Source organism: Hemiscyllium ocellatum, chromosome 28 (genome assembly GCF_020745735.1).
Source record: "Hemiscyllium ocellatum isolate sHemOce1 chromosome 28, sHemOce1.pat.X.cur, whole genome shotgun sequence".
NCBI lineage: Eukaryota > Metazoa > Chordata > Chondrichthyes > Orectolobiformes > Hemiscylliidae > Hemiscyllium > Hemiscyllium ocellatum.
The window spans coordinates 32,731,539-33,019,896 of NC_083428.1; the positions used below are offsets into that span (position 1 = coordinate 32,731,539).

Consider the following 288,358-nt stretch of genomic DNA (forward strand, 5'->3'; position numbering starts at 1 on the left):
AAACTATCATTCACGGCAGAGACACTAGTACTATTTAGCACGGTGTTATTCTCCCAGAGCAGGTTTTCATATTGAGCTGATTAAGGGTAGTATGCACTGCTGCCTCACAGTGCCAGAGACTCGGGTTCAATTCCCGCCTCAGGCAACTGTCTGTATGGAGTTTGCACATTCTCCCCGTGTCTGCGTGGGTTTCCTCCGGGCGCTCTGGTTTCCTCCCACAGTCCAAAAATGGTGCAGGTTAAGTGAATTGGCCATGCTAAAATTGCCTGTAGGGTGAAGGGATGAATTTAGTGGAATGGATCTGGGTGGATTGTTCTTCGGTGGGTCGGTGTGAACTTGTTGGGCCGAAAGGCCTGTTTCCGCACTGTAAGTAATCTAAGGCTTAGAAAGGGATTGTAAGGAGGTATCAATATTTCTGTACTTTCTGCAATTTTTAGCTAGCACGTTTCTTTTGCTGCATTCTAAAGTGCTTTTGGATTTTTTTTTCACTTTTATATATCACATTATTTTTGTTTTTTTGTGGTGCTGTCTTTGGAAAGGTAGAGCAAGGGTTCCCCCAGCCAAGTTTGCAATGGGTAACTCGCCAGTAGTTTGTCGAGGTCCCTGGAAGTTTATCAGTGCAATATTTGCAGAGGTGTCAGTATACAAAGAGTCTCCGGAAGTGCAGAGGTTTCCTGCAATGCATCAGTATTTGCAGAAGGTGCCAGTATTTGCAGACAGTTCCTGGGAGTGCTTCAGAATTTGCAGAAGTTGCCAGTATTTGCATACTTTGTCGGAATTTGCATTCGTGGGGATGAATCAGTATTTGCTGGGTTATGGTGTCGCTTTTTGTCAACACCTGCGGTGGATCCCTAGGCAATGTCTTTGCATGCAGGGCTCCCTCCAGTGTGTCGGTGTTTGCAAAACACTACCGTACCTGTATTGACTGGGAAAGTCGTGTTAAAAGCAATGCAGCCTTTGGATGCACTGTGAAGACCATGTGAGTGAAACCACAGAGTTGGTTTGTAAAATTCTTTTGTCAAGATATGCAATTCTTCCAGAATGAAGTTACTAAAATAGAAATTGTTGTGAAGGCAAGAAACTTCATGAAAGACACGCATTTCCCGGAATTTATTGCGAAATAATAATAGAAGTAAGCGCATTCGACAATAAGGTCGTAACTTTGAGTCACTGTTGGAGAAAGCATAAGCTGAAAGTTTAATTGCTGCTTTTGTCACCTGGTCCTGTGAGGGCAGGGATGTCCGAACCGCAAATTACATTTGTTTGGCACTTTAACATGGTTAAACAGAAGATAGGGTTCAAGCATTATTGGTCAGAGTTGAAAAATGTGGTGCTGGAAAAACACAGCAGGTCAGGCAGCATCCGAGGAGCAGGAGAATCGACGTTTCAGGCATAAGCCCTTCTTCAGGAATGAATAAGCCTGAAGAAGGGCTTATGCCCGAAACGTCGATTCTCCTGCTCCTTGGATGCTGTCTCGCCTGCTGTGTTTTTCCAGCACCACATTTTTCAACTCTGGTACTCCAGCATCTGCAGTCCTCACTTTCTCCTTATTGGTCAGAATGTTGAGTACAGGAGTTGGGAGGTCCTGTTGTGGCTGTACGGGGCATTGCTTCAGCCACTCTTCGGCCAATAGCGTGCAGTTCTGCTCTCCTTATCGGAAAGATGTTGTGAAACTTGAAAGGGTTCAGAAAAGATTTACAAGGATGTTGCCAGGGTTGGAAGATTTGAGCTATATATAGGGAGAGGCTGAACAGGCTGGGGCTGTTTTCCCTTGAGCGTTGGAGGTTGAGGGGTGACCTTATAGAGGTTAACAAAATCATGAAGGGCATGGATAGAGTAAATAGGCAAAGTCTTTTCCCTGGGGTCAGGGAGTCCAGAACTAGAAGGCATAGGTTTAGGGTGAGAGGGGAAAGATATAAAAGATCTAAGGGGCAACTTTTTCCACAGAGGGTGGTACATGTATGGAATGAGCTGCCAGAGAAAGTGGTGGAGGCTAGTACAATTGCACCATTTAAGAGGCATTTGGATGGGTATATGAATAGGAAGGGTTTGGAGGGATATGGGCTGGGTTCTGGCAGATGGGACGAGATTGGCTTGGGATATCTAGTCGGCATGGACGGGTCTTTCCGTGCTGTACATCTCTCTGTATGACTGTGAGAAATGGCTCTCACTCTTCAATAATTTCAGTCTGAGGTCAAATTCCGAAGCAGGTATTTATTAAAACATTCTTATAAGAATGGGTGTTCGACAAGTAGGTGCACCGATCAACAGGTTACATCGCAAGTTATAGAGTTCAGCTGAGTCTCTCGGTACTCCTCTTTTAGCTTATTGGCTTAGCATGCAAAGCGTCAAACCTGTCATAAGCTACTCACTTCACTCCTCCTCTGTTTACTTCCCCCACTACTCTAAGCCTGTCACCCCTTACTCTTGTTTGTTTCTTGCCTTATTTGGCCTATCCTATTCCTTGTTTGTGACAAATTCCAGGTATTAGCTCTATTACCTGCCCATGGTACGTGTCCTAACATACCTGACCAAGTTGATTCAAAATATTTAAAGAGCAAGTGTTTTTAATCTAACAGGAAGCTGAAGATCAAGTGTTGTCACTTCCTCAAGATGAACTCAATGCCAGCAGGCCTTGTAGCAGGAGTGGATTTTGCCAGATGTAGAGTCAGCAGATGAATTTGTGAGAGCTATAAAAGTAGCTTCCTTTTTAGAACATGCAACTCTTGCCATAGAAATGACACTCCATCCAAGATTCCATCTGCCCTGAAAGACGGCCAGCACTGGAGTAGTCCCATGCTTTTTCTGGCACAGACTGCACAAATTTTCTTTAATCTGTTCATGGGATGTGGGCATCACTGGCCAAGGCACCGGTTATTGTCCAAAGGACAGGTAAAAGTCAACTACATTGCTGTGGGTCTGGAATCACATATAAGCCAGCCCAATTAAGGATAACAGATGGTCCATAAAGGGTTCAGTAAACCAGATAGATTTTAAGGAATATTGACAACAGTTAATAATGTTTTTAATTCCAGATTTTTATTTGGAATTCAAATTTTGCCATCTGCCTTTGTGGAGATTGGAATCCATATTCCTGAAACATTTAGAGTCATAGAGATGTACAACCTGGAAATAGACCCTTCGGTCCAACTCGTCCATGCCAACCAGATATCCTAAGCTAATCCAGTCCCATTTGCCAGCATTTGGCCCATATCCCTCTATACTCTGCCCATTCATATACCCGAGTTTAGATCAGAGTGGTGCTGAAAAAGCACAGCAGGTCAGGCAGCATCTGAGAAGCATGAAAATCGACGTTTCAGGCAAAAGCCCTTCTGTCAATTTTCCTGCTGTGGTTTTCCAGCACCACTCTGATATAAACTTTGGTTTCCAGCATCTGCAGTCCTCACTTTTGCCCATTCATGAACCCATCCAGATACTATTTAAATATTGTAACTTGTCTCATTACATTACAGGCCCAGCGACATTACAACTACATCACCAGCTCCCCCTAAAGTGCTCTAGTACCTTCAATTTTACTCAATTGTCTCAAAGAATGATTATTTGGGTGAGATGATTAAGAACAACGTGCTCCAGCAGTCATTGGGCTATCAGGAGCAATGGGAAGAGGATTGAGTTAAAAAGATAAATAAGTCAGCTTAACTGACCGTGTTTATGTTCCAGACGACCTTCTCCCATCCTAAATAAATGTGAATGCTGAAGGTCTACAATAAAAACAATGTGCTGGAGAAAGTCAACAGGTTTGTCAGCATCTGTGGAGACAGAAACCAAGTTAACGTTTTGAAGTGCAGTATGACTCTTTATTGGAACTGAAGGGTTTTGAAGAATAGTCATACAGGACTCAAAACACTAACTCTGTTGCCTTGTGAAGATGTTACCAGGCCTTCTGAGTTCCACCAACACCTTTTCTGTATTTATATCCCTCCCAACCTACTTCAGCTAAAGCTTTCAACGTGTTCTTCTGTCCCTTTCCGGCTCATGTATTTAGATTCTTCTTAAATGTACCTAGGGCAGTGATAGCAAGTTGTGCATTCTAACAGGCCAAAGATGTACAAGTTAGATGGATAGACAATGCTAAATTGCCCATAGTGTTTGGGGATGTGCAGGCCAGGTGGGTTAGCCAAGGGAAATGCAACGTTACTGGGAAACATTAGAGGGGTGAATCTGGATGGGATGCTCTGGGTCGGTGTGGACTCGATGTGTTTCCAAGCCGTGGAGATTCTGTGATTCTAATCACTCTCTAGGTAAAGACCTCTTTCCTAAATTCCCTATTAGTTTATGACCACTTATTTTGACTGCCTCCAAAGTGGAAACATCCCTATGTCCATATGAAGCCCCTTCATTATTTTAATGATTGCTCTAGGGTGCCTTGTCTCTTGTGTGTTATACTGCTGCAAATAACACCATTTTATTGAGGCTAGAGTCTATATCCATTAGGTAAAAACAATGACTGCAGATGCTGGAAACCAGATTCTGTATTAGTGGTGCTGGAAGAGCACAGCAGTTCAGGCAGCATCCAAAGTGCAGTGAAATCTTCCAGCACCACTAATCCAGTCTATATCCATTGACTATTGTGGAAAGCTCAGTAATCAGATGAGGATGGGATCAGAACATATTCCCATCAATTGTATTTTAATATATAGTAAAAGGGCATTGTGTGGGGTCAGAGGTGGAGCATCAGACATGCTGGTATTTAATGGCACTCAGCAAGAGCCAGCATCTTCAGGAGAGGTGAGGGAGAAAGTGAGCATATTTTTAATTACCTCAACTCTTTAGCACACAAATAAGCAACCTATCCATCTTCTCACCTCATGACATATGACCCGATAAAGCACATGTTATCCATAATTAGATGCCCTGAAGCTGGTCACCAGTGGCTGTAAATTGAGGAGCATCACTCAACATTTTTCATGGCTGACTGAACCCCTTCAAAATGTATTAATAAAGTAGCCTAGATCCTAACCTTTTCTTGTTTTGAACGTAAATATAAGGTGTTGCATCCTGGATGCAATTTGATTGGTCAAATTGCTTGACATTAAACAAAACACACTTTATTCAAATGCTGTAGGTAAAACACAATAACAGAAAAAAAATTAAACATTTGCTTAGCTGTAACTGTGTCAAAATGCTTACAAAATAGCAAAATAATAGATTAGTTCACTACCAAACAATAACTGTTCCAATATAGTAACATCCCAGAAACAATACCTTTGGCAAAAAGCATAGTGGCTCAGTGGTTAGCACAGCTGCCTCACAGCACTAGGGACCCGAGTTCAATTCCCACCTCGGGCAACTGTCTGTGTGGAGTTTGCACGTTCTCCCTGTGTCTGCGTGGATTTCCTCCGGGTGTTCCGGTTTCCTCCACAGTCCAAAGGTGTGCAGGTCAGGTGATTTGGCCGTGCTAAATTGCGCGTAACGTTAGGTACATTAGTCAGGGGTGAATGTAGGGAATGGGTCTGGGTGGATTGCTCTTCAGAGGGTCGGTGTTGACTTGTTGGGCCAAAGGATTCCCTATTTATTTCAATAAAATAGATTATTTCACATGCAATTCTAGCAGCCCAGGAGGAAAAACATCAAGAGAAAACTCAGATAGAATGTAGCAGGAGAGATGTACTGTAGCAACAGACCCAGCAACAACTGCAATTGAAAACCTAAGAAACTAATCCTGGTTCTGGGGGAAGCTTGACCCCCACCCATTCGGGCTGATTCTATTGTTCCAACTTATTAAAAAAAAAACCAAGACCCCCTAACAAACTGTTGACTCCTGTGGCTTGGGTAGGCTACTTGATACCTCTGCCTTAAAACCTCTCTCATAAAAAAACCCAGGACAAAATAACCTCATAAAACACAGCATTGTCACATTTCTCACTCATAACACAGTCCTACCAGAGTGACTTACAAATTGATAGCAAGCTGTTTGGCCACACTTTCCACAGCTGTCAAGTTCTGGAACTGGACTCAAACCTGGAGCTTCTGCCTGAGAGGCAGGACCACTACCACTGCACAGCAAGATTTTCTTGCCTATGTTCTCTATATTTTTCTGCTGGCCACCTGCCATTGTTATAATGTTCAGACACTTTGCAAATCATTGAGTGAGTTCTGCACACTGGACAATATGTGGAGCAAGTGAAAGCTTCATTGTCTTCAAATCATGACACTGGGCCACAAAGTGCAATATCCATTCAGTTCATTCATAAACAGTAATATCTTTAGAACAAAACATTTGAAGGACCCACACTATTCAGACAACACCTACTGAATGTTCAGGGCAAAGAAAAGACTGATTTTACAAAATCACCTCTTCTGCCACCCAACATTCTTGATTATCACAAACAATAAATGCACCAATATTCAACACCTTTCTTTTATGAAGAAAGGTGTTTTGCTTCATGCCATAGAAATCTTTGATACCGTCCAGCCAAGTAAATGTAGAATAAATCAGACTTTATTACCAATACAAGCCTAACCACTTCATCATGGTATTTACCTTCATCCATCTGTCAATCTAATTTCTAAAATGGAGATTGTTTTTCTCAGTTACTAATCCCAGAAGAGAAATCCATATCGTCATGACTCTCCAAACAAAGGGATTTTTCCTGCTCATTGTTCTAAATGTTACACATTTAAGTGTGTATCAAAGCCCTTCCTTCTAGCAAACAAACTACTCCAAACAATCTGAATGCATCAGCCCTTTCTTGTACTTTTTAATATTTCTATCATATGACCCCAAAATCACATTATCCAAATTAAAACAGCATCAAATTTTCAAGTCTTTGACCAATATTGGATGATTCCTGCAAGATCACAAGCAGGTCAAAATTGACATTTGACTATACAATGACAATTGAATACAGTGCAAAAGCCCACGGTCTGGAATTGCAGGATCAAGTCTTCGCTGGTGCTCAGCTTGGAGGTGGAGTGATGTCATGTCTGAACCCCACTGCCTTCCTGCATTGGCATGGTGGGCTAGCAATCTGGATTCAAAACAAAGGAGTGTGGGTGCTGGAAATCTGAAACACAACCAGAAAGTGCTGAAAACACTCGGCAGGTTTGGCAGCATCTGTAGAGAGAGAAAGAGAAGCAGACTTAACTTTTTGAGTCCAGCAACACTTCATCAGAACCCACCAACAACTATGTACTCCTCAATGTTGCTCCCCAGCACAAGTGCTGAAGCTTCTGAATGGCTGGTAGCTCTTGCTAAGCAGGATTTCGGCTCCATATGTCCATGATTCCAGGGACTTCACCATTACCTATCGCTGTGTAGTTTGACAGACAGCAAGGGTCTGTTGCTGGTCTTCCGTTTGGTTTGTTATACCCTGCAACCACAACAAGCTTCTGCCCTTGGATGACTGAAGATCAACTATTACTCAATAAACTGTACTGTATCAAGAGACAATGGTAATTGTGATTTGATAAATCTGAACATTATTTAAAGGTTTAGATGGAGAGGAATTTCTTAAGTGCATACGAGACAATTTTCTGATTCAGTATGTGGATGTACCTACTAGAGAAGGTGCAAAACTTGACCTACTCATGGGAAATAAGGCATTGAGGTGTCAGTGGGGGAACACTTTGGGGCCAGCGACCATAATTCTATTAGTTTTAAAGTAGTGATGGAAAAGTATAAACCAGATCTAAAAGTTGAAGTTCTAAATTGGAGAAAGGCCAATTTTGACGGTATTAGGCAAGAACTTTCGAAAGCTGATTGGAGGCAAATGTTCGCAGGTAAGGGACGGCTGGAAAATGGGAAGCCTTCAAAAATGCGATAACGAGAATCCAGAGAAAGTATATTCCTGTCAGGGTGAAAGGAAAGGATGGTAGGTATAGGGAATGCTGGATGACTAAAGAAATTCAGGGTTTGATTCAGAAAAAAAAGGAAGCATATGACAGGATAGATCGAGTGAATCCTTGGAAGAGTAGAAAGGAAGTAGGAGTATACTTAGGAAAATCAGGAGGGCAAAACGGGGACATGAGATGGCTTTTACAAATAAATTAAGGACAAAAGGGTAACTAGGGAGAGAATAGGGCCCCTCAAAGATCAGCAAGGTGGCCTTTATGTAGAGCCACAGAAAATGGGAGAGATATTAAATGAATATTTTGCATCAGTATTTACTGTGGAAAAGGATATGGAAGATATAGACTGTAGGGAAATAGATGGTGACATCTTGCAAAATGTCCATATTACAGAGGAGGAAGTACTGGATGTCTTGAAATGCATAAAGGTGAATAAATCCCCAGGACCTGATCAGCTGTACCCGAGAACTCTGTGGGAAGCTAGAGAAGTGATTGCTGGGCCTCTTGCTGAGATATTTGTATCATCGATAGTCACAGGAAAACTGGGGGTTTGCAAACGTGGTGCCATTGTTTAAGAAGGGCGGTAAAGACAAGCCAGGGAACTATAGACCGATGAGCCTGACCTCAGTGGTGGGCAAGTTGTTGGAGGGAATCCTGAGGGACAAGATGTACGTATCTTTGGTAAGGCAAGGACTGATTAGGGATAGTCAACATGGCTTTGTGCATGGAAAATCATGTCTCACAAACATGATTGAGTTTTTTGAAGATGTAACAAAGAAGATTGATGAGCACAGAGCAGTAGATGTGATCTATATGGACTTCAGTAAGGCATTCGACAAGATTCCCCACAGGAGACTGATTAACAAGGTTAGACCTCATGGAATACAGGGAGAACTAGCCATTTGGAAACAGAACTGGCTCAAAGGCAGAAGACAGAGGTGGTGGTGGAGGGTTGTTTTTCAGACTGGAGGCCTGTGACCAGTGGAGTGCCACAAGAATCAGTGCTGGGCCCTCTACTTTTTGTCATTTACATAAATGATTTGAATGTGAGCATAAGAGGTACAGTTACTAAGTTTGCAGATGATACCAAAATTGGAGGTGTAGTGGACAGCGAAGAGGGTTGTCTCAGATTACAACAGGATCTGGACCAGATGGGCCAATGGACTGAGAAGTGGCAGATGGAGTTTAATTCAGATAAATGTGAGGTGCTGCATTTTAGGAAATCAAATCTTAGCAGGACTTATACACTTAATGGTAAGGTCCTAGGGAGTATTGCTGAACAAAGAGATCTTGGAGTGCAGGTTCATAGCTCCTTGAAAATGGAGTCGCAAGTAGATAGGATAGTGAAGAAGGCATTTGGTATGCTTTCCTTTATTGGTCAGAGTATTGAGTACAGGAGTTGGGAGGTCCTCTTGCAGCTGTACAGGATATTGGTTGGGCCACTGTTGGAATATTGCATGCAATCTGGTCTCCTTCCTATCGGAAAAATGTTGTGAAACTTGGAAGGGTTCAGAAAAGATTTACAAGAATGTTGCAAGGGTTGGAGATTTTGAGCTATAGGGAGAGGCTGAACAGGCTGGGGCTGTTTTCTCTGGAGCATCAGAGGCTGAGGGGTGACCTTATAAAGGTTTGCAAAATTATGAGGGGCATGGATAGGATAAATAGACAAAGTATTTTCCCTGGCATCGGGGAGTCCAAAACTAGAGGGCATAGGTTTAGGGTGAGAGGGGAAAGATATAAAAGAGATTTCAGGGGCAACCTTTTCACGCAGAGGGTGGTACATGTATGGAATGAGCTGCCAGAGGATGTGGTGGAGGCTGGTACAATTGCAGCATTTAAAAGGCATTTGGATGGGTATATGAATAGGAAGGGTTATGGGCCGGGTTCTGGCAGGTGGGACTAGATTGGGTTGGGATATCTGGTTGGCATGGGCAGGTTGGACTGAAGGGTCTGTTTCCATGCTGTATATCTTTATGACTCTATTGTTGCAGACATTATAATACATGAATAATATGCCCATTGTTTCCAAAGCACGCAGCATGTAAACGTTTTGCTGCCAGTTTATTTAAATCATTATGTTGTCTCGTCAGTTTTAGTTTGCTGTTGAGAGGTCAATACTGGAGCATGGGTTAAGTGTCTTCATGTTGGCCTGAACCTTCAAGCTCGTCTGCATCTCTTATGGGAAGGTACGTTTTGGTAGAAGCAAATATCAGACATCATTGTAAAAATGAGTTTTACCTGGAAAAAGGCACAGGAACAGTAAATCCATGCAGATTGTAGATATTAAGACTTTCCAGTGCTGCATTGAAGGAGGAGAGGGTGAGGAGAGAGGAGGAGAAATGTCATCCAATAGCAGAAAGCCAGGAATCCTTCAAGATCTGTTCTCAAAGGCAATGAAACCAGAGGGCTATGGCTGTCAATGTCAGGCATTGAGCCTCAATCTGATAGGGGTGTTGCAAAAATTTAAGTGATCTCACGAGTCAGTGAATGCACCTTCAAATGTAATGTTACGTACCACTGGCATCGTCCATTGATCAATGTACCAACTCCATCATTCAGATGATGACAGTCTCAATCAATTACAATTCACATCTCACATTTGTGACTTCACCTCACCAAACATTGCTTAGCTGGAAGCCACATATCCACATCTCACAAAAGTTACACACTGCCAGCTAACCAACAAAGAGCATGATAGCTACGTTGCACCATGCTTATTGGCACAGATTACACTTACTCGCAGGAGAAGACAAAGGGTGGTGGTGGAGGGTTGTTTTTCAGACTGGAGGCCTGTGACCAGTGGAGTGCCACGAGGATTGGTGCGGGCCCTCTACTTTTTGTCATTTACATAAATGATTTGGATTCAAGCATAAGAGGTACAGTTACTAAGTTTGCAGATGACACCAAAATTGGAGGTGTAGTGGAAAGCGAAGAGAGTTATCTCAGATTACAACAGGATCTGGACCAGATGGGCCAATGGACTGAGAAGTGGCAGATGGAGTTTAATTTAGATAAATGTGAGGTGCTGCATTTTGGGAAAGCAAATCTTAGCAGGACTTATACACTTAATGGTAAGGTCCTACAGACTGTTGCTGAACAAAGAGACCTTGGAGTGCAGGTTCGTAGCTCCTTGAAAGTGGAGTCACAGGTAGATAGGATAGTGAAGAAGGCATTTGGTATGCTTTCCTTTATTGGTCAGAATATTGAGTCCAGGAATTGGGAGGTTATATTGCAGCTGAACAGGACATTGGTTAGGCCACTGTTGGAATATTGCATGCAATTTCTGGTCTCCTTCCTATAGGAAAGATGTTGTATAACTTGAAAGGGTTCAGAAAAGATTTACAAGGATGTTGCCAGGGTTGGAGGATTTGAGCGATAGGGAAAGGCTGAACAGGCTGGGGCTGTTTTCCCTGGAGCATTGGAGATAGAGGGGAGACCTTATAGAGGTTTACAAAATTACGAGGTGCATGGATAGGATAAGTAGACAAAGTATTTTCCCTGAGGCTGGGGAATCCAGAACTAGAGAGCATAGGTTTAAGGTGAGAGGGGAAAGATATAAAAGAGACCTAAGGGGCAACTTTTTCACGCAGAGGGTGGTATGTATATGGAATGAGCTGCCAGAGGATGTGTTGGAGGCTGGTATAATTGCAGCATTTAAGAGGCATTTGGATGGCTATATGAATAGGAAGGGTTTGGAGGGTTATGGGCTGGGTTCTGGCAGGTGGGACTAGATTGGGTTGGAATATCTGGTTGGTATGGACAGGTTAGACTGAAGGGTCTGTTTCCATGCTGTACATCTCTATGACTCTGTGACTGTAACTGCGAGGGGCAGGCGACATTATATGCGCCTTCCTTACATGGAAGGGATGGTGCCTGCCATTATTGGCATGGCCCTAATGGAGGCAATGTCCAGCAGTGGGGCTGAAACCATCATGCACTCCTGCCACTTCACTCGGCTTTTGCTGGGTCTATCAAGCAGCCAGCCCAGACTACTAACCCTTGCCAAGATGGGTCAGAGCTGCTCAAGGTTGTCCTGCAAGGTCATTGGTAGTTTTCACCGTTGAAAATCATCAACCTTCCACCAGCCTCATTATACGCATCGTGTAGCATTATGTCAGAGCACTAAGATTAACTCACTGAAGATAGGCAACAGGTAATGCAGAAGGATGATTAGCTGCATCCTGTATGCAATCTGGAATGTTCAAGTTACAAACTTTGTTGGGAATGCTGGCTTTGTGGTGGTTTGCATTTTGATCAGTGACAGGGAGAAGGTAAGCTGTGAGATTTTGATGAATGGGGATTCCCTTGTTGTGCATGTAGATGCGTTGATCAGTTTGAAAGGAATTGTGTGACTTGCCTCTTCTCTTCCTGCTCCTGAGCTGGTTGCTATTTTGCTGATGCCGAATCTGTCTCGTCATGACAAGGAGGATGTGCGACATGTAGCATGCTATGACAAACTTTGACATATTCTGCTGAATACTGTAGAATTCCTCGAGAGTGGCCTAGGCTTGGTAGTGTTGTGTAATTCCCAACGGCGTTCCCAATCACATTTTGTTTATCAACATGGCTTTTATTGTATGGATCTTGCACGTGTGTTTGTGCGCGTGTAACAGAACTCTGATCCATATGGCCGATGACCAGCTGTTGTCTCTTAGTAGTCCCTCTGTAGTTTGCAATGGTGGCAAATGGCACTGCAGACCACTGCAAAATGAAGACACTGCTGTCAGGTTACTGGCCGTGGAATTGCACATTATGCTGTGTGAATATTGTGAATATTGAGAGGTGGAATTCCTTACAGTTGTGATAGACCTCTGTGTTGATACATGGTGCCCACAAACCGTTGTATGAGCAATGAAAAGCACCATGCACCTTGGGGAAACCTGCAGTCTCACAAAGTTGCATGCTCGTTTTTCCTCCTCCTTACTGACAAGAAAGAATTAAATGTATTCAGCTGTATTGGAGCCTCAGTGACTTCCCTATACAACATTGGACTGCAAACTCAAAAATGTTTCAAGTATCATCTGCTCAAACCCAGGAGAAGCCAGAGACGTAGCATGGTGAAGTTCAATGTCAGAGTCTCTGGTAATGCTGGCTCTGATGCAACAGTCATGGCTGCAATAAGTGGTATATTTCACTGAAGCTCTTCTTAGTGAAGCAGGGACATCTAACATACTTTACTCCCACTGTGGTTTTGGGGTGTAAAATTGCAGTCTCCTGTTGAGAGTCCTTCTCCATCTCTTCCTCTTCCGTGTTCAAGTAGCTCCATTTCACCTCTCATTCTCCCTGTCATGCTGTGTGCCAAAGTGGGTGCAAACTGTTGCAAACTTCTAATAAGTAGTCTTTGCGGAATTCTTGAAATCGGGATGTGTCACAGTTTGTCAGCTCTTTACCTTCCTGTGCACTTGTTAATGCCCTCACCAAAATGGCACTGAAATAACTCCTCTAAGGTCCGTACCCTGTCAACAAATCATCCTTTATTCACATCGTACATGACACTAACACAGTAGATCCAAGCTGGCTCCTAAAGTGGACAGAACCTCTAATGCTCCTGTTTATTTCTTTTTCTTTTCTGGTTATATTTTATTAACCAGTACAAATTACAAACAAACATGAACAGCCTTGTAGAAGAAACAGTAACTTGCAGGAGAAAGGGATGGCAAAACCGGACCCCAAACCGCACCGTTCAACCAGTTTTCACAGAAATGAGGACGAACCTCAAATCCCACTCTCAGTCATCACAAAATTAACAGTAACAATACATACAAGACCATCCAACCAAATGAGAAACAGTGCGTAGAATACAGCCCCATCCCAGCAAGCCACCCATCCCTCCCACCTTGCTCCTGATTATATCTGTCAGCCAGGGCTCCCTGATTGGACCGGGTTAACAGCTGCAACCAGGAAACTCATACTGTATGATGGCCACGTGGCTGACCTCATTCCCATCACTGCAGGTACCCATGTGTGGTCAGCATTGGAAATGTGGGAGGGCATCATCAAAGACATTCTAAAAACAAAGCAGCTTCTCAAATGCTGAGAAAGCAGGCTGTGTGCACCCAAAAGCTGAGGCCACCATCTTCAGAGGGAGGAGGGAGAAAGTGAAAATGCAGATTTTAAAAATCCAAACAGTGAGTGCAGCCATCCTTTATTGGTTATGTCAATAAGCATCCTGCCCATCTTTATTTCCTTTTAGATATTCAGTCCTGGTTGTCTGCCATTTTCATCCTACACTCACACTTGGCAAATCATTAAGTAAATTTCTGCACATTAGTAGGATACATGCAACAAGTGGAAGTTCACTTGTCCTGAAGTCATGGAATTTGAACAAGCAGCTCATTGTCTGCACAGTTCATTCAAACAAACATTTGTATCTTTACAATGAAACATCTGGAGGATCCACCATATTCAGAGAATACTAACTGAGTGCACAAGGCAAATAAAAGGTTGCCTGTGTGTGTGTGTGTGTGTGTCAGCCCTTCCCCCTCCCCAGGCTGATGCTTACAACAATATGGATCAAAATTAAACAATTTTCTTGCTTGTCCTTTGCTTCATATCATTGTTCCAAAGGAGGTTTCCTGTCATAACAAAAGACAGAACCAATCAGTGCCTAATGATTTTTGACTTACATATCTGTACGTGATTATAAATGCCTTTAGTTTTTCTGCTCCTTCTCTTCATCCACTTTGTCTTCAACCATCCATTCTAATTTTCAGTGTTGACAGTGTTTTACATCTCAGTTTTACAAGAATTCAAATCCACAGCCTCTCGACTCTGTGTAGAGTTTTGCCTTGTTCTAGACTCTGTTTCACTGTAAAAGGTCTGGTTTTATAAAATAATTCCTCTCCTTTTGTTATTTTGAACAATTTCTGTCATATTACATCATAATCATGTATTTTTTTAAAAATCAGTGACCTGCATGTTTTAAGATTGGCTGATATCCAGTGATTCTTGTGGGAAATATTAACATTGGTAAGGTTAGAATTAGCCTTACTTCCCACATTTGAAACGCCTGTAGAACGTCTCGTTGTCTGAAGTCATAGATAGTGTGTGAGACATTCGGGGACTGATTAGCAGCCAGTACTCCAGCAAGAGGAAGCAACTTCAGGAGTGGTTGAAAGAAAGAGGAAACTTTTTTCAACTACATTTTGAGTATAGCAACTCCTTAGGAGACACATCCTATCTTCACTCCTGTTTCTATATTCCCTGCTAGTCCTCTGCAATTTCTGCACCAAGTTAACGGCTCAGCAACTTTCTGATACATGCTGTGGGCATCGATAGGGTGAATAGCCAATGTCGTTTTCCCAGGTTGGGGAGTTCAAAACTAGAGGGCGTAGGTTTAAGATGAGAAGAGAAAGATTTCAAAGGGGCCTAAGGGGCAACTTATGCAGAGGGTGGTGTGTAAATGGAATGAGCTGCCAAAGGAAGTGGTGGAGGCTGGTTCAATTACAACATTTAAAAGGCATCTGAATGGGTACATGAAAAAGAACAGGTTAGAGGGATATGGGCCAAATGGGATTTGATTAATTTGGGATATTTGGTCAACATAGATGAGTTGGACTGAAGGGTCTGTTTCGATAGTGTAGTGCTAGAAAAGCATAGCAGATCAGGAAGCATCCAAGGAGCAGGAGAATCAACCTGATGAAGGGCTTAAGCCCGAAATGTTGATTCTCCTGCTCCTTGGATGCTGCCTAACCTGCTGTGCCTTTCCAGCACTACACTCCCGACTCTGATCTCCAGCATCTGCAGTGCTCACTTTCTCCTGAAGGGTCTGTTTCCATGCTGTACAACTCGATGATTCTGACCAACACCACACATCCTTTGGAGGTTGTGTCCATTTTGTTATTCCAATGACAGGAATTATTTGTTTGTGGAAGTGAGGTAGGAGCAAGAGAGAGAGGAGTTGGGGTGTGTGTGTGTGTGTGTGTGGGGGGGGGAGTGGGGGAGGGGTGAGGGGAGGTGGAGAGAGAGAGAGAGAGCAGATAAAGCAGAATTGAGCAAAGCCCAGATAGAGAAGATGTGGCACAGTTTGAACAATATGTTCTGATTTCTCCCTTCTGTTGATGATTGGATGGTGCTGGCAGATTTCATCACAGGATGCCACCAATCAAACTGCTGTTTGCTGATGTGCCTGCCAACCTGGTAATTACCTCTGCACACAGCACTGTGCCTACCAGCAGTGTTCTGGCAATGCAAAAATAAGTCAGTGATTGGCATCTGCACCCGTAATGGTGAAGAAAGCACTGATATAGTCAGCATAACAAGGCTTCAAGTGAAGGTGGCAAAAGGTTCAGCTTATTTAAGACACTGCTTTCAGTTCCAACAATTTAAATAATCTGCTTCAGGAGAAGCAGACGGAGGAATACGTTGGAGATGGACAAAAGGACCATTTCTTATTAAAATAATAAGCTGTAAAGGATCAGAGACTGAATGTAAGTGGTCCTTTTCTAACTGTTTCTTTTGTTGTTATTTCAATACCAGATAAATTATATTTCAAAATGATTTTATGTGCTTGTACTAGACAGCTCCTTTTGATGTTTATAATACATATCATTTATTATATATGTTCAGCTGCCGAATTGTTTTAGCCCACCATCTTCGGGATTCTGATGGGGACCAGTGAGGCAGCGCTTCGAATGGAAAATGTTGAACTGAAAGAGGAATGGCAGGATGATGATTTTCCCAGGTTAGCTATCCAGATGCTGTCACATCTCCACATTTACGTTTGTGTTGAAAGCCCATCAATTTTCAAGGGAGCACTCCCGACGAAGCTGAGAGCATCAGGGACACAAAGCCCTGCTGCAAACATTTGTGCTGTTAACTCTTTCACTGCCTGTCTCAGTAGATCGTGGTCCCAGATTCATTGCCTGATATGTTTGCCCATTGGGATTTCACTGATTCTTTAAATCTTAGTTTTGTCCCTCCTTGCCCAGAAAGAACCCTAATTGTGCCTCTGTTTAGGATGTAGAGGGTGTAAATTGGGATGGTACCAGATAGGATCTTGTGATCCCTGTAGGAAAATTCACACTAGTTCGCGCCAATGTTGGACGAGCAGACATGTGATGCTGCCGGTGGTTGAATAGCCGACTGATTTTGTCCCAGTGAATAATCAAAGTGTCGCTGCTTTACATGGAGCTGGTACCCAGAGACTATTAGTGCCTTCAGGAGAGAGGCAACATTTTTAGTTTGTAATTTTAATTACAAATTGCAATTGTAATTGGAACGACAATGTTTGGAGCGCTGGATCTGACAGACAATTGGATGTTTGTCCTTATCATTAAAGTGTAAAAATAGGGAGGTTTGCTAAAATTTTAGTGGGCGGCACGGTGGCACAGTGGTTAGCACTGCTGCCTCACAGCGCCTGAGACCCGCCTGACCCGCCTGAGACCCGGGTTCAATTCCCGCCTCAGGCGACTGACTGTGTGGAGTTTGCACGTTCTCCCCGTGTCTGTGTGGGTTTCCTCCGGTTTCCTCCCACAGTCCAAAGATGTGCGGGTCAGGTGAATTGGCCATGTTAAATTGCCCGTAGTGTTAGGTAAGGGGTAAATGTAAGGGTATGGGTGGGTTGCGCTTTGGCGGGTCGGTGTGGACTTGTTGGGCCGAAGGGCCTGTTTCCACACTGTAAGTAATCTAATCTAATCACAATCCATCCCTTATGTATCATCTAATGCATATCTGTTGTGTCCTTTCATAGTCTCAAAGTGCTTTATATGATCACCAGTGTAGAAGTACAGTGACTGCTTTTGTGTAGGAAATAAACAATAACCAATCAACTCAACTAATATCCAATAATTGTGTGATAAATGATCAGTTATGGGAGGAATGTTAAGCTCCTTGCTCAGCTTCAAATTGTGTTATAGGATCTGGAACCAGGGGACAGTTGGTTGGAGATTTTAATTTAATATCTTTAACATCCAGGTGAGAAGACGGTTTTAAATCACACAGTTTTAAATCACACAGTAGTAGGCAGGTTAAGTGAGTATGCAAAAACTTGGCAGATGGAATACAATATAGAAAAATGTGAGGTTATGCACTTCTCTGGGAAATATAGAGGAACTGATTAACATGTAAATGTAGAAGGACTGTGGACGTCTGCAGTACAGAGAGACTAGTGGGTCCTCGTGCATCAATCACAAGAAGCTGGGTGGCACAGTGGTTAGCACTGCTGCCTCACAGCGCCAGAGACCCAGGTTCAGTTCCCAACTCAGGCAACGGACTGTGTGGAGTTTGCACATTCTTCCCGTGTCTGCGTGGGTTTCCTCCGGGTGCTCTGGTTTCCTCCCACAGTCCAAAGATGTGCAGGCCAGGTGAATTGGCCATGCTAAATTGCCTGTAGTATTAGGTAAAGGGGTAAATGTAGGGGAATGGGTGGGTTGGCGCTTCGGTGGGTTGGTGTGGACTTGTTGGGCCGAAGGGCCTGTTTCCACACTGTAAGTAATCTAATCTAATCTAAAGCTGGCATCCAAATTCAGCAGGTAAAAGGGAAGACAAATTGGATGTTAGTCCTTATCATTAAAGTGTAAAAATAGGGAGGTTTGCTAAAATTTTCCAGGGCATTAGTTAGGCTACGCCTGGAATACTGTGAACAGTTATGGGTTTTTTATCTTAGGGAAGATATACTGGCATGGGGGCCCATCCAGAAAAGTTTCATTACATTGGTCCTGGGTGTGGGAATTGTCTTATGAGGAGAGGTTGAGTAGATTGATCCTGTATTCATTGGAGTTTAGAGGAATGGGAGGTGACCTTATTAAAGCATATAATATTCTCAGGGTGTCTGACATGGTAGATGTTGAGAGGTTGTGGATGAATGCCTTGTGGAAGTGTCTACAACTAGAGGGTGTAATCTCAGAGTAAGGGATCACCCATTCAAGACAGATAAGGAAGAATTTAATCCCTCAGAGGATAGTGAATCTGTGGTATTCTTCACCACAGAGGGCTGTAAATGTTAGGGTATAAAGTATACAGATGTGACACAGTGGCTTCGTGGTTAGCACTGCTGCCTCATAGGACTAGGGACCCAGGTTCAATTCCAGCCTTGAGTGACTGACTGTCGGGAGTTTGCATGTTCTGCCCGTGTCTGCATGGGTTACCTCTAGGTCCTCTGGTTTCCCCCCATAGTCCAAGGTTAGGTTGATTGGCCATGCTAAATTGCCCATAGTACACAGAGATGTGCAGGCTAGATGGGTTAGCCTTGGGAAATGCAGGGCTACAATGATTAGATTAGATTAGATTAGATTACTTACAGTGTGGAAACAGGCCCTTCGGCCCAACAAGTCCACACCGACCCGCCGAAGCGCAACCCACCCATACCCCTACATATACCCCTTACCTAACACTACGGGCAATTTAGCATGGCCAATTCACCTGACCCGCACATCTTTGGACTGTGGGAGGAAACCGGAGCACCCGGAGGAAACCCACGCAGACACGGGGAGAACGTGCAAACTCCACACAGTCAGTCGCCTGAGGCGGGAATTGAACCCAGGTCTCAGGCGCTGTGAGGCAGCAGTGCTAACCACTGTGCCACCGTGCTGCCCAAATGATGGGATGGGTCTGGGTAGGATGCTCTCCAGAGGGACATTGTCAGTTCAGTGGGCCAAATGGCCTGCTTTCCATACTGTAGTAATTCTAAAGCTGATATAGAAAGGTTTTTAATCATTAAAGGAATCAAGAATTATGGGGAAAAGGCTGGAAATTTGATCTCATTGAACGGTGGAGCAGATTTGATGGATCGAAAGACCTGCTTCTTCTACATCTCCTGATGTTATAGAAGGTGAGGAGAAATTTGTTTGTGGAATGAGCTGCAATAATCTGGAATTTTGTGGCTGACAGAATAATGGCAGCAGGTTTGGTAGTACCTTTTATAGGGAAAATTGAGTATTTACTAGGAAAGGAGAAACTTGCCGGTCAAGTGGAATGACTTGGCACAGACATGATGAGCTGAATGGTCTTGTGTCCTGGATTATTTGGTGGATAGAATCTTCAACAACATTTGGTGCCACCTTAGGTTTTGTTTCAGTTCCTGGAATGAGGCTTGAAAGCATAGCTTTCCTAACTCTTGATGAAAGAACCAAGCAGATACATAATGTGTTTTAGAGTGAGTCCCACACCTCAAAGAGAATTTTTTTTTGAGCATTTACCTCTGGATACTCAAAGTAATAAAGACTAATTTCAGCATCTGAAGGGTTCATTATAAGCAATACTAACTAAATGGCTAATAACTAACCCTAATAGACAGTTAATGTCATTATTTTTGTACCCAAGTGAATTGAAAAGAATGTTTCAGAATCCATGTAGAATGCCAGAGCCTGCAAATACCATGAACATTGACAGCAAAACTGACGGGAATATTAACAGAAATGTGTGATTGCAAATGGTAAGAAAGGAAGTGCATACCCAGTATAAATGTTTCAGTATAATATAACCTGTCACTTCGCATTGCATGAAGTGAATGAGATTCTTAAACATATACAGGTGACTCAGCATGGTGATAATAATTAATGCAGAGTCCCAGGTAGAGAACTGCAGCACATCCTGAATGCGGGTCTCTCAGAAGCACACAATACAATTGGGTAACAGTCAGGATTGACACAAGCAGTTCAGATTGAACTTGAACGTTCTGTCAGCATTGGTAGTAAAGGTTGGAAATTGAGATTTGCAGCCCAGCTCCCCTTCCGTCTATTTGCAGATTTGTTCCTCCATGTGACTTTTGGCCTCCATTCATGTGCTTGCCAGTTGTGGGATGGACGAGATACAGATTTCCCTATTTCCTGCTGGGTAGAAGTGGGTAAAGGAAAAGTCCTGCGTTTTTATAGTGCCTTTCAAAACTTCAGGTTATCCCATCAGCCAGTGAAATATTTTTGAATTATGGCCAGTCATTGAAAGGCAAATTCCCATCTTGAGAAATTAAATAAGTTACCAAACAATAAGAATTTTAACAAGGAAAAATATTTTTACTGAGTTGCTATGTGATAGTTATGTTAGCCAGGGTTTTAAAGAGTAAGTGAAAGGGCCACTTTAAAATGTTGAGAGCTTGGCCTCCACTTGATAGTAAGTGAATGAGGAGCTGACTGAGCAAACAGTGTATGGGGAAACTGCACATGAAAGCCTGCTGCTTATCATTCCTTTCAAGAATGAAAATACTGCACATTCTAGAAATCTGAAAAATTCTGGAAATACTCAGCATGTTTCTCGAGGTGTGCAACAAGGGAAAACAGTTATTGTCTGGGATTATGTCAGCACCCAGGGGATGAGCTGGGAGGCAGGGTTGGTGGGACAGTTATGGGCTGGGGAGTAAATTGCTGTGGAGCTCCCTCACCTGCCTGCCAAACCCAATGTTGAGGATGGTAGTCAGCCTGCCAATGGAGTACAAGGTCAATTGGCATCCATTTTCCCAGGCCCTGGACATTTTGCCAGCAGCAGAGGAACACGTCAATGAATGGTGTGGCTGGCAGTGGTATGGGAGTGCCCTCTCAATGGTTCCTAGTGATTGCAATTATGGCTAGAGGTTTTGTGGCCCAAGGAATGGGGCTCTGGCTGCATTGCCCCCTTTCCTCAGAGGAAAAAATAATTTACCTCCTTCCCCCCCGCCTATAGATGGTTTTTTTTCTGCTAATCGACTCTTAATTCCTGATTTTTGTGAATTCAAATTTCATCATCTGCCACAGTATGATCTGGGTCTCTGGATTAATTGTCTAGTGATAATACTGCTAGGCTATTGCCTCCCTTTGGGTCTGACCTGACAAAGTGTCACAGGTCTACAATATTAAATCTTTTTCTCACCACAGATGCTGCCTGATCTAAAGTGACAGAATACCGACAGTGCAGAAAGAAGCCATTTGACTAATTGAGTCTGCACCAACACTCCAAATAGTCATTCCACTCAGACCCCACCCTAACCCTGTAACCACTCATTTTTACCATGGCTAACTCACCCCCAGTCTGCACATTCCCGGTCACCACAGACACTTTAGCACGGCCAGTGCACCTAACCTGCACATTTTTGGACCATAGTAGAAAACTAGCTAGCAGACACAGATAGTAATCCAAGGCTGAGATTGAACCTAGGTCTCTGGCGTTGTGAGGCAGCAGTGCTAACCATTGAGCAACACTGAGTGTTTCTAGCATTTTATGCTTATGATGTACCTTGTTGATCACTGTTGCAGAAGTTCAGAGTGGCACATGACATGAAGTTAGGACTGTTGCCTCTATTCAACCTTATATGTCACTCTTGTGGTTGAATTGGCAATTTAGTGCTAATGTTTCTTTGGAATGTGAAGACTGACCTGCTCCTGCTCTTAATTATTGCTTGAAGCAGCCCAAATGTCTTTTGTAACCAGGAGGCGGGGAGATGGTCATTAGTTTCAGCTGGATTTCAGTGAATTATTTAAAGCCAGTACTCAGTTTCAGTCCTTTGATGTGAAAGGCAGCCCTTCACCAACTAGAGCAAAGGTGGAGAAAACTGAGAAAAAGATAAGGTAATATATGTTGTAAAAACTGACATTTACAAGTGGAACATATCCACAGATTGTCACAACAAATGTTTCCATAGAACGTCACAGCAGACATTCCCTTAAATCTTTGCAGCTAGAATCACCTTTCAGAAATCTTAAGTATATTTTACTATTAGATGAGTGTACTCTGAGAGTCACAAAAGTCAGCAGATGGTATGGCTATTTGTTTGAATGAAGTGAAACAAGGACAGGAGCCTGACTGGTATGGCAATTTTTAAGATCTAATATATGACCAATGTACTGTGTTTGCTGTAAACCAATTTCAGTTCCAAAAGGCCATATATCATCAATTGAATTAGACTCTACCCACATGGCATGGAGCCTTTCACACTGTGTAGCTCAGCATCATATCAGGCAAGTGAATTTACCCATTGAGACACTGGTTGGCATCATTGGTGTATCAGCAGGAGCTTACAGCCGGACTGCATAATGAGTGTAGAAAAGACGGAATCAGTGATACATATACAATTTCTATCCATTCAATTTTATTCCATCTTCTGATTATCCTAATTCACACTCCGATCCACAGTGATGCTCCTGTTGTTGAATAGCTTCTGCACTCACTGTCCAGGCTCAGGCATAAAGAACGGCCACTTAGCTAAGGAACCAGAGGTGATGGAACCTACACTGCAGCAGGGATTCAGCCTCTTCAAGAGAGAAGGATTGATTCTCATCCAGAATTGAAGATGCTTTTATTTTTCTTTCCTATCAGGGCCACAAGCAATTTAGCAGCAGGAGTGAACGTAATCAGTCAATGTAAAGGTGTGCAGTGATAGGTTTGAAAGCTAGTCTGTACAAACAGACATAAAGTAATGCTCTTGTGACCAGGCTTAATCCTTTGTTCCCATCATCCTGAAGCGATGCTGATCCCTATGGAGATGTTGGGCATGCTCAGTTCACATCTCCCTCATTAGAAATGCTTAGCTTATTCCATTTAATCTGTGTGGGGATGTTAGGGGTGACTGTAATATCCTGTACAAGGAATCACATCCCAATCATGTGACAGTAACATCAAAATGGTAGCAGGACTATGAAGCCCCAGCTGTTTCTACCGACACGTTTCTGACAGGAAAGATTATTTTCACATGATATATTTCCTTGCCTACTGATGAAAAGATTCAAAAAGGTGAGATACCATTTCTATTTCTGTGCGATGTTTTGAACAGTCCCGTTAGAATGAAATGAAATGTTAATGTTTGGACAATTAAAAAAATATAATTTAAGAATTTATTTTGCCTTGTTTATTTGATGTATCCAAATTTCAGTCTGTTGATGCTTGAGGTGTTACAAAGACTTGCTTATGTGACAGTGTTTCATTATTGAATGCGGTGCTATGCAGTACTGTTACCAGCTGACTTCCATTTTGAACCTTGCATCCTGTCTTTCCTTGCAGTGTTTAAATCTGGATTTCTCTGGTGTGCTGCTGCTGATCCTGCTGCTGTTGTGGTGTGGGTATATAGTACAAAGCATTCTCCATAGCTCCCAGGTGTGTGGGAGGCCTCCTTGTACAGTGTGCAGCTGAATGTAAAGTTATTGCTTTTGAACACTGATTAATATTTTAGTATAGAATTACAGAGTGATATGGCATGGAATCAGACCCTTTGATCCAACTTGTCCATGCTGACCAGATATTCTAAATTAACCTAGTCATATTTGGCAACTTTTGGCCCATATCCCTATTCATATACCCATCCAGATGCCTTTTTAAATGTTGTAATTGTACAAACCTCCACCCCTTCCTCTGACCACTCATTCCATACATGCACCACCTTCTGCATGAAAAAGTTACCCCTAAGGTCCCTTTTAAATTTTTCCCCTCTCATCTTAAACCTAAGGCCTCTGGTTTTGGACTCTCCTACGCTGGGAGAAAAGATCTTGACTATTCACCCTACCCATGCCCTTCATGATTTTATACAACTCCATAAGGTCACCCTTTAACCTCTGATGCTCCAAAGAAAAAAGCCCAGCCTTTCCCTGTAGTTGAAACACTCCAACCATGGCAATATCTTTGTAAATCTTTGCTGAACCCTTTCAAGTTTAACAGTATCCTTCCTATTGCACGGAGACCAGGGTTGAATACGGTATTCCAAGGTCGCCTAATCATTGTCCTGTGCAGCCGCAACATGACACCCTAACTCCGATACTCGATTCTCTGACCAATAAACATATCTTTGGAATTTTCATCATTTCAGCTTTTGCAGTAGCTCAGTGAGTAAATCCACAACCCTAAATTGTAATAGAACATTATAGATTAGGAAAGCTCTAAATTTGATGAACACTTTCTGCTGGGACAGCTGATCTCAGCTGAACTAACATTTGATGTGCTATACTTGGCCCCTAACAAGAGGAGAAAAATATCAAATTAGCATACCTGTTCTCAGTCACTCCGTATTAACCCCTTCTGTGGAGCATTTGAGTGTTCTCATTGAATACAGATAATATCAGGCTTTGTCATGTTTCCCTCTTTACCATCAAAGAATTACCACTTGGCCAAGGTAACTGAGGTGAGCTGATAGCTTTGGAATCTGTGCTCCATAAGGACAGCATTGTCAGGACAAGAGGGGGAAGAGGACTGGAGGCAGAAGTAGTCAGTGGGGGTTAATGTGGAGCGTGTACATGACAGAAATACATCCCAGAGGAGACTTAACAGAGAGTGAGTTGCTGGACATAATTGTCAAATTCTATTGAAATACATAAGATGCAACTTCTAAGCAGCAGAGAAATAAAATAGTTAGCAGTGGAACATTATTCAATTTTTGAATGAGATAATCATTTAGGACACATTAAGATCAAAAACTACCTTGAGAGAAATAGCCAGTTAATCAAATAATTTGTTGAGGGGTAAATGCTGACATAAAGGAGAAACTCTGCTCTTTGAATCACATGATGGAGGAGAATTAGTTTGTTCAGTCCATTGAGTCTTCTCCACCGCTTGATCATGGCTGATATATTTCTCAACTTCATTCTCCTGCCTTCTCCTCATAACTCTTGATCCCCTTACTAATCAAGAAAAGCACTCAATGACATGGTATTCGTAGCTCTCTGCAGCAATTAGTTCCAGAGATTCACCACCCTCTGGCTGAAGAAATTCTTCCACTTCAGTTCTAAAGGGTCATCCATTAACTCTGAGGCTACACTGTCAGGTCCTAGCCTGTCCTACTAGTGGAAACATCTTCTCCAGGTCCAGTCCATCCAGGCCCCTCAGTATTCTGTAAGTTTTGATGAGGTCTCCCACAACCTTCTAAATTCTATAGAGTCACCGAATCCTGAAGCACTCCTCATATGACAAACCCTTCGTCTGGGATGATTCTTGTAAATCTCCTCTGGTCCCCCTGGAATACCAGCACATCCTTCCTTAGATACGGGGCCCAAACTGCTCACAATATTCAAATGCGGTCTGACCAGAGCCTTATACAGCCTCAGCAGTCTTGTATTCTGGCGCTCTTGAAACCAATGCTAACATTGCATTTGTTTCCCAACTGAACCTGCATCATCTTTTCCACATGAGTCAATAGTAGTTTTAATCTAAGACTGATTTTGTTTTACTAGCTATAGATACTAAAAGATACTCAATTCAGTTCTATGGCGTTAAGGTACAGATCAGCTTGGACATCATTGATGGTGCAACAGGTTGCTGGGCCTGTGTATCCTATTCCTTTTCCTGTATTACTAGAAGGGGATAAAAGGTCTCAATTTGTGGTTAAGATACTCACCTGGAACTGGGTCACTCTCTGTTTTAAGAAGTAAAGTTGATTCCCTGAAACCACAGACAAACCCAAGCAACTGATCCTCCTACAATTGCGCTTCCTATTAAATGTAACACTTTTCCTTTTGCTCTGCAGACCGATTCCAGAGGAACAAGGCATGGATGTTCTTGGACGAGTGCCAGCTCTAGAAAATAGAACTTGTGAGTCGGTCTGTTCTTTTGTCAGTTTGAGCTCTTTAGTTTGAGAGTTGGTGCAGGGGAAGCAACCCCTACCTGCTGTGCCATTTAGCACAGGGTACATATAGGATAAAACACCCTCGACACTGCTCCATTAAACATATCCAAGGCACATTGAGCAGATATTGTATGAAATATCTCTTGATACTGATTCAATAATAAGCCCCCTAGGAAGAGCAACTCAACTGTCCCAAAGTGCTATTTTTGTTTCCTACACCAGTTGTGTTGTGACAAATCTTGAATGAGATTGCCTATAGATGCTGAATAGGGTTTAACTCGTGTTTGAGGAACTTGATTGAGACTCATAAACCCAGTTCATAGTGGAATCTTATATCAAACAGGAGAGCAAGCTTCATTCTTCCTGTCTTGATTGGATTTGAACCGAATTCTGAGGTAATAGGGCCTGACTTGGTGCAGGAGCCAACTCCTGGACAGGAAATCCTCATTTACCTCGCCACAAAAAACTACCTTTTCACTCGGTGGTGAATGAAACTCACGAGGTAATCCCCCCTTTAGGATATTTTCTGACACCTTTGCTCCATTTCTCAACTATGAAGATCAATAATCTCAATACTTCTGTTGTCTCGAATTCATCTGTGTGTACAGTAGTATATTGTTTACAGTACTGCACCGATAACTCAAAGGGAATCAAATCCTATCATAGAAATCAGCTTTCAATTTAATAAGATCTAGAAATAAAAAAATTTGGTATCCATGACAAAGGTGTCATAAAACCTACTCTGTTCCTTTAAAGTAGGAAAGTTTTCAACTGTTATCAAGAATGGTTGATTCTTAACATGTTCTCTGAAGTGGCCTAGCAAGCCACTCAGTTCAAACTACTCCCTGGTAGTCTGAGTAGGAGGCCAACCACTGCACTACTTCTTCTAAAGGTAATAAATACTGGCCCTGAAAGCAACACCTACTCTTTGTGAAAATGAGTTTAAAAAAACCAGCACAATCCAGGTGAGTGCATTGATGGATCCACAGATCATGCTGAGACTGTTCAAATATAGAGTCTTATAACAAATGGAAGAAACTTCGAATCTTTCACAAAATGTTACCGAGCTTTTGAGCCAATGACTGAGCATTCTGTGGATTCTAACAAATCAGTGAAAGTGTGTATACTCAGTATAATACTAGTAACTCTGTCTACCTCTGTTCCTGATCAGTGCCACCTAACACCCTGAATATCATTGGGAATCATCCAACACGTAAGACTCTTGTTGCCCCAGAAATTAACATCTCGCTGGATCAGAGTGAAGGCTCCATTTTGTCAGATGACTACCTGGATACGCCTGATGACCTCGACATTAATGTTGATGACCTGGAGACTCCGGATGAGACGGATTCCCTGGAATATTTAGGAAATGGAAATGAGTTGGAGTGGGAAGGTAATTTTGAAAAATTCCTTTGGTTTTCTATTTTCTCCCTTGCTATTCAGAATGGACCTGACTATTGTTAGACTCAAACTTTCTCAGTTATAGGTTCCTCTGGGACCTCACTATTCTTTAGATATGAGCTAAGTCGGGTTTACAATCGTCAGGAAGATCCAAGCTGATGAACTAAGAACTACATTAGCAGACCTTGAGCCATCAATTGTGAGGTTAGAGTTCACTTTTAATCCCCATCAAGCTCAGTACAAAGAGAGTGAATATTACCATGGAAGGATTCTGACTGTTCTCTTTGATTGTTCCTTCTGGTTGGCTACCATTGATCATATTGTGGAGTTTACTCTGTGGTAGACATCTTTCTCTATTGTATATTTACTTCTGGATGAATAAAATGGGTTCCCCAAATTAAGAACAGTGCTGAGCATAAGGGTTTTTTCTGTGTCTTCATTGCCAGTACAAAGTGTTTGAACAGTTGGTTCAAATAGCAGAGTAAAATATTACAATCTAATTTTTGCTACCAGTGCCTATCAATGTCAGTATTGTAAGCTGTACAACACTAGGCTGGATTACTGATCTGCTTCAAGACTGTTTTTAAGAAAATAAGTTGAGGGACTGCTCCAAGATGATCACATAAGAATTGCAATACACACTATTGCAGTTTGATTTTTCTTACATTTTAAAATTCCAGAATTCAATGCACTTGATACCCATTATTCAGCATTTTGACACCATGATGCTCATATTGAGTCAGCTCTTATATTATTACAATGATGACCATGAATCCATTGCCAATGTCAGACAAACCATCTGGTCACTAATGACCTTTCGGGAAGGAAACTGCCTACATGTGACTCCAGACTCATGGCAATGTGATTGAATCTTAACTACCTTCTGGGCTATTAGGGATGGGGCAATAAATGCTGGCCTAGTCCTGTGAATGATTTTTTAAAAAAATATGCCTTGTCATTACAGTGTGATGGAGAAAGAGTGACAAGAGGTAAGTCTGACCCTTATGGGAATTATGTAGTACATGTATGGCTTAAAAGGTCTGCCAGGATCATAAATCTTCACACCTATTTCACACATTCTCACCTATTTCTTGCCTTCACAGTTTGACTTCTCATAGTCACACTTTTGTCATATTTTTGAACAACTGATACCTGTTATAAGTTTCTACATCCACATTTATAGTAGAGTTTAGAATGTATACATATTGCTTATGAGCATAAATCTGCTGCAAAACTTCAAAAAAGGGAAAAGCAAGATATGTAACAAACACATCTGCATGCAAGCTGACTAACTGGATATTATGTCTATTGGCATTTTTAAAAATAACTTTGAGAATCAAGGAAACAAATTTCAACAACTTAATTAGAAATTTAAAAGATTGAAGTAAGTATGGCTTAGAAAGAAACCAGTCTGGTCTGCACCCACTTTGCAGCTCTTGGTCCATAACTCCTTCAAATACACATCCAAATGTTTTGGTTTTAGTTTTCAGGACTTCTGCCTCAACGTTTAAAAGACATTTGCACAGGTGCATGGATAGGAAAGATTTAGAGGGATATGGGCCAGATGCAGGCAAATGGGACTAGTTAAGTTCAGGAAACCTGGTCAGCATGGACGAGTTGGGCTGAAGGGCCTGTTTCTGTGATGTAGAACTCTATGACCATCCCCCAAGGCAGTGAGTGCTAGACCCCTACCATCGTTTGTTGAAAAGGTTCTCCTCAGCTCTCCCCTAATCTATGTCCCCTCTCCTAATGCCTTCTCTGTAAAAGGAAAATAAGTGCTTTCCATCCACTTTATCTAGGCTCCCCAGGACTTTGTATATCTGAATTAAATCGTTCCCTGGTATCCTGAAGAATTAATCTCACTTTATCTCCTCTTTCCACAAGGTGAAAATTCACCATCCTAGATGACATTATTGTAAATCCCCTGTATACCCCCTCGATATAAAATGTATATTTTGTGCTTTTCAAAAATGTTGTGGCCTAGATTTATCTATGCAAGATAATGAGTAAGAATAATCATGCACTAAGTAAACAACTTGTAGTCTTATGTAAGATTCAGAGAAAGTATTCAAATGAGAGAGTGAAGGGGAGATAGAGAAGGGAAAATATGAGGGAGAGAGCGGCCTAAATATTCTTCCATTATTCCCACTCAAGACTAGGAACTAGAATTCTTCTGTACCACCCTTTCTATATCTATTCCATGTTAATTACAACTGGGAGGGAGTCCATAGTGGCCTCTCCCTCTAACTGAATCCCAGTTACTAATCTTTAGGCCTTGCTAAAGTAATGTGTTAAAGTTCCCTTTGAGCCAGTTCTAACCTTATTTAACCATATGAGGGAGGCAATGACCTATTGGTACTGTTGCTCGACTATTAATCCAGAAAAGCAGGGAATGGTTTGAGGACCTAGGTTCAAATCCTGCCATAACAAATGGTGAAAGTTGAATTCAGTAATAATCTGGAATTAAGAATCTATTGATGATCGTGAAATCACAGTCAATTGTTGGAAAAAGCCATTCTGGTTCACTACTGTCCATCAGCGAAGGAAATCTGCCATCCTAACTTGGTCTGGCTTACATGTGATGCCAGACCCATAGCAATGTGGTTGACTCTCACTTGCCCTCTGAAATTGTCCTAGCAGGCCACTCAGTTCAAAGGCAACTAGGGACGGGCAATAATGAGGATGGCCAACCAGCGATGCTCATGTCCCATGAGTTAATTTTAAAAAAAAGTTCTGCCCTCTACATGCATACACCCTCTTCAGGTGTGGTAGCAACTGTCCCACTGCAGAATTCTGTATGTTGGGTGGGGTGGAGTATATATCAAACGACCTCTTAATCAAGAAAATAAGTTTACAGCGGATCACAAGTTAGTCAATGCTACCTCATTCTGGAAAGGAGAATCCAGTCAAGATGTCTTTGTTTTACTAATGTTCATTTTACCACAAATAAAAATAAATTGAAGCCAGTAAGTTGCCTTGGCCGAGACAGGAAGCAAGAGGAATAAGAGAACAATCTAAAGAGGAAGCAGTGTGTCTATAGAGTGGGCAGTATGTCAAAAGTGAGGCAGTGAAAGGAAAAGGAAGGTTTAGAAACAAGATGGTATTGAAAGGTACATTAAGGAAATAGGGATTGAGAAAGAAAGAGAGGGGCCTGACAGAGAGAGTTTCAGAAAAAAAAGGTAGAGGATGGTTGAGAGAGGAGTTGAGGAAAAGAGACAAAGAAAAAAAAATTGTGAAAGGCGGGCAGTTTTTTTTTGCTCATGTTAAGATAATTTTTTTTAACTGGAATTTGGAAGGTAAGCCAAACTTCTATGATGACCAAACAGGAGAAAAGACAATGGATTGTGGGTAATCCGAGATGCAGGATGTCAAACATTTCTGGCCATAGCAGGCTGCTCATTTTTTGTGGTATTTTAGATGTTGGAGGTGATTTCCTAGAATTCCAGGAGCAGCAATAAGGGTTTTGTATGCTGCTGCACTTTGGAGACCAAAAAAGTGAAAACAACAGCAACAACAACAAAAGGGAGAGAAACAGACAAAGGCAGCACGTGGTTAGAGGTCAGTGAAAAGGAGAGAGAGATATGTCAGTGCAAGGGGGGGGGGGGGGGAATAGACGGAGAGAGGGAGGAAGAGACAGAACGAGAGAGAAGCCTTTTAAAAAGATAAGTCAGTATTTTTAAGTGTGGCCTTACTGTAAGTCTGCAGTAGTGAGTAGAGTCTGTTATTTCTTGGTTATGTGTTTTATTGAGATATATCTCTTCGTTAAACTTATATTTTTAAGCCATAAGTATTAGGTTAGCCTGGAACAGTGTTTTGTACAGGAATAAGACAGTGCTATTTTCTGGGTCTGTAGATTGAAAGAAGCAAAAATGGCCTTTAGTAGAGTGATATGCTCTTCTTGTCGGATTTAGGAGTTTAAAGAGAGTTTACGTGTTACTGAGGATCATATCTGCAATAAATGCTGTTGGTTGAAAATCCTATCAGATCAAATGGATCGGTTGGAGCGACAGTTAGAAACAATGAAGAATTTACAAGAGCAAAGGGGTTTGATGGATGGCAGTTATAGGAAGGGAGAAAAATCGCAGATACAGTCACGTAACTCTAGATGGGTTAACTCTAGGAAAGATAAGAGAGGTAAGCAGGTAGTACAGGCGTCTTCTGTGGCTATCCCCATTTCAAACAAGTGTGCTGTTTTGGAAAATGAAGGGGTGATGGATTCTCAGAGGAATGTAGCACGAACAGCCAAGTTTCTGGTATTGAGACTGGCTCTAATGCAGTGAGGGGTACGTCAGGTTCCAAGAGATCAATTAGGGGACTCTCTAGTCCAAGGTACAGACAGACGTTTCAGTGGCCAACAACAAAAAATCAGAATGGTGTGTTGTCTCCCTGGTACCAGGTTCAAGGATCGTATTGGAAGGATGTTATGAAACTTGAAAGGGTTCAGAAAAGATTTACAAGGATGTTGCCAGGGTTAGAGTATTTGAGTTATAGGGAGAGGCTGAACAGGCTGGGGCTGTTTCCCCGGGAGCGTTGGAGGCTGAGGGGTGACCTTATAGAGGTTTACAAAATTATGAGGGGCACTGATAGGATAAATAGACAAAGTCTTTTCCCTATGGTAGGGGAGTTCAGAACTAGAGGACATAGGTTTAGGGTGAGAGGGGAAAGATATATAAAAGAGACCTAAGGGGCAACTTTTTCACGCAGAGGGTGGCACGTGTATGGAATGAGATGCCAGAGGAAATGGTGGAGGCTAGTATAATTGCGACATTTAAAAGGCATCTGGATGGGTAGATGAATAGGAAGGGTTTGGAGGGATATGGGTCGAGTGCTGGCAGGTGGGACTAGATTGGCTTGGGATAACTGGTTGGCATGTATGAGTTGGACCGAAGGGTCTGTTTCCGTTCTGTACATCTCTATGACTCTATGACCAGAAAGCGGAAGTGAGTGTGATCCTACTTAAAGGAGCAGGAGCATTTGACTGCTCCCATCAGCTCTGAGGAGGAGTGAATAAGAACAGATGGAGGGTTAAGGATGAAGTGAGTGATTGTACAATGTGGATGGGTGCGTGATAGTATAAAGAGGTTGGATAGCCAGTTCAGAGGATGACATGATGATAGGATATGGAAAGAGTAGGAGGAAAAATGAAGAGGGTGGGAATACCTGGGATATGAGAGATCGAGGAGAGAAATGGAAAGAGAGCTGCAAATATATCCAAATTTCCACATCTCAAATGCAAGTGTTGGTGGCTCCTTCAGTTACTGTTGCATGTCACACCACCCAGAACCTCTCACTGAAAAAGGAAAGAACTTAAAAATAAATGCAGAATGAAATAGCAATGGAAGGAAAAAGTGAGTCAGGGAGGACAAGCGAAAGAGAATCTCTGAAAATAATCAGAGGTATATCGATAGGGGAACTACAGATATCAGAGACATGTAGGAGAGTGATCATCTTCCTCAACTGCAGTAAAGATCGAATATCTTAAACTCCTTTCCTGTCTACAAAGCCTTATTTCTTTTTATTACTACTATATTCTCTTTAATATTAATTTTAGATGTTATAAATTTGTGTTTATACGTAAACCTATCAAATGTAATTACCTTCTCCTGTTAATGGTGGAACTGTAGCTCCTCAGTTTTGCTCCTGTCAGGTCCTTAGTCTGTGGCACAGAGAAACTCTTAAATTCCAACCCACATCATAAGTAATAGAAATACAAATTATTATATAAAGAATGAGAAGAAATATACAATGAGAATTTTATTTGCACAATTGTCATCCACTGTCAAACCTTGAACATTACATGGAGTCTTTATAACTCAAGTGCAGTTCTAAAGGAGATGTATTTGGATTTGAAAGAAACTAAATGAAGGTATTGAACAGTCTGATTCTGTGTTGCAAAGGAAGCACATGTTGCTCGGCATTACTGGCAGTTTCGCAGGTCAGGTTAGGATTCAGAGCGATTGCTTTTGTTCACAGAATAAAGGGATTAATGCCTTTGACTATTGACTGGAGACATTGCCTCATCTGTCTACAGATAAACTACTTGCACCAGTTTACTCCCCTGTATGCTTCTGCTTTTTCTACTTGCGGATGTGAGTCTTGACAAGGAGCTAGACTTTCAAATGTCCCCATAGGTGTGTTTCTAGTGGGGAGGCAAGTAAAACAGTCAGTGACCAGCCACACCCACTCACTCCCATTACACAATTAGCATATGGTGGCATCAAAGTGAACAGCCTGCTGGCTTATTTAAATAAATAATAAAGGGTACTTTGAGACTGGTATCTGTGGACAAGCAAATCGCCCAAGATTGCTGTCTTAAAAACTCCTCTTGCAAAGTAAGTATGCAAATTGTCAGCTGAAGGCACAATTGGGTTCCACTACAAAAAAAACATGAAATGATAGTAATACTCAGCAGGTCAGGCAGCCATTGTGGGAAGAAACGAAGTTACCATTTCAAATTGAAATGCTCTTTCAGCAGGAATTATTTCAGATTTCCAACATCTGTGGTATTTTGCTTATGGGTTGAGCTACCAGTGCACGTGGTTTAACAGTCAGGCATTTCCCACTTGTGCAGTTGGTTGAGGTAAAAAATGAGGTCTGCAGATGCTGGAGATCACAGCTGAAAATGTGTTGCTGGTTAAAGCACAGCAGGTTAGGCAGCATCCAAGGAACAGGAAATTCGACGTTTCGGGCATAAGCCCTTCATTATTCCTGATGAAGGGCTTATGCCCGAAACGTCGAATTTCCTGTTCCTTGGATGCTGCCTAACCTGCTGTGCTTTAACCAGCAACATATTTTCAGTTGGTTGAGGTACCAAGCTCGATAATCCAGACAAAGTTGGGTGAAAGGTTCAAGAATGAAACCTTGATCGAATGAATGTGATCCTATCTTACTTAAATGGGACAGCTAAGGACATTCAGGAGAGATCTACCAATATATGTCTTCCAGATGATACTCCAGTTGCAAGCGCAAAAAACTCTCCCAGTGCAAAGGGGGGCTCCTTTGAAGACTGTGCAGAAGATGGAGAATCTACCAATGGGAGACTGTGGAGGACAATCATCATCGGAGAGCAGGAACACAGGATTGATATGAAAATCATCAGGCCATATATGAGAGTGGTGACACATGGAGGTAGGGATAGCTTCCCAGGTTGGTATGGAGTGAGGACAGTTTTAATTTCTTCAATTTTACATTGTGCAAGATGAACGAATGTTAGTTCGCATCATCTGTCCCAGATCACAATTGACAATATTCAAAAAAAATGTCAAACGATTCCAGTTATTTTCCAAAGGCCCTGAGTGAACAGAGTTAGAAATTAGCTGCTTAAGATGCAAATAAGTAGTGGAGGCAGGCCCTTTGGCCCCCTGAGCTTGCCGCACCATTTAATAAGATCATGGCTGATCTAAAATAAACTTGTGGCATGGATAGTCTTTACCACATAATAATGGTTGTCTGATAGGTTTCACTATGGCAGTTTTGAAATGTATGATTGCATGAATGTCAGGGTTTTGATTGAGTGAAATCGCTAAAAGGATAAGGACAAGAAAAGAAAGCAAATGTGATTCTGAGCCGTCCTAAGAGGACATCCTTTTAGAATTGGAAGAAAGTTTTTAGGAAGATAGCAAAGCACAGAATGAGAAAAGACCATCACTTACTTCAATGTATCCATGTACAGGCTAACATGGATTCTACCAATGTCTCGAATCTCTTTTCACACTGTGTAAAGTTTACCTTGTCACTCAACCTGTTCTGCACCTGTACTCTTTCACTCTGGACTGTTACAAACCTTTCCTGTCTCTTTCTATCCCTGCCACACCCATCACCTTTTCAGTGCCCCTGTAATTATGACGCATTGATTATTAAATCAGTTAATCTCCATCCATTCCTTGAAGCTGTAGCACCATTTCCAAGCAAACATTTGCCCGGTTATTTTATAGTTAGCTCAATTGTTTTATGTGAGATTCTCTGCCACACACCCTAATCCATGAGTGGGAAGTTATTCATTTTTTTTCTTATTGAAAATAAGAAACCATGTTTTCTAATTCCCTGCTCACAGCACGAGCCAAATTTCCAACTCTACTTCTCTTCATGATAAAGACCCAGAACAAGGTCCCTCTCAGTATTTTGCCAAGTGAGAATAACTCCTTTTCTAGCCTGTTATACACATTGTAATGACACTAATCACTATCCATTAAATACTACTATTTAAAGCTGTCATGCATTATACAAGGTAAAACTTTTATCTTCCTCACAGGTTATTACGGTGACGGTCTGAATGCAATTATCGTATTTGCTGCGTGTTATTTACCCGATAGTGGTTGTGCAGATTATACCTACATCATGGAAAACCTCTTCCTGTAAGTGCCCTGTCTAGTTTTTATTTGCCATCCTTCTTGGTTAGAGTCACGAGCTTCTGAATTACCCTCAAAGTTGGAAAGCATTAACAGTTTACTCCATTAATTTGGTCGAGTCTCATTTTAATGTTATTAAGCTGAAGTGAAAGCTCAAGGTCTACAGTGCAAGACAACAGCAAGGACAGAAGATGAACTAAATCATTGAGACCCCAAGTTTGAGTTTCAGAAGTGTGTAGAGTGTATAGTTAAAGGATGTGGTAAGAATGTAAGGAATTCCATTGCTTTGCATAGTGGGCGGCACGGTGGCACAGTGGTTAGCACTGCTGTCTCACAGCGCCTGAGACCCGGGTTCAATTCCCGACTCAGGCGACTGACTGTGTGGAGTTTGCACGTTCTCCCCGTGTCTGCGTGGGTTTCCTCCGGGTGCTCCGGTTTCCTCCCACAGTCACAAAGATGTGCGGGTCAGGTGAATTGGCCATGCTAAATTGTCCATAGTGTTAAGTAAGGGGTAAATGTAGGGGTATGGGTGGGTTGCGCTTTGGCGGGTCAGTGTGAACTTGTTGGGCCGAAGGACCTGTTTCCACACTGTAAAGTAATCTAATCTAAAAAAATATAGTCTAGGGTCGTGGACAGCAACAAATCTGGGAGAAGAAAGTTATAGTTTTATCAGCAAAATATCAAAAGACAGTTGAGATTGAGATTAAAAAAAAGAGACAGAAGTTAAGGGAAGGATGCTTTTCCTTCTGTTCCTGTCTCCTTGCATGTCACTTTTACAGATTAGTGCAGAAATATTATTCCTTACATGGATTTCAAATTTAGATTCCCTCTTTCCTGTCCAGTCACTATTGAGTTTTGCACCAACATTGGGTGTCAGCTTTAAGACTCTGCTTCCCCCTCAAATCTATACATGAACTTTGCAACAGGATCACTTGATAGTCATCAGGAGCGGAGACTTTAAAAATATTTTTTCCACAGTCCTTATCATGGAGCTTTGAAGATGTTTGTTTTACTGGGGAGATCTGCTACTTCAGCACAAACCAAGCGATGTTTAATATTGTGAATTTATATTGCTCTGTTACTGTAGACAAATTGATGCAAAGTTCTTCACAAAGCCATAATCAAATGTATGGCGGTTGAGCCAAAGCACTAACTCCTTTGGGTCTCACTGGTTTGCTTGTGGTTTCTCATCTGTTGCACTAAACATTTCCAAAAGTAACTGTACAGTAATGTATGGAGTATGCAATATGCCCCTTCAATATTTAGGGTCTGAGAGGAGGGTGGAACTAGTGGGAGGGCAGGTGAGAGAGTGTCTTTTCTCTGTGACCTGTATTACAATGCAGCCCGGAGACCGGGAGAAGAATCTCATCTAGTTCAGCTGTAATGGTCAATCTTACCCAGAAGTCACTAGATAGCTAATTATTGGGGTCTGTGGTCAGATCAGGAGTTTTATTCTGCTTCTTGATGCTAATAGTCTGTCCTGAAGAGTTCCAATCTCCACCATTAACATCTTTCATTTTATTGAAAACAAACACTAAAGAAGAGGCTGAGTGGGGAGAATGACAGCCCCATTATTGAGTGTGACAGAGAAAATATTAAGGACTGCAGGATATACCTCTCCCAGTCCATATTTGGAAAACCTGCTATTATGCATAGTTTAGACAGACATATGAAGAACTGATGCTTGAGCAAGCTGCCAGAGGACTGATGAGACCTGCAGAACTAGGCACCAACCAGGAAAAGTTGAAAACACAGCTACTCGGATTCTGTCTGTTTCTGTGACCTGGTTGAATGTTGCTGTTTCTTTTTCTGGCCCTTAGGTATGTAATCAGTATCTTGGAGCTGCTGGTTGCTGAAGACTACATGATCATTTACCTGAATGGGGCCACTCCTCGCAGAAGGATGCCAGGCCTAGGCTGGCTGAAGAAATGTTACCAGATGATAGACAGAAGGTATGTGCAGTGTAACAGACCATTGTGGTATGATATCCATCAGGGAAGACAAGATCCTTCTATCTAGAACTGTTCTCTTCTTAACCTGGCTGGTGCTGTTTGCTGCCTCAGATTGTGTCCCGTCTCTTCTCTATTCTACCCCATCTCCAGTTGCTTCTTTCCTCTCGCTTTACTAACTTAAATTCTCCTGTTTCCTTCCTTGTAATTGTCAATCATTATTTGGCAGAGCTAGAGTCCTGCAGTTCTGACTAAGAATCTCACAGGACTCGAAAATTAACTCTGTTTTTCTCTCCACAGATGCTGCCAGACTTGCTGAGTTTCTACAGAACTTTATTTCAAATTTCCAAACATTCACAGTTTTTTGCTCTAATTTGAATGTCCTACAGTGACTGAATATGCCAAATTCACTTTAATTATGTGAAATGTTAGGATTGTTATTGTTTATGTGTATTGAATTGTGCAATTGAGTCATTTTCTGAGAGTCAGAAATCAAAGCCTTGTTTGTTGAGAATTATCTAATTGTGCTTTTCCTCGTGATGTTCTTTAAATTTACTCTTGCATGTTTACATTTAGCTGTGTTTGTTTGAATTTAAATGTGTTATTTAAACTTTGTTGCTGTGTTTAAATTTAGCTCAACAAGCTTAAATTCAGCTGCATGTGTTTTCCACATTCAGTGCATACCAATTTGAACAAGGTGTTGCTGTACATAAACCAGAACAGTGAGATAGTAAGCTATTTTGAATGCATTGTTCAGACCACACATGGGGAGCTGTGTTCAGTTCAAAGATGAATGTACAATCACTGGAGAAATGGGAATCTAGAGTGAAACATTGCAGTTCTAATGCAGGATAAAGCTCCTTTACATCTGGTAATGTGGTATGAAACCGAATTAGAGTTTCTTTCACTCATTTGCGTGATCCATCCCTCACTGGCCTTGAGAAGTTGGTGGTGAGCCTTGATGAAATGCTGCATTTAGGTGATGTAACTTCATCCAGAGTGCTATTAGAGAGGGATCCCCAGTATTCGGCCCAATAGCAGTGCAGGAACGGCGATAAAGTTCTAAGGATACTGTATCATTTGGAAGGAAATTTGCAGTTAATGATGTTCCAATATGTGTCTCCTGTCTATGTCCTACAAGGCAAGACCTGCGAGAAAGGTGCATTAGCTGCTAACCCTAGGATTAGTGTCTTCAAACAGACTGAGCTCAGACAGCACCACCCATCTCTCAAGCTGCAATCTTACACCTCAATGTGTTTGCATTGAACCACCCTGGGACAGTATTCCAGATTCTGATTACCTGGGAGAGTGTCAGTTACTATTTGTTTTGACAGCCAGAATGCATTCTGGGTGTTGTAGTCTATGTCCAGCTGAGGCTGTACTCCTGCCTGCTGCCTGGATGTGGTTTACTGAAGGCTCCACCTACTGTTTCCTCCCCATGGGTGATTAAAATGTCTTCGCCTGAGTTTGGTGAATTGTAGCTAGGGGTAAGTCTTAAGAGTCTTTCAATATCTTATTTACCCAAGCACCATTCTCTGGATTATTACCAATAATTTTAGCATTGTCCTAGTTTTATTTGTACATACAAGTTACACAAAACTAGTGGGACATTATTGTCCTGTAGCACTCTCCTGCACACACTTTTATTATTTCTCTGCTAAAGTTAAATCCCATCATCTCCTCCCGTGTGTGTTTGTGTCATAGAGGTTTTTTTTATTCATTCACTTACATTGATGTTAATGGCCAGGCCCACATTTACTGCCCTTCTCTAATTGCCCTTGAGAAGGTGGTGATGAGCTGGCTTCCTGAACTGCTGCAGCCCCTGTGCTGTGGGTAGACCCACTATGCTGTTAGGGAGGGAATTGCTGATAACGCTGCTGATGACACCTTCTAACACTTCACTGATGATCAAGAGTAGACTGATGGGGCGGTAATCAACCAGGTTGGAGTTGCCCTACTTTTTGTGTACAGGATGTGCCCAGGCAACTTTCCACATCGTTGGGTAGATGCCAGTGTTGTGGATGTACTCGAACAGCTTGACTAAGGGCACGCCCTGTTCTGGAGCACAAATTGTTAGTACTGTTGCCAGAATCTGTGATAATGGGTGACACACAGGAGACTAGAATGGATCATCCACTATACCAAAGATTGTTGAGTGTTTTATCCTTTTTTGCATAGGTTATTGGGATCATTGAGGGTGGGGATATTTGTGGAGCTGCCTCCTCCAGTTTAATTGTCTATCACTATTCATAACTGGATGTGGTAGTACTGCAGAGCTTAGATATGATCCATAGATTATGGAATTGCTAAGCCCTGCCTGTCACTTGCTTCTTATGTTATTTGGCATGTACTTAATCCTTCGATGGGTTGACATCTCATGTTTAGGTATGCCTGGTGCTGCCTGGCAAACTTAGCAGATGAGCCATGATCATCATAAATGGCAGAACTGGTTTTGATGTTTCTTGGCTCTTTTGCTGTCCACATTGAACCAGGATTGATTTGCTGGTTTGATGTTAACGGGAAAGTGATGGGAGATAACAGGCCATGAAGCTGCAAATTGCTGCTGATGATCCACAATATTCATGGATGCCCAGTTCTGAGCTGTTAGATCTGTTGTGAGTCTGGTAATAGCACACATGTTGAAATAAGTCTTTGGTGTGCAGACAGGACTTTGTCTCCACAAGGTCTTTGTGGTGGTCACTTCTACCAAAACTGTCAAAGCATCAGTAATAGACAATAGGTGCAGGAGTAGGCCATTCTGCCCTTCGAGCCTGCACCAACATTCAATATGATCATGGCTGATCATCCTTAATCCGTATCCTGTTCCTGCCTTATCTCCATAAACCTTGATTCCACTATCCTTGAGAGCTCTATCCAACTCTTTCTTAAATGAATCCAGAGACTGGGCCTCCACTGCCCTCTGGGGCAGAGCATTCCACACAGCCACCACTCTCTGGGTGAAGAAGTTTCTCCTCATCACTGTCCTAAATGGTCTACCCCATATTTGTAATGTTGAAAGCAAGTAGGTTTTCATTTCTGTTGGTTCTCTCATCATCAGGGTGCAGGCCGCTCCCAACAGATATCTCCTAAAGGACCTAACCAGCTTGGCCAAGTTATGATGTTACCCAGCCCTTGCTGGTGCTGGACAAGGAAGCTCCACCACCCAGATGACAGTCTCTGCACCCATTACTGTCCATGCTTCTTCCAAGCTGTGGTCACCATGGATACACAGAGGGTGGGTTGTAAGTGGTAATCAGCACGAAGTTGCGTTACCTATTTTTACCTGACTTCATGAGGTCCAGAGTCGATGCTCCGGATTCCCAGGCCATCCCCTGGTGTATAGCATTATGCTACCACCTCTGGTGTCAGTCATGCCAGTGGAACAGGACATATCAAGGACTGGTGATGGAGAAGTCTGTGAAATTGTTTGTAAGATATGATTTGGTGAATTTGACTTAGTCAGGCTGTTGCTTGTCTAGTATATGGGATAGCACTCTTAATGTGGCCACAAGGAATTTTCAGGGCAAACCAGGCAGGGTGTGCCTTTCACATTTACAGTATCTAAGTGGTTGTTGGTTGGTCTGTCTGTTTTTTTTTTGTTATTTTAATATTTTTATAGCGGTTTGGTACAACACAGTGCCTTACCAGGCAAAAGCAAACCAGCACCAATCCTCCATCATTAGATTGCAGTGCTAAAACCAAATGGCACGGACTGGAACGGAACTGCAGTTATCACTGTAACTGAACCACATTGTCCACTGTAAGGCATTTGCATCAATCACTAGAAACTATTTGCACTGATCGTTATTAATGAACTGCATCAATCATTATTAATTAAAATGCACTGATTACTTTAAGCGCTTTGGACCAATCCTTTCTTATGAAGTGCAACAATATCTAGTAATGAATTGTATTAATCAATATTAATGAACTGGACTGATCATTCTAAATGATTACAGGTAAGGCTCACAGTGATCAGTAATACATCAGTGATTCAGTCTATTGAATAAAGACAGTGGAACCAAAAATCAGTGTAAATTTGAAGAATAGTCTTCACTAAAAAAGCAGTAAATGTCAGCAGCAATGTGGCAGGCCAAGGTATAGATTTCAAAACATAGCTCTGGGTTTTCATCTGGAAACCCGGTGCTCCCAGCTTTGTGGACATGATTTTTAAAGCTGGCTGCCAGAGGGTGGAGCTTTGGTCCAGGGAGGCAAGGTACATATGAGGTTGGGGCCAAAAGCTGGATGTGGAGGTGGTTTGAGTGTAAGGCCTGCCTTTGTGCAGTAGCACTATATTGACATTTCAAAGAGAAGAATAAAATACTGCAATTCTCTCGCTCACTCCTCACTTTCTTTACCCTGCCCCCACACTCCTATGCCCCCATCCCTCATTATCCTTCATACACTACTCACCCTATATCACCCACTCGTGTCAATTATTGCCCATTGCCCTTACACCTCATCTTGAACCTAGCACGGGCTGACCTCAGGAACCATGCAATAAGAAAAAATAATGTTCTGTGCACCTGTTGCAGAATTCTCTACTCTGCACACTCCGTTTCTTTTAAAAGAAACTATTTATGACATTCTTTCAACTTAAAAAAAAGCCTTATATCAACAAACATTTATTCAAGTGCACATCTTATTAAAAAAAACAAGCATGACAATTCATTTATAGTCTCACTTAAAAAGAATCTTTAATCACTTGTAGCTGTCAATCAAGCTGTGAAATGGGAGTCTCTCTGCTGTGATTAGCCAGTCATCTAGCAATAATCCAGCAAAGGAAATCTTCGGGTGTATGACAGCAGATAGCATGAGTTAGCTGGAAGTGTTTTTTGCCTTAACAGTCTAGGTACGTGTTTCAAAAAATTTGGAAATCAGCACTGGATAGCAGTTGATAGGTTCTCTTAACTGTCATTTTGGATACTTTTGGTAGTTGATTTTGACAGGTCTGTGGACTGTTTCAATGAATTTGACAGTTGATCAGTTTAGGTACATGCATGCCCAGTTTTGTCAATTCCTGATGACACCCTACATCCTCCAAAGAGCACCTGGCCTCCCTGAAGGTGTCTGGGGAACAGATCCAAAGGGTTACCTTGGATGTTAAAGGACATGCACAAAGTTCAGAACTGCACTTACAAGATCTATGCTGCAGATTTTGGGTTTCACAGTTATACAGTCATAGAGCTGTACAGACGGAAACAAACCCTTCAGTCCAACTCGTCCATGCCGACCAGATATCCTGAATTAATCCAATCCCATTTGCCAGTACTTGTATCATATCTCTCTCAACCCTTGCTATTAATGTACCCATCCAGATGCCTTTTAAATGTTGTAATTGTACCAGCTTCCACCACTTCCTCTGCCTGCTTATTGCATACACATGCTACCCTTTGCATGAGAAAGGTCCCTTTTAAATCTTGCCACACTCGCCCTAAACCTATGCCCTCTAGTTCTGAACTTCCCCAAACCAAGAAAAATGCCTTGTTTATTTTCCCTATTCATGCCCCTCATGATTTTATAAACATCTATAAGGTTACCCCATAGCCTCCAATGCTCCAGAAAAAAGAGCCCCAGCTTATTCAGCCTCCAACTGCTAGACAACCAAAATCACACAGGAATGCCAATGATTTAAATGGCTAGCTGTCTCCATGAACCACACATTGCAAATCCCAGTCCGGTTCCATTTTCATACTTGCAAGAATACAAAGTGCTATGTTCACTGGCAGGGAACTTGTGATTTCTGGGCGCATCCGCCATTTTCAACTTGTGGGAAAAAGCCAGACCATAATTAATTTCAAATATGATTAGAGTTGACATGTTAAAAAGAGATAAACATTGGTTGGCCAAAGTTTCCTATCTTCTTGAATTTCCTTATGTTTTCTGAAATGCATTATAACTTTCAGCTTTGTCTTGATCTTTAGTTTGCACATTTTCCATGCCTGGCATGATACCAGTACATAGGCAGAGGGTATTGTTCTGCTCTATACAGCAGTCCATTCATTAATTTCTGTTTAAAAAGGCTCAAACTTTACTTTTGTTATTGGTCCTGTGTCCTCCACTTATTGCATTTACATAAAACCCAGCGATGTAATCACTTGGTGTACACAGTAGGTATTATTGAGAATGTAAATGACTTTGTCAAAGTGTACAATCAGTACCACAGAGGTTGGAACCCTCACTTCTCAAGGCAATGTCTTGACCAAAGTGTCAACCTGCCTAGTTTAAAATTTAAGCAAAACTAGGCAGTTAACTTTCAATCATCATTAACTATTGCATTCTCTATGGCCAACACTACCATCAGTCAGAGTCCACTTGCCAGCCAATCAGTATTCTCTTCTGATACAGTATAAATCATCCTGAGTACTGCAAGATGGAAAGCTTCAATAAAATCAGTCTTTTTTTCAGCAATATTCCAGTTTTGTGTCTCCTAAGTTATCTATCAGCCAACCGGCCAATTGGCTATCTCATCCTTATTTACTTTTGTGATCTCTTGTAAAATGTAATTGCAGACCATAAATTTGCTGTTTCCTGCTTATAGGCTAAGGAAGAACCTGAAGTCATTAATAATTGTTCACCCGTCCTGGTTTATTAGGACTGTGCTGGCAATCTCCAGGCCATTCATTAGGTAAATACTACCAGACTCTCTCACTTGTGACTATTTTGTTTCAATAGTAAGCTTATTATCAAATTCTCACTCAGTCAGTAACTGGAAAAAGACAGAGTTACTCAACCCAAGAGAACAGATCTGATTGGATGATAGGAAAGGAACTGATGAGTGTCAATAGTTAGAATTCATCCAGCACTATTGGGGGGGAGGGGGGAAATCAGCCAGGATTTCTGTTTATCACGAATACCCAGTATCACCGACTGGAGAGGGTGGTGTTAGCCCAGTCCACAGTTCTGCCAGTGAGCTTATTGAATACCCTCAGTGCGACAGAGAGGAAATGAACACCAAGCTCATCCTATTTCTGCCTAACTAATGAACTTTGTTAAGGTAGGAGCCAGTAGCTTCTGTTGAAGTGGACAAAGAGTGTTGGAGGGTCATCAGGGACAATCCAGTTTCTTGAAAGGAAGCTTCATCAGGGAGGGCTGAGTTGGGGGTAGTAAGAATTAGAATTAGGTTTATTGTCATGTACTCAAATACAGGGATAAGTACAGAGAGAAGTGTACAGAGTTGCCATTTCCAGTGCAGTCTTGGGTACAAAGATACTGAGGTACAAAATCTCAGCTTTAAATTTGAAAAATGAAAAAAGTAAAGTTAAAAGATTAGCGTTACAATCCTTATAAAGCTAAGTACAATGATACCTAGGTACAAAATCTTGGGTATAACTTAGTTATTGGACTTTATGTAGAGAGTCCATCGGAGGAATCAGGCCTGGGTGGTGAAATTAGGGAGCACCAGACATAGGGACTGGGATGATCAGGGGTGTCAGACCTGAGGGTCTGGCTGCATCATTACAAGTACTGACCTGGGGGGTGATTAAGTCTCTTTTGGGTTCCTGGTGTTTTCTGCAATCGTTAAAAAAGTACTTGAGTAGCTTTGGTGTCATTCTGTTAGCTTCCAGGATGTCATGACAGGGAGACCAAGCAAAAGGGGAAAATCAGTAAATATCCCAATGGCAGAAACAAACACCTGTGTGTAGGCTGGCTTAATATCCCAACTACAGTCTACTGTTTTATGAGTATCCTTCTTGGGGAATTTCAGGATAGCATTTGGCAACCAGAGGAACTGAGATATTGTACATTGATAATCTCTGGAGTTACCTGTGATTCTTTAATTGCAATATTTCTGTTTTGTGTTTCTTTTTATTCAGTTTTAAGTTCATGAGTAAGATTCAGTACGCTCACACTCTCTCAGAACTGGAACAGGCTATTCCCATGGAGCAGGTGCAGATCCCAGAGTGTGTTTTACAGTATGTATCAACACGGAGAAGACTATGTCCTCTGGTGCCTGGTAACATTCTCAGCCAGTTAAACTTTGAAGTCTTTTCACACTTCTAAATATCTCCTGAAAGCTCCTTTCAAGGACTCAATTCTCAATACATTGTCCAGCGTTGTAATGGGTTATAAAGACCAGAATGTCGCAGGTTCAACCCCAAAGCCAAGTTCAATTAGAGGTCATCATTTCAGGGACAGTAAAGGTCTCCAATTGGCTTCCAGATCCTGGGCTATACGATGGAATGTTCCAAGCCTTTACAAGATGTTGTCAGAGATGGGGGAATGTCGGCAGAATGGCATGAGAAACTTAAGTAGAGTCCTGTTTCCATTGTGTTTCCCTTACCATGCCATTTTGCCAGCAAGAGAAATGTAATGGGTGACCTAACCTGGAGCCCAACAGAGCCATGTAAATGGCCAACTGTGGGCAGTGGCCAGTTGAATGCAGTGCAGAGCCCTCCAGCACATGGTGGTCTCCAAGCAGACTGTGTGCGGTTTGAGGGTCCTGTTTTGGTCACTCTATGGTCTAGCATCAGTGGCCAACCTCTCAGCATTTGTGCAGTCAGCCCTCAGCAACTACCTTGATTGTACCTTTCTCAGGATCCAGATACCCCCTCCTCCACCTGCCCATCTGATTGGATGGGTTAATCCAGAATAATGAGTAGGGTGCTGCCCACCTCCCCAGCCCACTCCCTGAGAAAGGCACCATAGAACATTACAGCACAGTACAGATCCTTCAGCCCTTCATGTTGCGCCGACCTGTGAAACCAATCTAAAACCCATCTAACCTACACTATTCCATTATCATCCATGTGTTTATTCAATGACTATTTAAATGCCCTTAATGTTGGCAACTCCACTACTTTTGGGCATTCCACGCCCCGACTACTCTCTGAGTAAAGAAACTACCTCTGACATCTGTCCTATATCTATCACCTCTCAATTGCACTGTGCCATGGGGGACCAGGCATAATGAATGCCCCTCAACAGAACACTTACATTGAAAATAGAAGTATTTGACTGTTGATAGCATTCTCAGCTCTGAGTCAGAGGTTGTGCAAAATATCCCACTGCAAGATATGAATGTACTCAAAGGTAAAGGATATGTTAAGGAGGGTCGGGTACGTTTTGCCACTGAATGGCTCTCTGAAAATTTGTAGCAAGCCACCTTCCTCAGTGTAATTGGACAATAGCTGTTTGCCAACATGGAGTCGGCCGTTTGGCCCCTCCTTCTCTGCAATTCAATAAAATCATGGCTAATCTGTTAGCGGCATCATCTCACTTCTCATCCGATTCCCTGCATCGTTTGAGTATTTTATTAGACATGAATTAACTAACTCAGCTTTAAAAATATTCTGTAACCTTGTGTCCACCCATCTCCGAGGAAGATCTCCACAGACTTACAACTGTCTGAGAGAAAAGGTTTCACCTCACTTCAGTCTTAAGTAGCAGAGCCCTTATTTCTATATCATTCTAATTTCTCCAATGAGAGGAAACAGCCTCTCAACATTTACTATCCTGTTACGTTCCCATAGGATCTAATATGTTTCAAAAATATTTCTTCTCAAACACCAGTTGAACAGGCCAACATGTCCAACCATTCCTCCAAAGTTAAATCTTCATCCCAGGAATCAGTTGAGTGATCCTTCTCTGAATTAGTCCTAATGTAATAAAAAGTGTTTCATTGTTATTTTTGGGGCTTTGCTAAATATCAATTGGTCCCTGAATTTACCTGGGCAATAATAGGTGACTGCATTTGAAAATGTGTGGTAACATGAGAAGATTAAGAGATGTGATAATTCTCTTTTTTTTAACCTTGTAGATTCGAGGAAGAAAGAATAAAATCAAGGAGGTCTAGGTAAATTATCTGAATCAATTCTTTCATTACTTCACATTCAATTGAGAAGAATCCATGTTTAACATTTTTAAATTTGGCTGTTAGTACAGTGATACATGCTTCTTGTCAGATATGGGAGTAAAAAGAGAATTTAAGGGTTACTGCGGATTAAATCTTCAATAAATGCTGTTGATTGTGAATCCTATCCGTTCAAATGGATCGCTTGGAGAGACAGTTAGAGGTAATGAGGAATTTGCAACAGCAATCGTACATGATGGATGGCAGTTATAGGAAGGGGGAAAAATCTCCAGATACAGTCACATAGACTGGTTAACTCCAGGAAAGGTAAAAGAGGTAGGCAGCTAGTGCAGGAGTCTTTGGCTATCCCCATTTCAAACGAGTATGCTGTTTTGGAAAATGTAGGGAGTAATCCATTCACAAGGGAATGTAGCACGAACGGCCAAGTTTCTAGTACTGAGACTGGCTCTAATGCAACGAGGGGTACATCGGGTTCCAAGAGATCAATTGTGTTAGGGGACTGTCTAATCCAAGGTACAGACAGATGTTTCTGTGGCCAGCAACAAAAAAATCAGAATGGTGTGTTGCTTCCCTGGTGCCCGGATCAAGGATGTCTCAGAGAGGGTGCAAAATGTTGTCACGGAGAGGGCCCACCAAGAGGTCATTGTCCACATTGGAACCAACAATATAGGAAGGGAAAAGGTTGAGATTCTGAAGGGAGATTACAGGGAGTTAGGCAGGAATTTAAAAAGGAGGTCCTCGAGAGTAGTAATAGCTGGATTTTCCTGGTGCTACAAGCTAGTGAGGACAGGAATAGGAGGATAGAGCAGATGAATGCATGGGCGAGGAACTGATGTATGGGAGAAGGATTCACATTTTTGGATCATTGGAATCTCTTCTGGGGTGAAAGTGACCTGTACAAGAAGGATGGATTGCACCTAAATTGGAAGGAGACTAACGTACTGCCAGGGAAATTTGCTAGAGCTGCTTGGGAGGATTTAAACTAGTCAGGTGGGATGGGGGGCCCAGGGAGATAGTGAGGAAAGAGATCAATCTGAGACTGGTACAGTTGAGAACGGAAGTGAGTCAAACAGTCAGGGCAGGTAGGGACAAGGTAGGACTAATAAATTAAACTGCATTTATTTCAATGCAAGTGGTTTAACGGAAGGCAGATGAACTAAGGGCATGGTTAGGAACATGGGACTGGGATATCATAGCAATTACAGAAACATGGTTCAGGGATGGGCAGGAATGGCAGCTTAATGTTCCAGGATACAAATGCTACAGGAAGGATAGAAATGGAGGCAAGAGAGGAGGGGGAGTGGCGTTTTTGATAAGGGATAGCATTATAGCTGTACTGAGGAAGGATATTCCTGGAAACACATCCAGGGAAGTTATTTGGGTGGAAGTGAGAAATCAGAAAGTGCTGATCCCATTATTGGGATTGTATTTATAGACCCCCGATAGTCATAGGAAAATTGAGAAACAAACTTGTAAGGAGATCTCAGCTATCTGTAAGAATAATAGGATGGTTATGGTAGGGGATTTTAACTTTCCAAACATAGACTGGGACTGCCATAGTGTTTGAGGGTTTAGAGGGAGAGGAATTTCTTAAGAGCGTACAAGACAATTTTCTGATTCAGTATGTGGATGTGCCTACTAGAGAAGGTGCAAAACTTGACCTACTCTTGGGAAATAAGGCAGGGCAGGTGACTGAGGTGTCAGTGGGGGAGCACTTTGGGGCCAGCGACCATAATTCTATTAGTTTTAAAGTAGTGATGGAAAAGTATAAACCAGATCTCAAAGTTGAAGTTCTAAATTGGAGAAAGGCCAATTTTGACGGTATTAGGCAAGAACTTTCAAAAGCTGATTCACAAAATATATTCACAGGTAAAGGGACGGCTGGAAAATGGGAAACCTTCAGAAATGAGAGAACGAGAATCCAGAGAAAGTATATTCCTGTTAGGGTGAAAGGAAAGGCTGGTAGGTATAGGGAATGCTGGATGACTAAAGAAATTGAGGGTTTGGTTAAGAAAAAGAAGGAAGCATATGTCAGGTATAGACAGGATAGATTGAGTGAATCCTTAGAGTATAAAGGCGGTAGGAGTATACTTAAGAGGGATATCAGGAGGGCAAAAAGGAGACATGAGATAGCTTTGGCAAATAGAATTAAGGAGAATCCAAAGGGTGTTTACAAATACATTAAGGACAAAAGGGTAACTAGGGAGAGAATAGAGCCCCTCAGCAAGGAGGTGTTTGTGTGGAGTTGCAGGAGATGGAGGAGATATAAAACGAGTATTTTGCATCAGTATTTACTGTGGAAAAGGATTTGGAAGATATAGATTATGGGGAAATAGATGGTGACACCTTAAAAAATATCCATATTACAGAGGAGGAAGTGCTGGATGTCTTGAAGGTGGATAAATCCCCAGGACCTGATTAGCTGTACCCTAGAATTCTGTGGGAAGCTAGGGAAGTGATTGATGGGCCTCTTGCTGAGATATTTGTATCACCGATAGTCGCAGGTGAGATGCTGGTAGACTGGAGGTTACCTAACGTTGTGCCACTGTTTAAGAAGGGTGGTAAGGGCCAGTCCGGGAACTATAGACCAGTGAGCCTGACGTCGGTGGTGGGCAAGTTGTTGGAGGGAATCCTGAGGGAGAGGATGTACATGTATTTTAAAAGGCAAGGACTGATTTGGGATAGTCAACATGGCTTTGTGTGTGGGAAATCATGTCTTACAAACTTGGTTGAGTTTTTTTGAAGAAGTAACAAAGAGGATTGATGAGGGCAGAGCGGCAGATGTGATCTCTATGGACTTCAGTAAGGCGTTCGACAAGGTTCCCCCTGGGAGACTGGAGAGCAAGGTTAGATCTCTTGGAATACAGGGAGTACTAGCCATTTGGATACAGAACTGGCTCAAAGATAGAAGACAGAGGGTGGTGATTGAGGATACTTTTTCAGACTGGAGGCCTGTGACCAGTGGAGTGCCACAAGGATCGGTGCTGGGTCCTCTACTTTTTGTCATTTACATAAATGATTTGGATGCGGGCATAAGAGGTACAGTTAATAAGTTTGCAGATGACACCAAAATTGGAGGTGTAGTGGACAGCGAAGAAGGTTACCTCAGATTACAACAGGATCTTGATCAGATGGGCCAATGGGCTGAGAAGTGGCAGATGGAATTTAATTCAGATAAATGTGAGGTGCTGCATTTTTGGAAAGCAAATCTTAGCAGGACTTATATACTTTATGGTAAGGTCCTAAGGAGTGTTGCTGAACAAAGAGACCTTGGAGTGCAGGTTCATAGCTCCTTGAAAGTGGAGTCGCAGATAGATAGGATAATGAAGAAGGCGTTTGGTATGCTTTCCTTTATTGGTCAGAGTATTGAGTACAGGAGTTGGGAGGTGACGTTGCTGCTGTACAGGACATTGGTTCAGTCACTGTTGGAATATTGCGTGTCATTCTGGTCTCCTTCCTATTGGAAAGATGTTGTGAAACTTGAAAGAGTTCAGAAAACATTTCCAAGGATGTTGCCAGGGTTGGAGGATTTGAGCTATAGGGAGAGGCTGAACAGGCTGGGGCTGTTTTCCCTGGAGCGTCAGAGGCTGAGGGGTGACCTTATAGAGGTTTACAAAATTATGAGGGGCATGGATAGGATAAACCGACAAAGTCTTTTCCCTGGGGTGGGGGAGTCCAGAACTAGAGGGCATATGTTTCGGGTGAGGGGGAAAGATATAAAAAAGATCTAAGGCGCATCTTTTTCACGCAGAGGGTGGTACGTGTATGGAATGTGCTGCCAGAGGAAGTGGTGGAGGCTGGTACAATTGCAACATTTAAAAAGCATTTGGGTGGGTATATGAATAGGAAGGGTTTGGAGGGATATGCGCCGGTGCTGGCAGGTGGGACTAGATTGGGTTGGGATATCTGGTTGGCATGGATGGGTTGGACCAATGGGTCTGTTTCCAGGCTGTATATCTCTTTGATTCTAAATTAAAAGACTTATGTTTGTTTCACTTTTATTTCATAATGTGGTTTCTATTACTGCAGAAGAAATTTTGGGATCAAGATAATAAGGTTAGGCTAAACTGATCTGAACCAAATCTGAGTATTTCCATCATATTTTTGATAATCTCATCTACAGGGACACAGTTAATTTTCTCCTGAACATTATCCCTCCTTTATATCTGTTTCCATATTGTTCATGTTGTATGGTGTTTTTAGTTACCATATTCCTGGAATATCTGTTGGAATGTTGGGAAAATAAACTGCTTCTATGAAGTGAATTTGTCTGAAATGTCCAGTCCCTCTCCTCCTTTGCTGACTCCAGGTTGGTACCAGTTTCTACAGCCCCTCTCTCTCTTTCAATATATCACAAAATTGGCCACATTGTGAGAAGCTGAGAGGGAGAGTGGCAACTTGCTTTTTTTTAAATGTGGAAGTGCCAGTTCAATCATAACCAAAACTGACCCTGCTCATCACCCAAAGACAAAATTAACAATATGTTAGAGATCGGGTTTTTAAGAAGGTGATTGGCACACTTGCATTCATTGCTCAGACTTTTAAATTTGAGAGTTGAGATTTTAGAAAAGCAAATCAGAGCAGGACTTATACACTTAATGGTAAGGTCCTGGGGAGAGTTGCTGAACAAAGAGACCTTGGAGTGCAGGTTCATAGCTCCTTGAAAGTGGAGTCGCAGATTGATAGGATAGTGAAGAAGGCATTTGGTATGCTTTCCTTTATTGGTAAGAGCATCGAGTTTGAGTTGGGAGGTCATGTTGCGGCTGTACTGAACATTGGTTGGGCCACTATTGGAGTATTGAGTGCAATTCTGGTCTCCTTCCTATGGGAAGGCTGTTATGAAATTTGAAAGGGTTCAGAAAAGGTTTACAAGGACATTGCCAGGTTTGGGGGATTTGGGCGATAGGGAGATGCTGAATAGAACATAGAACATTACAGTGCAGTACAGGCCCTTCAGCCCTCGATGTTTTCACAGGTCGGCACAACAATCTGAAGCCCATCTAATCTACCCTATTCCATTCTCGTTCATATGCCTATCCAATGAACATTTAAATGCCCTTAAAGTTGGAGAATCCACGACTGTTACAGGAATTACGTGCCATGCACCTACTACTCTGAGTAAAGAAACTACCTCTGATATCTCTCCTGTATCTATCATCCCTCTATTTAAAGCTATGTCCCCTTGTGCTAGTCATCACCATCTGAGGATAAAGGTTCTCACTATCCATCCTATCTAACCCTCTGATTATTTTATATATCTCAATTAAGTCACCTCTCAAACTTCTACTCTCCAACGAAAACAGCCTCAAGTCCCTCAGCCTTTCCTTGTAAGACCTTCCCTCCATACCTAGTAAACATCCTAGTAAATCTCCTCTGAACCCTTTAAAAAGCTTCCATATCCTTCCTATAATATGATGACCAGAAATGTATGCAATACTCCCAAGTGTGGCCACACCAGAGTTTTGTACAGCTGCAGCATGAATAGGCTGGGTCTGTTTTCCCTGGAATGTTGGAGACTGAGGGGTGACCTCGTGGAGGTTTACAAAATCTTCAGGGGCATGGATAGGGTAAATAGATAAGGTCTTTTCCCTGGGGTGGGGGAGTCCAGAACAAGAGTGCATAGGTTTATGGTGAGAGCGGAAAGACATAAAACTGAATAAGGGGCAATGTTTTCACACAGAGAGTGGTACGTTTATGGGATGAGCTGCCAGAGGAAGTGGTGGAAGCTGATACAGTTACCACATTTAAAAGGCATCTGGATATATGAATAGGAAGGGTTTAGAGGGATATGGGCCAAATGCTGGCAAATGGAACTAGATTTGGTTAGGATATCTGGACGTCATGGACGAGTTAGGCCAAAGGGACTGTTTCCGTGCTGTACTTCTCTATGACTCCATGACTCTGTTGAGGTTGTACAGGATGGTGTAGAGGCCTCTTCTGGAGTTTTGGTTATCTTGTTATAGGATGGATATTGAGCTGAAAATGTGTTGCTGGTTAAAGCACAGCAGGTTAGGCAGCATCCAAGGAACAGGAAATTCGACATTTCGGGCCAGAGCCCTTCATCAGAATGAAGGGCTCTGGCCCGAAACGTCGAATTTCCTGTTCCTTGGATACTGCCTAACCTGCTGTGCTTTAACCAGCAACACATTTTCAGCTCTGATCTCCAGCATCTGCAGACCTCACTTTTTACTATAGGATGGATATTATTAAGCTCAAGAGCGTTCAGAAGAGATATACCGGGATGTTGTCAGGATGGGAGGATTTGAGCTATAAGGAGAGGCTGGATGGGCTGGGACATCTTTCACTGGCATGTAAGAGGTTGAAAGGTGACTTTCTCGAGGTTTATAAAATCATGAGAGGCATATATAAGCTGAATGGCAGGTGTCTTTTCCCAAGGATAGGGGATTTCAAGACTAGGGGCAATGCTTTTAAGGTGAGAGGAGGAAGAATTTAAGGACACCAGGAGCAATCTTTTTTTTAGTGAGTGTGTGGAATGATCTTCCAGAGGAAGTGGTGTATGTGGGTATAGTTATGTTTAAAAGACATTTGGGGAAGTACATGAAAAGAAATGTTTGGAGGGATATGGGTCAAGCACAGGCAGGTAGAACTAGTTTAGTTTGGGGATTATGGTCAGCATTGGTTGTACCATAGCACTTGTTTCTATTTAAATGCCTTTAACGTTGGCAAATCCACTCCTGTTGCAGGCAGTGTGTTCCACGTGCCTACTACTCTGAGTAAAGGAAATATGTCTGATACCTGTCTGACTGTGACTATATCAGGGATGACTGGGTGGTAAGCAACCTGAGTGAGGGTGGAGAGATTCTAATTGAATTTCACCTCTCTACCTCGAGGTGCAATGGAAGGAATTTCTCCAGTGAGAGAATATGACCTGTAGAATGAGTCAGAGAAGCCGGTGTAACAGATTTAGCAGTGATTACCCTGTGCAACAAGACAGAAATTCTGTTTAATAACAAAATTCACTGTGTGTGTGATTTTTTTTTTAACAGAACAGAAGATGGTCAGTCTGCGATTGAGAAAAACAGGTGATTATACAACTAGTAAAGTAAAAGTTTATAGATCTGTTACATAATCTGTGAGGAAACAGTAAATTTTCGGAAATTTAATTTGAATGAAGTTGGTGTGAAGCAAAGGTAAAACCAGAGAATATTGGAAGTTCCCAGATGACCACGAAAAATAATAATAGATTTTGGATAGCGTTTTTGTAACAACTATATAGGAGCTAATGGGATTTTTCTTCTCTCTAACTCAGATCTGAAGCTGCAGCTGAAGAGCAGGAGTAAAGGTCTGTACCTTGTGGTTCTTACAGTGGGGTAGTCATGATGGGCCAATGGCCTTCTCTATTGAGAGTGAAGATACCAATGCAGCTAGTGTCATTATATCTGGAAATGTAAAATTTTCAAAATGTAGCACAGTTCATATTTATAGAACATACCTTGTATCTTGTAACATCAGTCTTCCTTTTAAAGATAAACCTTTATGCTTGCAAATACTGTCTTGTTATCTATTGGATCAGCCAGAGAACCCTCTACTTGGCTACTCTGTGGCTCATGTGTCAGACAGATTGCTGCTCATTCCCAGCTTGTCTCATTTCTCCAAAGTTCTCAGATTTTTATTCACTCGTGTGCCATGCGTGTCTCTGGCTGGCCTAGCATTCATTGCTCAGCCCTAGTTGATCTTGAGAAGGTAATGACTCCGTGAACTGCTACAATCCACTGCTGTACATTGGCCCACAATGTCCTCAGGGAGGGAACCTTGATCCAGCGACAGAGAAGGAATGGCAATATATTTCCAGGTCAGGATGGCGAGTGGCTTGGAGGGAACACACTGGTGGGTCGGGTTTTTCCATGTATCTGCTGCCCTCTTTCTTCTAGATAAAAGTAGTCGTGGGGTTAGAAGTTACTGTCTAAGGCTTCTTTGTTGAATTTCTGCATGGGATCTTGTAGAGTGTTAGTGGTGGAGAGATTAGATGCTTGAAGAGGTGGTGCCAGTCAAGTGGGCTGCTTTGTCCTGGATGGTGTCCAGCATCTTCAGTGTTATCGGGGTATTGTTGGGGAGCATTCCGTCACACTTCTGACTTGTGCATTATGGAAATTGAATAGACTGAGGAGTCAGGAGGTGAGTTATTTGCCACAGTGTTCCTAGTCTCTGACTTGCTCTTGTAGCCACTGTGTTTGTGTGGCAAGTCTAGTTCAGTTTCTGGACAATGATACCCAATGGGATGTTGGTAGTGAGGGATTCAGTGATGGTAACACCATTGAATGTCCAGGTGTGATGGTTAGATTTTCTCTTATTAGAGATGGTCAGTGTCTGGCACTTGTGTGGTGCAAATGTTATTTGCCACTTATCAGCCCAAGCATGGTTATTACGAGAAAGTGAGGACTGCCACACTTTCCACTCCACCAACCTACAGATACAACACATCACCCTCAGCGATTTCCGTCACCTACAAATAGACCCGACCACCAGACATATATTTCCCTCCCCAGCCTGATCTGCATTCCACAAATACCATTCCCTCTACGACTCCTTTGTTAGGTCCACGCCCTCCACCCTCCATTCCGAGCACTTTCCCCTGCCACCGCAAGGAGTGTAAAGCCTGCGCCCACACCTCCCTCATCACATCCATCCAAGGCTCCAAAGGATCCTTCCACATCCGACAGAGATTTTCCTGCACCTCACACACATCATCTACTGTGTCCATTACTCTCGATGTGGTCTCTTCTACATTGGGCAGACAGGATGCCAACTTGCGGAACATTTCAGAAAACATCTCTGGGACACAGGTTAAACAATCCCACCACCCTGTGGCCGAACACTTCAACTCCCTCTCCCACTCCACTAAGGACATGCAAGTCCTGGGCCGCCTCCACTGCCAAAGTCTAACCACCCAACCCCTGTGAGAGGAGCACATCTTCCACCTTGGTACCCTCCAATCACATTGGATCAACGTCAATTTCACCAGTTTCCTCATCTCTCCTTCATCCCACCTTATCCCAGATCCAACCCTCCAACTCGGCACTTGAACTATCTTACCTGTCCATCTTCCTTCCCACCTAAAATGCTCCATCTTCTACTCTGACCTATCACCATCACCCCCCCCCCCCCCCCCCACCTTCACATACCAATCACATTTCCAGCTACCTTGCCCCCAGCTCCATCCCCCTCCAGCCCCCTTGGCCTCCATCCCTTCCCAACGCAACATTCCTCACACTCCCGATGAAGAGCTCATGCTTGACATGTCAATTCTCCTGCTGCTCGGATGCTGCCTGACCAGCTTTTTCAGCCCAAATATGGATATTGTCCAGATCTTGTTGCAGTTGAACGTGGACTGCTTCAGTAAATGAGGAGTCACAAATGGTGCTGAATATTAGATCAGCAAACATCCCCACTTCAGACCTTATGATGGAGGGAAGGTCATCAATGAAGCAGCTGAAAATGGTTGGGCCCAGGACACTACCCTAAGAAATTCCTGCAGAGATTTCGTGGAGCTGGGCTGACTGACCTCTAACAACCACAACCATCTTCCTGTGTGCTAAATATGACTCCAACCAGTGGAGTGTTTGCCCTGATTACCACTTTTGCTCGAGGACTCCTTGATGCCACACTTGGTTGAATGTGACATTGATGTCATTTTGCCAAACCTGATACCTAATCCTACTCTGAAAATGTGTTGCTGGAAAAGCGCAGCAGGTCAGGCAGCATCCAAGGAGCAGGAGAATCGACGTTTCGGGCACGAGCCCTTCTTCAGGAATGAGGAAAGTGTGTCCAGCACGCTAGGATAAAAGGTAGGGAGGAGGGACTTGGGGGAGGGGCGTTGGAAATGCGATAGGTGGGTCAAGGTGAGGGTGATAGGCCGGAGTGGGGGTGGGGGCGGTGAGGTCAGGAAAAAGATTGCAGGTTAGGAGGGCGGTGCTGAGTCCGTGGGATTTGACTGAGACAAGGTGGGGGGAGGGGAAATGAGGAAACTGGAGAAATCTGAGTTCATCCCTTGTGGTTGGAGGGTTCCCAGGCGGAAGCTGAGGCGCTCTTCCTCCAACCATCGTTTTGCTATGGTCTGGCAATGGAGGATCCCAAGGACCTGCATGTCCTTGGTGGAGTGGGAGGGGGAGTTAAAGTGTTGAGCCATGGGGTGGTTGGGTTGGTTGGTCCGGGTGTCCCAGAGGTGTTCTCTGAAACGTTCCACAAGTAGGCGGCCTGTCTCCCCAATATAGAGGAGGCCACATCGGGTGCAGCGGATGCAGTAAATGATGTGTGTGGAGGTGCAGGTGAATTTGTGGTGGATACGGAAGGATCCCTTGGGGCCTTGGAGGGAAGTAAGGGAGGAGGTGTGGGCGCAAGTTTTGCATTTCTTGCGGTTGCAGGAGAAGGTTCCGGGAGTGGAGGTTGGGTTGGTGGGGGGTGTGGACCTGACAAGGGAGTGGTCTTTTTGGAATGCTGATAGCGGAGGGGAGGAAAATATATCTCTGGTGGTGGGGTCCGTTTGGAGGTAAGGAAATGACGACGAATGATACGATGTATATGGAGGTTGGTGGGGTGGTAGGTGAGGACCAGTGGAGTTCTGTCCTGGTGGCAATTGGAGGGGCGGGGCTCAAGGGCAGAGGAGCGGGAAGTGGAGGAGATGCGGTGCAGGGCATCGTCGATCACGTTTGGGGGGAAATTGCGGTCTTTGAAGAAGGAGGCCATCTGGGTTGTTCGGTATTGGAACTGTTCCTCCTGGGAGCAGATGCAGCGGAGACGAAGGAATTGGGAATATGGGATGGCGTTTTTACAGGGGGCAGGGTGGGAGGAGGTGTAGTCTTAGGTAGCTGTGGGAGTCGGTCGGTTTATAGTATATGTCCATGTTGATTCGGTCGCCTGAGATAGAAATGGAGAGGTCTAGGAAGGGGAGGGAGGAGTCTGAGAAGGTCCAGGTAAATTTGAGGTCGGGGTGGAAGGTGTTGGTAAAGTGGATGAACTGTTCAACCTCCTCATGGGAGCATGAGGCAGCGCCAATACAGTCATCGATGTAGTGGAGGAAAAAGTGGGGGATGGTGCCAGTGTAGCTGCGGAAGATGCCTAATCCTACTCGCCACTCTTTCTTGTCAGTACTGATTTACATTCTCTCTGTCATATTGTATTTCAAATCCTCATCTTCAAATCCCTCCCACCACCTTGCTGTATCCTATTTCTGCAAATGCTTCCTTGTGTTCTCCAGTCCTTTGGTTTGCCATCTCTGTTTACCCTGTTACAATTGTGGGTCATTTTTACCTCTTCCTTTAATAACTTTGTCAAATCCCATCTGGTTAATCAGTGTCATGCCACCTCTCCTAACCCTGCCATCATGATTCAGCCGTTCCTGATGAAGGCCTTATGCCCGAAACGTCGAATTTCCTGTTTCTTGGATGCTGCCTGACCTGCTGCGCTTTTCCAGCAAAACATTTTCAGCACATCATGATTCAGCCCCCAAATCCAGCATCTACTTTTGATCTTTCTGTGGGAATGCCTTCAAATGTTTGCTAGCGTAAATGTATTGCATACTTTCTCATTTAGTGAGTTATCTCAAGTTTAGTGTTTGTGCAAATTGATACACATTTAATACTTTGTAAATCTTATTTTCAATCCATTGTTCTTCAATTAACTGCTTTAATTCTGAACTCTTTCAAGTTGATATAAATTCTTAGCCATATTAGGCACTATGGTGCTGTGAGGATCCGCAATCCTGCAGGACTCAGTCTGACCACCAAGGGGCATCTCAACACAAAGTAATGCATGGTTAAAAATCACACAACACCAGGTTATAGTCCAAAAGGTTTAATTGGAAGCACACTAGCTTTCGGAGCGTCGCTCCTTCATCAGGTGGTAGTGGAGGGCTCAATCCTAACACACACAATTTATAGCAAATATTTACAGTGTGATGTAACTGAAATTATACATTGAAAAATTGATTGTCAGTTCAGCCTTTCATCTGTTGGAATACCACGTTAGATTCTAACAGACGAAAGGCTTAACTGACAATCAATTTTTCAATGTATAATTTCAGTTACATCACACTGTAAATATTTGCTATAAATTCTGTGTTAGGATTGAGCCCTCCACTACCACCTGATGAAGGAGCGACGCTCCGAAAGCTAGTGTGCTTCCAATTAAACCTGTTGGACTATAACCTAGTGTTGTGTGGTTTTTAACTTTGTACACCCCAGTCCAACACCGGCATCTCCAAATCAATGCATGGCCATAAATGTTCTGCATTTCAGCTTGTTGGAGTTAAGCACTGTACCTTCAGTATTTTCCTGTCTTCCTGTCCGTGCACACAGATAGTCATTGTGTTGTGCCGTCTCCCTGTTCGAAAGGCTACCAAGACAAAGGCTGTGGGAAAGACCCATTGATTTTCTCAACCAAAATGCAAACAGCTGTCCCCTTTCCTCACAGCTCCGGTAATCTGTGTCTGAAAGTGGAGGAAAACTCGGAGTTCTTTTGCTGCAGCCCCAAGCCCTACACTGTTGTACATTTCTGATCAGAGATACATCAGCAATGCATTCCAAATAAATCTGTGAATCAGGACTTTTGTTTGACTGATCTACATTTGAGGGGAATGTGGATAAGCTTGTGATGGAGAAAGAATATTTTGATAAGACCAAGACAAAGTTTCAGATGGGGGTGTGATTCATACTAAATCTGATCATAGGGATGAATGGTCTATTTTATTGCTATGTGATTGGATCAGGACAATTTCTAAATTATAAAACTCGCCTACTGATGTAAGTATATAGTAGAAGCGGGCAGTTTAAAGTGAAACCCCATTGTAATAGATGCAGGCAGAAGGGATGGACATAGATCTATTATTAAACTTATTATTCAGTTGCCCCCAGCCCAAACTTCTGTCTTGTCCAGTGCCTCACACTGAGGTGTAGATCTCATTGATTCTGTCTGACTTCTGGTACCTCTGATGTGACGAATCTTTACGTACAAGCCCAGGCAATGTGTGGTGTCAGGATATTCCATTGTGAGGGCATCATACGTTAGAAGTGATCCAATCCAGCCCCCATTGTACCTGTCTATTTCACAACCGGAATCACTGCAAGGTGATGATGAATGGGAACCACACTGATTATGCCCAGCGCCAACTTGGGGAATATCAAGGAAATGGAGGGTGAAAGAAATGGGAAATTTTAATTTTGGTCCATTGGGATATTCCTGGTCTATGTAACTGAGTTTCCTATCAGGACACCTGGAAAGCTGACAATTCATGCATGAGATATTGAAGCTCAAGGTTAAAGTGTAGGTATTCAGTCAGGATTATTGTAATGTACCAACTGTGACCAGTCTGTATCTTTCCATTTTAGGAAGCTAAGAACCTTCAGATCAAAAGCTGGAATTCAGAGAAAACTGGATGAAGTTCATGACAAGAAAGTTCTTTTGAAATAATGTGACCAAGTTTGATGGTTATAAGAATTGACTTTCACTCTCTGCCACTGATTCCAGGATGCAGACACTGGGCCCCGAGTTCATTGGAACTCAGTTGCCATTGATCAGGCCATTTTAACATGACATGGAGTTTCTTATGTCATAACCATAAAAAATATGTGGGATATGGTCATAATCCTATTGCCAAAAGAGTACCCTAAGCATAGCTGTTGAGAATCAACTCATATCTCTATTTCTTCCCCTAATTTACTGAAGCACTGATGTTGCCGTATTGTGGGCTCCATGGGCACCAATTTCCCTCCGATACTCCGAATCTTTGTTGGCTTCAAGGCTGATCTGGATAATCTGTTGTGCAAATGTCAAAACCCAAACTTAATTCTCTCCTTAACCAACTCTTACACGAGAGTCGCTTACTAACAATCCAATGAAGGCAGTAGGTTTTTCATGTAAGCAAGCCTTAGGTGTTCTTTGCCAGTTCTGTTGTATTAAAGGGCTCTACAAAAGGATTCTCCACTTTCAGCAGTGATGGGTAATGAGGATTCCAAAGATGATGGGTCTGGGAAAGATCATATTGCTACATTTCAGCTTTCTGTTAAGGCAGAATAGGAATCTTTTACAGCATTCGAAACATAATTACTCGAGGCTAACGTTGGTGCATAGGCAATTTTTTTGATTTTTGTCCACTGAACAGCACCACTCTGATAACATATAATATTAAATATAAAAATGACTAAACCATGGATGGGGGTTATGGAGGAGAGTGTAGGGGAGGGGTAGGTGGGTAGGTGAAAGAGTCTGTACCAGTGCATCATTAATCTGTAAGGTGATCTCAAAAGTTTTAGAATTCTATTGTGGAATGAAATAAATGACGCTGAACACAATATGTTCTTCCTGTGTGACCAGGAGTGTCTGAGTCAATCTCTGAGTCAGTCCCTGGCCTCTACTAGTTAACTGATCACAGCTGGAGTGGCAGTGTAGGTGTTCAATGGTTGGCATCTGTGGGGCTTTGTGGAGAGGGCATTGGTGATGTGAGGCTTGTTTTAAGGTGAGTAAAGACAGTATCTGTCAGGTGGCCTACTCCTATTCAGTTCAGTCACTCCTACTACCAGTTTCTGGGATATTAGGGGACAAAAAATGTCAAGAAGGTGCCTGTGATCCCATCAATGATTGAGGGAAGGGCGCTAAAAGACAATCATTGCCTATGGAAACTACTTACAGCAAGTCAGTGCTTTGAGAGGAAATAGGGAGAGGGAGAACTACAGAAATGCTGTTTCACTGGATTAGTAAGGTGAGAGTGGAAGGTATAACTGTCTGAAGATTAACCTGCTGTGGTGGCAGAGAGTGAAGGCTGACCAATCAGGTGAAACAAACACCCAGCTGACAATCAGATTGGTCAAATAAGTTGAAAATTCCCAATTGATGGGTAAGTTACTGCAAGTATTTTTTGTTGGTTTAATAATTCTCGTTGTAATCATCGTTCACTTTGAATGTTATTATGTGTACAGTTTTAAAACCTTTTTAATTTTCATTGTCATTAATTGCTCAGAATTGTTGACTTAAATTCAAGCTCTTGTCTAACATGCTTGCTCCCTATGCTGCAGTGTGACCAGCCCAGTGTGTAATTAACAGCTACAAAAATTGTAAAACTTGCTGGAAATATTTGTCCCACTTTGTGATCTTTAAGACAACATCATGATAATTTGTTACCTATTGTCTACACTGGAACTCTTAGTGAACAAATCTTGTGGAACTCCTTGATGGATTTTTCTTGAACACCTTAGTGTTGAGTTCTTTCAAATCAGTGTTTTTTTTCGTCTGTCTGTGGCTTTTCATAGGAACACCTGTAACTTCCCCCAAATGGTGCGGTTCTGCTCCTGGGAAGTGGCGAAAGCCATGGAATTGAACACCCTCTTAATACAGCAAAATGCTGCAGATTCTGGAAATCTGAATTTTTAAAAAGGAAGTGCTGGAAAGGTGCAGCAAATGCTGGTTGCAGGAGTGGAGAAAGAAACAAAGTTACCATTTACAACTTAATCTTTAATCAGTAACATCCTTTCGCTCTGTTACTGAGCAACAAGGAGGGCACAGGAATCAATCCAGCTTTTGTTGATGCTCCCAGTTCTTTTAAATGGGGCTCCCGACGTAGATAGAGCATAGGTTTGCCCAAATCCACAGGCTACTCGTGGCTCCTAGGACAAATGATAAATTCCACATTACATTGATTTCACAGATCGGTTAAAAATTGAAGGAAGTTGCATTGGGTCCGAGGAGGTCTCATTTGGGCCTTCAGGAAGCCATCTCCTCATCATTCCGTTTGATTGCTCCATTTGGGCGGCACGGTGGCACAGCAGTTAGCACTGCTGCCTCACAGCGCCGGAGACCCGGGTTCAATTCCCGACTCAGGCGACAGACTGTGTGGAGTTTGCACGTTCTCCCCGTGTCTGCGTGGGTTTCCTCCGGGTGCTCCGGTTTCCTCCCACAGTCCAAAGATGTGCAGGTCAGGTGAATTGGCCATACTAAATTGCCCGTAGTGTTAAGTAAGTGGTAAATGTGGGGTATTGGTGGGTTGCGCTTCGGCGGGTTGGTGTGGACTTGTTGGGCCGAAGGGCCTGTTTCCACACTGTAAGTAATCTAATCTAAAAAAAAATCTAAAAAAAGTCTGGTCTTTATTCAAGATCAGACTGGCTGTGGGGCTTTTAATGAAGCTAAGACAGAAGGTGTGCTTTCACTGACCAGAGGGAATCAGGTGCTGTTGAGAAGCAGATCTATCCCAGAATGTGAAAAGATCATATTAAATCAAACCAGTAGTTTTACGTTCTTTCTGTTAAAGGCCTTGTCCTGCACTTGGCAACACCTAAGGCAGCATAATTGAATCCAGCAGCTTGTTGTGGACATGTGGAGCTCAGACCCATTCCTTCATGGAGCAGTGTTGCAGCATTCCTGAGTGAGTTATTGCCAAGGGTTTTGGCCTGTTTACAAAGTCAGTGATACCATTAATGTAAACTGGATATTTAACCAGTTGATGCCTAATGCTTTGGCTATTCAATGTTTTCAGTTGTTATAAAAATAAACAGTTGGCACAGGTGCCATGCAGTCATTGTTGAGATGAACGTTATTTTTGGCAAAGAAATCTTTTGTCTTAAAAATATTTTACTTTTGGTGTCCCCTGAATATCTGTTGTTGACTCCTCCTTTCCCACACCCACCCATTATTTCTCAAGTGCTGACTTTCATCTAAAATCAGTTCCTTTTCTCATGTACACTATCATAGAATCCCTACAAGAGTGGGAACAGGTCCTTTAGCCCAACAAGTCCACACCAACCCTTTGAAGACTAACCTAGCCAAACCCATTCCCCTTCCATGTATTTACCTCTGACCAATGCACCTAGCCTACACATTCCTAAACACTATGAGCAATTTAACATGGCCAATTTACCTGACCTGCCCATCGTTGTGATTGTGGGAGGAAACCGGAGCACACCCATGCCAACACAGGGACAACATGCAAACTCCACACAGTCGCCCAAGGCTGGAATTGAACCCGGATCCCTGGTGCTGTGAGGCAGCAGTGATAACCACTGAGCCACCCTGCTGGCCTTCATACCCAGCTTGACCTCAATGCCTCCCCACCCCTACCCCCACCGTCCACCCCCCCATTCCCCCTTTCTGTTGACTCATGTAACAAAATTGTCAGTACTAGATGAGCAGAAATTACTTCCACTGAAACACTGGAATATTGAAACCATTGTCTTAGGTCCACACCACAAACTCTGTATTTTCCTTGAAATTAGCTGAGGCCGAACCAGACTGTTCAAAGTCTTAGTGTCAGACTTGACTTCAAATGAATATTCAACTGCACATTTACTGTAAGTTGTGAATTTCCACTGCTGGATGAGCTGAGCTAAGTGCTGAATGTTACACTGCTGAAACCCTCACCAATATCTGTTCCCTCTGGACTTCATTTGTGAAGCACCCATGGGCTTCCTCCAGGTGCTCCAGTTTCCTCCCACAGTGCAGGTTAGGTGAATTGACCATGCTAAATTGCCTGTAGTGTTAGGTGTGGGGGTATGGGGCTGGGTGGGTTTCTCTTCGGAGGGTCAGTGTGGACTTGTTGGGCCGAAGGGCCTGTTTCCACACTAAGTAATCTAATCTAATCTAATCATTCTTCCAGTAAACTCCTGGCTGACCTTCGCACATTTTATCTTCTGTAGATTTTATCTTCTAAAACTCTGCTACCTGTGTGTACTAATTTTCACCAAATACTATTTACCCATTCCTCCGTGCTTCCTGCATTGGCCCCAGCTAACCAATGCCTCAATTTTAGAATTCCCAATCTAATTTTCCAACCCCTCCTTGCCTTTATCTGTCTAGTTTTTGTAATCAGATCCTCTTTCAACTCCTTAAAACCTACTCTCGTCAATCTTCTCTCTGTCTACTCGAATGCCTCCGATGTAGCTCTTGAGTCCAGTTTTGTTTTATAATGTTCCCGTGAAGTGATGTAAGAAATTTTATGTTAAAGTCACCATAAAAATACACAAGCTTGTTGTTCATTACAACGGGTAATCCATGACTCAGTTCCAGTTTGGAATAAATGGCACTTAAATTTAACCCACAAACAGCCTCCGTCAACAAGTTTGCATCATATTTGCTAATCTCTCAAGGTGATTAACATGAGCTAATGGAGAAATAAATTGGCCCTTATTTTTCAAGAATCATAATGAGTCTGAACAAAATTATTTTTTATGATTAGAATCATACCAGCACTAATAAATAGTAGATACATTTATAATTATCAAAATAAGTCGCATTAGTTACAAAATGTCATTTCTGTTCTAAATTGTATCTTAGTTCAAAAGTAATTCTGTTAATCTACCATTCCCAATTATTTACATAGTAGACTTGTATGTCCTTATTCCATGGTACACTAATATTTATTTTTCTCCTTCTCCTGTATATTCCATTTCAGTTATCAAAAAAATATAAAAATATTTTATCTCCTTTACCTCCTATGTTGGATTTATAATACCTGCTGTTATCCAAAGCAGTGCTGAGGTTACATGCAAAACTACCAAGGTATGTTTCCCCCGTGGCCAAATCTCTAGAATCCAACCTCTGAACTGATGAATGGAGTGAATATATGCTGCAAGTAATTAATTTTAAAAATCTCAAGATAATTCTTCATTAAGAGGCTCAATTGATCTAAAAGACTCACTCTACCTATTAAAGTATTCATAGAATTCTTTCAGTGCAGAAAGAGGCTTTTCGACTTGACCCTCTGAAAAGCACCCCACCCAGACCCTGACTTCTACCATATCCCCGTTACCCTGCATTTATCATAGTTAACCCACATAGACTGCACATTCCCTGCTGCCCCCCCCCCCTCCAGGATACTACAGGGCAAGCAAAGCCAATTCTCCTAACCTGCACATCTTTGGAGTAAAGGGGGAAACCAGAGCATGACATGGGGAGAATGTATAAACTCCACATACACGGTCCCCTGAGGCTGCCATCAAACCCAGGTCCCTGGTGCCTTTAATACACATCATAAGGATTTCTGCAGTCAACTTGGGATGCTGCCTCTGTAAGGATCAGGCAGGATCTTCTCATTCTGATTGCAGGCTGACTGCTATTAGAGGGCATTGTTGTACAGATGATTTGTCTCTTGATAATAATTGATTCCAACACATTTATTAGGATGATGACTTAATGATCTATAATTCCCATTTTTTTATTATGATTCCTTCTGAACATTGTATTCTAACTATGACTAAGAGTGGTGGACTGATAGACAGAATTCTTCACATTGCTCCCTTGCTACAACAAAATGGGTCTAGTTACAAAGAAAAAATTTGGACATCCCCTAATGCTTTTTATAATGGAGTGATCAGGTGTCAGTTGTGACACTGGGTAGTTCCTGCTTGGCTGTTACTATGTACTGCTCAGACAGCCTTAATCTTGGTTCATTTACACTCACTGTATTAAACACAGGTCTCCTCCAATTGTTGTGAGAGTTTAAACAAATCTTGGCCAAACTTTATTTTTCTTTCAGGTACTAGTACTCTGTGGGAAGTGAATGCTGGACCCCTTGCTGAGATATTTGTATCATCAATAGTCACAGGTGAGGTGCTAGAAGACTGGAGGTTGACTAACATGATGCCACTATTTAAGAAAGGTGGTAAAGAAAAGCCAGGGAACTATAGAATGGTCAGCCTGACATTGATGGTGGGCAAGTTGTTGGAGGGAATCCTGTGGGACAGGATGTACATGTATTTGGAAAGGCAAGGACTGATTAGGGATAGCCAACATGGCTTTGTGCGTGGGAGATTATGTCTCACAAACTTGATTGAGTTTTTGAAGAAGTAACAAAGAGGTTTGATGAGGTCAGAGAGGTGGACATGATCTACATGATCTATATTGACTTCAGTAAGGCATTCGACAAGGTTCCCCATGGGAGACTGGTTAGCAAGGTTAGATCTCTCAGAATACAGGGAGAACTAGCCATTTGGATACAGAACTGGCTCAAAGGTAGAAGACAGAGGGTGGTGGTGGAGGGTTCTTTTTCAGACTGAAAGACTGTGACCAATGGAGTGCACAAGGATCGGTGCTGGGTCCACTACTTTTCATCATTTCTATAAATGACTTGGTATGGTTACTAAGTTTGCAGGTGACACTAAAATTGGAGGTGTAGTGGAGAAAGGTACCTCCAAATACAACGGGATCTTGATCAGATAGGTCAATGGACTGTGGAGTGGCAGATGGAATTTAATTTAGATAAATGCAAAGAGCTGCATTTTGGGAAAGCAAATCTTAGCAGGATTTATACATTTAATGGTAAGGTCCTGGGAAGTGTTTTGAGCAGATACCTTTCAGTGCAGGTTCATAGCTCCTTGAAAGTAGAGTTGCAGATAGATAGTAAATAAGGTGTTTGGTATTCTTTCCTTTCTTGGTCAGAGCATTGAGTATAGGAGTTGGGAGGTCATGTTGCAGTTGTAAAGGACATTGGTTTGACCACTTTTGAAATATTGCATTCAATTCTGGTCGCCTTCCTATCAGAAGGATGTTGTGAAACTTGAAAGAGTTCCAAAAAGATTTAAAAGGGTGTTGCAGTGTTGGAGGATTTGAGCTTTAGGGAGAGGCTGAATAGACTGGGGCTGTTTTCCCGGAGTGTCAGAGGCTGAAGGGTGACCTTACAAAGGTTTATAAAATCATGAGGGGCATGGGTACGATAAAAAGAATGTATTCTCTGGGGTGTGGGAGTCCAGAACTAGAGGGCATAGGTTTAGGGTGAGAGGAGAAAGATATAAGAGGGACCTAAAGGGCAACATTTTCACCCAAAGGGTGAGAGTGCTGGAAAATGGGACTAGATTAGGTTAGGATGTCTGGTAGGCATGTTGGGTTGGGCTGAAGGGTCTGTTTCCATGCTGTACCTCTGTGTTTGTATTAAGGGGCATCAGTCATTCAGCAGCACATCAGGGATTTAAAACTGATTAGTAGCTCATTGCTCTGTTTTGGTGGCATGGGCTGTGTCTAAACCTTTTCCATTCCAGGGGATTCCTTTGTACCACAATTTTGTTTCAACAGGTATTTTAGGTGCTCGGACGTTGAGGGAAGGACACTAATCTGTTCTAATTAGATCCTTGCAATTTAAGAGTAATTGAGATAGTTGGTAGTACAAAGTAAACTGTACTGACTCTTGATAAATAGATGCTTGACAGGCCTTATGTGCCACAGCCAACCATGGTTTTCTGCCGTAGGTACTGCTCAAGGCACTGAAGTGCAATAGGATCCACGTCAGTGTCAAATTTATTGGCAAACAGATGGTGTTGTTGAAGAATCCAGTTGAGATCTCCAGCTCCATAAATACAGATGGACCTGTGATGAGAACCCGTGCACAAAGGATAGGCTTTTCCTTTTGTTACATCACCCTCTAAGTATTTCCACTTAACCAGCCTGGCCATAGACCTCATATCACTCACATCATACTTAGGATGTGAAGGTTTAGAGCCAGGAACACCAGGCATCCGCTGTAGAGTGGCCCAGATGAACTCATCAGGGTTATAAGTGTCCTTTGACCATTCAAAAAGTTGCTTTGCTTTTGGGTCCTTAAGGATATGTTCAACAAATTGTCTACCGACCACCATGTGGGCACTACCTGAGAATATGGAGGCCACATGAGATATTGTTTTCTTAACTATATTTGTCTTAACCATTTTCCTATTGACCACTGTGAAGCTATATTTCCAATGTAATTGTTTCCTCCCTGTAGCTACTTCAGACTCTAAACTGCTGCCCCCTTCTAAATGCTGTAGCTGATGGATGATCTCAGAGTTGGTTTTGATGGGAAAGTCCATACCAGACAGATTGATGAAATACTTCCAGCTTAAATGCCTTGCCAACAATTCCTCCATGCAGTTGAGGTCTGCCTGGACTCTCGACCAGGAGCCATAAACAAGATTCTCTAACTTCCCTGCAATAAAAACATTTGGGAAACAGGATGCAATGTTGTGAACTGCAATTTTGAAATCAAGAGATGATTTGTTATCAATATGTATACAGTAAATATTCTGGGGTGTGTAAATTGTCCTCAAAAGTCTTTCAAACTGGTCAGTTCTTTGATGAACGACAACAGAGTAAGCAATTGGAAATTGCTCCTCTTCCTTACTGAGAGCAAACATGATGTATTTTCTGCTCCTTATGAAATTCTCACAGTTCTGTGTGGCTTCAGTATAATAGGAATCATTCAGAATTTCTAACATAGTTTGCACCTTCAGTAGTTGACTTCTCTCGATCTCCCTAACATCCCCTTGTAAAATAGCTGTACAGTTCACATCGTAAAGGGATTCTGTAAATACCTCCAGCTCTGAACACTTTGCTTTATAAGCACCAGATGAGGGTAAGTTACCTTTCCATGTAAAATGTTGGCTTTTCACAGGAAAATAGTCCCGGTTGTAAGTTAGGAGACCCTTCTTGGCACCAAGATTCAGGACAAAAACAGTGATGCAAGTTAATAGCAGAATTAGAAAGCACTCCCGTAGAAACTGTTTACATTTCCATATCATTGTGACACTGAAAACAAGATTTGGAAAACTCCAACTATCAAATTGTGAAGAAATGATTTCAATTGATGCTTTTCCCAATGTGAGCTCTGTGAAATGAAGTAAACCTGAGATAAATTCCACAACAGGACTTCTTTATCTTTGCAAAGCTGAAACATAAAGTAGGCAACAAACAACAATTTTAGTCACCAGCATTTTAAAAAGTCTAGCTTAAACAGAATGCAATTCTAATGAGTTCTTTGATCAATACCAGCCAAAACAATGTTATTATTATAGTGTATGGGATTTATGCACAAAATGACCATAACCTCTATGGAAGAATATAATTCAAAACAAGTTAATTAAATGTGAAATACTTTCAAAATGTGATGCAGTTCTAAAGAAATACAGGCAAGTCTTTTGGGGAGGTGGTAATATTCCAGCCATTTGCTTTAATATGCAGAGTTGATGGGATCTCTTTAGTATTATTTCTATTTTAATATTCAGTTCTACCACAGCTGGTGAGAGGTCCTATTGAATGTATGGCAGTGTACTCAAATCCTCAGAATCTGCTCTTTACAATCACATCGTGATTTTATGCTCATTTAAACATGATACAAAATCCATACTGCCCTGCTAAAGGAACTGGAAAAAAAATCTGCCCATTGATACAAGTATTGTGGCTGGTATTGATATCATCCACAACATTAATAAAAGTTATTACTTCTCAGAAAAACACTGGAAATAAACACTATGCCAATAAGTATGTTTACTTAAAAACTTGGTTAATAATGCAAGACTTTCAAGTGTTCTACTTGAAAAACAGAAACTGAACTGGATCAGCCACAAGTACTGTGACCACAAGAACAGGTCAGAAGCTGGGAATTCTGTGGCAAGCATCTCTTGTCCTAACCTTTTAAAGCCTGTTCATCATCTACGTGCAACAAGTCATAATTGCAATGGATTATGCTGCATTTCCTTAGATAAGTGCAGCTCAAGCAACATCCAAAACAACTGTCCACTGGACTGACATGCAGGACACTGGAAGAGCACAGTCACAGAGTCATCGAGAAGCACAGCATGGAAATAGACTCTTTGGTCTCACGTTTCCAGGCCGACCAGATATCCCAATCTAATCTAGTCCCACCTGCCAGCACTTGGTCCATATCGCTCTCACCCCTTCCTATTCATTAAATGCTGCAATTGTACTAGCCTCCACCATTTTGCCTGGCAGATTATTCCACACAGGCACCACCCTCTGCGTGAAAAAGTCGCCCTTTAGGTCCCTTTTATATCTTTCCCATCTCACCCTAAAATTAAGTCCTCTAGTTCTGAATTCCCTCACCCCAAGGAGTAGACTTTGCCTATTTATCCTATCTATGCCCCTCATGATTTTGTAAACCACTATGAGATCACCCTTCAGCCTCCACCACTTCAGGGAAAACAGCCCCAGCCTATTCAGCCTCTCCCTATAGCTCAAATCTTCCAACCCTGACAACATCCTTGTAAAATTTTTCTGAAACCTTTCAAGTTTATAACATCCTTCTGATAGGAAGGAGACCAGAATTGCATGCAATATTCCAAAAGTGGCCTAACTAATCCTGTAAATCTGCAACATGACCTCCCAACTCCTGTACTCAATGTTCTGACCAATAAAGGAAAGCATACCAAATGCCTTCTTCACTATCATATCTACCTGTGACTCCATTTTCAAGGAGCCAAGAGCCTGCACTTGAAGGGCTTTTTGTTCATCAACACTCCCTCGGACCTTACCATTAAGTGTATAAGTCCTGTTCTGATTTGCTTTCCCAAAATGCAGCACCTCGCATTTATCTAAATTAAACTCCATCTGCCACTCCTCAGCCTATTGGCCCATCTGATCAAAATCCTGTTGTACTCTGATATAACCTTCTTCGCTATCTACAACACCTCCAATTTTGGTGCCATCTGCAAACTTACTAACTATACCTCCTATGTTGACATCCAAATAATTTATATAAATAATGAAAAGTCGTGGACCCAGCACCGATCCTTGTGGCATCTGCTGGTTACAGGCCTCCAGTCTCAATAGGGGAAGGCATCGCAAAGTACCAGTTTCACAAAAATTAAGAGTAAATACAGCAGATGCTGGAAATCTGAAATAAGACTTAAAAAGCTGTTGGAAAAACCTAGCTAAATCTGAATTCTGAGGAAAGATCACTGGGTTAAGACACTAGCCTTTTCTTTCTACAAATGTCCCCTGATCAGCGTTTCTTCGATCTTTTGCTCCTATTGCAAAATAAATTCAAGAAACGTAAAGCATACCAAATTGCATACTAAGCATTTGATAAACATTTGCCAAGGGTACACAAGATAAGATTTGCAAGGATCAAGACAATGCAATGAAAAGCCACATGACTGCAACTGAGAACAGAATCCTAAGCAGATGTGAAAAGCAATCTTCAGTTTAGAAAGAATACGGCTGCCAGATGGTTTCACTTGGGACATTGGCACAATTTTGTTAACGTGTGACGAATGGATAAAGGGAAGCAGAGAAAAGTTGAAAGATTGAAAGGAAATTTTAGGAGTAACTGTATGGACATTGCATAAACGAAAAGTGACCAACACAATTGGAAGAACAGATTTCATGCTGCATCAAAAATCTGGACATAGATGGGAGGGGTAGTGATATAGCAGTAGTATTATAGGGCTAGCAATCCAGAGGCCCAGACCAAAGCTCCAGGAGGTGGAGAAGTCAATGTTCTGAGTGTAACCCTTCTTCAGGGCTGGGGGTGGGTGTAAGGGGAGCTGCAGATAAAGATGGAGGGGGAGCTGGGTGTGGAGGAGGGACAGGGCAGGGTGGTGATGTAGGTAGGTAGTGGGTTGGTCAATGGGAGGAATGAATCCTGTTGGTAGTTGGAAGGGATGGTTGATCAGTGGAATGGAAGGGAGGGAGAGGGACTGGGAAGGGAGGGAGAGGGACTGGGAAGGGAGTTGGAGGATGGGACGGGAGGTTACTTGAAATTGGAGAACCAATTTCCCTACCTCACCACCCCTGCCACCCCTTTTATCTGCAGCTCCCCTTACACCATCCTCAGTCCTGAAGAAGGGCTACACCCAAAATGTTGACTTCTCCACCTCCTGATGCTGCCTGGGCTTACAGTGTTTTTCCAACCTCTTGCTTGTCTGTCTTGGATTCCAGCATCTGCAGTTCTTTTTGCATCTCATTAGGTTGACATATTTTCCACCACCTTCCCTCCACCAATGCACAGTGGCAGCAATGTTTCCATCGACAAGTTAAACTGTAGAACTTCCAGCACTTCTTCGACAGCATGTTTCAGACTTGTCACTTCTGCTCCCTTCCCAGCTGATGCATGAGAGGACTCTGCAATTGCCCTCCAAGCAATACACCATCCTGACCTAGAAGTATGTCATCATTCCTTCAATAGAATCTGCAGTCTGGAAACAGGCCATTTGGCCCAACAAGTCTACACTGAGCCTCTGAAGACCACCTCCCTCCCCAGACCCATCCCCTGTAACTCTGCATTTCCCATGGCTAATACGCCTAATCTACACATTGCTGAATGCTATAGGTAATTTAGCATGGCCAATCTACCCAACTTGCACATCTTTGGACTTTATTATCACTGGGTCAAAATCCTGGAGCAACACTGCAGGTGCAGAGGTTCAATAATACTGCCTTGTGCCACCTCCTCAAGGGCAACTATGGATTTTACAATGCAAGCTGGTTGAGACAGTTATGCCTACCTCATGTGAATAAATGTTAATTTTCATTTGAACTTTATTCCTAAATTTTCTTTCTTAACAATGCTTGTATAGGTCAATTACTGAATGTCAAAACTCCATTGAAAGGCTATATTTCTATACCAGGTCATCCAATTATTTCTCAAAAGTCTTGTTTCACTTCTTTGGATTATTTTGAATAGTTAGTTTTCTTACCCTTGACCACTTCCTTAGCTTTATAGATCTTCACATCTTGCATTATTTTTGTAGCAGGTGATTTCACTGAGCCCAAAGGTGATCTCTGAAGGTTGGATTAACTCGATCTCACCTCTTACTGAGAACCTTCAGTGAAAATCTGCACAATTTCTATCTTTGTTCCTGGATCTTTCTTATCCTTGTATTGCTACTTCACATTTCACAATTATTCCAGATAATTGTGCAGCAGTAGTGCCCAATCTTGAATGACAGGTGGTTCATTTCAGCATATTTCTAATCCTCCTCAGCATGGCTCTATCTTCAGCAATAGGACTAGGATGAAAGGAGACAACTGTAAGTCATGCAGTAACAGTTAGAATCCCGGGTTAGTCACCATGAGCTACCAGATCACTGCCAGTGGTTGAGGTAATGGACCGAAGTGGTGCCCTCTTCCCAAAACCCATTCGCCAATCAAATCCAGAATTATTAGGAATTGTTCTCCAGTACTGGAGACTGACAGATGGGATATGCCCCTACCCTAACCACCTACAAACATTCCATTCCCTGGAATAAAATGCACCCAGTTTTGTTCTAGTGGTCAGTTGCATTTATTGCTCACTTATGCTTCACAAACAATATTTAGCTGGTCTTACATTCCAACTGTGCTTAGTTTTCCTTTCCAAAAAAAGGGCCAACTCTTATCCGACACAATTTCACTGGTTGCCCTCTAGAACCATTTTCCACATGGACAGGCAGCAGTTTTCCATCATGAAGGAGAGGAGATGGTCACAAGCAACCCCTGGGCAGGGATCAGAAACAGGTTTCAACAAGGTTGGATTCAAAGAAAGAAAAGAAAAACTTAGATTTCCTTTGCATTTTTTTTATAATGCCATCCTTTCCAATGAAATTTACAGCCAATAAAGTCCTTTTGAAGAGCAGCCACAATTATAATATCGGAGCCAACAGTGCACAGCAAGCTCCCATCAAATGTAATAATGGTCAGATAATTCCTTATTTCAAAGAAATTGATCAACATTATCAAAGACCCTTCCCACTCCAGTTTACTCTCTTCCATTGGGCAGAAGATATAAAAGTTTGTATACATGTTCGAATAGATTCAAAAACAACTCCTTCCCTGCTGTTTTCAGACTTCTGAATGAACTTCTCAAATTTTAAATTTAATGTTCATCTTGCACACTGGATACCTTCTCTCTGTTCTTCATTTTGTTCTATTACCCCTATGCACTTTGTGTGATATGATCTACCTGTAACTGTACACCAAACAAAGCTTTTCACTGTACCTAGGTACATGAGACAATAATAAATCAAATCAAATCAAAAGGATAGGGTATTATCAGAAAGACATTGAGGATATTGCCTCTATAACTTTTAAAAATTGCATTATGGGATCTTTCATAGCCACTGAGACAGACAGACAGGGACTTGGTTTAACATCTCATTTGAAATACAGAACCATTGACAGTGCAGCACTGCTCTGAAATGTCAGCCTAGGTTTTTGTCTTTAGACTGAAAGATATGAAATTGCAGTCTGTTGACTCAGAGGCAGAGTGCCACCATTGACACTTGTTCTCCAGAATAATTATGTTGTATTCCCTTTCCTAACCCTCAGGAACACCAGAATGAATCGTAGAGCTCAACTGCCATATTAAATGAGAACAGCTAGCCCTGTCTAGACCGGAGGTTGAACTGGAGTCAGATATGCATCACATGGTGTTTGTTGTCCAAATCATCAATTAAGATCCCATGTCTCAGTATCATTTGTTTCAATATCCCTGTTTTTAGGTCTAGTACAGAAATCTAATTGAACATACAAATAAACTAATTCACAATAACTACATAAATTCAACATTGCCCTTATTAATCAACCTGTTCAGGCATGTTACAACACAACCCTAGAACAAGTGGAACTTCAACCAGGGTGTTCTGGCCCAGAGGTAGGGATAGTCCACCAAGAAGAACCCCTTAAACATTATATTTGTTCTGCATCAATTATGTACACCACTAGATTAATTTGTTTTGAGTACTTGAAAATATCCACATAAAAAGGGGGATGTAGAGTTAATTTGGTAAAACTGTCAGTTGTTAAATATTTTATAGATCATTAAAGCCATTAAATTCTCCCAGAGATCAGATTTCTTCTTACTTCTCTCCATCCTCCTGTTGATATTCCAGCTTGTGTGTTTCTGTAGGATTTTTCCTCTCAAATAACGCCATTAAACATATAGAACACAGAAGTGAAATATGACAATCTATCCCGTAACAAGAATTCAGAATAAGAATTTCGCATTTACAGCTTTCTAACACATTGATTAAATTACAACAGAAATCCCGATTTATAGGCTAAAGAAATATAAAGACAAAAATCTCCCAATGCTTTAAAAAACTCCTGAGATTTTTTTTCAAAATGATCCATTGTCTTTTTTATAAGAAGCCCTTTTCACTGACTTGGAGCACTAAGGCTCTAGTTAATTGTAAGTGATTCCGAGTTAAAACAGCACTTACCACTTTTTTAGAAGTAGATTATCACTGTAACCTGCCTGACTCCCACTTTGCATTGACCAAAAGCAGCAGCAAGCACTAAGTCCACCTTTTCAAAGCCTGCCTCTCTGACAAGCTGATTGGCCCAGGCAGCAACCCATCCTGTCCCCTGTGATGTCAATCATCCACTGGTCAATTTCATTTGTCACATTAAAGAAACAGTGCATTTTTATGAATGACTGAGGTGAATTCTAGAGCTGAACCCAATCTCTATTTTGCTTCCGATATCTTTTCATGCTCATATTTTAAAATGCTGTATGTTTGCTATATTCAGCTACCTTCCTTAGTTTAAAGCAGATTAACCAATTACTTTAGTGATGGGTGGAAAATACCATAATATCTACATTTTTTGTGGCACAGTAGAAGCATGTCTACCTCTGAGTCAGGAGATCTGCCACTTGTTCCAGAGGGTTGTCATAATATCTTTGAGCGGGTTGATTAGAAAATAGTTTTTTTTAATGGTTCTACATTTGTATAGATGTGTTAGAGACAGGACGCTGATTGTAATGTGTGAGATAGCAGAAAGATTGGCAATGCTAAAACTATAGTCACATAGTGACAATATTATTGAATAGTAATCCAATTCAAGAGCGAACTATACGGTAAATGGGAAAGTCCTGGGGAAAATTGATGTACAGAGAGATCTGGGAGTTCCCTAAAGGTGGCAACACAGGTCAATAGAGTGGTCAATAAGGCATACGGCATGTTTTCCTTCATGGACAGGGTATTGAGTACAAGAGTTGCGGGCCTTTTAACAGTTGTATAAGACTTTGGTTCGGCCATATTTGGAATACTGCTTACAGTCTGGTCGTCACATTACCAAAAGGATGTGGATGCTTTGGAGAGGGTGCACAGCAGGTTCACTAGGCTGTTGACTGGTATGGAGGGCACAGGCTATGAAGAGAGGTTAAGTAGATTAGGATTATTTTCATTAGAAAGACAGAGGTTGAGGGCAGACCTGATTGAGGTCTATAAAATCATGAGGTATAGACAGGGTGGAAAGTGTTATGAAGATGTGAGTGTACTGTACCTTTAAGAGAGTTAAAAGCTAGCAGAACTACCTGACAGCACCAAGTGTACTGAACAAGATAGTAACATGTGGTTCATTAGCTAGGTATCTGGTTGCTTGGAAATGACAAAACAGATTTGCATTAGGCCAATCAGTTTAAACTATACCCCCCAAAAATACAAAACTCAATCAAGTTTGAATTGAGTAAATTGACAATCTTAAAAGCCAATGACACAATCCAATGCTTTGGGGGTATAAGATGGGGAAAATTGAACAGTTTGGGAGGAGAACTGCCAAGCCACCAGCATTTGCAGATTGCCGATTAAGAGAATAGCTCTCTTAAAGGTACCTTTATCAATCAGTAACCTGTGAAGCAGAAATCCCTAAGAAGAAGAAAATAAGATTAGATATCTAGCTGGTTTTTGACAAGTTGAATTTTGGTAAATCTTAATTGGGGCTTTTATCAGACTAGTATTATAGAAGGAAAAGTAAAAGATAGGTTAGTGGAAGGAGTTGTAAATAGTTGTTAGTTAATTATTCTCTGTCATACTTTAAGAAATAAAACTGTTACTCTTACTTTAACTTGGCCTCTTGAGTTTTCACAGATTACTGCACAGGAGAAATCTTTTCTGCATTGCTGCTTTAAATTGAGCAGGAGGGTTTACCCCCATGTCATGACAAAAACAAGAAGCTTTTTTCGAGAGTGGGGGACTCAATTACTAGGGATCACAAGTTCAAAGTGAGAGGGGAGATATGTGTGGAAAGTTCTTTACACAGAGTGGTGGGTGCCTGGAACATGTATCTAGACAAATACATGAATAGGCAAAGAGCAAAGAGATACAGACCCTTCGAAAATAGGTGGCAGGTTTAGATAGAGGATCTGGATCAGTGCAGACTTAGAGGGCCTGTGGTATAATTTTCGTTGTTCTTTCTTTGTTCTAATTCTGCAATAATCTGGCAGTATGAATTAATGATCCTGAAAAAAGAGTTCAAATCCCACAGCAGCAGTTGGGAAATCTAATTTTAGTCCATTAAATAACTCTATATTTTTTTAAAAAACAAAACAATTAATGCATGTTGTGGCGAGCATGAAACTGGAGGATTGTCCAAAACCCCATCCCAATCTTGCTTACTAATGCACTTTACAAGAAAGGAAACTCATATAGTTTACCCAGGCTGGGCTGTAAGAATAGCAATCGTTTTATTGAGCAAGAAAACAATTGCAGGCTCAGATGAGGGAATTTTCAATGATATCCTGTCCATTTTGAAGGAATATGGAACAGACAGAAGGGTAGAACAGGATAGGAGCCCTAGGTTTTACCATTCACTGTCATCAACCACATGATTCCTTGTCATGGCAGCAATACAGAATTAGTCAGGCAAAGTTGTGTTAAAAGTGAAATACCATTAATAAATTCATTTTAAAATATTTAAGAAAGAGCTACAAGATTCTGGAACAATGTGTTATCTTCAAGTTGCAGGATTACATTTTGTGTAACTTAAGCAGTGTTCTATTTCATCAGCTTTGCTTTTGTGTAATATTATTTCTACTAATTCATTTAACAGGTATTCTTAGCCTGAACTGTCCAGCATTATAATGTGGCATTTAATGCAATTAGTAAAGAGACATGCACAGAAAGCATCTCAATGAAAATACCTTGAGCTTATTTAATCTAGAGGCACATCAAACTCATCCACTCCTTTCAAAGACGAAAAGCTTTGAAACACAGGAAGAAAGTTCGGTCTGTGAAAATAATACTTTGTTGTGAATGTCACTGTTGGAAATACACTCAATGCATCGGGGGGTCTCCCTCACTCCACTGAGTTCTTTAGTGGGGACATGGGAGTCACAGTCAAAAACACACTCATTAACTCAGTGGGCCACTGTGCTACGTATGCTGCTATACATGACCAGGTTCCCTCATTAAATTGCAATTCAATAACTGAAGCTTGTAATACACATCCCAACTAGGTCTGCATTAAATGTGGTCAGGAATACCTTCTTACAGATTCTTAATATAGTGTATCAAACATACTCTCAAGGGAGAATTGTAGTTTTCTGTTCCTTTGGAATCACATCTCATTTCCCACGCTCTTGCACCCTGGGTTCTCCTAATCCATGACAGCAGTTTTGTATCATATTTTCGCAATTTGTTTCAAATCAGATCAAGCGAACAATTTCATCCGTGTCCTTCAGACCCAGTAAAGAGGGCAGATTTTATCTCACATCTTTTGGCTTCATTTGAACAGTGTGGCCTTTAAGATTTGAAAATGAAACCATGGTCTAGAATTCTTCGGGACGATAATGAGAGTATCTATATCAACATAACAGTTCCTTTTGCAATTTCAACTGCCAAAAGACCCAGGAGCTGACTGAGTTTTAGTGGAACATTTCGTTTTTAGACAGTGGATCACGGATCATTTTTGCTAAGTTTCTTCATTTTATTTGGGTCCAAAAGGACCAGTAAAGTGTATTTATCTGATTGGATACCACAAAAGAACCAGTGATTGAGTTACAGTGTATGTGTGGTTTTGAGGATAAGAGGCCTTTGTGGTCAACAGAGCTATAGCTCCAGAGACAGCTATGGGAAGATTCATTTATGGAGATGTATTTTATATAACTGAAAGGATGCTGCTGAAAATGTGTGCACTTTTTATCTTCATTTTTTTTCCCTTTTCTGAATGAATTGTCTCATTACCAAGGATGGATCATTCATCCAGCTAGCCTTCCCTGTCTTTCACATTCCTTCCAAGTCGATACTGCACCCAGCTACTCTTCCTTCCCTGACTCTGAGGTACTTCATACAGCCTCATTCCTCAAAGCAAAGCAATTTTCAAACTATATGCTGGAAGCATTGTGAACTGCGAGGAGACTCCAGAGGGACATAGGAAATAGCTGGAATGTACAGGTACATGTTAGATGAAATTTAAGACAGAGAAATGTGAAATGGCACACTTTGGTAGATAGAATGAAAAGAGGAAATATTAAAACCTGACACATTCTACAGGAGGTGCAAGAACAGAGGAATATACATGCACAATTGTTGAATGTGCAAGGTAGGTTGACAGAGGCAAAAGGAATCTGTGCTTTTATAAATAGAGGCAGGAAATACAAAAGAAAAGATATGAAGATAAGTTGTTATAAAATGCTGGTTCAACCACAAGAGGAGTATTGTGTTCCAACTTTAGGAAGAATGAGGAGGCCTTAAGACCTGGTGCAAATGAGAATAGTCCCAGATTTGAGGAATTATAATGATCTGGGGAGATTGCAAAACTGGGATTACTCCGCTTAGCAAAGAGAAGATTAATAGGAAGTTTCAAAATCATGAGGGGTCTCGACAGAGTAAATAAGGAGAAACCATCCCTTTTGATGGAATGGAAAACTCGGTTTTAAAGTGATTGGGAAAAGTTTGAAAGGCAACATGAAGAAAATCTTTTTCACAGTTAGTAGTTAGCATCTGGTTTGCACTGTCTGTGAATGTATTGCAAGCAGGTGTAAGGAGTGGGACTAGTTATAATGCTTCTGCAGAGAGCTGCCCTGGACACAAGACAGCAGGCCTCTTTCTATGCTCTAATAGTTCTGTGATTGGATACCAGTTAACCTGCTCAATATTTTAATAAATTTTATGTTGCCCTATACTGCTGAGGGTGCCTGCTGTTGATTTGATATCATTTTATTGATTAAACTATCTCAAAGTCTTTATTATTGAAATCCAATTGATGTCATATCATTAATTCACAATGACAATTTTCCTTTTTGCTTTCCTTCTATTCAATTAATTAATTTCTGTATTAAGGCTTTAAGTTCTTTTTAATAATATTTCAACCATTTCTTCATTTACTCACCCATTTCTCTTGAAGATATTGGTTCACTACATTATGGTTCCATGAGCTCTGATATTCAATGGAACGCACTTTCTGAAGTGTAGTTCCTTACTGGGTATGCTTGACCCAAGTATTGCCTCTCACAGCTTCACTGCACATTTTTAGTGGGACGTGATTGCTTGAGCCCTGACTGCAGCTCTGATGCAGTGCTTTACTGATCCAATCCCCATCAAACATTGATCTTCATTTACATTTCAGCAGGGGCCAGTCGATATTGATTGGCAGTGAGGACCCAAGCTTTATTGACCCTAGATTTATATTCCTTTGTACTTTAATTGAGAACAATTGTGTATCTAATTATTGGACCAGTGAAGCTGAGATTATTTGAGCCTTTGAGGTTGATTACTTCTTACACCAAGTGGTGCATTTACCCACTAATCCCTCAGGTAAAGTAATCTCATCATTTCCCCCAAGTCTTTCTTCTTAATTGTAGCTTTCTTTGATCAATCTTTCACCTTCAGTTGATAAGAGAGAAAATTGAAGGGGCCAATCTTAAAAATTATACATTGTGTTTGATATATTATTGATAATATGATATTAGGAACATGTTTAGACCTAAAGTTGAGAAATAGGGCTCTTTAATCTAACTTTTCTTATTAACCTGTTCAGAGATGTTATTATACACCTCCTGAGCAGATGGCACTTGAACCCAGGCCTCTTGGTCCAGGGGTAAGGACACTAACACTGTATCATAAGAGGCCAGAGGGCTCTTTTATATATCGGGTTCATTATAAATTTCAGCTGTTAATTAAAGAGCTCTGAATTGGCAAATTCTACCAGGTCTCAACCAGGCCACTAGACAGAGCACTTTGTGATGACAGATGATTCCATAGCAAAGCATGTGATGACTGACAGTCAAAACAATGATACCGTAGAATCCAGAGCCATGGGTTGTTGCCAAGATGAGCTTTGTGTGAATTCCTGTGTACAATTCAGCAATACCGAGGTACAATGTTAGTGATAAATAGCCTAATCCTATTAACCATGTGAATTCAGTTTTGGTTGTTTAAGGAAGACCACATCTCACTATTGAATATGAATAATAAGAGTTATAGAATGCTTGAGCTCTATGCTAGGAAATGAAAATGGCACCAAGGATAGAACAAAATTTTAATGGTCAATGCTATATGTGTACCTTGCCTTTAAAGCAGTTCACTTTTAAGGACTCCATGTGCTTTTTGTATACAGTGTTACAAATATGCCTGCCAGGTAGTTCACTAGGTGGACTACTTTGGGCTTGTAAGCATTGAAATCATTTGGCTGCTGCACCTCTGCTTCTCACTTGTAATGTGTTTTACTGTTTTAAATAAACGAACTAAAAGAGTTATTAATCCCTGATAACTGAGTGATTAACATGACATGATAAACAGCAGTGGAAAACATCATGCTAATGAGGCCTACCGTACTTGAATGGTCAGCAAAGAAGTTCAACTACAGGTGAAATACAGCCTTAAACTATCTGAAAGTCTTTATTCATCACAATGTCAGGAAGTGTCGTAGACGCAGTTTAAAAATAACCAAAGAACTGTAGATGCTGGAAATCAGTAACAAAAACAGAAATTGCTGGAAAAACTCAGCAGGTCTGGCAATATCCATGGAGAGAAAGCAGAGTTAATGATTTGGGTGCAGTAACCCTTCTTCAGAACTGATTGTAGCTAGGAAAATGCTGGTATATAAGCTGAAGATGGGCTTGGGGAGAGTAAACGATAGATGGCGATGGTGCCAGAAAGAGAGAGAGAGAGAACAGCAGGACAAAGGAATGGATAAACATCAGCCTGGTGGAATGAATAGCTGCTAATGGGGATGATTAGTAGTTGACATTGAATTGTGTGTGGTCAACTCATGTGATGACAAGGCCTGGAGCGTGGGGGTTGGGGTAGGACCATGGGAGATATTGCTCAGGCCCTAAAATCATTGAACTCAAAGGGGGTGCAGTGGGTAGGGGTGAGGGCAAGGGGCAGAAGGTGGGAGGGGTGAGTGGATAGGTGGAGAAGGAGCCCAGAGAGTGAGGAAAATGGGTTGGCGTACAAATATATAGTTGATAGTAAGCCAGGAAAGAATCTAGCTTCTTTTTTGCTCTGGCTTACTGTCTACAATTCCCTTTGTCAGCCTACTCCTTTCTCTCTTTCTCTCTCTCTCTGGGCTGTGGTTCCACCGATTCTCTCATTTCTTTCACCACTGACCTTCATCAGCGTGAATACTATCTTTTCCTAGCTGTTTCTAGTTCTGGAGAAGGGTCACTGGATCCAAAACATTAACTTTGTTTTCTCTCCATAGATGCTGCCAAACCTGATGAGTTTCTCAAGGAAAAAGAAAAGTTGAACAGTTATTACTAAAGGTTATGAAGGTGATAATATATTGAAGACCATCATAAGGCTAAAACATTGATAGAATTAGAAAAACCCAGCATCAAAATGAGCTGGAAGCTCTTAAGTAACAAAACTAAGTGCCAAAGGTGTGAACCATTTGAAACATTTTGAGGAATAAGATCAGTCAGTGGCTAATCTGTAATATGACTCAGGTGTAATGTGTCAGGATAAGGAAATTCTGAACAGCAACTGCAATCCATGGAAGTGAAAAACTTAACAACGTAAAAAGGAATAACACACAACGTCACTGAAAACTGAAAATCAACTGACACCTCCAAAGTCACCATCATGAAAGTTGGATGCAGCAGTAAATGATCTAAATAGTTAAATTTATTTTGGAATGTGGACATTGTCTTTAAGAATATGCTGTGTGTTTAAATTGATGTAAATCTGACTGCTAATTCGTCAGCTTTGGGTTTGCAAGCTATTGACAAAAAAAGTTTGTTTCTGTCACGCCTGCTTTATAAATTATTTTTGTTGTACCAGTTTAAATCAACTAATCCACTGAGTTAATTAATCCCTCACAAGTATTTCCTTATTAGAACATTATCATTAACATGTCAGGCAATAAGACAGGATTTTTTAAACCAATGCTTGTGTACCTCTTGAGCTCTGACAATCTTCAAACATGATGTGGAGGTGACAGTGTTGGACTGGAGTGGATAAAGTTAGAAATCACACAACACCAGGTTATAATCTAACAGGTTTTTTTGGAAGTACTAGCTTTCAGAGTGCTGCTCCTTCATCAGGTAGTTGTGAACCATGATCAAAAGACACAGAAATTATAGCAAAAGATCAGAGTCATGCATGCAACTGATACGATATATTGAACAAACCTAGATTGCTGTTAAGTCTTTCAGCTTTTAGAATGGGTTGCAGGTTTCAGTTCATTAATATCATAAATCCCAAAACTTCTTTCAAATGTGACTTGTGATCCTGCTACCTAATGAAGGAGCAGTGCTCTGAAAACTAGTACTTCCAAATAAACCTGTTAGACTATAACCTGGTGTTTAGATTAGAGTGGTGCTGGAAAAGCACAGCAGTTTAGGCAGCATCCGAGGAGCAGTAAAATCGACGTTTCGGGCAAAAGCCCTTCATCAGGAATACCTGTAATCTGGTGTTGTGTGATTTTTAATCTTCAAACAGTGAACCCTTTGCCTTTATATTTCTTCTTTGTTTCCTTTTGGCCTGAAAATGTGGTATTTGACAAAGTACCACATCAAAGTTCACTACACAAAATAAAAGCTTATGAGTTAGTGTGTCACATATTAGCATGGAGAGAGGACTCATGAGCTACCATGAAGCGGAGAGTAGTCTTTTTTGGGTTAGCAAACTATAAGGAGTTTATTGCCACAATGGTAAGTGCCAGACCCTCAGCTGTACTAATAACTTGGTTGAAAGAACTGAACATCTTGTTGTTAAATTTGCTGCTGAGACAAAGATAGTTAGAAAAGTGAGTTATGAAGAGGCCATAAGGAATCCTACAGGGATGTAGTTAGGTTAAGTGTATAGGCAAAAGTTTGGCAGATGGAATATAATGAGGGAAGATGTGAACGTGTCAATTTAGGCAGGAAGATTAGAAAAGCAGCAAATGATCTAAATGGAGAGAAATGGTAGAATCTGTGGTATTGAGGGATCTGTGTGCTGTGATCTGTGAATCACAAAAAAGTTAAAATGTAGGTAGAGCAAGTGATTAGCAATTGTGGCAAATAGAATGTTAATGCTTATTATGAGGGGAACCGAATTTAAAAGAAATACAGTTGTATAGAGCATTAGTGAAACTACATCTGGAATATTGTGTGCAATTTGGTATCCTTACTTTAAAAAAGGATACAATTGCATTTGAAGCAATTGTAGATTTATTTTACTTATTTCTAGTAAAATGGGTTTATCTTCTGAGAAAAAGTTAGACAAATAGTCTATATTCAATGAAGTTTAGAAAAATGAGAGATAATCTTATTGAAACATATGAGTCTGAGAGAATGTTTACTCTCAAGGGAGGGACTGGAACTGAAAGCCAGAGCTTTCAAATACGGGACCTTGCATTTCTTACAATGATTAACTATTTACTTTCAGAAAGTTATTGGCCTGTGAAATTCTCTTCTTCAGAGATTGGTGGAGGCTGGGTCTTGAATATTTTTAAAGCTGATTTAGATGGCTTCTTGATTGACCACGGAGTCAAGGTTCATGGGAGGCTGGCAGGAAAGTGATCAGATGGGCAAATGGGCCGAGAAGTGGCAGATGGAGTTTAATTTAGACAAATGTAAGGTGCTGCATTTTGGAAAGGTAAATCAGGCAGGACTTACACACTTAATGATAAGGTCCTGGGGAGTATTACTGAACAAAGAGACCTTGGAGTGCAGGCTCATAGTTCCTCAAAAGCAGAGTTGCAGACAGATGGAATAGTGAAGAAGGTGTTTGGTATGCGTACCTTTATTGGTCAGAGCATCGCGTTTCAGAGTCATGCAGCTGTACAGGACATTGGTTAGACCACTATTGGAATACTGCATTCAATTCTGGTCTTGCTGCTATAGGAAGCATGTTTTTAAATTTGAAAGGGTTCAGAAAAGATTTACAAAAATGTTGCTAGTGTTGGAGGGTTTTATCTGAGGAAGAAGCTGAATAGGGTAGGGCTATTTTCCCTGGAGCATCGGTAACCTTATAAACGTTTATTGTGGTTCTGTTCACCGAGGTGGGAATTTGTGTTGCAGATGTTTCGTCCCCTGTCTAGGTGATATCCTCAGTGCTTGGGAGCCTCCTGTGAAGTGCTTCTGTGATCTTTCCTCCGGCATTTGCAGTGGATTGAATCTGTCGCTTCCGATTGTCAGTTCCAGCTGTCCGTTGCAGTGGTCAGTATATTGGGTCCAGGTCGATGTGCTTATTGATTGAATCTGTGGATGAGTGCCATGCCTCTAGGAATTCCCTAACTGTTCTCTATTTGGCTTGTCCTATAAGAGTAGTGTTGTCCCAGTCGAATTCATGTTGCTTGTCATCTGCGTGTGTGGCTACCTAAGGATAGCTGGTCGTGTCGTTTCGTGGCTAGTTGGTGTTCATTGATGCGGATTGTTAGCTGTCTTCCTGTTTGTCCTATGTAGTGTTTTGTGCAGTCCTTGCATGGGATTTTGTACACTACATTGGTTTTGCTCATGCTGGGTATCGGGTCCTTTGTTCTGGTGAGTTGTTGTCTGAGAGTGGCTGTTGGTTTGTGTGCTGTTATGAATCCTAATGGTTGCAGTAGTCTGGCTGTCAGTTCGGAAATGCTCTTGATGTATGGTAGTGTGGCTAGTACTTTGGCTAGAACAATACTGGCCAAGGGACTCAACTATAACAACAGGGATGCCAAGACAGCAGACTTCCTAGCAGCACTAGTATGCACACTCAGAAACAATGGACTGATAGAAGGGACACAACAAACAGTGAGACAAAGTATCGTACCTCCGATAACAAGGAAAAGACAAACACATAACCTCAACACCAAGGAGAGGGAAGCACTAAAAGCACTAAGAAATGATAAGAACATAATCATACGACCAGCAGACAAAGGCAGAATGATGGTCATTCTGGACAAAGCAGACTACATCCAGAAAGCGCAACATCTACTTGCAGATACCAACGCCTACTAAAAGAGGGAGTTTGTCCCCACCCCACAGCTCACCAATAGGATAAACAACACACTGAGGAAGCTACAAAAAAACGGACAGACAACCAGGTTTGATCTACAAAGAATGAAACCTGAAAGCAACACCACCCCCAGATTCTATGGACTACCTAAAGTGCACAAACCAGACATCCCACTCAGACCCATAGTATCACTACCAGGGACACCATCACACAAACTGGCTAAAGAACTACAGCAGAAACTGAAACACCTGATCAGCGGATCCAGACACTTTATACAATCAATACAGGAATTCTTGGACATCATCAGAAATATACACATAGACAAGGAAGAAACCATGGTCTCATTCGATGTAACGGCACTGTTCACCTCTATCGACAAAACCCTAGCCTGAGAAACAATAGCCAACCTGCTGGACATACAGAACAGACAACAGGACATTGAACCTATCAACAAAGACGGCATACTCAAACTACTGGACCTGTGCCTCACAACACACTTCACATTCAACAACCAAATATATGAATAAATCAATGGCACACCCATGGGCTCACCCATCTCTGGACTCACAGCAGAAGCGATAATGCAAAGATTAGAACAAATAGTCTTACTGCAAATTCAACCCAAACTCTGGGTCAGATATGTGGATGACACCTTTGTAATCATTAAAAACACAGAAATAGAGAACACACACCGGATCATCAACGCCACACTCACAGGAATCCGATTCACTAGAGAGGAAGAAAAGGACAACCAACTCCCATTCCTAGACGTGATGGTACAGAGAACACCGAAAGGAGACTTCACCACAGAGGTATACAGGAAAGCCACACACACAGACCAAGTCCTGAACTACGAACGTAACCACGCCAACACCCACAAAAGAAGTTGCATCAAGACACTATTCAAAAGGGCCACAACACACTGCAGTACACCAGAACTGCAAAAAGAGGAAGAAGAACATCTATACAATGTCTTTGCCAAAAACGGATACCCGCGCAATTTCATCAACAGATGCCTAAGGGAAAAACAACGGAACGAGGACATGGCGCAACCCAAAGGACTAGCCACACTCCCATACATCAAGAGCATTTCCGAACTGACAGCCAGACTACTGCGACCACTAGGACGCATAACAGCACACAAACCAACAGCCACTCTCAGACAACAACTCACCAGAATGAAGGACCTGATACTCAGCATGAGCAAAACCAATGTAGTGTACAAAATCCCATGCAAGGACTGCACAAAACACTACACAGGATAAACAGGAAGACAGCTAACGATCCGCATCCATGAACACCAACTAGGCACGAAACAACACGACCAACTATCCTTAGTAGCCACACACGCAGACAAGCAACATGAATTCGACTGGGACAACACTACTATTATAGGACAAGCCAAACAGAGAACAGCCAGGGAATTCCTAGAGGCATGGCACTCATCCACAGATTCAATCAATAAGCACATTGACCTGGACCCAATGTACCGGCCACTGCAGCGGACAGCTGGAACAGACCACCGGAAGCAGCAGATTCAAACCACTATAAATGCCGAAGGAAAGATCACAGAAGCGCTTCACAGGAGGCTCCCAGGCACTGAGGATGTCACCTAGACAGGGGACGAAACGTCTGCAACACAAATTCCCAGCTCGGCAAACAGAACCACAACAACGAGCACCCGAGCTACAAATCTTCTCACAAACTTTATAAAATTTTACAAAATCATGAGGGTTATTGATAGGGTTAATAGTCAAGGTCTTTTTCCCCATGGATGGGGAAGTCCAGAACTAGAGGGCATACATTTAACATGAGAGGGGAAAGATTTAAAAGGGATAAAGGGGCAACCTTTTCATGCAGAGGGTAGTGCGTGTGTGGAATGAGCTGCCAGAGGAAGTGGTGGAGGCTGGTACAATTGCAACAGTTAAAAGCCATCTGGATGAATAGGAAAGGTTTAGAGGGGTATGTGCCAAATGCTGGCAAATGGGACTATATTAGTTTAGGATATCTAGTTGGCATGGATGATTTGGACCGAAGTGTCTGTTTCCATGCTATACCGCTCTATGACTCTGAGTTGAAATTACAATCAGATCACTCACAACCTTGTCAAATGTTGGAGCAGGCCTGAGGGACTGAATGGCCTACTCCTACTCCTGATTTGTATGCTTATAATATTTGGAAAGGCCTGTTTGTAATGTTTTTAAATCATTGATGTGGGTTTATCTCAAAAACAAGATAGTGGGCTGTGAAAAAAGAACTTACAGATTATATTCTTCAATTTTTTTTGTTAGAGGCAACAAAAACAAATAAGATTTGTATGAATGAAAGTCCGTTGTTGTTAAAGAATTAATCAAACTTCCTGAAAATGTGTTGCTGGTTAAAGCACAGCAGGTTAGGCAGCATCCAAGGAACAGGAAATTCGACGTTTCGGGCCAGAGCCCTTCATCAAGAATGTTTCCTGTTCCTTGGATGCTGCCTAACCTGCTGTGCTTTAACCAGCAACACATTTTCAGCTCTGATCTCCAGCATCTGCAGACCTCACTTTTTACTCTAATCAAACTTCCTGTCAACCTTGAAAGGTCAGCAGCACTTTCAAAGTCAAGGAGCCTTTCAGCTTCAGAGGGCCCAAGACAAGGCAAAATCTGGAATGTACACGCTAGGCTCTGCTTCCAAATCCTATTTCCAAAGTTAATTTTCATTAGGTAAGGAATCAAAGAAAGTTGAGCTTAGATGGGATCGTGGATATAAAGTTCAGCTATGGTATAACTGAAAAATGGAGTAGGTCAAACTCCTATCGTAACAGCTGGTTGGTTTGAATACTGTTCTGATTTATGGATGGAGCAGGTCTCAAACCCCAGCAAAAAACAATCTTTTCCCAATTGCCCACCAGGGACTAGCTAAATAAGAAAGTGGTTTTTGCCTCCTGAACAGTATTAATGCAGGCTTTCCAACTTTTGGACTTTAAACAATAGAAGATCTAGACAGTTGACCTTTACAAGATTTTACTTCACTCATGCCTCACAGAACGTGGAGTGTATACCTCTTCATCTCCACTATTTACAAACAGTGCTGGAGGACTTAATTACATCAGTCTCAAGATAATGTAAAACTGAACTGCAGGGTGGTAATTGTGTGAATCCATCTTACACTTCCCACTGCCACCATGCCAGAAAAGATTGCTGCCCGTCTGCACACCAAGCGCAAAATACTTTGTTGTCAATTACTGCTTGGCAAAGGCTACAGAGGTAGAGTGCCTTCTGGAAAATGCTTACTACATACCTCCTTAAGAATAAATAAACTATGAAAGATCCTCTGTCAAGCTCTTTACGATAATCAAATGCTAAATATACCACCCAATGTTTTATAGAGTGCATACAGTCCAGAGCTGAGTCAGGTGAAAGGTAGGGACTCGACTAATGGATCGAAGTGAGGGATGAAATCTTCCTGGCTCCCTGCTCCTGGTCATGATCCAATGTCTATGTTGGCATGCCAAGTATGAGGACATCAGATTTACCTGCAAAGATCTTTTCTCAGTAGTCAAGCAGCCAGCTAATATTCAGCTGCCACTACAGTGGGCAGGAGGTCAGTGATTTTGGCCCCTTGCCTGAGTAAAAGTCTGGTCCAATTGCTTACTATCTGATGAAACATGCTGGGAAAGTTGCCATTTTAAATGTTTAAAGTCTCCTTTGCAGCTCTTAACAATGTGAAGGTTTCAATACATGCTTATGATGTTATCCTGAAATTATGTCCAATACCACTTCTGGCATAATGTCCCAGACGTGGCCTGGGGTAGTAGGCTGAATGATACACATCTGACTTTCCACTCCTGCTTGCCAAGGTTGCATAAAGAAAAACTCGCCAGCAAGAATGGCCCAGATGGCCTGGCTTCACTTGTGAAGGGGAGCCACTCAAGTGAGCTACCTAAACGTATCCTGTGCTCTGACCTTCGGGTGACAGGAGTTGGGGTGAATTTAGGGAGAGAGATTTCAATGTCTGTTGATCATGGTACATGCAGAGGAACTCATGGCAGAACTGGCAGACCCTTCAAACTGCATAGATTTAATCAGTCACTGCTCTCTGTGAGAGATGTCTATAAACAAGTGCTGTGTTTATGTGCTAACAGATTTTTCACATACTTGCTTTCCCCATTGTTTCTAAATAAAGCTGGACTCCTTCACATGCCAACTGACTTATCCTTGTCTGTTGACTCTGGCAACCTTGAGCCTAGTTCATTGAGACAGGGCCAGTGTCCCACATACTTTCTCTCCCTCCTTCTGCCAATTTTCTATCCGCCTTTCCTGAAGACAGTTCTAATTCCTGGGGCTTGGGTCCCACTGGTGCCTCTCATTCTTATTGTGCCATTGTTAACACCGAGGCCTGAAAATTCCATTGCCGGGTATCTTTTGTTGTGATATAAATTGGGCAGATAATTGCTGAAATTGGATTCACTGGAAAGCACCTCTTCTCAGTCCATACCAAACATCTGTGATTGTAAACACACCAGACATCAAACAATTGAGGTTTTCTTTATCTATTAATTTTGAGGGAGTTTCTCAAAGTTTTCTTGCTGGTAAATCTTTGTGACAAGTTTTATTACATTTTTGCTTCCTGTTTAATTATCAGCATTAAAGGGTTCTCTAATGGGAGACCTTTTATCTGGTGTGTTTGGAAGTGGAAGACAAATTATATGAGACAGGCTTAATGATAAGATCCCAGTGTTCACCCACCAGTACCCATTATGACCATATCCACCAACTGGAGTGTATATGCTACAACTTAGCAGAAGACGTGACATAATTCCTTATCCCTCCAAAAAACAGACACAACAAAGCCATGAGTACTGTACGAAGGATGACTTTGTTCTGTAATATATGGCGAGTTAGTAAGTTCATTCTATTATCTCTCCCAATTCATCAATTTTTAAAATTCCTACTTGGGATGCGAGTGTCGCTGTCAAGGACTGCATTTATTTGGCCTCACAAAGTCATAGAACACAGAAACAAACCCTTCAAACATCCAGTCCATGCCAAACATAGTCCCAAACCAGTCCACTTACCTGCTCCTAGTGTATATCCTGACAAATCTTTCCTATTCATGTAATCGTGCCCACATCCACCACTTCCTCAGGAGGTTCATTCCACACATGAACCGCATTCTTTGAAAAAAAATTGCTCTTCATGTCGTATTTTAAATCTTTCTCCTCTCACCTTAAAAATATGCCCCCTAGTCTTGAAATCCTCCATCCTAGGAAAAATATACCTACCATTTACCCTATTTATACCCCTCATGATTATATAAACCTCCACAAGGTCACCTCTTAAGGATTCACAACAGTAGTTCCAGGGATGAGGACTACACTGGGGTTGTCTGTCTCAGAGAAGAGAGGATTTAATAACACCTCAAAGTTTTGAGTGGTCTGAACAGAGTAGATGAAGAGGAATTGTCCCTCTTAGTAGCTGGATCAAGAACCAAAGGACATCAATTTAAGGTGATTGGCAAAAGAAATGCTGATAAATGAGATTTTTTAATCATCAAATGGGTGAGAATCTAGAATACAAGCCTGTAAGTGCAGTGGAGATAGATTTAATCATGGTCTACAATAGGGAATTTGATAACTATCTGTATAAGAAACATTGGCAAGCCTGTAGTGATAAAGCAGAAGAGTGGAACCAGATTACTGATATTTTATTTCACGGACAGTTACTTCATCTAATTTCTATTGAAGTCTGCATTTGGAACTAAGCAAATGACCGGAACAAAGAATGCTGTGTTCAAATGGCTCAATTGCATTAGGTTTACCTAAATTTACATCTAGATTACACCGAAAGCAGTGGCAATTGCATATTCAACACAAGAAGCCAAGCATCAATGGCCAAGCTTCACCTTGTCCTCCCTTCACTCCTATGCAAAGACACTTCATAACAGGGACACAAAATTACTGTTAGGAGCTCCAGCCAATTTCTCCAAAACCTAACCATGAACAGCTCAGGTTAATTATGGTGTCTTAACAGTTGTCCTAACAGGACAACTCAGCACAGACCAAGGATCAAATCTAGCAAGCCTTTGGAATGCAAGGTTTAGCTACAAACTTGCTGATGAAACGTAACTTTGCAGAATACATATCTCAGAAAATACCTTCATATTCAGGATAATCTAGGATCAAATCCTCTGTTTCAGAATAACAAATAATTTAATCTAGGCTGTCAAGATATTGAGAGGAACAGATAGAATAAAAAGAGGGATACAATTTCTGCTATGTATGGAATCCATGACTGGAACTAACATTAGATAAGAATCAAAATTAGATTGAATCTTTGTTTAAAAAAAATTAGACCTTTCAGAAGTTAAATGTGAAGTTACTTCAACTCAGAAATGCAAGTTTGGAGCTCTTCCAAATGATAATTCATGTTAGATAAATTATAAATTAAATCTAAGATTTTTGTTGTCTGAAAGAATTAAGAAATATTGGGGAAAAAGGTTAATAGATGGAGTTATGTCACAGAACAATCATGTTCTCATAGAATGGTGGAACAGGCCGAACAGGTTCAATGGCCTTAATTTGTTCCATATTTCTGAATAGACTACTACAGTGTCTGAGCGAATGCAGTTGTTATGCTTAACTGGTTTAGTATAATTAAAACCTGGTGTGTGGGCCAAACAACTATTCAATTAAACATTTGAGATCTTAGAAATTATTCTAGATTATGTCCAATAACAATTTGACTTGGAAAAAACATCACAGCTTTGTGCTTTGCAAAGTGATGGAAAATCTTTCTCCTTTAATTGTTTTCCAAGGATAGTTGCAAAGGAACATTAGATCAGGGAGTACCCTTGTTTAATCCCTGATTAATTGGCTGGTGTCAGCCAGGAGAGGAATAGTAAACTATTCTACTTGACTCAATGGGATGAATTTTAACTCCCAAAACAACCGTTTTGTAGTTAGTTGAAGATTAAATGTTCAAAAAAAATCTGAAACTCACCTCCAACCATCCTACTTCTGAGTTTAACAGAAGACGGATAAGGGTTAGGCAGTCAATTATTTTCAATAATACCAAAAGACATTGGATTTCCTTAAAATGGTTAACCCCAGCTGGTCAGATTTGCCTGGCCCTGAGAAATCTGACAACTCAAATGAAGTGAGGACAACACAGGAAGAAAGTAAATGACTTCATAGCATTACTTGAGGGGCAGGAAGAGAGTGCCATCCAAGCCCCCAGGCTATTTACTTTCCCAGAATATGCCATTTATTTAATGTTTCCCACTACTAGCCATTCCTCAAGAAACCATCATACCCTGAGCTGAGAATCAGATTCCTTGCAGAATCCTTGACAAGTCCATAGATGTTGAGAAGATGTTTCCACTATTGGGAAATGTCAAAGTAGGGGCCACGGTTACAGAGTAAGAGAACACTTCTGATGATGCAAAGGAATTTCCTTTCCAGTGTGTAGCGAATTCTTTATGCCAGACAGTCATGGAAACTAGATCACTGTGAATATTCGAAGAGGAGGCGGATAGATTTTTGAAATATCAGGGAGTATGCCGATAAGGTATGCCTTCTCTATGTAGCCCTACAACTTATATTGTCTTTAAATAATTATCTAATTATTTTTGAAAGCCAGATTTCAATCTGTCTCCACCACATTCTCAAGCTTTCCAGCTCCTAATCATTCATGATATAAAAACTCATTTCCTCTTGCCACCTCTGTTTCTTTTGCCAGTTCATTAGTTTAATTCTAAAGGGTGGAGTGGGAAGGAACTGGGCCCATCTCCCTTGAATGCAGAAAGATGGCCCCAGAGACTGTCAAATGCCACGGTGATCTGCTTAAAAGGCTCACCTCAATTTATTGGGACTTCATCCCAATCATTTTAAGAATCATTATATTCTCCAACTCTCACCCCTCACTCGCATTTAAATCCCCCTCAAATGGGGCCCATGGCCTCTAATACATTTCATTGATATCTACACACACATAGCCTTCTTGCCAACTCATTATTCACAAAGTGTACACTCTGCACAGATCCAATAAATCATATATTAAAAATGGTTCAGTGGAACTGCTTCAAAACACCCATTTCTAATTATCTTTAAAAATGGGCTGCTGCCACAGTAACCCTATAATAGTGCCAATTAACCAGATCTTTAAGGGATCAGTAATAGAAATTATAAGAACTTGATTCTACCTTATCTTCTGAAAGTCAACACCTGAACCATTGATAAAATAAACCGAAGAAAAAAAGCTTGTAAAGTTATCGGTCAAACAACAGTTTTACTTCTGTGCACCTATGTCAACAAGGTGAAAGTTTTTCTGAGAGTTAGGGCTCTCAGCCAAGTCTCATTATGCATGTTTTAGTGAAAGCCCAAACTCTTATAAAAGCTTTCCTTTGTTCAAACAGCTGCGCAAAGAAAAATGCTTGACTGACAGCTTTACACACATTTTTATCTCTTAGATCTATTTTTTCACAGCTATGTTTATTTGTGCTGCAGCACAAATGGGATCATTTCCTATACATGCACAGTGTCAGTCTCAGTGTCAATGTCAGAATGTCAACTGTTGCTTTAAAATTGACATGTTGGCTTAACAGAAACAATATTGTGCAATTCTTAATCATTTGCAAGCTGTTACACCCAATTTACCTAATACTTATTAACTACCCTCTCTATAAAATATACTCATCAATTTTGATTAATATTGAAGAAGCATGTGAGTTGGTGAGGTGTTTGATTCCTCTGTGGACATAGCATTTTTTAATTCAATTGTGGGATGTGGGAATCCCTTAGGGAGGGAATTCCAGAATTTTGACCGAGCAATTGTTGAGTGAACAGAGAAATTGTACAAACTTCCAGCATACTATCACTTGGGAGAGACGATACTCTGGTGGTATTATGATTGGTCTGTCAATGCAGTGACCAAGGTATTGTTCTGGGGACCCAGGTTCGAATCCTACCATAGCTGATGGTGGAATTTAAGTTCAATAAAAATCTGAAATTAGTGATAACCATGAACCATCATTGCTGAGTGTTGGAAGAACCCATCTGGTTCACTAATGCTCTTTAGGGAAGGGAACTGCCATTCTTACCTGGTCTGGCTGACATTTGACTCCAAATCCACAGCAATGTAGTTGACTCTTAACTGTCCTCAGGGCAATTAGGGATGGCAATAAATACTAGCCTGTGCCCACATCCTGTGAATGAATAATGAAAACTTGTCTCAGTATTATTTCTCATTGCAAGTGAAGTTATGAAGTGTGTCACACTATTAGCAAACTTTATTTAGTGTTTTTCAGTCAGTTTTATTGCAGAACTGAATCAGTTTCCTCCAATGCCTAATTTGTTGTTTCTTAAACAATAATTCTGTCCAGCATTTATCTTTATTATTAGGTTTTTCATAAAACCGAACTGTCTTTGTTTTCTGCTCAAGGTGTTTTATTAACATTGCTGACCTGAGGAGGGGAAGAGGGGAGGACGGGATGGATTGGACGCTGTGAATCCAACCTCTTTCCCATTTGTTGATTTGCTAGTCAGCCATAAAACCTTCCCAAGAGCGGCATCCTGGCAGTGACTCATGGTTACATCTTTCAGGTCAAGCAGCATCTGGAAAAATCATTAAGCATTCAGATGTAATTCTTCATCAGAACTGAAAGCTGTGGCAAGTCAAGCATCTTCTGTCTCCCCAAAACCTGTCCACCATCTACAAGGCACAAATCAGGGTGTAAAGTAATACTTGCCACTTGCCAAGACAGGTATAACTTTGACACTTTAGTAAGCTTGATATCATCCAGGACAAAGCATCCCACCTGATTGGCAGCCCATCCAGCATCTTCAACATTCACTTGCTTCATCACTGACAGACAGTGACAGCAGCATGTAGCAATATACACTGCAATAATTCACCCAGGCCACTTTGACAGAACCTCCCAAATATGTGACCTCTACTATCTGGATGGACAATGGTAGCAGTTGCCTGGGAATACCACCACTTGCAAGATTCCCTCCAAGCCAGACTCCATCCTGAATTAGAACTATATAGCAGTTTCCCCACTGTTAATGTGTCAAAATCCTGGGTCAAAGTCTTAACAACACTATGGGTATACCTATCCCCTAAAGTACAGTGGTTCAAGATGGTAGCTCACTCCCACTATCTCCAAGGCAATTAGGGATGGACAATACATTCTGCCTAGCCAGCAGTGCAACATTCTACAATCAAATAAATCAAAGTGTTACAGGTGAATAGTTTATAATCAGGTGCATAAATAAATGATTGAAAAGGATGTAAAATGATTAGATTGAGAATAGGAGATGATTAAATGACAGAAACACTACAATAAAGGGGGACATGATGAGAAGAGAAATTAAACTCCCAGAAAAAGTAGGAATAGTTGCAGCAGGATAACAAAGTAAGATGCAGAATAAAGCAGACTCCGATAATTCCAGGGTCTTGTAGATAAAAAAGCTAAGTTGACACAAGGAGTGTAGATCACCCTGCTAATGCGAACTGTCAGGGACTCCCCATCTGAAGAATAAATTTTCTCCCACTCCAAATACTGTAAGCTTTGATTCCCCTGTCATAGATGCCAATCTTGTTGTACAGTGGATAAGATCTTTGTTTCTGAACCCGAATCCCTGTACCTGAAGACCCGCCCTGGGATCTGAAGGCCAAGGAAGGTATGTTCATAACCAAGTTTGAAGAACAAGCTGCAAATCTTTCCAGCACAGGCCAATGGCAAATAATAAACATGAAAGAGAGTTCTACCATCAAATCCATAACTGCAGAATACAACATGTTTTTAACAGACCACAGCAACCAGATTCCATGGGAGCAGTATAACACACAAGCACCATCACTGTCAAAGTGAGAAGCTGAGTGTGAACCTTAGAATCCCTATAGTATGGAACTAGGCCCTTTGGCTCATCAAGTCCACACTGACCCTCTGAAGAGCTTCCCACCCAAACCCATTCCCCATTACCCTACATTTCCCCATGACTAATGTACCGAACCTGCACATCCCTGAACACTATCGGCAATTTAGCATGGCCAATTCACATCTTTGGATTGTGGAAAGAAACCGGAGCACCTGGAGGAAACCCACGCAGACGGGGGAGAATGTGCAAACTCCACACGTACAGTCACCCAAGGGTGGAATCAAACCCGAGTCCCTGACACTGTGAGGCAGCAGTGCTAACACGGAGGCACAATGCCATCCTTAGTTAACATCTGAACTTATTAAAGTCAATTGGCCAGGTTTTATTCTTTCAGCAGTGTTGACATTAATAGCACATACTGTTTTCACACATGTATGATGCAACAACTTCATGTGAGTAGCAGATGCTAGGTTAAACAGCAATTTTGAAATGTTGCTGTTAGAATGGTGTTCATCAATTCCACATTAGATATATTCTACTGTTAGATGGTAATTGCTAAATAATTCCAAGTGTGCAAATAATTACACTGTCAACCAATTTAATTTTCAGTTAGGCTCACCATGTGGTACATGCACATATTGAAAGCTGCGTTAATTCATACACAAGACCCTATTATGCGTGGACAAAAAGAACATGTACACATACTGTTTCTCCTCAACAAAATGGGTGACAGTCATTCTCTGGTTCTTTTCTCAGTGTAGTTTCTTGAAAAATCACAGTCAACCTGACTGAGTTAAAATTTAGGAGAAAGTGAGGACTACAGATCCTGGAGATCATAGTTGAGAGTGTGGTGCTGGAAAAGCATAGCAAGTCAGGCAGCATCTGAGGAGCAGAAGAATCGACTGACCTGCTGTGCTTTTTCAGCTTCATACTCTCAACTCTGATTTAAAATTTAAACAAACCTTGGCAGTTAACTGTCAGTCATCATGCTAATGGTGTATTATAGCAACATGCAACATAGCAACATGCCTACTAGAATCTAGTTTTCAACCAAGTAACACTCTTCTCTCATTGAGTATAATATATTCTTTTCCTTTTAAATTGAATCTCTTGGAATTGTCCTGATAAGTACAAGACAAACATTTTTGACAGTATACTTTTTTACGTTTATACTCTGGTTCTACACTACCAGATAACTACACTTATAATAATTCATTATCAACAGCTGAGATGTTGATTGACAATAAGTAAAAATCATATGGTTAAACTTTATATACTATTCACATGACAAGGCAACTTTCTTTTGTGAATGCTTATATGTCCTGCAATAACACATCACTATCCCAGCCTTTGATGTATGTAAATGGGAGCCAGACAGCTAGACATGGTTTACACAAAGCTACAGGTGACAACTTGAATCCTAACTTTTGTATTTTGTTATTTCAACACATATCTGATCCAGATTTGAGGTTGCCAAATCATTTGTCCATAAATAATGGAATGTCATCAGCTTTACCGTTGCTTGAGTCATTCTGAGCCAACCTTGAATGTCAAAACCAATAAAAATTTGCTTTTTCACTATTTTCTTTCTGACTCTTTCTTCCCCTCACTTTTAATGAATTTTTAATGTCTCTTTCTATATTGATTCAACATTGAATTAATCCTTTCCAATTCACACTTGCTTTGCAATCCTTGTACCATTCATTACTTAATTCTTCATGGTATGATCCCCTTCTTGGATGCCCAATGCCTCCAATCATCCAGCTTCCTTTGCTGACACTAGCTCACATCTTCACTGACTTATATTGAACTGGAGAACTCGGGGGCAACACTGACTAACAACAGAAGATGCTGATCACTTCCTTGCTACAAAACATTCAACCCAACATTTCCGTACCAATCGTTTGAGATGCTCATGTTTCTTGGCAGATATGTACTGCATGCAAAACAAAACTTTTCACTGTACCTAGGTACATGTGACAATAATAATAAATCAAATCAAATCAAAAAATCACCAATGCAAGGCTCAAATTACTGGAGCAATCCCAGCAATAATAGATGGGAAGACTAAAATGACAGGTTTATTGTAACACATTTTCACTATCTTACTATTCACATATAAACGCCACTTTGTCTCAGAGGCTGCAGGAGGATTCAAACCACTTTCATTAAAACAAGATCAGAGGATGCTGGAAAGATTGGCAGATGAACTGGCATCTGTGGGCAAAGCAGACAAATTGATGTTTAGAACTGGAACTTTTCAACAATGCAGGGGGTGGAACTGATTTAAAATCTTTTCTGTTAGCAAACTATTGAAAAATGTCCAGAAGTTGACACATGTTTGGATAATTTTGGTGACACTTCCATTGGAGCTCTTTCATACACTGCTTGGAGTCTGTGATAAGTAATTATAATGTTCTGATTGTCATAAATATAAAGTCATAAAGATCTTCAGCATGGAAACAGACCCTTCAGTTCAACACGTCCATGGCAACCAGATATCCTAAATTAATCTAGTTCCATTTGTCAGCATCCGGCCCATATCCCTCCAAACCTTTCCTATTCATATACCCATCTAGATGCCTTTTAAATGTTGTAATTGTACCAGCCTCCATCACTTCCTTTGGAAATTCATTCCATACACGCACCAGCCTCTGAATGAAAAAAATGAAAAGAAAGGAGACCTCAGGAGAGGTGTTTAAAGTCTCCAGCATATAAAACAAGACAGAGTGTTTGGAAAAGGTTAGGAATTAAACTGAAAACACATTGGATAAATGAATAATAAGGAGAAGAGGCATGGTCAATACCAGATTGAAGGTGTTGTATCTGAATGCGTGCAGTATAAGAAATAAGGTAAATGAGCTGGTGGTGTAGATTGAAATTGTCAGGTATGATGTTGATGGGCATCATGGAGATGTGGCTGAAAGGGATCAAGATTGGGAGCTGAATACCCAAGGATATATGTCCTATCGAAAAGATAGTAAGGTGGATAGAGGAGATGGGGTTGCCTTGCCAGTAACAAATGAAATTAAATCAATAGCAATAAACAAAGTAAGGTCAGATTATGTAGACTCTGTGGGAGTAGAGTTGAGGAACTGCAAAGGCAAAAAACAAAAACCATAATAGGCGTTATGCACAGGCCTCCAAACAGTAGTCAGGATTTAGGGTAGAAGATACACCAAGAGTTAGAAAAGGCATGTAAGAAAGGCAAGGTTATAGTGATTATGGGGGATGGACTGGGAAAATCAGGTTGGTAGAGGATCACAAGAAAAGAAATTTGAGGAATGTCTACAAGATGGCTTTTTGGAGCAACTTGTGGTGGGGCCAACTAGGGAAGAGGCAATACTGGATTTAGTGATGTACAATGAGGCAAACTTGATTAGGGAGCTTAAGGTGAAGGAAGCAGTGATCATAATATGATAGAATTTATTCTGCAATTTGAGAGAAGCTAATGTAACTGCATTACAGTTGAATAAAAGCAACTACAGAGGCATGAGGAAGGAGCTGACCAAAATTGACTGGGAGAGAGGCCTAGCAGGAAAGACAGTGGAACAACAAAGGTAGGGGTTTCTGGGAGTCATTCAGCAGACACAGCAAAAATTCATCTCTCGGAGAAAGAAGCATACCAAAGGGAGGATGAGGCAACCATGGCTGACCAGGGAAGTCAGGGACAACATAAAAGCAAAAATGAAGGCATATAATATGGTGGTGGGTAGTGGGATGTCAGAAGATTGGGAAGCCTTCAAAGACCAACAGAGGACAACAAAGAAAATAATAAGGAGGGTGAAGATTAACTATGAGGGTAAGCTAGCTAGTAATATTAGGCAACATTGCAAGAGTTTCTTTAGATATATAAAGGGCAAAAGAGAGGCAAAAGTGGACATTGGCCTGCTTGAAAATGGTAATGTGGAACAAAGAAATCGCTGAGGAACTGAATGAATACGATGCATCAGTCTTTATGGTGGAAGACATGAATAATATCCCAAAAATTCAAGAGAGTTGGGGTGGGGGGATGGGGGGGTCAGAAATGACTATGGTGGCCATCACCAAGGAGAAGATGCTAGAAAAACTGAAAGGTCTGAAAGTGGACAAATCACCTGGACAGATGGGCTACATCCTAAAGTTCTGAAGGACATAGCTGAAGAGATGTTGGAGCCTTGAGCAGTGATGTTTCTGGTATCACTGGAGTCAGGGAGGGTCCCACAAGATTGGAAGCTTGCTTATGCCACCCCCTTGTTTAAGAAGAAAGTAAGGCAAAATGTGGGCAATCATAGGCCGATTAGCCTGTGTCAGTCACTGCTAAGATTTTGGAGTCCATTGTGAAAGATGAGGTTTCTAGATACTTGGAAGTGCATGGTAAAATAGGGCAAAGTCAGCATGGTTTCATCACGGGGAGGTCACCCCTGACAAATATGTTAGAATTCTTTGAGGAGTTAATGAGCAGGTTAACCAAGGAGAACCAATGGATGTTATCTATCTGTATGGTACGAGCCACCAGAGGAAGTGGTAGAGGCTGGTACAATTACCATATTTTAAAAGCATTTGGGTGGGTGTATGAATAGGAAGGGGTTAGAGAGATCTGGGGTTAGAGAGTGCTGGCAAATGGAATTAGATTAATTTAGAATATTTGGTCGGCATGGACAGGTTGGACAGAAGGGTCTGTTTCCATACAGTACATCTCTAAGACTCTATGCCTTTGATAACGTGCAGCACAGGAGGCTGTTGAGTAAATTAAGGATCCATGGTGTTAGACACAAGGTACAAGCATGGAAAGAAGATTAACTGTCTGGCAGAAGGCACAGAGAGAGGATAAAAGGGTCCTTATCAGAATGGTAGCCTGTGACTAGTGGTGATCCACAAGAACCAGTGCTGGGAACACAACATTTCACTTTATGCATTAATGATTTGGATTAAGGAACTGAGGGCAGTCTGGCTAAATTTATAGATGATACAAAGACAGATGGAGGGGCTGGTAGTATTGAGGACGTGAGGAGGCTGCAGAAAGGTTAAGACAGGTTAGACCATTAAGAAATGGCAGATGAAATACAATGTGGGAAAGTGTGAGGTCATGCACTTTGGCAGGAAGAATAGAGGCATGGACTATTTTCTAAATGGGATGAATATTCAGAAATCTGGAGTACAAAGGAACTTGGGAGTCCTAGCGCAGGATTCTCTTAAGGTAAACTTGCAGGTTGAGCCAGTAATTAGGAAGGCAAATACAATATTGTTGTTCATCTCGAGAGGACTAGAATATAAAAGCTGAGGTGTACCTCTGAGGCTTTATAAGCCTCTGGTCAGACCACATTTAGAATATTGTGCACAATTTTGGGCCCCATACCATAGGAAGGACGCATTGGTCCTGGAGTGGGTCCAGAAGAATTTCACAAGAATGATCCCAGGAATGAAAGGCTTAACATACAAGGAATGTTTGAAGACTCTGGGTTGATACCCGATTGAGGTTAGAGGTGATCTGATTGTAACCTACAGAATACTGAATGGCCTGGACAGAGTGGGTGTTGGGAAGATGTTTCCATTGGTAAGATAGGCGAGGATCTGAGGGCACAGCCTTAGAGTAAAGGGAAGACCTTTTAGAACAGATAAGGAGAAACTCTTTAAGCCAGAAAATGGTGAAATTGTGGAGTTCATTGCCTCAGAGGGCTGTGGAGGCCGGGTCACTGTGTATATTTAAGACTGAGATAGATAAGTTCTTGATTGCCAAGGGCATCAAAGGTTATGGGGAGAAAGTGGGAAAATGGGCCATGATTGAATGGAGAATCAGATTCGAGGACTGAATGGTCTAATTTCTGCTTCTGTGGTCTTATGGTCTTAAAACATTGCCCTAAAATCTCTTTTTAAATCTTTCCCCTCTCACCTGAAAACTATGCCCTCTAGTTTTGGACTCTCCTACCCTGGGGAAAAAATCTCGGCTATTTATCCTATCCATGCCCCTCATGATTTTATGAACCTCCCCCGACGGTCCAGAGAAAATAGCCACAGTCTACTCAAATAAATGATGTATATTTTCAAAATCTATAGCTATGATTATCTGAGAATTTCACCTTCAGTAAAATGACCTTCTCTTCAATCTGTGATGGATCTCAGACTTGAAATCAGCTAAGTGTGGAATTCTTCTATCAGCATACTCATATCCTGATCCAGCTGTTTCTGTATAAACAACTGCAGCTGTGTGTTTGCAACTGGACCATTTGTGCACTCATTGTAAGACCCTTTGTGTGCCATTTAATTTTGTTACCTTAGATGTTCTACAAAGCTACAATTGTCCTAACTTATGGTTTACTTTAATACTACACTGAACAATCTACTATTTCAGCTGAAAATAAAAATCTTCTCCGCCATTTTATGTCAACTTACATAGGCAGCCATTTTTATGTAACCTTCAGCCAGGGCAACCCAGCAGTGACCATCATGAACATATTGGCCTCGTGCTCGATGGTGGGGTCATGGTCCAGGAAGAGGTCAGTCCATCTCAGTCTAAGGTCAATATGTCAGATAACAACAGCACAGCCCTCAATGACAAAATTAGATTTGGATCTGAGAGCACGGAGTGCAGTCAGTTCAGAGGGAGATAGGTTTAAATGGGTACGGGTGGTGTGTTTTGGGGTTTTGGTGCAGATAGATTTAGGCAACCAATGTAAAATTTACATTTCTCAGTGAATAGGTCAAGTGCAGGTAAAAGGCCTGAGGGAGAGGTCTCAGCGGAGGGAGAGTGTTGGAGCTGGGTGATAGTGTGTGTGGGACCGGGAGAGGTCTCTTGTCCAAAGAAATGGGCACGGAGGCGAAGGTGATGGAAGAAGAGTTCAATGCCATGCCGTGCCCTAAATTCATTGTGGGGTGGGGGGTGCGCAGAAGGATAAAACTAAGACCTGTGCTGAGAGTATTACCTTCCTGTGTTTTTTTCCATTCGGCAAGTTAATGAGAGGGGAAAAATGCAATAAATCCTGATGACCTGACAGCTGAGGGGATGGAGGTCCAAAAATGAGTATGTTAGCACACTACTTGAGAATTCCCTGTTTTTGTTCAATCTCACAGAATAAAGGGGAATTCACTTGATTTTAAACTCTGTAATAAGTGACTGTTACCTTACTTAAAATTTAGAGTGGCACATCAGTGCAGCGCTGAGGGTGTTTGACATGACTGAAGGTACTGAGTTTAATGTATAAAGTTAGATGAAAATTCAATCTGTAAAGCCTGGCTTCCCATGGAAGTATTGGGGTAGGGTTCTGTCAATATAAATCCAATTGGTGGAGTGTTGCTTTTCATACTGGAGGCCTGTGACTAGTGGAGTGCCACAAGAATTGGTGCTAGGTCCACTGCTTTTTGCCATTTATATAAATGATTTGGATGAAAACATAAGAGGTGTACTTAGTAAGTTTGCAGGTGACACCAAAATTGGTGGACAACTAAAAAGGTTACCTCGGAGTACAACGGGATATTGATTAGATGGGCAAATGGGCCAAGGCGCGGCAGATGAAGTTTAATTTAGATAAATGTGAGGTGCTGCATTTTGGAAAGGTAAATCAAGCAACACTTATACACTTAACGGTAAGGTCCTGGGGAGTGTTGCTGAAAAAAAAGACCTTGGAAAGCAGGTTCAAAGTTCCTCGAAAGTGGTGTCTCAGGTAGATAGGATAGTGAAGAAGGTGTTTAGTATGCTTTCCGTTATTGGTCAGAACATTGAGTATAGGAATTGGGAGATCATGTTGTGGCTGTACAGGACATTGGTTAGGCCACTTTTGGAATATTGCATGCAATTCTGGTCTCCCTCCTATTGGACGAATGTTGTGGAACTTGAAAGGGTTCAGAAAAATTTACAAGGATGTTGCCAGGGTTGGATAGTTTGAACTGTAGGGAGAGGCTGAACAGGCTAGGGCTGTTTTCCCTGGAGCTTCGGAGGCTGAGGGGTGATCTTATAGAGGTTTATAAAATTATGAGGGGCATGGATAGTATAAATACACAAGGTCTTTTTCCTGGGTTCAGTGAGTCCAGAACTAGAAGACATCGGTTTAGGTGAGAGGGCAAAGACTTAAAGGGGACCTCAGGGGCACCATTTTTATGCAGAGAATAGTGCATGTATGGAATGATGTGCCAGAGGAAGTGGTGGAGGCTGGTACAATTCCGGCATTTAAAAGATATCTGGATGGGTATATGAATAAGAAGGGTTTAGAGGGATATGGGCTAAGTGCTGGCAAATGGGACTAGATTAATTTAGGATATCTGGTTGGCATGGATGAGTTGGATTAAATTAAACTCCATCTACCACTCCTTGGCCCATTTGCCCATCTGATCAATATCTTGTTGTACTCCAAGGTAACCTTTCTTTGTGTCCATTACACCTCCAATTTTGGTGTCATCTACAACTTACTGTACAATTCTGTGACACTATGATTCTATTGCAGGATTGAGAAAAATTGGATTGATGGAGAGTACGCAGCAAACCACTGGTCAGATCCTACCATGCAGAGGGGCTTTCCTGCTTATATTTTCTTGCTATGATCCTGAAGAAGCTTCTAGATCTTTTGGGTAAAGGAACTTTTCATATAAAGGGCCAATAGTTTTACACACAAAAGATTAGCCCTTGAGTTGGATAAAGTGGAAGTGTTTATCCAAATCCTCGTTCCTTACATCAAGTCACACTGTTTCATGGTGCAAAGACTGTTATAAAAATACCCAGTCTCTGGACATGGGAATGAGAGGCCCTGCAGTACTAAGGTTGGCTTGAAGCTGCTGTGGTTGCTAAGACGACAGGGGCGTCTCTGCTGCACTCTAGTGACTCATCCTAAGCTCAGGTTTCCAGCAGCGTCAAGTGTCCTTATCCATGTGCACTTGCGTCACGACCACACATGGAAAGAAAATACAAGGCACAGTCATCAAGCAGCAGCTTGCATAGGACACATACCACAGTGATCTATTAAACATACACAGGGAATTCCTCCAACAACTCAGTTAGATTATACCCCATTCAATATGCTGTTGGTCCACACGACATAACCTTCATGGAGTGCAATCAGACGAAAACCAACACCAAAATGATGAAGGAGATACTTCAGGCGACTAACATCTAGGTTTAAGGAAGGTCTTGATGTAATAGCTAGACAGACAAGATGTTTAGGGAAGGAATTTCAGAGCTTGGAACCCAGACAGCTGACAATGCAGCTGCCAAAGCTGGGGGAAAGAAGGCAGGGGATTGATGAGAGACCATATTTGGAGGATCACAACGCAAATGCCACATCAATTTCCCTCCAATCTCTTCGACTAGATACGGTAGAAATCAGCTGAATCTTTCACTCTCAATTGGTATCCAGTGAACCAAATTCAGATAATTATCTGGCTCTTGACTACTATCCGTTGAGATCCCAATTGAAATGTGAAGATGCTGTGGAAGAATAGAATTTCGCTCGTCGATGGTGTTTTCCAAGTAAACTATTAAGAATCAAGGTGCTCTACTGAAAAGGGGAGAACATCGAAGAGAGAGAAATAGCCTGAATGAGTGTATTCTCAAGCAGGTGGCACTGGATAACACTCAAGACTGGGTGGGCCTATTGATTATTTTTAACCTCCATTGCCTTAAACAATGGCCAAATGTTTCAGCTGACACAGTCTTTATAAAATTTTCAAGGAGATGCCCCTTCAATGGGCACAGAGTCAGACAGATTCCCTGACCATTTAATGATGCTGGCAGGGATGACATGGTTGGTGAATTGCCTTCCTGTTTGAATGGAGCAACAGGCCACAGTAAGGGTAAGGAACTTTGTAAAAAGTTTAATGTAAAAATGAATGGATCCAGGACATCACTGGAGATCCTTTAGTAGAATGGCCTTTGGCTGCTTGGAGCACTGTCCCCCTCTCCCCATCAACTTGCCAGGGGGTGTCGACCTTCCTGATGACCTTCCTGTAGGCCACATTCCTGATGAAGGTCTTGTGCCCGAAACGTTGACTCTCCTGGTCTTCCGATGATGCCTGACCTACAGTGCTTTTCCGGTGCCCCAGTTTCTCTCAGTCGCTGTAAACTTTACTGCAAAGTTTCTTTCAATGATGCCCACCTTGAAGAAGTTCTCCTCCTCCCTCCACAAGGATCTCAGTGAGTCTCTCTCTCTGACTGCACCGCCCTCCCCCCCAAGGCCATCTCCTCTACCCTGAAGCACTTCAACCTGAAGCAAACTTGCTACTACAGCCACGTCTCCTTCCTCAGCACCTGCCTACGCAACCGACTTATCCCCCATGGGACTCCAGACAACATTCAAACCATCTCAATTTGGACCTGATCTACAGCAAATCCAAAGCCTCCAGAATCCAAAGTTCTCCTGTCAGATACTCCGCTCTGCGCTTGCAGCCATGCGCCGCCACCTACAGTCCCTGCAATTAGCCCTGCCCCAGTTCAGCGCCACACTCTCTCAGGACCTCTGTTGTTCTTCATCCTGAGAATGATCCTTACAATCAACAAACGCTTTTTCTCCACCTTAGTGGACATCAAGGAACGTAAGTACCCCAAACTCTTCCGTACTTATCTCCAAACCTGGGATTCCTAGACTACTCCAGACTCTTCCCCCGACCTCCAGAATAGGTCAGATGTCATTAGCCATGTGGCTGCTCCAGCCACGACTGACGTCACTTCCACCCCTGCTGCCAAATTGATCGCAGCCACCACTGACAATACCGCTTCCGCGATTGATGCCAGGATCATCGCTTCTGTGATTGTCCCTGAAACTTCTGCTGCTGAAACCTCCACCAAAGCTGCCTGGTCCATCACTTCCACCCCTGTGATTGTCACTGTCTACATCACTTCTGCCCCCACTGACGTCACTCACTGGAACACCAGTGACGACAATGCTGCCCCTGCAGACGCCACTGAAGCATTGCTTCTGCCACCATAGACACCACTTCCACCCCCGCTAACATCACTCACCGAAACTCCGCCTACCATATCACCTCTGCAGCCACGACCACAGCATTGCTTCTGCAAATGCCACCAGGAACATCACTTCTGCCCCCACGGGTGCCACCGAATGCACTGCTTCAATTCCTCCGATCACCGGCGTTTACATCACTTCCTCTGGTAATGTCACCAATGATCAAAAGACAGCTCCGACTCCAGGGACAGTCTCTGCCCCCAACTCCAAACTCCAGCTCTACATTATGCCCCACCCCCCAGCCCAGCCGGGTTTTTACCAGCCCTCTCAGACCTCCCCTTTCATTGAGGATAAACAATCAGTCCTCAATAAAGGTCTTCATCCCACTATGCTCCCAGGTCAACGAATTCCATATGTATTGTGACATTAAACGTTTCTTCTGCCACTTCCACCTCCGTGCTTACATTTCAAGTCATGACTCCCACCCAATTTCCAAAGACCCCTTCTCCCGCCTCAAACATACTCCCTTCTTTTGGACACCCCGTACTGGTCCCTTACCCGCCCTCGATCTCTTCATCTCTAACTACTGCTGTGACATTGACTCCTTCAACCTGTCCACCCCTCTCACCCACTCCAACCTCTCAGCCTTGCAAAGCACAGCCTTCCACTCCCTCCGCTCCAACCCCAAGCTCACTATTAAGCCAGTGGGCAAGGTTTAGGGGGTGGGGGGTGAAATGGTAGTTTGGCTCATCGACCTCTACATCGCTGTAGCCAGGTGCCAACTCATGGACACCTCCTCCTACTGTCCCCTCAACCTTACCTCCCATCATCAAATTATCATCATATTCCTGATGAAGGGCTTATGCCTGAGACATCGACTCTCCTGCCCCTCGGATGCTGCCTGACCTGCTGTGATTTTCCAGCACCATATTTTTTGACTCTGACTCTCCAACATCTGCAGTCCTCACTTTCTCTCCATGGGTGTAGAGCTCCAAGCAATATATATTTATAAATATTTATAATCATGTTATAATACAGATTTGGAGCATTTGGGACTTGAACCCAGAAAAATCTTGCTCAGAGTTGGAGACACTATCACTGTGTCAGAAGACCCCTTGCTGGGAAATCACAAACCAATTGGAGAAAGCCATTGAGCCAAATTGGCTGCCCATCTCATGGGAGCGGGTAGCTCTTCCAGGATCTGAGTCTGTCTTGGCAAAAATGGCAACTCTTCCATCTCCAGGCCCAAGAGGGTGTGAAAGTTCAGCCTCAGGAATCAAATCTGGGCTGGACTGTTCTCTACCAGGCTGGGTATTTAAAGAGTGAGCCACAAGGGAAAAGCTTTATGAAAAACAGAAATGATTCCACTTATTTTCTGTTATTTGTCTTGATGCATATCTGGGGTTTTAGTTAAGAAGCGACTTTTTTAATATTAGTAACTTTAGCAAATCTCCAAAGTCCAATTATTATCCAAATATTAAATGACCTTGTAAAACTATGTGATATATAAACAGAATGTTGAACCTATTTCAATAGACCTTTAGGTTTTAATTCCATGCACAGGCAGACTGTTAATGACACATCAAAGTTCCAGGGACAATTCCAGATTGGGAATTTGAGTCATTGCACATGATTGATTCCTGACCTATGAGAAAAAGCTCTGAGTCAGGATTCGGCCTTTAGCTGGCTGTCCAGCAGTTGCCTGAATGGAGGGATTTTGGAATTGTTGTGAACTTTAATGTTTGAACGTCTGCTTATTAGCAAACCCATCCCATGTTAGCAATCCTTCCCGTCTTTGTCATGATAGTGGATTGTGGTTACAATCACATTGTAGTGATCAAAAGGAACGAGCTATTGGGAATAATAAAAAGCCTCCTCACTTGTTTGATGACATTGGCTGGTTTTACCAACACCCAGCATATTTTTGTTGGAATGGTGAGTTTAATTGTGGCCACCAGCTGATATCAGTAACAGCAGGCTAACATAAGGAAATAAACATGGAAGCTTTTATGGTCTGCAAAACTTTGAGCCAGGCTGCGCAGCGACATTAGCCATTTGGAATTTGTTAGTTAACCATGGAGTTTATTTTCTGTGGACCAGCTATTCTAACAGTCATGAGTAACATTATAATTGAAAAGCATTTTGCATCACCCCTGCATTGCTCAGTTTTGATTTCAATCCTGTATCACCAGCGTATTCATTGTTTATTTGGCTGCTGTTACATTACAACAATGACTACATTGCAGAAGTATTTTATTGGCTGTAAAGAACTTTGGGGTATCCTGTGAATGTGAAAGCTGCTATATAAATGCAACTCTTTCCTTCCTTTGATCAAAACAATGCTTAATGCAGCTGACTAAAATGGCACTTAACAAAATCTAGCATATAAGAAGAAAAGTTGAATGCAACAAAAATATCCCAGAATTATTGTTCTCATCTTCTGAAGTGCATAAACCAACTGGTCACATTTAATCCAAGATTAAGCAGGATTGCATCTGATGGTCCATGGATGTTAATAAATCAATGATTAAGAGGCAGCATTGTCATGTCACAGGACTAGCAATCTCGAACACCAGGCTAATGTTATGGGGATTTACTCAAAGGTCAGATGGTGCAATTTGAATCTGACCAAACTCTAGTCCAATCCTGACCATGTAACCACCGTCAATTGTTGGCAAAACCATCATGCCCTTTGATAGAGTTAAAAATAATGGTTTTAACCTTGTAAAGTCACATCTCAGGTTCTAATATTCTGGGAATAGATATTCAAATCTCAGCAGAGCAGTTGATGAAATATGAATTCAATTAAAAATATTTTCAGACAGAGGTGAGTGAACCTGTGGATTTTTTTTACCAGAGATGACTATCAAGGCTGGGTCATTACTTATGTTCAAGACTCAGACAGACAAATTTTTAATCAGTAAGGGAATCAAGAATTATGGGGAAGAGGCTGAAAATGAAGTTGAAGATTATCAGGTCAGCCATTGACTAGCAGAGCTAATAAGATGGGCTGAATGGCCTACTTCTGCTCCTGTGTCTAATGAAGAATCCTTCTCATAATTATCAGCTACTGACAAACTATTTCTCATCCAAAGAGACCATAAATCAAAAATTAGGAAATTGTAGAAACTGTGGCCAAAGGTCATGAAGAAACATCTGGTGTTTCTGTTGTCTGAGACAGATAAAAATTACTTATATATGTAAATGAGTTCCTATTATTGATTTGTAATTTCCAGGTACAACATATATTGTCTTTATATTTGGACTAGATCTTCACCAGATTAACCAATGTGCTTTAAAGGGATTTCAGGCATGGCATACTAAAGAAGTCCAAGCCCAAAAATAGTGGAGATCTGCCACTGTAGGTGAGGGTGAGCAAGGTGATTGCTCTGCTGTTCTTGTGCCTACTGTGGCCTCTATATGTTAAATTTCACCAATGAACACTTACTAAGGTCAGGAGAATTCTACAAATGCTATCTTTTATTAATGGTTATGTAATAAAACCTAAACTGTGTTTTACATTGTTTACCACTACCTTCAACGCTCTTCAGTCCTTCTCTCCTGTTCTTGTTCTGACAGCTCAATAAAGGAAGCTCCAATGCGAATTTTGTGTACCCAGAACTGACTTTGGTTACTGTGTATGTTGGGGTAAATGCTGGTTAACTGCTTTATTTTGAGGGGAAGCCTCATTTCTCTTCCTACCCATCACTTATGTACTGAGCTTTCTTGTCCTTTCTCATAGATATATGCTGGATGTATTTGCAAAATTCCTGCCAATACCCAACCAATTCAGCACAGACAAGGCTGAAACTTGGTCGATATGGTTCAGTACCCATGGATACTTCAGAGCAACAAATTAATTCATTTGTAGACTAAGTGTTGTTGGAGCCTTGAAATTTATAGACTAGAGAATCCTCACTCCACCACAAAGATGATTCACAAAACTCACTAATGACATCACAGGAACTTCATTTATCTTTTTATCCAGCTCAATCTTTTGAATTTAGCATTGGGGTGCTTGAAAATGCGACACAGCTATCAGACTGAACACCCTGAGCTGGTATCTGAGTCGCCCCTCCAAGAAATGGGGGCAGGCAGATGTTAAATGTAGCTTCACATGCTTACGCCAGTTCCCCTGCTCCACCCAACCGCTCTACCATTTTCCCTGAGATGGGATTGGGAAGCAGCAGGGCTATTGATTAAGCTAATTGACAGCCTATTGAAGCCACATCATGTGGGCATCAATTGCTGTCAACACAGGCATGAAGATACATCTTTACCGAACAATTGTAGGACTAACTGTAAGCTAAACTACCAAGACATGGGAAAGAACAGCAATGGTGCCTGTCATGAGGGGCAATCCAGAATGAGTGGTCATAGTTTTAGGATCAGGGGTCGCAGGTTTAAAACAGAAATGACAAGACATTACTTCTCAAAATGTGTCATGGAATTTACTATTCCAGAGGATGGTGGATGCTGGGACATTGAGTAAATTTAAGGATGATAGACAGTTTTAAAATTAGTAATGGGTTTTAGGATTATAGCCAGTGGGCAGGAAAGTGGAGTGAAGGCTAAGCTGATATTGGCCAACGATCATAATAAATGGCAGACCAGCCTTGAAGGGTTACATTGCCTACTCCTGCTCCTGGTTCTCATGTTCTTATGTTTTAAGATGAATGCCTCCCACCATCCTTACCCACATAAGATCTTGGGTATCACTTGGAGAGACAATATCACCAACCAAGGCCTGGTCAGAGGTTCCTTTGTTTGTCATGCTGAAGAGATGGCTGAAAATTGCAGGACTAGCAGGGGCAGCACAGTGGCTCAGTAGTTAGCATTGCTGCCTCACAGCTCCAGGGACCCAGGTTCAATTCCACCCTGTCTGTGTGGTATTTGCACATTCTCCCAGTGTTTCTGTGGGTTTCCTCTGGGTGCTCAAGTCTCCTCCCCCAGTCCAAACATGGACAGGTTAGATGAATTAGCAATGTTAAATTTCCCATAGTTAGGTGGATTAGCCATGAGAAATGTAGGGTTGCAGAGATGGGTTGGGTCTGGGTGGGATGCCTTTCAGAGTATTAAAATGGACATGATGGGCTGAATGGCCTGTTTCCACATTGTAGGGATTCTATGACATGCATTTCATCTCTTGGTTGTATTCCTCACCAGCAGTAGAATGGGGATGCTACCAGATGGAAAAAGAAGATAAGATTGATAAAGGAGACCTGGTGAAACGTTTTTAAGGAGCACCTTCAAGAGCAGACACCGCTGGGGCTGGAACGAATGAAATTTAAGTGGGCAGGTGATGGAGTCTTGCTGCCCGTTGTGCCATGTAGACCTGAAGGAACTAAAATAAAGTAAGGCCTGTTAACAACAACTAACTGGGATTTTCAAAAGGCCCAGGGGCAGCAAGGTCCGGTTTAGTTGCCTGGAGGCAGACTCCCAATGGCAAACTGAGGAGGAGGGAGACAGGGCAGCACTTCAGACAGGACTAGAACCTCTCCTTCCTACAGCAGCAACCATAGAGTATCTTATGGATGCACCCCACCTACCCATAACCCACAGTAGCAGCCTCACTGCCAATGGCATGTTTAAAATGTATGCATTATATAATATAGTTTGAAAGACAGTGCCTCCATTTGAAAGCATCCTCTCCCTCACACCTTCTGCTTCCTCATGTGCTTTCCTGGTGGAATGGCATCTGACAGGCCCTCCAGCTTCAAAAGCCTGACGATGGAGAGTTCACCCTCTGGCCATTGATTGATCACCTTCCCGCAGGGAAATCACTCTGTGTGACTGTTTCCTACATGGTCTGGACTTCTGACACCATTTGTGCCTGATGGCGTATTCTGAAAAACTCCTGCCCACAATTTCGGAATCTGGGATTGAGCAGTGATGGTTCCTGCCTCCACCATCCAGGGATGTCACTGAAATAGCTGTAGATGGAGAGTGGAGAACAGTCACAGATTATAGCTCACACTGAAGCCAACACAGAGGTAGAAGGTAAGTGCGGTCCTACCACAAGAATTTAGAGAACTAGGAAGCAAATTGAAAAGAGCACCTCAAAGGTTGTAGTAAGTGTAGGAATAGATGGATAGAACACATGGTTGTGTGGGTGAAGAGTTGGAGCATGAGGAAAGGTTTTCTGATTCTTGGAGAACTGGGATTATTTCTGCAGAAGGGGAGCACCATCCTTGTAGGGAAGGTAAGTTTGTTTGATTGGTGGGTATTCAAATTCATTTGGCACGGGTAGGGATACAGGGTAGAGATACAGTAGGAGTGATGCATGGCAAGAATAGAATTCGAGAGTGTGGTGCTCATTTCCAGCACCACCTCTCGACTCTGATCTCCAGCATCTGCAGTCCTCACTTTCTCCCATGGAAAACACAGAAGAATATTGAGAATAAGCATAAACTGAATTGCATTTTTGGTGAATGTAACAAATCTAGGAAATCTGTGCCATATTGTACATTTTTGAAAGTGCTGTGTCTTGGATGAGCTCTTTTCAAAATCTGTTTGATTTTTGTTAGTCATTCACAGGCTCTAGGCGTCTCTGGTGTTGCCGATCCCTAATTGTCAACGACATTGCTATGAGTCTGGAGTCACATGTAGGCCAGACATCGTAAGGATTCCTTCCATAAAGGCCATTAGTGAACCATCTAGGTTTTTCCAACAATCAAGAATGAATACGTGATCCTCATTAAGCTCTTAATTCCTGATTTGTATTGAATTCAAATTAGATTAGATTAGATTACTTACAGTGTGGAAACAGGCCCTTCGGCCCAACAAGTCCACACCGACCCGCTGAAGCACAACCCACCCATACCCCTACATTTACCCCTTACCTAACACTACGGGCAATTTAGCATGGCCAATTCACCTGACCCGCACATCTTTGGACTGTGGGAGGAAACCAGAGCACCCGGAAGAAACCTACGCAGACACGGGGAGAACGTGCAAACTCCACACAGTCTGTCGCCTGAGTCGGGAATTGAACCCGGGTCTCAGGCGCTGTGAGGCAGCAGTGCTAACCACTGTGCCACCGTGCCACCCACATTCCACCATCTGCTGTGGTAGGATTGGAACCTGGTTCCACAGAACATTACCTGGGTCTCTGGATTAACAGGTAAAAAGTGAGGTCTGCAGATGCTGGAGATCACAGTTGAAAATGCATTGCTGGTTAAAGCACAGCAGGTCAGGCAGCATCCAAGGAATAGGGAATTCGACGTTTCGGGCATGACCTTGGACAAGGGCTACATCAATACCCAATATCCATGGCCTGGGCTCTAGGGGCCCTATGCTCTGGTCATCGTGGGGCCTGGCAACAAGTTCAGGGCCTGTGATGTCTGTCCCTGGCCCTGAGATCCACCAGCAGTCTTTGATGATCAGAAGAGATACCACTCCGTCAATGTTCACCTGCTTTGTATAATATTTTTAGTTGTTTGTTCTCTTATGATTTTCTCGGTCTCATTGTGCTGTTAATCTCTTTTGATACTGCTGAGGTAAAGTGAAAAACATTCTAAGTTTTATTTAGTTTTAAGTTTTATGAAGTTTTATTTAAAAACACAAATTATAGCAACACGTTGGGGCTTTATCTTGTTATGAGCCTGCAAGAGAAAAAAGCGCATGATAATGTCATGTAACATCACATCACTTCCTAAGACGATGTCACATTTGTATATCTTACAATAACTCCTTATTCCAGTTTGTAATCACCAGAAAGCTTTTATTCACACCTGTGCTAGATATCGTGAAAACTACCATGATGTTTTCACCTTGTACCAGTTACATCCCTGTAGGTCCATGCAAGTTCAATCAGTGACTCCTGAATGACCCACATCCTAAGGATATGGTTAAAGCACAAGTAACCTGCCTCTAAAGTTGATGCAGGAGAATGTTATTACTGAAGCCACTAGAGCACAAGTTCACTCACAGAAGAAGTTAGTTCCTTAACCCTAACACAAATCGTGCACCTGGACAGATCTGTGATCATCCTGAAGTCTGTACAAGCATGGGTGTACAGGACAGTAGTGGTCTGCTGTACCATTCACAGTTTGGTGCTGCAGAGAGGAGTAGAGTTGCAGAAATAGGAAGGTGAGGGCCCATTCCGCATCTTTAGAAGAGATGGGGAATGAGGAGAAAGCTGAAGTGTCTCGGCTGCCTGCAACTGCTCACTTAGCTGCCAGAGAAGCTCATGGTAGATCCATCCAGGCACATTTCAGATAACTTGAGTGTGTGTCACTTTATGGCACAACAAAATTGAACTCACTGCTAACCCTTCCCTGGTCACAGGCCTTCAGTCTGAAAAACAAACCCTCCATCATTACTCTCTGTCTCCTGCCATTAAGCCAATTCTGTATCCAGTTGACAGGCTCACCCTGAATCTCATGTGATCTAACTTTACTAAGTAGTCTACCATGTGGAACTTTGTCAAAGACTTTACTAAAGTCCAAGTAAACAATGTCTACTGCTCTACCCTCGTCAATCTTCTTGGTCACTTACTCAAAAGAATAAATTAAGTTTGTGACACACGATTTCCCTTGCACAAAGCGATGCTATCCCGAATCATTCCTTGCCTCTCCAAATGCATATAAATTCTATCTTTCAGAATCACTTCCAACAACTTACCCACCACAAAGTCAGAATCACAGGTCTATAGTTCCCAGCCTTCTCTTTATTTCCCTTCTTAAACAAAGGCACAACATTAGCCTCTCTGAATGGCTGACCTCATTACAATCACTACAGTATCTACATAAAGACCCAGCCTCAACTGCCCACTATGGGCTGCTACAACCTGCCCTTGTATAAAGCAATAAGAACAGGATGAACATGTATTTGTATAGCATATTTTAGGATATCAGAACTTTTCAAAATGCTTCATAGCTGATATAACAAATTCACTTTGTAATGTAGGGAAAAGTAGCAGCCAATCTGCAGACAGAATTATGTTGGAATCTATTGTTAAGGAGGTTAAAGCAAGACACATAGAAAATCTTCAAGCAATTAGGCAAATTCAATATGATTTTGTGAATGGGAAATTATGTTTGACTATTTTACACATGTTATTTTGGGAAGTAACAAGTTTTGTAAATAAAGGAAATAAGGGAATGTGCTGTACTTCGATTTCCCAAAAAAACTTTTGACAAGGTTGCTATGAAAACTAAATGTTCATAATGTCAACAGTAACATATTAGCTTGGATAGAGAACTGGTTGGCTCATTAGAAGCAAAGTGTGTACATACATGGACATTTTTCAGGTTGGAAAGATATGATGAGTAGTGTGCCAAACGGGTCAATGTTCAAGCCTCAACTATTTAGAATCCATTCTATATAATTGACTTGACTGAAGGGTCAGAATTTATGTTTGCTCAATTTGCTGATGATATAAAGTTAGGTAGGAAAGTAAGCTGTAAGGAGGTCACTGAGTCTGCAAAGAAATATGACTGGGTAAGAACTTGTCAGATGGAGTGTAATGTGAAAAATGTGAAATTATCTGCTTTGTTAAAAGAGAAAGGCAAAACTTTATTTAAATAGAAAGGAATTGCAGAACTCAAAGGGGTCAAGATGTGCTGGTTCATGAATCACAAAATGTTCGTACCTAAATACAAGTGATTAGGAAGGCAAATTGAATGTTGCTTATTGCAAGGGGAATGGAGTATGGAATGAGGGTGTTTTGCTGTAGGGGCATAGGATGTTGGTTAGGCCACATGTTCAGTTTGGAATTCTTATTCAAGATATGATGTAAATGCATTCAAAGCAGTTCAGAGATGGTTCACTTAACTGATATCTGGCTTGGAGTTATGTATGAGTGTTACCACATGAGAAAAGATTAAACAGACACTAGACTCGAATCCACTGGAATTTAGAAAATTGAGGCGATTTTGTTGAAACAGACAGGGTCTTGAGATTTAACAGGATGGACGTTGAAAGGAAGTTTCCTGTCTGTGGGTGAAATAAGACCTTAGGGACATTGGGTTGGGTGGGAGACCCTTATTCTAAATGTTAAAAATCACACAACACCAGGTTATAGTCCAACAGGTTTATTTGGAAGTACTAGCTTTCGGAGTGCTGCTCCTTCATCAGGTAGCTGTGGAGCAGGACCATAAGATGAGATGAAGAAGAATTTTTCCCACTTAGAGGGGGATGACTCTTTGCAATTCTGCCTGAGATCAGCAGAGGTGGGCTTATGGAATTCCTTTAGCACACAGCATACATAGGTAGATGCATGACTGACAATGTAAGTGAGGTACCTCATGAGGTAACACTCAAACGTCATCAGGTTAAACAGGAATGTGAAGTTTTACCCACAATCAAATTAGCCATAAATTTATTAAATGGTTAGAACAGAGTACAGGGGGTAAATGATCGGCGCTGTTGTGGTTCCTACCTCTGGGTTTAAGACCAACCTCCTACAGAGAATACCTCTGAACAGGTTGATCTAAATACAAAATTACGAGAGGCTAAATAGTCTGCACCTACTCTTAATTATTTGCAAGTCCTGGAAGCAATGAGATATCGAGGGAGAAAAGCAATGAGATAAAACTGTGTGTACAAGGGGATAAATATTAGCACGAGCACCAGAAGAATTCCTCTGCTTCTTGTCAAATTTTCTGGAGAATATACGTTGCGTCGGCTTAACATTGCAACAGAAATATTGCACCTCTGACAGTGCAGCACTGCAATGAATCGTCAACCTAAATGGTATGCTCCAGTTTCTGGAGTCTGGAGACTGAATAAAACACTTCTGATTTAGACATTGAGGCAAGACCGATATAAACACTCCGTAAAGCGTGACCAGCTCCTCAGAGAAAGTTCAGATGTATTCCAAACAGAGCAGAACTTCTCTTTCCCAACTTATGGCATCATTCAGACTCTTTGACAGCACATAAAACTACAGCAAATGTGAAAATACGATTTAGAACCGACACTTTTGAAAATATATAGAACGCAAGAGAAGGTTTAGCATCAGAGAAATGCATAATAGTGTGAAATAACACTATTTAGGTTGATGCCGTTTAAAATTCACTTTAACTTGCTGTGATCCGGAGGAGGTTTAGGGGGAGGGGCCCCTGGAATATATCTACCTTCTTACTGATTTAGGAAAGGAAAGATTCCAGACTATAATTGGTTTGAGGAAGGGTTGACTGATGCCAGACAGCTGCAGTGCAAGAGCGCCTGCTCTCCAGCTCAGCGACGTGACACGACGCGTCTGTGGAGAGTATAAATACAGGGGCAAGTGGCGCCTGATTTGTGAATGAAATAGCAGCAGTGAAAGTAACAAATAGCCTCTGCTGGAGCGGACTGTGGAACAACATGAAATACATTATCGGTATCGGCGGGTAAGTATTGCAGGTAACAAAGCTTGTACAATGTTACCAGCGCTGAGGGAGCGTGTTTATTTTCGTTTGCGGTACAAAGGTTTGTGATGAAATTGGAAATCCTGGAGCAAACGTTTGTGTCTGATGTTTGTGATCCAAGAGTTGAACGTTTTAATTGGGGAAAAAATATACTGAGGATTTTGGGGATGCAGTTGAATATTTGCCAAGTGATTTTTTTTAGCCTAAGTTCGTAAATTTTACCGTTTGCTTTGTAATAACAAAGTAGGTTATTTATAACATTAAAAGTTATATTGCAGTTTATTTCCTCTGTTGAAATTTGACAAGTTCAGTCCAGTTAAACTTTAGCTTTTTTTCGCTTCTTTCTCGATTTTCCCAAGAAGTTTTCTGTCTCTCTCTCTCTGTTGCCGTGTCACTAATTGGGTATTAGAAGGAGGACCATGTACGTATATCCCGAGTTTGTCTTGGTCGAGTTTTGATTCTCCCGCTCAAACTACGATCTTAGTGGCGCCAACTTCCAAATCCCGCCTACTGGCTTGTAACAGTTACTATAAATCCACGGATAAATATTTGATTTTATGAATATATTTTAATAACCTATTTGTTTTATGCAAAACTTTTTAAATTATAGTTTCAAAAAAATCGTAAGTATTTGTCTTGTCATTAAATTATCTAATGATAAACTCAGCAAAGTTTAAGCAAATGAATTTACCAATGCATTAAATTTCAAGGAACTTTAAAACATAATCGACTAGCGGAGCCTTCATATAAAACCAACATTACAATTCCGTTGGGAAGGTTATGGAGCTGCTAACTTGTGGTGTTCTAATTTTATTTTTTTCATTTTTGAAATGTTGTATTTTAAACACCCAATATACTAGGGGAGAGAGTGCGGACTCTAATCTGGCGCCTTTTTTTAAAAATTCAGCTCTTAATCCTTCTGCGGAAGTTACTCAACGTACCCTAATCGTGCCGCTTCTGGGGAAGTTCCGCCTGCTGTTAATTTGTCTCTGTTTACACTTTCAGTGTGACCAACGGTGGAAAAACCACTTTGACCAACAAAATTCGCTACAAATTACCCAACTGCTGTGTGGTACATCAGGATGACTTTTACAAGGTGAGTACAATGTTTTTGAATTTCTTTTTCAAAACATCGAAATGTTTTTTGCTTTTATTAGTTCTAAGGAGGAATTCATTCATGTTGTACCTAAAATCCTATCTTGTGTACTAAAGTGTAAAATATCTGGGGCGGGATGCTGTTACACACTTTGGTTAAAGGTCTTAACCGTCAGGTATTTTGAATTTTTTTTGACACTAGTAGTGGGAGAATTTAGTTGCAGTTTAATTCTGATTCCACTCGGTAATATTTACCGATATCGAAACAAAGATACAAGTCATCAACTGTCAATAATAGCCAGCGACTTATCAAAGTACACTTCAAGATTGGGACCTGAAGGCTCAGTAACAAATAGGTTGGAGTATTAAGCCAAGGGGCTAGTGAAGTCACTGGCTTGACTCCTTGGGTGTGCTATATAGCCAGGGAATAATAGGGCTAATACATGGGCTCTGGCGCTCCTGGATTGGGGGTGGGTATTTGACAGGGTGTGGTCTAGAAATTGTTAACTCCTGTTATCTGACTTTTGCTGGTGACTGCATAGTAATTGGAAGTAACAGTGTGCTGAAGTCCTCAGTCCTAAAGTGACAAATGGCATCTGAGGTACAGGAGAGCTGCTGACTGTGGAAGCATACACCAGCAAAAATCGAGGCTTTGGGAGAGTAGCCGTAAGATTGATATTTAATTCCCTATCTGTGTATAAATGGATATTTGCAGCCATGTTTTTATGATCACTATATTTCAGCCACCAGATCAAATAGAAGTCGGGGAAGATGGATTTAAACAATGGGATGGTAAGAATGGTTGTAGGCAGTGACTTTTTAAACTGATCTACGTTGACATTTACTTAACCTTTTGTGTTAGTCCTTGTGATAATCTGCTGGGTTCTTTTTTGACCTTCAGTGATCACAGCCCTCGACATGGAGGCGATGATGAGTACTGTCAACGCCTGGATTGAAAACCCAGTAAAGTTTGCCCGATCGCATGGAGTGAACGTCACTCCAGTCTCCGATGAGCTGAGCGATCCAGAGAAAGAAGTGCACATTTTGATAGTGGAAGGGTTCCTCTTGTATAACTACAGGTGCAGTTTTCTGGAACTCCCTATTTCAGTCTGAGCAAGCAAGGTTTATAAAGTACCTTGAAAAACTTTCATGATACCTCCAGGATTTCAGTAAAATGTAATGGAAGCTGTGAACGTTTTTGTGTTCACTTGCACCAAATTGTTCACCAGTAGGATTCTAGAAAGAAAGCCTATCGGAGAGCATGGTTACCTTCATGAAGTGTCTTGTGTGAAGTATTGGTGGTTACTGGTTTATCACTCTCAATTTTGAGATGTAGTGTACAACATGTTGGGAAAACATTGCAGTATGTTTTAAGAATTAAAGTATTTTGTTGCCAATGCCTGAAAGTAAACCCAACTGCAACATTTGGCCTTCTAACAGATGCTGAAAAATGAATTTATTTGGAACTTGACATTGAAATTACAAGTGCATTGCATTGTCTGTCTGTGACCTTGGCTATAAACTTAAATTCCCTTTTGTCACACATATAATTGGCATTTATAACCTTTTATTATTGCCCCAAGTTCTTAATTTCTGGTCTAGCTCATCACAACCAGGAGTTGATTTGTGATGTTCAGTTATTTGTAATTAATTATTGGGCAATCTTGATTTGAAACTAACCATGTCAATTTGTTTTTTAACAATCTGGTGTTTTCTCTTCCAGGCCATTGAATGAAATATTTGATCACAGTTATTTCTTATCCCTTCCATATGAAGAATGCAAAAGGAGAAGGAGGTGAATATTATTCTATGGCTGGTCAAGCTGTCTACCAGAAAATCCAGACAGCTGAGTAAGCAAAACAGTTTTGTATTTTCTTTTTATTGTGTTAAGCTCAATGACTTTTCTTTTCCCAGTACAAGGAATTATACAGTTCCTGATCCACCTGGTTTGTTTGATGGACATGTGTGGCCAATGTACTTGAAACACAAGAAAGAGATGGAGGCTAACAATGTTAATGTTGGTAGGTATCTTTATTATGTATCAAAATGAAAATTGAATCAACATTTAAATTGCCTCAAATGAGAAGATTAATTTTAGTTGCTGAATTGTAACAAACATTTTGGCAGTGGGTATCAACAGGTGTTTTATACTTGAGGGGCATTTTCAGCACGTCTTTTAGCTGCTTGATTTCCCTTGTTAGGACTAGAATGAATGAGCTGCCAAACTGACTGTATTGCCTAGAACTCTTGGGCTGTTTGTGGGGATCCCTAGGAACTCTACCAAAGTTAGATTACTTGAAGATCTATACTCCTTGAATAACTCAACTCTATATTGATTTTAAAATTTTCAGTGTATCTGAATGGAATGAAATCAAAGGAGGAAATCTATCAACAAGTGTATGAAGAGATTCAAAACCAAATCCTGAATTGTTCATAGGTAACTGTATACAACAGCTCATTATTCCAGTATTGTTCTTTTTTTTTTTGTTGGTTTTTATTGACTTTTAAGAATCTGCTCCTCTCTTTTAGGGTCTGGACTGAAGACTGCATTGGGAAAACAAGTTGAAGATGTAAATAGTTGAATGTCTCGGGAAATGTTTGGCCCATAAATGTCAGCATTAAGTTTGTTTTAACTTTGCATTAATTTTCTGTACATAACTGGACATAAGTTGAATAATTTAAATGGCAGTTCTTCTGGTGTTTTGAGAACTAAGTATAACTTTTTTTATCAGATGTGTACTATTTTAACTTTTTAAACTCTTAATGTACATTTTTATGAATTGTAAAAATCATACTTTGTCATAGTACTGTAATCTGCATCCTATCTATATTAGTTTTCCTATTTCTTTGACTTGCACTATATCTAGAATTTTTAAAAATTCTACATAATTAATATTTCTCTATAATACAAAACATTTAGTGATTCCTTGGATAAGGTAGAAAGTGGAAACTTGTTTTAATATAGCTTACATTTATATACGATCTTCATCATGTACCATGAGCTGCTACACGACTGAAAAAGATGTGACCTTCTGACATGACCAAAATGCATTCTGTTCTCAAGTTTTGCTGTTCTTTAAAGTCATTGTACACCTTTTCAATAGATGCTTAATTGTCCCATCGAGGGTTACTCCCCTATTGCTACACTGTTAGCCAAGCACCAGGTCCACTCTGTTGCCAGCATGTTTAAAGCTAATAGTGATGGAGGTGAAAAAAAATTAAATGGGATCAAGAGTAATAGATAGGATTAAGATTATTCTTTAAATTAAAACTATTGTACCACTGCAACATGTACATATGAAAAGTCCTTTTGGCAGTCAGTGTGACTTTCTGGAGGGGTAGCATTTATTGTTTACTTTGAGGATGTGACAAAACCCATTGATGAAGGTAGAGTGGATAGCCAGAGACTTTCCCAGGGTGGAAATGGCTGTTGGGGTGAGCATAATTTTAAAGGTGGTTGGTGGGCAGTTTAGGGAAGATTTCAGGAATAGGTTCTTTACAGAATGATGGGTGTGTCAGATACATTAGGGCTGAAAATGTGTTGCTGGTCAAAGCACAGCAGGCCAGGCAGCATCTCAGGAATAGATGAATTCTCTATTCCTGAGATGCTGCCTGGCCTGCTGTGCTTTGATCAGCAACACATTTTCAGCTATGATCTCCAGCATCTGTAGACCTCATTTTTTACTCAGATACATTAGGGACATTTAAGTGATTCGGATAAAACGTTGACATACATTGAGGGCTGAAGGTTCTGTAGTGTTCTATGTACTCTTGAACTTGCGAAAGGTGTTATCTTAATGGAATACTAGAAGTAGCAACTTTCGTCTTCACCTTCAGTTATTGCAACTGCACATCTTCCATTGGATTCTAAGATGCTTTGCATCTGCAGCGCTTTCAGTTTCCTGATCCATGCCTTGAGCCTACAGTTAAGTATTTGCCAATTCCACTTGGAACTGAATACGTGGACAAGTTGAAGCTATGATGAATCAGAATATGGCAACAGATCACAGCTACAAAGCTGGGTTTTTCCACATGGGTTTAATTAAAGCATTAGGTAAAGAATGGCTGTCCCAGTTGCAATGTCAGGCCCTACAGACGTAACCTGAAGTGCTAAAAGCTCTACATTCCTCAGCTGCTCAGGATTGCTGACTGGCTGCAACTTGTCGGCGCTCAAATCATTTAAGCAATGCAGACCAGCTGTGATACTCGTAATAATGAATGCTGAGAATATCACTGTTAGAATTATTTTTATATATGATTTGTTAATTACAGTTTTGTACTCTATCTGATTTTACTCAAGGTAGCTGGATGCTGGCTATAGATCTTTTCCAGCAAATTGATAGGGGTTACACTTCAATTCCAAATTCTGTCAGGCCAATTGATAAGGGGTACAGTAACTGAACCTGACCAATCCTTTCAGACAGGCCATTGCAGCAGGATGTGAGTATAGGGTTAGGATTGTGAAGGGCAAGTGTGAGATACTTGCAGGAGTGTCACTTTACAAAAGATAATAACTAGAACATGAAGAGTTGCTGAGGCTGGATGTTGGGAATTAGATCATGACTGATTCTCTCTTCACACACACGCATTGAGGCCAGGGTGGGGGAGAGGGGGCAATATCATTTCTGCATAGATCCTATAAAGTCCTGTGAACTTTTCATGCTCCAATTATATTTTTCTAAACTACAAAATGTAAGCCAATCTCAATCCCTCAGGAGTATAACACCTTCCCCCCCCCCTCCCCCCCCACCATCCCAGTAATTTGAGTGGCAAATCATTGTTACACATTTTCAATAGCAAATGTTTCTTTGACAGGGGGACCAATAGCCAACGCAATAATCCAGCTGTGGTCTCACCAACCTTTGAAGCAAAACATTTACTCCTCTACTCAAGCTCTCTTGCAATAAAGGACATCATGTCATTCATTTGTCTTCCAGATTGCCCATTGCATCTGAGAGTCAGCTTTTATGAGAGGAAAAAAAACACACATTCGGACACCAATACTACCTAATATTTCACCATTTAAGAAATACTCAATTTCTGTTTTCCTAGTGAACTAGATAATTCCACATTTTTCTACACTAGTGCCACCTACCATTTTTGTGTCTACTCACATAACCAGTCTGAATTCACTTGAAACCTCTGCATTCTACTTATCTTGCCACCTAGACTTAATATTACACTTGGTTCCTTTATCCAAATTATTGATAGAGAATGTGAACAATTGGGGTGCAAGCACTCATCACTGTTTTTGACTTTATTCCTAGTCAGTTTTTTATCTGTTAACCAGTCCTCAAATAATGCCAGTATGTTATTCCTCTCTTCTATATGATGTAGGACAATAGCCATACAGACCAGGAAGATAATAAATTCCTATGTTCAGAGATTAGTCATCTCAAATAAAAAATAAGTAAAATGCATCAGGAGTAAGGAGAGGGAAAATCAGGCCCAATTTGTGTTCTGAATTATATTCTGGAAAGTCGATGTCGTCAGTTTTAATGCACCAATATAAAATAGATGATAGTCAATAGGTAACTTAGTTAACATTCTCCAATTTGTACCTCCATTTGAATTGGCTTAGTTACATATAAAATTTGAATTTACTGTGAAAGCTCAAACATCATGGAGTAGAGGAGGGTGCCTAATGTCTGAAAACTATCCCAGCGATGTGTTAGAACATTCAGAAAAAGAGAAAAGTACTGGCAAAGCAAAATATCAATGGGAAACAATGATTCCCATTTTTGAGAATATAAATGTCAACATTGGATCTGGCAATTGCATGTGCATCAGGCTACGTAAAAAAAGTTTATCTTAATATGGAACCCACATGACTAGTTCTTGGAATTGCTTGTTGGGTTATAATGTAAAAGCTTTGACACACCTGACTTTGGAGTGCTTCATACGAGCTAGAAATGCAATCAACATTGTGTCACTGTTAATCACTAAATCTCATTTCTGATATCAGGACAAATGCAGTCAATGTTAAAAGCTCACAGGGAAATGATCTTGTGTGTACTTGTGTACAATGCTTGTGATGAACAGGCTGCAAAATGGATACAGAACAACCTCAGTTATCTGAACACCAATTATCCGAATTTCGGATCTCAAGATGCCATCGCTTGAGTAAACTGTGTTATGAACAAAATACTCCCCACCAGTGTCATTCAGATGATTGAGGTTGCCCTGTATTTGCAATAAGTGCCTCATGCTAGAGTTCTCAAGACAATGACAGGTGAGGCCGGCACATTAGTAAGGTATTGCATTTCTGCCAATATTCCCCCTTTTATACAAAAGAAAAATCCAAAACAAATTGTACACACTGTCAAAAAACAATCTGTTTGGGAGAGCAGCTGAGTACAGGAACTAGTGAAGAGTTTAATGTTTTACCCTCAGCTTTCTGTGGATTATTTGTTCTCATATGAGATAGTAACAGGAATGCTTCAATTAATTCCCATTGTGGGGATTATCAGTAACCTTAACTGGACCATAGAACATAGAACATAGAACATAGAAGGATACAGCGCAGTACAGGCCCTTCGGCCCTCGATGTTGCGCCGACCGAATCCTACCTAACCTATACTAGCCCAATAACTTCCAAATGCCTATCCAATGCCCGCTTAAATGACCATAAAGAAGGAGAGTTCACCACTGATACGGGCAGGGCATTCCATGAACTCACAACCCGCTGTGTGAAGAATCTACCCCTAACATCTGTCCTATACCTACCACCCCTTAATTTAAAGCTATGTCCCCTAGTAACACCTGACTCCATTAGCGGTAAAAGGTTCTTAGTATCTACCCTATCTAAACCCCTAATCATCTTATACACTTCTATCAGATCTCCCCTAAACCTTCTCTTCTCCAATGAGAACAGCCCCAAGTGCCTCAGCCTTTCCTCATAAGATTTTCCTACCATTCCAGGCAACATCCTGGTAAACCTCCTCTGCACTCGTTCTAAAGCTTCCACATCCTTCCTATAGTATGGCGACCAAAACTGCACACAATACTCCAGATGAGGCCGCACCAGAGTCTTATACAACTGCAACATGACCTCAGGACTCCGGAACTCAATTCCTCTGCCAATAAAGCCCAGTACACCATATGCCTTCCTCACAGCACTATTTACCTGGGTGGCAACTTTCAGAGATCTGTGTACATGGACACCAAGATCCCTCTGCTCATCCACACTACCAAGTAGCCTACCACTAGCCCAGTAATCCATCATCTTGTTATTCCTACCAAAGTGAACGACTTCGCACTTAGCTACATTGAATTCCATTTGCCACATTTCCGCCCAGCTCTGCAACTTATCTATATCCCGCTGTAACCTACCACTTCCTTCCTCACTATCCACAACTCCACCGACTTTTGTGTCATCCGCAAACTTGCTTACCCAGCTTTCAAGTCCTTCCTCTAGATCATTTATAAAGATAACAAAAAGCAATGGTCCCAAAACAGATCCTTGTGGTACACCGCTAGTAACTGCGCTCCAAGATGAACATAATCCATCAACTACTACCCTCTGTCTCCTTCCAGCCAGCCAATTCCTAATCCAAACCTCTAATGTATCCTCAATGCCATACCTCCGAAGTTTTAGCATTAGCCTACCATGGGGAACCTTATCGAACGCCTTACTAAAATCCATATACACAACATCTACTGCTTTACCCTCATCCACTTCCTTGGTCACCTTCTCAAAGAACTCAATAAGGTTTGTGAGGCACGACCTGCCCTTCACAAAACCATGCTGGCTATCCCTGATCACGTTATTCCTACCCAGATGTTCATAAATCTTATCCCTTACCATTCTCTCTAAGACTTTGCCCACCACTGAAGTCAGACTCACTGGCCTATAGTTGCTAGGGCTATCCCTACTCCCTTTCTTGAACAATGGGACCACATTCGCTATCCTCCAGTCCTCTGGTACTATTCCTGTTGACAACGATGACATAAAAATCCAGGCCAATGGCTCTGCTATCTCCTCCCTAGCTTCCCATAGGATCCTGGGGTAAATGCCATCAGGCCCAGGAGACTTATCTATATTCATCCTTTCCAATATTCCCAAAACCTCTTCCCTGCATATTTCCAGGGCATCCATTCTAATTATTTGTGATTCCATATTCACATCAGCAACAGTGTCCTGTTCCTGAGTGAATACTGATGAAAAGTACTGATTTAATGTCTCTCCAATCTCCTCCGCCTCCACACACAACTTCCCACTACTATTCTTGACTGGACCGATACCTACCCTAGTCATCCTTTTATTCTTGACATACCTATAGAAAGCCTTTGGGTTTTCCCTAATCCTACCAGCTAAAGACTTTTCATGTCCCCTTCTCGCTTTTCTTAGCTCCCTCTTTAGCTCCTTCCTGGCTACCTTATAACTCTCAATCGCCCCTACTGAACCTTCACGCCTCATCTTTACATATGCCGCCTTCTTCCCTTTCACAAGGGACTCCAATTCCTTACTAAACCACGGCTGCCTCACAAGGCCCTTTACACCATGCCTGACTGGTACATACCTATCGAGGACACGCAGTAGCTGCTCCTTGAACACTCCCCACATCTCATTAGTGTTCTTCTCTTGAAGCCTGTTTTTCCAATCCACACATCCTAAGTCATGCCTCACTGCATCATAATTTCCCTGCCCCCAGCTATAGCTCTTGCCCTGCGGCACACGATTATCCCTCTCCATCACTAAAGTAAAAGTCACCGAGTTGTGGTCACTGTCCCCGAAGTGCTCACCTACCTCCAAGTCCAACACCTGGCCTGGTTCATTACCTAGAACCAAATCCAATATAGCCTCCCCTCTTGTTGGCCTGTCGACATATTGTGTCATACCAGTTGCATTTGTTTTTATTTTTGTGTTCATTTGTGGGACATGGGCATCACTGGCTGGGCCAGCATTTATTGTCTGTCCCTAGTTGCCCTTGAGAAGGTGGGGGTAGTTTGCTGCTATCTTGAACGACTGTAGGTAGACTCACAATGCCATTAGAGAGGGAATTCTCAGATTTTGAGACAGTGACAATGAGAGAATGGTGATACATGTCCAGGATGGCTTGGAAGGACTTGCAGGTGGTGATGTTCCCATCTATCTTCTGACCTTATCATTCAAGATGGAAGCGATCATGGCTTTGGAAGGTGCTGTCTAAGGATCTTTGGCGATTATCTGCAGTGCATCTTGTAGATAGTACACACTGCTGATATTGAGGTTTGGTGGTGGAGGAAGTGGAAACTTTGGATGTGGTGCCAATCAAGCAGAGTACTTTGTCCTGAATGATGTCAAACTTCTTGAGTGTTGTTGAATTTGCAACCATCCAGGCAAGCAAGAAGTATTCCATCATACTTCTGACTTGTGTCTTGTAGTTGGTGATAGGGGAGTCAGGAGATAAGTTACTCGCTGTAGTATTCCTAGCCTCTGATCTGCTGTTGTGGCAACTGTATTTATATGACAAGTCCAGTTAAGATTTCTGGTCAATAGTAACTCCAGGATGTTGATAGTGAATGATTCAGTGATAGTAATGCCATTGAATGTCAAGCAGCGTTGGTTAGATTGTCTCTTATTGGAGATAGTTACCGCCTGGCATTTGGGTGGTGCAAATATTACTTTAGCAAATTACAAAGTGACAGATATTAAATGCATTTCACGCCAGTATGAATCACTCTAAAATCACATATATCAGCATTAAACTGTGGCTACAAAAGCAGGTGAGAGACTGAGCATTCCTCAGTGATTAATTCATCTCCGGACTTCCAAAGCCTGACAACAACATGCAAGGCACAAAGCGTGGAAGAGATTTCAATAGCTTGTAGGAATGGCTCAACATTATTCAGGACAAAGCAGCCTACTTGATTGGTACCCCATCCATCAGATTAAATATTCACTCCCTCAACACCGGCACACCATAACTGTTATGTTTTACATCTTATAAGGTGAACTGCAAAATTTCATCAAGCCTTGTTTGACAATACCTTACAAACTTGCCACTGATACTTCTAGAAGAACAAAAAGAGCAGACACTTGGGAATAGCACTACCTCAGGTTTCCCTCTATGTCACAGATCATTCTGGCTTGGAAATATTTCCCTGTTCCTCTATCATTACTGGACAAAATTCCTTCACCTCCCTCCGTAACAGCACAGTTCGTGTACCAGTAGCACCAAAATTGAAGCATTTCAATGAAGAGACACAATACCATCTTGACAAGAGCAACTATGATGGCTAATAAATGCCAGTGATGCTATTGAATGGATTTTAAAAAATCTTCAGTGCTCAGGAAGGAAAGCTCAATGGTAGCATATTCCTGAATACTACCCAGTAATTCTGTGGAGAAGTAAAGATTAGGCTCAAGTATAGTGCCCTCCACATGCTGATAATGAAACAAGGTTCACAGATGAAGAATTACTGTTTGTTTGAGGTACTGTTGAACGTTTTCCCAGAACAGTCACTTATAGGAGTGGGGAGAGAGAGACAGAGAGAAATGGGAATGGATGATGTTGGAATTAGAATTTTAAACCAAGTTTATCACTAATCCTGTCATCGTGTTAAACTGTTATGGCTGAAGTTCAAGCCTCTTGTTTTATCAGTGAACCCTATGATGGCAGATGTATGTTCAGGATTGTATTACACCAATGGAATGTAAAGGCTTCATGTCAGCTTCTAAAGAGAATTTAGCTTTAGTGTGCGATGCAGAACATGGTCGAATCTCTTTTACAAAGTCTACATCAATATGCTTTAAAAAAAATCTGTGAACTCACTGACCGCTGATTGTAGTAGGAGGGATCAGAGTGTTGAATAGTCACACAGGAGTGCTGACCCAATTGGCAAAGTTGCATGTGACAGCCATTCAGATCAGAACTTCTCAAAATTAGTACTTGATCCATCTGACCAAGTGGAACACATTGGAAAAAATGTCATCTCTCTTCAAATATCTTTTGTATTCTCTTTGATTAAAAAGCCTGACAATATTTCTTATAAGTCAAATTATATCTTTGTAGAGATTGGTCTGAGTGTATATACTTTTGATAGTATGTACTTGTTAATCACTAGAAACAGTTTCTCACTATATTCTTAGTTAAAAATCACACATCACCAGGTTATAGTCCAACAGGTTTATTTGGAAGTACAAGTTTTTGGAGTGCTGCTCCTTCATCAAATAGCTAATGGGGCAGGAATATAGAACATAGAATTTATAGTAAAAGATTAAATGTCATACAACTGATGTATTGAACAAACCTAAATTGCTGTTAATCACTTAAAATGGATTGCAGATTTCAATTCATTAATATATAAATCCCAGAACTTCTTTCAAATCACATTCCTGAGGTAACTTAAGGTTTTATGAAAAAAGGTGACATCTCAGCTTGGACATTAAAGATGTAAGGTTAGAGTCTCTATTCTAACCTTGAGTCAGACTGCTTCTATTTCCAAAGTAGGAATTTATAAAATGTCACATGGACTGACTGCCTACAGTTTGTGTGCTTTTGGAACAAAAGGACAGGCACCTCAGTAGCTCACTCTACTGCAAACCCACAAATAACCTCATGATGGTGCATTCTTTAGCTTCCACCCTAAACATATTAAAACAGCCATCCCGTACAGACAAGCTCTATGCATACAGAGGATCTGTTCAGATGAGGAGGAATGATCTGGACACCTGAAGGATGCCCTCATTCGAACAGGATACAATGCTCAACTCATCAATCACCAATTCCAATGTGCCACCAGTGAGAAACCACAATGACCTGCTCAGAGGTCAGACATGGGATATGACCAATACAGTAGCCCTTGTTATCCAGTATTTTCCAGGATCTAAGAAACAACGTCATGTTCTTCACAGCCTGCAACACATCATCGATGAGGATAAGCACCTCAGAAAGACTTTCCCTATGCCTCCACCTTTTACCTTTAAACTTTAAATAGACCATTGTTCACAGCAAACTGCCCAGCCTTCAGGACACCATTGACCACAACACCATACAATCCTGTCATGGCAACCACTGCAAGATGTGACAGAGTGTCGACATGGATACCGCCATTACATATGGGGATATCAGCCACCATGTGCGTGGCAAATACTCATGTAGCTCAGCCACACATAGACACACACACTCTCTCTCTCCCTCTCATATCCACACCAAAACCCACACACGCACACACATATAAGTCTATGGGGTGAATTTGCATTTGCAGATACATTCTACTTTTTCCAAAAAAACACACAATCTGTAAGCAGTCAGTCCATGTGACATTTTATAAATTCCTACTTTGGAAAGTCTGACCTAAGGTTGAAATAGAGACTCTAACCTCACATCTTTAATGCATTGTCTGAGCTCAGATGTCATCTTGTTTTAATAAATTCTTAAATTATCTCAAGAATGTGATAATGAATTGAAACCTGCAACCCATTCTAAGACTTAACAGCAATCTAGCTTTGTTCAGTACATCACCTTAGTTGTATGACACTTGATCTTTTACTACAAATTCTATGTCCTATGATCCTGCCCCACTAGCTACCTGATGAAAGAGCAAAGCTCTGAAAGTTTATATTGTATGATTTTCAACTTTGTCCACTCCAGTCCAACATTGGTTCCTCCACATCATAACTATATTCTTACACACTGTACCTTTCAAAATTAACTCTTTATGCAAACTGTTTTATGGCACTTTGGCCCCAAGCAGGACTAAAGTGTTCTTGCCAGTATTCATCCTTCAAACAACATCCATATTCTACAATGACATAATGAAAGGTAGGAAAATAAGTTGTGAAGAGAACACAAGATGATATTAATTGGTTAAGTGCATGAGCAAAGATCTGACAAAAAGAGTGTAATGTGGGAAAGAATGAAATCATCCATCTTTGCCAAAAGAATAGAAAAGCATATTGTCTAAATGGTGAGAGGTCTCAGAGCCTAGAGGTTCAGAGAGATCTAGCTGTCCTTGTGCATGAAACAGAAAATGTTATTTGTAGGTACAGAAAGTAAAGTGAAAGGTGACCAGGGTAGGTAGGAGTGCTGATTTAAGGTTACAATCAGATCAGCCACAATCTTATTGAATGATGGAGCAGGTTTCCGGGCCTGAATGGCCTACTCTGCTCCTAATTCATGCCAGTGTGTAGATTATGTGGTCATTATTACATTCCTGTTAATGAGACCTTGCTGTGAATAAATTGTTGCTATCTTTACTAAATTATGACAGGAACTACACTTGAAAATAACCTAATTGCTGCAAATTGTTATCTTAAGACATTTAATATAGATGAAAGAATCATGTAGCATTGAAGGAGACCTTTTGCCTATCGTGCCTCTGTCAGCTTGTTCAAAGAGCTATCCAGTTAGTTCCATTCTCCTGTTCTTCTCAGTAGTCCTGTATTTTTACATTTTAAATATATATCCACATTTGTTTTGAAAATCTTTATTGAGCCCATTTCCACTGCACTTTCATGCACACAAACAAATGAACAAGAAACATTTGACACTTCAAGCCTGCTCCACCATCCATTTAGATCATGGCTGATTTGATTTTAATCTCAACTCTATGTTACTGCATATTCCCAATCTTTCAGTTTTTTAGTAATCAAGACTCTATCTATCTTTGCCTTCAAAATATTTATAGATTCTGCATCCATTGCCTTTTGAGGAAGAGAATTCCAAAGACCCACAACTCTCTGTGAGAAGAAATAGAGTCCTAATCTTACTTTTACATGGATGCATGCTTATTTATAAACTATGACCCTTTGTTTTAGATTCTCCCACATCCACCCAATCAAGTGCCCTGTGTTTCAATTAAATCATCGTGGACACTTCTAAACTCCAGAGGATACAGGCCTAGCTTGTCTTTCTGAGGCAATCCACTCATTCCATGTAAAGAAAAGGTCACCCTAATCCCAAAGGACCATTGGGTTGCTCTCTCATTAGACAGAGATGACTGGTGGAGGTGGTGGTAGTGTTTGAACCTAAGGGTCACCAAATCTTAGATGAGGACAGTGGATGAAAAGGATAGCCTTTTATGAATACCTTAATGCGGGTGCGAATTGAACACATGATGTTGGCATCACACCACATCACAAACCATCCACCCTAGCTAACCAACTCCTCTCAGCCCAGGTTTTGTTGAGTAAACCTTCTCAGATTTGCTTCCAAAGCATTAACATCTTTCCACAGGTATGGTGAACAGTATTGTACGTAGTACTCCAAATATTATCTCACCACTGTCCTAGAGAAGCTCTCTACTCTTGTATCAGTTCCCTCATGATAACAAATAAGAGCATGTTAGCTTTCCTGATTACTTGCTGTGCTAATCTTCTGTAAATCATGTACGAGGACACGCAGGTCCTTCCGCAGCTTAGAAATCTGCAACCTCTCATCATTTAGATAATATGCTTTTGTACTCTTTCTCCCAAATGGACAATTTCAGACTTTCCCACATTATACTCCTAAGGCCAGATCTTTGCTTCTCACTGACTCTCCCTCCCAGTTAGCCTATCAAAATTCCTTTGGCTCTTTATATTCTTTTCACAGCTAACTTTCCTGCCTACCTTTTTGCCATCCGGATATTTAGCTGCCTTACCTTCAACCACTATAAAACTACTTATATAAATTGCAAAAAGCTGAGGCCACAGCATGCCACTCATGGCAGCCTGTCAGCCCTAAACAGACCCATTAATTCCTACTCCTTGCTTCCTTTCTGCAATGCATTCCCAGATCATAACAACTCACAGTTTGTAAATAATTCTTGTCACCTGCTTAGGGATTTTTAAAAATCAATTATCTTAAATCTGCGTTCTTTAATTCTCTATTTTATTATTGCAGAAATAGTTAATACCTATCTACTCTGTCAAAACCCTCCATATTTAAAAAGCTGCTATTAATTCTCCCCTTAACATTCTTTGCTCTCAGAGAAAAATCACATTTTCGCTATTCTCCTCACTTAATTAGATTTTGTCACATTGTACAATGCAATATTACTTTAATCTTCCAAATCCTGTTCCTCTCCCAGTGAGAAGAACAAGGGCAGCAAATGTAAAAGAACACTGCCATTTGAAAGATCACTTCCACAACTCATACAAGCTTGATTTGGTTCCTTCACTGTCTCTGGGTCAAAACCTTGGAACTCCTTCCCTAAAAGCACAATGGATTAACAACCCCTCCTCACTGCCCCATGGATTGTTGCTGTTTTAGAAAGAGGCTCACTACCATAATCCCATGGGTAATTAGGAACAGGTGATAACTGTTAGCTAGTGACATAGAAATATCTTTACAAAAAAATTAAAATCCACCATACCACATTTGAGAGCAGCATGGTGGCTCAGTTGTTAGCACTTTTGCCTCACAGTGCCAGGGACCTGGGTTTGATTCCACCGTCAGGTGACTGTGTGAAGTTTGCACATTTCCCCCCATGTCTGCCAGTTTTCTCCCATTGTTCAAAGATGTACAGGTTAGGTGGTATGCCCATGCTAAATTGCCCATAGTGTCTAGAGATGTGTGGGTAGCATGGGACAGTCATGGGAAATGTAGGGCTACAGGGATAGGTTAGGGGGTGGGTCTGGCTGGGATGCCCTTTAGTGGGTTGGTGTGGACTTGATGGGCTGAATGGCCTACTACCACACTGTAGGGATTCCATAATTATACATACCATTCAGAATCAAAATCAATATTTATACTTATACAGTTGCCTCTACTATCAAAAAAACTCAATGTTTTTCAGTTAAGTCAACAAGTTTGGAGGCAGCACATACTATTTCAGTCTTTACCATGGTCACTTTCAAGTATTTCCCATATAAATAACTACATACAAGTGCAAAACCTTACATAGGTAAACATAACAAGTCTCCCAAACAGTCATGAGATGAACATCTAATTCAGCTATTTTTAAAAATGTGGGTTGAGGAAGGATTGGAAGAACAGTCCTGTCTTTCTTTCAATTTGCAGCAAATCCATCTGAAGAAATATGTAGATCCTAGTTTAAAGTCTCAGTTAAAGGTTAGAACATGGGATAATTTGCTATCTCAGTATACCAAAGTTTCAGACCAGATTATGGGTGCAATTAGGTTTGAGATTTAACAATCTCCGAACAAAGAGAAGTGATGTTTCCACCTCAGTCAACTGCATCGTTAAAAAATGAATTGTACACTGCATCTACATTAGTATAAATCAGAATAGTTTCCTAGGCCCAACCACTTTCAGCTTCTTCATTAATGACTTTCCCTCCATCACAAGGTTAGAGGTGGGAATGTTCGCTGATGATTGCAAATTTTAGCATCATTCGCGACTCTTCAGATACTGAAGCAGTCCATGTTCAAATGCAAAAAGATCTGAACAACATCCAGACTTGGGCGAACAAGTGGTAAGTAACATTCATGCCACACAAATGCTATATAGCGACCATCTCCAATGAGAGACAATCTAACTATAATCTATTGACATTCAATGGTGTTACTGTCACTCCATCCCCCACTATCAACATCCTGGGATTATCATTGACCAGAAAATCAACTGGACTCACCATATTAACACAGTGGCTACAAGAGAAGGTCAGAGGCTAGGAATATTGTGGTGAGAAACTCACCTCCTGACTCTCCAAAGCCTGGCCACCATCTACAGGGCACAAGTCAGGAGCATGATGGAATACTCTCCATTTGCCTGGGTGGGTACAGTCAATACCTTTGCAGCATCCAGGACAAAAAACCCACTTGACTGGCACAACATCAACAAGCATTCACTCCCTTCACCATCAAAGCTCAGTAGCAGCAGCATGCACTATCTACTAGATGCACTGCAGAAATTCACTGCACCATTCAAACCCACGTCCATTTACATCTTAGAAGGACAAGGATGCAGGTACATGGGAACACCATGACTTGTAAGCTCCCCTCTGGGCAACTCATGTTCCTGATTTAGAAATATATTATTGTTCTTTCAGTGTTGCTGGGTCAAAATCCTGGAATTCCCTCCATAAAGGTATCATGAATCAACCTACATCAGGTGAACTGCTGTGGCTCAAGAGCGCAGCTCATAAGGGCAACCAGGAACAAGCAATAAATACTGGCCAACCAATGACCACCCATATCCCACAAATGAATAAAAATAAAAGCTGGCTGAATGGTTGGTTTACCATTTAGACTTATACCAACAATGTGGTTCAATTATCACATCTGTGGTCACTAGGACAACCTTGTCTTCTAAATCTCACATGAGGTGTGGTCTCCCTAAGGTTAAACTCACCATTAGTTGTCTCCTTCTCTGAGAGAGCGCAGTCGTGTAGTTTCCTGGGACTACTTTACTTTTACACAGGATGATTCTCATGGTCACACAGATTATTTTAATTTCACTCCTGCATTAAAAAAATAACTGGAATAGGAATGTGATTATAGTAGGGGTTTATCTTCTTCAGGACTCTCCTCCAAACTACAGCTCTACAACCTCTGTCACAGATAGGACAGGAAGATAGGTCCTGAATGCACTGACTGGAAGGGGGATTGAATCTCCTTATGTTGGCACCAATCGCCTGTCTAGCTTATGGGCACGTTCCTCTATTGATGTGAGATGATCAAATGTTCAGTCGATGGATTTATAACAATGAGATGCGAACAAGAGATTTTCAGAATGTGGGATCTCATCCCATGCACTACTGTAAATGTAGCGTGACTCGACAACAATACACTGCTGGGCAGCCAGTGGGCTTACGTAAATGTGGAGATATATTTACTCTTGACACAAGGAATATCAAATGCACGAACAAAAATAGTACCACTTCCACATGATCCCAAGGTACTGTATAGTCTGACTGTGCATGTGCTGGAAATAGATATTGGCATAAAACCAATTTATGTCTCTTCTTTGATCCAAATAATCTTTGAAGATTATTTGCAAAAAATCAGATACTCTATCTGTAAACTGAAATCAGAACAGAGGAGGAACCAGTTTTAAACTGCAACATAATGTATCCACCAGATGTATGTGAGACTTAGTACTCATCCAATTTTGGAATCCATTTTCTAAATGACCTGTCTTTTTTTGAGCAGGACACAGTTTGCACTCATAACAAGACATTCACAGTTTCTGAGCAGCAAAGAAAATGTCAAAAACTCAGCCTCCTCTGTTGAGGTTCTTTTCTGAAAAGACCTACAATCTCAATGCATTGCTAGACCAGAGATAGCATTCCCTTTTACGTGGATTACAATATTTTCCATTGAGAGACAGCAGTGAGTTTGGGAAATGCTGCAGGGGCTGCAAAGAACTCATCACTAACACTCCTTTAATATTTCTCATATTTTTCAAGAATGACACCCTCTCTACTAAATAGTCACCCTTACTCATTTTCATGAAGGTAACTTTTAAATAAAGAGTTTGTACCTACATTAGGGTAAAGTATAATGAAGCACATTATAAAATATAGCCCTAGTTATAATGTACAAACTGCACAGCCTATATGTTGTCCCACGAACTACAATGAAATAAATGACCAGGTAATCTGTTTGAATAAAGTTGAAAGGATAAAGATTGGGCATGATACTGGGGAGAACTCTTCTTCAAATAGTGTGGTGGGCTTGTATACTATCCATCCAGTTGAGGTCTCGGTTGAACATCTTATCCTAAAAGCAATGCCTCTGACAGTGTAGCACTCCATCAGCATTGCACTGAAGTGTTAACCTGGATTATGAACTGAAGACTTTGTAATGGGACTGGGACTTGAACTCGCAACTGCATGACTCATAGGTGAGAGCGTTACTATTGAACCAAAGCTGAAAGAGACTTTTACAGTGTAAGTATCTTTATCTGCAAACTCTCTGGTGGGTAATGAAAGTTGGTGGATTACTGAACCGCTAAAGTTTTAGTACAGCACTGTCCCTGCATAGGAATGAACAAAACAAACTGTTTTTAATTAACTTATGGGACGTGGGTGCCATGGACTGGCCAGCATTTATTGCACATCTCTAGTTGTCCTTGAGAAGGTGGTGATGAGCTGCCTTCTTGAATCGCTGTGTCCACCTCCTGTGGGTTTACCCATAATGCCATTAGGGAGGAAATTCCAGGATTTTGGCCAAGTGACAATGAAGGAATAATGATATATTTCCAAGTTAGGATGGTGTGTGGCTTTGAGGGAAACTTGCAAGTGGTGGTGTTCTCATATATCTGTTGTCCCTGTCCTTCTGGATGGAAGTGGTCATGGGTTTGGATCTTTGGCGAATTTCTGCAGTGCATCTTGTGGATAGTACATTTTTTGGATTAGTGATGCTGGAAGAGCACAACAGTTCAGGCAGCATCCAAGGAACAGCAAAATCGATGTTTCGGGCAAAAGCCCTTCATCAGGAATAAAGGCAGAGAGCCTGAAGCATGGAGAGATAAGTGAGAGGAGGGTGGGGGTGGGGAGAAAGTAGCATGGAGTACAATAGGTAAGTGTGGGAGGGGATAAAGGTGATAGGTCAGCGAGGAGGGTGGAGTGGATAGGTGGAAAAAAAATAAGCAGGTAGGACAAGTCATGGGGACAGTGCTGAGCTGGAAGTTTGGAACTCGAGTGAGGTGGGGGAAGGGGAAATGAGGAAACTGTTGAAGTCCACATTGATGCCCTGGGGTTGAAGTGTTCCGAGGCGGAAGATGAGGCGTTCTTCCTCCAGGCGTCTGGTGGTGAGGGAGTGGCGGTGAAGGAGGCCCAGGACCTCCATGTCCTTGGCAGAGTGGGAGGGGGAGTTGAAATGTTGGGCCACAGGGCAGTGTGGTTGATTGGTGCGGGTGTCCCGGAGATGTTCCCTTAAGCGCTCTGCTAGGAGGCGTCCAGTCTCCCCAGTGTAGAGGAGACCGCATCAGGAGCAATGGATGCAATAAATGATATTAGTGGATGTGCAGGTAAAACTTTGATGGATGTGGAAGGCTCCTTTAGGGCCTTGGATGGAGGTGAGGGAGGAGGTGTAGGCGCAGGTTTTGCAGTTCCTGCAGTGGCAGGGAAAGGTGCCAGGATGGGAGGGTGGATTTTAGGTGGGCATGGACCTGACCAGGTAGTCACGGAGGGAACGGTCTTTGCGGAAGGTGGAAACGGGTGAGGAGGGAAATATATCCCTGGTGATGGGGTCTTTTTGGAGGTGGCAGAAATGTCGGTGGATGATTTGGTTTATGCGAAGGTTGGTAGGGTGGAAGGTGAGCACCAGCAGCATTCTGTCCTTGTTTCGGTTGGAGGGGTGGGATCTGAGGACGGAGGTGCAGTATGTGGATGAGATGCGTTGGAGGGCATCTTTAACAACGTTGGAAGGGAAATTGCGGTCTCTAAAGAAGGAGGCCATCTGGTGTGTTCTGTGGTGGAACTGGTCCACCTGGGAGCAGATATGGCAGAGGCGGAGGAATTGGGAATACGGGATGGCATTTTTGCAAGAGATAGGGTGGGAAGAGGTGTAATCCAGGTAGCTGTGGGAGTCGGTGGGTTTGTAAAAAATGTCAGTGTCAATTTGGTCGTCATTAATGGAAATGAAGAGGTCCAGGAAGGGGAGGGAGGTGTCAGAGATGGTCCAGGTAAATTTAAGGTCAGGGTGGAATGTGTTGGTGAAGTTGATGAATTGCTAAACCTCCTCGCGGGAGCATGAGGTGGCGCCAATGCAGTCATCAATGTAGCGGAGGAAGAGGTGGGGAATGTTGCCGGTGTAATTACGGAAGATCGACTGTTCTATGTAGCCAACAAAGAGACAGGCATAGCTGGGGCCCATACATGTGCCCATGGCTACCCCTTTGGTCTGGAGGAAGTGGGAGGATTCGAAGGAGAAATTGTTAAGGGTAAGGACCTGTTTGGCCAAACGAATGAGAGTGTCGGTGGAAGGGTACTGTTGGGGACGTCGGGAGAGGAAAAAACGGAAGGCTTGGAGGCCCTGGTCATGGCGGTTAGAGGTGTAGAGGGATTGGATATCCATGGTGAAGATAAGGCGTTGGGGGCCAGGGAAATGGAAGTCTTGGAGGTGGTGGAGGGAGTGGGTGGTGTCTCGAATGTATACGGGGAGTTCCTGGACTAGGGGGATAGGACAGTGTCGAGGTAGGTAGAGATGAGTTCAGTGGGGCAGGTGCATGCTGAGACAATGGATCGGCCAGAGGGGTCAGGCTTGTGGATCTTGGGAAGGAGGTAGAACCGGACAACGCCTAATCTTCACCATGGATATCCAATCCCTCTACACCTCCATCCGCCATGACCAAGGCCTCCAAGCCTTCCGTTTTTGCCTCTCCCAACGTCCCCAAGAGTACCCTTCCACCGACACTCTCATTTGTTTGGCCGAACTGGTCCTCACCCTTAACAGTTTCTCCTTTGAATCCTCTACTTCCTCCAGACCAAAGGGGTAGGCATGGGCACACGTATGGGCCCCAGCTATGTCTGTCCCTAGAACAGTTGATCTTCAATAATTACACCGGCACCACTCCCCACCTCTTCCTCCGCTACATTGATGACTGCATTGGCGCCACCTCATGCTCCCGCGAAGAGGTTGAACAATTCATCAACTTCACCAACACATTCCACCCTGACCTTAAATTTACCTGGACCATCTCTGACACCTCCCTCCCCTTCCTGGACCTCTCCATCTCCATTAATGATGACCAACTTGACACTGACATTTTTTACAAACCCACCAACTCCCACAGCTTTAGTGAACATCTCCATGACACCCGCACCAATCAACCACACCGCCCTGTGGCCCAACATTTCAACTCCCCTTCCCACTCTGCCGAGGACATGGAGGTCCTGGGCCTCCTTCTTCGCCACTCCCTCACCACCAGATGCCGGGAGGAAGAACACCTCATCTTCCAACTCGGAACATTTCAACCCCAGGGCATTAATGTGGACTTCAACATTTTCCTCATTTCCCCTTCCCCCACCTCACCCTAGTTCCAAACTTCCTGCTCAGCACTGTCCCCATGACTTGTCCTACCTGCCTATCTTTTTTCCACTTATCCACTCCACCCTCCTCCCTGACCTATCACCTTCATCCCCTCCCACACTTACCTATTGCACTCCATGCTACTTTCTCCCCACCCCCCACCCTCCTCTAGCTTATCTCTACACAATTCAGGCTCTCCACCTTTATTCCTGATGAAGGGCTTTTGCCCGAAACGTCGATTTTGCTGCTCCTCGGATGCTGCCTGAACTGCTGTGCTCTTCCAGCATCACTTATCCAATATCTGGTTTCCAGCATATGCAGTCATTGTTTTTACCTTGTAGATAGTACACACTGTTGCTACTGAGCATCGGTGATGGAGGGAGTGGATGCTTGTGAATCTAATAAAATTCAACAGGGCTGCTTTGTCCTGAATGCTTTTAAGCTTATTACATGTTGTTGGAGATGCACCCATCCAGATAAGTGGGGAATATTGCTGACTTGTGCCTTGTAGGTGGAGGACAGGCTTTGGAGAGTCAGAAGTTGCATTACTTATGGAGTCATAGAGTTATAGAAATGTACGATATGGAAACAGACTCTTCGGTCCAACTCATCCATGCCGATCAGATAGCCTAACCAAATCTAGTCCCATTGGCCAGCACTTGGCCCATATCCCTCCAAACCCTTCCTACTCGTAAACCCATCCAGATGCCTTTTAAATGTAATTGTACCAGCTTCCATCACTTCCTCTTGAAGATCATTCTGTACATGCACCACCCTCTGTGTGAAAATGTTGCCGCTTAGATCCCTTTTATATCTTTCCCCTCTCACTCTAAATCTATGTGTTTGAGTTCTGGACTCCCCAACCCCAGGGAAAAGATTTTGTCTATTTACCCTATCCATGCCCCTCATAATTTTATAAACCTCTATAAGGTCACACCTCAGCCTCCAACAGTCCAGGAAAAACAGCACTGGTCACAGGCCTCCAGTCTGAAAAGCAACCCTCCACCACCATCCTCTGGCTTCTACCTTTGAACCAGTTCAGTATCCAAATGACTAGTTCTCCGTGTATTCCATGAGATTTAACTTTATGAACCAGTCTCCCACGAGGAACCTTGTCAAATACCTTACGGAAGGCCATATAGATCACGTCTACCATTCTGCCCTCATCAATGTTCTTTGTTACTTCTTTAAAAAACTCAATCAAGTTCATCAGACATGATTTCCCACGCACAAATCCAAGCTGACTATCCCTAATCAATCCTTGCTTTTCCAAATACATGTAAATCCTGTCCCTCAGGATTCCCTTCAACAACTTGCCCACCAATGATGTCAGGCTCACCGGTCTATAGTTACCTAGCTTTTCCTTACCTCCTTTCTTAAATAGTGGCACTACGCAAGCCAAACTCCGGCACCTCACCTGTGACTATTGATGATCCAAATATCTCAGCTAGGGGCCAAGCAATCACCTCCCTAGCTTCCCACAGAGTTCTAGGGTACACCGGGATAAATATACGGGTATGGGTGGGTTGCGCTTCGGCGGGTCGGTATTGTATTGTTGGGCCGAAGGGCCTGTTTCCACACTGTAAATAATCTAATCTAAACCTGATCAGGTCCTGGGGATTTATCCACTTTTATGCATTTCAAGACATCCAGCACCTCCTCCTCTGTAATATGGACATTTTTTAAGATGTCACCATCTAAGTACCCACATTCTATATCTTCCATACCTTCTCTTCAGTAAACATATATGCAAAATACTCATCTAGTATCTCCCCCATTTCTTGCGGCTCCACACATAGGCTGCCTTGCTGAATTTTGAGGGGCCCTTTTCTCTCCCTAGTTACCCTTTTGTCCTTAATGTATTTATAAAAACCCTTTTGGATTCTCCTTAACCCTATTTGTTAACACTTTCTCATGTCCCCTTTTTGCCCTCCTGATTTCCCTCTTAAGTATACTCCTATTGCATTTATACTCTTTTAGGAATTCACTTGTTCTCTCTTGTCTATACCTGACATATGCTTCCTTCTTTTTCTTAACCAAAGCCTCAATTTCTCTAGTCATCCAACATTCAGTACACCTGCCAGCCTTTGTTTCACCCTAACAGGAAAATACTGTCTCTGGACTCTTGTTATCTCGTTTTTGAAAGCTTCCAATTTTCCAGTTGTTCTTTTACCTGTGAACAACTGCCCCCAATCAACATTTGAAGGATCCTTGAATCATAGAATCCCAACAGTGTGGAAACAGGCCATTCAGCCCAACAAATCCACATTGACCCTTCGAAGAGTATCCCATCCAGACCCATTCCCCCACCCTATTACTCTACATTTCCCCTGACTAATACACCCTAACCTACATATCCCTGAACACTATGGACAACTTTAGCATGGCCAATTCACCTTACCTGCATATCTTCGGACTGTGGGAAGAAACTGGGGCACCCGAAGGAAACCCACACAGACACGGGGGGAATGTGCAAACTCCACACAGACAGTCACCCGAGGCTGGAATCAAACCTGGGCCCCTGCCACTGTGAGGCAGCAGTGCTAACCACTGAGCCACCATATGCTTGCCTAATACCCTCAAAATTAGCCTTCGTCCAATTTAGAACTTCAACTTTTAGATCTGGTCTATCCTTTTCCATCACTATTTAAAAACAAATAGAATTATGGTTGCTACCTCTGAGGTGGTCTCCCACTGACACCTCAGTCACCTACCCTGCCTTATTTCCCAAGAGTAGGTCAAGTTTTGCACCTTCTCTGGTAAGTACATCCACATACTGAAACAGAAAGTTTTCTTGCACACACACTTAACAAATTTGTCCCCATCAAAAAGCTTAACACTATGGCAGTCCCAGTCTATGTTCAAAAGTTAAAATCTCCTGCCATAACTACTCTATTATTCTTAAAGATAACAATTTCCTGCTGAGTATTAGTGGGTCTACAATACAATCCCAATAAGGTGATCATCACTTTATTATTTCTCAGTTCCACCCAAATAACAAGTCCACAGTCTGTAGCAGAAGTCACATTCATTAGCTTACCTTGTTTCACAAACAGATATCAGATGCTGTTGGATTCTAGTGATGAAATGATATTTGAATATGGTATATACAATGTAGAACTGCAAGGTGCCTTCACTGAGACCTATGGCTCATGGAAATTTCCAGCTAGACTATAATTTTTCTGTTATAAGAAGGTCACTGGCTACACAACCTCACATCCCCCTCCCTTGAAGACATGGTGGTTGCAAAAAAGCAGAATGCCCAACAATCATCACTACCAGTGAGACTGGATCAGAAGATATATGTGATTTGTAATCCTATTCATGTCTATCAGTTTAGAAATAAAAAAAACATGATAATGATATCAAACAGTTCCAAGCATATTGCATGTATGGCCTAACCTAAAATGCACATCACGAACTAGAAATTAGCATGTTTATCATAGGGCCATAATGGCAACAGAAGGAGGTTACTTGGTCCATCAAGTCCATGCCAGTTCTTCGTACAGAAATGGAGTCATTGTCATTTGTCTGCTCTATCCCCACAGCACTACAAGTTTATTTCTTGCAATCCTTCATCCAATTCCTTTTGAAATCATTGATGATCTCCATTTTCACCGTCCATGTGCAGCAAGTTCTGGGACCTTATCACTCACTGCATACAAAAGTTCTTTGTCATATTTTCCCAGCATTTCTTGCCCAAATTTCGGTCTCCTATGCCTTTGAAGATTAACTGACAAGGACAGCTTTTAGAATCATAGAGTCTTAGAGATGTACAGCATGGAAACAGACCCTTCGGTCCAACCTGTCCATGCCGACCAGATATCCCAACCCAATCTAGTCCCACCTGCCCGCACCCGGCCCATATCCCTCCAAACTCTCCCTATTCATATACACATCCAAATGCCTCTTAAATGTTGCAATTGTACCAGCCTCCACCACATCCTCTGGCAGCTCATTCCATACACGTACTACCCTCTGCGTGAAAAAGTTGCCCCTTAGGTCTCTTTTATATCTTTCCCCTCTCACCCTAAACTATTTAAACTCATCATCATGTTGTACACTTCCATCAAATCTATGCTCAGCTTTCTTTGTTTCAAGGAGAATAGGAATGAAATCCAATATACAATATTACATCTTGCAATAAATCAATGGAAGAATCAAACTGAAATAGGTTAGTCATTCTGTCAAGATAGTAGACAAAGTAATATCAGGTGATCCAGTGACATGGTCACCAATATCACCTCATCCTCTAAATGCTGATCAATTTTTGTGTGAAGAATTTTTGCTATTTATCCAAAATTTGCCTTTTGTGAGTTTACCTGTTTCTCCTCTTATTCTATTGTTTGAAGTACTGTTCCAGGTTTACCTTTTTACTATCAGTTATTGTCTATTTATCTCTACAACACATCCTTTCGGTTCTTCCAAGTCCCTAGCATCATCCAAATTTTCAGGTAAGATCACACAGAGATAGGAGATACCCTATTTGAGAGAAGGACCAGTCTGAATACTGCAGCACTAGCCTGCTCCAACTGCATGGATGTTGTGACTTGAATAACCAGTTTGGATGAAACCTGCCAACCAAAATAGCAATTTAGAATAGGCAACTCAGCTTTGGGATGCATCATAAACAAATCTCAGCTGCTATTCTGTTTGGAATGGTACATTCTAGTACAGCTTATGATGGAATATTCAAAAAGAGAAAAAATGTTTGGGGCTAATATTCATTTTTAGAAGCAAAAGGGATTTAATATGAGAGTTGGAAGTAAAAGGAGTTGCATTGATTTGTGTATGCTCAGATCATGTAATAATTGGGGGTAAGGGGGAATAGTTATAGTATGTCTTGTATTTCCAGGTACAATCAGCTGTAGTCATTATGAAAAGAAAATACAATTTGGGACACAGTAGAAACATTCAGCAACTAAACCTGTCTCTTAGATCAAATAATTGTTAATCCCATTAAAAAAAACCTTACATAGAGTTTGCAGCACAAAGTGAGGAAATCAGGAATTAGAGACACATGTGATATATGCTTCTGGTCAAAATATGCTACATTCTCTGAACTAACTGCGTTGTTGCAAGATCCAACAAACAATGGTTGCAGTAGAACATGTTGCCATCTATTTAATGCCTGGTCATGTTAATGAGAAAGTTTGTCACTTCTTGATTTACCACTGAACTATTGGTGGAGCAATGAGACACATTGGATTCTGTTAAAGGGAACAATAAATCGCACCAGGAACCTGTCATTAAGAAAAATGATAAACAGCTCAAACTTGTTACTGGGGAAAAAATATTCACTTTTGGAAGCTTTTGTTGGGAACAATGATTCACCTCTGGAGCCTGTCATTAAGAACAATGATACATATCTGGGTGCCTCTGAAACATCTACCTTCTTCCTCAACTGAAGATTCCCCAGCACCGTTGACTGGGCCCTCAGCCCAGTCTGACCCATCTCCCCACTTTGGCTCTCACTCCCGCTCTTGTGTGATAGGGTTCCCTTTGTCCTTTCCTACCATCTCACCAGCATCCACATCCAGAGGAACATTAGCTGCCATTTCCACCACCTCCAGTGGATGCCACCACCAGACACACATTTCCCTCCTCTCTCTTGTCAGACTTCTTTTGGGAACATTCCTCTAAGACAGCCATGTCTCCTCCTCTTTCCCTCCCAACAACCCCCACACCCCTATCCAGAGAAGGTGTAAAACTGTTTGTTTACTTCCTCCCTGCTCAGTATACAAGGGCCCAAACACACTTTCCAGGTGGAGCAGTGCTTTACCTGCACTTCACTCAATCTCATCTATTGCATTTGCTGCTCAAAATGTGGTTGCCTCTACTTTTGGGAAACAAAGTGTAGACTGGGTGACCATTATGCAGAACACCTACACTATTTCTGCAGAGAAAGGTCCTGAGCTTCCAGTTGCTTGCTACTTCAACACACCATCTTGTTCCCTGGTCAACATTTCTGTCTCTGGCTTGCTGCAGTGCTCCAGTAAAGCTCAGTGCAAGTTGGAAATACAGCACCTAACTTTTCATTTGGGAATGCTACACCTTTTGGACTCAATATTGAGTTCAACAATTTTCAGGCATAAGCTCTTTCATGTTCTTACATCAGTCTCCACTAACCAAGCCTTGTTATCACATAGTCTGCTACTGGACACAACCCATTGATAGCCACTAACAATCTTCATTAACAACTATTCTCCCTCCTAGCCTTATGGTTATCTATTTCTTTGTCTGTCCAACTGTTCTTCTTTCTCTTTGAGCTCTATCTCCATCTATTGTTTACTCCTTTACTCTTCTCCTCACCCTACTTCTGCATAAAAACAATTTTCCTCACTAACGTCAGTTCTGAGGAAGGGTCATTGAACCCAAAACATCAACTCTGATTTCTCTCTACAGATACTGCCAAACCTGTTGAGCTTGTCCAGCAATTTCTGTTTTTGATTCTGGTTTCCAACTTCCACAGTTATTTTGGTTTTTATCTGAGGACATATTTGAAATCCATCCAAGAATTAGGGTGTTAGGTCTGAAACCTGCTCTTGCGATTAGTTGCAACTGGAGATTACATGGGATCTCTGGTGAAAACCTAGTGTATGTCATTACGAACATGGTGCTGTATCAAAACCTATTAATGGGAACTGAACTATGAGATACATTCAGAAACTGAATTTTCATAACAGTTGGAGAAATCCAGAGTCTGTTTTATTTACTTCCATGGCCTGTAGACAGGGTTGTTGTCCATCTCAAACAGCCTTAGATTTGAATGGTTTGCTGGGAAATTTCAGTCAACTGCATTGCTGTGAGACTGGAGTCAAATGTAGGCCAGAGCAGCTATTGCACATTTCCTTTCAGCTGGCATCAATGAACCAGCTGTCCTTTTATTACAATTTACTAGCTCTATGTTCCAGATTCATTAGTTGAATTTTAATTCCACCACCTGCTGTGGTGAAATTTGAACCCATGAACATTAGCCTATGCCTTTGGATTACTAGTCCAGTGACGTTACCCTGTTACAAAATTTGAATTGTACAGTGAGCATGTAATTGGCAAATTAATTTCAATGAAGGACAGCAATGTTTTTTGTTAGGAAGAATAAGAAAGTTACAACTGTTTTGATAATAAAAATCAAAATAAGGTAGGAGAAAATAAAATTAAAGAAGATACATAAATTATGAAAAGCAACAATGCAGTTTATATGGTTTGTTATACTGCAGACCATTCAGTCCAATGGGTCTATACCATTCTTAACATGACCCTACCATATCAGCCTACCCTTTTATTACTTTCTTTGTCATGTGCTTATATAGCTTCTCCTAAAATGTATCTGTGCTATTTGACCTTACGATTCCTTTGGTGGTGTGTTCCTATTCTTGTCATTCTTTGGGTAGTGAAGTTTGTCCTGAATTTGATTTATTAGTGATGAGCACATATTTATGACGACTATTTTTGATCTCTTCAACAAGTGGAAACATTTTCTCTACATTAAAAGAATGGAAGTATTCCTAGGATAAAGATCTCAGTCAGGTCATCATTCAGTCTTTCTCTTGAAAACAAATTTGACCTGTTCAATCTTACCAGAGACTTACAATCTTTAAATTCTGCTATAATTCTTTAGCATCAATTATTTACCTTCTGTAATATCTCTATATATGTATTATGATATGGAGACAGAACAGGCCAAATACTCACGGTTTAACCAAAGTTGTACCATTGAAATCTGTCAATCCAGAAATGGACCTCAGTGCTTTGTTTTTGTCCTGACCTCATTAACTATGTTAATACCTTGTAGTGATTTATCTGTATTCCTAGATGACTTTGTTTCTTGTTCCTACTTACAATCCCAGCAGTATATGGTCTCCTCATGGATCTCTCTTTGGCAGTAGCTGGGGTGTCTCAGTTATCCTTGGTGCCTTAGTACAGTGCATGTCTGTGTCATCAGGAATAACCATGATGTTTATGTACTAAAATTGACTGATAATATTGATCGGCAAAGGTTGTGTATTACGAAATGGTTCTTGGGAAAAATACCAGTAGAACAACACCAACACTAATGTGTAGCAACACAGTAGCAGTCAGCAATTGAGAAGAAGAGGGAAACAATATCATTGTTGCAAAAAAAACCCTTAAAATCAATAACCTTTTAAAGCCTATATGCTTAAATCCAAGAAGAATACCAATTTTTCTTTTGAAACAAACCTATTAAAAGAATGTTATATATTAAACAGAAACAGAAATTGCTGGAGAAACTCAGCAAGTCTGTCAGCATTTGTGGGAAGAAAGCAGAGTTAACATTTTTAATCTAGTTACTGTACTTGAACCGTTAACTCTGCTTTCTTTGCACAGATGCTGCCAGACCTGCTGAGTTTCTCCAGTGTATTTTGTTTTTAATTTCAGATTCCCGGCACCACAGTTTTTTTGCTTTATTTTATCTGTAAATATTAAATTAGGAATTAACTTTCTGAGCATTTCATTGCACTGTTTCATGTTGAGGATCTATTTTAAATAAAGTATACATAACACTTACCTGAAGCTGAGAAAGCCTTGGATATGTAGCTTCTTCTGTTTAAAGTACTGAAGTGCTTGGCTCATCTGTTCCTGGGCCAGCTGAGGGCCCTCTTTAGGGACCCTATTGTTCCTTGAAGGCCACTTTTTAAAAAGATGCTCTTTCTCCAATTTACACCCATGTTTTTAAGTCGCTGATAGAGGTCTTGCGTCCTTTTGTTTCCCAGCACTTTAGAAACTTTGTGACTGGGTACTGAGGTCAAAGCTGTTATGATGCCAAAAAAGATTATGTTTGTACTTGGTGTGTTTTCTTAACCATACATGTCAGTTTTCTGTAACTTGGTGTTCCACATGTTTACTCTTTTGTTTCCATTTCCTGCCTTTTACCACTTTCTGGATAGTAAAGTCATACTCATTACATGAGTAAAGTGATTCAGTATAGCAGTAAAGCTGAATCATTTTAATTAACCTTCAAAATGATCTTTTATCGTACCATTGGAATAAGCACAGATTAAGTCAGCTTGAATATTTTACAATATGAAAGTTGACCAATGTCTTTACCGGCAATGTCACCAACAGTGACAATACCGAGTAGGTGTAATGAAGCAGCATTGCTACCAGTGAGGCATTGAGACCCACCCTGCAGTTATTTTAACATATATCTCTGGAAGCAAGGTGGATCGCTTAAGGAGGTTACTGCTGCCAGCATCTCTGGAGACAGATATACTAACAGGGGACGACATTAACATTGTAACCAGAGAGACAGAACGAGAGACAGAGAGGAAGACAGGGAGAAAGCACCACTGTTCCTGGCAGAACACTTTAACCACCTGTACATGCCAGTGTTGTCATTTTTCCCAAGGCTTTCTGCAGTTTCTTTTCCCCACTAGCTGTTCCAGAAAGTACAGCAGCCAAAAGGTTAATTAGCAACTACAGCTATTTTTGTTTTTGGGCTGTGCAGACAGTTTTCAGTCAGTGAGGCTTTAGCAGAAGTAAAACGCCTAAAGTCTCTAAGACTTGTTGTGGGCAGTCCTCATAAAAAAACAAGTAGATTTGCCAAGTTATGGAACTCAGTGAAATTTTAATCTAAGGTCTGTCAAGACAAACACATCATCCCACTGAAACAAACAGCATTTTGGACAGCCATAAATGTATGTAATTGTTCATCTGCTGTCCTGATGTTGAATGACTTTATTATGGAAGACTTTGAGGATCAGTTGAACATATTGGCTCTGTGGTCCTCGAATTTACAGCTTGTTGTTATTAAGTGAATTCAGAAGTTGGAGGAAAGTTTTTGGAGAAGTCATTTTTTGACAATAAGCTTCTTTTCACTATCATCTGGATCATCACATGTTGAGCATTTTTTTGTAATGTGACAGATTTTTTGTACAAGCTTTTGGGGGTGTGGCAACTATGAGGGTATCATGTAGGGAATTTAAAAGAGTTATGGTGTGGTGATGATGGGGATGAACCAAGTAATAGCAAATTTGACCTGAAAAGAATGCTACATTGCAATATAACATTTTACAATCAGCTGTTTTCTTTTTTAAGTAACAATCTCTATTCGGTGAACTTTCAATGACTAGATTCAGCCCACTTGTGAATTTATATCACTTTGCCATTTTCAACATTAGAAGGAAGCATAAGAGTCTAACAGTCAGCAAAATGATTGCAGCGACAGGGTAAAAATAACTTGAAGGAAAAACGATCAGTGCAGAATCATTTTGAAAGTTCAACATTGAGTGTTGGGCAGAGTGGGGGAGAGCACAAATTATATTTTAATCAACTTGAATGAAAGAGCCTTGAATCTTAAACTTTAAACTCGACAGAGAAAACAAAACTGTAAAAGGAATTCTAATATCTGACCACAACAGAAATTGAAACATTTCAGTATTGCTCATTTCAAATGATGCAGGTTTATAAGTTAATAATTAAAACTTAGAGCATTTGAAAATTAATTTTGTTCAAAGTGGTTAAGCCTCAATGACACCAGGTTTGTCCAATTAGCTGGAAACAAACAGATCCTGTATATAATTTATAATGGAAGCATTTCATCGTCTTTTCTCTGTTACAGGGCAATCAATTCCATCCTTCTTCTGGAATTTCAGTTGCAAGTTTCTTGAAAATGGTTGTTTCACAAAAACTGTTTACCAAACCAAGTTCGAGAAGTTTGACAAAGGTGAAAGAATACACAGACTGAATATCGAAGTATATTTGTAACCAACACATGTTGTTTTAATGATCCTTTATTAAAAAAAGATCCAATTTATTCCCAAACTACTTTCCATTATCTCTCACCCTTTGATCTTGCTTTATTTATTGAGACATGTTTATGAATTATTTGTCTTGAAATAATTAGACCAATTAGACCAAAAACGTGCCCAAAATCATGCAAAGAAAATCACTTTCGCTTGTGTATGGCTGTAACTTCTCTGTGTCAGTTTCAGAAAATAAATTAATTTCACGTCAAGAAAACTGTTGGTTTACTTACTTTTCTTTAGATTAGTGTTTGTATTTAGTGTTCGGTCTGGAGAAATCTTGTGCCGTTTTAGAGTGAGTGTGTGTTACAGTTATAGGAAGGGTATTCACATGGGCAGTCTATTGATAGAAAGAGGATCTATCTGCCCATATATGGCTAAAACCTCAAGACTGGCAACAATTCAAGATATCTGAATCAGCTGCTCAGTGCAAGCCCTCAAGGTCAGGGCCTCACAGCAGATCTTTGTTCATTGATATGAATTTGCTCAACATATCATTTTTACCACTTTGTGGTTAAGGGTGTGTGTGGTGCATCAGAGAATTAGACAATGAAAGAGAAGAGACACCTTTGGAGAAATTTGAATAAAATTTGGAAAAAGGCTAAGGGTCATGATAAATCTATATCCCTTTGCAGTGTGCAGCCCAGTGCCAAGCAACATGCTTGTATTCCTTAGCAGAAGCCCAGATTTGTGTGAGGCTACAGCACTTCTTAAAGATATATCTAAAGGTGCTCTAAATCTCTTAAAAGCAAGGTACATTCTGGCAGTAGCTGGTGGTCAAATTAGGTGGGAAGTGCCTCTGAATGACAACTTTTAATATGTGGTTTATTTAACATATTGAAACTTTCCACATACTGCACAGGCGTATTGAAAAGAAAATGACTGAGACTGAAAAACATAAGGAGATATATTATATCTGGTGAGCAAAATCTCAGTTCTTAATGAGGAAAGTAAGGCAGAAAGGGAGATAAATGTAAGAAGGAATTTCAGAGCATAGGGCCTAGCCACCTAAAGGTGTAGCCACCAATGATGAAGCCATTCAACTCGGGGTGTTCATGAGGATAGGAACAGAGGAAATGAAAGAGATTTAAGGTTGCAAGGTCATAGAAGGATTTGAAAACTAAAATGAGAATATTGAAATCAAAACTCTGCTTGATCAGGAACTAAATAGATCAGTACACATTAGATAATGGGACTTGCTGAGATTAAGAGATAAGCAGAAGAGTTTTGAATTCCCTCAAGTTTATCGAGGGTGGAGCCAAGACAGCAGTCAGGAGTCTAATGGAATAGGCAGGTCTATAGGGATGAGTGATGGTTTCAGCAGCAGGTGAGCTGAGGCTGTGCTGATATCCAATGACGAGCTAGCTAGTAACATAAAAGAAGATTGCAAGGGTTGTTTTAGATATATAAAAAGGAAGGGAGGGTAAGAGTGATATTCAATCACTGGAGAATGTGGCTAGAGAAGTAAGAAAGAAGAACAAAGAAATAGCAGGGGAACTCAATAGCTACTTTGTGTCAGTTTTCACGGTGGAAGGTGCCAGCAACATTCCAGAACTTCAAGAGAGTCAGGGGTAGAAATAAATGTAATAACTACTACTCAGGAGGAGGTGCTGAGGAGGTTGAAAAGTCCGAAGGTGGATAAACCTCCTGGACCAGATGGGCTACATCCAGAGTTCCAAGGGAGATAGTTGAAGAGTTTGTAGAGGCATTGGTGGTGATCTTTTAAGAATTATTGGAGTAAGGGAGGGTCCCAGATGACTGGAAAATGGCTAATGTATCACCCCTGTTTAAGAAGGGAGAGAGGCAGAAGATGGGAAAATATAGGGTGATTAATTTGACCTCCATTGTTGGCAATATGTTAGAGTGTATTATTAAGAATGAGATTGCAGAATACTTGGACTGCATGGTAAAATAGAACTGAATCAGCATGACTTTGTCAAAGGGGATATTATGCCTGATAAATCTGTTAGAATTATTTCAGGAGGAAATGAGCAAGTTATACAAAGGAGAGCCACTGGACATTTTGATTTCCAGAAGGCCTTTGACAAGGTGTTGCACAGGAGGCTGCTGAATAAGTTAAGAATCCATGGTGTTAGGGCAAGGTACTGGCATAGACAGAGGATTGTCTGACTGGCAGAGGGCAGAAAATAGGAATGAAGGAGTCTTTTTCAGGATGGCAGCCAGTGATTAGTAGAGTTCTGCAGGGGTTAGAGTTGGGACCACAACTATTCCTGTCATACTTAAGTGATCTGGATGAAAGAATTGAGAGCATCATTGCTACGTTTGCAGATGACACAAAGATAGGTGGAGGAACAGGTAATGTTGAGGATTTGAAAAGGCTGCAGAAGGAATTGGAGAGGCAAGGAAAGTTGGCAAAAAAATTACAGATAGATTACAATGTGGGAAAGTATGAGGTTATACACTTTGATAAGAAGATTGGATGACTGGACTATTTTCTAAATGGGATAAGGCTTCAGAAATCTGAAGCACAAAGGGAGTTTGGAATCCTAGTTCAAGATTTTCTTAAGGATAACATAAAGTTTCAGTTGGCGGTTAGGAAGGCAAATGTAATGTTAGCTAGCATTCATTTCAAGAGGGGTAGAATACAATAGCAGGGATGTACTGCTGAGGCTACAGAAGGCTCTGGTCAGATGGCGTTTAGAATATTGTGAGCAGTTTTGGGCCCTGTATCTAAGGAAAAATGTGTTGGCACTGGAGGGGATCCAGAGGAATGATCCTGGGCTTGTCATATGAGGAACAGTTGAGGATCCTTGGTGTGTATTTGATGAAGTTTGGAAGGATGAGGGGAATATTATTTCACAGAATACTGAGAAGTCTGGATAGAGTAGACCTGGGGAAGGTGTTTCCATCAGTAGGAGAGGCTAGGACCTGACAGCACAGCCTCAGGCGGGGGAAGGGAAAAGGACATTTTAGAACTGAGATGAGGAGGAATTTCTTCATCAAGAGGGTGGTGAATCAGCGGAACTCATTGAAGGCTGTGGAGACAAAGTAATTGAATGCCTTTAAGACAGAGATAGATAGGTTCTAGATTCGTGAGGGGATCAAAGTACTGGGGGAAAAGCAGGAGAACAGGGTTGAGAAACACATTAGCCATAATCAAATGATGGAGCAGATTCAATAGGCTGAATGAAGGACCAGTTTATGGTCTTATAGAGATGGAAATAGCTAGCAATGGCACCAATATCAGATCATAAGGTAATCTTAGGGTCACCGAGGCTGAAAGCAGACAGGTTCCATCTCCAAGTGTTGCCAAGTAGAAGAATAGAAGGAATAGTTTGGGGACAGGATTTGGAGCAGGTACTGAAAATTATGTCTTCAATTTCCCCAGTATCTAACTGGAAGAAATTTCTGCACATCCAGTACTGCAGTCTGATAAATTAGCAAGAGTAGAGGAGTTGAGAGATCTGTTGGTGAGGTACAGCTCATTGTGATTTCTTATGATCTCATTAAGCAGCAGGGAATTGATATGAATTTTTTAGATTAGATTAGATTAGATTACTTACAGTGTGGAAACAGGCCCTTCAACCCAACAAGTCCACTCCGACCCGCCGAAGCGCAACCCACCCATACCCCTACATTTACCCCTTACCTAACACTACGGGCATTTTAGCATGGCCAATTCACCTGACCCGCACATCTTTGGACTGTGGGAGGAAACCCACGCAGACACGGGGAGAACATGCAAACTCCACACAGTTAGTCACCTGAGTCGGGAGTTGAACCCGGGTCTCAGGCGCTGTGAGGCAGCAGTGCTAACCACTGTGCCACTGTGCTGCCTGGAGGAGGCCAAGGGACCACAGAGGTCATAGTGCAGGAGCAACAACAAAGGCCACTACATGTGAATTGAACAGATAATTGCTAACAACCGGAAAATCAGTTCAAAGGCTTACTACCTTCACAAAGCTGAGCAAGCCTTACAACCAAACCGCACAACTGTAAACATGTTCAACAAAGACAGGCGCATCATCCAAATACATTTCACCACTCTCACTCACATACTTCCTCTTTCCTGCAGGACAAGTGTACACAAAACCAGAGACAACAACATTTAATAGCTGGGGGACAGGCATGCCTGCTTGAGCATACCACGATAGAGGAGTTTCTTCATCAGGTAGCTTTTATCTACACTATGAGTTTGTGTCCAAGACAGACTGGTCCAGGAGAAGACAAAGTAAAAAACAAACTAATTTCAGGCTTAAACTTGAAAGGAGCATCTTTTTATATATTATATATAAATACTGTTATAAAGGTAAAGTTGCCATAATCTTACCAGACCATATGACTGCTCCCTTGTTAGAGATAGGCTGGTGGTGGTTTAACTTGCGGGGTCACTGGGCCTCAGGCCAAAGGAGAGGTTGAGAAGGGGAATCCTTCATTGTAACCACAACTAGTTCAAGAATTGAACCTACACTGTTAGTATTACACTGAATCATAAACAAGCCACCTGGCCAAACAAGCCAACTGGCCACTAGAGTACATAGTAATCATATATCTACCAAATGCAGATTTATACTTACATTAGGTAAGGCCTAATCCATCTTCTTAATTTGTCTGACAAACAACATGGCAGCGCATTCTGCAGACAGAGGTCTGGAAGTCCTGTTGAACATGGTGGTGCAGAGAAGGGGCCCTATTGGACATTGTGAGGCAGAGGAGGTGCCCTATTGGACATAGTGGTGCAGAGGAGGGTTACTACTGGACATGGTGGTGTAGAGAAGGAGTCCTAATGGACATTGTGGTGCAGAGAAGGCATACTATTGGACATGGTGGTGCAGAAGAGGTGTCCTGTGGACACATTGGTCTGGAGGAGGGGACCTAGTGGTCATTGTGGTGCAGAGAAGAAGTCCTATTGGACACTGCGATGTAGAGGAGGGATGCTATTGGACATGGTGGTCTAGAGGAGGCAACTATTGGACATGGTGGTGCAGAGGAGGTGTCCTATTGGACATGGTGGTGCAGAAGAGGTGCCCTAATAGACATGGTGGTCTACAGGAAGCATACTATTAGACATGGTGGTGCAGAAGAGGTCATGGAGTCATAGAGATGTTCAGCATAGAAACAGACCCTTTGGTCCAACCCGTCCATGCCGACCAGACATCTCAACCAAATCTAGTCCCACCTGCCAGCACCCGGCCCATATCCCTCCAAACCCTTCCTATTCATATACCCATCCAAATGCCTCTTAAATGTTGCAATTGTACTAGCCTCCACCACTTCCTCTGGCAGCTCATTCCATACCCGTACCACTCTCTGCGTGAAAAAGTTGCCCCTTTGGCCTCTTTTATATCTTTCCCCTCTCACCCTAAACCTATGCCCTCTAGTTTTGGACTCTCCAACCCCAGGGAAAAGACTTTGTCTATTTATCCTATCCATGCCCCTCATGATTTTATAAACCTCTATAAGGTCACCCCTCAGCCTCTGATGCTCCAAGGAAAACAGCCTCAGCCTGTTCAGCCTCTCCCCATAGCTCATATCCTCCAACCCTGGCAACATCCTTGGAAATCTTTTCTGAACCCTTTCAAATTTCACAACATTTTTCTGATAGGAAGGAGACTAGAATTGCATGCAATATTCCAACAGTGGCCTAACCAATGTCCTGTACAGTCGCAACATGACCTCCCAACCCCTGTACTCAATACTCTGACCAATAAAGGAAAGAATACCAAATGCCTTCTTCACTATCCTATCTACCTGCGACTCCACTTTCAAGGAGCTATGAAGCTGCACTCCAAGGTCTCTTTGTTCAGCAACACTCCCTAGGACCTTACCATTAAATGTATAAGTCCTGCTAAGATTTGCTTTCCCAGAATGCAGACCTCGCATTTATGTGAATTAAACTCCATCTGCCACTTCTCAGCCCTTTGGCCCATCTGGTCAAGATCCTGTTGTAATCTAAGGTAACCCTCTTTGCTGTCCACTACACCTCCAATTTTGGTGTCATCTGCAAAAGTTACTAACTGTACCTGTCCTATTGGACATGGTGGTCTAGAGGAGGCATACCCCTGGACATGTGGTGCAGAGAAGGGGTCCTATTGGACATTGTGGTGCAGAGGATGTGTCCTATTGGACATGGTGGTGCAGAGAAGGGGTCCTATTGGACATGATGGTGCAGAGGAGGGATACTATTGGACATGATGGTGCAGAGAAGGCATCCTATTGGACATTGTGGTGCAGAGGAGGGATAATATTGGACATGGTGGTGCAGAAGAGGTGTCTTAATGGAAGTGGTGGTCTAGAGGAGGAATGCTATTGGACGTGGTGGTCTAGAAGAGAGATACTATTGGACATGATGGTGCAGAGAAGGGATCCTATTGGACGTTGTGGTGCAGAGGAAGGATACTATTGGACACAGTGGTGCAGAGGAGGTGTCCTATTGGATGTGGTGGTCTAGAAGAGGGATACTGTTGGACATAATGGTGCAGAGGTGGGGACCTGGTGGGCATGGTGGTCTAGAGGTGGGGTCCTGTTGGACATGGTAGTCTCGACAAGGGATACTATTGGACATGGTGGTGCAGTGCAGGGATACAATTGGACATGGTGGTGCAGAGAAGGGGTCCTATTGGACATGATGGTGCAGAGAAAGCGTCCTATCGGACATTGTGGTGCAGACGAGGGATACTATTGGACATGGTGGTGCAGAAGAGGTGTCCTAATGGACGTGGTGGTCTAGAGGAGGCATGCTATTGGACATGGTGGTCTAGAGGAGGCATGCTATTGAATATGGTGGTCTAGAGGAGGCATACTATTGGACATGATGGTGCAGAGAAGGGATCCTATTGGACGTTGTGGTGCAGAGGAGGGATAATATTGGACATGGTGGTGCAGAAGAGGTGTCTTAATGGATGTGGTGGTCTAGAGGAGGAATGCTATTGGACGTGGTGGTCTAGAAGAGAGATACTATTGGACATGATGGTGCAGAGAAGGGATCCTATTGGACGTTGTGGTGCAGAGGAAGGATACTATTGGACACAATGGTGCAGAGGAGGTGTCCTATTGGATGTGGTGGTCTAGAGGAGGGATAATATTGGACATAATGGTGCAGAGGTGGGACCCTGGTGGGCATGGTGGTCTAGAGGAGGGATCCTATTGGACATGGTGGTCTGGACAAGGGATACTATTGGACATGGTGGTGCAGAGGACAGGTCCTGTTGGATATGGTAGTCCAGAGGAGAGGTCCTGTTGGATATAATGGTCTACAGGAGGGAGCCTGTTGGAATGGTGAAGCAGAGGAGCATTGTCTTCCTTCCTCAGGGCCTGCAGATCCTTCCAGGCTAGTCTGAACTTGCTATCTTGATCAGGGCTGTTTCTATGGTCTGGAGGAATGCCCAGTAACACTGTGAGAACATCAATGACCATCAAGTAAAAATGCCAATGTCCTCTTTCTGCTATCTTTCACTCACCACAGTTCTGCTCCTGTACCTACTTCCCACCAAAGGTCTACCAATTATTATTGCATGCAACATCTTCTCTCTCTTGCTGTCACCCCCAACTCTCATAGACTATCCACCCTGCAAGCCTTCTACACTGCCTACTCACTCACTTGGGACATCTCTCCATCTTTCCCTCCCCTGCACTAGCACTAACAGCTGTGCCACCCACTTTCATCTGAGTCAATCCTTCCTTTTGTCTCATTCTCTGAAAAAAAATCCCACAATATGATAGAAAGAGCCAGAATAGGTGATAGCTCTTCACTCCCTACAAGGAGTGATCCTTGTAAAGAAGATCATGATTATTCTTACAATGATGCAAAATTCCCATGTCATAGCAAATAAGTAAGAATTACCATCCACTTCTGTGCTACTCTCCCATTGCTCCCACTGTGAGTACTTTGTCAATATGCCTGAACTATACACCCCTTGTTCCAGTTACTTTTTCACTTTTGTCTCCTGCTGGTGGCATTGGCCTAGTCTCAGTGGCCAAGAGACCAAACCCACATTACATCCTCACCTCCATCTCCAAGGAAAAAACCATAGGTTCTTCAGAAAATGCACCAGCAAGGCTGGTCTCGCACGCTCCACCAGCTCAGTGACAGACACTTCCGTGATTACGTTAGCTAGAGTACCATTGAGAGAATGTAATGGTGAGTCTCAACACATTGAGGAAGGAACACCCCCCCCCCCCAGGCTGCTGGAATTTAGAGGGCTGATGGTTATTAGGTAATAATTCAGTCCCACAGGAAAGAGCCCTCTGTGCCTACAAGGTGCAGTGGGCAGTTTATCACAGGACTCCACTAACCTTGTTTGCACCATACTGCATTTGGTATGTGAGTGTCTGGCGGTTTTGTAGGTAGGTTAGTGGTTGCCATGGAAACCCAGTTCCATAACACTCAGTGTTTTTTAGATACACGCACAAACCTGCACTCCATCCTTCAAGCCATTGGCGCTCAGCACCAACAGCAGGGCAAGGGGGTAATGAATGACCTTGATTTCACTCCAGATGCCTCTTTCACACAGAGATGGTGCCTGTGGGCGCCCAACATGAGAACCCCTCCTGCAGAAAACTCATCTCAGAACACACTTGAGGTAGTCTATCACCTTCAGCCCTATGAGAGTTTCTAGGCAAGAAACACTCAGCATGGCTGGGTCTCCAGCCACAAATGCCTGAAGACGCGACCAGAACTCCAAGTCAACAGACTCCTTCCATCATGCTGCAAATCCCGGGAATGGCACTGATATGTACTGGGAGAGAAAGGAAGAAGACTTTCTGAAGGCACATGATGTCATGAATGACACTTCATTGTAGATACATTGTCACGTTTGTAAATATGTGTTCACTTTTCACCAGCAGCTATGGGAGAGAATATTTGTCCAGTAACAACTACAAGATTAAAGACACTGAGTCTAAATATCCAAGCCATGAAGTGTGCAATTCCTGTACAATGTGAAGATTTTGGAAATGTTTGCAGTATGGCAAATAGAGTGAAGCTCTCTTGGTTGCAATATATGGCTTGCACTTCCCAGCCGTTAATGGGATTGATTTGTAATGTGTTATAATATGGAGAAGAAAGTTTGGGGCCAGGATTTGTACTCCACACAGAACGTCAATGTGAAAGGTTCGCGGATAGCATTTCATGCTCACAGGTATTTCTCACCTGTACTGTGCAGGTATCTGTATAATGCTATTGTCCACTGATTGGCCTCTTATTGCACAAAAGTGAAGACCCCTCCATCACAGAAAGAAACACTGATAGTGCCCACTCCATTTTCAGCTCCATATCATACTTATTGATATTATAATGTAAGGAAACATATTCACACAATGAGTCTAAGGCTCAACTCTGACCCCAGGTGACCCCCAGAAATGTACATATGTTGCTTTTTAGTAATGTCCCCCATAAACCATATCGGCTTGGAAGGATGTTGCTAAATTTGAAAAGGTTCAGAAAAGGTTTACAAGGATGTTGCCAGGGTTGGAGTGTTTGAACTATAGGGAGAGGCTGAATAGATTGGGACTATTTTCACTGGAGCGTTGGAGGTTGAGGGGTGACCTTATAAAGGTTTCCAAAAATGTGATTGGCATGGATAGGTTGAATCATCAAGGTCCTTTCCCCATAGTAGGGGTCTCCAAAACTAGAGGGCATAGGTTTAAGGTGACAGGAGAAAGATTTAAAAGGGACCTACGGGATAACTTTTCCATGCAGAGGATGGTGCATGTATGGAATGAACTGCCAGAGGATGTGGTGGAGGCTGGTACTATTACAATATTTACATGTTGGGTGCATGAAAAGGAAGGGGTTCGAGGAACATGGGTCATATGCTGGCAAATTTGTCTAGATTAATTTAGATATATGGTTGGCATGGATAAGATGGACCGAAGAGTCTGTTTTCATGCTGCATATCTCTGTGACATTATGACTATGACTCCATGACTCTTTGAAATTTTCAATATTCCCACCAAACTCTTTATCTCCCCACTTTACCTGTCTCAGCTCCAGGGACATGTTGAATCAAAACCAGTCCCAGTAATGCAATTATCACCATTGATGATCCTTCCCCTTCTCCCACTCCCTTCCTCACCAACGCTCTACTGTTCCCTCACCTTATATGTTGAGTTTTTCCTCTTCACAATTGTTATCCCTTTTACATCCCAACCTGATGCTTCCAATCCCCACAGTTGAGTTTTCCAACTTCCATCCTACGGCATTAGCCCCTAGATTCCATGGTCAAAGTAATTCACTTCTTAGTTCAATCCCCAGGAGACTGTGATACTCAGCAGCTCAGGGAAACTGTTCTGGTAATAGGCATCAGCATTGTGCCACCTGGAGGCCGTAAGTTATACTCATGGCCATATTTCTGAACATCAACATGAACTGTTTGAATTAAAGATTGAGGCCCATAGTACAACGCATTAGCAAGGTTAAAAAGAGCAGATGTAATAAATCAGGGAATAATGATTATCTGTGAGGTGGACAAATAGTTTGAACTGAACTATTACCCAATCTACATTTTCAGTCATAACCACTCATTATGTCTGTCCCAGTGATACCCAGTAATTGTGGCTTTAGGTTGCCATTTCTTTAGTTTAATTTCTCGCAATTGTTCCCTCAAATCCTGAAGATGTTATTTCTTATAATGGTTCAGTGTGACATAATACGTCTCAGTTTCAGTCTCAGCGTCTCAGTCAAACAGCCATCCATCACTGGTGTACATCTATGATGGTGTTAGCAGATAATATGACAGTGGGAGGTGGGAACAAATTGCCTCATTTGTTTTCACTGGATGTCCATAAACACACCCCCTGCAGAAGGGGTCACTGGATAGCAATCTCTCATACCACTCATACTTCTGTTCAAGTGCCTTGCGAGTTTGAAATCATACTCAAGCTTCACAAAGAATATTTAACTTTCACAGTGAGGAATTCAGCAGTCACTTCACCCCACAAGTCCTGATTTGGTATAATATAGATGTGGGAGATGCAGTCAAATTTCAATACTGCAAACCCAGGCAAAAATAAAAACCAAAAGAACTGTGGAAGCTGTAAATCAGAGACAAAAATAGAGATTGCTGGAAAAACTCAGCAGGCCTGCCAAGATCTGTTGAGAGAAATAAAAGTTAACATTTCAGCATGGAGGCTCAGTCGTCAGCACTGCTTCCTCACAGCACCAGGGACCCGGGTTTCATTCCAGCCTGGGTAACTGTCTGCGTGGAGTTTGTACGTTCTCCCTGTGTCTGCGTGGGTTTCCTCTGGGTGCCCTGGTTTATTCCCACAACCCAAAATGTGCAAGTTAGATAAACTGGCTGTGTTAAATTGCCCATAGTGTTCAGTGATGTGTGGGTTAGGTGCATTAGTCGGGGTAAATGTCGAGCAATAGGGTAGGAGGAATGGGTCTGGGTGGGTTACTCTTTGGAGGGTCAGGGTGGACTTGATGGGTCGAAGGACCAATTTCCACACTGAAGGGATTCTATGACCCTTCCCCAGAACAGGAACTTTCTGAGGAAGGGTCACACGACACAAAACATCAACTCTGATTTCTCTCCACAGATGCTGTCAGGCGTGCTGAGCTTTTACAGCAATCTCCATTTTTGTTTTTAAAAGAGAGGGGTGTGTAGTTAATTAGCTGCTAGGCAGCTCGTGTGTGGTTTGGAATGACATCAACAGAATCAATTATGATTCCAGCTCAGGTAAACTTTGGGGGCTACCTATTGCTGCCCCATTGCAACACCACAGAATAAGGCGTGGTTCAGTAATTCATGAATAAGTGAAGGTTGATATCTGGAGAAGAAGAAATCTCAATAGATTAAACCGGAGTTTCTCATTGCTAAACAAGCAAGTTGTGCATTCAAGCCCCACTGCAGAGATATGAGCATTTTATCTAGTCTGATACTGGAGTAACAAATTGCTGCATTAGGTAGAGTTTTTTTTTTAAAAATGGACTGCATTGGTCCAAGAAGGCAGCTCACCACCACTTTCTCAAAGGGGCTGTAATTGGTAACGGACAATAAAAGTTGGTGCAGCCAACAACAGCCACATCCCATGAATGAAGTTTTTAAAAAGATTCAAACATGGCCTTGTGTGCCCTCTTCAGGTGAACATAAAAGATGACGTGGTATCATTTTGAAGAACAGGAAAATTACTCTAAATAAAAACCGAAAGAACTGCAGATGATGGAAATCAGAAACAAAAACAGAAGTTGCTAGAAATGCTCAATAGGTCTGGCAGCATCTGTGGAGAGAAACTAGAGTTAATGTTTTGGGTCCACAGAACAGTTGGTCCTCAGAATTGTTATCCCTCACATCTTGTTTAAACATTTATCCCTCAACCAACATCACAAAAAAACAAACTATCTGGCTGTTCATCTTGTGCTGTTTGTGGGATTATGTGTTGCGCAATTTGGCTGTTTTGTTTCCTGTATCACAACTATGACCACATTCTAACAGCGTTTCATTCACTTTAACTTGCTTTTGGATGTCACAAAGTTTCAAAAGCCTTAAATGCTATTTTTTTGCTTTTCATTATAAAGCAGGAGAAGTGAGATATAAAAGAATGAGCTCCAAAAGGTGATACTTGTTCAGAGTATGGAATATCCAGCTGCAAAAGCACCAACAGGGATATAGTCCTCACCATTTAGCCCCAGGAACAGAAGGTAGGACAGAGTCAGGGGAGGAATTTAAAATATCCACCTTTATAAGTCTTAGAAATCAAACCATCAAGAGCTGTATTTGGACCTCAAAACAGAAACAAGCACCAAAAATTAATGAATGATCATTGCAGTCAGCCCTCATCTACTGGAACTAGATCACAATGAAATCTTGTTTGACATTTAGTGCCTGAAGTCACAGAGCTCTATTGTACTGAATGTTATGTTTCTTCTGCTCAATGTCCTCCTCCTCCTCCTCCTCCTTGGAAGACTGCTCCTGCTCTCCCAGCTCATCGGCGTCCATCATATCCCCATTGCCTGCTTCAGTGATGCACAACACAACGTGCTACGATTATGGAAATGACTCTTTCTGAGATATACTTCAAGGGCCCTCCAGACCAATCCAAGCAAGAGAACCAGATCTTCAGGATGCCTTTGTCTAGTCCACCATTACCCTGGTCGAATACCCTGCCTCAGTCAGAGCTTTGTGTAATGGAATCTTATGCCATGGTTGCAGAGGGTCCCTCACTAACTGTTCTTGTAAAGAATCAAATGCACAGCAATCTGACAGTTCTCAAGGATATAAACATCGTAGAAGCTCCCAGGGTCCCTGACACAAACTCCTACGAAATCGTACTGATGATCACAGGAAACTTGCACATTTTTGGAATGGAAGCCTTTTCTGTTGGTGAACTCAGCTATGTTATGATAAAACCCTCTCAGTGTGATGTGTGTACAGTCTATAGGGCCCTGCACTTGGGGGAAGCCAACTCTGATGCTGAATTCTAAAGCCTGGGATTCAGCACTGATCTCATCATGAGACAACGAGATGAAGTGGTGCAGTCTGGCACAAATGACATTGGTTAATAACCTTAACAAATCTGTACAACAGGGTTGTGAGATCCCACCCAGGCCCCCAGTGGCTCTATGGAAGCAGCCTATTGCACAGCTGCGACATTGAGGGCTACTGGGATAGAATGGACACGTACTGCTTCAGATCACAGGTCTCACTCCAGCAGGTGACACAATTCTGCGACAGTGTCCCAAGACATGCTAAGGCTGTGCCAAAACTGCACCTTGCTCATCCAGAGGGAACAGCATCAAGGATGATACACTTTGGCCAATCCTGAAGGCCCTTCATCTGGGACATTTTCATGTGCAAGCTACATGGCATGTGCTGCAGATTACTGCTGGCCCTAGATTTGCGACTGCATCTGTTTGACCTGAATTTCTCTGTGTCTTTGCTGCATGGTAATACCGATGATGACACCTACTGAGGCTAGGTCTGTAAGCCATGTTTGCAATGAAGCTGTGTGGGCAGCAGAGGGAACAGGACAAGTGCTTAGTACCAGGAGAAGTCAGCATTCAGTGGGAAATAGAGCACTTGGACAAGGAGGACCATGGAATGACTCAACATGGAACATTGGCATTGCACCTTTTTCCAATGAAAACAACACCAACCCTGTCACAGACAGGAGAAGATTGCAAGTGTTGAATAAGTACTGAATCCTTCTACTTCACATTACCCACGAAATCCTTGCATTAATGATTTTCATAAGTTATACTTACAGTTCAAGTTTCAGGAAACCAGCCAAACCCCTGTGCTGCTTATGTCGTCTTGCATTAGCCCTGTCTTTGTGATCATCATCTCTGAGAGCCAAGAGCAATCAAGGTCACCTGGGATTACTCTTGGCTCTCGAAGATGACGATCTTCACCTGCAAGGACCAATGACATGGTCAAGATTGCTTGTGACTGACATTTGCACCCCAAACAGTTATGCATGGAATATATCTCACAGGCACAATGTTATCATACAAATTCCAAACTGTATTCTGCAAGTGCATGGTCGATTCAATTACCCTTAGAAGGGCCTCCCAGGCTCAAAATTAAAGCCCCTGTTTTGGTCCAGAAAACTAACACTACCCACATCCACCTTCTCTGGATGTTGCAGCTGCCATTTTCTATTTGTAGGTCACATGTTTGCAATTGAGAGACTGTGGAAAGCAATGCAGGGTGTGCGGGGCAGTGTGAGTCCCATGGTCAGGCTGCTCGTCGGGTAACTCCCTGAGACAGCCCCACACCCTATACCTCCATGTCTCTACCTGGTACTCCCTGTACAGCCCTCACTGCTGATTCCCCACATATTCTCACCCACCATCTGGAGGTATGACTGCAACTTTCATTCTCACTTTGTATCCCATTCCTACAGTTATGTTGTGCCCATCATTGGTGCGCACACTGCCCCAGTTGAGGTCACACTGCTGGTGACTACCTAAACCCCTGCCTTTGCAGCTTCCCATGTGCTCCCATTCACTATTGGTGGCCCTGTTTTATGTTGAATTCTGCACCCCACTCATCTCTTTCCCTGTCCTCTCTGCTTCTTCCAAACCCAGGGTTGATTCCCCCCCAAATTCCCGACATCAACAGTATCTCATTCTTTGCTTTCATTGAAGAAAGCCTCTCCCCCCCCAGGACTAACAGTGGCCTACCTCCCTGACTAAGTCGGAAAGGCAGCTCCAACTAATGACTGACCAGAGGCTGCTCTCTCCATACAGATCCTCAACTCATGACCTGTGAATCTCCTGACTGCAAGGGATATAGAGTAAGTAAGGACTGCAGATGCTGGAGATCAGAGTAAAAAAGTGTGGCATTGGAAAAAACAGCATCCGAGGAGCGGGAGAGGCGACGTTTCGGGCATAAGCCCTTAATCAGGAATGTGCAGCAGCAGGGGGAAGGGGCTGAGAGATAAATGGGGGGATGGTGGGGCTGGGATGAAGGTAGCTTGAAATGTGATTGGTAGATCCATGTGGAGGTTGATGGTGATATGTTGGAATGGAGGGTGGAGCGGATAGGTGGGAAGGAAGATGGACAGGGAGGGATTTGGGCTAAATGAAGCAAGTGGGACTAGTTCAGTTATGGAAACTTGGTCGGCATGGACGGGTTGGACTGAAGGGTCAAGTTCCATGTTCTATGACTCTATGTCCCACTGTATTAATGGTGGTTCACTTCCTGGACTGTAATGAGACAGAGACCCTGATTCTGACTGGCCCAAACTGACAAATGACAATGTTCAAGCCCTTGGATTGTGAGCAAGTGATATCCTTAATTGATGGCAACCTCCTTTGATTTGACCGAGGCCTACTCCCCTTCCGCTTTGAGACATGGCCATTTGGTTGGTGCACTGGCAGTATATTTGTCACATCTGCCACTAGAACATGTTGTAGGTGTGAAATTGACAATGGCAATGTGCTGTACGGCAACATGTTCAGAACCTTTGATGAATGCTGGCAATCAAGAAAGCTGCTGGGCTTGGTATCTGCTTTAAACAACACGACAAAACAGAAGTACAGTGAGCCTTTAGGTCTGGTTGAGGGATCAAAGTGCAAAAAGCCAAGGCAAGGCAAAACAAGTTAAGGATGCTGGAAGCATCCAGGAAGATGCAAAATAAGTGGGTGTTACGAAGTGAACAAGCAGCCTTGAGAGGCAGCCTGATCCAGTCATGAAGTTGAATGCCTTGTGTGTGCAAAGTGTTGTTGCAGCAGTATTGCAATGAGAGGTGTCGGTGTACTCCAAGGTGCAATGTTAAAGTACAGAATTGTTCTGTAAGTAGATTAGAGATTAGCCATGATGATATGATGAGGCTCGTATGCACATGAAGATGTGGTGAGGCTGGTACTTGTCAGTTGCCAAAGCTCATGGAGATGGGCTGTGTGCAGTCATGCCCATGGAGTGCACCCTGAGATATTGTGGCTGGCCAAGGTGGAGGATCAGCAGAGGAAGTAATGAGTTAGACTTGGCAAATATCCACTCAGACTTCCATGTTGGGAATCCTTAGAGTCTAGTTTTTATCAGGCAGCAGGGAGAATGGATGCCTGCATATTAATTGCTACTCATTGTAGTCAATGTGCACCTTTGTGCCAAAGGTTTAGGATGGGGGAAGAGGAGTGCCAATCAAAAGAATTCCCTTTTTTGGATGGCGTTAACATTCTTGGGTATTTTGGTGTTGCACTCAATCAGTAAATATGAAAATATTCTATATCCCACCTTGTAAATGTTGGGGCACTTTGGTGAATCAGGAGGTTAATTAACCACTTCACCAGCCTTTGGCCTGCAGTCACAGTGACTATATGTCTGACCCAGTTAGCTTCCTGGTAAAAACAATGACTGCAGATGCTGGAAACCAGATTCTGGATCAGTGGTGCTGGAAGAGCACAGCAGTTCAGGCAGCATCCAACGAGCAGCGAAATCGACGTTTCGGGCAAAAGCCCCTCATCAGGAATAAAGGCAGTGAGCCTGAAGCGTGGAGAGATAAGCTAGAGGAGGGTGAGGGTAGGGAGAGAGTAGCAGAGAGTACAATGGGTGAGGGGGGGAGGGGATGAAGGTGATAGGTCAGGGAGGAGAGGGTGGAGTGGTTAGGTGGAAAAGGAGCTAGGCAGGTCGGACAAGACCGGACAAGTCATGGGGACAGTGCTGAACTGGAAGTTTGGAACTAGGGTGAGGTGGGGGAAGGGGAAATGAGGAAACTGTTGAAGTCCACATTGATGCCCTGGGGTTGAAGTGTTCTGAGACGGAAGATGAGGCGTTCTTCCTCCAGGCGTCTGGTGGTGAGGGAGCGGCGGTGAAGGAGGCCCAGGAACTCCATGTCCTCAGCAGAGTGAGAGGGGGAGTTGAAATGTTGGGCCACGGGGCGGTGTGGTTGAGCTTCCTGGTCAATGTTAGCACCCCCCCCCCCTCCCCCATGAAAAGCAATGAGAAATTCAGTGATGATAATACTGTTGAAAGTCAATGAGAGATGGCTAGATTCTTGGTTTGTTGGAGGTGTTGTTGCCTAGTACTCATGAAGAGTAAATACTTCTCCACCCCCCACCCCCACCCCAGTTGTTGAGCAACAGAAAGTGGAATGCAGAGAACAGCCAAGTCACTGTGGCAATTGCTGTGCAACTGTGAGTAAACTGAATGAGACAGAATGCTGGTTTATGGTGACTGTATTAATCAAATTCTACTGTCATTAGAGAGGATTAGAGGATTTCCTGGTATTTTAGAGGTTTGTTTTTGAGGATTCCATTTCTTTTCATGTGAAACCCACAAGGCAATGGGCCCTGAACCAACCTAAGCTTTCCATCCTATATTTTCTCACCCCTTTTCCTGTGTGATGCTTGACTGCTTTCACCTGTTTTCACAAAGAGGAAGGGAGAAGTTATGTGCATACTTCTTGATAATGACAATTTGTGATCATGAAAGGTACTATATAAATGCAAGTCTATTTTTAAACATGCCTCAGTGGCAGACAGCCAACGATTCACGAATACTTTTGCACATGTCTGGTAAAATCACAGTCTGCCGGCACATGATGGATTCCATTTACCTTTGTCTGACACAATGTAAGTGGCAGACTCAGGACATGCTCCTAGCATTTTCTTATTGGGGGGGCTTGTGTATTCTGCACCCTCCAGTTATCAACCTGCTGCTGAGGACAGCTTCCTGCATGTCAAACAGCAATCTTGCAATCTGAAGTTCCATATTCATGAGGAATAGATTGTTTTAATATAATATTGTACTAATGCAATAGTTTGCAGCTGGAATGTTTTGCAATGACAGGCTTCTTCATGATTCGTGAGTTTTTTTTGTTCCTCAGCTTATAGAGTCATAGAGTCATAGAGATGTACATCACGGAAACAGACCCTTCGGTCCAACCGTCCATGCCGACCAGATATCTCAACCCAATCTAGTCGCACCTGCCAGCACTCGGCCCATATCCCTCCAAACCCTTCCTATTCATATACCCATCCAATGCCTCTTAAAAGTTGCAATTGTACCAGCCTCCACCCCTTCCTCTGGCAGCTCATTCCATACACGTACCACTCCCTGTGTGAAAATGTTGCCCTGTAGATCTCTTTTACATCTTTCCCCTTTCACCCTAAACCTATGCCCTCTAGTCCTGAACTCCCCGACCCCAGGGAAAAAAACTTTGCCTGTTTACCCCATCTATGACCCTTATAATTTTGTAAACCTCTATAAGGTCACCCCTCAGCCTCTGATGTTCCAGGGAAACCAGCCCCAGCCTGTTCAGCCTCTCCCTATAGCACAATACCTCCAACCCTGGCAACATCCTTGTAAATCTTTTCTGAATCCTTTCAAGTTTCACGACAACTTTCTGATAGGAAGGAGTCCAGAATTGAATGCAATATTCCAACAGTGGCCTAACCAATGTACTGTACAGCCGCAACATGACCTCCCAACTCCTGTACTTAATACTCTGACCAATAAAGAAAAGCATACCAAAAGCCTTTTTCACTATCCTATCTATCTGCGAGTCCACTTTCAAGAGCTATGAACCTGCACTCCAAGGTCTCTTTGTTCAGCAACACTCTACAGGACCTTACCATTAAGAGTATAAGTCCTGCTAAGATTTGCTTTCCCAGAATGTAGCACCTCGCATTTATGTGAATTAAACTCCATCTGCCACTTCTCAGCCCATTGGCCCATCTGGTCAAGATCCTGTTGTAATCTAAGGTAACCCTCTTTGCTGTCCACTACAACTCCAATTTTGGTGTCATCTGCAAAAGTTACTAACTGTACCTCTTATGCTCGCATCCAAATCATTTATGTAAAAGACAAGAAGTAGAGGACCCAGCACTGATCCTTGTGGCACTCCACTGGTCACAGACCTCCAGTCTGAAAAACACCCCTCCACCACCACCCTCTGTCTTCTACCTTTGAGCCAGTTCTGTATCCAAATGGCTAGTTCTCCCTGTATTCCATGAGATCTGACCTTGCTAATCAGTCTGCCATGGGGAAGCTTGTCGAATGCCTTGTCGAATGTCAAGTCAATATAGATCACATCTACCGCTCTGCCCTCATCAATCCTGTTTGTTACTTCTTCAAAAACTCAATCAAGCTTACATTGTAGATTTCTGCCCCAATCCCCAAATTATTTTCCCACTTACTTTCCCATTGTTGTTATGGTGCAGCTTCCATTAACTTTCCAAGTGCATCATATCATCATCAACCTTTAAACGGTGGATGTTACAGAGCACAATACTCCCAGGCCTGCTGACTCTTGATGTCTTTGTATATACGCCCAGAGCCACACACAAATACATGTAATAAAAACTACAGTTAAGAACACACCTGGGTATATGCAAACCTAGTTATGTATGCATACACAAACACACAGGCATGTGTATAAACTCATATTCAGACACATGCATATTAATGTATAAGTATATAAGTACATTTGTATGTGCCTCCACTCACTAATTCATCTCACCTGCATTCTCACATTCAGATGTACATGCTTTATTCTTGTACTGCTTAAGATTTAATTAAAAATGTAAGAAACAAAGTTCCTGCTCCTTCAAACTTATTCCCATTAAACTGCTGACCACCCAGTTTCTCGTCTTGGTCTTTAACTTGCTTATTGTTCATGCTTCTGTCTTATTTGCACTCCATGGTTATTGACGTCTCTGAGACCATAAAACCAGGAGGCAAAAAAATAGGAGCTGGTGTAGGCCATTAGGTTCCTTGCTCTGCCATTCAATCAGATCATGGCATTCCTATTGTCTATTTTCCTGTCCTTTCCCCAGAACCCTTGATTCCCCTACTGATCAAGCATGTATCAATCTCAGGCTGAAATATACACAAGGACTCTGCCCCCCAGCTCTCTCTGGCAAAGCACCACCACTCGAACATTCTCCTCCCAGCCACTCACGTTCCTGCTTGGAAATATATCTGCGTTTCTTCACTGTTGCTGGGTCAAAATCCTGAGATACCCTCCCTGAGGGCATTGTGGATCTACTTACAGCACATGCACTGCAGTGGTTCAAGGAGGCTCACCACAACTTTCTCCAGGACAATGAGGGACAGGCAATAAATACTGTCTAACCAGTGAAGACCATATCCCATGAGTGAATAAAAAACAGAGTTCCAAAGACTCAGAACATTTGGCTGATGGAAATAGGTTCTTTTCTCGCTTTTCTATTCAGATCTCTTACCTTGATTTAAATCTCCCTTCAGACTCCTCTGTTCTAAAGAAAACAACTATAGCCTATACAATCTTTCCTCGTAGCGTACATTCCCCATTTCTGGAAATGTATTTTTATTTGTAAATCTCATCTGGACTATCTCTAAAGGGATCATATGTTCCCTGCAATGCTGTGACCAACACTTTATCTTGTCGTTCAGACCAACACTGCTAACTGCACATTGAGATACCAGTCTGGCATATCTCAGGCTTTTGGATATCTGCACACACACTGTCCCTGAGGCTGTTTGTTAGTAAAAAGTAAAATTATTCAACTGTGTATTCACTGTTTCAATCCTGCATTTACACCTGTCTATAGCAGGTTCTCAAATACAACTCTCTGGTCTTAGATCACATGCTCATTCTGGGATGGCATCTCTCTCTCTCTCTCTCTCATGTGGATGATCAGTCACAGCATGCTTTACATGAATCTTATTATTCCACAATCTAAATGTTTCCAGTGCTCTAGCTGCAGTCTAAATAGTCTGTTATACTGTTCTAGCATAACTTATTTGCTCATAAAGCTTAGACTTCACCCAATAAAGGGAGATAATTCACATATCTCTTTGATTATCCTAACTACTTGTCTTTCTATATTATGGGATCTCTAGTCATACATTCCAATGTCCCTGCATTCCTCTACATATCTTAGAATCATACAATTTATTCTATTATTTTATGCATTGGTGATATAGAAACATAGAAATTCAACAGGAACAAGCCTGCTTTGTCATTAAATATGATCATTGCTAATCATCCAACTCAATCTCCTGTCCCATTTTCCCCTATACCCTTTGATCCCTTTATCCCTAAGAAGTATGTCTAACCCTTTCTTAAAAACATTCAATGCTATGGCTTCAACACCTTTCTGTGGCAGAAAATTCCACAGGCTCACCACTGTTTGGGTGAAAAGCATTCTCCTTATGCAGAGATGGTGCTCCAATTTCGATGTCTAAGTAGGAACTCTATTTATACTTTATTTAAGTACACACAGCATGGAAAACAGTTAACAGACACACATAATCAAACACCAAACAACTGATTTCACTCAGGCATTCCTTCATACATTCTCCAGAATGAATTCAATTTGCCACCTGAAAAGTTTATTGTGTCTTTGTGCAGTGTACAACTTTCATTCTCAAAATCAATCATATTGCTCAACTTCATCTCATCTGTCCATCTTTCAATCATGCTTCCTGCCTTTTAGGTTAAATCTTCACCATAAACAATAAGGGACCCCATAAGTGGAACCTATTGGAAAGAACCTACCAGTTACAAAAATCACCCATCAATCATAGCCTGTTACTTCCTGCCACTGAGACAATATTATCTCAGTTTTGTACTTTCCCTTGACTCCAATGCTCAAAGTAGACAGTGGTAGTGGGCAAATATGTCTTGAAAATGCCACGGGAAAATCTGAGGAATTTGTAATCTGTTGTTCCTTGTCAAAATTGCTCTGCTCCCAACCTCTGCACTGAATTCGTCCATTGCATAAATGAAAGTGTAGTAAGCACAGAAAAGCAATGTGCAGTTTAAAGAGAAAAACATATCTGTGTGAGACATGGCTCCCCTCGATGTGTGACTTCCTATTTTGATCAAACTGCAGGCAGAGATGTATCCGCAGAGAGCTCAGATGCTGTATTCAATTTATGACGCCTGGAGACAGGAGCTACAGCTGCAATCACAGACTTTATCTCTGATACTGTTGTCCCAATGTTGAATTCCCTAACTGCCACCCTTTCTACACCTCCAATTGTAGCTTCTGCCTCCAGAGGAGTAGCAAGTGAAGGGGGCAGGGAGTCTGGGGACAAGCATTATAGAGTTATAGAGTCATACAGCACAGAAATAGAGCCTTCAGTCCAACTGGTTCACGCTGACCATAATCTTAAACTAAATCAGTCCCACCTACCTGTTCTTGGCCTATATTCCTCCAAATATTTCTTATTCACGTACTTATCCAAATGTCTTCTAAATGTTGTAACTGTACTGTCATCCCCTACTTCCTCTAGAAGTTCATTCCACCTACAAACCTCTCCCTGTGCAAACAAAAAGCCCTTCATGTCTTTTTAAAATCTTTCTCCTCTCACCTTAAAAATATACCTCCAATCTTGAAATCCCCCACACTAGGGAAAAGACACCTGAAATTCACCTGAACTATCCCCTTCATTGTTATATAACCCTCTATAAGTTCATCTCTCAATCTCCTACATTCAAGTGAAAACGTTCCAGCATATGTAGTCTCTCCTTATAACTGAAACCCTCCATTTCTGGCAACATCCTGATTAGTCTCTTCTGAACTCTCTCCATTAGATAATGCCCTTTCTGAAATGGAATGCAGCACGCTCTCCGGGACCACCACTTCCAGTACAGTTGAACTTCAACATCCTTTGGGACTGGGAAAAGACGCAAGAGGGAGGAAAAGGAAAAAAGATGGAGGCAGATGGAAACCCAGAACAGACGGCATAAGGCATCCTACTGAAAAAGGAGCAAAAGCTAACAGAGAGAATGTCAGCAGTCACACATTGGTAAGAATGAAAATTTCCATTTAAATCAAAACTGTTCCTCCCCACTTCCCATATTGTTTTCTGTGTTTAGCTTTTGTTTGAACCAGTACCGTGTTATGTCTTGTCGAATAAGGGTGTTACTTTGCAAAATGAACTTTTAATCTAACATTAATTTGACATGTTACACATGGTCAGCATTGATCTGATTAGTTCTTGGCGTGAGGTTGGATGAGCTCATTGAACTGCTGTCTATTCAAAGGTCTTTCACTTTGTTAACCTGAAGAAAAAGAGACTGAAAAATCTACAACCTTGATGAGGTGATATTGCTGTGGGACTGCATCAGCTAATAGTAAAAGTGAAGTAGGAGCAGGTGAAAATCAAAATGTATTCCCCAGAAGTCAAGAAAACAGCCTGAAAGTAAATCTCAGATGGGAAAAAAAACTTTGAGCCTGCTTGAATCCCAGGAGCTTTTAATTTCCTGACCAGCGGTCTGCCATGTGGGAGTATATCAGAAACTTTGCTGAAATTCATATCTACTGCCTCCACCCTCCTTGTTACTGATTCAAGACAATACATTCACACTCATCAGATAAATCCATGATGACTGTGCTTAATTAATCTACACTTCTATGAACTATGACATATACATTTCTCAGAATATCTTCCAAAAGTTTGTTCGTCACTAAGATAGGCTGATTGGCCCATAATTACTTCAGCTTCCCTTCCTCCCTTTGACCTCTGGCATCATACCTCCGGTTGGAGATGACTGAACAATGATGGTCGGGGACTCTGTTATTTCATCTCTTACTTCCCTTAGCAGCCTTTTATATAGGGCTGCTGAATTATCCACTTCTAAGGAAGCTAAACACTTCAATAGTTCCTCCCTCACTGTTTATTTTCTGCCTTCACATAGTTTAATTACATTCCTATATTTTTATCACATTCATCTTCTATATTAAATATATCTCCCAATTTGGGATCACCTGCAAATTTTGAAATTCCTCTTCCTGATTCCAAAGTGTTAATGGTTGCTCCTGCCATGTTAATGAACCACGTCTAACCCATTGCCATTCTGAGTAACTACCTCTTAATTATCTTAAAGCTTTCAGCTCTAATCTCTAACTCCACATGCTCTGACTTTAATAAAAATTTACTATGTGGTAGAAATATTATGTCTATTGCATTATGCTTACTGATTTTGTTACATTTTCAAGAAATTCTATATAGTTGGCCAAACATTCAATGTGGTTTGCCCTTTTAGCATCCACTCTGACTCTGCTTAATTACGTTGTCAGTTTCTCAATGATTTTAAATAAGGACATTCGACAAGGAGCAGAAATAGGTTATTCAGCCCACTGAGTCTACTCCGCCATTCAATGAGATCATGGCTGAACTGATAATCCTCAACTTCACTTTCCTGCCTTTTCCAGATAACCTTTGATTCTCTTACTAGTTAAAAGTCTGTCTGTCTCAGTCTTGAATAAACTGAATGATCCATCCCTGACAGCCCTATGTGATAAAGAATACCACATTCATTCACTTTTTAAATAGATATTTGATAAGAATTCCATTATCGTTCCTATCACCAATGTTATGTAAATCAATCCACAGTTCTGAAGTGCTCTATCTCCAGTTCTAAATAGTGTAATATTGTACTGATTTATAAGCCTGTACTAATCTATATCATTACTTGTTTCCATTATGACAACAGTCCTTCATTTCTCTGAAGAGTCCCTAACTCTGCTTTTAATGAGCAACCTTTAAGGTTTTTAACATTTGTGGAATTCCAGAAAGTTCTTCCTGCATTACTGGCAGTGCAAACACAGATGAGATTTCCAAGTTCCTGTCCAAACAACAGAACAGTTTGAAGTCCTTCCTCATTTGTTATATTATGTGGAGATTGGATTTGGACACCTGCTGGTTTAACAACAGGAATGCGTGATTCCCCACTGATCTTTAGGCCCCTGTAGTTCACTTTTGAGATGTCCTTTTTAAATCCAATATCCAATTCAGAAATGCTTGCAAATTTTGGCAGTAGTTAGTTCGTAGAACAGCAAACAAACATGACTGCATCAGAGAACAGCCTTCTGTGACTGGGAAAAAGTTGCCATGTTACTGTTAAGTGATTGCATGTGCTTGTAACTGATGGAATCATCCAAGCTGTCTTTTGTAAGCAATAAGTTGATCCATTGCAATTTCATGCCATAAGAGTGTATTTTATTAAACATCAATACAGGTTAAGAGTGGAATATTGTTTGTTGCTCATGGTTACTGCAAGATTTGTCATATTTCATTGAAATCTGGCTGCCCCTCAACCCTTAACTAGGAGATGCTGGTGACCTTCAGTGCTTTTACATGTATTCATTTCCACATGTATGAACATAAACAATGGTTGTTGGCAGGTTATTCAACTGTAGAGCCATTACAGCTGAATGCAGTTCTACCCTCACTTTGCATCATCCACGTATACGCATATTCCAGGATGCCAAATCTGAAGATTAGAAGCCTTACCTGATTGTTCCCTTCTCTAACTAGAGTGCGGAGCAGAATCAGGCGAACGGCTGGTGCTAGTCAAGGCATATCTTGTTTCATGCTGATGTGTGATGATATCCCTCAAACTAGATAACCAATTGTCTCCCTCTAATGAAGAGAGAGAGAGATGCCTATGGTTCTTCATGGACTAAGATTAAACACAATTACAATTGGAAATAACTGCATCTAAGTAATTTCTCCTTCTTAGGTTGTCCCTTAGGATTGAGAATGACTTGGTTCCACTCTGGTTCAATGGGTTTGAGATGACTGATAATTTCACTTTATAATCTATGAACTTTGTGATTGTAGAGGCAAGTGATGTTTGAGGCTAGAGTAGGTAAGTTGTTGGGAGGTTTGTGTGCTTCCTCTGAAGCCATGATTTTGTTTCTGTGTGCTCCTGACCATGACTATCGATGTGTATGGCTCCTTCTTGAATGAACCTTTTCCATATTGGTGAATGAGAGGAGGACAAAGGAAGCATTTCAAAGACTTCCCTCAACAAATGCAACATAGATGCACGGGTGACCCTTGTTCCGAAGAAACCAACTTAGAGGAAGCTCCTGTGTGAAGAGACACAATTCTTTGAGAACGTGCAGGAGGAAATACACAAAAGGAAAAGAAAAAAGGAGTGTCAGCATTCTTAAAACCAAAGACCAATTTCACCTCCCTGAAAAAGCTGCCAGATGTGTGGTTAGAGATGTGGCTCTAGGATTGGGCTCATTAGCCACACAAGGACCCATAGAACCCATGAGCAGTGACACGGAATTTCCTAGGTGGACAATCATATTCATTAGTGAGTGACTGCGATGACAACTGTCATAACCCATGGTCTCCTATGTGTTGACATGTATGCTTTATCTCTTTAGGAAAACTGTGCTCCTTGGCATCCCCAATTGCAAGAGAATTCTGAGTAGAGCAGTTGTTTTGGATGTCTGATGTCAGGAAAATCTTGTCCAGTGAGTTGCTTATGAATGATTAGTTTGTTTACTGCTGTTTACAACCTTTCTTGTCAATGGATTTGAAGGATTTTATGAAGGCATCACTGTTTCTACTTCTCTAGTGCTTTGAGATGCCTTTTGTAGGTTGCACAAGTATCTGAAACATTTACGATTGTGGAGATCATTGTTGCTTGGAAAATCATTATTCCAGCATTGGTGTTGAGATCCTGGTCCACAGACACTCTTTTCCTCAGTTATACAAAAGTTGAGCTGGTACACTGGAGCAGATGATGAACTTCCTCATCTACATCTTCTTTCATCAAAAGGATGCTCCCAAGATACATGAAATGATCCAAGGAGGGAGGCTGCAGTGGGAGGGTAGAGGAAGGAACATTGCACAGTTGGTTGGGAGAGGGAGGAGGGATGTTGAAGGAGAAATATCTCCCTAAAATGGGGGGAGGAAAGTCAGAAATAACCAACAAATTGAATTAATTGCAAATGAATGTGAAATCTTCAGGCTATATATCTTCAGGAAGATTATATGTGAGGAAAATATACTGGATGCTATTGTAATGAACACTATATCAAGTGTTAAATTTAAATCTGAGATTGAGAGGGATAGTAAATAACTGCCTGATTACATTCTTAAAGCTTTGGGTATATGTGTTGGAAACACACTAGCTGTGATCCCACCAATCTGTAGGAAGTATTTTTATGGTGATGGTATTTTGCATGTAGAAATGTAGCAGTTATTTTGAAGAAAGCTTTTGTTGTTAACTTTCACCTGTAGCCTTGTGCCTTTTGAAATGCTGTGGGCTAAGAAATTAATGCTTTCATGAGTATTGTGACATTTTAAACTAAATGAAGGGTAAGTAATGAGGACATTTGACGTATTCAACTAATTCTGAATCTGTGTGTGTCCAAATGCCTCAAGATTTCACAGCAGTATCCAGAGGATACTACATGACCCCAGGACTGATTAAACAGGTTGGTAAGAATAAAAAAGTAAACTCTAAATATCAAAAAGTGGCCCTCAAGAAAATCTGAAGAAGTATCGTTGGTGTGGACCAAGGGGAATAATTTTTGACCCCTGTTTCCAATTCTGAAAGATGTGAGGAGCAGGGTTAAAGGTCGGGGAGGTTGTGGATCAAGAGGTAGAAACAGGGAAAGCACCAAGGCTCATAATTTGTTTCCTGCCCCTGTCTTAACAAAATACCCCCATTGTTGACTTCCAACAAACACAAGCATCTTCCATTGTAAGAGGCATGACTCCAACCAGTTGAGAGTCCCACCATCCCACTCCGGCTGGTTTCTATGGTTAGGACATCTTAATATCACACTTGGTTAAATATTACTTTAATCTCAAAGATGGTCATTCTCATCCTAACTCGGATTCAATTTTTTGTTCATGTCTTTACCAAGACTGAAATGAAGTCAATTCTTGAGTTCAGGGGATTCTTTACACAAACAAAGAAATAAATTATGTGTGCACTAAAATTACAGGAACTGTAGTGCAGAAAGTGGACTAAGAATTGATTGGATCAATAAGGGACTTTAAAATATTTCTGGGTGGGCAGCACGGTGGCTCAGTAGTTAACACTGCTGCCTCACAGCGCCAGGGACTCAGGTTTGATTCCAGTCTCGAGCGACTATCTGTGTGGAGTTTGCATGGGTTTCCTCCGGATGCTCCGGTTTTCCCCCACAGTCCAAAGATGTGCAGGTTAGGTGAATTGGCCAAGCTAAATTGTCCATAATTTTCAGGGACATGTAGGTGGGATAAATGTAGAGTGATAGGGTAGGAGAATGGTCTGGATAGGTTACTCTTCAGAGGGTTGGTGTGGATTTGTTGGGCCGAAGGGCCTGTTTCCACGCTGTAGGGATTCTATGAAATAAGATGAGCAAATGGCCTTTATCACATGTTCGCCTTGTGAACGTACAGTGTTTACAGTTCTGTTGCTACTCAGTAAGACTTTGGAATGTACATAGATCTTAGGAAAGGTACTTGATTGAGCTTTTTTTATTCATGCATGGGCTGAAAGTTTTGCCGATTAATTATGGGGTAAAAAACGTAGTGGAATGCTAGCTGAGAATAGGATTCAACAGGACTGCAATACACTTCATTGGTCAAGTATTCTGATGATACCGGCTGGCGCTTGTGCAACCAATGACCTTTTGAACAAGGTGCTAGCTACTCATACAATTATATCTCAGTGAGGGAGTTACCGCTAATGTAGAAAGGGAGTAAACTGATTGAGGACATAATCCACAGGATGAGGAATAGCTGATTAATTTTCAGCAAGACAGTCTCAGTTTGAGGTTGAGTGTTACACAAAGTTTGTTGAGAAATAGATAAAATTGTAAAATGTGAGCTTAACAATAATCCCTCAATGCTCGCTGCTTCTTTCCAAAATGTTCTGGGTTTTATGCAGATGCAGTGCCAGGAGTCTTGGGCAATTCCTGCTGTGTTCTAAAGGCCCTGTTAAAATAGAATAATTTTTCTAGCAATGCTTCTAAAACGGCCTAACCTCCATAGGGTAACACCCACAGTGGGAAACACCGTTTGGAATCGCACTTGTATCCCATCGGTCCAGTTGCAGCATTGATGAATATGACATTTTTTCCACTGGATGGAATTTGCAGCAAATGATTAATATTCATCTGGAATATTAGATATGCGAGGCATCAGATTTGGTAGGGAAAGATGGTTGAACCGGAAGAAGCACATTGACTTGTTTTGACATCATAAGGGGCATTTACTGCGAGCAGCTTTGTTTATTTAATATTAAAGTTCACTGAGTCAAAATTTATTTGGTTGGATTGGATGGTGTTGTGATTCAATCCTTTCATCTCTGTTTCATATTCTTCAATGAACTCAGCCAAGATAAATCACAACCACTAAATAGAAGCCAAATCTAATTATTCTAAATTTACTGTATCTTCAGGATAAAATGTCCCTGTATACAATTCCTTCTTCCTTTGGGACTAGAATAATTTTAATTAATTATTTGTTGTCTCTAGAATTAGAATTAGGTTTTATTGTCACGTACTCGGTACAGCTAAAAGTTTACAATGGTGCCATCTTAGGTAACAAGATACAAAATCTTACATTAAGAATAGAAGAGTAAAGAAGTAAGTGTAATGTTCAACATTAAAGTAAGGAATAAAGTTAAATGTTCCAAGTTGCAGCCCCTCTTTAGCCATGGGCCTGCAGTTGCTTCTCACTGGGCTTTCCCTAAGAGGGTTTGATCTCTCTCCCGCACTGAGCTCAATCTCTCTCTCTCCCGGGGTTTGACCTCTCCCCTGGGCTGGGCCTGATCTCTCAATCCTGACAGCTCTGTGCTGCTGTCTCGCTGCCTATCACCACCCTCTCTCTCCCACTCTGGGTTTGAGCTCTCTCTCTCACTGCATTTGATTTCTACCCTGTGCTGGCCTCAATCTTTCGATTCCTGCACCTCTATGCTGCTGCCTCATTGTCGACTGCTGTCTGGGTTCATCAGCCACCTTGCAACAGTCAGAGTCCTGCGCTAATGCTGCTTCAGGCTCCCAGCCACTTACATGATTCCGCCAACTGCCAAAGTTCTGCCTGTGGACACCAACTGCCTTGTGGCCAACCATCAGTCACTGCTCTGGGCCCCCAGCCACTGCCATTGCTGATACTGCCTCCATAGCTGAGCTCACTCCAGAAGGTAACTAGAGAGAAAAAATAAGTAAAACTTAAAAAAAAGAAAGACGTGAGGAAGGAAGATAGAAAAGTGGCCCAGCAGCCCTACTCTGCCCCATCTTGGAGCTAAGTAATTGCTTGAGAATCCACAAAAGTCACTGGCAAAGAAATAGTGGATTTACTTCCTATCACTGTAATGAAGAAATAGTTGGTTTTACCTCCTATCACCTTAATGAAGAAATAGTATCAGTATGTTCCATTGGGAACTGCATACTTTTCAACACAATCTCAGTTTTGCTTTGCTACCATATTTGTCTAATCAGACAGCTTTGATTCTTGCTGGACCAATGTTTCTACAGGTATCACTACCTTCAGGTACTTTGTTCAGATGGGCATTTGGCCACAGTCATCACAACTGAGCCCAAATCTGTTGAACAGCAAGTCTTCAGAATGAAGCTCCTTCATTGTCTAGAGGTGCTGAGGTTAATTATGACTGAAATTAAGTTTTGGTAAAAGTATCCCTCAGAAGGTTTGCCCTGTGTTGGCCTGCAAGGGATCCTGTTTTTTTCTTGAAGAGTGAAAATATTTGCAATATTAAGGGGAATAATTTGGCATGGAACAATACCCTTTACTAAGACTGCACATTTTGGAAATCTCTGAATATAATATGAGGAAGGATATGTGCTGTCACTATCTCTTCATTCTGCTTCCTTTCTCTTAATAAGTGTGTCTCTTTGGCCCAATTTTCAGCTCTCACATTTTGGTCTTTTTTAATATTAGGAGGGCTAAATGGAATTCTTGCCATCTGGATGCCTACTGCTTTTCAATTTTCCTGCTCCACTATTTTTATTGTTCCATCAGTCTCAGAGTCACAGAGTCAAACAAATGTACAGCACGGAAAGATACCCTTTGGTCCAAGTCGTCCATGCCGATCAGCTATCCCAATCTAACCTAGTCCCATTTGCCAGCATTTGTTCCATATCCTTCTAAACCCTTCCTATTCATATACCCATCCAGATGCCTTTTAAATGTTGCAATTGCACCAGCCTCCATCACTTCCTCTGGCAGTTTATCCCATACACGCACAACCATCTACGTGAAAATGTTGCCCCTTAGGTCCCTTTTGTATCTTTCTGCTCTCACCCTAAACCTATACGCTCTAGTTCTGGACTCCCCCACCCTAGGGAAAAGATTTTGTCTACTGACTCTATCCATGCATCCTATGATTTTATAAACCTCTATAAAGTTAACCATCAGCCTCCCACGTTCTAGGGAAAGCGGTTCCAGCCTATTTAGCCTTTCCCTATAGCTCAAATCCTCCAAGCCTGGCAACATCATTGTAAATCTTTTCTGAACCCTTTCAAGTTTCACAACATCCTTCCAATGGAAAGGAGACCAGAATTGAACACAATATTCCAAACCAATGTCATGTACAGCTGCAACATGATCTCTCAACTCTTGTACTCAATACTCTGACCAATAAAGGAAAGGCATTTAACTACGGAACAGTTGGAGCTGTTGTTCGCTGATTAAAGGCTTCAGCTGAGGTTTGAAACCCAGTCTTTCAGAAAATCTTCAAATGTGCCATAAAATGTGAAGTTGCATTTTTGGGATCCGCAGCAGTGGATTTGTCTACCCTTGTGAGGCTAGATTCTGGCTTTTGATAGTCCAAGCATGGATATTGGGTTGTCAAGTATCAAGGATAGCCAGGTCTTAGAGTACAGGCTGCTAATTTGAGTGTTTAATAGAATTAATGACAATATGTTAGTTTAGCTTTGCACTTTTCTTAAAAAAAACCTCTAAATGTTCCAGGCATTGTAGGATTATTTCACATTCTTGAATGAATTTGCTGAATTCTGCAACACTGATCATTATCTCAAGATTGCTTCCTGAATTGGCAGGTAGTTTAACTTAATCAGGCTCTAAAGAGCAATGTATTGAAATCCAAACTTAACACCTCTTACTCCTATGACACAAGTATGTCCACTTATTCATATTAAAGAAAACTTTTTATGACTTCCCTCAGCTTATTGGCAAGACAGGAATATTTGTTGATTGGTAAAAGGGATTCACTGAACGCTGTCTATTTGGATTTTTAAAGGCCTTTGATAAAATGCCACATATGAGGTTAGTAAGCAAAATTGAAGTGTATAGGATAGAAGCTAATACACCAGTATGGATTGTGGAGGGAGAAAACAGTAGGTCATCGTCATGTTTGGTAGACTGTGACCAATGGATTAATCCTTGGAATCCAGCTATTCACAAAATTCACAACTGATCTTGGAGGAACCTGCTTGGGAGAGGTCACAGCATAGAAACAGATAAGTAAATAGGTTTAAGTATAGCCTTGCTGTAAATCTACAACAGTGAGTAGAGTGGGTTCTTTCTTGATTATATGCTTTATTTGAGATATGTCTCTTGATTAAACTTAAAAATATAAGCCATAAATATTAAGTTAGCCTGGAGCAATGTTTTGTAGAGGAATAAGACAGTGCTATTTTCTGGGCCTGTAGTTTGGAAGAAGAAAAAAATGGTCCTTAGTCGAGTGATGTGCTCTTCTTGTCAGACGTGGGAGTTTAGGGAGAGTTTACGTGTTACTGAGGAATACATCTGCAATAAATGCCATTGGTTGTGAATCCGATCAGATCAAATGGATCGGTTGGAGAGACAGTTAGAGGCAATGAGGAATTTACAAGAGCAAGTGGGTGTGATGGATGGCAGTTATAGGAAGGAAAAAAGTCGTAGATACAGTCACATAGACAGGTTAACTCCAGGAAAGGTAAGAGAGGTAGCAGGTAGTGCAGGCATCTTCTGTGGCTATCCCCATTTCAAACAAGTGTGCTGTTTTGGAAAATGATAGGAGTGATTGATTCTCAGAGGAATGTAGCATGAACAGCCAAGTTTCTGATATCGAGAATGGCTCTAATGCAATGAGTTATATGTCAGGTTCCAAGAGATCAATTAAGTTAGGGGACTGTCAAGTCCGAGGCACAGGCAGTCATTTCTGTGGCCAGCAGGGAAATGTCAAAATGGTGTGTTGCCTCCCTGGTGCCAGGATCAAGGTGAGGGTGCAGAATGTTCTCAAGGGGGAGAGGGGCCAGCAGGAGGTCATTGTACACATTGGAACCAACGACACAGGAAGGGAAAAGGATGAGATTTTGAAGGGAGAATATAGAGAGCTGGGCAGGAATTTAAAAAGGAAATTCTCGAGAGTCGGAATACCTGGATTACTCCCAGTGCTATGAGCTAGTGAGGGCAGAAATAGGAGGATAGAGCATGGCTGAGGAAGTGGTGCATGGGAGAAGGATATCTTTTGGGGTAGAAGTGACCTGTACAAGAAGGCAGATTGCATCTAAATTGGAAGGAGACTAATATACTGGCAGGGAGATTTGCTAGAGCTGATCAGAAGGATTTATACTGGTAAGGTGGCGGGGGTGGGGAGGGTGGTGTTGGTGGTGGAGGTGGGACCCAGGGAGATAGTGAGGAAAGAGATCAATCTGAGTGAGACTGGTACAGTTGAGAAAACAAGTGATCAAACAGTCAGTAGAACTAAGAAATAAGAAAGGAATGATCATCTTATTGGAATTGTAGAATAGACATCCCAAATAGTCAGCTGGAAATTGAGAAACAAATTTGTAAGGAGATCTCAGTTTTTGTAAGAATAATAGGGAAGTTATGGTATGGGATTTTAACCTTCCAGACAAAAACTGGGACTGCCATACTGTTCAGAGTTTAAATGGAGAGGAATTTGTAAGCGTGTACATGAAAATTTTCTGATTTAGTATGTGAATGTACCTACTACAGAAGGTGCAAAACTTGACCTAATGTTGGGCAATAAAGCTGGGCAGATGACTGAGGTGTCAGTGGGGGAGCACTTTGGGGCCAGTGTCCATAATTCTATTAGTTTTAAAATAGTGATAGAAAAAGATAGACCAGATCCAAAAGTTGAAGTTCTAAATTAGAGGAGGGCTAATTTTAACAGTATTATGCAAGAACTTTCCAAAGCTGATTGGGGGCAGATGTTCCCAAGTAAAAGGACGGCTGGAAAATGGGAAGATTTCAGAAATGAGATAACGAGAGTCCAGAGAAAGTGTATTCCTGTTAGGGTGAAAGGAAAGGCTGGTAGGTATAGGGAATGCTGGATGACTAAAGAAATTGAAGGTTTGGTTAAGAAAAAGAAGGCAGCTTATGTCAGGTATAGACAGGATAGTTCATGAATCCTTCGAGGAGTATAAAGGCAGTAGGAGTATACTGAAGAGGGAAATCAGGAGGGCAAAAAGGGGACATGAGATAGCTTTGGCAAATAGGGTTAAGGACAATCCAAAGTGGTTTCACAAACATATTAAAGACAAAAGGGTACCTGGGGAGAGAATAGGGCCCCTCAAAGATCAGCAAGGCCTTTGTGTGGAGCTGCAGGAGATGGGGGAGATATTAAATGAATAGTTTGCATCAGTGTTTACTGTGGAGAAGGACATGGAAGATATAGAATGTAGGGAAATAGATGGTGACATCTTGAAAAATGTCCATATTACAAAGGAGGAAGTGTTAGATGCCTTGAAACATATGAAAGTGGATACACCCCCAGGACCTGATTAGGTGGGAAGCTAGGGAAGTGATTGCTGGGCCTCTTTCTGAGATATTTGTATCATTGATAGTTACAGGTAAGGTGCCGGAAGCCTGAAGGTTGGCTAACGTGGTGCCACTATTTAAGAAAGGTGGTAAGGAGAGGCCAGGGAACTATAGACCAGTGAGCCTGATATTGGTGGTGGGCAAGTTGTTGGAGGGAATCCTGAGGGACAGGATTTACAAGTATTTGGAAAGGCAAGCACTGATTAGGGATAGTCAGCATTGAATTTGTACATAGAAAATCATGTCTCACAAACTTGATTGAGTTTTTTGAAGAAGTAAGAAAGAGGATTGACGATAGCAGAGTGATGGACGTGATCTATATGGATTTCAGTAAGGCGTTCGACACGGTTCCCCGTGGGAGACTGGTTAGCAAGGTTAGATCTCATGGAATACGGGGAGAACTAGCCATTTGGATACAGAACTGGCTCAAAGGTAGAAGACAGAGGGTGATTGTGGAGGGTTGTTTTTCAGACTGGAGGTCTGTGACCAGTGGTGTGCCACAAGGATCGGTGCTGGGTCCACTACTTTTAATCGTTTTTATAAATGATTTGGATGTGACCATGAGAGGAACAGTTAGTAAGTTTGCAGATAACACCAAAATTGGAGATGTAGTGGCCAGCAAAGAAAGTTACCTCAGATTACAACAGGATCTTGATCAGATGGGCAAATGGGCTGAGAAGTGGCAGATGGAGTTTAATTTAGACAAATGAGAGATGTTGCATTTTGGGAAAGCAAATCTTAGCAGGACTTATACACTTAATGGTAAGGTCCTTAGGAGTGTTGCTGAACAAAGAGACCTTGGGGTGCAGGTTCATAGCTCCTTGAAAGTAGAGTCGCAGAGGGGCATGGATAGGATAAACTGACATAGTGTTTCCCTGGGGTGGGGGAGTCCAGAATTAGAGGGTATAGGTTTAGGGTGAGAGGGGAAAGATATAAAAGAGACCTTTTTCACGCAGAAGTTGTTACATGCATGGAATGAGCTGCCAGAGGAAGTGGTGAAAGCTGGTACAATTGCGATGTTTAAAAGGCGTCGGATGTGTACATGAATAAGAAAGGTTTGGAGCGATATGGGCCGGGCGCTGGCAAGTGGGAGTAGATTAGATTGGGATATCTGGCGGCATGTATGAGTTGGACCAAAGAGTCTGTTTCCATGCTGTACATCTCTATGACTCTGTGATTATTTGGATGTGGAGACCAATTGTGAAATTCCACGTTCATGGATAACACAACTTAGGATGATGTACAGGAGACAGTGTTGGACTGGGGTGGACAAAGTTATATTCCAACAGATTTGTTTGGAAGCACTAGCTTTCAGAGTGTTTTATAAAACCTTGAATTATCTTGAGAATGTGTCTTAAAATAAGTTCTGGGATTTACATATTAATATACCAAAACCTGCAACCCATTTCAAAAGATGAAAGATTTAACAACAACCCAGGTTTGTTCAATATATCATTTCAGTTGCATGGCACTGTAATCTCTTGATATAAATTCGGTGTCTTATAGTGCTGCTCCATAGCTATGTTATGAAGGAATAGCGCTCTGAAAGCTAGTGCTTCCAAATAAACCTGTTGGACTATAACCTAGTGTTGTGTGATTTTTAACAACATGGAATAGAAGTTTATTGTCAGATGTACTTTTACATGAAAAATACAGTGAAACGTCTTGTAAGTTGCCCCACCATGGCATCAACAGCAGACGTCACACAAATAATAACAATTAAGAGAAAGTTCATCAGTTCGGTTAACGGCTCCTGGGCTTGGGGAAAGCTGATTTAGGAACAATGGAATACCCTAAAGATACAACTGGTTTAGTGGCTGCCACATCAGACCGCTAGAAACTCGGCTGGAAGCCTCCACTGAAGAAGACCGCCATGCCGGGCTGAGACCACCACACTCAGATGATACCACTTGCCAAGCCACTAAAATACCAGGACATTGAAGATGAGGACCTTCACCTGGGATGACATCTCCATGCCATAAGGCTGCCACACTGGTAGACCGCCAAACTGGGAAACCACCACACCAGGAGACTGCTACACAGGGAGATTACCACACTGGGAGACAGACACACAGAGAGACTGCCACACTGGGAGACCAACAGACTGGCAGACCACCAAGCTGGGAAACCACCACACCAGGAGACTGCCGGGAAACTGCCACAGAGGGAGTCCACCACACTGGGAGATCGCCACACTGAGAGACGACACACTGAGAGATTGCCGCACAGGGAAACCAACACAAAGAGAGACTGCAACACTGGGAGACAACCAAGCTGGGAAACCACCATACCACAAGACCGCCAGGTGACTGCCACACTGGGAGACTGCCACAAAGGAAGACCACCACACAGGGAGACCGCCACACTGAGAGACCACCACAATGGGAGACTGCCATAACAGAAGACCACCATACAGGGAGACTGCCATGCTGGGCCGAGAACACCTTTCTCCTCCTTTGGGCTCAACCTGGTGGGAATGGGAGTTGTGAGGCAAATGCAAAAAGGCTTCATAGAGATACTGACTGAGTGAGAAAGAGCTTGGCAGATGGAATATGATATGGACAATTGTGAGATTCACCACTTAGATAGGAGGAATGGAGGTGCAGAGTATTTCTTAAATGGTAAAAGACTGGAAAATATTGCTGTCCAAAGTGATCTAGGTGTCCTTGTTCAGAAGTCATTGAAAGCTAAAATGCACGTTCAGCAAGTAATTTAGAAGGCAAGTAGTATGTAAACCTTTAGTGCAAAAGAATTTGATTACACAAGCAAAGAAGCCATTCCTCAGTTGTATAGAATACTGGTGTGATCACACTTGAAGTGTTGTGTGCAATTCGGGTCCCCATGCCTAAGGAAGGATATACATGCTATAAAGAGAATGTAGCAGATGTGTACCAGAATGATTTGACTTTGGACTGACCAATGAGGAGACACTGTGGAGACTGGGCCTGTATTCCCTGGAGTTTAGAAGAATGAGAAGCAATCTCACAGAAACAGGAATTTTTGAGATATTCAGCATGGATGGTGAAAGTTGTTTGGCCTGGATGCATAGTCTCGAACATGAAGGAACAATCTCAGAACAAAAGGTCTGAGGTGATGATGAATTTCTTCAACCTTGGCGAATGGCATTGAAGCTGGTGATTAGCTAGATTTGATTGCACTGAGATTGTATCATATTTACTATAAAAAACATGCTTAATTGTAACTAATTCTATGTAGATAAAAATCTTTAAAATTAATTCTAAAGCCTCTGACATTAATGTAGATTTATTGTCACTGCATATAAAGATACAGTGAAAACTTTTTGCATGTTATATGTAAAGCATGACCACACTTTGGTGCCATCTTGAAACTCTGAATATAATGCAAGATTTTACTGCAATAGAGTTAATCTTTTTCCCTTGTTCCTCCTCCACTGCTTCTCCAGTCACTGCTTGACTGAAATGGGCTCCTGTGTCTCTGTGGTAAGGTATTACCTTAAAATGAGATGGGTGCTGGTTTCGAAGCTGAAGGTTCAAGAGCATCTGTACCAGGTCACTGTGGGAACCTCAAGGTGAAACCATCAGACAGTGCAGCGATTATATTTGTTCCCTGTGCCTTTAGAAACTGTATTCAGGCCAGCAAAAGAGGAGCTTTAGTTCTTCAATCCCAGATGAATGGAAACAAATTTGTCATCCCACCACTGGAGAAAATGTGATCAGCAGGAAATCCAGGGCTGGCGGTGGGTTGGGACAAACAGGACAGAACATTTTAACCCATCAAATGACAGATCAAACAATAAAAATTTTGCAAAATGTTTGCTGTATGACATTAGGAATGTTTTAAAATTAAACATACTGTATATAGATGAATACAGAGCTTATTTCTAATAATCAACACTATCAGACGAAATGTCTCTTATAACAAGTGGACGTTAGACTGTCCAACGCATTCTGCTGTGAATAAAAAAAAGTCCTTCAAGAGCCAAGGTTTAATGGCCGAAACATTCAGAGATCAGCTTATGAGGAATTGCTGAACAATGCCCCAGGAAAGTCAGAAGCTGGGTGAGTGGGAGTCAGGGTGAATTGAAAGGAGGTTCCTAATGCTGTTGATAAAGATTTTACCAACTCGGTGGCAAAGTCTAAAAATTAGGGCCACACCATTCAGGAGAGATATATGGAAGCACTTATAGCTGTTTGGAACTCTCTTCCACACATGGCAGAGGATGCTAGATTAGATCTAAATTTTAAATGAGGTATTTTATTTGAGCAAAAATCTTCAGATATGAGGCAAAAGTCACAGATCAACCATCATCTCATTGAGATGCATAGATAAGGTTGACAGTCAAAATCTTTTCTCTAGAATTGAACTGTGTAATACTCGGGAGCATGCATTTAATGTGAGGGGGGAAAGTTCAAAGGAGATGCGACAGGCAAGCTTTTTTACACCGAGAATGCTAGGCACTACATCATGGGCCGAAGGGCCTGTTCCTGTGCTTTACTATTCTATGGTGGAACAGAGGGGCCGAACGGCCTATTCCTGTTTCTATTTTGCAGGCGATGTGGATGGATGATAATTTTCAACCCTAATGTGACGGAAACGTTACAGTTACAGTAACTGTTTTTCTTAGAACAAACACGAACCACATTGTGAAGGATTGACTGTAATATCCCACGGAGTGGTGTTTGCATTCTCCGTTGGTACTAGACTCGGTGGGGGGTGAGTTCATGGGAGGGGGTGATGGGGGAATGAGAGAGCAAGAGAGAGAGAGAGCGAGGGGGAGAAGACGTACTGGCCCATTTTAACCGAGTGGGCGGTAGTCATTAAAACAATCTTGAGTTTAACGGGTTAAAACATCTGAGCTCATCAGCCCTGAGCAAACTTGAGGCAAGATATACATAGTATACTCGAAGCTGTGTCAAAACTATCCTCCACTCTATAGGGAGCTCCAATTGAGAGATCAGAGCGACAGTAGAGTTTTCCATCAGTGAAACAATGAGAGAATTCCTGACAATTACTTTCTGTTTCCTTTCAGTTTGTGGGACGTGTGGTCAGGAGGAGCCCAGCGGCATGTGGAGACAGAAGATCCGCTGGACCAATAACGGGCAGGTGTACAGTTTGTTAAACAGCGGCGCAGCTTACCGGCCCCCGAGCCAGGGGAGAGGAGCGGAGTCCCCACCCCAGAACATCTATCTGAGCACCGCCAGGGAGAGCAGTCCGAGCCGGGAGCAGCCTCGGTTATCCCGGGGTCCCGGCAGGACACTCAGCACCCGCCAACTAGGTCCCGGAGCCCGGCTTCATACCGAGGGGCGACTGCCCAGGGACAGGGAGCCTCTGACCCCCAGCCTGGAGCAGCGGGGGGCCGCCGGCCATTCAGCTGAATTGCAAGGGGACGATCCGCGGAGTCACTTCAAGAACCGCAATAGTGTGTTTTACAACGTCTACAGCTCACCCCCCAGGCCATCCCGACCCGTCATCCGCCGAAGACTTGGGCTCGGGACCAGCTATTTTCAAAACGGTGAGAGTACCCCATTCTGGTGGTGGTGGTGGGGAGTGGGATGGGTTAGGGTTACAGGCAGCTTTCTGCTGCCCTGAGCTGAGGTTGGGGGAATTACATTCTGTGAAAGAGGTAGACAGGATCACACCTCCCCTCCCACCCCCACCCCCAATATTGGCTCTTCTTTCCCCTCTGAGAGAGACTCAGACTCTTAGATAAAAGTAAAAAGCTGTGGATGCTGAAGACCTGAAACAAATGCAGAAAATGCTGGAGAAACTCAGCAGATCTGGCAGCAACTGGAGAGAGAGAGAGAGAAACGGAGTCAACATTTCTGGTTCAGTATTTCTACTTCTCAACAGCTTCAAATTTTGCAAACAAAAACAGAAATTGCTGCAAGGGCTCAGCAATATTTGTTGAGAGAATCAGAGTTAACGTTTCGGGTTCAATTCGGAGGAAGGCTCACTGGAGCCAGACGTTAACCCTGATTTCTCTCCGCAAATGCCAGACTGGCTGAGCTTTTTTCCAGCAATTTCTGTTTTTGTTTCGAATTAAACCTTTCCTGGTCTGTATAGCTCAGACACCAGACGATGTATTTGCTAATTGCCTCAGTAAACAGCAGGACAGCGCTGAGTGCTTGCTATTTTGTGGAATACAATGTGCATCGTTTGTAGTTTAAATTCATTCTTGTGGGTGTAGTTTTATCCTTGCAACCAGAATTAAGAGACGTTTGGTTGATGTAGCTAGTCCCTGCATCGCCTTGATTTGAACATTTTCCGAGAAAAACACATGCGTTATTTCTGAAACAAGAACAACATGTAGCAATCATTGAACAGGGTGAGTAAACACCGAAGGTAGGTGAAGGGGAAAAAAAAGAGTTAACGTTTGGCCAGAACGCCTGTTCATTGTGTTTGAGCAAGTCTTGGATCATAATCTCTTGTGCGAATGGGAGAAGTGCAGGCGGTGGTATCACACGTAACCGGCACAGTTCCAGCTTCAACTACACAGCTCAAAACATATTCACCAGTGCGGCACAAAATAAATCACACGGGGGGTTTCTGTTGTCCGTTATTGTCCGATGTCATTTTCTGGGAGCTGTGCCCATATACAGGGAGTTGATTGTTCTGACTTGGGTGTGAAAGTTTCAATGTTTAATCTGACAACCAATACCGTTCCACATCCTCTGTATACTTGTGAAACTGCATGCCATCACAAGGAAACCCCTGAAAGGCACGAGAGATAGCGCAAGGAAATCAGATGGAGGTTTGAAGGGACGGTAAAAAGATCACATTTCTATTAACCATCATTGCTGAAAGAAATTTCTATCGCCAATATACTGAAAAAGATTGAATGTATCATTGACAAAAACAGAATCCTAGCCTATTTTAAACTGTTGTCACTGGCTATAAACTGCATGTATACTTGGCTGGAAGGGCTCTTGCTTCCCTCCATTCCTTTAGTTCACTGTGGCAAATTTCCTCCCTATGTTTACCCCCTAACACAGTTGTGGACTTTCATCATTCTCAATGTTCTCCCCCTTATTGCCTCTGCACATTCTTCCAGTCAGAAGGGCCACATCCTGTTTCCTTGAACTTTTCATCAAACTGCTGACCATCCAATGTCCATTCCTGATTTGCTTCCATTATTAGGAGGGGAGTCAGTAATGATTTAGTCCTTGTTTGTTTATCCTTTTGCAAACAGTATATCTCAAATAATAATAGATGGATTTGAATAAAGTTTGAAACTGGAGGGTGAACAGATTAGATTTTGAAACAATACAGCTTCAGATCCTGGATTTTTAGAAGGATCCTTTAACATTGGGAGATATGGCAAAATTATTTTTAGAATGTTGTGAATTATTTTAAATTGTTGTGGATTGTGTCAAATTTAAACTTGCTGGAGCTTTCAAAATGTGAGTAGAGTTAGCCAGCTTTGAGAAGATTTGTAGCTCAGGTTGAGATTCTGGATGTAGGTTTGTTCACTGAGCTGGAAGGTTTGGTTTTAGACATTTCATCACCATACTAGATAACATCATCAGTGAGCATACAGATAAAGCACTGGTGGTATGGCCCACCTTTTATTTATGTGTTTAGGTTTCCTTGAGTTGGTGATGTCATGTCCTATTCCTTTTTTCAGAGTGGTAAATGGGATCCAAGTCAATGTGTTTGTTGATGGCGTTCCAGTTGGAATGCCATGCTTCTAGGAATTCTCACAATACATTGATCCTAGGACAAGCCAAACAGAGACACACGCGAGAATTTCTAGAAGCATGACATTCCATCCAGAACTCTTTCAACTTGGATTCCATTTACTACACCCCGAGAAAAAGAACAGGAAATTACATCACCACTTGAAATGATGTCACCAACCCAAGGAAAGCTAAACACATAAATAAAAAGTGGCCATCCTACCAGTGCTTCATCTGGAGGCTCACTGTTTGTTACCTAGCATGGTGACGAAACATCTGAACTTGAACCTTCCAGTGTGAGTAGAGTTTTCAGAGCAGATTGTTGTACAGAGGTTGGCTTGGTAGATGTTAATAAAAATAATTTTTTTCAGCTTTATAGCTACAGCATCACCTAGGCAGGACTGCAAAGGAACAGCTGCATAATTGAAGTAATATTGGGCAAAGATAGCGCAGCAGAGATATTTGTTCTACTGAGTGTCCTCTTCACTTATGTTGTCAATGGTTCTCTATACTCAGGTACTGTCCTCTAACCTTCAAATTTGGTCCCATGACATTTTACCATTAAACTATGATCCTTTCTCCAGCCTCACATTTGTCACCAAATTCCTTAAAGTTTCAAGTTCCATCTACTATCACTGTTAAATCTGTGTCCATCTTTTCTAAAATTTTGTTTGAGCCCCTTCGATGAGATTTTGGCCACGGCTTAATTACCCAAATTGAAATTATGAAAGTCACAGATAGTCAAAGTTACACTGGATGCTATGATAATCTATCCATCCTTGTCTTTCACCCATTGCAACCCTTGATATAGTTGTTGAAACTATCATCCACCAGTGCCTCTCCACAATTATCTAGACGTATGAGACTGCATCTATGTATTTCCATTCTTGTCTCTCCAATTGTAGGGACATAATTCCCTGCAATGTTTTCTCTTCCCACACTTGCATTCTCATCTATCTCATTCCCTTCTCCCCTCCTCCCTCGCCCTCACAATTAATCTATCTTTTGCCTCCTTCTATTTCTCACTTACATTCTACCCTTGGCAAACATCATCCAAAAATGCAGTGTTAGTTTCCATGTGTATGTTAATGACACCGAGCACTACATCATCATTACCTCTACTGAACCTTCTATTATTTCCAACTTGTCTGCTATCCAGAATTGGATGAGCAAAAATTTCTTCCAGTTATATAATAGAAAGAGCAAAGGCTGTTTGTCTGAGAATGTTGTGGATTGTCCCCACTACAAACTCCATTCACTAGCCTCATGATTTCATTCACCCCCAATCCCCACCAGCAATTGTTTGAAGCTGTACCAGCTTTTGCAAGTTGACATTGCAATTGACCAGGTGATGAAGTGTTAACAATTAAACATCCATGCCTTTGGTAAGACCACCTGCTTCCACTTCCATAGAATTACCCGTCTTCAAACTTACATAACTCATTTGCTGAGATCTGAGCTCTGAAATTTTCTCCTTAAACATTTCCACCATGATATCCCTCCTATTCTAGACACACCTGAAGTAAAATTCTTTGATCAAACTTCTAGTTTTCTACCCTAATATTGTGGCTTTCCATGAAATTTTGTTTGATCACACTCAATACATTTTACAAAAGTGTTCACAGTACTATATAAATAAAATTTATTGTTATGCTATGCCATGTACAAGGTACTCCCCTCAATGAAACAGATTGCATTGACGATGGACCAAATTAACATGTTTAACATTATTAGTTTGTTTGCTATTAATACTGTTATTGTGTAATAATGCACTTGTATCAGAAGCATATCCACCTGGATTTCACTGAATATTTAACAAATTTGTAAATTACTAGACAGTAACACAAAAATTTCATATGAGCAATTTACTACCGTGTGCAATCAGCTCCCCCACTGACAGCCCCAGCTCAGTTAACATAGTGTATGACAGCAACCTGAATGAATCACAGTGTTAAAACACAGGAGATATTTCACAACCAGCAAATTAACTGATTTACACAAATCAAAATCTGAAGGGCTTATGCTCGAAACGTCGAATTCCCTATTCCTGAGATGCTGCCTGGCCTGCTGTGCTTTGACCAGCAACACATTTTCAGCTGTGATCTCCAGCATCTGCAGACCTCATTTTTTACACACAAATCAAAATCCCACAAACAACAAAGAAAATGAATAACAAGCTGATTTATTCTTGGTTCTTTTAAGAGGAATATGGACCAGGAGACTTAAAGAGCTTGCTAATCATCTTCAAACGCTACATGGGTTATTTGGATACCATCTTCCATGATGGAAATTTTATTTTTATTGTAGGTTTTGTATTAATTGTGTCTAAGTAGAGCTGGAACAGCTTTGGATAAGAAAGTCAATTGTGTCTCAGTGGTGTAATTGGAAATATGCTCAACTGAAAATAGACTGGGCACCAAAATTATAATTCTTGGCCAGCTGTTGATTTCCTGGTACATCTGTATCATGGGACATAGATGAATCAGCTGTTAAGATTTTGATGAAATTTAAAGATCAACAATGCCAAACTTCTGAAGTTAAACCACATCCCTACCTCTTTTTGTCATGTCTGCAATTTGGCTTTTGGAACAAGACATTGATGACATTCCCAAATCCCAGAAACAAATGCAAGGTGCAGGAAATATATACTTTTGTGCATGGCTAAACCAAAAAATGCTAGCTTACATAATTTAATGGATTTTCAATAGTTCTGTAGCCAGATACTCCAGCTGTATGTCTGAATTATGAAACCTAGATGAATTCAATGTCTCAGTTTGCACCAGTTTGCCTTATAGTTTCAATTGATTGAGAAAACTCAACACAAACATGCTTACATTTCTTTTCCAGGGCTTCCTGACTTAGTTCCTGATCCATATTACATTCAAGCGTCCATGTATATCCAAAGGATGCACATGTATGCATTGAGATGTGCGGCTGAGGAGAACTGCCTTTCAAGGTAAGACCTACCAATTCTACAATGAACCAATAGATCTAAAAATCAAAATGACAATCAGACACCTCACACTCTTATTCCAATCAGGACCAGGAGAGCTTGCTATTTATCAAAAATTGAGTTCAGACATTTCATCTGAATTTATAGTTTATATATGGTTCAGACCTCTTTGATATTCTATTAGAACATACATAAGGAAAGAATACAATATAATTTTAAAGATTAAACTTATTGTTTTCTCTTTTACAGATTTATTTAGAGATTTTTCTAAAATATATTCTGCAATTTGCGTCTTACACCAGTATATGTATCAACTTTCTGTAATATTCTAGCAGTATATGGTTCTGTTGTGATGATAGAGGTGCAAGGATAAACTGATTATTATTCATGAAAATAGATATATAAAAATCTTTGTTAATTGCAAAATAATTTCTTCAAAGTATATGATTTTTAGATTATTTTGCAAAAAGGCAAGCCATTCTGTCATCCGTTAGCATTTTCTTGTTCAGCTGAAGTGTGCACATAACCCTGCAGCCTCCACAGATTACTATGCTAAATATTTTTAATTAAATAAAAAGTGAGGAGCTCTTTGGGCATTTTCATCTGGTAGATGACTGGCTTTGTTATTTTTCAGATATTAACTGAGTGAAGTCGCTTCATGGAAGGATCATATATTGGTAATTGTAATAGGAAAGAAATTGCTAACTTACCTTCTTATCATATCCCATCTCCTTCCAGAAATATAAAAACGTTGCCTGAATATTCATTTATATTATATTAGAAATTGTTGGTGGCACTGGGTACTGTTTGTGGGCTAGTTTAGTTGTGTTGCTGTAGTGCAAATCAAATACAAACAAAAACAAAGATGTTGTGAATGGCTAAATTCAGAAACAAACATTTAATGTATCAGCATGCCCAGGGAAATTTCTCTCTTTTTAGGTTGACCAAGGTTTTCTTTAATTCTGTGTGTCATGGTAAATAAAGCCTAATATGATGATTTTACAAAAATACCAGTGCAGCAATAAATGTACTGAAGTAGACCTGGGTAATGCTAAGATAGCAGCTTACTTTACATCTATCCCTATCAGTAGCTGACTCATTGTGCAATAATGTAAAATGGATTACAGTTATGGGACAAAAGGTTTTTTCTTCATATTCTGTAAAACTCTACAATAGGCAGATAAACCAATAATGTGAAGAAGGTCTGGCTATGTAGCAGCTGTTCACTTAGGATTGGCAGTTGAAGGTAAGGGTGTGTGACTGGCATACAGTCTGCATAGTTGAGATTTTGTTTTGGCACCAAACAACAGTGAGTATTTGAGAACCAAGATGGATAGCAAGTACTTACCCAATGGCCAAGTCAAACTTATATTTCCTATTCCAAAACTTTGCTAAAGGCAAGAAAAAATATGAGGCTATCCAACATTGAATACAAAATAAAATTGTTTGTGCTGTAATGGAGCTCTGCTGTTATTAAAGAAAACATTTTTAACTCCTATCATTATGGTGCTTTATAATATATTTTTTTCTGTTGTAGGCTTTCTTGACATTTCTGGGCTATAGGAGGTCCATTCTTCTATCAAAATATATTTAAATTTAGGTGGTAAATGTCAGCCTGATTTAAAAAAAAACTATGATGGTGGAGGAGAATGTTGCTGGGATTATAGATTACCTTATCCTGCCTTCACTTGATACATCAGAAAAGCACTTTATTGCCAATGTTTTGGAATGAACTGCCTTAACTCATTCATTCCCACACCAACCCACTTTTGCTGAGGCTGACTGTACTTCTCACTGCTGCTTTGACTGATGTAAGTTGAAAGCAAAAACAGGGGTTAAAGTTGGATGTTTCTGTTCTGTTTGGGTTGTGCCATCCTTTGCTGCGAGTCATTAACATTGTTGTGGTTCTGTTCGCCGAGCTGGAAGTTTTTGTTGCAAACGTTTCGTCCCCTGGCTAGGCGACATCATCAGTGCTCTGGAGCCTCCTGCGAAGCGCTTCTTTGATGTTTCTTCCGGTATATATAGTGGTCTGTCCATCCTTGTGGATGCATTCATCCACAAACTCCATCAACAAACACATCGACCTGGACCCAATATACCAACCACTACAGTGGACAGCTGAAACTGACACCCGGAAGCGGCAAGGACAGACCACTATAAATACCAGAAGAAACATCAAAGAAGCGCTTCGCAGGAGGCTCCAGAGCACTGATGATGTCGCCTAGCCAGGGGATGAAACGTTTGCAACAAAAACTTCCAGCTCGGCGAACAGAACCACAACAACGAGCACCCGAGCTACAAATCTTCGCACAAACCTTGAGTCATTAACATATTTAAAACTATGTGTAATGGTTCAGGCAAGAACAAAATGCTTGATTTCTTTATTACAGCAGTTGCAGTATTATAGCAATATGTTTTAAAAAAAATAAGTGAAGCTAGAACGGGACTTGGGGAAGACCTGAAAAGGTGTATTAGATCACTTCTTGTAAAAAATCTAGCACCTGCATAGACATAAGGAACCATAGTTTCTCTCTACATAGCATTACCATGAAAGGCACCTTCTGTATTTTAGCTTTATTCCAAGTAACATTTTTAAGGCAACTTTCAGTATTGCAGTGGTCCTAGTTCTTTAAGAAGTTTTATTAAAACCTAAAACAGAAAAGTGTGGTGACATTTCAGTCAGTGCCACAGGTTACATAACTGAAATAATTCAGTGGAATGTAATGGTGACCTGGCAACTGTAAGATGAGAAAAACATGGTATGATGAAGAATATTCAATTTATGAAAAAAATAATATCCTTCAGATGTGAGACTTGGCTCAATTAATTTAAAGTGATCCAAATCTATTGAAATAGGAAGTAGCAGACCATTTTCAATAGAGATACTGTCTGAAATAAAACAATGCTAACATTTTTGCCCTGGACAAACACAACTACTAACTTTGCACTCACCACCTGCTCCAATAGTTTGCTTTGTTATTGAGAATACTGGCTGGTGGGCCAAACACCATGGCATGAGGACTCACCAATGTTTAGAAGAATAGGAGATAACATGTGAAACAAGTTGAATTATTTTGATGTTGCCAAGCTTGGCTTTAAAAGATTGTGAATGTTGAAGAAAGAACTTGATTTTGGATAGGCCTCTTTAAAACTGCAGGATATTCCTAAAAACTGAAATACTTTAAGTTTAACCATTGATGTAATGTAAATGCACTAGTCGGTTTGTGCACAACAAAGAACTATACACAAGCAGTGAAATAAATTACCAAACAAACTGCTTCAGTAACGTTGTTTGGAAATAACTTGTCAACCTAGACATAGAGAACTCAACTATTTTTCATAGAGAGATCATTAATCCCACTTGAGAAGCTAGATAAGGTCTTGATTCAAAATTTCAATCAAAGGAAGGGCATTCCATCTAACCACCACTTCCTCCAAGTTGTATTGGAATGTCAGTCATGATTATGTACTAAGGTCCTGGAGTTAGGCTTCAAATTATGAACTTCTGACTTTGGAGACAGCCTATTAGACCAAAGATAACACAAAGGAGCAAGAAACAGAAATTTCTGGAAAAGCTTAGCAGGTCGTATAGCATCTGTAAAGAGAAATCAAAGTTAACATTTTGGTTTGGGTGACCCTTCCTCAGACTTGGGCCCGAAACATTAACTCTGATTTCACAGATGCTGCTAGACCTGCTGAGCTTTTCCAGCAATTTCTGTTTTTGGTTTTGATTTACAGCATTCACAATTCTTTTAGTTTTTATAACACAAAACAATCTCAGTATTACTGAAAAAATGTTTGAAATATTTTGTTTTGCACTGATCAGGATAATTCACAAGAATACTAATTCAAGGAGAAAACCAATATTTATGTTCCATAAGGTTCTGCTTGGTTAGCAAGTGGACTCTGTTTAGTAGAGGTATTCGAATGGAGAATGCACCTGTTAATGCTGATTAACAGTTACCCGATATGCTTCGTTTAAATTTTAAACCAAACAAGCTGACATTGATTGGTTAGTGTATTGCTCTGAAAAATGAACAAGCCAGTGGCTTGCAGATATTTTGTTGAGTTGACAAAGCAATCTTGCATTCTTTATACTGTTGTTCTGAGCTTGCTTTCTTACACCTGCACCTGTTCTGGCAGTTGTCTGTCTCCACAAAGTCTGTTATACATTAAAAACTTTCTTCTGTTTAAGCTTCTGGTCATCAAGAATTTGGATCTGATGTCTCATTCTCACTGAATAATCTCTAGTCTATGGTTTTAGATCAATGATATTAAAACTTGGCCATATATTGTTTAGGTCCTTGTTTCTCCATCAGCTGAGAATGTAGGAACTTAGGACTTAGATGCAGGAGTAGGATATATGGAATTTTTAAGCCTGCTGCTCCATTCATATGATCATGGCTGATTTGGCTGTGGTCTCAATTCTACCTTACTGTCCGTGCCTTACATCCCTTGACTCTCTTGTCTGTCAAAAATCTATCTAACTCATCTTTCAATGACTTGAATGACCCAACATCCACTGCTTTCTGAGGAACACAATTCGAGAAATTAATGAACTCAGAGGAAGAAAACTCTCCTTTGTATGCATTCCTAAAAGAGATCTCATTCTTAAACTAAGTTTAATTCTATTTTTAGTCTCCCCCTATCCTCTTCCCGATATCTATCCTGTCAAGTACCCTCAGGAATGTATCTTTCAGTATGATCATCTTTTTATTCTAAACTCCAGTGGTTAGAGGCTCAACCTGTCCTATCTTTAGGAAGTAAGCCCTTCATCCCAGGAATGTGTTGAGTGAATCCTCTTTTGTTTGAATTGCTTCCAATCCAATAACATTCTTTTTCAAAATGGATACCAAACTTATATACCATACTGTTTTGAAAAGATTTGTAGCTCAGGTTGATGAGAAGTATGTAAGTTAGCTCGCTGAGCTTAAAGGCTTGTTTTCAAGTCAATGGAACATCTATGGGATCAGCAATATCAGAGATCATAGCGGAACGAAAACAAATCTTTAAGCTCAGCAAGCTAACTCACATACTTATACACCGTACTTTGATGTGGTCTCATCAAGGCCCTGAACAGTTGCAGTAAATTTTCCTTACTTTCATGTCAATTTTTTTTTGTAATAAATGACAATATTTCAGTTACCTTCTGAATCACCCACTGTACCTGCACTCTAACATTTTGTAGTTCATGTATGTCTGTATTGCAGAGTTCTACAATCGTTATTTAAATAATATTCTGCTTTTCTATTATTTTTGTTAAAGTGGACGAGGTTTGCATTTTTCAACATTCTACACCATCTCTTTTTTTGTTCACTCAGTTAACCTGTCTATACCCCTATGTAGACTCCTTTGCACCTGCTTGACAACTTATTTTCCTATTTATATTTGTGTCATTAGCAAACTTAGCTCCACTATGAATTCTTTGTAGCCTCATCTGTCTTTCTGCCTCTTGTCATAACCTACATAGCAATGGTCTGACAGAAAAAGAGGCATCTGTCTAGTGAGAAGTGATGAAGGAAATAATGGGACAAATTGTTTTATAGCACCCACAAAACAAGAGCTTACTAAAACTCCTGAGCCTCTAATTTGTGTGGCAAAATCTATCCACTAATACACTTTTTTTCTATTCCTGTGGAACAGCATCTGGCAGTTCCAAACTTGTTCTAAACAATGGAAGCAGTGTATAATATACAGAACAAAGCAACTCATAAATCACAAAAATTACAAATCAGTGAAATGTTCAGCAGTTCTGTCACATCCAGTTGTGAATGGTGGTGGACAATTAAACAATACTCAATAGTGAAGGGACACAGTACTTCAATGCAGAGTCAAGACTGAAACATTTGCAACCATTTTTAGCCAGAAGTGTCAAATTAATAATCAAATTCTGCCTCCTATTGAGGTCTCAGTATCATCAATACCTGTCTTCAGCAATTTAACTCACTCTGCATAATATCAAATGATTTATGGCACTGGATACAGTTCTGAAAACATCCTGACTGCAATATTGAAGCTTTGTCCTGCTGAATTAGCTCCAGAATAACCTCTTAGCCAACCTATTCCAGTCTAGCTGCAAAATGAGATTACCCAAAATGTGGAAAATTGCCCAGATAATGTGCCTTTCCACAATTAACAGAATAAATCTAATTCAGTCAATTAGCACCATCTCAGTCTACTCTTGAGCATCAGCAAAATGATGGAAAGGATCAGATAGATACATGCTATCAGGTGGCAGTTACCCAGCAATAATGTCACAGATGCTCATTTTGATTTCCACCAGTGCCAAACACCTAAAGATTTCATTACAAAAACTGAAACAAAAGAGCTGAATTCTGAATGCATGGTGAGAGTGACTGATCCAGACGATAAGGCGACATTTGATCAGTTGTTGCATAAGGTAGTCCTAGGAAAATTAAACGAAATGAGAACTGAGAAAATTCTTCACTGTTTGGAGTCATACTTAGCACAATACAGTTTTTTTTGTGATTGTTAAAACCCAATCATCTCATCTTTGGGTCATTATTGTAGGAGTTCCAGAGGATTGTGTTATAATTCAAACATCTTCAGATATTTAATCAATAATTTTCCAACTAACACAAGGTCAGAATTGGAGATGTTCACTGATGAGAACACACTGTTTGGTACCATTTACAGCTTAATAGATAGTGAAACAGAACATGCCTGCATACGACACGATTTGGAACACATTCCAACTTGGGCTGATAATTGGCAAAGAACAGGGTGGCTCAAAGATGTTAGGCACTGATAAGGGAGAGTTTAACCAGTTCTTGGTATTCAGTGGCATTACCATCACAAAATCCCCCAGCACCATCAACATTCTGGGAGTAACCATTGCAGAAACCTTAACTAGACTAGGTACATTAATAGAGCAGTTAACAAGCTGAGAGGTTTTTGTCAAGTGTCTTATCTCCTGACTTCCATAAGCCTGTCAACCATCCACAAGGTACAAGTTGGGAGTGTTATTGAACTCTCCTCCACCTGCCTGGATGAGTGCAGTTTCAATAAGGCTTAACTGGTTCAACATAATTCAGGACAAATCAGCTTGCTTGATTGACACCTCATCTACTACCTTTAACCAGTGAATCCATTGACCTCTGATGTACATTGTCAGTCGTGTGCACCATTTACAATTTGCACTGCAGAAACTCACCAAACGTCCTTCAACGGCACCTTCCAAACCCATGATTTGTTCCATCTAGAAGGACTAGAATAGCAGGCAAATGGGAGCACAACCACTTTTCAAGTGCCTTTCCAAGCCACATGTCATCTTGACATTAAACTACCACTGTTCATTCTTTCTTATTGGATCAAACTTCTGGAGCTGCCTGATCAGCATGTTGGATGTATTTACATCCCATGAATTGCAACAATTCAAGAATGTGACTCACAACTACCTTCTCAAGGAAATTATGGAAGGGTATCATATCTTGGCCATTGCAGTGATATTGTAAAATAAATGCCAATATTCTACATTAAAAATACAAAGTATGGGTTTGCTCTATTTAGACTGTTGCAGAATGTGTCTCATCCAATGGTATGGGAGCATGTCAACCTTAAGTTCTGATTGTGGGCCCAGGCAAAATGCTGGTAAAATGCACTGCTGTAAATAATCAACCCACAAGCAAATTTAACTTCTTAAAGCACAATGTACTTTGTAGCTTCTACTACACCTTATAACCACAGTTCCTGGGCCACAATCCCAGCCCCAACCACAGTTGCTACCTCATAATATTCTTAGCTACAGCTGGTGTTATTTTATCTACCTCAATTCACAGCTGGCAGCCCATCACTAACTTTGGCTTGACATTGGCTGAGTGATGATGCCTACTATGTAATCTTTGTGGTCTGAGTTGAAAAATCACCAACACTTTCCCATTTAGATTAACTTCGTTTATCCCTTCAAATGAAACAAGTGATGTTTTCAAAACAAAAGCTTTATTTTTGATTGCTTAACCAAATTAGTTCCCCACATCCACATTGACATTGAGCAAAATCTGCTGTGGCCCAATAACAATAGTTTTATTTCTGTTTGTTTGTATTCACCCCAAGGTATGAGACATGTTAGAGCCAAGGAAAGGAATATTTTTTCCAAATGAGGCATCATAAAATAGCAGCAAACTGTGGTCCAAATCAAACAGGTAATGGTTTGGATACAGATTAAACCTCTTTTTAGACTGCATCAACAAGCACTATCAGATCAAGTACAGCACAGGTTGATCACAGAAAAACTCCAGTTCCTATGAACAAAAATAAAGAATCTACATTTAGTCTTTGTACGCTAATATAGTGTGTAGCATGGCTTGTATGTCTACCACCTTGCTGCTTGTATGATGAATTTTTTTAGATTAGATTAGACTTACAGTGTGGAAACAGGCCCTTCGGCCCAACAAGTCCACACCGACCCGCCGAAGCGCAACCCACCCATACCCCTACATTTACCCCTTACCTAACACTATGGGCAATTTAGCTTGGCCAATTCACCTGACCCGCACATCTTTGTGACTGTGGGAGGAAACCGGAGCACCCGGAGGAAACCCACGCAGACACGGGGAGAACGTGCAAACTCCACACAGTCAGTCGCCTGAGTCGGGAATTGAACCCGGGTCTACAGGCGCTGTGAGGCAGCAGTGCTAACCACTGTGCCACCGTGCCGCCCACCAATTTCCTTGTTATATTATAAGCAATTGCAGCTTGGAGGTTGGTGACAATATTGTCATGTAGCATGTGAAGTGTTACTGCTACTTGCTGTAGAGCTGAGACTTGTCTAAGATAGTAGTTGCCTCAGGAGGAAATAATGGCATGGAAACTGCCATCAACTCTGTCCAGGAATCCTCAGAGCTCCTGTGCTTACTGGCAACATTCTTCCTCAACCAATGACTTGTATGGATCGTTCTCAAGCCATCGTGGAGTGGAAAAACGCAAGGCTTTTAAATTATGTCACACAAATTCTGTTCAGGCTTCCATGCCACTGTAAATGTTCACTGGCAGGTTCACCAATGGAATGGTTTTATCTCAGATAATCCAGTTTGTATGTGATAGGAAGTCATTTTCAATTTCACCCCTGTGAACTAATTAGGATTCCACAAAGGATGAAGGATCAGCTTTGCCAAGTCACTGTCTGGATTTGAATTTGAAAACTACCCCTCAGTAAGTTAGTGGGCGGCACGGTGGCACAGTGGTTAGCACTGCTGCCTCCCAGCGCCTGTAGACCCGGGTTCAATTCCCGACTCAGGCGACTGACTGTGTGGAGTTTGCACGTTCTCCCCGTGTCTGCGTGGGTTTCCTCCGGGTGCTCTGGTTTCCTCCCACAGTCACAAAGATGTGCGGGTCAGGCGAATTGGCCAAGCTAAATTGCCCATAGTGTTAGATAAGGGGTAAATGTAGGGGTATGGGTGGGTTGCGCTTCGGCGGGTCGGTGTGGACTTGTTGGGCCGAAGGGCCTGTTTCCACACTGTAAGTCTAATCTAAAAAAAAGTCCAGTAATTTGTGAACTGGATTAAAAATCTGATTATCAGATTCAGTTTTTCGTTAACTTTACTGACTGATGATGTAGATAAAGTAGACCTTCAGTTTTTCAATTAACTCTTGTTAGTAAAGCAAAGATGAAAAATCAAGCCACATAACACCCCCTGTGCTGTTTTGTCTGTCTTCATGTGGATGCCTTGGAGGTGCTGTACATTCTTGGTTCTTGTCCAATTGTTGTCATTTCAGCTAAGTATAATTATATTGGAAGAGTGGTGCTTTTCACATACTTGGCTCAAAATGATCCCCGACTCATGTAACTGTTGTTTTTTGGGAAATAATTCTCTGCTTAAAGCATGTCTGTCTTTTTTGCTTTAGGTCTGCCTATAGTCCCAGAACAAGTGACCTCAGTATTAGGGTGCTTCTACGGTTTCCTCAAAGAGTCAAAAATCAAGGGACTGCTGACTTCCTCCCAAATAGGCCGCGCCACACCTGGGAATGGCACAGTTGTCATCAGTAAGTACAGAATGGGAGTTTGCTTCCATGTGTGATCAAAACATGTCTATTCTTCTGAGAAAAATAGGTCTTTTGGATGAATGTTATTGCTGCATGTAAAGTCAATGCCAAGCAAAGTTGTGTTTACAGGATGCAGTCAAAATAAGATGCAACATATTGCACTGTGGAAATTTGAGCTTTGTTCATTAGTCTTGCATACTGAAATTTGTTCTGGAACATGAGTCTCTGAGCAATTGCAATGTAGTATTGGAACAATGAGCATTATTAGTAATAGGATTCAACAGTGCCCTATTATGTCTCCTAGTACTTCTACTAATGTTTCTGAAACATGACAAATATTTAACTTATTTGGTTTATTTTCTCAAATAATTTTGCATGTCCTTCTTCATCTGTGAAGTGGAAATGCCAGTGTTGGAATGGAGTCGACAAAACTAAAAATAACATAACATCAGATTATAGTTCAACAGGTTCGTTTGAAACTGATGAAGCAGGAGCACTCCGAAAGCTTGTATTTCTAAATAAACCTATTGGACTATAACCTGGTGTTGTGTGATTTTTAACCTTCTTCATCTTGGCAGTTGAACCTTTATTAAAATTATCCCTTATTTTACTTCAGTGGACAAGACAGAACTGGGCTAAATTCCAACTATGATAATGTCCCCCATCAGCTGCACTTTGAGCCCTGAGCAAATCTGGTGAGGAGCATGGGTGAATAGCCAAGACTGTAATTATAAGTACTGCTCCTTTAGACAATAAATCACCTTAAACTTCATGCTCATACATCAATTTCAGGAATGCCTCAAGTTTTTGAAACATGGTAAATATTTAGCTATTATATTTTATTCTTTTCAAATCAGTTGCAAATGCTTCATCTGGGTAGTTGGACCCTGGATTCATTTTACAAGTTATCTAACAATATCACTATATTTGCACTGCAAGGATTAGGATCAAGCTGCTGTGTATGTGTGTCTGTTGGACCTTTGTCATATAAAATATTAGCAATGTTTTCTCACTTGCATTATTGAATTACTTCAGAGTATCTCAGAATTATTATGGTACAGAAAGAGGCTCGCCAACCCATCACGCCTGCATCAGCTCTTCAAACAAGCATTATTAACTAGCAGCAATCTTCTGCTCTTTCACCAACCCTTGCATGCTATTTTTATCCAAATAATCATCCAAAACCCTCTGGACTGCCTCAGTTAAACCTGCCTCCAGTCAGACCCTAACTACTCACTGAGTGAACAAATGTTTTTCTCACATCACCCTTAGTTCTTTTGCATTCACTTTAAATCTACGTCCTTTCATTCTTCTTTCTTTCACAGCAGGAACAGCTTCTCTTTATCTATTTATATCAACTTGCTCATATTTTTGATAATCTTTATCAAATCTCCTCTTAGCTTTATTTTCTGAAGGAAAGCAAACCCCAATTTATCCTCATAACAAGTTTCTCATTCAGGAACCAATGCTTGTAAATCGCTTCGATACTCTGTCCAATGTATACACATTTTTCCTATAATGTGGCACCCACAACCGTATATAGTATTCCAGTTGAGGTCGAACAAGTATTTTGCATAAGTTCTACACCATCTCCTCGCTCTTGTATTCTATACCCCTATTAATAAAGCTGAGGATTTATCTGAAGATTTTTTTTCGTCATTCATGAGAAGAAGGCAAGGCAGGCCAGGGCAACATTTATTGCCCATCCCTCATTTCCCAAGGGCACTTAAGAATTGACCACATTGCTGTGGTTGTAGTGTCACAGGTTGGCCAGACTAGGTAAGGATGGCAGTTTCCTTTCTTAAAGGTTATTCGTGGACCAGATGTGTATTTCCGACAGTCAGCAAAGATTTCATCGTTATCAGACTCTATTTCCAGATTTTTTTTGAATTCAAATTCCACTATTTGCCATGGCAGAATTCAAACCCAGATCCCCAGACCATTGCCTGGCTGTCTGAATTAACAGTCCAGCAATAATACCACCAGACTGTCACCTTCCTCAAACTTTATTGTTATATTTGTGAGAGTTTTACTTTTAATTGGGGTTTTTACTTTACAGCTGTTTGCATGGTCCTGTGAAAACGCCAAACACTGGTGTCCTTGTTCATGACCTGTTCTATTTGTCTCCTTTCTAGCCTCAGTTCAGTAGGCAGGCAAGTGGGCTTAGGTGGTCTTCTCAAAGTATTAATGATGCCACATATGTTTAACAAAGGATACATTATATTCACTAGGGTCGTTTCTTCTGTCATTTCTTCCTCAGTTTGTGATGAATCATTGTGTAACTTCAAGTGATTATGGCTAAGTAGTTCAGCTGGGGTCAAACAAAGCACAGTCACTCAGATCAAATGTTCCACAATTTCAAAGCAGTCCTACCCATTGTGAGTTTAACCAGGAGCTTTGGCATTCTCATATTAAAACACTTAGGAAGAAAAATGATCCCTCATACATTACAAATATTTAAGCACTGAGTTCTGAGAATGAGCAGCAGTGTTTGTATGAGTAGCATTGCCAAGGTAGTGCTGGAGAGTTGACAGGCCTTATTTCTCAAAGGACTGAAAAATGCAAAGCTTTGGGTAGAAATCAGTTTTCAGTTTTTCTCAGCATGCAGAGGCATACATGTGTATGTTTGTGCTCTTAAAAAGTGAATCCATGTAATACTGTTCTGCAATCACTTTTTAATGTAGGTGTACTACTGATACATTGTAAGAAAGTCCTTTAGAGATTAGTGCTCTATCTTTATAAGGGGAAAAGAGTGTTTGTTCAAATGTTTTCTTGTTTTAAAACAATTTCCACCTTTTTGAATGTTTCTTTCCAGAGTACTTCTGGTAATATGCTTAGGGAAAGGTCACAAACTGATCTGTGTCCCGAAGAGGCTTCATTTATTTGATCAGGATTGCAAATCTAGATTGGGTTAGAAACTGATGTAAAGCTGTTTAACTCTGGCCCCTGGGAAACTGTTAGCCTCCTGTTTAAATTTACTAGAGACCCCTGGTTGTGTTCTCAGTACTAATACTATTACACAACTTGAACGTGCCCAACACAACCCAAATCTCATTTCAGGCACTCAGTATTAACACCAAATATTCAGCTGTCAATTAGGACAAAGGTCAAGAACTGTACTGAGTAAGCTCCTTGATACTGCCTTAAACTGAACTTTGTAAAAGAAGCCCCATCACACAATTGTATCAGGCTTTGTTATACAAGTTGGTCATCCTGGCTTACCTGAGTGTCATTGTTAGTTTGTTATCAATTTGTGCAGAATTATGGCCTTGTGCCTAACAGAATTGGGATTAAACTGGCCAGTGTATTTCCTCTTTATACTTTTTTACATCTTTATACTGATTTCAATTTCAGTGTCAATGGCACCCCCTAGCAGGGTATTTACCTATAATGGTCATTACAGTAGAGTTCAGCCCAAATATGGAATTCTCATGCTTACCTTCCTCGCATTAGTCATTGGACAGAGATCCGGAGCAGGAACCTTGATTATTTGCTCTTCACTCCCTATCTCAGGAACATGGAGGATAATTGTGCTTTCCTAACCTCTGTCTCAGCTCCAAACTAACTTAGCAGGGATCCAATTTTGAAACTCCTATTTGTTTAGTAGAGTTTCATAATTGTATCCAGCTGGCCAGATATCCATTTCTAGTTACTAATGCATTGTCTATGAATTTCTTTCACTTCAGGCACTACCACAGTATGGATCAGTTTAGCCATTACGATCTGTTACAGGCCACCACGCAGAGGAAAGTAGCTGAAGGACACAAAGCTAGCTTTTGTCTAGAAGACACTGTGTGTGACCCTGGCATCCGAAGAAGATATGCATGCACTGCACATACTCAGGTAGGTGGACACAGTGATATTAATATTTAGCATGATAGAGTGGGTTTGAAGACACATCAACCATTAGACATGTATTGCTGTTTATAATGGAAAGAAACAATGTGGTTCGAAGAAGAGCCTTTCATTCAGCAACTGCATGCTCCCTCAACCCTCAAAGAATGACAGCCCTGTCCAAGTGTTCCTTTTCTGGAGTCTAACTTTGATTTTGACACTTGAATTTTCAAAACCCCCTGCAGACATTCAGGCTTCATATAGGCAGCAATTTCCACTCTGTTTGCATTGAATGATGAGTATTTGTGCCACTCCAGGTTTTTCCTCTTGGTTCTTATGTTCAGTATTTCTTTAGGCTTTGAACTCCTGCTGTTATTGCACTGTATTGATTATCATTGCATACTGTGAGAATTCAGAAATTTCCATCTACAGGCAGTAGTTTTCAATTTATTAAAAAAACGAACAGCAGGAATTAGGAGATGGGGACAGTACTGAGGGAAAGGGGGAGAAAAGATGAGGGAGTGGCAATGGGGAGATTGGGATTGGGATATTGTGGTAGGCTGAAGGAGTTGGGGAGATGAGATCAGAAACTGAGGAAGAGAGTCTCTGACACTGTGACAATTGTAGAAATAACAATTTACCTATTGCTTTACCATTGGCAAAAATGAGATCATGAGACAAGTTTTTTGTACTGTATTGTCACAACCTGCAATGTATTATCTGAAAAGATTATGGAATCTGATTTAATAATTTTCAAAAGAAAATTGTATACTTGAAAAGTAAGAAATAATGAGTAAGGAGAAGGACATTGAGACTAATTAGATGTTCAGAAAGTGAACATGAATACAGTGTTGATTGGCCTCTTTCAGTTTTGTATGATTCAGAGTGGCTCAGAGACAGTCCATGTAGTGAGGAGAATCCCCCTGACTCCTGTTTATATCTGTCAGGGCTCCCTGATTGGCCTAGGTTGACAGCCCCAATCAAGGAACTCATACTCAATGAGATCCACCTGGCCAACCTTATTTCAATCACTATAGGGAGCATTCCTTCAATTTATGCAACAATCATGCGGTATATATGTGCAATGTGTTGGGTATAGCTGTAACATAATTTGCAATTAGCCATATCTTAATGCTTTCTATTGGTAAAGTTCGATGTCATATAGGACAATGCCCAGACTGTGTTTGCTCTGTGAGTACATTTTTGAGTGTGGGAGAGGCTAATGATCAGCCTTTTGCTGAGTTTCCATGTTGACATATATGAGTCATAGCTTTGACTACAGACTTTTTAAGCAGCTCTTGGTTTACTGACATGTTCTCTCTCATCAATACTTCTATATTACATTGCACATCATTTGAATGCTCCCATATAGTATACATTCAGTCACCCCCTACACACTCGTAATTTATTATCCCAATTTACTGAAGTTTCTGTCTCACCTTGGGGTATATTGTAATTTAATAAGTGTTGACTTTTCATTATATTCATCACCTTTCTTATATGAGTGAAGCAAGTAAGTGGCAGCAACGTTTTTAACTGTGGAGAGTTTCACTGCCCTCATTTGTCATTGCTGCCAATTTTGATTCCGTTCTTGACTAGCCCAGAAAAAAAAGCTGATATTTCTTTTTCTTCTCCTTCATTTCCCTTGACCACTCAGCAAACCTACCACTACTCAAGATAGATCACGTTCAAACCTAGCACTTTCTCTCTTAAAGATGAACATACTTTAGAGCTGGAAGTTTGCAACTTTTTTAACGTTTACACTTCCCACTTTTCCATTAGGGATTAGGTCCTGGTTGTTATGATACATACAATGCAGATATTGACTGCCAGTGGATTGATATAACAGACGTCGCTCCCGGAAACTACATACTGAAGGTAATCCTTTCAATCACTAGAACTGCATGACAAAAAATGGGTTACACTGTAAAAGCTTACCTGGCAACTGATCCTCCTGTCAGCTCTAGTTGCCAGTTCTATTCCTGTAACTCTCACTTATTCCCTCCTTTTCTTTGTACGCTTATCTCATTTAATCTCTATAATTGCAGTTGGTAGACCAATGTGTTAAATTTAGAAAGCCTGGTGATAAAGGGTGGAACAGGAACTAATTTTCATATGCCTTTATCCCCAGATACCAGGTAGAATGGTGGCACAGTGGTTAGCACTGCTGCCTCACAGCATCTGGATCCCGGGTTTGATCCCAGCCTTGTGTGACTGTATGTGTGGAGTTTGCACATTCTCCTTGTGTTCATGTGGTTTCCTCCAGGTTCTCTGGTTTCCGTCCACAGTCTAAAGGTTTGCAGGTTAGTAGGATTGGCCATGTAAAATTGCCCATAGTGTCCAGGCCGGGTCGATTAGCTATGGGAAATGCAGAGTTACAGGGATGTGGTGGGTCTGGGTGAGATGCTTTTTGGAGGGCAGTGTGGACTTGATGGGCCAAATGGCCTGCTTCCACACTGTGGAGATTCTATGATTCTAGATACGTCTTACAAAAGTGCACTTCTAAATCAATCACCACAGCATTGGTCTGCCCCTACTTAAAAAAAACAGAGATTTACAATTAATATCCATCAACTACATACGGTTAAATACAATTAATATAAAATATCATTCCTGTCAAATTGGCCAGCTTGATTGGCACCACATCTACAAACATTTACTCCATCCACCACTGTTGCTCGATAGAAGCAGCATGTACCATGTACAAGATATCCTACAGACATTCCTCAAGGCTCCTCAGACAGCCACTTCCAAACCCATGACCATAACCATCTAGAAGAATGAGGATAGCGGATATATAGATACATTGCCACCTGCAAGTTCCCCTCCAAGCCACTCATCATCCTGACTTGGAAATATTTTGCCATTCCATCACTGTCACTGGTTGAACTTCCTTGAACTTGTTCCCTAACAACATTGTGGGTGCATGAAATGGACAGCAGTAGTTCAAGAAGGCAACATTGCTATCTTCTCAAGGGCAACTAGGGATGTGTCCATAAGTCCATAAGACACAGGAACAGAAATTAGGCCATTCAGCCCATTGAGTCTGCTCTGCCATTCAATCATGGCTGATAAGTTTCTCAACCCCATTCTCACACTTTTTACCTGTAACCCTTGATCCTCTTGATACTCAGAACTTATCATTCTGAGCCTTAAATATTCTTAATGACCTGGCCTCCATAGCTTTCTGTGGCAATGAATTCCACAGATTCACTACTCTCTGCTGAAGATGTTTCTCCTAATCTCTGTTCTAAAAGGTTTTCCCTTCACTCTAAGGCTATACCTCTCTTACCAATGGAAACATCTTCCCAACATCTGCTCTGTCCAGGCCATTCAATATCCTGTATGTTTTAAATACGCTCCCCCCCCCCCCCCCCATCCTTCTAAACTCCATTGAGTATAGACCCAGAATCCTCAAACATTCCTCATATGTTAAGCTTTTCATTCCTGGGACCATTCTTGTGATCTTCCTCTGAACACGCTGCAGGGCTAATACATCCTACCTGAGGTATGGAACCCAAATAGTCCAAAAGCCTATGCTGGCCTAGCCAGTGAAATCTGCATCCCATTGATGAGTGAAAAAAACGACAAAAATAATCCCGTCTGAACATTGCACAGGTTCAGGTGTAATTGGATACAAACTGTTCTAGTGTCTAAAGAATGGTACCAAACACTATGCAATCATCAGAAAAATCCTACTTCAAATGTTCCTATACTTCCTATTGGAAAGATGTTGTGAAACTTGAAAGGGTTCAGAAAAGATTTACAAGGATGTTGCCAGGGTTGGAAGATTTGAGCTATAGTGAGAGGTTGAATAGGCTAGGGCTGTTTTCCCTGGAGGGTCAGAGGCTGAGGGGTGACCCTTTATAGAGGTTTATAAAATCATGAGGGGCGTAGATAGGATAAATAGACAAAATCTTTTCCCTGGGGTGGGAGAGTCCAGAACTAGAAGGCATAGGTTTAGGATGAGAAGGGAAAGATATAAAAGAGACCTAAGGGGCAACTTTTTCACTCAGAGGGTGGTACGTGTATGGAATGAGCTGCCAGAGGAAGTGGTGGAGGCTAATATGACTGCAACATTTAAAAAGCATATGGTTGGGTATATGAATAGGAAGAGTTTGGAGAGATATGGTCCAGGTGCTGGCAGTTGGGACTAGATTGGGTTGGGGTATCTGGTTGGCATGGATGAGTTGGACCGAAGGGTCTGTTTCTGTGCTGTATATCTCTATGACTGTAAATGTTGATTGAAAATCATTGAAGTCATTGAAGTGAATGGGCTTAAGACATTACCCTGAAGAAATTCTGCACATAAGAAATCATGCCTCACAAATTTGTTAGAGATCTTTGATAAAGTGGCTAGAAAGGTTGAGGAGGGCAGTGTCTATATGGATTTCAGTAAGGCCTTTGATAAGGTTCCATGGTAGGTTGCTCTGTAAGATTAGATCGCACAGAATCCAGGGCATGTGGGCAAATTTGATACACTATCGGCTAGATGATAGGAAGCAGAGGGTAATAATGGAAGGATGCTTCTCAGACTGGAGACCTGTGATTAGTGGAGTGCCTTGGGTCGGTTCTAGGCCCATTGCTGTTTGTTATCTATATCAATGATTTGGATGAAAATGTACAATGATTAGTAAGTTTGCAGATGACACTAAAATAGGCGGTATCGTGGACAGTGAGGAAGATGATCAGAAATTGCAACAGGACCTCGATCAGCTGGGGAAGTGGGCTGAGAAATGGCAAATGGAGTGTAATATAGATAATTGTAGGTGTTGCATTTTGGAAAGTCAAATCAAGGTAGGAGTTTTATGGTGAATGGTAGGACCTTAAGGAGTGTAATGGAGTTCAGGTGCACAGTTCTCTGAAGATGGAGTCACAGGTAGACAGGGCAGTGAAGAAGGCTTTTGGCACACTGGCTTTCATCAGTCAAAGAAATTTGGGAGTTATGTTGCAGTTGTACAGGATGTTGGTGAGGCTACACTTGGAGTATTGTGTTCAGTTTTGGTCATCTTGCTATAGGAAGAATGTTATTAAACTGGAAAGAGTGCAGAAGAAATTTATGAGGATATTGCCAGGACTCAAGGGTCAGAGTTATAGGGAGAGGTTGGACAAGCTAAGACTTTTTTCTTTCGAGTGTGGGAGACCGAGGGGGGATGTTATAGAAGTGCATAAGATCATGAGAGGCATGGATAGTATGAGTGCACTTAGTCTTTTACCCAGGGTTGGGGAATCAAGGTCTAGAGGACATCAGTTTAACGTTAGAGTGGAAAGAATAAAATGGAACCTGGTGGCAATCTTTTTACACAGAAGGTGGTACACATGGATTGAGCTGCCAGCAGAAGTGGTTGAGGCAGGTACATTATCAACATTTAGAGTCATAGAGATGTACAGCATGGAAACAGACCCTTCGGTCCAACCTGTCCATGCTAACCAGATATCCAACACAATCTAGTCCCATCTGCCAGCACCCGGCTCATATCCTCCAAACCCTTCTTATTCATATACGCATCCAAATGCCTCTTAAATGTTGCAAACACATGGATAGGAAAAGTTTAGAAGGATATGGGCCAAGTGCAGGGAAATGGGATTAGCGTAGATGGACATTTTGGTTGGCATGGACCAGTTTGGGCCAGAGGGCCTGTCTCAATGCTGTAGGACTCTATGACTGTATATGTCCTGGGGCAGGAAAGATGGCCTTCAGCATCCACAACTATTTTCATTTCTACCAACTCTCATCAGTGGAAAGTTGCCCTGGATTTCCACTGACTTCAATTTGCTAGGATGCCTTCATGCCACAAACTGGTCAAATATTAGTTTAAACAGGTTGTAGGTTTGCTCACTAAGCTGGTCGAATTGTTTTCAGATGTTAGGTAACATCATCAGTGAGCATCTGATAAAGTGCTGGTGTTCTGTCCCACTTGCTATTTATCTGTCTTGGACTGTTGTGGTGGGTGATATCACTTCCGGTTCTTTTTCTTCGAGGTTGGTAAATGGGGTGCAGGTTGATATGTTTGTTAATGGAGTTCCGGTTTGAATGCCAGGCCTCTAGAAATTCCCCTACATGTCTTTGTTTAGCCCGTCCCAGGATAGATATATTGTCCCAGTCAAACTGATGTCCCTCTTCATCTGTGCGTATGGATATGAGTGATAGTTGATCATGTCTTTTGGTGGCTCATTAGTGCTCATGTATCCTAGTGGCTAGTTTCCTGCCAGTCTGGGCCAGTCTGTCCAATGTAATATTTGTTGCAGTCTTTGCAGGATATCTTGTGTATTCATATAGGAAACTAGCCACTAGGATACATGAGCAACAACTTGCTACCAAAAGACATGACCAACTATCACTCGTACCATACACACAGACGAAGATGGACACCAGTTCGACTGGGACAATACATCCACCCTGGGACAGGCTAAACAAAGACAATGCACAGGAATTCCTAGAGGCCTGGTATTCAAACCAGAACTGTATTAACAAATATAATGATCTGCACCCATTTACCAACCTCTGAGAAAAAGAAGTAGAAGTGATATCACACACCACAACAGACCAAGACACACAAATAGTAAGTGGGACAGAACACCAGTACTTCATTGGAGGCTCACTGATGATGTTACTAGCATGGTGATGATATGTCTGAGAACAAATTTACCTGTTTTGCGAGCACACTTACAACCTGAGCTATAAATCTTCTCCAAAATTGTAAACACCTATTAGTTTAATGCCAAAGGCAAGCACTGTCTAAATTATCCATGTTTGGACCAAAACAGCACTGAGGGCTGTAATCAAGTCATCTTTGCAGAACACAAACAAAGCCGGTGGCACAGTGGTTAGCACTGCTGCCTCACAGCGCCTGAGACCCAGGTTCAATTCCCGACTCAGGCGACTGACTGTGTGGAGTTTGCACGTTCTCCCCGTGTCTGCGTGGGTTTCCTCCGGGTGCTCCGGTTTCCTCCCACACTCCAAAAATGTGCGGGTCAGGTGAATTGGCCATGCTAAATTGCCCGTAGTGTTAGGTAAGGGGTATATGTAGGGGTATGGGTGGGTTTCGCTTCGGCGGGTCGGTGTGGACTTGTTGGGCCGAAGGGCCTGTTTCCACACTGTAAGTCTAATCTAATCAATGGTGATCAGATCATTGCTGGGTGAGTGTCACTTGATTGCACCTTCCATCATATTATTTGAGGATATACCAGATGTTGTCCATCCCTTCAATGCGCAGAACTATACTTCAATAACTTTTTTCTTACTCAAAGACAAATTTCAGAAGGAAAAGGCACAATATTATCTATCAATTTGTTACTTTTGTTTCTAAACTTAATTTTAAATTAAGAAGAGTTAATAATAATGACCATTTAAAAAAAATGCCAAGCAACAGAGCTAACTAATAAAACGTTTTATTTATTTGCCTTTTTGATTGCCAAGCCGAGCTAGAAAAACAGAATAATTCTCAAGTACTCTTCACCAGGACGTGGGTGAGGGCTAGGTCTGAACCTACACTTTGGGTTTACCTAACACTGACCTTATGTTCATTGGTGGTGCACACTCTAAGCTGACTTGGCAGAATTCATTTGAAAGTGGGCGTTGGAAGTATGTTGCTCGTTAGCCTGGATTCCTCTCCTCCCAGCCTGCTTTGTGGACAGGCTTTTGGAGAAGGTGAGATGGGCAAAGGTCTTGGGATCACACAGCCTTTATTTCACTCCACCTGCCTCATGGAGATGGGGTCATGATGCTGTGTGAAGGACTCTCAAGTCCTCCACCTTCCTGTAAACCAGTGTGCAACCAGCTCTAGTTTATTTATCCTACTCATTGAACTTGGCACATGACAGATGGTGATGGGGCATTTTGGAATGTTAGATATAATGCATGATTTGGTGATTAGAACTATGTCATGTTGTGACTTGCATGGTGTGTGGGACTGTCCTCCTCATTTTAACATAGATTCCCAGAGGATATTGGAGAGAACTTTGCTGGATTGTCTGGGCAGTTTGTGCTTTGTTGTTTTTGGAGTCTAAGCCTGTAGGGTGATCAATCTGGTTTTATTTTTATTCGACTTTTCTGTGATGATATGATCCAGCAGAATGGCTTGCTGAGCCAATTCAAAGCACAGATAAAATTTAAGTAGACTGTTGTTGGTCTGGAGTTACACGTAGATCAGACCAGGTAAGAAAGGCAGATTTTCTTCCCGGAAAAACATGAATGAATTGCATGGATGTTTAGGAAAATCTGGTATTTTGATTATCATTACTGAGATTACTGTTTTAATTCATATTTATTCATTAATTGAATTTAAATATTTTTGGCATGGGTTTAAAGCAACTCAGCTTCAATTTTCAATTCATCTAAGATGCAAGATGCAGGGAAATGGAGAAAAAATAGTCTGTTGTAAGTTGCAGTAGACTTTGGACTGGCATTCACAGGTTGCTGTAGACTGCCCAACATGGAGCTTGAGGAATCTCACATAGGTCATCCACATCCCTGCCTGAAAAATGTGACAGAAGCATGAAAGAATTTCACTGCTTTTAGTTTCAATTCTTTTCAGCTCTCTACACTTCTGAGGAGTGGATTTTGACTTGGCTGCAAGTTAAACAGGTGCTGTCTGGGTCCACCTATTTCCCCATTGATTAATCATCACATATGAACATAGATGGTGAATGTTGGCAAGTTATCATACAGAGTGTGGAATTGCATATGGATCTGATGCTGTCCCCACATGACTTCCAGGCACAGTTGCAGCTGCAAATGCTGGACAGTGATCAGGATTAGGCGTGCCAGTCGGTATTTATTCTTAAATAAATATACACTGATTTCTCACTATATCATGGTACCCAAACTGCTGATGGCTGATACCATCAAAGAATTGCCAGGCTTTAGCAAGCTGTAAGCTGAAGAACAAAAAATAATAAGTTGATTTCTGTTCAAGTCTTGGCTTGAAAATTAATTGGCACCGTATGGAATCCAAAACAGGATTCTAAGGCTCCAGCATTGTAGATATTGTGTGCATATTCCTGGCTGGAAGTATGCCATCTATCATATTGGTTAGGTCTACACAATAGGCATCTAGGATATCCAGCACATTCATATGGAAATCCCTGGACTCATTCTTGCTTCAGGTTTCTTTTTCAAATGGGACTGTGAATGACTGCAGCACACTCTATTGAAGCTGCCATCTCTTTAAACTGCTTACTGGCTGAACTATTGTTCCTTAAAGCGTTTACTGGAGACAACCACTAAAAAAGTAAGGTTAATTTTCTTCACTTATCAGACATGCAGGAGTGCTTCTTTCAGATTCATATTAAACTGAGGGAAACTGCCAGCAACATGCCTAAAACCTCTTCCAGACATTCCTGATGACTCTGAGCAAGCCAATGTGGTTGCCCTATTGCAAGCAACATATTGCTACTTGGGTGCCAAAGTGATGTAAACTGTTTATCATTAATAATCTAACAAGAGGAAGGAATAACTTGCCATGATCCTGCTGTTAGTCCTTTAGGCATCTGCGCTGCCCACTGCACTGGGATCACATGCTGGTTCATGATAGCTCCAATTTCAAGACTTTGAGATAATGGAAGTAGAGGTCTTTAAGCCCTGGGTTTTTGTCTTTAAACCTCTTTAAAGACCAGGTTTTTCTGGCTTGGTGCACAGAGACAGATTCCGTAAACTCGATCTTCAGAAATGGATGACTGAATGTTAGCTTTTTGGTGGAGATTAAAAGCCAGAATGTGCAACCCCAGAGAAATGTTGGAGGCTGCCTGGTGTGGAAGTCACTAGCAGAAGGCCTGTTTTGGGGATCTGGTGCAGGGTTCCAATGTTCCCTTGCTCCATCCATGGTAATTCATGCCATCATATGCTCCTTTACCTACCTCCATGGCCCTTCATACTGCTATGTCTGCCCTGCTCCAGCCAGCAATTGCAGCCGTTCTACTGACCATTGATGAAATATGGTGATCCACTTATCCTATTGCCCTTTTTATATGCCATCCAATATCCTCCCACCCACTATTTTTCACCTTTACATTTACATTGTCAATTTACCATGTATCCACCATGCACAGCACTCAGGCTCCATATAAATACAATGAACTTCTGTGAAATAAAGTTCAAACTGTCTATTACAGACTTCACAACATTGAATTCTCTCATTCATCAACCCATTTACATTCCTTCACCTTCAAATAATAAATATTTTATTAAAGGGCACAATCCCCTTTAACAAATAGCCATAGCATTCATAGTTCCACATCAAACAGTCTATGACTACTTATAGTTGTCAATTTAACCATGAAATCACAAGAACCCCACTGTAATAATTGATAGTCATAACTTAGGCATGTAGCACTAATACAGCCTTGGAGGCACTCAGACTTATCAATAGACAGAGTAAAATAGCCAGGGTAAACAATCCAGATATGTTTTCATCCAAACACTTCAATGACAAGACTTTAGAATCTAATGATAGTTTGACAGGTCCCTTTCACAGGTCTTCTTAACAGCTCCTTTTGAGAACTGTTTCAGTCAATTTTGATAGGTACTGTTGAAGGCCTCTCTTGACACTTATCAGATTCCTTTTGGCAGGTGCTCTGACAGTCATGATAGTTGATTTTGACCTGTATGTTGACAGTTCCAATATGCTTTATGCAATTTTTTTCACACATTTATGCTTATTTTTAAAAATCCCAAAGGCCACTGATCAATTCCAAAGTGTACCTGACCTCCACGAAAGTTGTCCTGAGACTAGAGCCACAAAGCACCTTCCTCCTCTTCAAAGGAGATCCTGGCTAGTCGATGAAATGCATAAAATTCAGACTAGGTCTTCACAGGCTACTTGGGTTTTACACTCCAAGGCTATCAAAATCTTCCATGGATGCAGCAGATGAATTAAATGGCCAGCTACTTCTATGAATTATGCTCACAGAAACCATGACCACTGAAAATGGGAAATATGTATTTGAGGCAGACTTGTAATTTCTGAGCTTCCTGATGTGGAGAAAATCCCTGCCCAACAATTGTTTCCTTATACCGTTAACTGAGACAAACCATCTAGAACATAGGTTTCCCCCTTTGTTATAAGATTCATAGATTCATAAGACATAGGAACAGAATTAGGCCATTCAGCCCACCAAGTCTGCTTCTCCATTTGATCATGGCTGATATGCTCTTCACCCCCATTTTCCTGCTTTCTCCCCATAACCTTTTAACCCATTACCAATTAAAAATCTAAGTCCTCATTAAACTTACTCACTGTCCCAGCATCCACTGAATTTTGGGGTAGTGAATTCCACTGATTCAGTTACTATAATGAATACAGTTCCCATCGGAGTTGAATTATTCATACTTGATCTTACTCTAATCATTCTTATTACTGTTGTAGGTTTCAGTGAATCCAGGATTCCTGGTTCCAGAATCAGTAATGACAAACAATGTGGTCAGGTGTGATATTCTGTATACTGGGAGCTACGTGTCAGCTAGAAACTGCAGAATTACAAGGTTTGTACCATTTTTTCTAAATCAAAGGTGATACATTTACTTGTTATGGACTTTTATTTACTATTTTAAATGCATTTCCTGATTTTTATAATGGGAATCACTGAGTGTTTAAACTTACTCATGGGATGAGTAAGTTGAAGGGCTTATGCTCGAAACGTCGAATTCTCTATTCCTGAGATGCTGCCTGGCCTGCTGTGCTTTGATCAGCAACACATTTGCAGCTGTGATCTCCAGCATCTGCAGACCTCACTTTTTACTACTACATGGGATGTGGGAGTCACTGACTGCGATAACAGACTGTGTCCATCCCTAGTTGCCTTTGAGAAGGTGGTGGTGAAATGTCGTCTTAAACTTGGAAGTCCAAGGTAGACCCACAATGCTGTTAGGGTGGGTGCTTCAGGATTTTAATCCAATAACAATGAAGGTACAGCTACGCATTTCCAAGTCAAGGAACGGAACTTGCAAGTGGTGTTCCCATGTATTGATGACACTTATCCTTTCAGATGGTAATACTGTGAGTTTTGGAGGTGTTATCTAAGGAGCCTCAGTGAATTTCTGCAGGGCATCTTGTAGATTGTACACATTACTGGTACTGAAACTTGGTAGTGGAGGGAATGAATGTTTGTCAATGTGGTGTCAATCAAACAGGTTGCTTTATTCTAGATTGTTGAGCCTCTTGATTACTGTTGGAGATGCACTCATCTAAGAAAATTTGATTGGGGCAGTCCCTTGGACAGTGCTCTAAGGAAGCAAGATCCAGAATTTTGATCCAGAAATTGTAAAGGAATGGCAGTATTATTACCAGTCTGGATGGTGTGTAGCTTGGAGGGGAAATTGTATATGGTGGTATTTCAATTCATGTTCTTCTTGCTGGTTGGCACCATGGGTTTAGAAGATGCTGCCAAAGGCACAGTGCATCTTATGGAAGATATATATTGCTGCCTCTGTGTGTCAGTGGTGATTGAATTGAATATTGAAGATGATAAATGGTGTGCCAATCAAGTAGACTGCTTTGTACTGGAGGGTGTCGAATTCCTTCATCTATACTTGTACGGGCAAGTGAAGAATATTCCATCACACAGTTGACTTGTACATTGTAGATGGTCGATAGGCCATGGGGAGAAAGGAGGTCTGTGACTCACCAAAGAATTCCCAGCTGCTAACTTGTCATAAATGGTCCAGTTTAATTTCTGGTGAATTGTAGCCCCAACCTATTGATAATGGGGGAATTCAGCTATGCTAATGCTATTGAATGTCAAGAGATGATTGGATTCTCTCTTCTTGAAGATGGTCTTTGTGTGGCATGAATGTAACTTACTACTTATCATCCAAGCTTGCATGTTCTCTGGGTCTTTCTACAAGTAGGCATGAGCTCATTCTGTATCTGAGGAGTTGCAAATGGTGCTGAACATGTGTAGCCATCAGTGAACATTCCTATATTCCCACTTTTGATCTTATGAAGGTGGGAATGTCTTTGATGAAGCAACTAATGATGGTTGGCCACACTATCCTGAGGAATTTGTGCAATGATGTCCTGGGTCTGAGATTGATCTCCAAAGACCACTGCCATATTTCTTTGTGGTAGCTACGACTCCAGCCAGAGGAGAAGTCTTCTCCTGAGTCCTATTGACTCCCATTTTAATAGACTTTTTGTGGGGTAGTCAGGAGCAGTCACTCTCACCTTATCTCTGGAGTTCAGTCTTTTGTCCATGTTTCGATTAAGTCTGTGACAAGGTCAGAATAGCCCTGGAGGAAGCCAATCTGGATGTCATTGTTGAGTAAGTGCTACTTGTAGCATTGTGGAAAACCCATCTATCACTTTGTTGATAATGCACAATAGATAGGTAGGGTGTAATTGGCAAGGTTGAATTTGGTCTGATTTTTGTGGACAGACCATACCTGGGCAATTATCCATATTGATGGGTAAATGCCACTGTTGTAGATGTACTGGAACTGCTGGGCTAAGGGTGCCAAGAAAAATAAGTTTTCAGTACTATTGCCAGAATATTGTCAAGCCAAATATTCTTTTCAGCAGCCAGTGCCTTCAGCTGTTTCTTGGATACAATAATGGAATGGTTTGAATTGGCTAAAATCTGGTCTGTGATGTTGGAGGAGGGCAAGATGAATCATCTACTCAGCACTTCTGGCTGAGGATAGTTTAAAATTAGATTATTTACAGTGTGGAAACAGTCCCTTCAGCCCAACAAGTCCACACTGACCCTCCGAAGAGCAGCCCACCCAGACCCATTCCCCTACATTTACTCCTTCACTTAACACTATGGGCAATGCAGCATGGCCAATTCACCTAACCTGCACATCTTTGGACTGTGGGAGGAAAGCCACGCAGACACAGGGAAAATGTGCAAACTCCACATAGACAGTTGTCCGAGGTGGGAATTGAACCCGGGTCTCTGGTGCAGTGAGGCAGCAGTGCTAACCACTGTGCCGCCCCAAATAATTTATCCTTATCTTTTGCACAGATATGCTGGGATTCCACATCATTGAGGAAGGAATATTTGTGGAGACATCTCCTCCATTTAGTTGTTTAATTATCTACCGCCACTCATGAGTGAATGTGATTGGATTGCAGAGCTTTGATTTGATTCACTGGTTGTAGAATTGCTTAGCTCTCTCTATTGTATGTTGTTTTCACTGCTTAGCATGCTAGCTGTCCCGTGGTTTGGCACATCATCTTCTGGTTTACCTGGTGTTGCTGACTTCCACGTTGACCGAAGGCTGATCCTCTAGTTTGATGGTAATAGTAGACAGGCGTATATACTGGGTCATAAATCATAGAATCCCTTTGCTGTGGAAACTTGCCATTCAGCCCAACAATTCCACCCAGACTCGTCCCCCTACCCTATTCCTTAATCTTGTATTCCCATGGACAATCCACCTAACCTGTACGTCTTTGGACAGTGGGAGGAAACTAGAGCAGCCAGAGGAAACCCACACACACACTGGGAGAATGTGCAAACTCCACATAGATAGTCTCCCAAGGCTGGAATTGAACCTGGATCCCTGGCACAGAGAGGCAGCAGTGCTGACCAGTGAGCTACCATGCCATCCAAAACTGAGGTTGTAGATTGTGGGCAAATACATTTTGATGGCCCACAGCCTCTCATGGATTTGCACTTCTGATTTGCTAGTTCTGTTCTGTTCAAAATCTATCCCATTGAGCATAGTGGTCTTGTTCTGGTGATTCTTGTCAGCGTATATGAATTAGAACTCCAGATACACGGTGGGTTTTGAACTCCCATATCAAATCATTAGCCTGGGCCTCCGGAGTACTAGTTCAGTGATATTATCATTACACTACTATCTCTTATGGAGTGGAGACAGGTTCTTTGTCCAATTAAGGGTGTTGGTTCAACTCTCAAGATTGGCTGGCCTATCAGAGGTCAGGGTGGGAGGGTTTGAGCTTTCAGGAGGGGCTGAACAGGCGGGGACTGTTTTCCCTGGAGTGTCAGAGTCTGAGGGTTGACCTTACAGAGGTTTATAAAATCATGACGGCCAAGGATAGGGGAAGTAGACAAGGTATTTTCCTTGGGGTAGGTCAGTCCAGAACTTAAGGGTATAGGTTTAAGATGAGAGGAGAAAGATTTAAAAGAGACCTAAGGGATAATTTTTTCATGCAGAGAGTGGTGCATGTATTAAATGAGCTGCCAGAGGAAGTGGTGGAACCTGGTCCAATTATAACATTTAAAAGGCATCAGGATGGGCACATGAATAGGAAGGGTTTAGAAGGATATAGGTCAAGTGCTAGAAAATGGGACTAGATTAGATTAGGATGTCTGGTTAGTATGGATGAGGTGGACTAAAGGTTCTGTTTCCATTCTGAACCCCTCTATGACTCTATGAGCAATCGGTCAAGCAGAGGCTAAGAAAGCAATAGAGTGCTTCAAAATGGAGGTGCCCTCTCCCTGTAAAACCTTAAATAGAAACAGATTAATCAGCTAGGCCAGCACTCTAGTCTGGTTGAGGAAATATCTTTACAGAGTGTCATTTAGCTACATTACATTCAGGTAGCACAATGGCTAGCTCTGCTACCTCACAGTGCCAGGGACTCTGGTTCAATCCCAGCCTTGGGCAACTGCCTGTGTGGAGTTTGCACATTCTCCTTGCGTTTGTGTGAGTTTTTGCCGGGTGCTCCAGTTTCCTCCCACAGTCTTAAGATATATATATTAGGTGGATTGGCTGTGCTAAATTGCCCATGGTGTCCAGGGACATGCAAGCTAGGTAGACTGGCCATGGGAAATACAGGGTTACAAGGATTGAGTGGGTCTGGGTGGGATGCTCTTTGGAGAGTTGGTATAGACTGAATGACCTGCTTCCATGTGGTAAGGATTCTATGAAGCAGGGAGGATCTGTTGGCCTATTGGAATACTCACAACTTATACCTCAGTCTATGACTGGGAAGTAATTTCCTGGCAGTAAAATAGCTGCATGCTGGGTTTGGAAACTGGAGGATGACTGGAAAACCTTATTGATCTCCTTTAAATGTTAATGAATCTAATTGGCTATTCTGCTGGTCCTACCTCAGCAAAAATGTTTGACATAGGAATTGGGTTGGGAAATAAAGTTGTCTCAGGCATTTTTGGGCCCATGTAGCTCTAATTCTTATCTTGGAAAAGTCTAACAATTCAAACCATTGACTAGATTTACGACTTAGGCATACAGATAACTTTTTGTTATGCATGTTCTGTGTATTAATTACAATGCAATTATAATAATTTAAAATATTTTCTCTCTACAGATACTAAGGATGACTCTTAGATGTCAAATGGTGAATTGCTGGACTCCAAAGTTGGTTAGAAGTGTGTATATTCTTAGAATTTTTGCTTGTTCAGTTTTGTGATTGCATTTAACAGATTTGTGAAGAAAGTCTGTGACTTTAGTTTTGCTTCAGGCCTACAATATTGTGTTACCAATTTAGAATAATTGTTGCAATACAACAGGGAACTTTGTGATAATTCCAGTACAATTTTGCAACCTCCATAATATTCCAATTTCTATTTTTCCTTTCCTTCCCAATATAGTTCTCCTGAAACAAGAAGTTGTTACAGTCAGACAAGGCCTGACATAAGTACATCTTGTTGAGTTATGGGAAGTATAACTTTGCTGGGATTATCATTTACATATATATTTCTACCATTTTGTAACATAGCTCCTTGGAAGTCTAAAATCTTATACATTGTAGGATGATGAGGGAAGGGAGTTCAAGATTACTTTTAAGGAAATAGATTAATATACTTAAGACCTGATAAAATTCTCAGGGCACTGCAACATAGTTACAGCACAGAAGGAGGTCATTCAGCCAGAATCTGTATTAGTTCTCTGCAAGAGCAACTCATCTTGTCCCATTCTCCTGTCTTTTTTCCTCGTAACCCTGTCATCTTCAAATAATTATACAATTTTCTTTTGAAGGTGGTGATTGAATCTGCTTCTACACTCTGGCATTGCATTCCAGTTTGTAATGACTCACTGCATGATAAAGCTACTTCTCTTATTAATGAGACTTTTTTCCTCGTCATTGATCTCATTTGGGCTGCAATTCTTTGCCCAAAGGGGACAGTTTCTCTCTTTTCTGTCTAGACTCCATATAATTTTAAACACTTTCAATAAATCTCCTCTTAACTGTTTCTTCAAGAAGAATGGCCTCAACTTCTCCAATCTATCCACACAGTGAGATCTTCTTGGACAAGTTATGGTACAACTTTGACTTCAGTTGGAACTTGGTGAGAAGAATAATCAGATGTTGCATTGTCCTGAAATGGTTCTCAGATATTTTATTTCTTTCTTGACTTATCAATTTAGAACTACTCTCTTGAACTTTTTCTCCCTTTCTCCTGCAACCTTGACGCTTTTAAAACTCAAGATTAGCATCAATGAAACCTTTTCCTGGTCTGGGCTTTTCAATTCAATTAAAATTATATTTTAGCTAATTTTATATTGGACAATCTGTATCCACCAAGTTCTATTAGTGTTTTTATAGAAACAAGATCTGAATTTTTTGAGCCTTTAATCCAAACTCATTGAGATTTAAAGTACTTATGCACTTTATACTTGTGCCATTGATCCCATGACTAGGAGGTTAAACTTGAAACAGGAAATATAGTTTTCTTATGATGGTATCTTGTGAAATCTTAACAAACTTTGAGCAATGGATATGGAATAGGCTAACAGCAGACACAATGAATTTTTCACAGTTTTTCAGAAACAGCAGGATTAGTATTTTGGAATGAGTTGAATGGTTAGAGAATAATTATAGGCTGAGATGGTAGGCATGTAATGAAGCTTTTTTTGCTAAAATAACTCATTATACCGATGAGGCTTTTGGGAGAACTCTGAAAAGCATTTAAAGATCTGGCACAGGTTGTATTGATTGTGATATAAAGGATATTAGTGTGTGTCAGGCAATAGGGAATCTTCCTCTGATAGGAAATTGTAAAATGCCATTGATATTTTATGTAGAAATTACTATTGGCATGACATTAAGGCAAATAGATTACTTCGAAACAGCCATGGAAGGGTGAGGGATACTGCATTTTAACATTATTAAATGGGACAAGCTATCAAAACAAATGTCCCCTTTTTTAAACAATAGTTTGCTTATATTCTGCTGAAATTTAGGCCCCCAGACATGGATTTATTTTTGTAAGGACTCTTCTCCTAAATTTTATACTTTTATTTTGCACTGAGACTTCAAATGTCTGAAGGCCACAGTTATGTTTGCACTAAGGGCAGAGGTCTACATCGAACTCCCACTGTTCAAGAAGACAAATAAGCATGAGGCAGATAGAAAGTAACAGTAAAAAGAGTTTGAAAAGTTCTTAATTTCACATTTTGAAAACCCAGTTAATTAATTGGATGAATATTGTGTGTGAATGTCAAAATATAAATTCCAGAAAAATACATCAACTGGAAAATGTATGTTTGACTAAATTTCATGAAACAGTTCTTAATTCTTAAGACCTTTTCTTGGTGCCTTGAATTTTGGTTCAAAAAGTTTATTGAAGCCCTGTATGATGATATATGCTATTTCCAAATTATTCAATAATTCCTCTAAAAGTTGCTATTTACTTTTAATGGGGCACTTTTAAGGCCAACTATTCACTGAACTTTCAATGTTTTAGGATGATTTGAAACATATTCATAGTTCATAATTCATAATTTCTCCATCCTCCTGTTACTATGAATAAGTCATAGCCTCTAGCTTGCTTTAAGCAATACTGTAGTATTTGTAAATAATCAGTTTTGGTTCCAAATTTTAATTCCAGCTATGACACCAAATGTTGTATCTCCTTCACACCAAGGTTGTTTGAAATCTTCGACAGCCACCTGTTGGTTTACTTAGCTGGGGTTCAGGAGGGATCAGGTGAGCTTGAAGTTCCAGCTCTTAGTTAAAAGAAAAGAGCTTAGCTAGCACTCCTGGAACACCTATTTGAGAGAAAGAGACCTGATATGTCATTGTATCTCAAATGGTTGATAGCCGACAGGTGCTCAGTTGAAGAACATATTCTACAGTGAGATTGGCAAATTCTTGGAAACAAAAGAAATCAAGGGTTTTGGATGTTGAGAGTCCAACCATTGCCCTTGAAATTCAATGGCATTACCACTGTTGAATCCCCCATTATCAACATCCTAAGACTGACCAGAAACTGAACGAGACGAGCCACATAAATACTGTTATTAAAGGAGCAGGAATCCTGTACCTAGTAGCTCATATTCTGACTCATCAAAGCCTGTCAACCTTCTACAAGATTTAAATCAGGAGTATAATGGATTACTCCCTACTTACTTGAATGAATGCAGCACCAACAACAGTCCAGAAACTTGACAGCATCCAGGATAAAGTAGCCTGCTTCATTGGCAGCTCATCCGCCACCTTCAACATTCACTCCACAACCAACGAAACACAGAGGCAGCAGATATGTTGAATGCAATAATTTACCAAACCTCTTTTGACAACATATCCCAAATTCATGACCTCTACCACTTAAAGGACAAGATCAGCGGATGGCTGGGAACACCACTACCTGAAAGATCCCCATCAAATCTCTCACTTTCCTGAGATGGATCTATATCATCCTTACTTAACTGTTATTTGGTCAAAATACTCTAACTACCATCCTAACAGCTCTGTGAGTAAGTGCGACTGCTATGGATGGCAACAGTTCAATAAGGCAGCCTACCACAATCTTCTCAAGCATAATTAGGGATGGACAACCAATTCTGACCAAACCAGAGATGATCACATCCAATAAGTTAATTTTTAAAAAGGAGTTGTAAAGTAGAATTTGTACAAAAGTTAACCCTTGATATTACTGAATGCTGAGCATGATTATTGGGCTGTATGGTTTGTTTTTCCTCTTGTGTTCTCATAGCTATGTTGTGAATCAACCATTTTATTATTTTATCATAAAAATCATGCTGTGCCTTCCATTTCCAGCACTGGCAATACTGTAGAACCTGTGTCAGGTTTCCAGTTAAGTGTCAAACTTGTGCAAGCTTGAAGATCTGGATTGAAACTGCTCCAAAATACTTCACATAGCCTCTTGATAGACAACAGACAGAAGACTTTCATCCCATTAATCTGGGTTGGTTTTGTATTCACTCCCCAAAGGTAAAAGATTAGCTTTTCATCTGAAGAACACTCTGTTCCCCAGGAACTTGTGCTATGGATTTTTAAGATAAGAACAGTCCTATTTACTCTAAATTTCTAGCACTGCTATTCAACATGACATGACTAGTTCATTGCAGGCAGCTAAGGCAGACACTTTCTTAAAGGTCTTTGTACTTTAACAGAAAACCTTGTAGGATGCAATGTTTCTCCCCATAGATTTTTAAGAATATAAACTTGATATGGTGTGATTTTTAAACCGCATTTTCTAATTTTTATGTATTAGTATGAAAGAAAGTGTTTGTCTAAAAATGATTAATTGTGTAGAATAAAACCATTTGGAGAAAACATTGTGTAGTTTTTCCTGTGATTAACATTTATGTGGCCTACTACACAATCAGTACATAATTGTTAACTGAGAACATTAACAAAAATTGATAAACAGTTTCAAAATAGCAGCGAGTTCAAGAACAGTGCTTGTATGTGAAAACTTCTACATTGGTTTTAAATAGCTGTGCCTAATGTTACTTGCATTTGGATGAAAAAAGACATCTAGATTAAAGCCTTAATTGAAAAATCTAAATAAAGTGGCAATACGTTTCTGTAAGAAATCCAGAGACTTTTATAAGAACAACATTGATAACACTGGTTAATTTTAGAAACTTCTATGTTTCATACAGTTGTCTTCAGGCTAAAATACTGTAAAAAGCTAAGAATTTCCTCAGAGATACACATATTCCAATGTCACAAGAGCTGAGGAAATTCCAAGCACAGATCTTTAAAAAAATTAACTAAGTCATCATTCCTCCAAAAATAACCACATATTGGTCACTAATGATTGTCCATGTCACTTGCCAACCACATCCGTTCAGGAGTATTTGATCCCAGAGAGACCCTATTACAGTCACTTTTCACATTAAAACTGATAAACCTCTGCTAAGCAACCTCGCAGTTCACACTGGCATTCTTCAACCTACTGCTCCTCAACCTAATGGTGTTCTCTTCACTTTTCGTCTTCCCCATCCTCCAAAGTAATCCTACCATGTTACTCTTCTTCAACAGAGTTTGTGATTATTTTATTCATTACTTTCCCTGTTTAAGCTACTACTCTGCTATCTCCATTCAAAATTACATTTTTTTTGTTCCAAGTTCAACCTGCACACTTTTCATTCTTGGTTTCAACTGTTAAGGCCTTCAACTTTGCTCCAGTTTACGCTGCCACTTATTCTCTGTCTCCACTTAAGCAATGTCTGAGCCAACATGTTCTATATCTGAAGTTGAAAGTCCCAAACTGGCTTGCAGACAATGAATACTCTATATTGTACTTAGCAAAATGACAAACAGTCTTATTTGTGTTAACAGAATTTGAAGGAGGAGGAAAAGGAAATTAAGTAAATGTGCAAAACTTTTATTTCTCCTGTGATCCAAATGTTTTGCCAAATGGCCCGCTGTGTTTGCCTATGAAATAATCCATGAAAGGATCGAGACATGTTCATGTAGGGAACCTAGGAAACCTTTAACATGTTCATAAAATGCCAAGTACAGGATTCAGACAGGGTAGAGATCAAAAGTTTACTTACACTAACATGAGATCTAGGCCATTTTCAACCTTACAATGGTCACAGTGTTATTCCTGAGAAGTTGCTCCCTATCAATTATTTCATCATCCTGTTGCTTAGTGTAGGCCAAGATTCACTTATAATTTGTTTCTGCTTCACCATTCCTTTCATTAAATCATGGGGCTACAGAAGGCCATTTTACCCACCTTAACTCTCCACTGATTCTCACATCTCTGTCTCCCATCATCCTCTATCCCATCCTTGCCCAAAACCACTGCTAAATTGATTGCTCCTTCATCAATTCTGGGATTTTCTATTTTTCAGCACAGAAGTTCATTCTAAGTATTGCCCACTCCCAGTGTAAACTGAACCTCCTGATATGAATCGTAAAATGTTTATTTTCTTGTTCCAGTCTGTTACCTTTCTCACTGTTTAAGTCGCAGAATCACCTTTTACATTAATTACTATATACCTTTATATGATCACTTCCCAGTACCTTTCCAAGTTCTAAAGCTCTGGTATCTCCAGTCTTTCCTCAACTTCTTTGAAGAGTTAACAAATAGGTTAGACCAGGAAACCCAGTGGATGCTATCTACTTAGACTTCCAAAAGGTTGTTGTGGCTCTGTTTGCCGAGCTGGGAATTTGTGTTGCAGACGTTTCGTCCCCTGTCTAGGTGACATCCTCAGTGCCTGGGAGCCTCCTGTGAAGCGCTTCTGTGATGTTTCCTCCGGCATTTATAGAGATTTGTATCTGCCGTTTCCGGTTGTCAGTTCCAGCTGTCCACTGCAGTGGTCGGTATATTGGGGCCAAGTCGATGTGCTTATTGATTGAATCTGTGGATGAATGCCATGCCTCTAGGAATTCCCTGGCTGTTCTCTGTTTGGCTTGTCCTATAATAGTAGTGTTGTCCCGGTCAAACTCATGTTGCTTGTCATCTGCGTGTGTGGCTACTGAGAATAGCTGGTCGTTCGTTTCGTGGCTAGTTGGTGTTCATGGATGCGGATCGTTAGCTGTCTTCCTGTTTGTCCTATGTAGTGTTTTGTGCAGTCCTTGCATGGGATTTTGTACACTACATTAGTTTTGTCAGTGCTGGGTATCGGGTCCTTCATCCTGATGAGTTGTTGTTTGAGAGTGGCTGTTGGTTTGTGTGCTGTTATGAGTCCTAGTGGTCGCAGTAGTCTGGCTATCAGTTCGGAAATGCTCTTGATGTATGGGAGTGTGGCTAGTCCTTTGGGTTGTGGCACATCCTCGTTACGTTGTCTTTCCCTTAGGCATCTGTTGATGAAATTGCGCGGGTATCCGTTTTTGGCGAATACATTGTATAGGTGTTCTTCTTCCTCTTTTTGCAGTGCTGGTGTACGGCAGTGTGTTGTGGCCCTTTTGAATAGTGTCTTGATGCAACTTCTTTTGTGTGTGTTGGAGTGGTTGCTTTCATAGTTCAGGACTTGGTCTGTGTGTGTGGCTTTCCTGTATACCTTTGTGGTGAATTCTCTGTTAGGTGTTCTCTGTACCATCATGTCTAGGAATGGGAGTTGGTTGTCCTTTTCTTCCTCTCTAGTGAATCGGATTCCTGTGAGTGTGGCATTGATGATCCGGTGTGTGTTCTCTATTTCTGTGTTTTTAATGATTACAAAGGTGTCATCCTCATATCTGACCCAGAGTTTGGGTTGAATTTATGGTAAGACTGTTTGTTCTAATCTTTGCATTACCGCTTCTGCTATGAGTACAGAGATGGATGAGCCCATGGGCGTGCCGTTGATTTTTTCATATATTTGGTTGTTGAATGCGAAGTGTGTTGTGAGGCACAGGTCCAGTAGTTTGAGTACGCCGTCTTTGTTGATAGGTTCAACGTCCTGTTGTCTGTTCTGTATGTCCAGCAAGTTGGCAATTGTTTCTCTGGCTAGGGTTTTGTCGATAGAGGTGAACAGTGCCGTTACATCGAATGAGACCATGGTTTCTTCCTTGTCTATGTGTATATTTCTGATGATGTCCAAGAATTCCTGTGTTGATTGTACAGAGTGTCTGGATCCGCTGATCAGGTGTTTCAGGACAAACAGGAAGACAGCTAATGATCCGCATCCATGAACACCAACTAGCCACGAAACGACACGACCAGCTATCCTTAGTAGCCACACACTCAGATGACAAGCAACATGGGTTCGACTGGGACAACATTACTATTATAGGACAAGCCAAACAGAGAACAGCCAGGGAATTCCTAGAGGCATGGCACTCATCCACAGATTCAATCAATAAGCACATCGACCTGAACCCAATATACTGACCACTGCAGCGAACAGCTGGAACTGACCACCGGAAGCAGCAGATACAAATCACGATAAATGCCGGAGGAAAGATCACAGAAGTGCTTCACAGGAGGCTCCCAGGCACTGAGGATGTCACCTAGACAGGGGACGAAACGTCTGCAACACAAATTCCCAGCTCGGCGAACAGAACCACAACAACGAGCACCCGAGCTCCAAATCTTCACACAATCTTTGAACTTCCAAAAGGTATTTGATAAGGTGCCTCACGGGAGACTGCTGAGTAAGGTGAGGGCCCATGATGTTCGAGGTGAGCTACTGGCATGGATTGAGGATTGGCTGTCTGACAGAAGGCAGAGAATTTGGATAAAAGGTTCTTGTTCGGAATGACAACTGGTGACAAGTGGTGTCCTGCAGGGTTCAATGTTGGGGCCCCAGCTGCTCACTTTATATATTAATGATCTGGATGAAAAGACTGGGGGCATTCTAACGAAGTTCGCCGATGATACAAAGTTAGGTGGACAGGCGGATAGTCCTGAGGAGGTGGGGAGGCTGCAGAAATTTTTAGGAGTTTAGGAGAATGGTCCAAGAACTGGCTGATGAAATTCAATGTGAGCAAATGCGAGGTCTTGCACTTTGGAAAAAAGAACACAGGCAAGGACTATTTTGTAAATGGTGAGAAGATTCATAAAGCCAAAGGGATCTGGGAGTACGAGTACAGGATTCTCTAAAGGTTGACTTGCAGGTTGAGTCCATGGTTAAGAAAGCAAATGTAATGTTGTCATTTATTTCATGAGGGTTGGAATATAAAAGTACCGTTGTGCTACTAAGACTTTATAAAACTCTGTTTAGGCCCCATTTAGAATACTGTGTCCAGTTTTGGGCCCCACACCTCAGGAAGGACATGCTGACACTGGAGCGTGTCCAGTGGAGATTCACATGGATGATCCCTGGAATGGTAGGCCTAACATACGATGAATGGCTGAGCATCCTGGAATTGTCTTCGTTAGAGTTCAGAAGGTTGAGGGGAGATCTAATAGAAACTTGCAAGGTAATGCATGGCTTAGAAGGGGTGGATGCTGGGAAATTGTTTCTGTCAGGCGGGGATACTAGGACTCGTGGGCACAGCCTTAGAGTTAGAGGGGGTCAATTTAAAACGGAAATGAGGAGACATTTCTTCAGCCAGAGAGTGGTGGGCCTGTGGAATTCACTGCCACGCAGCGCAATGGAGGCTGGGACGTTAAATGTCTTCAAGGAAGAGATTGATAAATTCTTAATCCTCAAGGAATTAAGGGTTATGTGGAGAGTGTGGGTAAGTGGCGTTAAAATGCCCATCAGTCATGACTGAATGGTGGAGTGGACTCGATGGGCCGAATGGCCTTACTTCCACTCCTATTTCTTATGGTCTTATGGTCTTAACTTGTCAAACACTAGTGATCAGATGTTTGGTCTCTTGTGCACAATTTCTAGTGCCTTCATATTTGTGTTTATCGATTGCAGTCATCAATTTGACTTCACCAGCGCACTGCATGGTTCCACTGCATGATTTGCACTTTGTCATTTGGTTCTACAGCTCAACATCCTATAAGTTTTAATGATTGCTGCTTTGCATTGACCAGACGTTGTTCAGCCTGCTAAGGTACCTATGTAACTTCCATCTTGAATCCTGAATTTCATGGTGCCTCCTGTCATGTGCAAATTTAACCAAATTATATTAAGGTTCTGAATCCAAATCATTAATGTAGATTAGAAACGGTTGTGGTGCTAACACATAGATTTGGGGCAGCCCTCTCAAACTCCCTCCTTCTCCCACTGACCTTATAATTTGCTATCTTTTGCCCCTCAGTGAATTTGTTATCTTTACTCAAATATGTTCCTAACATTTTCTCAATGTGGGATGGAGATGTAGTTTGGATTTAGTTCCACTTTCTGTTGTTGCCAAATGAGAGAATTAAAAGGAATGGTAATGGAAAGCAAGGCTGTCCAGACATTTTCAGAGCAAGTGAATATGTTTAATGAAGATAATACTTATATCCTTAGCAGCTTCACTTCCATTCTTAATCAAATTTTTATCAGCTCTTGCTGGAGTTTATCATCATAGCTTCAACTATTGTTTTTGGGAGTTTGAGATTTCTAAGCATCAGGTGATACCTGCAATGAATACAAACCTAAAAGTGAGATAAGACAGTAAATTTGCATTCTCTGGAGATCTTGAGACATAGGCATGATGAAGTGATTAAAATAATGAAGGGGATTGGCAAGACAGGATTGGAAATGACTCATGTCTCTTAAGAAGGAAAATCCAGAAAAAGGGATCAAATCTTAGAAATTGAGTTAAGCCAGTAAAAATCAGTAGAAATACTGATCCACACAAATAGTTGAAGAATGTGGAACATAAAGACCAAAAGGTCACTGGTGAACAGTATGGGGGCACAGTGGTCAATACTGCTATCTCACAGTGCCAGGGTCTAGCTTTGGATGACTGTGTGAAGTTTGCACATTCTCCCCATGTCTGCATGGGTTTCCACCGGATGCTCCAATTTCTTCCCATTGCCAACAGATATGCAGGTTAGGTGGATTGGCAATGCTAAATTGTCCCATGGTGTCCAGGGTAGGTGGATCAGCAATGGTAAATGCAGGGTTATGGAGATAGGGTATGATACTCTTTGGAGGATTGATGCAGACTTCATGGGCGAAATGGCATTTTACTGCATTGAAGGGATTCTACGATTCAGAATTAACTGATGTGTCTAAGGAGAGAGACTTGGGAAGCAAAGATAGAAAGTAGAAAGAATGTGGAATTAGGGTCAAGATCATACAGAGCTGCCATAATTAACAAATTTATATATGCTTTAAAATGATATACTTGCTTGCTTAGATTCTGCCAACCCAATATAGATAATTCTCCCAAGAAACAGAGAAGTAAGTTTTTTTATGCTCTATTTTTTAGTGTACAAGTTCAAAGCAAAATGTCTTATGTGTTATATTAATGCCATATTTAAGATAGAGCATATAGGAATTCAAATCCTCATTAGGGGAACCAAACAAGTCAAAAGACATGCATGACTGTGACTGAGCCCCACATCATTATTCTTATTAATTTCTAGTCATTTGTTATTTGCTTAACCAGATAGCATCTATTTCTTTAAAAAAAAACCTTTTGGACTGCATGTCAAGATCATGGAGTCATAGAGTCATACAGCATGGAAACAGGCCCTTTGACCTAACTCGCCCATGCCGACCAGGCTTCCTAAACTGAACTAGTCCCACTTGCCTGTGTTTGGTCCGTAAATCTCTAAACTTTTCTTATCTATGTACCTGTCCAAATATCTTATAAATGTTGTAACTGTACCCACCTGTGCCAATTCGTCTGGTAGCTCATTCCATACACGCACCACTCTGTGTGTGTGTGTGTAAAAACAATGCCCCTCAAATCACTTTAAAATCAATCCCCACTCACCTGAAACCTATGCGTCCTAATTTTGGACTCCCCTACCTTGGGGAAAAGACTTGGCTATTCACATTATCTATACCAATCATGATTTTATAAACCTCTCTAAGGTCACCCTTCAGCTTCCTATGCTCCAGGGGAAAAAGTCCCTGCCTCTATCCAGCCTCTCAGAGTCATAGTCATAGAGATGTACATCATGGAAACAGACCCTTCGGTCCAACTCGTCCATGCCAACCAGATATCCCAACCCAATCTAGTCCCACCTGCCAGCACCCGGCCCATATCCCTCCAAACCCTTCCTATTCATATACCCATCTAAATGCCTCTTAAATGCTGCAATTGTACAAGCTTCCACCACATCCTCTAGCAGCTCATTCCATACATTTACCACCCTCTGCATGAAAAAGCTGCCCCTTAGGTCTCTTTTATATCTTTCCCCTCTCACCCTAAAACTGTGTGCTGCCCTCTAGTTCTGGACTCGCAGACCCCAGGGAAATGGCTTTATATATTTATCCTATCCATGCCCCTCATAATTCTATAAATCTCTATAAGGTGACCCCTAGTCTCCGACGCTCCAGGAAAACAGCCCCAGCCTGCTCAACCTCTCCCTGTAGCTCATATCCTCCAACCCTGGCAACATCCTTGTAAATCTTTTCTGAATCCTTTCAAGTTTCACAACATCTTTCCGATTGGAAGGAGACCAAATTGCACGCAATATTCCAACAGTGGCCTAACCAATGTCTGTACAGCCGCAACATGACCTCCCAACTCCTGTACTCAATACTCTGACCAATAAAGGAAAGCATACCAAATGCCTTCTTCATTATCCTATCTACCTGCGACTCCACTTTCAAGGAGCTATGAACCTGCACTCCAAGGTCTCTTTGTTCAGCAACACTCCCCAGGACCTTACCATTAAGAATATAAGTCCTCTAAGATTTGCAGCACCTCGCATTTATGTGAATTAAACTCCATCTGCCACTTCTCAGCCCATTGGCCCACCTGGTCAAGACCCTGTTGGAATCTGAGATAATCCTCTTAGTTGTCCACTACACCTCCAATTTTGGTGTCATCTGCAAACTTACACACTGTACCTCTTACGCTTGCATCCAAATCATTTATGTAAATGACAAAAGGTAGAGGACCTAACACCTATCCTTGTGGAACTCCACTGGTCACAGGCATCTAGTCTGAAAAACAACCCTCCACCACCACCCTCTGTCTTCTACCTTTGAGCTAGTTCTGTATCCAAATGGCTAGTTCTCCCTGTATTCCATGAGATCTAACCTTGCTAATCGGTCTCCCATGGGGAACCTTGTTGAACACCTTACTGAAGAGTCCATATAGATCACATCTACTGCTTTGTCCTCATCAATCATCTTTGTTACTTTTTCAAAAAACTCAATCAAGTTTGTGAGACTTGATTGACTATCCTGAATCAGTCCTTGCCTTTCCAAATACATGTACATCCTGTCCCTCAGGACTCCCTCCAACAACTTGCCCACCACCAAGGTCAGGCTCACCGGTCTATAGTACCATGGCTTGTATTTACCACCCTTCTTAAACAGTGCACCACGTTTGCCAACCTCCAGTCTTCCGGCACCTCACCTGTGACTATCGATTATACAAATATCTCAGCAAGAGGCCGAACAATCACTTCTCTAGCTTCCCACAGAGTTCTCGGGTACATCTGATCAGGTACTGGGGATTTATCCACCTTTAACCGTTTCAAGACATCCAGCACTTCCTCTTCTGTAATTTGGACATTTTGCAAGATGTCACCATCTATTTCCCTACAATCTATATCTTCCACATCCTTTTCCACAGTAAATACTGATGCAAAATATTCATTTAGTATCTCCCTCATTTTCTGTGGCTCCACACAAAGGCCCCTTGTTGATCTTTGAGGGGCCCTATTCTCTCCCTAGTTACTCTTTTGTCATTAATTTATTTGTAAAACCCTTTGGATTCTCCTTAATTCTATTTGCCAAAGCTAAGTGCCCTCCTGATTTCCCTCTTAAGTATACTCCTACTGCCTTTATACTCTTCTCAGGATTCACTCGATCTATCCTGTCTATACCTGACATATGCTTCCATCTTTTTCATAACCAAACCCTCTATTTCTTTAGTCATCCAGCATTCCCTATACCTACCAGCCTTCCCTTTCACCATAACACAAATATACTTTCTCTGGATTCTTGTTATCTCATTTCTGAAGGCTTCCCATTTTCCAGCTGTCCCTTTACCTGTGAACATCTGCCTCCAATTAGCTTTCGAAAGTTCTTGCCTAGTACCGTCAAAATTGTCCTTTCTCCAATTTAGAACTTCAACTTTTAGATCTGGTCTATCCTTTTCCATCACTATTTTAAAATTAATAGAATTATGGTCACTGGCTCCAAAGTGCTTCCCCACTGACACCTCAGTCACCTGCCCTATCTTATTTCCCAAGAGTAGGTCAAGCTTTTGCACCTTCTCTAGTAGGTACATCCACAGACTGAATCAGAAAATTGTCTTGTACACACTTAAGAAATTCCTCTCCATCTTAACCTTTAACACAATGGAAGTCCCAGTCGATGTTTGGAAAGTTAAAATCCCCTAACATAACTACCCTATTATTGTTACAGAAAGCTGAGATCTCCTTACAAGTTTGTTTCTCAATTTCCCTCTGACTATTGGGGGGTTTATAATACAATCCCAATAAGGTGATCTCTTTCTTATTTCTCAGTTCCACCCAAATAACTTCCCTGGATGTATTTCTGGGAATATCCTCCCTCAGCACAGCTGCAATGCTATCCCTTATCAAAAACGCCAGTCCCCCTCCTCCCTTGCCTCCCTTTCTATCCTTCCTGTAGCATTTGTATCCTGGAACATTAAGCTGCCAGTCCTGCTCATCCCTGAGCCATGTTTCCGTAATTGCTATGATATCCCAGTCCCTCTCCTTAAAACTCAAACCTTCCAGTCTTGGCAATATCCTTGTGAATTGTTGTTGTAACCGTTCCAGTTTAATAATTCTTCCTATTGCAGAGCAACCTGAATTGTGCACAATACTCCAGATGTAGCCTTACCAATGTCATGTATAGTTTAATGTGACAGTCCAACTCCTGTACTCAGTGCTCTGATTGATGGAAGCAAGCATGCAAATGCCTTATTCACCTCATTGTCTATCTGTGATGCTTTCAAGAAACTGTGCAACTGCGCCTCTACATATCTTTGTTTGACAACACTCCCCAAGGCCCTCCCATAACTGTGTAAGTCCTGCCCTGGTTTGTCCACCTCACATTTATCTGCATTATACTCCATCTGCCATTCTTTAGCACCCATTTTGGTGTCATCCACAAACTTATGAACCATACCTCTTATATTTTCATCCACATTATTTATATAAATTACGAACAACAGTGAATCCTGTAGTGATCCTTGCAGTACACTGCTGATTACAGGCCTCTGGTCTAAACAACAATCCTTCATCACCACCCTCTGCCTCCTACCGTCAAAACAATTTTGTATCCAGTTGGCTAGCTCTCCCCAGATCCCATGTGATCTAACTAGACTACTATGCAGAACCTTGTTGGAGGTCTTGCTAAAGTCCAGATAGACAACATCTACTGCTCTGCATTCATCTATATTCTTGGTCACCTCTTGAAAAATCTCAGTCAAATTTGTGAGACATGATGTCCCATGCATAAGCCATGCTGATTATGCCAACAGTCCTTGCTTTTCCAAATGCATGTAGATCCGGTCCCTCCAACTTACCCACCATTAATGTTAGGCTCATTGGTCTCTAGTTCCCTAGCTTTTCTTTGCAGCCTTTTTAAAATAATGGCATAACATTAGCTGACCTCCAGTCTTCCAGTCCCTCACCCATGGCTATACAAGATACAAATATTCAGCAATTTCTTCCTCAGCTTCCCACAATGTTCTGGATATATTTGATTAGGTCGTGGGGACTTTTCTACCTTTATGCATTTTATGATCTCCACACCTCCTCTTTTGTAATATGAACTGTTTTCAGGACATCACTATTTATTTCCCGAAGTTAATTAGCTTCCATGTTTCTCCATAGTAAATACTGTCTTGAAATATTTATTTAGTATCTCACCCATCTCCTGTGATTCCACAAAGATGGTCTCTCTCTCTCTCTCTCTCTAGTTACACTTTTGCCCTTAATGTATTTGTAGAATCCCTTTGGATTCTCTTTTACCCTAGCTGCCAAAGCTATTTCATATCTCCTTTTTGTCCTCCTGATTTCCCTCCTAGGTGTAATGCTCCACCCCATTCCCCTCAAGTGATTCACTTGATCCTGGCTGTCTAATTCTGACACATGTCTCTTTTTTTTGACCAGAGCCTTAATATCTCTGGTCATCAGTGTCCTCTACTCCTGCCAGCCATGCTCTTCACACTAACAGGAACATACTGGCCACGAACTCTCGTTATCTCGCTTTTGAAAGCCTCCCACTTTCCAGACAGTGCCTTACCTGCAAACAGCCTCCCCCAATCAACTTTTGAAAGTTTCCATCGAATTCCAACAAAATTTCCCTCCTCCCAATTTAAAATTTTAACTTGTGGACCAGGCCTTTTTTTTCCATAACTATTTTAAAATGAATAGAATTATAGTCATTGGTCCCAAAGTACTCCCCCTAACACCTCAGTCACTTGCCCTGCCTTATTTCCCAAGAGGGGGGTTGACTTTTGCCCCTTCTTTACTAGGGTGATCTACATATTGATTAAGAAAGTTTTCCTGAACACACTTAACAAATTCCTCCCCATCTGAGCCCTTGTCCGATCTGTTATGGACAAGGCCAGACCACTCAAAACATTTCAAGAAGGTAGCCCAGATCCTAACTTTGCTTGTTGTTTTAACCTGGTGTAAGGTGGATATTCCAGGAGAGAATCAGCTAGTCAAACCACTTAGTTTTAAACAAAAGAGAATTTATTTACAAGATTACCAAATGAAACACAAACAAAAGAGAACAAAATACCGAATAACATAATCAGTCCGAAAACCCAACAGATCATCCCAACTTAATGATGCTGTTCCAAATACTTGCAACAATGCCCCTAAACACTCCTTGACACAAAAGGTAAAATCAAATGCAGGTTCTTACAGAATAGAAGAGAGAGCGAGAATACCAGCCTGGACCTTCTTCTTTGGGTCCAGCAGCTTTTTCCACTGTTAAAATCTAAACCAAACTAGAGAAATGCTGAGCAGGGAGAACTGGCCATTCCACTTTCATTGTACAACTTTTTAAAATAACTTGAAAGCCTCTGCCTGCGGCAGTATCAATTCGCTATAAACAAATTGGCCCTAAAATCCTTCAACCCCAGACTTTTCAGTCTGTGTCATTTATGAGCTCTCTGAAAAAACAAGCCAAGGACAGCATAATCTTGTTAAAGGAGCAGCTTTGTCACACATCTATGCCTGGAAAGTTAAAATCTGCTACTATTACAACCCTATTATTCTTACAGATGTTTGGGATTTCCTCTATATTTACCCCTCAATTTTCTACCGACTACTGGAGGGCCTATTGTATAATCCCATCAATGTGATCACTCATACAGCTTCATTGAACAATCTCTCAGGAATATCTACTCTAAGTACTGTTGTGATATTTTCCCAAACATTCTCCATTTTTGCCTCCCATTCAATCCTTCCTATAGCATCTATACTTCGGAATATTGGGCTGCCAGTCCTATCCCTTTCTCAGCCATTTTTACGTAACAGCTATGAAATCCCAGTCCCACATTCCCATCCATGCCCTGAGTTCATCTGCCTTACCTATCAGACATCTTGCATTGAAATAAATGCAGTTTAACTCATCAGTCTTCCCTTGTTCCCTGCTGTGCTCTTGCCTACCTTGTCTATTTAACTTGTTGTCTTTAACTTCTGTACCAGCCTCAATATTCTCTCTTGTCTCATTATTGTTTAGTGTGGTATTCCGCCTCCACCCCCCACCCCACCACTAGTTTAAATGCTTTTGAGCACCTCCAGCAAAACTTCTTCCCAGGATATTGGTGCCCCTCCACTTCAGGTGCAAGCTGTCCCTCTTGTACAGGTCACCTCTGCCCCAGAAGAGATCCCAATGATCCAAAAGTCTGAATCCCTGCACCAGCTCCTCGGCCATGCATTCATTTGTCTTATTGTCCTATTCCTACTCTCATTAGCACGTGGCACTGGAAGTAATTCAAAGATATTATCCTGAGGTCCTATTTTATAATCTTTTGCCTAGTTCCCCATATTCACTCTGCAGGACGTCATCCCTTTTTCTACCAATGTTGTTGGTACCAATGTGTACAATGACCTCTAGCTGCTCACACCCCCCTTTGAGAATTTGTTGCTCAGAGATGTCCTTGACCTTGGTACAGAGAGGCAATACACCATTCTTGAGTCTTGTTCAAGGTCACAGAAATGTCTGTCTGTGCCCTTGACTAGAGAGCCCCCTATAACAATTGCTTGCTTGGATTTTGTCATATTCTGCTCTACAGCAGAGCTAGTTATGCTGCCACAGATCTGGCTGCTGCTACTATTTTTCCCTTAGCGGCTATGCATGACAACAGTAATCAAAATGGTATACAATCCATTCTGATATAACGTGATAGTTCTGTTCGCATGTTATCTCACATTATACGAAAACTGCACAAGAGCTGTGCAATTTAAATTAATGGGGCTGGAATTGCATTATAGTCAGTATAGGTAAGGAAATTTTGCATTCTACAAATAATGGTCTAAATTCATTAATAGCATAAAGCCAATTGAAGAAACACACATTATATCAGAACTGACTGTACTTGTTTGAGAGGGGGATAATCAGAGGAGACTCCTCTATTACCTGCCCAACTCTCCTGGTGGTCACCCATCCACCTATCTGAACCTGCAGTGTCACCACTTCCCTGAAGCTACTTTCTATTACACTCTTTGCCTTCTGTATGTTCCTCAGTGCATCTATTCCATGCCACTCCAACTGATCCATGTGGTCTGAGAAGAGCTGTAGCTGAACACATTTCCTATACACGTAATCACAGGAGATACTTAACTGCTCCCTGATCTCCCACATCTGACAGGAGGAAGATATCACTCCACTGACTATCATCTCAATCCCTTTAACAAGTGGATTTAGGAAAGAAAAATATCTTACCTTGCCCTTGTTGCTGCTCACCCTCCTCAACAAAGGTTGGTATTCACCTTGGCCTGCATTTGGACCTACCAGCAGCACTTCAACCATAAAGCAGCCTGTCTCAAAAATGGCTGCAAAAATGGCTGGAATGAGACACAGGAATGCCTCCCTACCACACTTAGTTTAACTCCCAGACTTTGCTCAAATCCCAGCATTCTCAATCTCTGCAGCTTGCAATCTGTTGGGAGCACTCAGACGTTGCTGTTATACTGTAGACCTGCCCTGCTTCAATTGATAATCAAACCCAAGCAGGAACTGTGGATGCTGGAAATTTGAACTCAAAAGAGAAAATGCAGGAGAAATTCAGCAACTCTGGCAGCATCTGTGAAGAGACAAAGTCAACATTTTGAGTCCAATGTGACTCATCTTCTTACAGAAGTCCTATAGCACACGAAGTGTAAATGCAATTTCTCTCTCCACAAATGCTGCCCTCTGGGATTAGACTGTTAATGGGAACAATGAAGGAATCATAATTGCTCCTTTGTTCATTTGTTTGAGTGCACACAGACAATATAAGTACTAGCTATTTATTTCTTTTGGCTGGGAACAACTTCCTGCTCTGGAATAGGAAGTTATTCTGTAGTATCAACATCTAGTGAAATTTTTCAACTAAATAATGAATGAAGTTGCAGTACTTTTGCAATTGTCACACAGTTGGACGGACATATTATTAAACCTATTTTCAAAAAACAGAACAGAGAAATGATGGAGAAGGAATTATTTTATGCAAGAAACAGCTTGATTCTGATGGCTTGTCTCTCTCTCTCTCTCTCTCACATACTCACTTGTTCCTCCAATCTTTTTTTCACTCTTTGTTTAACAGGCTGTTTTATTTTTGTCTCTATTTCAGTAACATCATTGTAATTTTTACCATCGCTCTTCAATTTACAAAACACCATTCTCTCCATAATACCTTGGTTCATTTTTTCCATTCACCTGAAATCTTTCTACGCAAGTACAGGAGAGGCAAAATCTGCTTTTTCATTTCTGCTCATGTCACTATCCAGTGACTAAATACTCAATGCTGGGTGATACAGTACTTTACATGTACTTCCACATGCCAAGTATAAGGTTTTTGATGGTCCAGTCTACAACAGGGAAGCCAACTATATGAACAGTGTTTATACTGCTGAGCACCTCTATCCTGCCCTGAAGTACAATCCAAAATTCCCTTTCACTTGAAATTGTGTCCCATACCCACTCTGACCTCTCTGCCATTTGGACTTTTCCACTATTCAAAATAATCTCAATTAAAAATCAAGAAATGGTATCCTATCCAACCACTGAACAGTCTGCAGGAGGTCCATGTCAACGCCTTAGGCACAAAAAACTTGCACTGCTTTATTAATGATGTTTCTTCATACATGAGGTCATCATACCATTTCCTATTCTGTTTTAAGAACCTCAAGAATGTGTACTTCTGCAACCCACCAGTCTTCTCCTTCTCCTACAATTCAAAAGGTACCTAAATCTCAAGCACTACGACCTTAACTGCCAAATACAGATTTGTTGTATCTACTGTCTTTTACATCAGACTTATCAAATTAAAAGAAAGGTTTAAGCTCATGAAATTGTTCTTGTTCATGGTTGAGCAAATCAGGGAAAGACTTATATGCTTAATGGTAAAGTCCTGGAGAGTGTTGCCAAACAAAGGGGCCTTGGAGTGCAGGTTCATAATTCCTTGAAAGTGGAGTTGTAGTTAGACATGATAATGAAGGCAGTGTTTGGTATGCTTGCCTTTATTGGTCAGTACATTGAGTATAGGAGTTAGGAGGTCAGGTTGTAGCTGTACAGGACATTGGTTAGGCCACATTTGGAATATTACATTCAGTTCTGGTCTGCCTGCTGTTGGAAGGATGTTGTTAAATTTGAAAGGGTTCAGAAAATATTTACAAGGATGTTGCCAAGGTTGGAGGGTTTGAGCGATATGGAGAGGCTGACGATGCTGGGGCTACTTTCTCTGGAGCATCGGAGGCTGAGGGGTGAACTTATAGAGATTTATAAAATCATGAGTGACATGGATAGGGTGTGTAGTCAAGGTCTTTTCGCCAGGGTAGGACAGTCCAAATCTAGAGGGCATAGGTTTAGGGGAAGATTTAATAGGGACCGAAGGGGCAATTTTTTCACGCAGAGGGTGGTGAGTGTAAGGAATGAACTGCCAGAGGAAGTGGTGGAGGCTGGTACAATTACAGCATTTAAAAAGCATCTGGATGGGTATATGAATAGAAAGAGTTTAGAGGGATATGGGCCAAGTGTTGGAAAATGGGACGAGATTAATTTAGGATAACTGGTCTGCATGGATGAGGTGGTCCAAAGCATCTGTTTCCCTGCTGTACATCTCTATGACTCTATGTCTTGGCTCCAACACCCACAACTTGTCACCATCAAGCCAGCAGATAAAGGGGGCACAGTGGTAGTCTGCTGCACTGACCTCTACACTGCTGAAGCCAAACGCCAATCCGAGGACACCTCTTCCTACTGCCCCCTCGACCATGACCCCACCCCCCATTACCAAACCATCATCTCCCAGACCATACAGAACCTCATCACCTCAGGAGATCTCCCGCCCACAGCTTCCAACCTCATAGTCCAGGAACCCCGCACTGCCTGGTTCTAGCTCCTTCCCAAGATCCACAAGCCTGACTACCCTGACCGTCCCATTGTATCAGCATGCTCCTGCCCCACTGAACTCATTTCTACTTTGCACATTCTCTCCGTGTCTGCGTGGGTTTCCTCCGGGTGCTCCGGTTTCCTCCCACAGTCCAAAGATGTGCGGGTCAGGTGAATTGGCCATGCTAAATTGCCCGTAGTGTTAGGTAAGGGGTATATGTAGGGGTATGGGTGGGTTGCGCTTCGGCGGGTCGGTGTGGACTTGTTGGGCCGAAGGGCCTGTTTCCACACTGTAAGTAATCTAATCTAATCTAAACCTGCCTCGATACTGTCCCATCCTCCCAGTCCAGGAACTCCCCACATATGTTTGAGACATCACCCACGCCCTCCACTTCCTCCAAGACTTCCGTTTCCCGGCCCCCAACGCCTCATCTTCACCATGGATATCCAGTCCCTCTATACCTCCATCCGCCATGACCAGGGCCTCCAAGCCCTCCGTTTCTTCCTCTCCTGACGTCCCCAACAGTACCCTTCCACCAACACTCTCATTCGTTTGGCCGAACTGGTCCTCATCCTTAACAATTTCTCCTTCGAATCCTCCCACTTCCTCCAGGCCAAAGGGGTAGCATGGGCACCTGTGTGGGCCCCAGCTATGCCTGTCTCTTTGTTGGCTACGTAGAACAGTCCATCTTCTGTAATTACACCGGCACCACTCCCCACCTCTTCCTCCGCTACATTGGTGACTGCATTGGCGCCACCTCATGTTCCCGCGAGGAGGTTGAGCAATTCATCAACTTCACTAACACATTCCACCCTGACCTTAAATTTACCTGGACCATCTCTGACACCTCTCTCTCCTTTCTGGACCTCTACATCTCCATTAATGACGACCGACTTGACACTGACATTTTTTACAAACCCACCGACTCCCACAGCTACCTGGATTACACCTCTTCCCACCCTACCTCCTGCAAAAATGCCATCCCCTCTTCCCAATTCCTCCGCCTCCACCGTATCTGCTCCCAGGAGGACCAGTTCCATCACAGAACACACCAGATGGCCTCCTTCTTTAGAGACCGCAATTTCCCTTCCCACGTGGTTAAAGATGCCCTCCAATGCATCTAGTCCACATCCCGCACCTCCGCCCTCAGACCTCACCCGTCCAACTATAACAAGGACAGAACCTCCCTGGTGCTCACCTTCCACTCTACCAACCTTCGCATGAACCAAATCATCCGCCGACATTTCCACCACCTCCAAACGGACCCCACCACCAGGAATATATTTCCGTCCCCACCCCTTTCCGCCTTCCGCAAAGACCATTCCCTTCGTGACTACCTGGTCAGGTCCACGTCCCTCAACAATCCACCCTCCTGCCCTGGGACCTTCCCCAGCCACCGCAGAAATTGCAAAACCTGCGCCCACATCTCCTTCTCACCTCCATCCAAGACCCTAAAGGAGCCTTCCACATCCATGAAAGTTTTACCTGCACATCCACCAAAATCATTTATGGTATCCGTTGCTCCCGATGCGGTCTCCTCTACATTGGGGAGACTGGACGCCTCCTAGCAGAGCACTTTAGGGAATATCTCTGGGACACCCGCACCAATCAATCACACTGCCCTGTGGCCCAACATTTCAACTCCCCCTCCCACTCTGCCGAGGACATGGAGGTCCTGAGCCTCCTCCACCACCGCTCCCTCACCACCCAACGCCTAGAGGAAGAACGCCTCATCTTCCGCCTCAGAACACTTCAGCCCCAGGGCATCAATGTGGACTTCACCAGTTTCCTCATTTCCCCTTCCCCCACCTCACCCCAGCTCCAAACTTCTGGCTCAGCACTGTCCCCATGACTTGTCTTACCTGCCTATCTTCCTTTCCACCTATCCACTTCACCTTCCTCCCTGACCTATCATCTTCAACCCCCCCCCCCCCCACCTTCAGGCACTCTGCCTGTATTCCTGATGAAGGGCTTTTGCCTGAAATGTCGATTTTACTGCTCCTCGGATGCTGCCTGAACTGCTGTGCTCTTCCAGCACTACTCTAATCTAAACACTTGTTTTACTACTGAAACAATATCAAAATACTTGGAAATAAAAACAAAAAATGCTGGAAATACTCAGCAAGACTGGCAGTATCTGGAGAGAGGAACAGTTAATGTTTCATAACTGAAAGAAGACTGAAAGAAGAACAAAGGTTAAGGTCCATGATAACATCGAGAGCAGGAGAGATGAACGGACAAAAGATTCCATGAAATAAATGACAAAGGGAGTGAGAATAAAGAGCATGTGCAAACAGCAGAATAACGAACAACTATGTACAAAACCAAAAAATATGAAAAATAAGAATAAGATTGACACATGCATGAAAAAACAAATTGTGGAGGGGTGAATGAGAGCCAATTCTATCACTTCTAGAGAGGTGGCACAAGCAAACATATCTTGTCCTAAGGAGCAATTTCTTCCATGAGTCCCTTGTATAAACCTCAACGATCTCCAAAACTTAATCCTTTCCAATGGTAAAAAGAGGATATATGACATCTGTCACTATCCACCACTTCACCTTCCAATGCATCAAATGCTCCCTGTAGGTGAAGCTGTGGTTTACACATGCTTCTTTCAATTTATTACACTGTTCAAAGTATTCACTGCTTAAAAAAGCAGTCACAACACTGGAGAGACTAAACATAGATTGAGTGACTATTTTGCAGGCTACATACATGATCCTGGGCTTCGGTTTTCTTGCTACTTTAATTGTCTGTTTTGCCCTCAGGCTGACACCTCTGTCCTTAGCCTGGTGAAGTCGTGCAAAATAAGTCAAATAAAGCTCAAGGAACAGCATCCTATATTTTAGTTATGGATGTTTACAGCCTCCGGATTCAAAATGGCATTAACAATTTAAGATTCTTGAGTTTTGATGAAAAGTCTTGTTAAGACTTTTCATCTTGCACTCATCAAGTGAATACAAATGTAAAGGGAGACTAACATTTATACTGTACGAGAGGAGAATGCTGATTGGTTGACAAATGGACTCTTGATTGGTAGAGGCATTGCCATAGAGAATACACCAGTTAATGATGATTGAAAGTTAAACCCTAAATTGTTCTTAAGCTGCTATCTAAAGCAGAGCTCGCATTGTTAAGTTTGTTTAAAGAAACCAATTTTCTTTCGCTAAATGTTTCTCAATTAATTCTTTCACTTAGCTCAACTTAGCTACAGGTTTCATAGGAACTTGCAACCCTTCAATACCTTACCATTGCATATCAGCTTACTTGACAGCATAATTGATCTTTAACCTGCTCTTAATCAATGTGTTTTTTTTTGTATTCATTAATGGAATGTAGGAATCACTGGCTACACCAATATTCATTGCCCATTCCTAATTGCCTAGATGGCAGATAATATTCGACATGAGTCCAGTGTCACATGTAGGTCAGATCAGGCAGATATGGCAGATTTCCTTTGCTAAATGATATTCCACATTTGCAGTCAGCTATTATGAGGGGGCATAGCTTTAAATTAAGGGGTGGTAGGTATAGGACAGATGTTAGGGGTAGATTCCTTACTCAGCGAGTCGTGAGTTCATGGAATGCCCTGCCAGTAGCAGTGGTGGACACTCCCTCTTTATGGGCATTTAAACGGGCATTGGATGGGCATATGGAGGATAGTGGACTGGTGTAGGTTAGGTGGGCTTGGATCGGCACAACATCGAGGTCCAAACGATCTGTACTGCGCTGTATTTTTCAATGTTCTATTAGTGAAGCATAAAGTTTTTTTTATGACTGTCACCATTAGGCTACTTTTAAATTTCATACTTCTTTTTTATTGAATTCAAATTTCACCATTTGCCATGGTGGGATTATAACTCATGTCCTAGAATCATAGAATTCCTATAGTGTGGAAACAGGCCATTCAGCCCATTGAGTTGACACTATCCCTTGAAAGAGCATCCCATCTTGATCCAGGCCCCTACCCTACCCTTCCCATGGCTAATGTAGCTAGCCAGCAATTTAGCATGGCCAGCCTATTTAACCTAATCTTTGTACTGTGTAAAGCAACTACAGCACCCACACAGAAACAGGGAGGACATTCAAACTCCACTCAGACAGTTGCCTGAAAACTGGAATCAAACCTGGGTCGCTGGCACTGTGAGTCAGCAGTGTTAACCACTGAGCCACCATGCCGCTCCACCTCGTCAGAGCATTAACTTGGGGTTCTGGATTACAGAACAACCTCAGTTATTCGAACATCAAATATCTGAATCAAGGTCCCATAAAAAAGTTACATCAAAGAGGTGTTAACTACAATGGTGATTCCGACACCACCTCCAGTCCCCAGTAATGAAGCTAACAACAGTTTGCGACTTTTCATGGAGTGGTATGAAGCAGGCAGTAAGAGCAGTTTGGGTCTGAGAGGAGCGACAGATATACAATAATACTAATAATCTTCACCTCGGATGCTGTTGTTGTAAGTGTTGTCAGTGGGTAACAGTCACCAGGACTACGGCGCTTTATTCACAAGGCAACAATTGCTATAACTATGAAGATCTCAACCCTACAGGAGGAGTCTTTCGGTTCCGTGATAGGTAAAATAAATAACAGGAGAATAGTCTGCTTCAGCAAGATTTCACACTTTAATGAGTAACGGCCGGGTACAGGTTTGTCCAGCAACACAGGTTAAAAGCTTCTGTGTTCCCTGGAGAAACTGTGCAATTTCACTTGGAACAAAGGCAACTTTTATATGTTTCTTAAGAAATAGTGCAGCCTTAATTGCAGAGTAAATCCAATAAAGTGTAATAAAATGACATAATGGACAGCAGGTTAATCCAATAATATTTCCTGGGAAACAAATTTCTTTACCATCCATGATCTCTTCCCACCTGCATTTCAAGGTTAGCTAGGATGGTTAGTAATGTCCTATATAGCGTAGTTAGCTCCATTGTCTGCTTTATCTTTTGATTCAGTTAACTCAGCAAGGCAGGAATGCAGCCTTTAGCAGGTTGAGAAGCCATTTTAAACACAGTGTTACTTTGCAGCCTGAAGCCATTTTGTTATGTTACTTTGCATTGAGAAGCCATTTTGTGATTAATAAAAGCATACATTAAATGGTTACTCCTGACAACAGTCTAATTCCAGATTTTAGATCCTCAACTGAAGCCCCTGCCACTGCCGCCCTCTTGTGCATGCATATCCTCCCTCCTACACTCCATCTGTGAGCCCTCATGGCAGGAAACAGGCCGTTAGCGTCATCACACACAGCACTGTGGCTACACGGCACTCTCTTATCATCTTTTGATCCTGGCACGGTTTAAGGAAGCCTTGTGTGTGAATCCTGCCTGATGCCTGCTTTTTGTTCTGTTTCCTGACATTAATTTTCCTGATCTCTGTGCAGCATGGAGATCTCTCTTCTCAACCTTTCTCTGTCTTCTATCTCTACCTTTGCAGCACAATCAGTTACCTGAACAATCAGTTATCCGAACAAAATACTCCTGCTCATTACATTCGGATAATCAAGGTTGTTCTGTACTAGTTCAGTCACATTACCACTGCACCATTGTGTGCACATGTTCGTTCCAGTAGAAGTCACTTTAATCATGACTAGAACTGGGGACAAAAACAGAAATAGCTACAGAACCTCAGCAAGTCTGGCAGCATCTGTGGACAAAAAGCAAAGTCAATGTTTCAGGTCTAGTGACCCATTTTCAGATCTTCAGGACTGGGGAATCTGAATGTACTTTTCCCTTCTCTCTAACCTCATTGTGTTGAATCAGTTTTGTCAACTTGGCTGAGATCAGCAAACTCAACAGAGATTACAAGATGAATTGAGAGTTCCTGTTTTGCCTGACCACAAGAAATGGTGAATTTTCCTGATGAAACTTTGAGGATGTGGGAAAAAGATATAATTAATGGGCAATAGAATGCTCTTCATTAAGGAAACTCGATGGCTTATTGATTATATTTCCACTGAATGTATAACAAATGCTTTTAGAAGCTTGAAATAGAAGGAAAACAGATGTGCTAGTATTTTTCCAAATTGACTGAACAACATGCAATTGTAAGTTTCTAAAGGTGAATCTTGTTCTTTTGCATGTTTGCAATGATCTCAGACAGAGAGGAATGCCAACAGTTAAGTGTAGCAGTGATACATTGCTACTTGACAAATGTAACAAATACTTAAATAATACTCTTTCTGTTTGACAGAGAGATACGTAATCATAAATTTAAGTTGGAACTTGCATCAGACTGGAACATTTATTTTCAAATGTTTATTTTAGCTTATGTTAGTCTTTTCATAATCTAACTTATACATTTCAAGTTTGTTTCAATCCACAATTTTCTGTCCTCTTCTATTGAAGGTACTGACCCTTACTGCAGGTTGCCCAGGAGACTGCCTAAGTGGGCATCCTTCATATAGCAACTTACAAAGTGTCAGGAAGTTACTCTCTTGTTTAGTAGCATAAGATCATTAGTATTGCTATGAAGATGTGGGTGAACTATACTTTTTAAGAGAGCTAAAAGCTAGCAGTGACAGCACCAAGTGTTCTCAATAAGACACAATGTAACATGTGCTCCAGCTACAGGAGTAGCTGGTTGCCTGGAAATGACAAAAAACAGATTTGAATTAGGCCAATCAGTTTAAATTATTCCCTGAAAAAATACCAATTTCCAATCAAGTTTGAATTGAGGATATTGACAACTTTAAAAGTCAATGGCACAATCCAATGTTCTAGGTATAAGAGCAGGGAAAAATTGAACAGTTGGGAGTAGAACTGTCACACCCCAGTGGGTAAAAGACTGCCTGAAAAATTGCTCTCTTAAAAGTACCTTTCAATCAGTAACCTGTGACGCAGAAATTCCTAAGAAGAAAAGAAGACACAGGAAGATCCAAATAGAAGAACCGAAAGCCGCCTGATCTTGAGATAAGATGTCTTGTTTTGTAAATCTTAATTGGGAGTTTTATTGGATTAGCATTTTAGAAGGAAAGATAACAGATAGGTTAGAATAAGGAATTGTAAATAGTTGTTTGTTAATTATTCTTTGTTATACTTTTAGAAATAAAGTTGCTATTTTTCACTTTAAATAGTTCTTGGCCACTCAAACTTTTACAGATTACTGCACGGGATAAATCTTTTCTGTGCTGCAGGTTTTAAATTAAGCAGGAGAGTTTGCCCTGTGTCATAATAGTATTCAACACAAAGCAGCCTACTTGAGTAAAAAGATCCACTATATTACCTTGTTACGTAAGGCTTTGTTTAGGCTCAAGTATCCATACACTACCACTGATAACTGGACAGACCCCAGACACAGCGTAGAAAAAGGAAGATTAGTGGCAGAGAGTTACGAAAACCATAACACTATATTTTGTAAATAAAGACACAGTACTAATGGTGACACCTTGAAAAGGCACAGTTCCATGATATAACATGATGATCAGAAGTGGTCAGACAGAATCAATTTGACTCTGAAGGAAGAAGGAAAAGTGAATAAGAAAAGTGAAGTTAGCACTTTAAGAATATTACCATTTGAAAAATACACAGTCAATCAGCAGCAGAAATATGAAAACCAACAGTCAATAGAATCCATGGGACTAGCAGCAGGGCAAATTCAGCACTCCAATTAGCAACATACATCAGCAGGTTGTTAGGAGACAAAGGACAATCCTGTGGACCAGCGAAAGAGAAAAAGTCAAACAAATTGAGAAAATTTTAGTGAAGCAGACTTTGTAGTGAGTGAGTGAAGTTTCCAAGAATTATGTCAAATGACCCTGAGGGAAAGGAAGAAAAAGCTACAAAAACAAAACAAAAATCAGACATGGAAGGAGAGGGAGTTAAAACATTGTTCTCACCTCTCAAAATGAACATTGCTGCCATTATGAGTAGGCTCTAGAAGACATAGCTATAAGGGACAGTGAAAGGACCAGGAAAGTAATTTACAACAGGACTACAGTATTGGGAAGGCCTCATAATTCATTTAAGATAGAAGAAAGCAAATTTAGAGAAACATATGCAAAGAGTCTTGCAGAAGAAGAACAGCTGTGGGAAATTGAAGATTTAAAAGGACCAAGGCTCACTGATTTCAGCAGGAAGATTTAAAAATACCACAGTCAGAGAACTGTGTTTAAAAATTTGTGCAAATAAAGTATATTGTGTTTTGGACTGTTTGTTATAAATAATCTCCATAAATAACTGTAAAGAATAAGTCCCAAAGATTTTAGATTAGATTACTTACATCGACCCTCTCAACAGCAACTCACCCAGACCCATTGCCCTACATTTACCCTTTCACCTAAGACTACAGGCAATTTAGCATGACCAATTCACTTGACCTGCACATCTTTGGACTGTGGGAGGAAAACAGAGCACACCTAGCAGACACGGGGAGGACGTGCAAACTGCACACAGACAGTTGCCTGAGGCAGGAATTGAACCCAGGTCTCTGGCACTATAAGGCAGCAGTGCTAACCACTGTGCCACCATGCTGCCCACAAGCTTAGGCTTCAGTGCTATCCTTATCTGCCTAAGTTATGCAATAGAACTCTCAACTGAATCCATGTATACCATAATTGTGGTGCATAGACTCTGGATGCTAACATGCCTGCCATCTAAACCAGGATAACAGGTACATTAGTCTTGACCTTATAGTGCTGCAATGCTTTGTATCTAAGTGCTTTCACTACCGTAGTATTACTGAAATGTGACTGGCCCACTCGAGCGATGATGACAAAAGTGTTTAGATTAGATTACTTACAGTTGGAAACAGGCCCTTTAGCCCAACAAGTCCACACCGACCCGCCGAAGCACAACCCACTCATACCCCTACATTCATCCCTTCCCTAACACTACGGGCAATTTAGCTTGGCCAATTCACCTGACCCATACATCTTTGGACTGTGGGAGGAAACCAGAGCACCCGGAGGAAACCCACGCAGACACGGGGAGAACGTGCAAACTCCACACAGTCAGCCGCCTGAGTTGGGAATTGAACCCGGGTCTCAGGCGCTGTGAGGCAGCAGTGCTAACCACTGTGCCACCGTGTTCATGGAAATGGGGACTTAATTCACGTGATATTGGTTAATGTCTTGATCTTGGCTCTCCATGCAGGAACTCAAGTGAAATTCATCTTCAAATGGTAGGGCTTGCCCTTTCAGAGGTGCAGGTACAATAATCTTGGGCAAGTCTTTCAGAAAAATTACTGTGCAAAAGCCCATCCAACCCATTGTGTCTGTACTGGCTCTGGGCATTTTGACTTTGTGTCAAACCCCTGTCTTTTTCTTGTAACCCTGCACATTGTTCTATTTAAATAATAATCTGATACCCTCCTGAATGCTTCAATTGAACATGCATCCACCCCTCTAACAGGCAATACATTCCGAGGTGTGAAGAGATTTCTTCTTAAAATAAGTTTTCTTTAATCAACTAATCCTTAGTTAATATCCACCATTTATTTATAATTTGCTTCTTGTGGGGCTCTTGTGGTACAGCATAGTGTCCTTGCCTCCGAGCCAGGAGACCTGGGCTCGTGCCCCATCTGCTTCAGAGGTGTGTAATAACATCTTTGAACAGGTTGACTGAAAATGTCATTTGTTTCTTTTGTAGAATACTTTAAATCTATGGCCTTTGGTTTTCAATCACCTTGAGAATTGTTACTCTCTATCTCTCTATCCAGACCTCTCATAATTTTAAATAATTCTCTCAGATTTCCTTTTAGCCTTTTCCTCTTCAATGAAAACAGTCCCAACATCTCCAATCTATTCCCCTAATTAAAGTTTACCATCCTCGGACACATATGCTTCTTCTGCACTCTTTCCAATGTGTTCATATCTTTCCAAGTGTGTTAACCATAATGATACACAATACACCAGCTGACACCTAACTAGTCTCCCATGAAAGTCCAGTGTAACCTCCTTGCTCTTGTACTCTATTATTGTGTTTAGAATACTTTATGGTTTATTAACAGCTGTCTCGACCTGTCTTACTACATTTCATGACTTTGCACCAAGATCTATTTACTCCTGCACATCCTTTAGAACACTACCCTATATTTTATGCTGTCTCCATGTTCTTTCCAAAATGTATCACCTCACACTTCTCCATATTAAACTTCATCTGCCATTCATTGGTCCACCTCATAGTTTGCAATGCCTCTAAATTTTGAATTGCCTGCAAGCTGAAATTGTCCCCTGCAACCAGTTCATTTATAAATATATTAGAAAAAGCTGACCCTGGGCAACTCCACTAAAAACCTTCTTCTAGTTCAAGTAATACCAATTAACCACAATTTTTTGTTTCTAATCCCTGAGCCAATTTTGCATACATGTTGCTATGTCCACTGTGTGACACTGTATTAAACATACTTAAATGACATCAATTGCATTGTCCTCATCAATGCACTCTCTTACTCTTCAAAAGAAAAACTCTAGCAGTTCAGTTAGATACAATTTTCACTCAACAAATCCAGATGGTTTTCATAATTATCTATATTTTTCAACTGAACTGGCCAAATAAATACTGTGGCTCTGAGAGAAAATCAGAGGCTAGGAATGCTGCCAGTAAGTAACTCACCTTCTGACTCCCTAAAGCCTACCCACAATCTACAAGCACAAGTCAGCAGTTTGATGGAATACTCCACGGTTGCCTGGATGAGTGTAGCTCCAACTACAATCAAAAAGCTTGACATCATCCAGGACAAAACAGCCTGCTTGCTTGGCACTACATCCACAAACATTCACTCCTTCCACCATCAATGCTGAATAGCTGCAGTGTGTATTATCGACAAGCTGTGTTGCAGAAGTTTGCCAAAGATCCTTAGATATCACCATGCAAACCCACAAACCCTGTTCCTTAACTGTTGCTGGGTCGAAATGCCGAAACACTCTCCCTTACAGCAATGCAGGTCTATCTACAGCATATGGACTGCAACAGTTCAAGAAGACAGCTCACCACCACGTTCTCAAGGACAACTAGGGTTAGGCAATAAATACTGGCTAGCCTGTGACACTCAATCCCACAAGAGAATAGATAAAATAAGTAACTGTTCTTCCTCTCCTGAATAATTGATTCCAGAAGTTTCCCCGCTCGCAAACTTAAACCGATTGGTTTGTAATTGCTCGCCTCAAAGCGGCCTTTGTGTGGAGCCACAGAAAATGGGGGAGATACTAAATGAATATTTTGCATCAGTATTTACTGTGGTAAAGGATATGGAAGATATAGACTGTAGGGAAATAGATGGTGACATCTTGCGAAATGTCCAAATTACAGAAGAGGAAGTACTGGATGTCTTGAAAAGGTTAAAGGTGAATAAATCCCCAGGACCTGATCAGGTGTACCCAAGAACTCTGTGGGAAGCCAGAGAAGTGATTGCTGGGCCTCCTGCGAGATATTTGTATCATCGACAGTGACAGGTGAGGTGCCAGAAGACTGGAGGTTGGCAAATGTGGTGCCACTGTTTAAGAAGGGCGGTAAAGACAAGCCTGGGAACTATAGACCGGAGAGTCTGACTTCAGTGGTGGACAAGTTGTTGGAGGGAATCCTGAGGGACAGGATGTACATGTATTTGGAAAGGCAAGGACTGATTAGGGATAGTCAACATGGCTTTGTGCGTGGGAAATCCTGAAGGAGGGCTTATGCCCGAAACGTCAATTCTCCTGCTCCTTGGATGCTGCCTGACCTGCTGCGCTTTTCCAGCAACACATTTTTCAGCTCTGATCTCCAGCATTTGCAGTTCTCACTTTCTCCTGTGTGGGAAATCATGTCTCACAAACTTGATTGAGTTTTTTGAAGAAGTAACAAAGAAGATTGATGAGGGCAGAGCAGTAAATGTGACCTATATGGACTTCAGTAAGGCATTCGACAAGGTTCGCCATGGGAGACTGATTAGCAAGGTTAGATCTCATGGAATGCAGGGAGAACTAGCCATTCGGATACAGAACTGGCTCAAAAGTAGAAGACAGAGGGTGCTGGTGGAGGGTTGTTTTTCAGACTGGAGGCCTGTGACCAGTGGAGTTCCACAAGGATTGGTGCTAGGTCCTCTACTTTTTTGTCACTTACATAAATGATTTGGATGCAAGCATAAGAGGTACAGTTAGTAAGTTTGCAGATAATACCAAAATTGGAGGTGTAGTGGACAGCGAAGAGGGTTACCTAAGATTACAACAGGATCTGTACCAGATGGGCCAATGGGCTGAGAAGTGGGAGATGGAGCTTAATTCAGATAAATGCGAGATGCTACATTTTTGGGAAAGCAAATCTTAGCAGCACTTATACACTTAATAGTAGGGTCCTGAGGAGTGTTGCTGAACAAAGAGACCTTGGAGTGCAGGTTCATAGCTCCTTGAAAGTGGAGTCGCAGGTAGATAGGATAGTGAAGAAGGTGTTTAGTATGCTTTCCTTTATTGGTCAGAGTACTGAGTACAGGAGTTGGGAGTTCATGTTGCGGCTGTACAGGACATAGGTTAGGCCATTGTTGGAATATTGCATGCAAGTCTGGTCTCCTTCCTATCAGAAAGATGTTGTGAAACTTGAAAGTGTTCAGAAAAGGTTTACAAGGATGTTGCCAGGGTTGCAAATGTGTTGCTGGTCAAAGCACAGCAGGTTAGGCAGCATCTCAGGAATAGAGAATTCGACGTTTCGAGCATAAGCCCTTCATCAGGAATAAGAGAGAGAGAGCCAAGCCGGCTGAGATAAAAGGTAGGGAGGAGGGACTAGGGGGAGGGGCGATGGAGGTGGGATAGGTGGAAGGAGGTCAAGGTGAGGGTGATAGGCCGGAGTGGGGTGGGGGCGGAGAGGTCAGGAAGAGGATTGCAGGTTAGGAGGGCGGTGCTGAGTTGAGGGAACCGACTGAGACAAGGTGGGGGGAGGGGAAATGAGGAAGCTGGAGAAATCTGAATTCATACCTTGTGGTTGGAGGGTTCCCAGGCGGAAGATGAGGCGCTCCTCCTCCAGCCGTCGTGTAGTTGTGTTCTGCCGGTGGAGGAGTCCAAGGACCTGCATGTCCTCGGTGGAGTGGGAGGGGGAGTTAAAGTGTTGAGCCACGGGGTGATTGGGTTGGTTGGTTCGGGCGGCCCAGAGGTGTTCTCTGAAGCGTTCCGCAAGTAAGCGGCCTGTCTCACCAATATAGAGGAGGCCACATCGGGTGCAGCGGATGCAATAGATGATGTGTGTGGAGGTACAGGTGAACTTGTGGCGGATATGGAAGGATCCCTTGGGGCCTTGGAGGGAAGTGAGTGTGGAGGTGTGGGCGCAAGTTTTACATTTCCTGCGGTTGCAGGGGAAGGTGCCGGGGGTGGAGGTTGGGTTGGTGGGGGGTGTGGATCTGACAAGGGAGTCACGAAGGGAGTGGTCCTTGCGGAACGCTGATAGGGGAGGGGAGGGAAATATATCCTTGGTGGTGGGGTCCGTTTGGAGGTGGCGGAAATGGCGGCGGATAATACGTTGTATGCGCAGGTTGGTGGGGTGGTAGGTGAGAACCAGTGGGGTTCTGTCTTGGTGGCGGTTGGAGGAGCGGGGCTCAAGGGCGGAGGAGCGGGAAGTGGAGGAGATGCGGTGGAGGGCATCGTCGATCACGTCTGGGGGGAATCTGCGGTCCTTGAAGAAGGAGGCCATCTGGGTTGTGCGGTGTTGGAATTGTTCTGTCTTGGTGGCGGTTGGAGGAGCGTTCTGTCTTGGTGGCGGTTGGAGGAGCGTTCTGTCTTGGTGGCGGTTGGAGGAGCGTTTCTGTCTTGGTGGCGGTTGGAGGAGCGTTTCTGTCTTGGTGGCGGTTGGAGGAGCGTTTCTGTCTTGGTGGCGGTTGGAACTCCCCCTCCCACTCCACCGAGGACATGCAGGTCCTTGGACTCCTCCACCGGCAGAAAAAGCCACAAGTTCACCTGTACCTCCACACACATCATCTATTGCATCCGCTGCACCCGATGTGGCCTCCTCTATATTGGTGAGACAGGCCGCTTACTTGCGGAACGCTTCAGAGAACACCTCTGGGCCGCCCGAACCAACCAACCCAATCACCCCGTGGCTCAACACTTTAACTCCCCCTCCCACTCCACCGAGGACATGCAGGTCCTTGGACTCCTCCACCGGCAGAACACAACTACACGACGGCTGGAGGAGGAGCGCCTCATCTTCCGCCTGGGAACCCTCCAACCACAAGGTATGAATTCAGATTTCTCCAGCTTCCTCATTTCCCCTCCCCCCACCTTGTCTCAGTCGGTTCCCTCAACTCAGCACCGCCCTCCTAACCTGCAATCCTCTTCCTGACCTCTCCGCCCCCACCCCACTCCGGCCTATCACCCTCACCTTGACCTCCTTCCACCTATCCCACCTCCATCGCCCCTCCCCCTAGTCCCTCCTCCCTACCTTTTATCTCAGCCGGCTTGGCTCTCTCTCTCTTATTCCTGATGAAGGGCTTATGCTCGAAACGTCGAATTCTCTATTCCTGAGATGCTGCCTAACCTGCTGTGCTTTGACCAGCAACACATTTGCAGCTGTGATCTCCAGCATCTGCAGACCTCATTTTTTACTGTTGCCAGGGTTGGAGGATTTGAGCTATAGGGAGAGACTGAACAGGCTTGGGGCTGTTTTCGCTGGAGCGTCGGGGGCTGAGGGGTGACCTTATAGAGATTTATAAAATCATGAGGGGCATGGATAGGATAAATAGACAAAGTCTTTTCCCTGGGGTTGGAGAGTCCAGAACTAGAGGGCATAGGTTTAGGTGAGAGGGGAAAAGACATAAAAGAGACCTAAGGGGCAACGTTTTCACACAGAGGGTGGTACGTGTATGGAATGAGCTGCCAGAGGATGTGGTGGAGGCTGGTACAATTGCAACATTTAAGAGGCATTTGGATGGGTATATGAATAGGAAGGGTTTGGAGGGATATGGGCCGGGTGCTGGCAGGTGGGACCAGATTGGGTTGGGACATCTGGTCGGCATGGACGGGTTGGACTGAAGGGTCTGTCTCCATGCTGTACATCTCTATGACTCGATGGCTTGCCTTCACAGCTTTTTGAAATAAGTGCAAAATGTTTACAATTCTCCTGTTCTCTGACACCACGAGGCCTGGGAAGATTGAAGATTATTGTCAGTGTCCCTTACAATGATATGTGGTTAGAAATATGTCTTCAAATGAGAAATAAGTATAACTAATTAGGTAAGACAATATATTTATAAAAATATTCAAAGATAAATGTTCATGTAGCAGTTTGCTATATTGCAGCTAGCAGGAAAAACAAGAAATATCTACTTTGAAATTAGGGTGGCTCTATTTGGCTCACCCTACTCTCAGGAACTATGTTTAGCACTGCTTCCTTTCTAGTTGGACTAGATACATACTGCTGAATGAGATTTTCCTGACTCATCACTGGCCCAATGCTACCCTTTACATAACCACTATCAAGTTTATATTTGGGTGATTTTTAAAAAATCCCCATTATAACTATTGAATGAGCTTTGCACCTACCTGTACTTTCCATAGAGATTTGTTCCTTTACAATCTTCCCACTACTTGGTAATCTGTAAATTAGACGGAGCAATGTAACTGTGTGTTTTTTGTTCCTCAGCTCTAGCCAATTTAATCTTGTCCTTCAACCAGCTGAGACATCCTTTTTCTCTTGCACTAGTGCTCTCCTTATTCAAAATAGCACCTCTGCTCCTTTTTCTTTTGCTTTTCTATCTTTTCTGAACACCTTGTAACCAAGAATATTTAACAGCAAGTCCTGCCCTGCCTTGAGTTAGGTCTCTGTTGTTGCCACAATATCATAATTTCACATGGCAATCTGTGCCTTTAATTCCACAATCTTATTAACTGTACTCCATACATCACAGACATGCAGCATAACTCTGGCTTGACCAGAGGCTGTTGGTCAAGTATACTTTAAAGGATAGAGTAAGAAGCTGAGCAACTTGCCTATACCTCTGCTCAAGTCACAAGAAACAACTTGTAGGAAGACAAAGAACTTTTCTATTTAATTACATAAGCTTGTAAAAGTAAAGTTGCCATTGACTTACAGGACCATAGGGCCACTCTATTATTAGAGGCAGGTGACTGGTATGTTTTAAGGGGGTCACCATATCTCAGGCAAGGGGAGAGGTTGAAAAAGAAGATTCCTTCATGGTAACCTCAGCTAGTGCAGGAATTGAACCTATGCTGGTAGTAACACTCAACAGCTGTCCAGCCATTTGAGCTAAACCAATCATCTTTTATAAGGGTGTATGAGAAAATATTATGTTATTTAGCTTCTTTTACTAAGCTCAGAAAAACCTATTATACGTCAACACATTCCCATCTAATTCTTCTTGGATCTTGAGTGACATGTTGCCTTTTAACTTGTTTGATGGTGAATGGTGCAAAACTCAGGAAGTCCAAATGGATATGAATATTTATTGTTGTATATCAAAATAGAGTCATTACTTGTGACGTACATGTTCCCACGCTGCCCATGTCTCTCTAAAGGCATCAAGAGCATTGGTGAACACCAAGGGTCTGCTTTATAATATTTTCTAACCAACCTAGTCAGGGATGTCATTACGCACAACAGAAGCAGGTGGGATTTGATGCTGGCCTCCATGGTTCAGAGGCAGGGATACAACCACTGCATCTCAAGCACCCTTTAAGAGGGTCTGCTTTATTCTGTCTTTTTTCATTTTTCTTATACCGAGAAGTGCTGCCACATACAACTGAACAACTTTCCCAGCACCCAAATCACTGTGACTTTTTTTTCACACTACTCTAACCATCATTGGTAATCATCCATGTAGCGAATTAAGTACTTACATGCAAAGTCTATAATGGGGAAAACAAGCCATCAAAAGTGAAGGGAACAAACAAGGCCTAAATCAAAATGGAGTTGAGGGGGGAAATAAAACACTGTATCCCCCATGGTGAAAGGTCGGCTTTATTTCTTTTATACTCAGAAGTGCTATCACGCACAACTGAGCAACTTTCCCACCACCAAAATCACCGTGATGACAGTATGCTTTATAAAGGGCTCAGGTGAGAATTTAGCTGGGCATACCATTGCCTGTTAACCAAGGGAACTCATACTCAATAGTGAGATAAATTAGTGACTCCCCATGGTCCTTAAAGGGCTTATTACAAATGGGAAGACATTAATTGATCAGGGTAAATGGGTAAATGCTTAAAGGATGGTTCTTATGTTTATAGGACAGTTTTATGTCAATGGCATAAGGTTGGTAAGCCTGTGGAATTCTCTTTCACAGAAACTGGTTGAGGCCCAAACATTGAGCAGTTAGATATAGTTATTACGGCTAAAGGAAACCATGAATATGGGATATCAGGGTAATGAATTGGATAATCAACCATGGTTACATTGGATAGCACAACAGGCTCTAAGGGGTGAATAGGTTATTCCTGCTCCTATTTTTTTATATTTCTATGACATTGGCCTATAGTGCAATCTGACTGAACTGGCATTAGTGACATCCCTGTCATCTGGGAAGGAGTGTGAACAGCACACTGTATCACTTGGTTGTAGCACACAGTTGTAGCACTTGCATCATCTACTTCATTGTTCTCCTCCCCATCTAGTTATTTGAGGAGAATCTTAACTCTTTGCCTTGTTTCTCTTGCTAGTTAAAATATTTCTGCTGTGTCCACTCGGCAAATCAACTATCATTTAATCCATTTGTATATTGAGAAAGACTTCATAAATCTGTGAGTAGAGCACTGGAAGGACATGGATGCAAAAAGGTTAGGGGTGATGATGACATTGATAAGACACTGGAAATACTAGATCATTAGGACCTCCTTCTGTGCTTAATCATTATTTGATTTAAAGTATTTACAAGTCAATGATGAAATACCTTACTTTGCAATGCAAAAGTATTTAACCTTTACATCAACATATACTGAACAGCATTAGCTAGATATGAAATGGCACAATGAAATGTAGGTAAGAGACCATTTCTTCATCTCACACAATTCTGGTTTCAGTAGCGATTGGTCGATAACTGAAAGCACGACGTGGTTAAGTTTAACAAGTTAGTCATATTTGTTTCAGAACAGCTGAAATATGCAAGTATAAATTAGCAGTAATTCCTGATCTGATAACCATGTAAGCTTGGGTACTGGGTTTAGCTAAATATCCTGTCAATGCTTATCAACCACACCGCCCTGTGGCCCAACATTTCAACTCCCCCTCCCACTCTGCCGAGGACATGGAGGTCCTGGGCCTCCTTCACTGCCGCTCCCACACCACCAGACGCCTGGAGGAAGAACACCTCATCTTCTGCCTCGGGACACTTCAACTCCAGGGCATCAATGTGGACTTCAAGTTTCCTCATTTCCCCTTCCCCCCACCTCACCCTAGTTCCAAACTTCCAGCTCAGCACTGTCCCCATGACTTGTCCTACCTGCCTATCTTCTTTTCCACCTATCCACTCCACCCTCCTCCCTGACCTATCACCTTCATCCCCTCCCCCACTCACCTACTGTACTCTATGCTACTTTCTCCCCACCCCCACCCTCCTCTAGCTTATCTCTCCATGCTTCAGGCTCACTGCCTTTATTCCTGATGAAGGGCTTTTGCCCAAAACATCGATTTTACTGCTCCTCAGATGCTGCCTGAACTGCTGTGCTTTTCCAGCACCACTAATCCAGATAATGCTTATTCCTGTCCACTTGGAAAGGGAATGAAAACTTGGCAACACATCAGCAAGTTTCAGTACACAAAGAACTGTACTCTAGAAAGATTCAGACGAGAAAAGAACTGTACTCCAAGAAAGCGCACAAGTGCAACAATTCTCCAATTAAAGTCAGCAAGTGTGTAATTGAACCCCAGCAAGAATCAGTACTCTGGGAGCTAATCTTCAAAAAGAGACAGCACTCCAACAATTTCAGTATCCCAGGAACTGTACTTTAATGATTTAGAATTAGATGTTATTGTCATGTGTACTCAAGTATATACAGGAGTACAGTGAAAAGTGTACAAAGTCATCATTCCTGGCACCATTGTGGGTACCAAGTAGAAAAATAAAGAAGTAAAGTTGAAATTTCAGTATTCCAGTCCTTCTATAGCAATGGATCTGCAGACACTTCACACTGAGCTTTCCCCAAGGGGATTTGATCTCTTGCCTGTGGGCATGCTCTTCTCTGCCCTAGGCTTGACTTCTTCTCTGCTGAGCTCATTCTCTCCCCCCGATCTCCTCTGTGCTGCTGTCTTGCTGCCAACTGCCAGAGTCCTGCCTGGGTTCAGGAGTTGTCTCGCCACAGACCGCTTCAGACCTTGACAATACCACAATGCTGCCGACCACTAGAGTCCTGCCTGCTCAACAGATGCCTCGTTCCTGAGCACCAAAGTCCAGCTCTGGGCCCCAGCTGCTGCCATGCTCCGATCTCAATGCTGTTGCCTTCACAAGGGAGCTCTCTATAAAAGGTAAGTTAAAAAAAACCTAAAAACTAAATAAAAACAAGAAAAGAAGAAAAAAAATGCATTGACACCTTGGTAATTGTATTCTTTGAGTGGCTAGGCAACTGTACTTCAGTAAGAATCAGCACTTTCAGGTTGGCAAGTGAAAAGAAATGATGAATTGAAGGATCAAAACTGATAGAATTTACAAGATAGCCCATATTCACCCAATAAAAATTTCTTGGTTCGTTAACTGATGAAATGGGATAGCAGATAATATCTTGGATTACTTTAAGCGCACAAATAGAAGCAGGATTTTCTAAACAAGTTGTCCAAAGGTCAGCTGTCAAATAAAGTGAGCTTTCAGTTTCAGTATTTGGAACCAACCATTACACCCATCTAAAAATCACTCTACACTATCATTGTATTCCAGCTATTTAGTGCAATCAAGGAGAAACCTTTGGAAGTTTCCACTCTGTAAACTTTAAATTCATGTTCACAGTAACTGAATATATCTCAAAATGCTGAAACTAATAAATCTTAGACTTCTGTTATAGATTTTCCACCAATGAAGCAAAATGTGAATCACAGCCCTTTAAAACCGAAGCAGGTTTAAACAGGACATACCAGGAAATAAGAAACGTAAATGCATATATGAAAGAACATCAGAGGCAGTCATGTGTTCTGAGGTCCTCAGTCTGGGCCTTGGGTGAACCTGACAAACTCAGTACTCCAGATGGTATGCCTAAACTGTTTAAAACCTACAAGTGGAGGTATATTTAGGCAGAATGTCAAAACGTATGAAGAAAATCATCTTCCAATTGCAGAAATCGCTACTGTTATTCTCCCAATTCAGTAACTCCTGCATTCTACCTGCATTGGTTGATCCTAACAGCTGTTGTGTTGCATAACTCTCAGTCCATTTACCTGGAGTATGTGTAAAAACTAGGAAAGTTGGAGCTCAGCATCATGAGCTGTCATTTTGATATGTGCAAATTATATCTGTGTAGAAGTGATCAAAGGATCTCAGGAAGGGGACTTCAAGTAAGAAATTTAACAGCGAAAATGGACTTGCAAGAACTTCTGATTTTTTTTGCTTGAAGCAATTTCCTGTACCCTTATGCACTTTTAATGCATTAGAACAATGAGGAAATTGATCACAAAATGTTTACTGCAGTAGTACTGACAAAACAGTAAAATAAGATTGTGACAGTAATGGAGAGCTCAACTGAGAGGTCTGTGAAACAGAATCTTTTTTGTACATTCTGGTTATAGCTCTTGTCAAAGCTATTATTTATAATCTTTTTTAGCTTGTTTTGGATATGTAGACAGAAGAATTAGTAACATAGCACAGAAAGTTCAGCATTTTAAAGAATTCATTTTGCAGGGTTGTTACAAAACACTATCCAATTCAACATGTCAAATGCAAGTTCTTTTATCATTCTCTGAAATGTAATCTCTCATTAATCACAAAAGAATTTAGAGTGATTTCCAGTAGATTCTGCATTCCTCAGCATTGTGATCTTGCAGCTCGGATTCCTCTTGTATTTTGAGCAGCCACCCTGCAATCCGTGGGTGGGGTGGGGAGAGTTGTGGTTGCACCATAGTTAAAACAGCTTTATGTATATTCCAGGATGGATTCTAGTGCACCACCAATAATTAGAAACATCAAGTGCATCTCTGTTTCTCTTTGACCATGGGAAACTGCAATTTTACAGATGCTTGATGAGGACAGGATTGGGGTAGCCAGTAATTATTTCCACAGTTGAGTAGCTAGGGTTCCGCATGAAGACGAAGGTGTAGAGTAGTCTTTGTGGAGCTGTGCACCATTTAGAAAAATTTTAAAAAATCGCAGATGAATAGACATTCTCTTTGTAGATCATCTCCACCCTAGCTGCATTCTTAGTACATTCTACAATCTTTTTCTATTAAAGAAGTACTTCAAATATAAACTAAGGGTCGGAGTTTGCTGGAACAGGCAATTCCAAATATTCTCACAAATGCTCAGGTTTTAAAAGATTTAGCCCACAAAGCTGCTGGAAGTTGGAGTTGGAAATGGTGAAGTTAAGACCAAAGGGCAACTGGCCAATGTACCCTCTTCTTAAGAATGAAATTTAAAAATTGAGAATAAAAGACACGAAGAGTTTAAAAGGAAGGTAGTTAGAGTGATTGTAAAATCAGATACCGGAAAAGAAATAAAGAGATGAAAAGGAAAATTGAATCAGAAAAATAAAGTTTAAAAAACATGGAATTTTTAAAAGGAATGAAACATCATATTTATAATTGTTTACTCTAAAGTCTGGTTGAAGATTTGTAGCTCGGGTGTCCATTGTTGTGGTTCTGTTCGCCGAGCTGAAAGTTTTTGCTGCAAACGTTTCGTTCCCTGGCTAGGGAACATCATCAGTGCTATTGGAGCCTCCTGTGAAGCGCTGCTTTGCTGTTTCTTCCGGTATTTATAGTGGTTTGTTCTTGCCGCTTCCGGGTGTCAGTTTCAGCTGTAGTAGTTTGTATGTGGGGTCCAGGTCGATGTGTCTGTTGATGGATGTTCTTGCCGTTTCCGGGTGTCAGTTTCAGCTGTAGTGGTTTGTATATGGGGTCCAGGTCTATGTGTCTGTTAATGGAGTTTGTGGATGAATGCCATGCCTCTAGGAATTCCCTGGCTGTTCTCTGTCTGGCTTGTCCTATGATGGTAGTGTTTTCCCAGTCAAATTCATGTTCCTGGTTGTCTGAGTGTATGGCTACTAGGGATAGCTGGTCATGTCGTTTTGTGGCTAGCTGATGTTCATGAATGCGGATTGTTAGCTGTCTTCCTGTTTGTCCTATATAGTGTTTTGTGCAGTCCTTGCATGGTATTTTGTAAACTACGTTGGTTTGGCTCGTGCTGGCTATTGGGTCCTTTGTTCTAGTGAGTTGTTGTCTGAGTGTGGAAGTTGGCTTGTGTGCTGTTATGAGTCCTAAGGGTCGCAGTAGTCTGGCTGTCAGTTCTGAGACGCTCCTGACGTATGGTAGTGTGGCTAGTCCTTTTGGTTGTGGCATGTCCTCGTTCCGTGGACAAGCCACAACCAAAAGGACTAGCCACACTACCATACGTCAGGAGCGTCTCAGAACTGACAGCCAGACTACTGCGACCCTTAGGACTCATAACAGCACACAAGCCAACTTCCACACTCAGACAACAACTCACTAGAACAAAGGACCCAATAGCCAGCACGAGCCAAACCAACGTAGTTTACAAAATACCATGCAAGGACTGCACAAAACACTATATAGGACAAACAGGAAGACAGCTAACAATCCGCATTCATGAACATCAGCTAGCCACAAAACGACACGACCAGCTATCCCTAGTAGCCATACACTCAGACAACCAGGAACATGAATTTGACTGGGAAAACACTACCATCATAGGACAAGCCAGACAGAGAACAGCCAGGGAATTCCTAGAGGCATGGCATTCATCCACAAACTCCATTAACAGACACATAGACCTGGACCCCATATACAAACCACTACAGCTGAAACTGACACCCGGAAACGGCAAGAACATCCATCAACAGACACATCGACCTGGACCCCACATACAAACTACTACAGCTGAAACTGACACCCGGAAGCGGCAAGAACAAACCACTATAAATACCAGAAGAAACAGCAAAGCAGCGCTTCACAGGAGGCTCCAATAGCACTGATGATGTTCCCTAGCCAGGGAACGAAACGTTTGCAGCAAAAATTTCCAGCTCGGCGAACAGAACCACAACATTGTTTACTCTCTTAGCGAGAGGTTGATTGACAATAGTCATGACTTTACAAATATTGAATTTGATGGATAATCAATATGTGAATGCAGCAATCTCATGAAACACACAGGAGGATTATAGATGTGATGATGTTTTGTGGCTAGTGGCTTAGTGGTACAAATTGCCTGAAACTTGTAATAATTCACACTTTAGAGTATCTCTTCCTTACTAAAAATTGCTGGTTACTTTTCACATGAATGTCACAACATTATTCTGCAAAGTCTGCTTAGGAATTGTATCCAACTTATATGGTATCCAGTTTTGACATTCTGATGTACGGTTTCTTTTCAAACAATATAATTACTGACAGAATGGGTAAACCAATATCTATGTGGCAAATTAACCATTGAGTAATATATGGACAGATGGGTGAACTTGAAAAATTTGCTAAAACAGAGGGTTAACTAAACCTGACAGAGCTGGTGTATTTTTCAGGGATTTGGGTTTTTGGACAATTGGAATGTCATTTGGGATAGAAAAGACCTGTTCAAAAAGCATGGGTCCCACCTAAACTGGAAAGGGACCGGTATCTGAGCAAGGAGATTTGCTCATTCCATTAAGGGAGACTTTATAGTGATAGAGAAGGGGAGTGGAGGAACTCTAAGTAACAGTATAAACAGAAGGATTGATGGGAAAGGTTCTGAGTGTGAGGAGAGCGTGTCAGTTAGAAAATAAAGACAAAAGAGAGTCAAAGTATGTATGATTTGGAGATGCCGGTGTTGGACTGGGGTGCACAACGTTAAAAATCACACAATACCAGGTTATAGTCCAACAGGTTTAATTGGAAGCACACTAGCTTTCGGAGTGCCGCTCCTTCATCTGTAGTAAAGGTCTGTCAAAGTATGTAGTAACTCTGAAGAACGAAACTGCATTTATTTCAAGGCAAAAGGGTCTTACAGGTAAGGCTGATGAACTCAGGGCATGTTCAAGAACATGGGATTGGGACATCATAGCTATTACAGAAACTTGGCTGAGAGATGGATAAGACTGGTAGCTCAATATTCCAGGTTTTAGATGCTACAAGAAGGATAGAAAAAGAAGCAAGGAAGGTGATGGGGGGTGGAAGGGCATTTTTGATTAATACATTACTACTGTAAGTGGGGAAGATATTTCTGAAAAATCATCCAGTGAAAATATATCAGTATAAATTACAAACAAGAAAGGAAAGATCACTTTGATGTGTTTGTACTATAGACCCTCCAGTAGTAAGAGGGAAATTGAGAAACAGGTACGTAGGGTGATCTCAGATATATGTAAGCATAATAAGGTTGTAATAATTAGGGGATTTTAATTTTCTAAACACCGACAAAAGGCTTGAATGGTGAAGAATTTGACAAATGTGTTCAAGAAAATTTTCTTTATCAATATGTGGATGCTTCTACCAGAGAAGGAGCAAAACTAGACCTCCTTTTGGGCAGTAAGGCAGGACAGGTGACTGAAGTAAAAGTGGGGGATGACTTTGGGTCCAGCAATCATAATTCTATTAGTTTCAAAATGGTTATGGAAAAGGATATGCCTCCCATAAAAGTTAAAGATTTTAATTGGAGTAAGGGAAATTTTAATGGTATGAGGCAAGAACTTTTAAAAGTTGATAGGAGTGGACTGTTCACAGGTAAAAGGACGTCTAACAAGTGGGAGATGTTCAAGAATGTGATGGCAAAAAGTTCAAAGGCATTTTGTTCCTGTTAGTATGAAGGATAAGGGTGGTAAGGTTAAGGGACAATGGATGAATGAAAGTTCTAGTCAAGAATAAAAGAATCTTATTTTAGATATAAACAAGTTGGTTCAATTGAATCTCTTAATCATTGTAAAGAGTGGAGTGGCATTCTTAAGAGACAAATCAGGAAGGCAAAGTGGGGATATGAGTTAGCATTGGCAGATAAGATTAAAGATAATCCAAAGTGATTCTACAAATACTTTAACAGCAAGAGGGTGACTAGAGAGATGGAAAGGCCTGTTAAAGATCAAGGTGATCATCTCTCTGTTGAGGCCCAGGAGATGGGAAAGATGCTAAATGTATATTTTTCACATCAGTTTTTTACTGTGTACAAAGAAATGGAATCTAGTGAATGTAAAGAAATAAACTATGATGTTTTAAAAACAGTTCACATTACAGAAGAGAAAGCTCGGGAGGTCTTAGATAATATAAAGGTAGATAAGTCTCTGGAACCTGATCTAATGTATTTCCAGAACATTTTGGGAAGGGAGAAAATTACGAGACCCTTGCAGAAATATTTGCTTCATCTATAACTATGGGTGAGGTGCCTGATGACTGGAGGGTGGCCAATGTTGTACCTTTGTTTGAGAAAGGTTGCGAGGAGAAACTGGGGAACTACAGACCTGTGAGTCTGACTTCAGTTGTGGATAAATTGTTGGAGGTGATTATAAAAGATAGGATATATGGACATTTAGAGAGGCAAAAATTGATTAGGGATAGTCAGCATTGTTTTGTGTGAGGAAAATAGTGTCTCACAAATTTGATTGAGTTTTTTTAAGTTATCAAAAAGACTGATAAATGTCAGAGCAGTAGGCATTTGTTCATTTGTATTTTAGTAAAGCCTTTGACAAGGTTCAGCATGGTAGACATTTTAGTAAAGTTAGGTCACATGGAATTCAGGATGAGTTTGCCAATTGGATACATCATTGGCTTAATGAAAGGAAAGAGCAAGTAATAATGGAGAGTTGTTTTTCGGAATGGAGGCCTGTGACCAGCAGTGTTCCAGAGGGATTGTTTCTGGGTCTTCTCTTGTTTGTCATTTATATAAATGATTTGGATGAGAACAAAGAAGACATGGTTAGTACGTTTGTGGACGACACCAAAATTGGTGGCATAGTAGATAGTGAAAAAGGTTTTCTAAGATTACAAAGGGAGCTTGATCAAAGAGACAATGGGCTGAAAAATAGCAGATGAAGTTTAGTCTGGATAAATGCGAAGTATTACATTTTGGTACAAGAAGCAAGGGTAAGGTTTATACAATTAATGGTAGGGTCTTGGGTAGTGTTGTAGAATAGAGGAACCTAGGGGTGCAGGTAGATAACTCTTTGAAGTTTGCGTCACATATATTCAAGGGTGGTTAAAAGGGCATTTGGCATGCTAACTTGAGCTCAGTCCTTTAATAGAAGTTGGGAAGTCATGTTTTGGTTGTACAAGACATTGGTGATGCCTCTTTTGGAATACTGTGTCCAGTTCTGGTTGTCCAATTATAGGAAGGATATTATTAAGCTGGAGAGGGTTCAGAAGAGATTCACCAGGATGTTGCCAAGGATGGAAGGTTTGAGTTATAAAGAAAGGCTGAATAAGCTGGAACCTTTTTCACTGGAGTGTACGAGGTTGAGAAGCAACCTGAAAGAAGTTTATAAAATAAGGAGAGATACAGACTGAGTTAATGGTAGTTATCTTTTCCCTAGAATGGGGGACTTCAAGACTAGGGAGCACATTTTTAGGGTGTGTGGAGAGGGGCTTAAAAAAAAGCATGAGGCAAATTTTCTATGCAGAGGGTGGTTCACATGTGGAATGAATTTCCTGAGGAAGTGGTGAATGCTGGTAAAATTACAATGCTTTAAAGACGTTTGGAATAAGCACATAAATAGGAAAGGTTTGGAGGGATATCAGCCAGGAGCAGGCGGTAGGACTAGTTAAGTTTGAGATTATGTTTGGCATGGACTGGTTGGACTGAAGGGTCTGTTTCTGTGCTGTATGACACTATGACTCTATGTGGTCACAATAGAGCAAAGAGGGTTTATCCATCAGATAGTTCATTGGACTTTATATGTGTTCACCATTCTTACAAATTTTTATGTGCCAGCTGGGCTTACAATATTATAATTTATTAGATTTTCTGCCATTCATTGGAAATTCAGAAACTGATTGTGAAAAGTCACAAAAGCATGACTGCGCATGAAATCATGGAAAAACCGCATCTGTATAGTGTGTTAACAGCTTAATGACTGCTCTATCTTGCTCCATCTCTCTCTCTCGCACTCATATGTTGCTTTTAAACTTATTCTCACCACATAGAGCCATAGCAAGGTTCTGTACCTGTCATGCCAAGGGTCAACAAACCAGACTAAAATAACTTGCTCTGTTTATTTAACATCCCTCGAATAAGCGTTCATTATGAACAAGGGGCTGTTATTTGTCTCAGCTGTGCAGACAAACACCAATATTGCAATGACTGAACGTCTTTAAAGAATGAACTCTTATCATCTCCTCAAAACTGAACAAAATTGAATCATATGCTATCAAAACTCTAGCAACAAAACAGATTCATTTATTGCAATTTCCACATGTTCATTCATAAGATTTTACAGAGATCGAGGAATTAACTAAGCCAACTGCCCATAGTCTAATGGAAAGCATACTGATACTGAACCATCCAGACTGGGAAGGTTCCAAGTTCAGTTATTGGTCTTTGCTAACTTAGCAATTAAGTTTAGCTAAAGACAGTTAAGACTATAAGATGTAAAAGTAGAGGTACAGCATTCAGCCCATCAAGTCTGCTTCACTATTCAATGTGATCATGACTGATCTGACAATCCTCAATCCACTGTCCTGAATTTTCCCTATATTCCTTAACTCCTTTACTAAATCAAAATTGTATATCTTGGCCTCAAATATAATTATTGACGAGGAATATTACCTGAAGATGCAGCGCTCCAAAAGCTTGTATGTTCAAATAAATCTGTTGGACTACAACCTGGTGTTGTGTGATTTTTAACTCTGTCCACTTCTCTGGACCGCCTCCAATGCCAGTACATCTTTCTTTAGATAGGGACCCAAAACTATTCACAGCACTCCGGCTGTTGTCTGACTAACACCTTATATTGTTTTAACAAAACTGTCCTACTTTTATACTCCATTTCCTTTGTAATAAAAGCCAACATTCCATTTGCCTTCCCTATTACCTGCTTGAAATGCTAGCTTTTTGTGACTCATGCGCAAGGTCTCACAAGTTACTGTGTTCTATAGCTTTCTGCAATGTTTGTCCATTTAAATAACATTCAGCTCTTCTACTCTTCCTGACAAAGCGCATGACATCACATTTTCCCATATTATATTCCATCTGCCAAGTTTTTGCCCACTTCCTTAGCATGTCTATATCCCTCTGCAGACTCTAAGTGTCATTTTCACTTGCTTTTCCATGTACTTTTGTGTCATCTGCAAGTTTTGCCTACAGTCAATTTATTTTTCTTGTCTAAGTTATTCACATATATTATAAATAATAGTGTACCCAGCATTGGCCTCTGTGGCACTCATTAGTTACAGACTGCCATCCTGAAAATGTCCACTTAATCTTAACATTCTCTCTTCTATTGATTCGCCAATCCTCCATTCATGCTAAGATACTGTCTCCAACATCATAGGCATTTATCTTATTAAGTAGACTAATGTGTGGTATCATATCAAAAACTTTCTTAAAATCCATATTTATTACATTCACTGCTCCCCCCTTATCTATCCGACTTGCTATCTCCACAAAAAAATCTAATAAATTTGTTAGCCATGATTTTCCCGACATGAAGCCATTCAGATTCTGCATGATCAGATTATGTATTTCTATTCCATCCTTAAAAATGGATTCGATCGTTTTCCCAGTAACAGACATCAAGCATGGTCGATGAACTATGATTACTATTTTTAGTTTCTTTCCTTTTCCAAATAAAGGTACTATATTGACAGCTTTCCAATTCTCTGGGCTTTTCCAGAATCTAACTATTCTTGTAAGATTATGACCAGTGCTTCCACCATTTTTGTACCTACTATCTTTACTATGCTAGAATTCAGGTCCAGAGGACTTATCGGTCTTTAGCACCATTAATTTTCCTAGGATCTTTTCTATAGTGATAGTTATTATTTATTTCCTCTCCACTTTTCCCCTATGATTATCTAGTAATGCTGAAATGCAACTGATGTCTTCTATTAATACAAAGTATTTCTGAAACTTCTCAGCCAATTACTGGTACTTCATTATTTTCCCAGCCTGGTTCTTGAAGGGCTATATGTTTACTTTCTTTTCTCAGTAACTTTAAAGGTTGGTTTCAATTGGCCAAACTTGGAAAATCATTATTTATTTTGTATTGATTAAAGGGATGTGAGTGTTACTAATAAGCACAGCCATTTATTGTCCGTTCCTAATTAATGTTGAGAAAATGGTGTTAGGCTGCCTTCTTGAACCGTGACAGTCCATGTGCTGTAGGTACATGCATAATTATATTGGAGAAGGGTTCTGAAAACTTTGACCCATGACAGCAAAGGATTGGTGACGTAGCTCAAAGTAAGGATGGTGAGAGACTCTGAAGTGAACTTGTAGGGAGTGATGTTGTCATGTACCTCCAGCTCTTGATCTACTAGCAGTTAAGGTTTTGGAAATGTGTTGTCAAAGAAGCCTTGGTGAGTTGCTGAAGTACACCTTGTGGATGATACACATTGTTGCATTGGACTCCAGTGGAGGAGAAAGTGAATGCTTAAGTTGGTTGATATGTTATCCTTCTGCTGAGCTGTTTTGTCATGAATGATGTTGAAAATCTTGAATGTTGACGGAGCTGCATTCAAATAGACAAATGATGAGTATTTTATCGCACTCTGACTTGTACCTTGGACAGACTTTGGGGAGTCAGGAGGTGAGTTACTCAGCACAGAATTCCTAATGTGCTTTTGTAGCCACAATAGTTATATAACTGGTTCAGTTGAGTAACTGTCAATGACCTCCCCCCCCCACCCCGCGCCCCTGGATGTTGCCACCGGTGGATTCACCGATGATATTGTCATTGAACATCAAGGGGAGATGGTTATGCTATCCTGTGGTTGACTACCATTGCTTGGCACTTGTAATAGCATACATGTTGACTGGCATTTATTAGCCTAAGCTTGAAAGTTGTTCAGGTCTTTCTGCTTGAAGGTATGTACTGCTTCAGTATTCACTAGGAGTTTAAATAATACTGTGCAATCATCAGAAAATATCCTTACTTTTAAACTGATAATGGAGGGAAGGTACCCAATATATCAACTTAAGATAAGTGGACCTTAAGCACTATTCTGCGATTCGTCTACAGCAATGTCCGAGTTTGGGATGATTGGACTCCAATAACCAAATCAGATCTTCCTTTTGTGTTAGATATAATTCCAACTAGTGAAAGAATTTCAATTTGCTATTGCTCCTTAATGTCATAGTCAGACAAATAGTGCCTTCATTTCAAGGGCAATCACTCTCAGCTCTTGCATAATACTGCTGACTGACATGGTTGCCTCCTGATCAATCTTTCAGACATTTTTAAATGTCAATACATTGGCTGCACTGAATGAACAAATTAGCTGTGATGTGCACAGAATTACATGATATTTTATGTGATCAACTTAAAGATAACAGTATTTAACTCCAATTAGGAATTTATAGGTAGCCTAAAGGTTTTTTTCAAAACCTGCATTTAAATATAGTAGAATATTTATCTTTTATAAATGACACAAGTACCTCAGTTTGCATGATCTTGCTATTTATGTTAAAACTATTTGGTCTGGTGATTTGAGCTTGGAGAGGGTTTTCTTTCAGATGGTGTTCAGGACAAATCTCAGCTCTGAATAGACAATGTTACACATTACTAGGAAATATAAATAATGTGTTAAATAAAACATATTCAAATAAATAGAATATGCATTCAGATCACAGAGAAATCAAACAGATGGAAATGAGAATCTGTTCTGTGTTGGAAGTAAGGAATTGAACAGTATTTCTTGAAGGTGAAAGAGGTCTTGCAATGAGAGCAGGAGAGATCGTGGAATGCCAAGTCACGTGGTCTGTCAAACAGTGCCCTTCAGGCACTTAACTAGGAAGGAGAAGACCTTCTGCAGATCAAGGACCTCCTGAGCAGTAATTGCAAATGACATGTGCGTAATTTATAGTGGAATGAGTGCTGTGGAGTGGTGCTGCGTAGGTAGGGGATCTGTTTTGTCAGTAAAAATGAAATGTGGCTCTCAACAGGTCTTATCTTTTCCCAATACCTGATCTCTCGATCAAGTAGTGAATGCCTTTGAATGAAGGTTACCTTAACAAACATACTCCTCTCACCACTGGATACCTGCAAACAACTCCAACAGGGTTTGACTGATCAGGCTTCCAATATGGGAAGCCGTCTGCCCATGGCTGATGAGTTCCACTGGCAGTAGTAAGAGGCCTTTAATTGCCGACTTAAGATCCTCAACTGACAGCAATATGGGAAGGCTATCCATGAATCATTATATCCAGACCTAACAGGGGTAGAAATGAGAAGGTTGTGAGGTCCCCACCTGCCACCATCTTATTCGATTAAATGCCCATTGCTACCAAACCTACTCTGGAGAAGGGTAGTACATTCTGCCCATTGTGAGAATTGAGTTTAGTCACTTCATGATGGGGTAATGGTGCACAGTGTAAAATGTGTTATATTTTACTCACAATAGTTATTTACAGAGCTATAGATTGGTTGCATTGTTGTAGTGTGGTCTGCTTTTCTGAGATTACTAATTAAGCACATTGTTAAGGCAGAGCAAAAGAAAGTTTATTCTACACCCAGCCTGTTCTGTAATTAACCTGGGAGTGCTTGAAAGGAATAGTGCACAGTGGCTAAACTTGCAAGTGATTGCTGTGATCAGTGAACGGCTGAAATGGTGAATGTCCATTTTCGAACACTCATACTCCTTCTGTAGAAAGCTGAGAGCAGAATGTTGTATTTTTAATGACTCAACTTTAAATATGACATTCATTATGAGGGTAATTTGACATTTCCTCCTAATAACCTGGAACTTGCTGCCCGCAAAGGTAATGGAAATGGAGATAATCAATGATTTCAAAAGGAAACTGAAGGGAGAAGTTTGAGAAATAAATGGAGGGCCATGAAGATAATGGGTCTGATTGGGTTGCTTTACAAGGAACTGGCAAGGATTCAATGGGCCAATTAGTTTCCTGTACCTTATTCGCAGTGATTATTAATCAAAAAGTATTTAATGGTGAAGTGCTTTGAGATGTCTGGTGGACATGAAAAGCACCATATTATAGCAAATTTAGTTTCAATGTCAGAAGTCAGAGAGAAAAGTGTCATCAGTATCTGTAATTCAGAATCATATTATAAAAAGTACATTATAGTGAAACGGTAATATTTATATTTTAGAACATTTTGCTGTTCTTTCTGTAACCTGCTGTTATGTGGGTTTTTACTGGCCCCTTGTGGTTAATAAGCAAATGGCAGTTACATATGAAATTAATTTTGAACCATCAAATACCCTCAATCAATGACAATTTAAAGAGAAATAGAATATAAAGTTAAAATGCTAAAATACTTACAAATGACAAGTGTACATGTACTAATATATCAAGTTTCCATTATGCATTTTCTCTTTATGGGTAAATGTTTGCCTTTGTACTCTGTTGGTATGAGTTTTACAGGGTTGCTTGTGTGCAAAGTTGCTAAGACTAGTTGCTACTTTTAGAATTGCAAATGGTGTCTGTATTTATATTGAAAACAAACAGAGATTCCTAGCAATTTCCAGGATTATGTTATAGAGTACTGAAAAAACTATAAGTATTGATTCTAGAGAAAAAGAGTTGGCCAAATATGATTGGATGGGGACCTCATTATCGAACACGCAGAGATGCAGCATGCAAATGCCCATCTCAGCTGAATATTTGAAAAGAACTGATAAACAATTAATTTCAAAGATATGAGGGCTGAATCCTGTATTATTTTGGCCATGTGTCAGTTTCACTGAGCTTCACAGAGAACTTTGCTCAGACAGAATAAAATCTCTTGCCACATCTTGCCAAACTCACCACATTAACTACCAACCTAGTTCTATTGTGCTGCTGTGCTTGATTCTAGCCATTGATCACTTGCCATTCCCAGAAGAACTCAACACTCACTGGATATTTGCTGAAACACCAGCATCCCTGGTTCTGCATCATCTTTAAAAGAGCATTGTGCACCTGGCTGAGCATTGGCATTCTGAACCTGCACTGCTTGTTAAAAGAAGAGACTTTCTGAAGATATCTGAGAAAGGGAAAACTATGCCACCATTTGCAGAGAGGGCCTTGGAGGTCCTGTTGGATTGTGCGGTCTAGCAGAGGGCTGCCATCTTCCCAGAAGACTAGTGGAGGAAGCCACACTGATATACCTTGGCGGCCTGGTCCAAGATCTTCTGCTGCATCAACTGTCTAGGTGAATAGCCAGCAGTGCTACAAAAAGGTCAATGATTCTAATCTCTGCTACCTCACACTCACTCTGACTCTGCAAGTGGACCCACCTCTTATGTACTTACATCCTCACTATTGACTGTAACAATTTCAGGGGTAGGAGGGTGTGATTGAGGTTTGGAGATCCAGAATTTAGATTTGTAAGAGCCTCCGCAGTGCCCTTGTCCACTTGTTACAGGGTTTTTGCTTCCAATGTGGTCAAAGGCACAGACGCGGGAAGGATAAAGTGAACTGCTAAACCACCATAATATGATGTGCCATTCAAGTTTTTTTAAAAAATGACTGTTTCATCAGACATGGGCATCGATGGCTGGCTAGCATTTATTACCTGTCCCTAGTTGCTCTTGAGAAGGTGGTGGTGAGTTGCCTTCTTGAACTGCTGCAGGCCACATGCTATAGGTTGACCCACGATATCCTTAGGGAAAGAATTTCAGGATTTTGAATTGATGACAGTGAAGGAATGGCAATGCATTTCCAAGTCAGGATGGTGAGTGGCTTGGAGCAGAACTTGCAGGTATTGGTGTCCTGTGAATCTGCTGCCCTGTTCTTCTTTAGTGAATTTCTGCGGTGCACCTTGTAAATAGTACACACTACTGATACTAAGCATCAGAAGTGGCAGGAGTGGATGTTTGTGGATGTGGTGTCAAGAGGGCTGCTTTGTTTTGGATGATGTCAGGCTGTCAAGCTTCTTGAGTGTTGTTGGAGCTGAACATATCCAGGCAACTGGGGAGTGTTCCACCAAACCCCTGACTTGTGCCTTATAGATGATGGACAGGTTTTGGAGAGTCAGGTGGTGAGTTACACATAGCAGTATTCCCAGCCTCTGACATGCAGCCACAGTGCCTATGTGGTGGGTTTAGTTGTGTTTCTGGTCAATAGTAACCTCCAGGATGTTGATAGTGGGGGATTCAGTGATGGTAACACTATTGAATGTCAAGGGGTGGTGGTTAGATTGTCTCCCATTGGAGATAGTCATTGCCTGGCTTTTGTGTGGCACAAATGTTACTTGCCATTTGTCAAAATAAGCCTGGATATTGTCCAGATTTTGTTGCATTTGAACATGGACTGCTTCAGTATTTGAGGAATTGTGAAGGTGCTGAACATAGTGGGGAATGTTTGCCGATGACTCCACTTCTAAAATTATGATGGACGGAAGATCATTGATGAAGCAGCTGAAGATAGTTAGGCCGAAGATACTACCTTGAGGAACCCATGCAGAGACGTTCTGGAGCTGAAATAACTGACCTCTAACAATCATAATCACCTTCCTATGTGCCAGCAATGACTCCAACCCAGTAGAGAGTTTGCTCCCTGATGTCCATTGATTCCAGTTTTGCTGGGGCTCCTTGATACCACACTCAGTCAAAAGCAGCCTTGATGTCAAGGGCTATCACTCTCCCTTCACCTCTGGAATTCAGCTCTTTTGTCCATGTTTGAACCAAGGCTGTAATGAAATCAGGAGCTGAATGATCCTGGAGGACCCCAAACTGGGTGTCACTGAGCAGGTTATTGCCAAAAAAGTACTGCTTGATAGTGTTGTTGACGACACCTTACATAACTTTACTGATGATCGAGAGAAGACTGCTGGGTAGTAACTGGCTGGGTTGGATTTTTGTGTACAGGACATATCTGGGCAATTTTTCACATTGTCAGATAGATGCCAATTTTGTAGTCATACAGGAAGAGTTTGGCTAGAGGAGCAGCAAGTTCTAAAGCAGACGTCTTCAGCACTATTGCCGGAATGTTGTCAGGACCCAGAGCCTTTGCACTATCCAATGCACACAACCGTTTCTTGATATCATGCAAAGTGAATCCAATTGGCGGACAACTGGTGTCTGTCGTGGTGGGGACCTCTGGAGGAAGTTGCAATGGATCATTCACTCGGTACTTCTGGTTGAAACCTGCTATGGGAGGGAAAGAGGAATGTAATAGTAATATTGGGAAGTATAGTTAGGGGATCGATACATTTTTCTGCAGAAAAGGTGGAAAGTCCTGCAGGATGTTTTGCCTACTAAGTACCAAGATTTCTGACATCTCCTCAGGGCTTGGAGTGGAAAGGAAAGGTTCCAGTTGTTGTGATCCATGTAAGTATCAAGATGTAGGTAGAATTGGAGACAGATTTTGCTGACATGAGCAGCTCAGAGCCAAATTAAAAAGCAGATCCACATATGTAATAACGTCCGGATTACTGCCTGAGCCAGATGCAAAATGGGTTAGGGTAAATAAAGTTAGAGAGTTAAAAGTGTGAGTAAAGATGTGTGGGAGAAATGGGTTCCAACCCTTGATATCTCCCTGACTACTACTGATTCCCTTGACTGTAGAAGCATAATCTGACCGAGATCATCCAAGCACACACCTGACCACAGCCAATTCCCTAGACTGGGTATCAGAAACTTCCTTTGACTTACTGTGCTGAAAATCCCTACTGACAGATGTCCACATAGACCTCAGTGAGGTATGAGAGCCTGGGACTGTTAGCTTGCTACATATTCAGTATTTTTGCCACATAGGCTGCTAGTGCAGGTGTAAAATTGCTGCAGGGCAGTGCTGTAAACATGATCTACACCCCTTGCCAGAAGACTGTTGACAAGCAAGGCAAGCTGCCTGGTTGTGATACTGCACTAAAAGGCAAGGCAGGGATGCTGTAAGCATTAAGGTAAACACTAAGTGAGCAAGCATTAAAGAACAACTGAGCAAGTCTGAGATTCATTCAGGTCCAACCTGTGAGCCGAGTGCCTGACCTAGTGTGTTCAAGTGTTCCTGCAACAGCCTTTCAATGCTAAATGCTGGTGCATCTCACATTGCAGGTTCTAAGCATCCGGCAAGTGGACTGGAGAGTGCCATGAGAATCTCAAGAGGTTGGCAATTATCAGATGCCAATGTTCACAGACAAGCATTGTGTGCAGCTGCTGCCCATGGATTTTGCCCTGAGATGATGCTGCATGATGACCAACATACATTATGAATACACTATGAATTCCATGTCAAGAATTCTTGAAGTTTCATTTGCTGGTAGAATACGAAGCTGCATTTAAATGAGGGGAGGTATTAATAAGGTAATTAACAAGTATTAATCCCCCCTTAATAGGCAACATTCAATTACCTAGTGAGTTTTAAGAAGATTTGTAGCTCAGGTTGAGGTTCTGGATGCAGGTTTGTTCACTGAGCTGGAAGGTCATGTTCAGACATTTCATCATCATACTAGGTAACATCTTCAGTGAGCCTTCAGACGAAGCATTGCTGATGATTTCTGCTTTCTATTGATATGTTTGGGCTTCTTTGGGTTAGTGATGTCATTTTCTGTGGTGATGTCACTTCCTGTTCTTTTGGAGGGTGAGTCTCCAAATAGCGCATGTGCGCACACATGCACACAAACAATTCTTACTGCAACCTTTTGCAGGTTCCACCTTTGCCCTGTACAGGGCAATGTTGGAGAGATTGGGGAAGGGGGTTTAGGGTACACGGCTGTGTAGAACTCCAGGCAAAGTGTGGGGAGAGAGAGAATGGGAGGTCCTCTCATCAGTCCAGGACTGGTCTCGGCAGCACTTTTAGTCACTGTAAACAAAAGACGCGATCAGTGTTGGTCACAGGCTTTGATGTAATGTTTCTGTCCGGACCTCGAGATCTTGTTCGGATAATCCGATTTTCAGATAAGTGGTATTCGGATAATCAAGGTTCCTCTGTAAATAGGAAGCAGGAATCATCAGCAATGGTCGTCTGGAGGATCACTAAAGAGGTTACCTAGTATGGTGACGAAACATCTTAACATGAACCTTCCAGCTCAGCGAGTAAACCTACATCCATTCAATTACCTAGTGGAAATCTTGCTCTGAATTAAGTTATTGGATGTAGTCTGTTGCCCCAATGTTGTGATAGGCCTTGCTGGAATCTTGTAATTCTGTCACATTTCTCATCATAGTCCATATTGTTCAGGTTCTTGTAAGATTCTATCCTGATATAAAGAAGAAAAATTCATAAGTTTGGGAATAAAAATAGTCATAATACAGAGCATGTCAGACTGTAAGACCATAATACATGGGGAAAATAATTGGTCATTCAGTCTATCACGCCTGGTCTGCCATGTATTAAGATCATGGCTGCTCTAA

General features: G+C 41.6%; 4 protein-coding genes and 1 long non-coding RNA gene across 7 annotated transcripts; 3 read left to right on the forward strand and 2 right to left on the reverse strand.

The window, feature by feature from the left end:
• Window positions 1-16,399: 16,399 nt before the first annotated feature.
• LOC132828872 (caytaxin-like) lies at window positions 16,400-61,856 on the forward strand. The gene is made up of 12 exons (XM_060846049.1): window positions 16,400-16,495; window positions 26,165-26,229; window positions 27,435-27,656; window positions 34,610-34,792; window positions 35,916-36,018; window positions 37,833-37,964; window positions 44,503-44,589; window positions 45,779-45,877; window positions 47,722-47,757; window positions 54,783-54,818; window positions 55,046-55,078; window positions 61,119-61,856. Exons 1-11 carry the CDS (start codon window positions 16,419-16,421, stop codon window positions 55,074-55,076), a joined length of 1,071 nt encoding a protein of 356 aa, XP_060702032.1. The 5' UTR covers window positions 16,400-16,418; the 3' UTR covers window positions 55,077-55,078; window positions 61,119-61,856.
• A 1,368-nt stretch (window positions 61,857-63,224) lies between these two features.
• LOC132829120 (uncharacterized) lies at window positions 63,225-154,671 on the reverse strand. The gene is made up of 4 exons (XR_009646209.1): window positions 154,621-154,671; window positions 97,038-97,188; window positions 96,675-96,779; window positions 63,225-63,389 (listed from the first exon to the last, which is right to left on the reverse strand). It is a non-coding gene; the product is annotated as an uncharacterized LOC132829120 (long non-coding RNA).
• On the reverse strand, window positions 68,919-70,259 carry LOC132829145 (beta-1,3-galactosyl-O-glycosyl-glycoprotein beta-1,6-N-acetylglucosaminyltransferase-like). Its single transcript, XM_060846484.1, has one exon. It carries the CDS (start codon window positions 70,257-70,259, stop codon window positions 68,919-68,921), a length of 1,341 nt encoding a protein of 446 aa, XP_060702467.1.
• On the forward strand, window positions 120,530-125,062 carry mibp (muscle-specific beta 1 integrin binding protein). 3 transcript variants are annotated; one of them, XM_060846557.1, is made up of 8 exons: window positions 120,531-120,661; window positions 121,685-121,775; window positions 122,518-122,566; window positions 122,676-122,853; window positions 123,498-123,569; window positions 123,689-123,795; window positions 124,126-124,211; window positions 124,304-125,062. In XM_060846557.1, exons 1-7 carry the CDS (start codon window positions 120,636-120,638, stop codon window positions 124,209-124,211), a joined length of 609 nt encoding a protein of 202 aa, XP_060702540.1. In that variant the 5' UTR covers window positions 120,531-120,635; the 3' UTR covers window positions 124,304-125,062. The 3 variants fall into 3 exon arrangements, with proteins under 3 accessions (XP_060702542.1, XP_060702540.1, XP_060702541.1); XM_060846558.1 differs by having other exon boundaries at window positions 120,533-120,674; XM_060846559.1 differs by lacking the exon at window positions 122,518-122,566 and having other exon boundaries at window positions 120,530-120,674.
• A 39,545-nt stretch (window positions 154,672-194,216) lies between the features above and the next one.
• LOC132828823 (protein-lysine 6-oxidase-like) lies at window positions 194,217-230,176 on the forward strand. The gene is made up of 7 exons (XM_060845972.1): window positions 194,217-194,767; window positions 199,779-199,887; window positions 209,749-209,886; window positions 213,573-213,729; window positions 215,503-215,598; window positions 225,087-225,202; window positions 229,959-230,176. The coding sequence occupies exons 1-7, from the start codon at window positions 194,245-194,247 to the stop codon at window positions 229,963-229,965; spliced, it is 1,146 nt and encodes a 381-aa protein (XP_060701955.1). The 5' UTR covers window positions 194,217-194,244; the 3' UTR covers window positions 229,966-230,176.
• The last annotated feature ends 58,182 nt before the right edge of the window (window positions 230,177-288,358 follow it).

Coding starts and splice junctions, on each gene's coding strand:
- LOC132828872 (XM_060846049.1), top strand. CDS start 16,419: ATGGGGACCAGTGAGGCAGCGCTTCGAATGGAAAATGTTGAACTGAAA. Junction 27,657..34,609: donor AAATGAGTTGGAGTGGGAAG/GTAATTTTGAAA, acceptor TATGTCTTCCAG/ATGATACTCCAGTTGCAAGC. Junction 44,590..45,778: donor ATCTCCAGGCCATTCATTAG/GTAAATACTACC, acceptor CTTTTTATTCAG/TTTTAAGTTCATGAGTAAGA.
- LOC132829145 (XM_060846484.1), bottom strand. CDS start 70,259: ATGATATGGAAATGTAAACAGTTTCTACGGGAGTGCTTTCTAATTCTG.
- LOC132828823 (XM_060845972.1), top strand. CDS start 194,245: ATGAGAGAATTCCTGACAATTACTTTCTGTTTCCTTTCAGTTTGTGGG. Junction 194,768..199,778: donor GACCAGCTATTTTCAAAACG/GTGAGAGTACCC, acceptor TTTCTTTTCCAG/GGCTTCCTGACTTAGTTCCT. Junction 215,599..225,086: donor CCGGAAACTACATACTGAAG/GTAATCCTTTCA, acceptor TTACTGTTGTAG/GTTTCAGTGAATCCAGGATT.
- mibp (XM_060846557.1), top strand. CDS start 120,636: ATGAAATACATTATCGGTATCGGCGG. Junction 122,567..122,675: donor TGGATTTAAACAATGGGATG/GTAAGAATGGTT, acceptor TTTGACCTTCAG/TGATCACAGCCCTCGACATG. Junction 123,796..124,125: donor GGCTAACAATGTTAATGTTG/GTAGGTATCTTT, acceptor TAAAATTTTCAG/TGTATCTGAATGGAATGAAA.